This window comes from Brienomyrus brachyistius, chromosome 4, assembly GCF_023856365.1.
Source record: "Brienomyrus brachyistius isolate T26 chromosome 4, BBRACH_0.4, whole genome shotgun sequence".
Taxonomy (NCBI): Eukaryota; Metazoa; Chordata; class Actinopteri; order Osteoglossiformes; family Mormyridae; genus Brienomyrus; species Brienomyrus brachyistius.
The window spans coordinates 8145880-8434237 of record NC_064536.1 but is presented as its reverse complement, the minus strand read 5'-3'; the positions used below and the strand labels follow the sequence as shown (position 1 = coordinate 8434237).

Genomic DNA, 288358 nt, shown 5'->3' with positions numbered 1-288358 from the left:
GCAAATCTACACCTTTACCGTCATCCATAAAATAAACTGTTTGCTATTTAAATGTGTTATATCCACAAGAAGGCATAATACAAAAAACGGAGTAACAGCATAAAACTCGAGCCAAAAACGTAATGTTTATTTATTCAGATTTTGACATCTAGGCATGTTTTATGTAGCGCTGCCTCTTAGCCTAAAAGACAGCTTATTACAGAAGTTTATTGTTATTATTATTATTTCAAAAGACATAACATAAATAGACAACGCTGCAACAATACAACCACTGAAGTTAAATCGCTGAACATTGTTACATTGTTAATATATATTACTTGCACAAACCAGGAGAGGTCAGTATCACAAAGTGTCAGCAGCTGGCAGCCACATAAAATATAAGTAGGTTGGGCCGTAGGACAGATTCGAACGACCTCAGCGCCCACCAGCCTGTGGCGAGGAGTGACGTCTCCAGCAGGCACGTGGCATGTGCGTTATCGTTTCCGAAGGCACAGAGCGGCTTTCCATAGCTGGAAAACAATATGCTAAAAACGGTTTGCCTTTTCATAATAAAAGACTAAATACAGCTAAAAAAACATAACTTGAGTGTCAATAAGGAGTTATAGTGAGCATAGGAATCGTCCGTTTCTTTTGTTCCCTTTGAATAGCTGAATTCAGGCGCATAAATCTTCCTTTTTTTTAACTGAATTGCTCTGAGGCTGCTGGCTGGAAAGACAATACTCTGAATCATGGATCCTAATCCCAACTCTAACCAGACCCCACATCCCAGTAGATCCTACGCCCTTCTGTATTGGTGAAAAAGGATACCTGGACGAATGCAGAATAAGCGAGAATGATCAGATGTGTCTTTGAGGGTGGACCCGCGAAATCTTAATTATTTCTAGCATTTAATTCTCATTAAGCTTTTTTAAGATGAATGCTCGCGGATTATGAACGGAGATGGACCCCTTCCGGCTAAATGATTTGCGGCCACTGCGTCAGCCCAGTTTGCGCTCAACCTGAGCGCACAGCCTGCGGGCTTTAGCTCTTAGCTGCACCTATTGGGCTGACAAAGCGGAGCAAATCGAGTCATTACTTTAATTACACTATAATCTTACCTGCTATATTGAGAGTTCAGCGACTCTGTCATGTGACGATCAAGTCATATGACAATTCGTCACTTTGCACTTTAAGTACCCGCGTAAATGAGAATAAATTTATTTCTCGGAACAAATTTCTTATTGGGGATATTTCTTCTGTTTCCTACTGAAGCTGTGAAGGTCGCGTTGTAACTTTGTCCGAGTAACAAGGTGAGTGTCCATGTATGGAGATCCGGGACAAAATAATATTTAGCGAATAGGGCTGACCTAAGGCAGTGTCACCTGTCCTTCACTGCAAATCGCGGCTTTTAAACGGAAATGCAAATTGAAACCGCATTTCGGTGAATAATTTACAAAGCCTTTTGTTTTCTCCTTTCATTTATTTATTCTGCATTTGAAGTGGATGTTACGCAGGATCTGTTTAGAGACACGGAGGCTGAGCACTGCATGCTGTGCTGTGCCCGGATAGTAGCCACTGAAATCGGGGCGATCAGCCCGGTGACGCCTCGTCGCCCGCCCCCCTCGGCCCCGCTGACGTCCCGGAGAGGAGGGCTTATAAATCGCCGACCCCCCCATGTGCTGAGGGGAGGATGGTAATTAAAGTGCAGACGACCGTGGATCGGTCTTCTGCGGAATAGCTAGCAAAGTGCGCCCCCCAGGTCTCGTGTCATTTGTACTGCATAGATATATCCGGAATGGGGACCTTACCAATGCACCCTACTGGGGCTCTTGCTCTTATTCTATGCGTCTCTTTTTCTCGCTGCTGATGGATGAACAATGGAGAAGCCGGCTGCAGAATTTCGTGGTGATCCTCCTCTTTCTCCCCCGCGGCCCGCCGCTGTTTCCGCAGCTGTTGTTGTGTAGGAGGGCTGGGACGGACCCGATCCTGACGGATTTCTGGTAGAAAACGTCGAGCCGCTCCTTCCTTCCCTGCCCAGCGCTCCCCGGCAGCAGATGCACGAAGCGCTCTCCTCCGGCAGGCACCATGGTCCAGTTTCCTGCGCTGACACATTACTGGCCCCTCATCCGCTTCCTGGTTCCCCTGGCCATCACCAACATCGCCATCGACCTCGGGGAACAGGCAAGTCCTTTCCTCCCTTTCGTGTGTCATTGCGGACGCATGCGTTACTGATGCTGTAAACCTCCCCCATACTGCTGGCTGTGGCACCCGTTTGTGACAGCCCCCGGTGCGCTAATTTATCCGTTACGACCGTCAATAAAACGGCACTGGCGGATGGGGATTTGGTAAGATTGACCCCCGTTACAGCCCCTGCGTGTGGGTCTGTCTGAGAACTACTGAGGTGTAATGGGCAATACCAGTGAACATTGCCGGAATGATCTCGCACTAAGTGATGGACTGATTTTACCTCATTTGTATCACTACGGCGATCCAGTTTTTTTAGGTGTCAAAGCAGCGTGACTGATCGCTCCCTATTGTTTTTCTTCGGATTATTATCTTATAACTATTATTCTTACAGTGACACGCATGAAACGCATAAGCACGAAAGGGCATCTTTCACCGCCCGCAAAGAAACTATTGAAAGGTCTGAGCGCAAGTGTCTTAGGTATTGTATTGGAGAACTGGAGAGAACGAAACTCACACTTAAGAAAACATTACCTTCGATGCTAACGAATATTTCAACTTACATGTATGTAGGTGTCAGCGAATCATTAAATTGTATTTTGACCGACTTTTTTAAAACTATTTTGGGGACATTTTGGGTAGAAGGTTGTGTTCGATTTGAACTTTGCTGTATTTGTGCTGTGTGACTAAGTACTATTTGAATTTTTAAGGAAGGATTTTTTTCTCCCTTGTTCGTGTCATCTGCGGAAAAAGGAAAATCTGCGACACAGCGTAAATAATTACGTTGCCGTCTGTAATGCAAGGTGCGGGGGATAAAGTTTCTTTAGTTGGGAAGGCGCTCCTGTATCTCGCCACTTTGTTTTAACGTCTGATGATTATAAAGGCATATTGTCTCCGTTCGAGTAAAATCTTACGATTATAAATGTTTCCTGTAAAGTTAGAGCAAAGTTTGCCGGGTATAAATGCTTGTCTCCCATCCTTCGGGGCATCTGCATGTGCGCACGCTGGAAAAGACGCCACAGCTATGCCCGGCGCCGAAGGAAAATGCGCCTAATTGAGCGTCCGCCTACTTCATGTCCCAAATAGTCAGATATACTGGTTACGCAGCAATTATGTATTTTTCTGTTGGATATAAGGGACAGTTGGCCGTCAGTACAGCAGGGTACTGTTAGTCTGCCGTGGATAGGGTGGGCGCAGAATGAGTCTGCAGCAGGATGGGCCTGACGTAAAGGAGCCCGAAATGTGAATGTAAGATAATTCTCCGCCTCCGCCATATAACACAGTAACTGCTTTTATTATTGACTCGCACTTCTCCGTGGACGCGTGTCCCTTTGCTCACTTAATGTCTAAAGCGGAGGTGATTTCCTCCATAGTAAGAGTTTACCTGAGGTCAGGTGCTTATCTTCTGTCCTCATCTCATTTGCTTGCACCGAATTATTTTAACTTGCGTTAAGTAGCGCGACTTTGTTACCCGACCCCATCGCACAGGGCTTGGAAAAAGTAACCAAAAAGGAACAGAAATGTGGACGGTCAGAACTTCCAATCCTGAAATAGAGAGGAAGAAAAAAATGGCTAGTTATTTCCGTGTTTGAGTGGTCTGTGGATTCCCTCTGATCAGGTCACTGGGTAAGATCGGTTATCTGCTCCGCTTCAACGTCTGCTTTTTAAAATCCATGTATTCATGCTTTAACACTGGTCGGAGTTCCCGGTGTGGAGGAGCTCTGTAAAGCCCCCCCTAACACTTAGTATAAAGGGCCTATATTGGCTCTCAGAGACACATCTAGTGCAAGCAGCTTGTACCTATTTCACGGTGTCACCAGCTGGGTCAACTTGTCGTTCTCTTGTGCCCAACCCCGGGAAACGCTGTGGGGTCACTGTGTACTGATACAGGGACATTCCTATGGGGGTGGGCTGTGTACATGGGGAGGGCAGCTGCTGAGTGTCCTATTGGATAAAGATGGTGATGGTGGAGATAGGAGGCATGACCCCTACACACTGATGCCCCTCTCTGCCCCCCTGGCACGCTGTGTCTCCCTGCTTATTTGGGGGTTGTCTCGCACCACTTGCCAGTCTCACACCTGTTTAGTCACATGGGGGGGGGAGAAGCAGAATTACACTTACATAACTGCCAGGCGGAGAGCTTTAAATAGCCATGGTCATCGTGGCCAAGGGGGGGGCTCTTGCTGCTGAGGTCATTTCACTGCAGTCATTGAGTGCTTGCTTCTTGGGGGACATCACAAGCCCCCTGCCACATGGTCCTGAGTAGATTGTTAGTGATTCCCACCCCCTGACAGCTTAAAGTGCTCAACACAAACTGTGGCTCAGTAGGACCCAAGCTCAGGTAGCTCTGGTCCAGGTGGCGTGCAGGACCTCGATGGCAGGGTAAGAATGGTGCAGCTTCTGCTCTTAATTTACAAACGGCTCCCCCAGTGGTGGGAGGGGGTGCTGCTGCTTCTCGCGCTTTCCCTGGGGTATTAATGCAGTGATGTCTGGCGTCTGTGACTGAGGCTGGCTGACCGCTTTTACCAGGGTACACACTGTGCACATGCACTTACCTCCCTCTTCTGGTGTCTCTTCATTTGTTTATTCTTCTGTATCTGCAGGGTTGCACTCGGATTATAAATCAGGCCTGAACTTTGGGGTCCCCCCCAGCCCACAAATCACAAATTTAGTGAGGACCGACTTTGAGGGGGGGGGGGGGTGTCTCTATGATAAATTCTGCTGGCTCACATACCCGGTATTCCAGCTGCCCACGTGCATTTTTTTTTGTTTTTATGGACATCAAAGACGTTTAATTCTTTAGTAAAGAATTAAGGTTATTCAGTTGGGCTTATTGATGCTTATGAAAAAAAAAACATTTAAAATGTCTTGCAATGATCATCTAACAGCACCCCCCCCCCCCCCCCCCCCTCAGGCTTTGAACAGGGGTATCGCTTCGGTCGGAGTGGACGCTGTGGAGATGTTAGCCAGCTACGGCCTGGCCTACTCCCTCATGAAGTTCTTCACGGGGCCCATGAGCGATTTCAAGAACGTGGGCCTGGTGTTCGTGAACAGCAAGCGCGACCGAACCAAGGCCGTCCTCTGCATGGTTGTCGCGGGAACCGTGGCCATCATCTTCCATACTCTCATAGGTGAGCTGTTGTCTGTGGGCCTCCCACTTTCTGTTGATGCCCGTGTGACCACCCAATGGGGGGGGGGGGGGGGGTGTTGTGTTTAATTTTTATGATGTCTCGCTGGGTTTGTTTTAAAGGCTTGATTTAATTGCTGCCAAGGACGATGCTTTCTCAGTCAAACACCCTCATTCACTGGCTGTCCTCCAACAGCTGGGCATCAGGAGAACAAAACGCAGGGCCCGTTTAGCAGATTAATCCTGAAATCGACCAGATGCGTCTGGTGTCGTTGTAAGCGGCCGCGTCGGAAATTCAGTGAGAATATGGACGAGCGCTGATTTCTGCGTATGTAGCTAAATGGGAGGATGGTGTTTGTGTTTGTCTCCCGTTTTTTTTTCTGCTGACATTTAATATGCTTGCCTGCTGCATACGCATTCGGCAGAGCGTCCCACACGTACGGCAGTTTGGGTCAGCCTCGCTGCGTTTAAAACCTGGTCCAAAACCAGTAAACGGGCCATGACAAAGGCTCGCTGCGTCCATTAGCATGAGCGCGGCTGCATTACCTCATCTGCCTCCCTGCTTGGCACAGTCTGCTTGGTGGGTTGATACAACACTTTTTTTTTCCTCCTGAAAGCTCGTTAGAACACCCTGTTTATCTCAAAGCCACAGTCGTGGGTGGGGGTAGCTGCGACCCCGCCCCCCCCCCCCCCCCCAAAGAGTAGATCTTCCTTAGCTAGATTCACTGAGGTAACTCTGCAGCCTGCAGAGAGCTGGACACCAGGAGGACATCAGATATGGAGATGATAGTTATCTTCCAGATGGAATGTGCTTCATCCAGACCACAGGCATTTCTGCTCCAGGTCAAACGTCCAGGCTCTCTAGACCAGGCAGTTTTATGACTGTTAAAATTGTTGAAAGCTGTGCCCTTCACTGGCTGTGTTTGGGCGAAGGGAGGTCGTCTTACTGTCTCGGGGAGGGTTTTCAAGGCTGATGTTATCGACGCCGGTGCTGAGAAGAGGAGCCGCGCTACGCTAGCTTCAGTTTGCTAACCCTTTCCGCTCTCCGATCGTGTTCTCAGCCATGTTGGGGAGGGGGCTGGCATGGCCCACGGTGTTCGCTTCATCTCCTCCTCTCTTCCTCCTAGCATTTACAGACCTGGGCTATTACATCATCAATAAGCTTCACCACGTGGAGGACTCGGTAGGGAACAGGACTAGGAAAGCCTTCCTGTACCTGTCGTGCTTCCCGCTGCTGGACGCCATGGTGAGCGATGGACCGAAACCTGAAGCGCAATAGGATGCCACGTGGAAGCGTTCAGGTCTCCATGGAGACCCACAAAGTTGTTGTGTAATGTGCAGACACTGACTTAATCCTGTCCAAATTAGTGTTTCCCCACGGAACACAAAACCAGATGGGTTTCACCAAGGGCAGATTAAGGGAGCATGGGTCCGCTGGACTGATTTGGGACAGGCATTTAGGCAGGCAGCTAAGTATGCGACGAAAGGCCCCCCGGAGAAATGTACATCTCCTTAAACAATTTGGAGGATGTAGCGCGTTAGCTATGTTACTAATTAGTTTGTCGGTGCTGGTGACTCGCTGTGCCCACGCCTTACACCATTGACCACAGACATTTAACGCCTGCAGTGCTGCAGGGCGTGATGCCAGCCTTAATGACCTTATTTAATTAAGGAGAAACAAAGAAGCACAGATAAATGCTGCTAAGGGCATCATGTCCTTAGTGTGAAATAAGTGGAATTATGAATGTGCATTTTGGGTTTGGCTCTGAGTGTGAGACACTCAGTGTTATAAGTGCTCGTCACGCCCAGCTACATGTGACCTTTAATCAGAAAAATTTGCTTAATGGCTGTTCAAAAGTTTGACCGTACACAGATGATCCCGTTTAATTTTGTGTTCATTTCAGACAGCGAGATAAAAAATCTATATTTTACATGGCATTTCCTTAGTTTCTAAGGACCTACAGTATGATCCCTCCAGTATAGCAGGAGAATACTCCCGGCAGTGTATTTGTCTAATAATCCCTGAAGTGTAGCAGTATAATAATCCTGGCAGTGTATGTGTGATAATCCCTTCAGTATAGCAGTATAATAATCCTAGCAGTGTATGGGTGATAACCCCAGCAGTACAGTATAATAATCCTATCTTTGTACGTGTGATAATCCCTGCAGTAGAGCAGTATAATACTCCTAGCAGTGTTTGTGTGATAATCCCTGCATTATAATAATCCTAGAAATGTATGTGTAATAATCCCTGCAGTATAGCACTAGAATAATCCCATCAGAATATCTGTGTAGTAATCCCCACAACGCAGTTGTTTGATTGAACCTCATGGTGTAGCTATGTAATAATCCCTGCTGCGTAGCTGTATAATAATCTCTGCAGTGCATAACCCCGAGTGTGCAGTAACTGTGTCACTGCTTTCCCAGGCCTGGACGCATGCTGGCATCCTCTTAAAGCACAAGCACAGTTTCCTGGTGGGCTGTGCCTCCATCTCTGATGTCGTGGCTCAGGTGAGGATCACTGCCTCCCCTCCCGGTCTGACCCGGTATTCGGTAACGTGCATTTTGGTGCTGTGAGTGACTAATGAAAACTATAAATGTTATGTTGCCAGGCAGGCATCAGTCTGAACCGGAAATTAAAATGGCACCTGTCCATCGAAGGTGCCTTACTCCCTGACTCATTGGCCTGAGTGTCTCTGCTTTTCTCCCCTGAAACCCCACCCTCTCCCTCTGTCATCCGCCCTCCCTTTGTGCCGCAGATCGTATTTGTGGCCATCCTCCTTCAGAGCCACCTGGAGTGCCTGGAGCCTTTGCTCATCCCCATCCTGTCTCTCTACATGGGGGCGCTGGTTCGCTTCACCATCGTGGGTCTGGGCTACTACCGCAAAATCCACGACTCCATTCCTGAATCCACCTCGCCCGAGATGGGGGTACGCGAGGGGGGTTTCAGAGTTACGGCTGTCGGGGGAGTTACCGGGTCGTGGTTGGAGCTTTTCTTCATGGTCCCCCCCCCAGCTCATCACCCCACCCCATGTCTTGCAGGGAGATGCCACCATCAAGAAGATGCTGAACTTCTGGTGGCCACTGGCCCTCATCCTGGCCACCCAGCGCATCAGCAGACCCATCGTGAACCTGTTTGTCTCCAGGGATCTCAAAGGGACCAACAGCGCCACTGAGGCAAGAGCCCACCCCTTCCCCTCACCTATCATTACCGAGGCCCCCCTAAGTCAAGTATGGAGGTTTGGCATGTACCACATTCCCACATGGGGGTTTCTCAGTCCCCTTCAGAGTCAGAAATCAGTCTTCCGTAAATCTTCAAGGGTTATTTTGGGTCTTGTTCATTCTGAAATGTAAGCATGCACTTGAGTCTTACTTCCTGGCTTAAAATACTAAACCACCATCTGCAGTGAAGGTCTCTGCGTTAATCCTTTAGTTTAGACATGTGCTTTTGTTTATTTAACCTAAAGTGTCTGTATCTGTATCTGAACATTCCATAAACCAGTCATCTCGTATGACGTTAATTCAGCGTTTCCCAGCCCGGGTCTCGGTGACCCACCGACAGTCCACATTTTTGCTCTGGAGCTGGGAGGGAGCAAAAACATGCAGTCGGTAGGTCACCGAGGACCGGATTGGGAAACGCTGCTGTAGGCTGATGTTAGCTGTAGGTTTCCTGTTTTCTCTCGCGATATACCCTCCGGTAGATGAGGCATGAATCGCACAGGATTATATTTGTGTTTGTTAATCTGCGTGTAGAACACAAGCTCCCTCCTACTCAGACTCACTCTTCTCTACAGTAAACGAGAAAATAGCCCTTGATTCTGAACTGACCCTGTCATCACATGTCAGCGTCTTGCTGATTTATTTTTTTGGCAATTAAATCACATCGATACGAACATTGTGCAGCGTGACCTAAAATCCATTCAGCACATACTGTAAAGAAAATGGCGCTCAAAGGATGGTCTGTCTGCATATTGAGTGCTGATGTGAGTGCTGACCGACCTGTAACTGGGAGCATGTTTGAACCCAGTGTGTGCTGGACTGTGGGACTGCGTGGTAGAACCATGCACTATGGTCGGCCTGAGGGTGGTCCAGGCCGGGAGGTATCAGAGTGGTTTGAACTGATGGTCTGTCTGATGTCTGCAGGCTGTGGCGGTCCTCACTGCCACCTACCCGGTGGGTCACATGCCCTACGGTTGGCTGACAGAGCTAAGGGCGATCTACCCAGCCTTTGACAAGGTAAGGGACCTGAGGTCATACAGTCACCCTGGTATTTACCTGAGAGCAGGTGTGGCTCATCAGAAGCCAGGTAGGATAGAAAACCTACTGGACGGTAGCCCTCCAGGACCGGAGGTGGAGACCCCTGGTCTACAGGTTAAAAGGGAATTTCTGTTAGCATTTCGAAGTTGTTGGCATTGGTGTTTATGAGTATGGCAGCCTGATCTAACGGACCTCTTGGTTTTGAACAGAAAGTGCCGCCTGCAATTGTGAATGGCATTAATTGTGGACCCCCACTGACATTATGGTAGTTGGCATGGAGTTGAAGTCCGGATGGTCTCACGGATTGTTTTCCACGGGGGGGGGGGGGGGGGGGGGGGGGAGGAGGCTGGGCATTAACGGCCTGTGATGCAGATTTAATGCAATTACAATGACATGCAGTTCAATTCAACTGCGGTCAAGGAAAGAGTAGAAACCTCTGTGACGAAACCGTCATTGTTTTCAGTTAAATCGAAAACGAGTGTTTTTGACCCCTCTGCCTTCCAGAACAACCCTGGGAATAAGCTGGTCGGCGACGCCACTTCGGTGTCCAAGTCACACATCGTGAGATTCACATTCATCTGCCTGGCACTTTCTTTCACGGTGAGGTGGCTCTTCTCTCCCTTTGCCATTCCTGAGTTTTTTTTTTTTTTTTATCTTGTTTTTCCAAAACTTTTTTATCTCTCTGTTTATTATTATGTCTCTGGTATAGCTGGGTGAGACGCTGAAAGAATAATTGGCCCGTGCGAATCCATGGCATTTCATTAAAGATAATTATAGTGCCGTGATGTGTGTGCTCGCCAAGTCTGAGAGACTTGGAGCTGCGATAAGAAGTTATCGATCCCCAGAGGGAAATTAGCAGTTGATTAGCATGAATCAGAAGCTGACTGGAGGTTTATGTTGCGCCTGAAGGTAGCAGGTGAGCCTTTTGTGGTGACAACAGCTTGCTGGTGTATGTCTGAGTCATATCCATTGTGAGCGAAGCATTCACATCTTTCTGTGCTGGGCGTGAGGGACATGTAATGGTGTGAAGCAGCAGAACTTGCTCTGCACCTTCCACCTTTTCTGGGTTTGCTTGAGGCATGGTTCAGAAGTTTAGGAGATGGAGGGAGCATTTCTCAAGTCCCGCAGGCAGCGGTCAGACCAGAGGGGGGCGCTGATGCTTACCAGTGGGAAGGGTTTTTGGCAGGGAAACGCCTGGTGTTTCAGGCAGCCAAAGGGCAGCCAGTAAGTCACTGAGTGGCTTTAATTACCGTGAGGATGACGGTCACCCTGTTAATGAGGCGTGTGAAGAAGGCGTCAAACTGTCCTGCGTGGGACACGGCTTGCTATCTTGGGAACGTGAGACAGCAGACATCACGGGGACGTCCCTACAAGACAAACACTTTTTAATTTCTTTCTAAAAGCAGATAAGTACCAAATGTTTGGCAGGTTACTAATTTTTTCTGTTTTTGTGGTTTGGGGGCTGATAATTACATAAAAAATGGGAGTCGATGGAAATTACCCAGAAATACAGTCATCCCTGAATATTTGGCTTTGGGGGAGGGACAGAGGGGGCGTTCTCTGTCTAAGTACCTTGATAACCCCCCACCACCACCCTCATCTTGAAGGTGACCATTTTGAGACCCTGGAAATGGACCCCCTGGCATTAATCTGCTAATGATGAGAAACTGTGGAGAAAGTATGAAAGCACCGTGTCTGTCTGTGGATGCCGTGGTTGCATCAGTACTTCCTGCTGCTGAGCGTGAGTCAGGCGAGGGCTCTTGGGTCACAGGGAGCCCGGGGGCCTCGTCCAGCTGCGTAATGAGGGCCCAGGGTGTGATTTCTGTCTCCATCATTCCTGTGCTGACAGGTGCTCATTACCACGCTGATTCACTGACCGGAACCCGGTGACACTTCCAACAAGGTCTCTGGCAGCGTGCTCCCTCAGGCCTCAGGGCTTGTCCTGCTCCTTAACTGCCTCGGTGTCTCCCGATACTTATAACCCCCTGGAACTTGGCACAGACGGCACCGCCCCTCCGGGAGTGACGGAGCCAGTGTGTGTTTTGCCGGTCGTTCTTCTGGGATTATATCATTTGGCTTTGTTCGCAAACACCAGGCGCATTCTGACTTGCCCGGTGGTCCTGCCTGCAGGTAGTCTGCATTTTGTTTTTTCCCCTGCTCCACAGGTATGTGTTTTTTAAACCAAGTAGGAAAACAAGCCGATGTGATGTGAGCAGGCTTGTAAAAACAGGAAGTGCCAAGGCACAGAAACGCCGGCACCCGCTACCAGATGTGCCTTTTCTGCTCCGTAAACAAGGGAGGCTCCGCCCAAGCCAGACCCTGGATCCGCCCCCTAGGGGGTGGGGCCAGAGGATAATGCGAGGCTTGGGGTGTCTTGTCTGAGGGATAGCAGCACACGCACACAGACCGAGGCTGTTTTTAGGGCGGGGCCCAAAGCAGATTGTGTGGGCTGGTAGACACCATGCCAGCAGCAACTGACAATGATTGACAACTAAGATGAAATAGACATGTAGACTAATGACTAACGAGTCGCCTGTAGTTATTTAAGATGTTCTTGTTGGCTGTGAAGGAGCAGAATCTGTGTTAAAATGAGCAGATCCTAGCTGTGACCTTAGAAGGCAGCTGATGGCAATGAAGAAGAAAATAAATAATCAATAATGAGAGGATTTATCTAATTCCCTATGGAGTTGCGTGTCGGTCACATTGAGCTACTGAATCTGTGTGATAGCAGTGTAGGGATTCGCGTCCGTGTAGGAGCATTTACCAGAACGTGTGGTTCTTACAATGGATGCATCATTACTGTGTATTAGCTGTTTGTAATTCCCCCTGAGGACCAGCATGTACCACCTCCGACATGCTGCTGTCGGTGCCCCACTGTTTCAGCACCGAAACGGCAGAGTAGTACCTGCTGAATTGTAACTACAGGCCTGGAAGCAGGCGGACGTCGCTGTAGAGCATTTTTTGCTGAATCCCCTTAATGCTGTGTTATTGTCTTTCCTTGAGAGATAATTACAAAGTGTCTGTCACCTGAGAAGTATGTGTTTGTGTTTTAATGAAAAATTAGGATGTTTGATGATAAATGAAGGGAGTGTCGGTAATTTACCCAGCCATCCATCCATCCATTTTCCAAACCGCTTATCCTACTGGGTCGCGGGGGGTGGGGGTGGGGGGGGGGTCCAGAGCCTATCCCAGAAACAATGGGCACGAGGCAGGGAACAACCCAAGATGGGGGGTCAGCCACACTCACACACCATTCACTCACACATGCACTCCTAATCTACCCAGCTAGAAATTAGATTATTGAGATTCTAACGGACTGTTCTTCTGCAGCTATGCTTTATAGTGTTCTGGACTCCGCACATCTCCGAAAAGATCTTGGTGGATCTCATTGGGGTGAGCCAGTCCTTCGCGGAGCTCTGCGTCGTCCCGCTGAGGATCTTCTCCTTCTTCCCTCTGCCAGGTATAGCCCCATCCTCCGTTTTCTTGCTGGTGCTACCATTACGTGTCATGCTGTGCGAATCGAAAGCTAGACTCTGCTTTCACGCATCTCCTGATGTCTCGTGGCTGTTCGCTTGGAGGGCGGCGACCTCTCTGTGGTGCTGTACGCCTTCCCGGCCTCCCAGAGGTTGGCTTCATGTACGGCCAGAGGGCAGCTTTCCTGCACATTCAGCCACAAACCTGGCCTGAACTCTCATCATACAATACTTTGTGAAAGAGTATTATTTTACTCCACCATATCAGACTTTGGCATTAGTGTTTGCAGCCCATGTTTTGAGTGGACGAGGCAAGTTGATTTGTTAGAAATCGCTCAGGTTGAGTGTTAGATGGTTTGAATAGGATGCCTTTGCGCCCCCCCAGTAACCGTCCGAGCTCACCTGACTGGCTGGCTGATGACCCTGAAAAAGACCTTCGTCTTGGCCCCCAGCTCCGTGCTACGCCTGCTTGTCCTCCTCACCAGCTTGGTGGTGCTGCCATATATGGGGTAAGCTCAGCTTCCTCGTCAAAACACCCCCTCCATATGTTTGGTTTGCCTGGGATTCCTGCAAATACCTCTGTGGAGTCATTTGCACATTTAGTCTCTAGCGCAGTGTTTCCCAATCTGGTCCTTAGGGGCATATAGCCAGTCGACATTTTTGCTCCCTCCAAGCTCCCTGCCAGACAGTTCACATTTTTGCTCCCTCCAAGCTCCCTGCCAGACACTTCGCATTTTTGCTCCCTCCAAGCTCCCTGCCAGACACTTCACATTTTTGCTCCCTCCAAGCTCCCTGCCAGACACTTCACATTTTTGCTCCCTCCACGCTCCCTGCCAGACACTTCACATTTTTGCTCCCTCCACGCTCCCTGCCAGACACTTCACATTTTTGCTCCTTTCCAGCTCCTAACAGGAGCTGGGAATGGAGCAGAGATGTGGGCTGTCTGTGGGTCCCCGAGGACCAGATTTGAAAACACAATCTAGCTTTCCAAATACCTTAAACGACCACTGAGTTTGTCTACAGAGGAATTTGGTCCAAATGCATAGCACATAGTCTTATTTCCTCTCCCCCGATTGGTCTTCGGGTCTATAAATGGTTTTGTGTTTATTGTTTTTCAAACAAGCTGCTGGGCATGCTCTGAAGTCTGATAACCGTGTGGAAGAATGCGGAGTTCCTGCTTAAATAAGGACTGTCCCAGTGGAAACCTCCTTTGATGCCAGGAGTAGTTCAGCAATGCTGTGCTGGGCCCTAGTCTTGACCTCGGCCTGACCGCTTCACGGTACAGCCAAGCTAAAGGTTCAGTCAGCACGTTTCAAGCACCCTTAGTCGTCACTCTCACACCAGCCCGCAGACATTAACTTTTAAGCACGGTTCCACAGGGCCCTGTCAATGGAGCGGCAAAGCTAACAAAAAGATTAGTATCAAGCTGGAAGGCAGTGCTGACAGTAAATTCCCTGACTGGCTGACGATAAGCAGAATCTGAACCCACAGAGCCGATAATGTCCCCGCAAAACCGCACATTTTGTTTTCGGTTTGGTGACTCTTGTGTGTTGTGTGTTTTAAAGAATGACTCCAACATTTTCTTACGCAGCTTCCAGATGCTACGGTCTACAGCTGTAAAAGGTCAAGTCACGTCGAGTCAGTTATTCGTATAGCAACAGGAGTTGACCTGTAGATTTGATTAACAAATACTTCATACATAATAAAATATATACATAAAATAACATGAAAACATGCCTACAAGAAATAAAAAAAAAAAAGTAAAAATTAAAATCAAAGGAAATGTAATACAAGAAGCAACGGATTAAAAAGAAATAAGAGGGTAATTGAATTGAATTAAGAGTTATTAAAATGAAATTAAAAGTAACTTAATAGCAGACTTGACAAAAACCATAGGAGGACCGCAAAGTGCATTGGAAACAAGAGTTGGTCTCTAATTTACATTTAAACTCATCAGTAGAAGAGCAGGACTTTATGTAGGACGGGAGGTTATTTCAAAGACTGGGGGCAATAAACCTTTGGTTTTGAGGTGTGAGTGAGGAACTGAGAGGAGCTGTTGTGAATATGACCTAGGAGGTGGGTGGGGGGAGTGAATACAAAAATAATAGGTCTGAAATGTATTGGGGGGGTAATCCATTGAGCAAAACTTTAAAATCTTTAAAATTGGCTTCAACTTAGCCAAGGTTTTTAACTTCATTATGTGAATTTACAGACAGGGGACCAAGCGCACTGCTAAGGCTAGAGACAGAGTTTCGGGGGCCAAATACGATTACTTGAGTTTTGTTTTCATTTAGTTGAAGGAAGTTCCTCTCCATCCAGCATTTGATATCATCCAAGCAATTGAGCAGGATCTTCAGAGAGCAGGCGCTATCAGCTGTAACTACAGTAGTACACTACATTGTGTCATCTGCATAACAAGCTTTAATCTACGTAACGATGATGCACACCCTTACTGACACTGAACCCTATAATTGTCTTAATTATCTATTTCCGTTTCTCTTGTCATTACAGATGGAAAAATGCTTGGCATCTTGATTTTATCTTGATTTCTGGCTTTATATTACAAAACGCTTAAGTTTCAATAAGGGTGTGTAGCCTTGTTGCATCCACTGTTAAATAGCCCTCTTATGCAACGGGCATGTTTTGCCGAACCCCCTGTAATTAATAGGGCATGTCTGTTCAGTTTGACCTAGGGCAGTTAGAGCAGCGTGCTCTGATGAGAATGTTAGAAATCATCATTTTTTCCTGCACAGCATTAAGATGGTGTCATCGGGAAAAAACACGGAAATAATCAGTAGGTTTTTCCTGTAGGGATGAGTGCTGTCAGGTCGGTGGTCTGAGTTTATCCTGGATTATTTAAAGTCCTGGCTCTAGTCGTAGTCTGTTAAATCTGTCCTGTTCACAGTGTTTGGACCCACGCTAATCTCCGGGCACGTCTGTTTGACCCGTGTCGCCAGGATAAAAGACCTGGCGTTTCTTTTTCAGCTTGTGCTGAATAATTCAACAGCCGCATCAATAATTCATCCACATCATGGAAAATATTATCCTGGATTCTTCATTCCAGTAATGCCGCTATTCCAACCCAGCAGAACCAGACGAACCCCCCAAAGATACGGTCACCTTTCTCCCGTCAGGGGCGTCAACATGGTGAAGCTTAACAAAACCTGTCCACCATACCTTCTCTGGCATCTTAAATGTAGGTTCTAGATTCGATGGTTCCTTCAGCATCTGAAAGCGGCTGATCTTAAGCTGCAGGTTAATGAGCTTGGGAGTCTCATATCATCATCTGCAGGTCCCCTGCAGCTGCGTCGATTCATGCTGTAATGCAGTCGCTTCATGCTGTAATGCAGCAGACATGTTCTCACCTTCCGTATGATCACTGAGATCGTGTGTCATGTTGCAGGGTCCACGGCGCCACGCTGGGGGTGGGGTCCCTCTTAGCAGGTTTCCTCGGGGAGTCTGCCATGGTGGCAGTAGCTGCCTGCTATGTATACAAGAAACAGGTGAGTTCTGTAGAGACTCTGAGGGTTAGGGGCATTTCAGGATGGGGGATATAGATATTATGGACCGAGATGGACATGGTGGTCCATGTCCATCTGAAGGATCACAGTTTCTAGTTTTGATGGCTGATCTGACCTGGACTGATAAAAAAAAAAATATGTACAAGTCAACATCTTACACTGATGTTTATACTGACCAAGCAATCACCAGGATAGCCACTATATTTCTGGAAATCTTAGCGCAGCGCATGCATTCTTACAATCATGTTAACATTAAAATGTTTCCTGACATTTTAGCAGTAAAATGTATTTATCATTGAATTCACTGTAAATTCTGTGTAGTAATGCTTGGCGTTTTCTGGGGTCTGACTAGGGGACGAGTCATCGCTCTGGTAGCCCATGACTGTATAACGTGGAGAGTCCTTTACTGGAATAACCACGTCTAACTTTACCTGTTTTACACAGAAAATGTAATCATGGTGGGAAATGTTCTTGGGTTAAGTATAGAAAATTTAAGATTTTAATTGCATGGAACTTTAAGCTCGTAGGAGAGAAACTGGTTCTTAACAAAGCGTTCAGGAGGTCACGCCAGTCAGGGGCTGCATTCTCTGCATATGGGATTTCAGGGACGTGACGTTAGAGATGCACCGATGGGCTTGGCGTCAAAGAGCCAGGATGTGCAGGTTCATGTGGCGATTCACAGGTCAGGGTACGAGACCAGAATCCACGTCACCCTGCAAACCCGGTCTGGTGTCGTCAGAAAGCTGCACCCAAAGCAAGAATGAGTCTCTCCTTTCTCTGCTTTCAGAAAAAGGGAGACCTGGATAAGGAAGCCGCAGCTGAGGAGGAGGACATGGCCCCCATGAATGAGGCGGGGCCCAGCAGAGCGAGGGAGGATACTGCTGATCTGCAGGAGGAAGTCAATTAGGCGTGTTTAGGAGTGGCATAGCAGAACAGGGGAGAAGGTCACCCCCCCCCCCTTCATTACATCTTTTTAAATGACGATCTACAGCGACACCAGGCGCTTGGGTCCCTCGGCAAGATGCCATTCTATACCAAAGCAACACCTCGAACTGGACCTCTTCCAGACACACCTCCTGCACGTTCAGATTAAACCCAGCGTAGACATTTTTGTAGACCTTCAACCGCTTGGACATGATCAGATTCCTTGGACTTTGTGACTGTCACAGAGCTGATTTTAAGAAAAGAAAAATGGTAACGCATAATCGGTAAAAGCGTCTGGTCCCGGCAGCCCCGTGATTGGTTGACTGGTTCCCCATTCAGCTGCCTGTCAGATAGAGGTAAAGCGTTTCCATGACATGGGAATGACAGGATGTCGTGCTGGTGCCATTTAAAGGACCTATTTTTTTAATCATAAGGTGGTAGCTGTTCAAATATTATTACCGTTTTTTTCTATCGCTGATATGTATTAAGTGAGTGGTGGGTGGGTTCTAGTTGCTCTTTGTCCCTTAAATCCAGTCATCTCTTCTGATCTCTGGACATGACTCCGTGGCGTGCGTGAACGCCGCTTCCCTCACTCATGGTCCTCTTTGCACGTGTAATAGTTTTTTTGCTATTTTTAATTTTTATTAGACTGTAGTCGACAGACCCTCCATCCGAGGGCTGGAGACTCTTCCTTACTGGTGGTGACTCAGAGGCTTGCACAGTGTCACATGACTTAAGAGAATGAAAAGGGACACTAATTATTCCTCACTGATTAAAGGGTGATTTAAAGGTTTACAGTTGTGCTGTTTTTCTTTCCAAACCATTTTCAAAAAGGGAGGGAAGTTCTTAAAAAATGATGCAATTCCATAACCAGAAAGCGTTCTCTGGAGCTGTCCAGCCGTACCATCAGGTCACTGGTGTGTCTTCACCACCTGCGCTGCAACCAGTTTTCTGGTTATGAATGACACACTGGGAAGGGAGGATAGACTGGTTTTCATAAACCAGGTGGCAAGAGACTACAGGCTCATTTATTGCTTGGTGTTAAATCTGGATAGAGGCGGAGCCACTCACCACTCTCTGTATTCACTTTGTCTGCATTTGCACGTTTGACGTCTGAAGCACTGAAGGCTTACGCATATGGATAAAACAGCACAAATCATGGGGGGGTTTAAGCGAAACACTATAGGTGTTTATCAGGATAATTATGTTGTACACACAGCACAATTATCGTGAGCACGCTAGATATTATATACGTAATCAGGATACTCAACAATCCACTTCAATCTTAGAATAACTTACAAAGGCATTCCTGTTACAATATGGTAAATTTAACCTCATATTCGATATTCAGTTTAGCGGCTGTAATGTTTTAACAAAAGCAAGCCGGGCGGTTTTTAATCTTGATGTCCAGACCGTGATGGACACCGATCATTTTTGTGATTCAAGCCCTTTCACTGTTAGTGTGTTTACTACGTAAACAAACTACATCAGCTTAAAGGACATGTTGCACTTGCATTTCCAGATTTCATTAACTCAGGGATGAGAACCTGAATGCAGCCATGCAGCAGGTGATACTTTGGCACCACACTAGTTCAAACAGAATGGAACTGTTACTGTACGTTTTTCCAGTAGCTGGAGTGACAAACCTGCCACCAACTCCCAACTTTCAGGGGAACATTTGAGGACCTGCTTGAAGGGCTGGATGTAGATTAACAGGATGAAATAATGGCAGATTAAGGGTCTTGCTCAAGGGCCCAAGGGAGTAGAATCACTCCTGGCATTTACAGGATTTGAACCAGCAACCTTCTGATTGCTGGTACAGAACCCTAGCCTCAGAGTTTAATTACTTTTTGAGTGTCTGCATGTGCAATTCAACTTCACTCATAGTCAGGTGCCCTAAGTGTCCATTGATAGCACAATGGGTATAATAGACGTTCTAATAACTCTAAAACAACATGGGACAGAGACAACAAGTTAACTGGGGGGGGGGGGGGGGGGGGGGGGGCATACACGCCAATTGGATATTCAGTTTACTGGTATGTTTTTCCATGCATTGGAATAAATCAACAGGCTAATAACTCTAAACTTAAATGACAGTCATGCAAAGGATATTGTGCTTTAAGCGGTTCTTTGTGGTATAGTGCACGACGTTAAGTGGGCATTTATTGCACTGAAGAATAAAAGGTAGATCGTCAGGAGCAAGGTTGGTGACCACTGCTTTAAAGTCTGGCTAATTTCTTGTGCGCTCATGATAATATATCGCGTGCACACGATAATCATTTTTTCAGGGTGCGAAATCTTAAACACCCGTTTGAGCCACCATCTACAACGCCACCTCCGTTTTTGCCTCTTTGAGGTGTACGTTATTACGATTTCCTTCACCGTCACCATGTTTGTCAGAAACTTGTGACTGCTCCGCCCTATAGTGGATGTGTGCCAACGCAAGAAACTACTGGGAATGGAACTGACGCATTTATTTTTGCACATAAAGCATAAACGAGCCTTAAGGCAGTCAAAGCCTGCTCCCTATGCCAACCTCACTCTCTGTGGCAGTCCAGTCATCCCAAACCTTGCAACAGGTACTGCAGAAATGTTGCTTTTAGCCAGTACAAACCAAAGAGTTGCTAAGCACCTCAGGGTTATAGGGTTCTATGCGCACGAGCGGAAGGTTGCCGGTTCTAATCCTATACAGGCAAAGTATTTATTTCTATCCACACTGAGCAAGGCCCTTAACCCCAAATGCATACAGGATATCAACCATCCCAACATTCCATTGTTTTGGACAAAAGCATCCACAAAATATTTTCATAAGAGAATCCCGTAGGCTGATTTTATTTAAGACCAGTCAAGAAAAAGCTCCAGCAGTACCAGGAACCAAAGGATACAGCATTAGTAATCAGGCTGCCAGGATGTCCTACCCCCCATAGAAAAACACGGGGAACCAAGAAGGTTTGGCCGAGGTGAAGCTGAAGGGTCCATCAGCACCATCCTTCATCCCAAACAAACATTTGCAAACCAATTCTTCCTCATTATTCCAAATATCACAAGAGTCACAAAGTAGTCTTGTTGCTTACCGACGCGAGAGTCAGTAATTGCTTGAGTGTCCACCTGCTCTGCAGGTTTGGTGGCCATCAGTAGTATGTCACTCACAGAGAAAGCTTCTTTGGAGAAGTGCAGGTGGTGCCCCGGGGCTCCTGTGAGTTGGCGCCATCCAGCCTGGCCACAGGAATGTTGTAGTGACGGTCATCTTCAGTGACGAGACACACGTGCTGCCAGTCATCTTTGTGGTCATCGGGATAATAAGTGATGAACTCCTCCGTTTGGGCCTTGTACAGACGGTACACCTGGATGGTGCTCTTCAGGGTGTAGCCCAGGAGAAACATCTCCACCTGGAAGAAAGGTCACGTTTCAGTGGACGAATAATTCTATGGGGCTGTTGGCAGGTTTCATTATTTGAATGATCGAATCAGAACGGTGGGAAGAATCTGCTCACCGAATTTAACAGATAATGGGCTCTTACGTTGACTGGCAAAGAGCTCAGAAGATACAGTAACAGGTCTGACCTATCAGTCTACCAGTTAGCCACATCAGTAAAAGCATCACTTGCCCAAACATGAAGAACATACCATGAATCACGCCCCTAGAGGACAGAAGCCACCAGGCCTGTGCTACAGGTGCAACTTGCAGACTAACAGGGAGGACCTTGAAATGACTGTGCACCTCTCCGACAGGCCCGCAGGGCTGATGGGAGGGTGTGCTCAGCAGGGCAGCGTGCGGCGAGCCGCAGAGAGGGTGTGGAAAGACAGACAAACACGCAAATCTGTGTGTGTCTAGCCCTAAAGGCAGGACTCAACCACAGACACCCAAGATTTCCCAGCAAGATCAAGAACAAAAACACTAATATACCTGTGCAAGGTTACGTCGGGTATAACTGTTAGACTCAGTTACACTACAAGTTCATGCTGATTTGGGACATGCCAATTCGGGTCTCACGAGCTGCCTCTGTGACTCAGACACACCCATCATTGTGACGTTGCGTGGTAGAACTTGGCCGCGCAGATGGGAGGCTGACCTGCTCAAGGCCGCCGCTGAAGCCCACTAGGCTCAGATGGTTGGTGAGGAACGCCCGTGGACAACTGGAGGAGTCGCGGGCGAACAGGAGCCAGCTGAAGTCGGGTACGGGGTCGCCCCTGTGCATGCGGCCGTGCAGCTCCACGGCCGTGCACAGCATGAGGAGCTTGACCGCCTCCAGGAGCCCGTACTCCAACTTGCCGCCCCAGAACAGCTGCTCGCACGTCCGCTGCCTCTCGACGATGCTGCACGACTGCGCTGCCTGCTGCCACTGGGCACAGAGACGCGGCGTCAGGACACGACATGCCAGACGACGAGCCAATGCCGAGTGGCCTTACAGGAATACAATACGGAGGATGACGAGGGTCTGCGGCACATGTGAGGCACTGGGCGTGGCTTGACAGACACAGAGGTCCCTAACAACCCCCCAAATGCAGATCACATGGGTGCGACGTGGGTGGCCGGGGAGGGTGTACCTTCTTTTTCAGGAGGTCCAGGAAGTACTTCAGACACGCTGTGGTGGAGCCAAACCCACCCTGCTCCTTAAGGTCCAGGGGGAGCCTCCAAAGTTTGATCAAATCCTCCTGTTCCAGCAACTCCAGTGGCCACTACAACAGAGACACTCCTGAGGGGGCTTCCAGAAACAAGTTTCAAGCGTAAGGGGGGGGCTGGTCCAGCTGAGGAGTCTGCCAAGATGGCTGCCACAAACGCACCTGGGTGATGTCTCTCTGCTGGAGCCAATCAGGAGGCTGGTGGTGACACAGTACCTGGAAGAGCGTGGCCCGCAGGGCGCAGTAATTATCCCCCCTCACTCGCCGAAGGCCTTGGAATCTTTGGTAGACAACCTCGTAACCCTGGGGACGGGGCAGAAAACGCTGGCAATTACGAGGTGCAGCAGGAAGCAGGAGCCTGGGGGGGGGGGGGGGGTGCCAGGGGGATCCTGCTCACCTTTCTGATGAGGGTGCTTTTGGCTGTGTTGCCCCTCCACTCTCTCTCACTGTAGCACAGCAGGCCCACCTCCTGTGCCACGCTGCATTGGTCCGTAGGGGCTGCGTCACCTATAGGAGGAAGAACACAATCACCGTAACCGTCAGCCGGCGTATCAGTCATCCGGCATAAGCATCAGCCGGCGTAACAGTCAGCCGGCATGATCTCCCCCAATCGCCGCACGGTTCATAGACACGCCTGTAAAAGATATCCATCCTAACCAGTCCCGTCAGCAGCCCACGACACCACCCAGGGAGGGTACCCACGCTGCTCCCCGGAGAGTCGCTCCCGTGCCCTGCTCCGCCTGTCACGCTCCTCCTCAATCTCCTCAGCCCCCCGGTACAGGTCTATTTCCCTACAGGAGGCCGAGATGCAAGTGTTTAAGGATAAAAGTGGGAGATTCACCAAGTGAACTTTAATAAAGGCAGTGCAGGGAGGGGTCAAGGGGATGCAGAGCCGATCCATGAGAATCACCCAGGAAAATGTTTAAAAACCTCACAGCATGAGACCAGACATGTGACTTTGCCTCGTCACTCTGATACATTCCCCAGCTGGCATAAATAACAGTCACAGCACATGCATACCCACTGTCGTCATCTGTTGGACCAATGCTACCCTCGGCCTTCATTGGTTCTCTATTTACATCCGCAGGATGGCTCTGGCCGGCTGAGTCCTTTGGGCCTTTAGCCTGGGATCGGACAAGGTTGTCCTGCGCAGCCCCCTTATCTGTTCTTGCTGCGTCCTTCCCAGCATGCGGCCCTGGGATAATCTCCTTTGGAAGCAGCGGCTTCCCTGTTCCAGACAGCCCCTCCTGGGGACTCGAGGCCCTATCCTTCTCACTGGCTTCACTGTGGATATGAACAAACAGTGGCCCGCAAAGGTCAGTAACTAAGGGCGTTTTTCCACTGCACCAGTTACCGTACTTTTCCATTTCTAGTCATGCCACCTGCATCTTTTTGTCATATATATTCTTACGACCAAATTGCTTTTTTTTAATCATTATTTTCTGAACTGTTTTCAAGGCGGTGTTTGTATTGTGTTTCAGCGGCAGGCTATTTGCATAACCAATCGACAAATAAATCAAGTCCCGCCCCAAAGCACCGAAGTACCAAAGAACAAAGAAGTCTCCCAACTGGTTTGACACTTCTGGTACTGGTACTCACCACAAGTCAAAGGAAAAATGAAACCTCCGAAAGTATGGTACTGGGTGCAGTGGAAAGGCACCCTAACTGTACATGATACAGCACACTAGCCTTCATTAAAACGCTTCCAAAGGCACTAACCCTAACCAGCCTCCCAGTGCAGGAACTTTAAATACAGTTCTTCCCAGTTACCACCACACTGTTAGGCTCACACCAGCCCAGTAAAGTCCAGTAAAGACTGGTATGGTTATTTAATAGTAACCTGCTGCAAACCATCAATTCACTAAAATCTGCCATTGTGATGTAGAGGATGTGTCCATTTCAGGCAGCTGTTTAAAAGCTGGTAAAAGAAAATACATGACAGTGACTGACAGTGACAGTGAAGTTATTCCCAAGTCTCCGAGGGCAAAGTAAGCAGGTGTCAAACAGAACGATCGATGCAGAGTTTTGCTAGTGTGGTCATGGGGTGCCCCCTAGTGGAAATACAGGAACACCTCACCATTAGTTACCTCTGTCCAACTGTGGTCTTCTCTTCTGTCTTGACTTTAGCCGTCGGGATCGGCCTCTGGTCCTGACGCATGTCGGCGGCAAGATCCACATTCCTGCAAAGACGATGAAACATCAAGAGCTCAAACATGCCAAATAAGTAAGAATACCGAAGCGATTTCATTTTGTAAGGCTGAATGATCATCTGACCACAGTCCACCCACAACCAACCATTCACTGACTGCATGCAAGTCCCAGAATTTCAAACCTGGGCTCCAGATATTGGCAATTAGTCAGAAATTCGTTCATTCGACACACATATGCTTCTGGAATTTCCCAGAGACACAACTCCCTCTGACTTTCATTATAAATGTACCGTCATCGTGACACTTTCTAAATGAATGGCTTCTCAATGCAGCCTATATCAGGGCTCAACCCATACGATAACCAGCCAATAAAATTCAGCCAATATTAAGATTCCACAAATTCATCAGCGGAAAATCCAAAGGTAATGCCTCTTTAAACACCTATGAAGGACCTTTTCTCTGTAATCACATTCACCCTGAGCTGGACGTGGGCAACAGCAAACCCCCTGAGCTATTTTTACTGGCCCACACAATCATTAAAACGGAAAAAATGTTTTATGTTTAAGATGAACAGATTTTGCCCCACAAAAACTTTATTTGAATCGACTAGCATAAAGATCTAAGTGACTTTGACTCCTGCATCAACGAGTCTTGGCCACCAGGTCAAGGTTTCTCGCTCCTCGCAGCTGACCAAGCCTAACAGCCCCCACAAGCCTTGCAGTTTCAGAAATGCTCTGACCCAGTCATCCGGCCATAATGATTTGGCCCATGTCGAAGCCACTCAGGTCTTGATACCTGCCCATTGCGTCCGCATTCAACATATCAACTACTAGTACCGAATATTACTGTGTAATATATCCCAAATCTTCACAAACACCTTTTTTATGACGGTCAACATTATTTGGTTCACATGCGAGTGGTTGTAATATTTTGGCTCCTCAGTGTATGTTAGACATCAACACACACACATGTTCAATTGATTTCTGTATGTATCTTTAAAAAAAGTCTATTACTGTAGCTTTTGTGGGACATGAAAAATAATCACTAAAAACGGTTCCAGCTGACATGTGAAGACCAGATTTTAGCATCCACAGGAAATTAACTGCCAAGAAGATCCCCAAAGGATCCAGGCAGAAGCATTACAAACTCACCCAGGGACTGCTACATGGATACGCTCTGAGTCGGCCAGCTTGGGGACACTTTCACAGGGAGTCCCCGCTTGGGACTCGCTACAGAATGAGGACTTATCCTGAAGAAGCTTAGACTTTAGGAAGGTTCCTGGACAGCGGCCCGCCTCAGGATAGGCTTGGTCTTTGGGTCTATCGGCAATTTGCCTGTGCTCCGGATGATGCTGCTGGTTTGCTATGGCTCCATCCTCTGCTCTGGCGTAAGGGTCCTCAATCACCACAGCGGACGTGCAGCTTACGGCGCCATTCTTTAGGGGCAAAATGTGGTCACCTTCATCCCATATGTCAGCAGAGGTCTCCACCATGCCAACATCTCTCTCCAATGCTGCTCTCCGACTAAGGCAAAGAGAGGAATCAAAATTAAATGGAACATTCAAAGAAATTCAGTTAGGACCAGACCTCGGTTTTGGTTTCACGGTTTGGTGCAATTCTGATATGGCTGTAGTTGCTTTTTTTCCCCTCCTTCTTTTAAGCTTGGTTTGGATTTCCTGCAAAAAGCGCCTTAGATGCTACAGAAGACTAAGTTCCAGAAGCTGTTTCTGCCCTGCTTCGGTCGCACAAACCCTCTGATGATGTCGTCTCAAATGAGTTAATATGTTGGATGCGCTTCCAGCAACATATCAGAGTCCAGTATAACAGAACTGACACACAGTCTTCACAGATCTCTCTTATCAACTACTCTTTCTCAATTGTCTCCAGTATAATATATTGGGTAACCAAAACGTCCCCAAACTAAAGTTATAAGTGACGCCTCTGACATCCCCAGCAACAGCCATAACTCACTCAAAGCCAGAATTAGCATGCTTTTCGTATTGATCATCGATTCCATCCATGTCAAAAAATGCATTCGTTCATTTCACTGTGCATTCCAAACAGAAAATGTCGCTGAACATGGGTTGCAACAAATGATCGATAACATTGATTGAACTTTTCCAACAGATTTAACGTTGTTAATAGTATACTGTGGCATTTTGATATTTTAGGAACAAAATTGGCCGGTACCCCACCACCTACCCACCCCGCTCGTGGAATTCATTGGTTATCAAGATCTCAAAATACCAGAAAAGCATTGCTTTTGAAAATACAATCAAAATAAAATGTGACGCAACGTACAATCGTCAGCAAGCTAAATACGGCTGAAAAACTGGGAGTTTTATTTCTAAGCTACTTTGTCATTTTAAATTGGGATCCTCTACACTGCATACAGACTTTATTACAAATGTGACATAAAAAATACTTCTTGATGCTTTATTAAATAAAGCGTTTTCGCTTTTCTTCAAACCCAGTGTTTTGGCCCAGCAGATCAATTACAAAAGTTTGTGCTTCGCCATATTTGATTTTGATTAAATTTGATGTATAAATGACTTAGTCCTGAAATGCATTTTTTTTGTTTTGTTTTTTTTCTTTTTTTAATAAAAAGATCCCAAATGTGGTGGTGATGTGACCATGAGTCTCACTAATGGAACAGACACTTTTGGATCTCTCCTTCTCTTTTCCAGCTGACGATGAATGGATGTGATGTGGCCTGCAAACCACGTCATCTTGTGAGACAAAGGAGGAATTTTCTGGAAAGTCCTTCAAAACAATTTGCACACTTTAAGCTACACTTTGGGCCATTTTTATGAAATATATAAGGGGGTTCACCACCTTGCTTTTGGAGAGCATCCTCACCATGGGAATCTCAGCCCAGTTTGGTAACTGCTCTACTCTGGACCTCAAAGCTTTGCAGGTGGTGGTGCCTTCAGCTGATCGCCTCTCCCCTTCCAGGACCTTTACCTCAGACAATGCAGGGGCACAGCTGCCAAAATCAGCAGGGGTACAACCCACCCGAATAACTACCTCTTTATCAGTCACTTCTGCTGGGAAGTACTTCTCTCAGTGAGAACCTTGGACTCTCAAGCCATCAGGGCAACAAGCATCTTATAAATGGTTATGTTAACGTTAACTGCTTATTTATACACCTTGCACTTTATCTGAACCGTGTTGCACATCTCATTTTGAGCCCCCAGTATAATATAGTCCATTATTTATTACATTTATTATGCTGTTACTTTTTCGTCTGTTTGCATTCAAGTATATTTTTGTTAGTTAGTTGTCCATCTTGCGTTTCACTACAGATTATAGCCTGACTGTACACCTTGCACGTGACAAATAAAACACTTGAATCCTTTTAAACGCTGGTCTCCCTGAATCTTCCTGGGTATTCATCCATCCATCCATCCATCCATCCATTTTCTGAAACCGCTGAATCCCAACTGGGGTCGCGGGGGGGGGGGGGGGGGGGGGGGGGGGGCCTATCCCAGGAACAATGGGTGCAGGCAGGAACCAACCCTGGGCAGTCGCCAACACACTGCAGGACAGACTCTCACACACAACTAAAGGGCCAATTTCGACACACCAATCAACCTATCCTGCACGCCTTTGGACCGTGGGAGGAAACTGGAGCCCACGGGCAGAAATCCACGCAAACATGGGGAGAGCGTGCAAACTCCACACAGAAAGGAACCGGGTCCGAACCCAGGACCTTCTTGCTGTGAGGCAGCAGTGCAAACCACTGCGCCACCCTTCTGGGTATCCATGACTCAGCAAATGTATTTCACTATAAAAGCCAACTTCATATTCCAAATCCATCATTGGGTGTTTCTCAATATGCGTACTTGACCGAACTTGTATTCTCGTCTACCAACACTGAAGAACAGAAGTACACAGAGGACGGTAAAAATCCCCGGATGTCGTTCTTGCCTCGCCCCAAATACCAAATGGAAAATATCTTGCCAAATGAGATCAATCCCATGATTCATTGAGCTCCAAGTTCATTCTTGGATGGCAAGTTAGCAAGACCGGTTTTGCCAAGTACGGCTTTTGCGTTCTTCATATTGAGAAACTCTCCCCCCCCCTTTTTTAAAAAAAAACTGAAAGTAGTGAAAATGCAATTTGAGAGATTAGACTTATCCAAAAATTAAAATCTGACAATACCATGAAAGAGTCCTCTGGGCTTTCTAACTAGCTATAGGCGAGTTATGCAGCCCTAAAAAACTAAATAAAAAATTCTAATCTCTGGAAAGTATGCGTAACTCACATGCCAGATTTTATCAAAATAAAAATGGTGACGCATTTGTGGTAGTGGCCTAATGCTTAAGATGGAAACGTTACTGCTTCAAATCCCCGACATAGTCTGCTCCCCGGGCACTGAATTAACTTCCCACTCCTATGACACAAAATGACACACAAGTTAAATGCAGAGGACAGATTTTGTTGTTGTATACTGGGTACTGTGGTGTGTCAATAATAAGAATCACCTTCTCTCTTCTCTCTTTCTGAATTACAATGGAATGACTCATTATACAACATTATGTCCAAAAATTAAACAACTATTCATAAATACCAGGCTCCATTACAGTTACCCATAATTTAATTCACTTGAATAATAAAGTTAAATGGCCATGGTAGTGTTCAGCAAAAAAAAAAAAAGTGTTAAACAGGCCACATTCAACTGGCCAGATTGTTTCAATAAACCAATTAAATGTTAACACACACTAGTGGCAAAAATTGTGGCGACACTTCCAATTTTTAGCGACTGCAGAACTTTATTCCAGTTACTTATTTAATCATCCGATGTATGATATTTGTAATCACATCAGTTTATCAGTGGGGAGATTTTGCCTTTTGGTGTACGTAATCTCAGAGTCTTCAGATCAGTCATTATGTTTTGATGCTAATATTAAATCACTTATACAATCTTGTTTTTTTTTTCATTTAAGACAAACCTCCAAGCTCTGCCATATCTCCACTGGTTTCCCGTCAATTTTAGAATTACGGTTTAAGATCCTAATTATTATCCACATGGCTCTGAATAGTCAAGCCCAGAAGTATTTTATAGATCACCTTGAAAATTAGTAAACCACTCGAGTGCTCAGGAAAAAGGCCTGTTAGTTGTTTCATGAGTTAAAGATTCGTGGCGACGTGCCTTACAGTCTGTTGCCAAAAGGTTATCACATGATCTTCCTAGGTGCAGCTGATCCAAGCGGAGCATTTCAATCGTAATCTTAAAACTTTTTCATTTAAACAAGCTTTTGGATACTTCGCCCCCCGTATTATATATTTTATTATACGCGTACTGCAAGTTGTTTCTTATTTTACTTTTTTACTTTGTCTTGCGTACATTCTTTGATTGTTTAGAAACATTATTGTCAATATTCGTGAAGTAATTTTTAAAGCATAATGTCAAACATGCTAGGTGTTTCCACAGTTTTGGCCACTCGTGTATAACAAAACAATGATGAAGGCGCAGGCAGCAAACAGGACAGGCGGCTTACCGGACAGGTGACTTACACCGGACAGGTGACTTACACCTGACAGCGGCCTAACGCTGCAGTCGGAGGCACCAGGGCGTTTGCTTTCTGCCTGCACTCAGACACAGTCATTCCTTGGCCTCTATGGATTGGCCGCCATCAGCATTCTCAAAGGCTAATGCTTCGTTTCTTAAGCTGCTCACCAGCCATCGTCTAACTTCATCTCGCCCACGATAATAACTGCTGATTAACTTACCAAGAGACCCCGCCAGAAGTCTGATATTAGTTTACACGTCGGTTGGCGTTACAGGATTCAGCGACACACACTACTTCAGTTTGTTAGCTATACGATGTAAATTTAATTCGAAGAAGAATGCAAATGCATATCGATATTTTTAAGCGACACCAATACTCCACTGTAGGCGCCGGCTGAGTTACCGGAAACTGGCGTTTAAAAGACCGGATGTTCAGGCGTAATTCTGCTTACGTTCTACATAAAAAAAACTACAATTCCCAGCTGCCTTCGGTTCGCACACATATAGCCTCCCTAGTATAACAAAAGTACTGTCATCTATAGTTCCAAAATAAAGAAATAACGATATTTTAAATTCTACAATTTTAAAGCAATGTTTTTTCGCAAGCGTTTGTAAATTCCTCTTGTTAATACTCTCGTTGAAAATGCCATAAAGATACTGACCAGGCGGCAGATAAGAGAATTTTAAAGAAAAGCATAACCGTATTAATAACACAATTCATGATAGTATAATATAGCCCTACAAAAGCAAAACACAGTAACTACGCTGACAATGAAACAGAGAAGGGGCGCTTGCCTTGGTTTTAGTGTGGACTTTGTAGCTACACCCTGGCTTCTTCAAAACTAAGCATAGCTGAACTAAAACATTTTGTCACAAGATGAAACAGCTATAGAGACCAGATTTCAGTGATGTTCAGTGATAATTCAATTTTGATAAAATATGCAGTTACTGTGACATCTCTGCTGCCTGACCTGTTGCTGTACCTGACCTGTTCATCTTGCCATCAGAAGCAGCACCAGCATCAGCGTGCCCCCTGCATATATACTCAAATCTTAAAATTTGCACTGTGTAAATGAGGATATTGCCATGTTGTTCATTTGACTTCCTCTGCCGGCCCCTGGATGTTGGGCTCCCCCTTTGAGTCTGGTTCCTCCCAAGGTTTTTTCCTTCTAGGGAATTTTTTCTTGTCACTTTCAATTCTGGCTTTTCTCAATGGGGTTTCTGGGCAGGGACATTGTAAAGCACTATGAGACAATGCAATGTTGTGAAAATGTGCTATACAAATTAAACTGAAATGAATTAGTTAGGGTTAAGTTGAAGTTAAACTGATCTGAAAACTGTGTTTTGCCTTTGCAGGGCAGAACAGATAGCAAGCAGCTGTTTTTCTTTACTTTGTGTATTCTCAGCCTCACTTGGCATTCCTCTTCATGTGTTAAAAAGAAATAATAAATCTTTCAGGAAAAAATTATTAAATATCTTCATTAAAAAGCAAGGCACAGCTCGAGTGCAGGACACAAGGTAACATGAATGGATTTTCAGAGTATGAGCTACATTCGGTCTTTTATTTTTTTCCCTGATTTATTAATATTTTATTATTGTTGTTATCGTTGTTATACATAAGTAATACTTTCATTTACTGAGGTGGTGTGAAGTAGTGGTGAAGGCGGGGGGCGTGCACCCCTAGGCCCATCATGGCAGAGGGCCTACAGCAAATGTTACTGAGTGCCTCTTTTGATAACAGGCAGTCACACTTAATTCGCAACAATTTACAAAGTCCCCCCCCCCCCTCCCCTCCCCTCCCCTCCCCCAGGCCAGGCCAGGCCAGCAAAGTTTACGGAGGATGTGTTCTGGGGCACTTTGCATTAAGTTCCTTTCTGGTGCTGTTGAAGGACCTCACTGTACTGGTTCACTCTGTCCCTAACCGACACACTTCCAGGCAGAAGGAGGAAGTGGTTACCGTTTCTCTGGAGCACCGGATTCCTCCCGCTGCATCTCCACGTCACCCTGCCTCTTCCTCTCTTCTGCAGTGGTAGAGGGCTTCGTATCGTCCGCACTGTCCAACCTGTCTGTCGAGAAGCAGCTGCCCATGTTGAATGCTGTGTTTCCTCTCCGTCTTCGGGGAGGGAGCATTACGGCCCAGCGTTAAGTCGCACAGGGCAGGAGCAGCGCGCTCAGAACCTGTCCCTGCGAAACTGAAAAAACGGGAACCAGCCTGAACAAAAGCCCGGCTGTTCTGAAACAGCACAACGTCCGAAGCTTTCAGCAGCGATGAGCAACAACTAGAACACCAGTTAAAGAAGATCGTCACCTGCTGGCTGTCAATCTTCACATTAACCCTGACAGTCATTCTTATACAATGCAGAGTCACAAAACTAATAAAGTATGTCCCATATACTATAATTGTTCTTTAAAATAGTTTTACTAGTTGCTTCGCAATTTTGGGACAGATTGCTGGGAATCTCTTGTAAGCGGTGTTAAAGCCACAAGCGCATAACGGGCTTGCTGCCTTTACTCTAACTTAAAGTTAAGATACTATAATGAACCAATATTAATTCCAAAGAAAAAGCAACCCATGATGCTAAATAAGGTACAAGCGGACATACTATACCCCTCCGCCGTTACAGATATATCGTACTTCGAGTTGTTACCAATGTTACGATTCATCGTCATATAGCGTTGGGGATTTTGGGAATTTATTCATTTATCATTGTAAAATATCACACTAAGTATTTCTTTAGGTCAACACCGTTAAGTAGCCTACTATAGTTTACCGTAACTATACGTCAAGCTGTCCGCCAAGTACAGTTTAATATGACGTATACGTGGGTGTCGAATTACAATGCAAAGCAAATAAATAAATTGAATAAAACAAAACTTAAAAAAGATTAACAAACAAAACATTCCTTACGTGATTCGTCCGCTTCGATACTAATAAATATTTAAAGGCGTCTTGGACGAAAGGCACCGTATGCTATGGTTTAAAACAGCGAGTTTACCTTGCACGCCCTTTAGTGCTTTTTGGTGAATTTCGCTAACATGGGAGTATTCACTTTCCGCTATCAGACGCTGCGAAAGCACCCAGCGCAGCCCCGCCGCTTCTGCTTCCATGGAGCAGACACCCGTCAAAACCGCAAAGTTCAAGCCCACGCAGTCCTAAGCTTCACGCAACGGAGTTTCCACCATTAACACGGAACAAGAATGGCTTTGTAATATCTGCGTATGGGTTTGATAATTGTACGAACTAAATTTAAGCAAGTAGGTACTCAAGACACACCATTACTCACAATGAACGGAACAGGAAATGTCCTTACGGTACTTGACCTAATATAGTGTATGTCTCGTTTAGCCTTGCAGAGAGAGCCACTTGGGAATGTGCAGCACTGTACGGGCAGTCACATATGGATTTAAAAAAAAAAAAAAAAAAAAAAACTAACCATTTTAAACATTTGTAATCCCATAAAACCAAAGTTGGAGTATTAAGAAAGGTATGAAATTAATAAAATATAATATTATTATTATTATTATTATTATTATTATTATTATTATTATTAGCGGCAACATGGTGGTGCAGTGGTTAGCACTGTTGCCTCACATCTCTGGGACCCAGGTTCCAGTCTCCGCCTGGGTCACATGTGTGTGGAGTTTGCATGTTCTCCCCATATCGTTGTGGGGTTTCCTCCGGGTTCTCCGGTTTCCCCCCACAGTCCAAAAACATGCTGAGGCTAATTGGACTTGCTAAATTGCCCGTTGGAGTGGCCGTGTGAATGAATGGTGTGTGTGAATGTGCCCTGTGATGGGCTGGCCCCCCATCCTGGGTTGTTCCCTGCCTCGTGCCCATTGCTTCCGGGATAGGCTCTAGACCCCTCGCGACCCAGTAGGATAAGTGGTTTGGAAAATGGATGGATGGACTTACGCCAAATGTAAGGATTGTCTCCTTATTGGCCTGTTTTCACACTTCAGGTCAGGTTGGAGCGTTAGACCTCTACCACACAGTGAAACTCCTTGGGATCTTGGCCAGTGATCCCCCAGGCAGATACATGGTCCAGTCCCACCCTCTGGAGGTGGCCTTACCCAGCACTGAAGGCAGTGTTATCCCCATATAGTTGCCGCAGTCCAGGTGATCCCCCAACCCTTTCTAGATATGGACTACAAGTCCCATTTTCCAGTCAGTTGGAATGACGCCTGACTCACAAATGGAAGCAAAGATTGTCTGTAATGCCAGGAGGTCAACCTTACCACCAGCCTGGAGAAGTTCACCCCAGATACCACAGATCTCTGTGGCCTTCCCTCCGCTCAGCTGGTTCACAGCTGATCGGAGGGTCAGCTTTGAGAACCGTAGACCCAGAGATGTCCATCATCCTACCTAGAGGGTCAGCTTTAAACAACTGCTCAAAGTAGCCAGCCCAGAGGGTCACAAACGCAGTGTCATCCGCAAGGACCGTCCCATCACCCGCCCTGATTGCAAGTCTCCGAGGAACAGATTCAGATGTGCGTAATGCTTCAATTCCTGTGTAAGCAGGACGTGGGTCACTAGACCACAGATGGTGCGTCACCTGCTCACAAATTGATCTAATAAACGTCTCCTTATCTGCCCTCAGAGCCCTCATAGCCGTCCTTCTCAGTTACTGGTACAGACTGGAGTTGCGACCAAGTCGTGCGCTGCGACTTCTCTTGATAATATCCAGGGTGCCCTGTGAGATGAAACGCCTCCAGAGATGGACATTTCAGGTCCAGAAAGTATAAATCCAGACCATGATTTAGTTTCAACCAACCAGTTGAGCGTAAAGAGTCACAGTCACAGAGTACTCCACTGGTTGGTTGAGACAAAATCCTGGTCTGGATTTGTACTTTCTGGACCTGAAATTTCCACCTCTGAACACTGGCAACACCAGCGCAACCGGCCTCCTGCATCACATTTGTGTCGGCAGTCGCACCTAAGTCTGCAAGTTTCTCATACAAACTGTGTGCAAACTCATCAGAAACAGCTTGATCTTGGAGTCTGGCCAAGTCCAGCCTCATTCTCCTAGTAGGTGGCAGCCTACTGGATCTACGCTGAATCTTCAGAGTAGCAACAACAAATCTGTGTGTCAGAATTCACTTTTGTAGACCCTGCAGTTCTGCAGGAGCCTCCAGCGTCTGCCCATGAGGATGTGATCGATCTCCTTTGCCGCAGCACCAGTACCAACGATGCCGCTCAGGGCGTGGGAATCAGGATCCAGCGACCCGCAGCCCCTGACCTTTTGCAAAGTCAAGGAACATTGGAGTCACTTTCGCCCTGGTCTCAGACCCATGGGGCCTGGCAAAATCCTCATAGCCAGCCCTGCCATTGCCAGTGGTCGCATTGAAGTCACCCATGACCAGAGGAGTGTCACCTCGTGGGCACCCTTCAACCACTGAGCGAAGTTGCGAAGAAAATGTGGAAAACACGAGACATCACTCACCACAGGTGGAGCATACACTGAGACAACAGACAAGACACCCAAGGAATGTGCCACCATGCAACAGGCGATGCCTCAGCCCCACACCAGCCCCCATCCCCAACAGGCCTGACCCTATTAGCTCTCCGACGGTTTCGACTCGTCCGGGGATGGGGCTCCCAAAGGCTTACTCCATCCCCTTCATGGCGCGTGCAGCCTTCCTGCGGGCGGCTGCAGCAGAGCTACTCCCGCGGAGGGCAGAAGAGTATCATGCTTGTCTGCATCAAGCATTTGTGAGTTGTTTTACGGGGGCTGGAGTGCCAATCCCGCCACCAACCCCCCAAAAAATTGTTTCCCAGCAAGTTGGAGGACTGTTTGCAGGGCTGGATGCAGTTTAATGTCATACCCAGGACTGATTAACAATTTTTTTACATTTTTCACGTTTGCCTAAAGTTAAATGAAAATCCTGATTATTGTGGAATAATAAAATAATAATAATAATAATAATAATATACATTTGAACATGTTTTAATCATCTTGAAAACAGTTATGAAGCGCAGGGGGGACAGTGTTCTGAAAAGACACAGGCCTAATTAATGATAAAAATGAAATGCTTTGTAAACTAATTATATACACATTATTTTAAAAAGTAACTATGCAGTAAACGGAACAACTGATTGTTTTTGATGGGAACCATCAGAAGAGGACTTTCCTCTTTCCATTCTTAAGGTGTAACAAGTAAAGGGAGAAAAGTCCTCTAGAGGGCACCATTGCTCTCTTTCAGTGATTGTTAACCGTGGATTAATGTGTTTTATATTCACATTTGATTAGACTCAATTTTATTGTACATAGTACAGGCCCGTAAAATGTAGTCAGCATCTAAGCAGATACAAATAACATATATACAAATACAATAAATTATACAAGATGCTACAATACAAGTGCAAACTGGAGATATATATTTTGCGAATCGAGCAAACAGAAACATTGCTCCGTCGAGTGCGGAGGGGGGCGGGGTGCAGAATCCATGCTGTAAGGTCCTACTGCCTACATCACTAAGCTGTTTCTCTGCGGCAGCAGAGCAGGAGCAGTGCCAGAGTGTTTCTTTTGCTGGTGATATGAGAGGCACATCTGCAACCCGGAGCCCAATGTCGAGTGGAAGGTGCAACGTCGAGTGGGCGGTGCAATGTCGAGTGGGAGGTGCAACGTCGAGTGGGCGGTGCAATGTCGAGTGGGAGGTGCAACGTCGAGTGGGCGGTGCAATGTCGAGTGGGAGGTGCAATGTCGAGTGGGCGGTGCAATGTCGAGTGGGAGGTGCAATGTCGAGTGGGCGGTGCAATGTCGAGTGGGAGGTGCAACGTCGAGTGTCAGGGGCAACATCGAGTGGGAGGGGCAACATCGAGTGGGAGAGGCGACGTCAAGTGGGAGATTAAACACATGGCGAGATACTAAGTCATTTATTCATATAGCATATGTAAGAAATAAAAGAGTTGACCCAACATGCTTTCCAGTCTAGATAGAATTGATACATGTTAAATTACAGTGTTCACACATTAAAAATAAAATATTCTAAATAGACTGCAGAAATTTTTTGGGGGTGCTATGGCCATCATAGGGATAGCTACAGCACCCGCCAGCCTGTCCCCAGACCCTGCGTCTGCTGCGGAGCCTTCCTCAGGCCCCCGTCCTCATGTGATCACACATCGGTGGTATAGGATCCGAGCGAAAGGTTTAAAGTCCCAGTTCTGAACAACAACAACAACAACAAATTTATTTTTATATAGCGCATTATCACAACATTACATTGTCTCAAAGCGCTTTACAGCATCCTCACCCAAAGCCCACAGTGAGTAAGTCATAGGCGACAGTGGCAAGGAAAAACTCCCTAGAAGGAAGAAACCTTGGGAGGGACCAGACTCAAAGGGGGAGCCCATCCTCCAGGGGCCGGCAGGGATAGTCAAATAGAGAGAACCACTCAACGATTCCGGTAAAAAAAAAGAAAAAAGAAATCAAGCAGTAAGGAGTGCCGACCACTTACACAGGGAGCAACTAGATTGTAATTAGGCGGTAACTTCTTGCTGTGAAACACATCAGTGAATACAAGACGCCATACATATAAAGTAAACCGGTGATTGGCGGCCAAGACAAGCTGTTTCTCAACAACACCCACAGGCATCTGCTTTGGGGCGGCGTGTAGCTCAGCAGGCTAAGCCTCCGTGCCTCTGAGCAGAAAGTCAAGCCTGGCCTTGGTAGAATGGCCACATGTCCTGGGGGCCTTGATCAAGGCCCTTACCCACCAGCTCCATGCGTGCCACAGGTGGCTGCCCTTCCCTGCGATACTCAAACCTGCTGTCATCTGTGTGTGTCTCATGGACGCAGCGACGGGACAGACGGAGCAAGCAATGACCTGGGGCCCTAAGCTGAAAGGGGCCCCCTGGGGACGGACGATTACGTAACACGTTGCAACGGCAAATCTTTTTTATTTAGGCCTTGTGTCTATTAAATTGTCTTTGTTGATATTATTAATTTACACAAAAATTTAATAATTTTTACCATGCTGGGTGGAGGAGGTGTTGGAGGGCCCCTGGAGTAGTTTTTGCCCAGGGCCCCCAAAGACCCTAGAATCGCCTCTGCATGGAGGGCAGGATGGGGGAGGCGAAAGGAGAATTTTCCCACGGAGAAAATTCTAGAAGCTCTTCTTGTCAGAGTCGGTGCCACCAGGGACGGATTATGGGTCACCACCACCAGCACCACCACCACAACCACCACAATTCAAGGGCCCTTGGCAGCCAAACGCCCTCCCTATAGGGTCAGGGGCCCTTGTAGGCAGAGGATGAAAGAATGTAGGCCCTCAAAAATAGACAAACGAAAATACATTGTTGATAAGCGTTGCAAATTGTTTTGGGCTAGGGGCCCCACGGGCCCCCTGCACCCCAAAGGGCCCCTGGGCAGCGGCCCCACTGGCCCGGTCCGTAATCCGTCCCTGGGTGCTACCAGCATTGCCTCTGCAGCCGGGAGTCATGGAATATTTCAGCCTAATATGCGACAAATGATTAACAGGATCAGAGGTCCGTCCCGGGGCCGTGCAAATGCTGCTTGGCGTGTGAGTTCCGAGGCACAAAAAGAAGCATGTGCGGTCGAACTGATTTAAATCTTTTTTAAAATTCTGGACGAAATCTGAGGAAAAGTTCACCCCACTGAAGGGGGGGAGGCAGGTTAGCAGGTAGTAGTTCAGAAAAACACATCTGTACCACAGACTACGGCGATTTACCGATTAATCCACAAGTGGGGGCTTATATTAAAAAAAGAATTTTAATATATGGATAAAAGATGAGGTAACCTAATGTCCCTGTTTACTCAGGACTGTCCCGCATATTCACAAAATACACCCGTGTGCAAATTAATTGAAACAAGTTGGCATCTGTAGGAGACAGACTGACTGCAGTTAAGACAGACATCACAATCACATTAATTCATACTTATCGCCTTGGGTCCGGATTTAGGACCTGGTAGATTGGAACAAATTGCATGGGAATAGCCCAGGATGGGGCGCCAATCCTTCGCACACACACACCATTCATGTCTAAGGGGAATTTTGCAACTCCAATTAACCTTATCATGTTTCTGGACTGTGGGTGAAAACCAGAGAACCTGGAGGAAACCCCACAACAATACGGGGAGGCACCCAAACCAGTCTCTGGACACAGCGCCTCCCCTGTCCATCCACCCAGTTCTAACCCCACCCGAGCAGGCCTGCCAGTCTCTGGGCACGGCGCCTCCCCTGTCCATCCACCCAGCCCTAACCCCACCCGAGCAGGCCTGCCAGTCTCTGGGCATGGCGCCTCCCCTGTCCATCCACCCAGCCCTAACCCCACCCGAGCAGGCCTGCCAGTCTCTGGGCACGGTGCCTCCCCTGTCCATCACACTCTCTGCCCTGTTGGCTGTGCAGACCAGCAGGTCCCAGGCCGCTGCGTGCATGTCTGTGTGACAACTTGTTTAGATTAATTTGTACAAAGGTGTGCATTAATTTGTCACAATGTTAAACCTCCGACGCCTGCGTGTCTCGGATAATTCACTCGCACAGTTATCAGTTGACAGTTGCGGCTTGTGGTGGTTTGCTTCAATAGTTAGCAGGAATGAAGTAATGGTGCAGAGACAGCATGTCTTAGACAAACAGCAAAGGCCGAAAGCCAAAATCAAAGCGACGTGTTTTGTGACCACTGCAAATGTACATTTCCCTCCATTAAGCCCAGGACAGTCGAGGCACGCTTTCAGAGAGAGTCACAGGAATCAGCAGAGCTCCAGACGCCGAGTGCTCCTGGCGATCACGCCGCCATCTCCATCGCGGGGACGCGGAGGACCCCCCCGCAGGGATTTAGCGCATTACCATGGCACTCTGCAGGTACCGCTGGAGTTAACAGAGGAATCAAAGTGGATTTGCCTGCATCCTGCATCGATACCTCGCACCCGGGCAGGCTAGCCTAACCTTACCTGACAGTGGGCGCACAGTGCCGGCCAGTCGCCGTGGAAACAGACGCGGGCAACTTCACCACTTTGGGCTGTTTGTTTCTGAGAATAACAAACACACCCACACTCATACACACTCATACACACTCATACACACTCATACACACACACACTCATACACACACCCCAGCACACACAGGCCCAGTGGCAGTGGTGTAGATGCACACATATATATATATTTGTGTGTGTGTGTATGTGTGTGTGTGTGTATATATATATATATATATATATATATATATATATATATATATATATATATATATATATATATAGGTACTCAAATCCACCCACCGCCCCCAACACACTTCTGATAGGAAAAAACAAACTACAAGGTTTGTACATCAAAGTCTTTAAACTCATCAAACTATCGACCATCACAAACCACTCACTGCATGTGATTGCTGCAGGTAGAAGCACTCACACTCCTGCACCCCCGTGCTGCACACATGCGTCCCCCCCCCCCCCCCCGTTTGTAGGTGGGCACAGTAAAGTGCACACATACCTAATAACCTGAACAAGGCTTCAAAATTTTCCACTCCCACGGCGCCCAACCGACTTCACAGAAGATGAATATCTCAAACAATAATGTCACTTTTATGCAAAACATCTGTACTTGCTGCCTATTGTGCCGATTTCCTTCATTCTCTTGTGTTCTGCTTGTGTTTTGGGTTCTGAACAAGGTGAGAACCGAGCCGCCTTATCTTGTGCCGGATGCAGTTTTGGTCACACGGACCAAAGCGGTATGCAATACAGAAAAATGCAACCTAGAAAAAAAAGCAAAGATTTGTCACAATGTTCTTTCAAACAGTAAGCATTGTAAGTAGGCTATATGTAGACATTCTATATAACCTACAGCATGTTGAATGCAATTGTCAACTTTATCTTCATCAAGTTTGACCTATCAAGAAATTTTGTCTGTTAGAATAAAGGAGTGGAGCGGCATGGTGGTGCAGTGGTTAGCACTGTCACCTCACACCTCTGGGACTCGGGTTCGAGTCTCCGCCTGGGTCACATGTGTGTGGAGTTTGCATGTTCTCCCCATGTCGTCGTGGGGTTTCCTCCGGGTACTCCGGTTTCCCCCCACAGTCCAAAAACATGCTGAGGTTAATTGGAGTTACTAAATTGCCCATAGGTGTGCATGTGTGTGTGAATGGTGTGTGAATGGTGTGTGAATGGTGTGTGAGTGTGCCCTGCGATGGGCTAGCCCCCCATCCTGGGTTGTTCCCTGCCTCGTGCCCATTGCTTCCAGGATAGGCTCCGGACCCCCCGAGACCCAGTAGGATAAGCTGTTTGGAAAATGGATGGATGGATGAACGTGCATAATTCTAACAAAGTTTTTAAGCTGAGAACAGTGAGGCACTGACAGTGTCCTTATAGGGCAGCCTGCAGGCCCCCACTCCTGCATTAGTGCGAAGGGGCCGTGTAACAGCAGTGGTAGAGAGACCGGCTCAGGCTATGAAGGTTTGAAAACACACCCTGCTCTGCAATCTCTCACTGACTCATCCTCTCTTCTATTCCTTTTTCAGCGACACTTAGTGCTTCCTAAGGCTAAAATTGCAGCCTTTCTCATATAACTGGGTGGAAGAGATGAATGGCATTGAGCCCAGCTCAACCAAAATGAACCACACTCAGAGCTGTCTCTAAAACTCCACCGTCGTTCAAAACACAACAAGCTTGCCCTGTGATGCTCTGGTGTGATGCGCAAGAGGAGTCCGTGTTAATAAACTTTAAATAATCAGCTTTAATTAAAATAAATAATTAAGAATTACCAGGTGCAAAGCGTGCCCTCAGGCTCCTTACATCCCAAACCGTGGTAAAGACACTGTGAGTGCAGTCATCCATCCTGTCCTGCTAGATGTCAAAGAATCCTCAGATCTACGCAGAAAGAGTCATTTCTCCGGAGACTCGACCTTGAAGGCTGCCAGGACAGTAAGGGTTCAGAGTGGGTGATGTTGACAGTTCATTTACCAAGAGCGCTGGGTTGTCCGGGTGCCACTCCAGAGATAAGCTAAATAAACAGCTGAGCCGCCGCTGGCAGACAAAGCAGCAATTTCAAACCCATCTGCATGCCACTTTGTTTTGTGTTCTGGGCTGATATGTAGGTTGTAATCCTTTCAGATTGCAGACATGTCATAATATATCTCACCCCCCACCCCTCCCCACCCCTGTTCTGAAAGTCGTTTCAGTCTGTCACATGCTTCAGTAGACTTTCAGAGCAGGTGATAGGCCACTAAGTCGAGCTGGATTCTTCGAAGAAGATGAGCAAGCAATAAATGAGGAAATTTAATGGAGGTTTGGGAGAGACACTGACTCATAACACCTTCATTTTTTTGAGGTTGACCTTGACTTTCTTCCTCTTCCTTTCTTCCCTCCATCTTCCTACATCTATACTAATCATCTTCTCGGTATCCCACAAACCACCACGCCAAGCCCCAGACTTCTCCTGTTCTTCACTCACTCATCCACACCTGAGAAGAATCTGAATGTTTCACGACCTTCCAGTTATCAGGCCTGCCCTCCAAAGGGTTCCTCGTCGACAGACTATGTCTTGCTATCGTCTAAGATCTTCCACATATATAAATGTAAATGGTACTGGAGTGAGAGTAGAACAATGATAGAACAATGTAACCCTCATTCACATGGTGTGCCATGTATGTTACACGATGTGATTGCAAGATTATTAATCTGACGCTGCAGACAAAAAGAACGACAGCAGGGGGCGCTGGTGGTACCTTCATGTTTACAGAACAAAGTAAGACCAAATGTGAAGACGTAAAGCAACACTGACTTTATTAACCATACAGATATTGCTCCAGAGATCAAGTACAGATTTAATCTAAAAAAAATTAAAGCAAAGTGAAAGTTAATTAATTTTGGCTGCTTAATTACACTTCCCTATGTGGCTTTTTAGTTATGAAAATATCAGAGGTGGAAAGCTCAGGTCCAGAAAGTACAGATCCAGACCAAGATTTTTTTGCAGCCACCCAATAAAGCATAAAGAGTAACATTCACAGAGTACTCAGCTGGTTAGTTGAAATGAAATCTTGGCTGGACTCGTACTTTCTGAAGGTGAACTTTCCACCTCTGGCTAATATACATTTAAACAAACCTGTGTTGAGTCTTTGTCATTTAGATCACAAAAGTATTGTCTGCTGACTGAACGTTAAGCAGCGTAAACTTCAGAATGGAGAGAAATCAAGCAGAGAAACAAGACAGCAAATACTTCAACGGCACTGTACGAATCTGGGAAACAATTTCACAGAAGAAAACAATGCAGACAACCACGTCTTTCGGGCGTGATTAAACACACCCCTCACACTGACAACACTGCTTACCAAAACGTACCGATAAAATGTCCATTTACCTCCGTTTTGAATGTCTACATAACGTGTCATGCGTCATTGCCTACTGGGTACTGAGGTAAGAGTCCTTTGCTATTTGTCTATTGATACATCTTAAACTTTTAAACAGCAATTCATATTGCAGGATTGTCACGTTAAGCCATATCTGTACAGTGTGCATATACTGTGACTACAGTAGATCGAGCTTTGGTCCAGCTAGAGAAAAGATGGTGCACTTGCTTCCTGTTTTGGTTTCAGTATTGCCATGGAGTCCTTCATACCCGAACATATATGGGTGATCAAAGAGAGACACACACGGGACGGAAAGGCAGGGGAGATGAGAAGATTCGCTGTTCTAACATGGTTAAAACCCGGTCTGATTTCTAAGTAATAAAATCACCATTGTCGGTTTTCTCGTTCTATATACCAGCCCCTTGATATTATTTCTCCATTTCGTATTTCCATCACTCACAAGTACAAACGATTGTTTTTCGGCAGTAACCCGATTAGAATTCTGTTGAGTAATACCTGGTTAGGTGTGTAAACAGGTAGCTGCCCATCTGTTGAGATTAATGAGTTTAACATTTTGTTACCCTCAGTACAAATGCCGCCAGGAGACGTGTGCAGATTCATTATGTAAGCTGACAGCTACGCACGAGCACCAGTGCTTACCACACCTCTTCGAAAGTCCTCAACGAGGAAAACATAAAACAAATGAAACCTTTCAATCAACGACAGAGGGTGAAACAATGACGCCATTATTACTAAGTGCTATAAAATTCGGTTTGGACCTTTCTGGCTTCTTGCAACCAGTTTTTAAATACTTTGATATTTCAGTCGTTTCAGTTGCTTGTGAAATGTACAGTTACGTGTAAATCATCTTAGCTTTCCCCAAAATGTGCATTAAACTATAATAATTACTTTCACTGATAATACACATAAAATAATACTGAACAGAATCAGACTTATGTTTGACGGGATATTTGCCCACGAGACTTGCTGTGTACATCACGTACTTTATGGACGAAAGTATTGGGACACAACCTTGTAATCACTGAATTCAGGTGTTTCATTCAGACCCTTTGTAACAGTTGTAAATGAATGGGTCGATCTGAAGAGCTCAGTGAATTTATGCGTGGTGCTGTCATAGGATGCCGCCTTTGCAATAAGTCTGTGAAATTTCGTCCCTGCTAGGTATTCCATGGTCAATCATAAGTGGTATTATTGCAAAGTAGAAGTTTTTAGGAACAACAGAAATTATGTGGCAGACCACATAAATTAACAGAGCGTGGTCGCTGAGTGCTGAGGCACATAATGCGTAAAGTCGCTGATGCTCGGTTGACTAACTGACCGTTGGAACTCTGAGAATTCGTTGACATCTAGCAGGACAGGATGGATGACTGCACTCATAGCGTCATGGAATGGGCTTCCATGGCCGAGCAGCTGCATACAAGCCTCACATCACCAAGCACAATGCCAAGTGTCGGATGGAGTGCTGTAAAGCACACCACCACTGGAATCTGGAGCAGTGGAAACGTGTTCTGTGGAGCGACGAATCACGCTTCTCTGTCTGGCAGTCTGATGGACGAGTCTGGGTTTGGCAGATGCCAGGAGAACGTTACCTGCCTGACTGCATTGTGCCAACTGTGAAGTTTGGTGGAGGAGGGATAATGGTATAGGGTTGCTTTTCAGGGGTTGGGTTAGGCCCCTTTGGTCCAGTGAAGGGAACTCTTAATGCTTCAGCATGCCAAGACACTTTGGGCAATTCTATGCCTTCATGTCCAACATCCATGCCTGGCCTCACAAATGCTCTTCTGGATAAATGGGCAAAAATTCCCAGAGACACACTCTGAAATTTTGTGGAAAGCCTTCCCAGAGTAGTGGCAGCTGTTATAGCTGCAAAGGAGAGGAGCCAACTCCATATCGATGCCTATGGGTTTAGAATGGGATGTTATAAAAGCTCCTCTAGGTGTAACGGACAGGTGTCCCAATACTTTTGTCCCTATTCTGGATTTGGGAAAAAGTCATGACATCAGAAAAGGCTGAAAATATCAGAACATATGAATGTTGATCGAAAATTAAATTGACAGAAGACAACAAGGATACATGCAGTTATATAACATTGCATAACAATATATAAATATATAAAGAACTGACCATTTGTAGAGCACAAAAATTCTATCCACTGCAAACCTATAGCAGATGAGCAGTAATTTACTGTAAGCTGAATGGGTAAATCCCACCGAACCACAGATTTGCAGAAGAAATTTGAACAGAAACGGCATAAAGTTATATTTTCCTCAAAGACAAGGCGTGGGTTCATAAAGCATGATAAAATAATCTCTTGAAGATCATTCCGATTCTTGTCACTAAAGATTCTCTTATGTATTTTTGTTTTGTTGATTTCGTCTGTTTACTATTACACTGTGTAAATATAAAACACCACAAATATAATGTGACTGAAACAAGATAATAAAAAAACCACAGACACTGAAAGTAGGTTTCAGTAACCAGGGGAGGTGAGAATCATTCTGTTGGGCTTGGCAGCTGGACGATAATAGTGTTCTAGTCTTTGGAAATTTTCAAACGAGTCATTTGCTTTGCATTAGCCATGAAAATAACTTAAGTAAAATATTATTTTTAATGTGCAGCATTAGCAGCTGAACATCTGAAACTGGTCAGCTTGCTCACTGGATTATACATAAACTGAAAGCATCATACAAACTAGCAAGGAATCCCAGGTGCTAATTTTCATTTTACAGGGATATTAAAAAAAAAAAAAAAAAAAAATCATCTGTATTCATAAGAGAGGCGCTACCAGATTGGCCAGTGAATGTCTTAGACAGAGTTCACCGGCCAATCAAATGGCCCATCTTATAAATATTAATGAATCTTGCCAAACCACCCTGTAAAAGGAAAATTCTCATGTTGGGCTGCCAGGAATACTGTTACTGCGCCTCCAACCCCGACTGGATTAAACGGGAATGGACAGGAATCCGTGTCACATCAGAAGTGGCAGACTGACAGCGTGTCACCTGCAGCACACGGCTATCCAGCTACCTGCGCTTAGATAATGACTGTGTTGTGAAGTCAAGAAAGAGGTCGAACCGAAACACGTCAGTCCTCCTGATTACTGCCGCCCCGCACGTACAAGGATTACATACATTAATGCCAACGGATAAGAAACAGCCATACATATACAAACAGCAAGTTCCTGCCTTGCTATGACAATATTAAAATATTCACTGGAACAAAAAACAAATCTTTATTTACATTTAAAATAAATACTTCTATAACATAATAAAAAAAAAGTCAATGTTCATACAAAATAACTTTGGAAACAAACAAACAATGAATCATAATTTAACCGACGGATTCGCTGAAAGACAAACAGATGTAAAACGGCAGACATGCACACACGTTTGAAAGCGTTGTAAAATGCCACTTTTCTTGCAGGGTCAAGCAAATAGAATCTGACACATTTAATGACAATGCGCTCGCATCAAATGTAGGCCTGTCTCTATGATGGTGCGCCTTCAGGGGTATACCGTAAAGCATTCTCACTGAGGTCCTCGGGTCTGATGTGTTTTCGCAGGAATACAGAAACACAGAGGAGGGTTCCTGCGGCCAGACTGCCTTGCTCACTGTAAATAATTGATCACGTCTAAATGCGTTTGTAAAATAATCATGCGAGCCCCGCTTCTCCGCTAACTGCACGCATGTTATTACTAAGCACCGGTCGGGTACATTCTGACCGCAGGCGAGCGTTTATAAACGGAGTGACATTATAAATGTTTTAAAGGAGAGGAGACTCACAGCCACTATTGCGATTCTGTTCAGACGGGCACCAGCGGGATCCTTCTTCATTCCCGGAACTGTACATGTGGTTAGAGATACAGTGATTATAAGAAAGGACGCAGGTGCTGCTTTCGGCTTGGGGTCACTTCTTCGGGGGTCAGTAGAGTTATAGATGTCTTTTCGTTGACCCATCTTCCCGCACATGTGATCATCAAAAACTGCAGCAAATCCACATCCATTTTCCCCATAGAGTTTCATAAGCTAATCAATACCTTGTAGGAAACTATTCAACGAAAAAACAAGATAGCAGGGGATCTGCTGCACAGGAGTAATTACCACTCTGTGTATTTGCCTCAGGTAATTAAACAGAAAGATGGAGGGGGGCAAGGGGGGGGGACAATACATATACAGGGCAGACTGCACGCGCTGCTGAATGGAATGATTGCTTACAGCAGCTGAAATCTTTGGGAGAAACCAATGAAAGGAAAAACATTTTTAGAAAATCGCAAAAACAGTTGCCGTTGGCCGTTCAGTTAAGCTCACTGCATTCGTATAAAAAAAAATCAGTTTAAATAGCAAAGCAATAGCGCAACGAAACGTTAAATAAGTGTTTCAAGCGGTTTCACCGCCCCCTACATTAGTCATCGTTTGTTTTCCATCAGTATAAATGTAGAAATTTAGAAGACATATACACATAAAAAGTAGGTGTGTAACTAACATCTGACTTAGTAGCTAGACTTTGGTTTGCAGTTGGTTGGTTTTTAAACAAAATTTGATTATCAAACAAAACTCCTTATGCAAGACTTCTACAAAGACTACAGTTGTAATCTTCCATAATCTTAAAACGGGTTATCAAAGTATTTTTGCATACTTAATATTAACAGAAGTACTAGCTTTCTGATTTACATTTTCACAGATATATTTTAAACATAAAAAGTACTTAATACGTTTCATTCGTTATCACCAAAAAGCTGTCCACTGATATTTTTGACTTTCTTCGAAAAAAGAGACACGTTGCAATGCCAAATCTATGGTTCCCATCCTGGAATAGCCCTGGAGTCCGTATTATTTGGTCACTGTTTAATCCTGTGTTTAAGGGAGGTTCTCCGCTGTCTCCATGAGCGAGTCGGTGATGTGGTCCACGCTGAGGTCTGCCCCGATTTCTGGCTGTTTCAGGCGCTTGATCGTGTTTTTAAGTGCCTGTCTCTTGTTGCAGAACCAGACTCGCACCACCTCACGGTCGTAGTTCAGCTTCTCCGCGATCTCCGTCATCTCCTGGCCGGAGGGGTGCGTGTTTTTTTCGAAATGCATGTTTAAGATCTCCAGCGCCTGCGGTGTAAAGGAGGTCCTCCTCTTGCGTTTCTTGGACGGCTCGTTGCCGATAAACTCGGTCAGGTTCTGCATTCCCGAGTGTTGCCGGGCCTCAGCCTCGGCCATCCAGCGCTCCAAAACAGGCTTAATCTTCTGCGCGCTTTTTGGGGTGATATCCAGCTTCTCAAACCTGGCAGGATATAAAAGGCCAGGGTTCAGTTTGGCTCTCAGACTGCTAGCTATAGTGTTCTCCTGGGCTTCCTGCGGTAGGAAAAAGTGGCTTCTCAGGATGGTGTGTCTGGGGGGGAAATTGAGAGAAGAACAGTCTTACTAGGGTACCACCACCAGGCCTGGGATGCCATGCCTGCTGTGGCTATCAAAAGAGGCCAAAGGTGCAGCAGGAAGTCATCACAAGCCATGCGCACATCACTTTGTCTTCCCCAGAGCCCCAGAACTAGAAACTATGGTTCCCCTCCCACCAGTCAACAATGACCATAAACGTCACAAGCTAATAAGGCATGATATCACAGTCTATATGTAAAGAATTTGGATTAAAAGAAAAGCATAAATAATAATTGATCAATTTGACTTTAGTATGTGAATATTTGGCCCATTATACCAAGACATACACAGAGACAGGAACAACATGCATAAAAATTCATATGTTATTATTAAAATACATTAACACGTTAACAGTCTATCAGAGCTTTATGACCAAATAAAATCATGTATCAATTAATGTGCCTGTTATATATGCTAAACAAACAAAAGTAATACATTTTCGTTTGAAACATGGAATTTTGGTGAAGAAACCCAGAATAGCATGAACATAAAGTGCATTTAACATGATTTTTTACAAAACCAGCTTCAATAATTCACTGTAATGCACCTTTTGATATGTTTTCAAAACTTTCCACGTTCCTGAATAATCTGACTGATGTAAAAGGTTTAATGTAAATACTTTTCCCGCATGGAGTTGTCATGGTATGAAGGTCTACTGCAGTATACTGGCGTTTTAACATCTACTGCAATGTTTCCCAAAACGGTCCTCAGGGACCCGCAGCCAGTCCATGTTTTTGCTCCCTCCCAACTCCCTGGGACCTGGGAAGGAGCAAAAACGTGGACCGTCTGTGGGTCCCTGAGGACCAGGTTGGGAAACATTGATGTACTGTGTGGGAGTGCAGCTGCTGGCTTCTCATGCTCAGGACAGACCAAAGTGCTGAAGGTAAAGGGCTCTCAACAGAAAGGGAGGCACCAGCTTCAAGATTTCCCTAAGCGCTTAAAAACATTCAGATTCTCCACTGGAATCTCAGTTTCTTATTGAACGGCTGTTATTTTACCTGTAGCCCACAGGAAAAAAGTAAAAATAATAATACTGTTTGTTTTAAGTGACTCCTTTTTGAAACCTTAGCTGACATAAATATTCGAAGGTTGTGTGAGATATTGACATCCCTCACAATTTTAAGGTCCGGATTTTAGGCGGCTTCAACCTGATGTCCCCGAACTAAGATGTGATGAAACTTTCAAAAACAAAGCAGACATTCGGGTATGTAAACAGGGCAGCCATCTGCTGGGCACACGCATTTTAAAAGCGCATTAAAATGAGCAAATAAGTAGCAGGAAAGGTCATGTGACCGATGGCTTTCCAACCTCCTGAAGCCACCAGGCATGTGCAATGTGATCTTCTGGTATTTATGAAATAAACACCTGGACTTTGTATGTTACCTGCACATGTTAAAGTGTCGTTTGGCTCCGATTCCCCATTATTTTGTTACTCCTCTTTTATATTTTATCAAAATTAAGCTGAAGCAGAGAGAGCAGACCAATGCAGAACAATAAATACAATCGAAAATAAGGAATAACTGCGGCGAATCCTTCAACCTTCCCAGTGCGACGGAGGTAGGATGCAGTTACGTGATGTTACCTGCAGATGGCAGACTGGCTGTAGGCAGGCCCCTCGGCTGCGGACAGCGCCTGGCCCACTTGGGTTTGCGTCAGGCCCAGGGACAGGCGGCGGACCTTGAATGCTTTGGCGAACTCGCGGATCTCCTCCAGGCTGACGCCGTCTACCTCGCTGGGGGCGACCTGGGGATCTGGAGAGGGGTGACCTCATGAATTCACGTAGCACCTCCACATGCCGACTCTCGAGTGAGGAAACACGCCTCTTTTATCCATCTCGTTAGGGACGAGCTGAGTGACTGTGATATATATGCGGGACAAATGAACAGCTGTGTGAAGCAGCGGTAAATAATTTAGTGGCGGTTATTATAGTAAAACTCACAGGCAGCTGTCTGGATCGCACATGTCCCGTCTGAGGACGGCTGTACATATACACAGACCCTGCTTTCAGTCTATCGTCCTCTGTCTAGAGATCCTGCAGTATGATCTTTTGAGCTATTTTCAAAAGTACTAAAGGAGTGTAGGGCTTGGAGGAGTGTACCCCCCCAATGTTTAATTTGGCTTCGTTCACAAACCTCAATAAAGAGACCTTCGTATTTAAATTATTAAGTTGCGTTCCCTCCAATATCAAACTCTCTCCTATGCCATTGTACTAAGAAATATATCCTCATTGTCACAGAGCAACAGAAGTGGATGGAGAGTTTAAATACAATATCTGTTAGGAACTTCATGTTCATAACGGAGATTAAACTAATCAAAACGATGCTCGTTTGTCAAAAGGACAACGGCAGAAGAATATTGCTTTTGGTTAAAATCCCCACACACTGTTTAACAACTTTAACTGAAGGGCCTTTGTGTTGACGAGCTGCGCTAATTTATGATGTGTTTGACTGTTAACCTTTTGTGGATAAGTGGCTATGGAAAACTGCAGTGGAATAGGTGATTTTTCATAAGTTTGAGTGCCTCAAAACCAAAGCTATATAAAGACTTACTGACAGATAAATGGTCAGCGTTCAAATGCTATTGCTAATTTCCGTCAAATTATTCCGTCAAGTTTTATATAGTTACCTATCTATCCCTCCATCTATCAATATTTCAACCTATTAACCTCGGTAGGTTCCTGGGTGGGCGAGGGGTGGGGGTGTTGGAACACAGGTCAGGGACACCCTGGACATGCCCATCCATCACAGCGCACAGGATTCAGCCTCCCAGCCCAGGTGTGGCCCATTGCATTTCCCTAAAATAGCTAAACTTAATTTAATAATGTCTGTCTGAAATTCCAGGTTGAAAGAAATGCTGATGCTTACAGGGAATAAAAATCCTTTCATTGAAACATTCATTGAAAAGAAAATCACTCTCCATGTGACTGAATGACTCACTCTCACAGTAAAACATCAAAGGCTAATATGTACAGAGAGCAGTTAGGCCTTAAAAACCGCCTCACCGGTGGGAGACGGGCAGAAAAACGTCACCCTTCATTACAGTCAAACAAACAAACGTCATCAGAGACGAGTCTGTCCGACCTTTTTTATGATGTCAATTTCACTCCCAGTAATGCTCAGGATTTTTCTAGAACTGTCTGGAGGGATACGGCACTGTTCCCTTTTCCATAACCACAGACAGGCTGCTGTAATATTTCACCTTTCCTGGAAATAACAGGGAATAACATCACAGAGATGGGAGCGTGTTGCCTCAGTGGCATCCCTAATCATGTACATGCACAATAACTGGGGCTGTTTATTGGTGAAATACACCATACGCTTCATCCGTCACCCTCCCATCCTGCGGGTTGCACTGATTGCAGTGCGAAGCGCATGGAGTCGCAGATACTCACCTCTCACCAGCTGACCGACACTGAGGCCAGACGCGGGACAAGTGGTGGGAGAGGAGGAGCAGGAGGAGGAAGAGGAGGAGGAGGCCTGACGCATGGGACTCGGAGAGAAGGCGTGGTCGTGGGGGAGGTGAAGGAGACCGGCCTGAGACGAAGGGGGGCCGGGCTGGCGTTGCGGGGCTGGAGGCAGCTGTGAAGCAGAGGGGTGGGGGTCCTTATCCTGAGGTAAAACCCCCAGAAACCCTGAACTGTCAGAGTCAGGTATCACACGCAGGTATCACATGCATATACCCCATGCAGGTACCATATGCAAGTACCATACATACATATTACAAACAGCTAACACATAAAGGTACCACACGCAGGCACTACACACAGGTACCGCACGCAGGATTCATACACAGGTACCCCATGCAGGTACCACATGCAGGTACTACACACAGGTACCGCACGCAGGATTCATACACAGGTACCCCATGCAGGTACCACATGCAGGTACTACACACAGGTACCGCACGCAGGATTCATACACGGGTACCACATGCAGGTACCACATGCAGGTACTACACACAGGTACCGCACGCAGGATTCATACACAGGTACCACATGCAGGTACTACACACAGGTACCACACGCAGGATTCATACACAAGTACCACGTGCAGGTAGTACATGATAGGGTGTGGCAGTAGCCATGTTTGGGCACTAGAAACCAAGCTTCACAGCCCCCCCATCCTAGACAAAATGAAACTGGCTTGCTAAGTCGACACCCCCTCAGAAGAAGGATCCTTAGGCGGCTGCCTATGCCACTAAATGGGTTGACTGGTACTGCCCTAAACTGAGCCGGACATCCAGCAGACCATTTGCAACAAATTACCCAGAACACAGTAAGAGCTACTCTCCATCCAGCTACGCTTCCGCCTTTGCTCTGGAAGGTGCACCTCTGCCGTGGTGACGTTCTACGGGGCTCCATTTGTGTGCAGGGGTGTGCAGCTGAAGGGCTGGCTACAGAAAGCATCTAGAGGAAGCTTCTCCCACAGTCAATTGACAGAATTTCCTCCACAGAAAGCGTTTATATTCAGAGACCTGTCACGAAAGGCTCCGTTTGGTAGGATGACAAACTGAATTTGATTCATTGTCTGGAAGACCTTGAGAAGGTCCCTCTTACTCAAATGGTGATATGGTGACGCGTTGGATCAGGCCTGATGCCGGTGCACCCTAAATGTCACAGCCCCTGTTAGGGCTGTCCTCTCCACCTGACATGGGTTTGCTCCCTTTCTTCCACAAGTATCACAGGGACAACAGGGAGCTGACAGAATCGAAAATGGGTTCCTGAGAGCTGGTGGCACAAGGCCTTAGATCTGCTTTAGAAGCAACAGGATCCTTTACTTTTGGTGTCTTCAAGCATGCAGGTAAGACTGGCAGCCTTTTGGTGGCTCAGTGTCCCTCAGTGAATCTGACGGGAAGGTGTTTATGCTGTGAATGTCCACTGGCTAGAGACACCAACACCTCAGCATCAGCTCAGGGGGTTTCAGGAGACAAGGGATTGTAAATTCATATACAGGACATCATACCATGACTGCATACTGGATAAAAGGCCAAGGAGCATGCGTGGATGGATGGACGCTTGCATGGATAGATAGATAGATAGATAGATAGATAGATAGATAGATAGATAGATAGATAGATAGATAGATAGATAGATAGATAGGAAGGAAGGAAGGATGATGAATGGATAATAGATGTTGGATGGATAGATACTACAGATGGCACTGATCTGGCTGTGTGGAAATACAGTACTAAAGGAAGAAAACAGCAAAACTGCATAATGCAGTGTACCTAAGGTCAGTGCAGATTTTTCTTACGTCTGAAGATAGTAAAATTTACTTTTACTGACTACATGTCTTCAGACTTGTATTCTTTTTAAAGTTTGGTTAATTACTTTTTAAAAGTTGTATCTGTGCCCCATTGTATATTTTGCATTTTTTCAGGTATACAGTGATATTTTCTTTATTACATTTAATTTACACACTGCACAGTTTGCACTTGCAAAAAATATTTCTGTTCATTTTTAAGAAAATCATTACTAAATGAAACAAAGAAGCAGACTTCTATAAATCCTGTTGGATTTCTTCCTGTAACGCGACATGCCTATTTTTTTATTGTTTTATTTTCCCATTCTTGGCATACTGAAACAATGTTGTTACAGCACTAAACACAGATAGTTTGCCATGTCCAGTGAAATGAACTGATATAAATATTTCATTTAAATTAATACTTAGTAGTTGATAAAGGGGAAAAAATATTGGATCGGTATCGGCAGACACTCAAAATTTTAGTATTGTATCAGAAATCGTATTGTACCACCTGTAATGGATGGATAGATGGATGGATGGATGGATGGATGGATGGATGGATGGACGATGCATCCATGCATGTGCGTTTTTTGCAGGCTGGACATGCGGTGGTCCTACCTGCTGCTCATGTTTCACTGGCGACAGCGTGATCCCCTGAGTGTTGATGACCGGCAGGATCTGATTGCCGATGACGGTGGCGATGATCTGTCCTTTGGTGTTGGTGAGCAGCTGGGGCATGATTGGCTGGACTGGAAGGCCCACACTCCCATTGGCTGGCTGGCCGCAGGGTCTGGATGGGTTTGGCAGCAGGGGGATCGCCCCAATGATCTGGCCCATGGGCGGGGGTACGGGGGGGGGGGTGTGAGTGACAGCGGCAACATGAGCGTGATCACACCAACGGTCACGGTCACCCGCTCGCAGCTTGATGCATTAAATCGCAGTTTCCCTCAGATCCGAGGAGCCGATGGTGATGCTCGCCACAGCTTCCAGTACCAGTTTGTGTACTGGTGCAGACCAGTGCACCTGTTATTCATTAACAAGCCCCAGGAAGAGGCTGTCTAATAATGCGCCTGTCAGCACTTTAATTCTCCTTCATTACTTATTCATACCTGGGGGGCCCTTGAAGCTGGCAAATGCTATCAGCCCCATTTCGGAGGCCTCCACCCCCACAGTGCCACCTGTCATATCTGGGTCACCATCCCTTTTCTCTGTATCGCTCTCACACTGGGGGTGTGCATGTGGGGAGGGGGGGGGAAGGCCAGTTATTGGAGGGAAGCAGGTCGATCCCGCTTAGAGTCTGTCTCTCGCAGCTTCTGATGTTGCTGCCGTGACCCGCTGTGACGTCTTTGCCTGCAGCTGATAGACCTGCCGTCCCACCAACCCCCCCCCCATCCCTGAGACCTAAAAGGGGGGTGTTCCTGCGTAATCAGACATCTGTCCAGCCTGGGCTTCAAACACCGTGAAGCCAGGACCCTAACCCTACCTCACACTCAAATCCTTAATCCAAACACCTAACACCTAGGTTGTAGACAATAACACTAACACTAACCCCTAACACTAACACTAACCCCTAACAGTAACACTAACCCCTAACACTAACCCCTAACACTAAACACTAACACTAACTCCTAACAGTAACACTAACACTAACCCCTAACACTAACACTAACACTAACCCCTAACACTAACACTAACCCCTAACACTAACACTAACCTTAACCATTGCTCAGGCCTTAGCCACACACCTAAAGTGACACACTGCATTTTAGGAAAAGCACAATTACAAAGAAAAAATCACACACAGACACGATGAGTGAGAAACAGAAGTCAGAGGTCATATCCCAGTGATAATGAGATTCTGAGTCTCTATATCTGGTGACCCCCCCCGCCCCCGCCCCCTCCTACCTGTCCCTGTGCGTTGGTGACCAGTTGTCCGCTGATCCCCTGCAGGCTGGATACTGGGTTCCCGAAAGCTGACGGACTTCCAATGGGCCCCATGGCTGCTGTCGTTATGGCCTGGCTACCGACAGGATTCCTCTGGGGGGGGGGGGACAACGGCGATGCTAATGTGTGTTATATAGTACAGAGTTCACGTAAAGCACCAGCGGTCACATTAAGCACCAGCCTTTCCGCACCATGCTGTTTAAGAGCCGACTGCTGCCCCTAGTGGTAAGTGACAAAGATGGCGATTTACAACAGAACAAGAATAGCACAGGACCGGCTCCCCAATAATAAGCTTGGTCCACCCCCTGCGGGATGAAGGTGTACCTGGATGGAGGCAAAGCTGCTGAACTGCAGGAGGTGCGGCAGTGCAAAGGAGGTGCAGTTCATAGCGTAATCACACAACGTGTAACACAATGGAGCTGGGGATGGAGGACAATTTGGCTGGCAGGGTGTGCCTTTGGCTGGTCTGCAGACATGCTGACACACATCAGCAGGGTCACACTGCCCTATGACCTCACTTCCTGTCAGCTGACCCCCGCGGGCGCTCTCCTCAAGGCTGCCACCGGCTCTCCCCATCCCCGCCGCCGCTCTGGCTGACATAACTCACTGGAGTGGCAAATTACAGCGGCACTACAGCTGTAGTCTGACATTATGATTAATCTGACCGGTAATTCCTCCTGTTTTTCATTTTAATCGCCTGAGCCTCGCAGTCGTGGCAGGTCTTTCCGATCTAATTAAGATAAATTCCGGAGTGACGGGCTCGGCAGCCACGGAGAGACACGGCACTCATCAATCACCGCTCCGAGGATCCTCCTGCCCTGGGCTCGCCGGTCAGCCATTAAACACTTAGGCTAATGCGCTAATCTCCTCGCCAGCCCTTTCGGTCGAGGACAAGCAGGTTGACAGCGCTCTCCCGTGATAAGGGACAGGAGAAGGAACAGGTTGGTCACAACACGGCATCTAAGTGACCGCATTATACCGACAGGGTGAATGCCAGTGTCCACCAGGGCGGCGCTGTCACACCATCGCTGGTTCTTTGCTTCTGGATGAAGAGCGACTCATCTGGGGGTGGGGGACATTTTAAATGGACCCCCCACAGGAAGTGATTTAGCGGACAGGGTAAATTAAAAAAGAAGTGGACATCAGTGACATGTGGAGCCTAAAGGCAAATTAATGCCACAACTTATCCTTCACCTGTTGCGAACTACAACTGTCACTGAGTCATTTACTATGAATCTTGTATCCCCTCGGAAGAACAAATTAAAACCCCATAAAAATGCTGACAAGTGAGGAGTGACAAGGCATGTCCCTCGAACCTTGGGAGCTCTCATAATACTGCACTACGATACATAATTCCTCTGTCACGTGTTTATCTTCGCTTTCCTATCTAGAGCGAATCATCCTTTTGGGTGATGTCACTTGTGATCTGTCAGACCAATCAGTGCAGCAGTAATAAAACGTAGAACTTCCAGGTAGAATAGAAGGAGAAGTAGATTTCTGCATATTCTCATAGTTAAGATATGTAAGAGTCCTCCATTGTGACCCAAGAGATCGACATCGAGTAAACGCAACTCCTTCCTGTGAAGGTTGCCGATGCCAGTGTGTTGGTCCTTCCGTAAACAGAACCATCAAAATGCTGCATCTAAAATTAGAGCAGAAAATGCATCGGGACGGTTCCGTGAGATCCAAGGGGATGTGAGCTTCAGAAATTTAACTGCAGATCACACTTGAGCGCCTAATGGCGGGGTACGGCATTCTCCAGACAGCGAGGGTAGGGTTGGGGCTGGGGGGATCAATCATTCATGAAGAGGCCAAGTTCCTGGGTAGCCCGCCCCCCCCCCAACACACCAGGACTCAGGGGGCTATTAAGCCGGACACTATTTGTCCTCTGGAAGTGTTCCAGCCTTTTGACAAGGCGGAGAGAGGTGCAGGAATAACAGATGGATAATCTCGTCGCGGGCATCAGGAGCGGGGCCGCGCAACCCAATTAGCGGCTGACACTGACGAATGGACCTGAGCAGACATCCTGGGGCAGCTCCTCCAGAACCAGAACCGGGGATATGGAAGGAAACGGACATGAGACAGGAGGCCAGACAGCCGGGATGGGGCCAGGCAGAGGGGGGTACGGGCGGGGCGGACATACATAGGGCTCAAGGTAGAAGTGGCACAGAGGCTGAGAAGATCATACTTTTATTCCGGAAGGCATTAAGCTGTGCATGATGATTGGAATGAATTCAAATCAATGCTACCTGCACCAGGCAGGGGCATAGTGACGGGACAGGCCTGGGGCCCCGTGCTGGTAGGGGGCCCCAGAGGGCGGCCGGTTACAGAGTACTTTTTAGCGACAAATTTGTTTTTGTGTTTTTTGTTTTTTTGAAAATGATGGACTTGTGTTTATTAAGCTCTCTAATAACATTAGACTTCATGCTATAATAATGGTAACAGGTTTTACCCTGTCAGAGTGGGTAAGCTTGGGGGGCTTGTGATGTTTTTTTTTTGCTCTCTAGAGTCTCTAGAAACCCCCCTCCCCAGCTGCTTTCACCCAGAACAAACCCATGGTTTTCAATTACTGAATTATTCCACATCCTAGAGTCTGATCTGAAGCCTAAAGGCACACCGGGCTTGTGGGCAGTTTCAGGTATTATTGCAAAGATCTCCACACCATCCCATTATTCCTGACTGGCATTCCCGTCCCTGGCAACTGGAACAGCATAATCAGTGATTACATGTATATGTGATCATCTGTCAGAGGTCTTGAACGCGTAAAGGAGAAACAGGCCAGGTTTGACTATTGGTCAGTGAAAGAGTTGTTTGGATGGTTGCTCATAAATTCCCCCATCCACCTCGGTCTGCTTACCTGGCGGGGTGCGGCTGGGGTGGGGGGCGATGGCTGTCTCTGGACTGAAGACTGGTTCTGCTTGCGAGGCGGGGAGCTGGAGCCCAGGCAGGGCTTTGGGGACCGGACCGGGCCACGTGGGGATGGTGGCTGATGACCGTCGGGAACCTGGTGATGGTTCTGGCGACCGGAGCGACCCGGTACCTTGATATGCTGGTTCTGGTGACAGGAGCGAGTCGGCGTCACGTCAGGGTTCTTCTGCTGCTGGGTCTGGGGACGGGGATGAACCGGGCCCTTGTCCTGCTGGTTCTGGGTGTGAGCTGGTTCCACATCCCGCTCCTTCTGCTGCCTGTGCTGGTGCTGGAGGTGTTGCAGCGGGGAGCTGAGGCGGCCTGGGGCTGCCACAGAGTGGAGACACGCGGAAGTTTTATAGCGTCATGGAGGCAAAGGTCACTCTAGACTAATCAATAAAAGAAAGAAAGAGAATTGGCCTCTACAGGCTCCATTTAGCACATAAGTCTGCTAAGGTACCACAGGGGATGTGGCCACACAGGAATCATGCTGAACCCAGATTTCCTGTCTGTATTTTCTCTACTTCCGACCTAAACAGGCCTGTACCTGCACCAATGAGATCACAGCTGATCACAGGAGGAGTGGCTTAACAGCATCACAATGCTCCCTGAATCACTAACTCACACTTCCCCGCCCTCTTAGTTCCAATCTGAATGTCCATTACAGGCCATTAATCTAAACATATCTCCAGGTCCTCCTGATGAGCACATTTACATATCTGGCTATGATATCCCTCTAAGCCCTTTACTGATGCATTGTGGGTAATAATGAGATGCGTGAAGGTAAAATCACGGGGCACGTGGTCGCGACACCGTCAGCACTCCAGCTTTGGGGTGTCAGCCAACCACGGTGACACAGAAAGAGAAGATAGCCTCAGCAGCACTAATCAGTGATAGCTGATTATTTGGACGGGCTGCCCACCCCAGCAAGGCCAATCACAGGACAAGCAGAGGTGCAGGTAGCCAATCAGGGTGCTAAATCTACACACTAACAGTTTTTGTTTAGGGCAGATTTGTTTTGTCTTGTTTTATTCCATATTTATTTGTAGCCCCAGTAACCATTTGATCATCGCCGTTGCACCGCCCATCCTGGCTGAATAATCAGCCAGTATAATGGCCCCTTGTTGTGTGCCGCTGTGGTTGTGTCATGTGTGATGTGAGTCAGACCATTTGACTAAGCGGTTTTCTTATGCTGTGCCTCAGTATCCCACAGGCCAGTGTGATGTAACACCCTTAAATTAAAAAAAAAAAATGATGGCAGAAGAACAGAATCCTGAAGCTACATTAAAGGATTATCCAAGGTCACTGTTTCTCCTGTCATTGGTGGGGAGGGTGGGGGGGGGGGGGTGACAGCAGATTAAGAACTTAAGGATTTTCATCACCCCCAACATGGGCGCCTTTGCCCCACTACTCACTGGCCTCATTTCAGCTAAAGGCCAACGAGAGGCTCTGTGTCCACCTGGGTGAAATGAGATAAATGATGATTATTATTTGTTTCAAACTTTGTATTTCTCGGGCGCAAACAAGACTCTGTCACGCGCGAGTCCTTTCTGGATAAAAGTGAAAGGTCAAGCTTAAAGTAACTTTAAAGCATCGTTAAATAGCAAACAAATATACATATATATTATGGTGATGGTATGGGGGCAGTACACAGTCGTAAAAAACGTAATGGGGGAGGTGCCGACAGCCACAGAATTATCCCTGAGAACCCCCCCCTCCCCCCCCCCCGCCCCCCAGAGGCAGAGCTGACCAGCAGACGGTACAGTGTGCATCTGAACATGGCCGAGACACCCTGACACACATTATATACTGTGGGGGTGTGTGTGTGTGTCTCTGTGTGTGTGTAAAACCTGAAATGCAGCAGTGAGACCTCCACTTCAGAAGGGGAGGCACAGTTACAAGCTGACAGCACTGGCTGGGGGAGGGGGGACGGGGGGGGGGGGGCAGGGGGGTGCGGGAGGGGAAGACAGCAAAGGAATAGAAGGAAAATTCTTCTTGGAAATTATCCATGCCAGGTAAAGATGAAAGCCGAAGCGGGAGCATCCTCAGGATCTGATCATGGGGGGGGCAAATTCAGGAGTTATAGCCGTGAGCCCCCTGCGGCTTGTTATACGGCGAGGCTGCAGGTAAGGGGGAGGTGCTTTATAAATTCTGTCATCTTGTTAAGGCTGTCGGCCCCACTGACCTCCCCTCCCCCGCTAACAAGGCAGCCAGGCTGCCACCCCCCCCCCCCCCCATGACCACCGCGCTCCGGGACCCGCGCCAGTCAGCTCTCCCAGCTAATTGTTTCCTTTCCCACCTTTTGTGAGGCGGCCTTCATCATCTCAGGGCCGCCGGCCTGTTTTCGGGTCCGACCCTGAACCGCATTCTAACCGACTGACTATGGAGAAAACTGGCATGTTGCGACCCCCCCCAGTATGTGTCCCATTTCAGATGCATGTTTTTCTACTTTCATATACATGCTGCATGGATTTTATATCTGGACGTTAAGGTGGAAGATTCTCTATTAAAGGTAAATTGTTATTGATTTGAAGGGGGAGGCAATAAAAATCCATCCCTGGTGAATCTTTGTAAAGGGAAAGCAGACTAAACGTGACAAAAGCAAAGAGAGACGCCCCCCCCCCCCCCCCCCCCCCCCGTGCTCCATAATGACCAGCACCTTCCAGTATAGCTTAGCTTAGCACCCGCCCCCCCCACAGCAATAACACTGTCGGAGAGGCTTTAATCCAGTTTGAAGCACACTGACTGTCAGGGTCACACGGGGCTGGTGTATCACAGAGGTGTCATTTTTGTTTAGTCCGTCCCCGGGAGGCTACTGACGTCCCCCTCCCCATTATTGACAAGTCCTCTCGAACCCTGCCACTTTTTATGAAGTGGCACCTCACTCATTCCCCCCCCCTGCCAAAGTCCCTCCTCCGCCGAGCCTTGAGAATACAGGCTACGGGAGTCGCTCTGGGTCTGTTACCTCGCGTGTGTCTGTTCCTACGGCTGTCCTACGTCTACAATCAGAAAACTCAGGTCCGGGGGACAGCGATGCGACGAGACGTCACATGACTGCACGCGCCTTTTGGGTTTGCTGCGTGGCATCCTGCTGCCAGGTCAGCCCAAGACCCAAAAGAACCACAGTTCCCGTCATATCATTGCTCTTGCAGATGCGAATCGTTTCGTTTTATGTTTAGGCAATTACCCCATGCTATAGCTCTGACATTAACATTTTTCTTTGTGGTTTTACAATCAATGAAAATCTTTTAAAATGACGACGTATAAAAATACACTGACCTTGCAAACCAGCAGTTCCGGGCACAGCCAGCAGGAGGCCCCATGTTTTCCCCCTATGCAGGGTAATATCAAACCTGATGACAGTGTTGTGCACTGTGAGGCTCACATGGCGAGTAACCAGTAGCAAAGGTAGACCATCCATGTGCCTGATGAACTATAGGAGTTTCCAAAGCCCAGATGCAGCGTGTGGGGTCATCGGACAGCACACGTCCAAAACCAAACGTGTCCTCGGCAGCGCTCTGCAGCGGAGCCCCCAGGCTGGGTCCCCTGAACCGAAGCCGCTAGCGGAGCTAGGGGTGGCTATTAAATGCTTCACACCTCGGTAAGCGGGCCGAAGCGGAGACCGCGGCCCGAAAGCCTCATGAAGAATTAATGCTCGGAGGACAGCCCAGGGGGAGGGAAAAATCGATGGTGGGGGTTTGATGTGCGGGAGTAACGGAGCGTCCGGGCCCGGGCTGTATTTCTTGACATTTGTTTGTCGACGTTTGTTTACTGCACACAACACGCCTCATTCCATGAAGGGAGCGTGAAAGCAAAAAGTCAGGGAGGACCAGGGCTGATACTCAACAGCGCAGATTTGAAAAGATTAAAATGCACAGGGTACGATATGCAGAAAGAGAACAAGCAGCTGCTTTTTATTCCTTAAAAACATCAACGTAATAAATGGGTCGGGAGAGCTGTCTGAGGTGGGGTGGGGGGGCTGGGAGGTGCACAGGGTGGTCTGGGTGGGGGGAGCTATATGTGCTTCCCCGCCTGCTTTCTTGATTTTGTGGTAGCTTCTTCCCAGGCAGTGGGTCTCCTCGGTACACTGTACTCAGGACTGCACATAACGCATGGCTGGAGGTACTCCCCAGGGCCTGAAAAGAGCAGCCATTGGCACATGAACCGCATCACCAGATGAGCGGCATGGAGCGCGGAGCTTGTGGATCCCCTTTGGGTCGTGGGGGTGTGAGACGGGGCCAGGGCAGGTGGAGTTAACCAACCCGGCCCTCGTGCAGATGGGCAGGGCCGTTACTCACCGCTTCATGGCCAGAAATGCCCCAGTTAATAAAAGCCCTGCTCTTCTGCCAGATTTGCCGTGTTTCAGGTGTGAACATCAGGGCACCAGGAGATCAGCGACTGAAGGGTTAGTGCCAAGGCTGAAAAGGAAGCTCATCTCGAGTAATTTAAGCAAAGGGCGGATACAAAAAGCTGAACATCAGCCCACTGGCTGCACTGCATTTTTCACTGTACTAGTCCAGTTGGGGGGCGGCATGGTGGTGCAGTGGTTAGCACTGTTGCCTCACACCTCTGGGACCCGGGTTCGAGTCTCCACCTGGGTCACATGTGTGTGGAGTTTGCATGTTCTCCCCATGTCGTCGTGGGGTTTCTTCTGGGTACTTCCAGAGACATTCACTCTACTGCAGGTGCTTTTCCTGCAGAACAACCACAAATCTGTTTGTGGGATTACAGTATATGCATATTATCCAACCATCCATCCATTTTCCAAACCGCTTATCCTATTGGGTCGCGGGGGGTCCGGAGCCTATCCCGGAAGCAATGGGCACAAGGCAGGGAACAACCCAGGAGGGGGGGCCAGCCCATCGTAGGGCACACTCACACACCATTCACTCACTCACACATGCACACCTACGGGCAATTTAGCAACTCCAATTAGCCTCAGTTTGTTTTTGGACTGTGGGGTGAAACCGGAGTACCCGGAGGAAACCCCACGACAACATGGGGAGAACATGCAAACTCCACACACATGTGACCCAGGTGGAGACTCGAACCCAGGTCCCAGAGGTGTGAGGCAACAGTGCTAACCACTGCACCATCTATGCATATTAGAAGTAGCTAATTAGATGTAGCATTAATGTAGCATTGCATATGTTTTAAGGAAATCTGAATAAAAAAAAAGACCATGGTGATGTGAAAGATCACGTCACACGAAGATCACAGACTTTGCCAAGTATCTCTGTCTGACCTCATTCAACGTGCGTCATTTACAGTTAAGATATTAATCTGGATGCTCGCTGAGGAAAATCTGGTGAGGGAGGCATCACACTTCATGGCAGATGTGAGAACAGATGGCTGAGGAGCAGGCGGAGGTAGGAGGAGAAGACGGGGAAAGAGGGATGTGAAAGGGAGATGAGGAGGAGGCAGAAGATGGGGAAGGAGTGACGAGAGGAAGGAAGACAGAACATGAGGTGACTGGGGTTAGGAAATAAAAGAAGGGAATAGAAAAGGATGAAGGCAGAAGTGAGTGAGAAAGAAGGTGGTAGAAAGAGGAGAGGAGAAAAGGAAGATTCAGAACGGAGGTGCACAGAACGGCAGCTCCTCTGATTATGACTGAAAGGGACCCTCCCCCACGCGTGGTGACCCTGAGGTCTGGGGAGGGCCCATCTGATGTGTCCGAGATGTACTTGAGGTTACGCCAGTTGCTTATTCGGGGATCATTAACGTCCAGAAGGCCTCGCTCTGGGCTTTGTACCCGCAGACGCTCCGCGGGGATCGGCAGCAAGCCCCCGGAAAGCACGGTTATTAATTAAAGCGTCGGGGGCAGAGCTCACCGACCGAAACGGCGGATTCCTTTTAGCGAGCGTGTGACCCTCCCCCGCCCTCCTGCTAATGCTGCTTCTGCGTCCGCTTACCAACCCGCTTCTAGAGAGACTGACCGCTGGCTTTTGTTACACAGCGAAAGCCGACACCCGCGGCCGACCTTTCCTGCTGACCCCATTTGCCGTTTGACTTTGTAAACCGCTCTGCAAAGTCGCACATTCTCATGCCAACGCTGCGCTGAATAAAAGGCCCCTTATAATGACTGCATTTCATAACCGACCCAGAGGCGAGATCTCAGGCTCTGGCAGGAAACGTTTGTGTGGCCATGAGACGGGATCCGTGTTTCCACTGGAGGATTCGTCAGCATCGCCCTGCTAGAAACCCGGAAGCTGGATGGTCACACATCCTCTAATCTGGCATCCCCCAGTACCAGAAACTGAGTGCCTCTTTGCCGGGGACCGGCCTTCACCTGCGTCTTCATTTACCTCTCACCGTTCCTCAGGTTAAAGACTCTGAGAAGCGTCTTCATGCATCTGTGGTGGCTGTAGGAGAACTGGGGTGTTTTTCTGCTTAAAGCCACACCCTTCAACTTTTCATCCATCCATCCATCCATTTTCCAAACCGCTTATCCTACTGGGTCACGGGGGGTCCGGAGCCAATCCCGGAAGCAATGGGCACGAGGCAGGGAACAACCCAGGATGGGGGGCCAGCCCATCGCAGGGCACACTCACACACCATTCACTCTCACACGCACACCTACGGGCGATTTAGCAACTCCAGTTAGCCTCAGCATGTTTTTGGACTGTTGGGGGAAACAGGAGTACCTGGAGGAAACCCCACGACGACATGGGGAGAACATGCAAACTCCACACACATGTAACCCAGGCAGAGACTCTCCCCGGGTCCCCAGAGGTGTGAGGCAACAGTGCTAACCACTGCACCACCATGCCACAACTTTTCATTCATGCCTAAATTTTCAGTAATGTAGCCTTTGTGTACGGACTACTTTAAAGTCGACTCCGGTTGCCAGGTAAGGAGAGCTTCAGTATGGAAACAAAGCAGGAGGTATTTCAGTGGTTGGTTAGCTCAGGGGTTAGGGGGCGGCTGGCCACACTGGCCCCTGCAAGCTTCAGACACCAGCCTTGACTGTCACAAACAGCGCAGAGTCCAGACCAGGTGTTCTTTGTTGAATCTCTGCAGGTGTGGTTGGCCGTTCAGCGCATTTAATAAGCAGGATAACTGAGTAAATATCAGGCACGCTTTCCTCGCTGCATAGTACACATGGCTAAACAGATAAATTACAGTGACAGGGTGATTAAGATAAGGGCATAACATTTATTGCACGATTTCCTACTTGCAGAAACTTGGAGCGGATGTGCTTTAATAGGAGCGTGTGTACCTTTGCTGTCTTCAGCCAAAGAGTGTTGGTGTAGCATGCTGTGTTTACACTCAGCGCTAGAGCCGCAGTTTCTGGGCCGGTCTCTCTCTTTCGCTTCTGGCTGGTGTACTAACGCTGACACGCGACAGGCGACGGAGCCCATCCCAGCATCGGGGGACAGGAGGACGTGAAACCAGCAGCCGCCGCTTCGGAGCGTCTCAGCAAACCTTCATCCCCCCCTTTCCTCTCCACTAGCACCTCACTCTCCATTATCCGGCTGCTGTCACAACAAATCAATCAATCCTCTGCCCTGAGTCTTTGTGTAGCTGCTTCTACTGGAGACGATTCCCGCATCGGCCATCAGACGCACAGAGACGCAGATTCCGTGTCAAGTTTTTATTTTATCAGACTCCCCCCCCCCCAGTAAATGTACAGCACCCCCAAGTCATTAATCACCTCCAGTGCAGCATGAGAATATTGGCTTACTTGCGTCTGTCGAGATTTTTTCAAAGCCCTTCACAGTGCTTCCAAGTCAAAGGTGATGACTATGAGGATATGAGGAAGGATTAAAAATAATAGATAAAACATTTTTTCTGAGATACATCTATACATTGTAAAAGGTAAAATTATACCAAAACGAACCGGTGATCATGAGGGGTTAAGGTTAGGGTTAGGGACTCTTTGGGGGCCGCCGTGCCCCCGGGTAGCTGGTCAGCAGAATATGCTGCTTCCACATCTCCTAAATAAGGAATGTGTTTATTTAACATTAAGTGTAGTGACTGTTTGTGGCCAACAGGGGGCCCAAAACTTAGGGGTCCATGCGAATAGGTGATATGAGTGGCGGTAAACACCACTGCTGAGGAGGATTACGTCAGAATTCCACGAAGAGTGGTTTGTGCTGCGTTCCGGCTGCGATGCGGTTTGGGTCCGTCCTCTGCATGTCCTCGACCCCCTACCAAAAGTGGTTCAGAAGCCTTCCAGAAGCAGATCTGTTTGCAGGGTGGCTGGGAACGCTCATAAATATTCATGAGATAAGCGCTACCTGATTGGCAGGTTGAACTGCTGTCAGAAGTGCCATCCAGCAAAATAGACTCGCTGCATATCTTTCGCAAAGCGGGTAGAATCAAAATCATTGACAAGAGTGAAGGCGATCAGCCACAGCGACTGCATCGCTGCTGCAATGAGGCTGAACTGCTCAGTGGATTTCCGGGGTTATGCAGGGCACTGCCTCCTCTGTGACAAATGTGCTCATGATTATTACATGATGTGGGCGGAGCCAGAGAACCCACCCCCTCACCCCTCACACTATGATGGAGATAAAGCATACAGGGGGGTTCTAAAAACCAGCAGATGGTTAGATCTAAATGCTGATGTGCTGGAAATGAGCAGGTTTTACTGGCCAACCCAGTGCCGCATGCAGAAACATTTCCACTGAACATCGTCCACCTTCCAACTCTTGAAGTGCAGACAAAAAAAGGAAAGAGTACAGCAATGATGGACAGCACACTGAGAGGAAGCCTCCGAATGAGGAGGAAGAATGACTGATGGGATTGTAGACACTATTCCCTCTGCCACACTTCGGAAAACACAGAAAGCTCCGGAAGCTACACCTCAAATTTTGTCACAGGAGTGAAAATGCAAAGCGCTAACTCCGCTAACAGGTTTTTCGAGAACGCGCTTTCGGTAGCTACCGGAGACGCGATCGTTTATAAAAAATGACACTGTTAAAATAACGCGCTGTGCTACTTGCGCCTTGCTTTGTAGTCAGCTGAAGATGCATCACTGTGCTCTTCCTGACAGGTAACTTTTTTATCATCTTCCCCCTGCCAGGGGATCCTGTAATGGGGAGGCCCGCATCACCTTGACCGCCATTTATCGCAGCCACTGAACGTCAGCACATCTGTGTCTCATTTCATGGCTTCTTGGCTTATTCCACCGAGGAGGTATATTGTAAATGGGAAATAGCATGACAAAAGGAATGGGAATTGAGCTAATAAAAGGTTCACACACAGACACATGCACACACACAGACACATGCACACACACAGACACATGCACACACACAGACACACTTGCCGCTGTCCGATGTGCGAAGGCAGATTCGGTTCCGTGGCCACACTGTTCAATAACTAAGCACCTGATTTTTCGTTGGGTGACTCAGTAACTTTAATAATAAAACATCTGCCTGCACCCTTGTCTCGCTTCCTGAGATAAGGCACGTCTGTATAGCCTAACAGTAATCAGCCATTAGTCTGCACTCAGGTCACATGACGAGTCCCAGTGTGAGGGGTGACCTTTAACCCTGCCAAGGAACAGACCAATGGTGCTGTTAGAAGAAACTTCAGACAGACAGGGAATGATCACATGGACAGGGTGACAATGGAAGCCATGACAACCTGGGGGACCCAAGGAGAGTCAAGACATTTAGCATCACTAAGCATCATTTAGTCTTCTCCAGACCTTCATCCATTCCTGACTCTGTCTCACTCCTCTGTCCTCTCCAGACCTTCATCCACTCCTGACTCTGTCTCACTCCTCTGTTCTCTCCAGACCTTCATCCACTCCTGACTCTGTCTCACTCCTCTGTCCTCTCCAGACCTTCATCCACTCCTGACTCTGTCTCACTCCTCTGTCTTCTCCAGACCTTCATTCACTCCTGACTCTGTCTCACTCCTCTGTCTTCTCCAGACCTTCATTCACTCCTGACTCTGTCTCACTCCTCTGTCTTCTCCAGACCTTCATTCACTTCTGACTGTCTCACTCCTCTGTCCTCTCCAGACCTTCAACCACTCCTGACTCTGTCTCACTCCTCTGTCCTCTTCAGACCTTCATCCACTCCTGACTCTGTCTCACTCCTCTGTCATCTCCAGACCTTCATTCACTCCTGACTCTGTCTCACTCCTTTGTCCTCTCCAGACCTGCATTCACTCCTGACTCTGTCTTACTCCTCTGTCCTCTCCAGACCTTCATTCACTCCTGACTCTGTCTCACTCCTCTGTCCACCCTGGACCTTTATCTTCTCCTTTCTGCTCCCACTCACAGAAACCTCTCTCCTTTATCTTCCTTGCCCCTGTCACATGTACAGGGCTGCAGCAGAACACAGCCAACCACATTTGGTGAAGGTAGTTTTCACTGACAGATCCTTCGGGGAGTTCAAAAACCCAACATGATATATGTCTGGTGAAGTCATACTAAGACGTTACTATATCCCAGTATCATCATATCCACTGGTACGTGTCAGCCAGGGTATCTAGAGCTCACACAGCTTTTAGCTGGTCTACGCTGATCCCAGAATAAGACTCAGACACAACATAAAATTTTACAAGAGGAATAAACAAAATCAATGTCCATTACGCACCTAGGGTTTTTAATAAGAATAGACACTGTGTACACATGACATGAAAATCACAGCCCCTTCGGGGGGGGTCCTCACAGGTGTACTGAAGGAGCATGCGGTGCAGGAACTGCAGATGTCTCAAAGGGACCTTCTCCTTCCCTCCTAAGGGTGCCTCCACACTCATGAAGATCTCCTTGATCCACGAACATCTCCCAAACACACAATTATCTCCCCCAACTAATGAAGATCTCCCCAACCACTGAAGATCTCCCCAACCCATGAAGATCTCCACATTCATGAAGATCTCCTCCATCCATGAAGATCTCCCAAACACACAATTATCTCCCCCAACCAATGCTGATCTCCCAACCCATGAAGATCTTTCCAACCCACGAAGATCTCCACACTCGTGAAGATCTCCTCGATCCAAACAAATGAAGATCTCCCCCACCCAGTGAAGCCCCTGCTACTGGCAGTTTACTCTCAGTTGTAGTTTATCTGCCCCCCCCCCCCCCCCACCACCTTCATCCAGGATTCATGGCTGATACCCCTCGTCCTCACTCAGGCTAATGGCATAAAGGAGACAATATTTTAAAGATTAAACTAAAAACCATTTACAGCTGTGATCAAAAGGGAACATTTAAGCATAAAAAATTTAAAGGGGGTATTAACTAGACAGTGACCAGTAAAATGAGGCTGTTTCATCAGAGAGGCCTCAACACAGTGAGGCTCCTTAACACATTAACCCTGAGCAATAGGACACTGGCTGTCACAGCACAGAGAAAATCTGTTTCAATAAACACCATTTAGTATCAACATACCACCCCACTGAAACTACCGTCAGCCTCTTTACTGCCTTTACACTACACTGCTGTGCATGTCGGCTTGTCCAGTGCTGGATACTGTAGTTGGGGTCATGGTGTCCACACCACACAATCACAGCCTCTGCTGACACCAACTTTCTGTCATATGACTTTTGGTCTATCGCGCATTTGTACTGAAACACAACTGAAGTTACCTAAAAACTGAAAAGCTCACTCTTCAAACCCACTACATTTTCCCAATCACATGTTTTTAAATGTGACATACTCTGTTAGCTGCACAGTCATCCTGGCACAAACTTGAAAATTACGCAAAAAAAAAAGCAAGTGCAGGTTTTTTCGACATCAGTACTTTACTTCCTGAGGTTCTTCAAAAGCCAGTCTCAGTTGAGTAACATTTTGAGAATTAAGTCATCCAACCACCAGGTGGAGCCGTCCACGCTGTCTTACCTTGAAGGTTCTGCAGAGGCAGCGTAATGATGCCATTGGCTGCTGCTGCCATCAGACCCTGGATGTTGCTAAGGTTGGCATTGGGCATGGTGAGTACCAGACCCTGCTGGCTGCCCAGTTGACCTGGCATGTTGAAGGGGATGAGGATGGGTTGGTTGAGGCCCGTTGTGCCCGTGGGCATCATGCTGGACACGGCTGATGCCAGCTGCTGGACCGCCAGCAGGTGCTACAACAAAGAGGCCATTGTTAACGAGAGAAGGGAGAAGCTCGGTTCCAGAAAAGGGGTCGTGGTCTTCAATCTGAAGTCAATAGAAGCTGAGAAGCACCATCAATAAAAAGTGAACACAGGCAGAGTCACAATCAATGTGAAGATAACGAAAGTATAGAGTATCTACGGTACTATTGTTGGCACCGGCGGACGATGAGATGCATGCGGACACAATGAATAAGGTGCCAGGCATGAACACAAAATGTTATGTTTCCCTGGAGAATTAAATAGAGAAACAGGGCAGGCTTTGCTGAAAGGCGTCTTCAGCTGCCACGGAGACTTCCGCTTCAGCTGGAATCCCGTAACAGACATGAAAAAAATAAAACGCACAGCTCCTCAAACTGAAACTCTGAGATCTCTGGGTGATTCTTCCTGAACGTCACACAGATTCAAGCTTCAAAGGAAAACAGACGCCAATATCCCTCGGGGCGGCTGCACTCAACAAAACACAGGTGTGCCACCAGGCAGATCGCTGTATGCCACCTAGCGTGTTTAAAATCACATCTAAAGATATTTTTGTCAGTTTTCTTTTTTTTTTGTGTGTTTTTTTTTAAGATAAACAGACTTAGCGGTGTTCTTAATTTACTGGTCTGCATTTCGCACAGCACATTAGCGTCGCTAAGAAAGGGGTAGGAAGAGTGGCTCTGATGTAATTTTCTTTGAAGGACCAATTACCATAAGCGTCACATGTTCACACTTCAAAAAGCTTGAGGAATATGAAGGGGAATCAGCATGCAGGTGAATAACCGCTACCTCCGCGAGCAGTGAGCTGTCAGCCAATGCAGAAATTGACACAACCTGTCATCCTGATTACTCACCAGAAGATCTACTGGCCACCAATTGTACAAGACAAGGGTATGGTAGAGGGTCAACCCTGATGCCCCACTATCGCAGAACCATATTGTCTGGATCAGTCCCTGCCCTGTCCTCTTTGTCGTTTCCCTGTTTGCCCAGCAGGTGTCGCTGGCCATCCCATTGAAAGTGTTGTAGCCCTTAGTGTTGAATGGCCCATGCCTGTCTCTTGTTTAGTCCTGGATACCTCTGTACATTTTTTATATGCCTGCGTTTGCTTTGTTCTTTGTTGGTCATTGTATGGGTTACCTGCCAGTCTTGCTGTGACTGTGGTAGATGTTTTACTCGTGTTCTCCCCTGTCTTTCCTTGTGTCTGCTTCCAGTCTTAGTTTAACCTTTTCTAACCTGCCTGCCTTTGTTTTGACCCTTAGTGGTTCAGCTTGTATTATGTATGTCTGAGTTCTGTTTAGAATAAAGTTCCAGTTTGATCTTAAGCTGTACTGTGGATCATCCTTGCATCATGCCACACCATGACACATATCACACCAAGGGAAGCAAGTTTGTGGTACATAGAGATACACAATTCACCATAATCACAGTGGTAATACAGCAGTCTGACAGTGGCCTGTTCTGAATTCTATTTTTCTCTATAATATACCTTAAAGGGTTTGTAGACAAGGCAGACACCTAACAAGCATTATGCTTGTTACATCTAAGCGTCTTTACATTGATTAATCAATGGTAAGGTGAAGTGTACGGGATCTACAGAATGTTCTGGATACAGGCAAAATGAAAAAGGGACTCAAACAAGCAACGTCTGACGATGACTGAGGGGTTTTCATGGAGGAACAGAGTATGAATTAGCAGGGGATATAATATTTCTTTACACAGAGAAGTATAAAACAGCAAGGAGAAGAACAGTGTTCTGAGCAACTCAGTCTAAAGCAATGTGCAGTTAGACCACTGATCTCTTTTCACAGTGAGGGTGGCTGATATTTAATGGCCATCCTCTAAAGACACGTGTCATCTCTCTCAGAGAAGAAAGAGTAGATAAAACCACTATGATAAACAGTGGGTTTATTTTGCAGTTTATCTGTTAGTACTCTGGTCCAATTTTCCTCATCCTGTGTACATAGCTCAATAAACGCACATTATGCAGTGCAGGAACTCCCCTTAAGTGAGATGTTTGGCATTTGGGTGCCTACCTGTGCTCCAGCGGGAAGGCCAGGGTAGGTCTGGCCAGGCCGTTTCTGCTCCAAAGGGCTGGTACTCGGGTCGGGTCTTGGCAACACGGCCCGGATGCCTAAAATGATGAGGACGGAAAGCAGGAATGAGCACGTGTGTGTAGACATTTCCAGCACCGTCTCAATTGAATTGGGCAAACTTTGGATTCCGTGAAGTAAACACACACTTAGACATGCGTGAGGTCAAAACACAGGCCCGCACTGCGGCCACGCCCCCTCATCACTTCTCCCAGTCCAGAATATGGACTTCAGCTGCGTATCATTCCCCTTTCTGGCTTTCCTCGATGATTTGACCTACCTAACAGGTCCAGCCGGTTGTGAACAATCACAATCCGATGTCCAGCTACTGAGCTTTACGCTGCCCTGCTTCTACTCGATCGCTCAAGTTCACTCATGCGTGGATTGGTGCGTGTGTTAATGCCAACCTTCAGCTCAGTGAGTTTGTTAATTCCGATCCTCAGCTCTGTGAGTGTGTCCAGTCGCCTTCTGAGTGTTTGCGCTTGTACCGATCTCCCCGCATCTGCAAAAAATGCCTGCCTCTCCCTTCACTCCCCAGGTCAGACTCTCCTGCTTTTGTACCTTAGCATCCATCCCGTAACTTAGACTCTCGTTTAGGTTTCCTGTTTGCTCCACATCTGGGTCCCCTTGTTTCCAAGCTGCAGGGATAACATGAGCAAAGCTAACATATTGAGTTCATGGTTCAGTGCAATTCTGGTACGGAAGGGAAACAGAATTTGTTTTGAAATGATTAAAACAGCACCTTAGATGTTGCTGGGAAACTGACTTTAAAGGCTGCTTCTGCCTTGCTCTGGTCATACATACATTCGAATGATGTCGTCTCAAATGAGTTAGCATGTTGGATGCGTTTACTGTACATTGACATATCTGAGTTTGGTATAACAGAGCCACAGTCAGTCTTGGTCTTATCAGCTACTCTCTCCGATGTCGGTGCAATTTAGTGAGAAATCAAAATGATACTACTGATTTAGATAACGTGGGAGGGTCTTTGACATCTCCCAGCACTAGCCATGACCAGCTCACACCCAGAATTAGCATAATGTCGAAAAACAACTTGTGAACTTAGGTTTCACTCATGTCGAGAAATGCCTTCATTCATTTCATTGCAAGTTCCTAACCGAAACTGATGTAACAGAACGGCACGCAACAAATATGTTTTACTGTTGCAACCCTTGTTTTCACTGTAAACGGAGACCTGAGCTGCTCATCAAAAAAAATCATCACAACATATGTTGAACCAGCAAACAAATATCGACATAATTTCCAGTGATGCCCCAATATCAAAGATCGGAATTGGGGCCGATTCAGATATTTTTTAATGGATCGCTATTGGCTACCACAGCCCTATCCAAAGCCCGATCGATTTAACATTTCCCACATCCACCTTATTTATGTCAGTTGCGCAGATTGTAAGCTTCCGTCACATGCTGCAGTAACCCTGAGGCACATGGCTTGAATCTACCAACTATCGAGATGTCAGCTATACGGGAATTGTTTAATTTGGAAACTCAAAGTAGCCTATCAGATACCAGCAATGTTTGCAAGCCTCAGACGAACCATGCGCCAACACCTACTGTATGTGTACTTAAATATGTATTAAAAGATTGGATCAGAACCGGCAGATATTAATACCAAATGGATAAAATTGGCGTACTAAAAAAGTGGATTAGGACATCACTAATAATACCAGTTCAGAAAGACTCTGCCGTTCCAGGTTCTTACTAAATGTTTTTCTTTTTTTTGCCATGGTGTCAATTTTTTCCAATAAAGGAATTTGTAACTTCTGGTTTAGGCACTCAGCATGCCTTATATAAAACCTGCAGGCTTAGTAAACACATCAAAACATCCAGAATAACCTATTTGTCCAGCAACAGCACAACAGTATAGGGTTCTGCCAATCAGAAAGAACCATGCATTTTTTTTAGATCTTTCCTGACCTCTAATGACTTCAGCAGGTCCTTATGCAGAAGTCAGAGGTCATATGGACACCTTATCAATGTCTGACAAAGGCTGGACATACTCTAATGTGCTAGCAGGCTGGCCTTCATGTGAGGCTCACATTTTATCACGTACAGACGTAATCGTACCGAGTCGAGGTGGCATGCAGTCCTGTCTTTCATAACTCGTCCTCTGCATCACCACACACAGCCCAGACACAGATAAACACGCACCCTCCTCCTCTCACATGTACTTTCAGACTTTTACTTCACATCACACCCGTAGTAGGAACATTCACTCCCACTAGACATATAACATGGCGCCAAACACCCTGTGCCGTGTTCGCTGTAAACAGCAGCCGTGACGGCCGACTGATTAGCGCGACACGGAGAGGCCGAGCTTAAGTGGCGTCACCGTGGTAAGTTGGAGGGCCACTCAGCTGGACGTTACGGCATGAAACGCAGGCGGGATCCCAGCACAAGGAAGAAGACGGCATTCAGAACGGAGCTCAGTTTGCGAGTCCTAGGGGCTGCCAGAAACCTTAAAATCGAAGTTACTATGGGGGAGGGTAGATCTACTTATTGACAGCAAAATACACACAGTTTAAATGCTCCCTGTAATCATGCAGCACACTGCTGGCTGGCTGCACACAGCTACCTGCTGGCAATGGAATCAAATCAAAGTTTATTTACCAACGACAGTACACCAAACAGGGGTAGCTGCAGGCAACATAATGCTTCCGTTAGCACACAGCTAGCTGATAGCAGGGGCATCACCTTCGGGGGGATGGGGAGACTGGGATGAGATGGGTCAGTGTCCCATAGCGAGTCCTCCGCTGGGAATGGGCTAAACGCCACCGTTTGCCCCAGCATCTGGACAGATTCCCCTCCTGGTTCATTGCCGACCCCCAACCCCCCGCAAATATTTTGATAAAAGGAAAACAATGAACCCCACCCCCAATATGTCCTGTTTTTATTGCATTGGCAGCCACACCTTCACCCCAAATCCAAGGCTCGGTTTTAATAACATTGTGTAATTTATCAAACATAACATATTTACAACGCCCCCGTGGCCCAGGGCCCATATAACTTACTAAATTACCCAGCAGAAAGATGATGTGTGCTGGGGAGGGTCCAAGAACATTTAACTGATTCAGACGTGAGTCTGTATATTGTGCGTTTTCTAATCGGTTTACCCGGGTCTCCCTCCTGACTCTAAAAGGCTGCTCATGTCTCCGACAGTAACTGCAGACCTGCTCACATTATTGCCAATAATCGCTTTTCCTCTGGAGACTCAGGAGCTGGAGGCGGAGGCTCAGGATCGGAACATGCCACTTCTCCGCTTGTCACGGGGGGGGACTGGACCAATCACAGAGAACATTAAAAGGAACTTTTAACAGGCAGTCATAACGAGGAACTTAAGATTACCGACAGCTTTCAGGGGAAGCCTGAAATAAATCTGAAACCATCGTTTATGATATGTAGATTTCTTTCGTCAAATATACAGAGAACATTAGGATTGAGAACAGCCTTCGCTGATCATGAGAATTAGAGAGTAAACGGTTCGCTGGGGATTTAGGAGGAAATGAACAGGTGGGAAAACAGACCGTCGCGCCGGCGGGATGCAAATCACTCGCAGTCTGTGAACCCTGAACCCCGGCCAAAAAGTGAGGAGCGTCTGTCACATATGATCAGGAAAACGCTGAAGCGATGCAGCGAATGTCGAGCATTTTCCAAAGGATGCATAACTGTGGGCAACAGAGAAGAAAAAAACAAAACAAAAAAAAAAATCAATCATTCCTCCACTCCGAGCGCCAGCTCTAAAAATATTCCGCCTCTGTGCCGGCTATTTCAGGAGCCTGCTACTGGAGCGAAGACCTTTGGCATGGCCTGTAGCTGTGAGGCCTCATTTGGCGCCTCCCAGGGCTCAGACGTCCACGGGGTCTCTCTCTCGGACCGTCTCGGACACTCGGATCGGCGGCCCCCGACCTGTCAGCGCCTACAAAGCAGCTGAGCTCTGGCTGGACCAGAAGTCACCAGTCCTTCAAGGAGAACCCAAGAGGGCATGATAGACATGAGGGGGAACACATCTCTCCCCTTCGACCTTCTGACTGGCCAAAACTATTTTACGGTTTTCTCTTGAAATAAATCCCCCCCCCCCTTCAATGATACATTAATGGTGCTCGGAGTCAATCATCCAGTCAGTGATGGTTCTGTTCCCAACAACACCTTGCTAATGAGAGAGGTCGGAGGAAGATGGCCAGACTCGTTAGAGATATCGGGAAGACCAGAAGAATGACAGCTCAGTACAACAGCGGCGTGCGGAAAGGCTTCTCCGGGCGGGCAACTCGTCCTTGAAGCAGTTCTGGATAGTTAATAACTTGGTCACTGGGTGTGTGTTTACCTGACCTCTGCCAAAAACTGAACCAAGTAATGAGATGGGAGATGACCTCGTGAGCACACACACAGGCTTGTGATTATATCTTTGTGGAGACTCTCCATTCATTTCCATGGTGAAAACTTTAATCACAACATGACAACCTTAACCCCTACCCAGCCCTAAGTTTATCCATAAGTAATCAAACAAGATAAGGGACTTTTGGTATTTTTAGTTTTTTGACTGCATTCACAGTTACGAGGATTGAACAAATAACACGTTTTCATCACATTGTGGGGACATTTGCACGACGCAATACAGACGCTCCTCTACTTACGAACGAGATACGTTCCGAACAGCCGTTCGTAACTTTAAATGTTCCTAAGTCGTTATTCAACGTCATTTTAAGGGTATACACAAGTACAAAGAACTAGGATGCTGGGAGGACGCACGCTACGCTGGGAGTACGCACGCTACGCTGGGGGTACGCACGCTATGCTGCCACACAGAAAAAAAAATTATGTTGCGGACAGGAAACGGGAGCCCAACAAACACAATTTGAACTTACATTTCTCTTCATTTGTATGTCTCAAAGTTCGTAAGTTGAAACTTCGTAAGTACAGCATCTGTACAGTATATACATAACACACACATGCACACAAACAGGATTGTCAATATATCTTTGTGGGGACTCTCCATTTCTATGGGCAAAACCCAAATCCCAACATGACGACCTTAACCCCCACCCAGCCCTAACTTTAACCATAAGTAACCAGACAAAATACAAGTCTTTTGGCATTTTCAGTTTTTCGATCCCCACAATGTAATATAAACACAATACACACATACACAAAATGAGCAGAAAAAACCACACAGGTGTCAAGCAGCACTGATCTTGGCCAGGAATATGTGCAAACAGTTTATATACGACAATATTGGTAACAGAAAGTAAAAACACATTAAATCCACAATTAGCAGCATTTTTAGAGTCCTCGATGCCTCCTAACACGCAGAAAATATTTTTGATGCTCTGTGTCCAAAAAGCAGTTTCTTTTAACAGTTACTGCTGCTGTACTGAACAATAGCAGTTTTAATTTTAGTTATAATAAAAAAACAATGACAATGAATTCCTCACAAACGTATTCTGACCCGATCGAAGTGCCTCAAACGTTTTGTCAGATGTTGCTGGGGACGAAAAGCACGACTTAATCACACAAAACAGACCAATCATTTGCACAAATAAGTTCCACGCTAGATGATTACGGTCATCAGGCGGAGATGGGCATTGATTCATCTGGCCGTTCTGTACATTCTCAGGCCTGAGAATCACACACTGAGGCGGAGGCTCCGCAGCCAGAGGCTGCCGAATGTCCTTCACGCGTGTTTCAGATAAAAAGCCAGGCTCTCGCATTGTAAAACCCATTGATACGTACATCCCATTTCATTTTATGGGATATTTCCCACTAAATGCATTTGAGATGCCCTGTTAATGCCCTCCAACGGCAGAGACACCCGCAAACATTAGCCCTCCAACACAGGAAATTATCCGGCGATTTCCAGAGCGCTGGGACATTAAATGCAACATTTGCCCATGTCGGATCACAACACAGGCAACGGTCTAGGGCACCATCTTGTCTTAGATGTGTCTCAGCACCCTGAAAGGGGGGGCAGAGGGACCTAGCCCCCCTCAAATGACTGCCAGTGACGCCCCAAAAATAAACACTCAAAGACGCTAAAAAAAATTAGCATATTAGCCCAATGCCTCCCAGGAGCCTTATCTATGGATTGCTTGCCCAGCCAACAAATCTATCATTGCTACCTGCTAACCCTCCCCCCAGAGCCCCCCGGTGAGGATCTTGGCTGTCAGATTTGTTCGGGTGTTGGCACTGCCTTGGCAGATGCTCTGCAAGCTCCTCGCGCCGCTAGTGACCCTAAGTCACAGATGCCCTCAAAGGTTTCCTGCAGTCTGATTTCCCATCAATACCTCTGGGCCACTAAGCATGGAGAAAAGGGCAACATCACTGACAAGAGCGTGTCACTGCCATTGTTGCCATGACGAGGGATGCGGGAGAATCCTGAAGTCAGGAGTGCTCCTTTATGGAAAACAAGGGCTTCCCCCTTCAATACCTAAGATGCCATTAGTGTTTCACGTTCTTGTCACCTGCTGCCTGGCCCATGATGTGGCTGGTGGTGACAGGGCTGGAGACGGGCAGGCGGCTGGGATACGAACTGAGAGGCTGGGAGCGAGTTAAAGGATGCATGTGGGATGGGGGCTGCCTGTCACTGAATCTCTGAAGCCCACGTTTCCGATCCGGGAGCAGCTTCAGAAGCGTTGGTCGGCTTCAAACGCCGCATAATAACTACCACCGCCACCTTCACCCACCACTCGAATCCCAAATTCAAGAGAAATCAAGTCTCTAGAAGGACAGAGTGTCATGTATTAGTGCTGGTCATCGCTCAATGACAGAGCCTTATAAATAATAAAAGAGCATGAAGGAGAGAGTGTGAGGGAACACACGACGTAGTTTGATATGACCCACAGACACTGAGAGCTACGCTCAAACTGAGGTCTGGTTCAACCGCTCATTTAAGGAGTTTTTGTGTCTCTCGACATCTACCTGCATATGTGTTTTCATTTACATACAGTTATGTGTCCCTGTTATAGGCCTGAGACGCCCTCACATTCACCTGGCTGGCTTCTAAACTCTCCAACGCCTCAAATATTAAACATTTTATCACATGATCAAGATAGCCACTCAACACTAAGCCGGTTACAGAAACGTAATGTATGGATCGCCCATTGGAGGGGGGGGGGGGGGGGCTGCTGAGGGGGCGGAGGACCAGTCAGTGACTGGACCCACCACTGAGAAGCTCCTCTGAGATCCTCAATCCTCATTACGGCTCCCAAGGTTCCGCTGAAGGCAAAACTCCCCACCGGGTCAATTTAGGAGTAACTCCGAACAGAGCCCAATAAATCTCCAGCCCCCGCCCAAGTGGTCCAATGACAAATAGCTCTGAGGGTTAAGTCCCTTTTTAAAACAGTCCCGAGCAGGACAGGGACAAGGTATTCCAGAGGATTGTCACCAAAATGTAGAAGACCTGAGCACTGATGTTTTGCTTTACACTATGGAGCAGGGCTGCTTAAGCCTGCTCCTGGAGAGCTGCCACCCTGCAGAGCTTAGCTACAGCCCTAATGTAACACATCAGATACAGATAATCAGGCCCTTCAGTTATATCTCAGTATGAGAATCAGTTTAACTTCAACATAGCTGACTCTAATACTGAGGTGATACTGAAGTACCTGATTATCTGTATCTGATGTGTTACATTAGGGCTGTAGCTAAGCTCTGCAGGGTGGCAGCTCTCCAGGAGCAGCCCTGGTATAGAGGTTTCTTTGCACTTCTGCATAACCCTGTATACACTGTGTGTTTGTATCCAGGTGCAAGTTTGTTGTTTCTAGTGGTCCACTCACTTGGGGGTCCCTCCCTCCCCAGTGTAGTGACATTTTATGGCCAGCAGGGGGCCCCTAAAGCTAAGGGGCCCTCAAAAATACACGAACTGTATGGTATGGTGGCAAACAATCCCCACTGTGTGTATCAGTGCACTAATAAAGTACCATCCATCCATCCATCCATCCATCCATCCATCTAGTTTTTTCATGACTGTATTGCACTCGTCCTCTACCTGCATCCTAACTGCCGAAACTCTCGATTCTCATCTTGTCAGGAAAACAGCCCCTTTTTTCCTGCTGCTGTTGGGCCCAAACACCCAGCGATCACCCCAATCACCACCCACCCACCCCTTTTTGCGCTCTCCGCGGTGACCTTGCTGAAGCGACTCCCCAGATAAGTGGGGGCCATTTCGGCATGCCGCTAAGTGTGTGCAATGAGGCCCTTTGTCTCCAGCCACTTTGACAGGAGTGTGATGGGAGACGTCACATCCTCGGAGGCCAAACGCAAACTGGCACCACGCAGGCCGTCAGGCGGCCAATATGGCGCTAAATCGCACTCGGAGTGTCTTATTATCTTGTCTTCTGGCGCTTGGGGGGGGTGGGGGGGTGGTTTTTAGAGGGTGGGCGGGGGAGGTGAAAATCGCATCCATTCTGCCATCTCGCCTGGAAATAAAGAATGCTTGGACCCTACTGACAGCTTCCCAAACCAGTCATTTTCACCCCCACAACAGATACGAAGCGGTCACATGTCAACCATATGCGAGGGACACCTAGACACACCGCACTTGATGAAGCCCAACTCCCCCATGCCACGGCAGTCAGTACCAAAACGGGGTGTCATTTAAATATCTCACTGAGCAACAATTTTAAAAGGGTGGTAAGGGGACAGAGTCAGGCTTTGTGTGTGTGTGTGTGTGTATGGGGGGAGGTTGGAGGCAGGGGTATAATACATTAGTAAGCTTTTATTACCTCTGCACAATGCATACGTGAAGCTCAGCTTGGAGCCAGGACAGTAAAGGCAAGGGGGAAAAAAACGCTATTACAGAAAACATCATTATAGTGAAAGCAAAGGCTCATTTTCAAACTAAGGTGCAGGATTAAGCAGCTCTGGACCTGAGCTGAGGGTCAGCTTCACTGGATTTCCATCTGCATCATCCACTAATCATCCATCCCATCCAACTTCCATCTACTTATCCAGTAAAGGGTCACAATGAGCCTGAAGCTCTCACAGCCATCCATACTGAATAATTTATTACTAGGTTAGATAAAACGTATAAATACAATTTAATACAGGCCGCCCCAAGTGTGGCCGTTTGCATAGTGGACGGCTTGAGTTACATTCAACACTCTTATAGTGCTGCTTGACTTTTCATGTCAGGATTTGTTGAGATGCGATAAGAAACCGCTGAACGTCATCGTCCGCCTTCACTGTCCTACAGTTCCGCGTACTTTGGGACAGAAATCGGACGGAGGGCTGTGGACCCCTGTGTATCAGGTCGGTAGGTCGTTGGGGGGGGGGGGGGGGGGGGGTGATGCGGCTGAAAGGGAGCAAAGCTGGACCTGACGCTAATTAGCAGAACCGCTTTTCATGATCTGGAAGCATTAGACACTCCCTGCGTCAGCCTTGAAGATATCCCGATTACCCGCGTCTCCCGGCCATCATCGCGGCGGGTGGCGCCGTTAATAGTGGGTTAATCAAGGTGGGCTTGTCCGCGATTGCCCGCTTCTCCTCCCGTTTGATTTAATTGTCGCAAAGTGCACCTGAATCGTAATTAGCACCGTTCACACTGTAACAGATTTGCTGCACATACATGATTGGCACGTCGAGGCTGCTATGAGCATGATCTGGAGCGCCTCCGCTATTAACCCCGAATACCCATTTTGTCACTGTCAGTGATTCATTGATTATCAGGGAGTGGTTAAGGCATCCCAGCCTGAAAGCCATGGTAATACAGCACTGGAGCGTGAAAACCACATTTTCCCTACCAGGATGGCCCGGAATGGGTGTAGGATCCGGCTCGCCGTGCGGCTCTGGATCCGAGTGCGGTCGTCCTGGGTGTACTTACGGGGAAATGGGGATTAGGATTGTCTCAGACCTTTGGAGGCTGTGTTCCGGTGCTGCAGCACTGTTTTATGGGTATTGGGAGTGAAAACACTGCATGGGAGTCGAAAAAAAATGTAGCTGGACAGAAAGAGTTGTGGTGACTCCGCAAGGATCACAGCTGCGATCGTCTTACTACGTGTCTAAATGCATGCATGTCTGTTCTTTTATGCATACACCTGCAGCGGGATCTGAGCGACCCCAGTATCCTCGTAACTGCGTCCTGCGTAAGTGTGCGTGTGTTTGATGCTGTGCAGTGCCTGTCCCCGGTGGTCTGCATGTGAGTCAGCGGGCGGCGCAGCACTCCCTCACCCACCCCCCGGCCGTATACACCCATCTCCCGGCTCCATGTGCGTTAAGCATCTGGTTAAATACCAGGCAGCATGCCCCGATTCCCCACCTCCTGTTCGCTCTTACCGAGGCCATCAGCCTGCAGGCTAAAATGACTCTTAATTCGCTCTGTTTATCACAAAAACAGCAGTTATGCGGGTAGTCATGTTTAAAGTGATAATATAGCATCGAGGGACGACTCGACCTTTCGGAACCGCTGAAATCCAACGAAGACCATCTGCTGCGATTAAATAAAAATGGTTTGTCTTATAAAACATGTGTTATTTCCTTATTATGTACGTCTGCATTTGGATTTATCATAAGCCTCTGTAAAAAATAAACATACGCGATGCATTTCTTTATAGTATATACAAACTTTAATAATACATGTATATATACATATTAATATGATCCTGTGATGTTTAATTTTTAATAAAGTAAAATAAAAATGTAATAAATAGAGCTATTAATTTATTATTTAATTACCTCCCAGTGTCTGTTAGATTCACGGATCGTATTCCAGTAATCTGCCAATAAGGAAAGTGCTGAGCCCCCTGAGGGAGTGAAGTCATATCGTCACATCGTTCCTGTCCCATTCGAAAACCTCTCGCTGGCTGGTCTACAAAGCGATAGGCACACTACAGGTCAAAATACTGCTATGGTGCTCTGTCCTCCTACAAGTTTATAAAGATGCAAAACAATAACATTTTAATATTAAAAACGACTGTTTATGGGATTTTTAATGGGTAAAGACCGCCTGACTTTTTGGCTTTGACTATCGGGGAGAATGAACCTCTTCGATACCCTGTAATAATAAATAAAAAATTACAGCATTTGGAAGCGCGCATTAATTCCGGTTTTTACATGCGCGACACACTGCTAAGTGTTGAATCTGTATGTCGCACCTTCTACTTGCCAAATGCGCCTCACCGTGTAAGAGGTGAAGGCTTTATTTCGTACTTTATAAAGTCTCCCATGCAGCAAACGACACAGGAAACACACGTCTTACTATGATTGTCCAAATGGAGCGATGACTTAATTCATTCTCTAATACGCTGTGATTCATGACATAAAGAACCAAACATTCTTCTCATAAGTCATTTAAAAAGACAACTACTTGTCAAAAGGACAAAAAAAATACTACTTATGAAGGGAACAAGTAATAATAATACTAAACAATACTACTAATAATAGCGCATAGCCTAGGCAGCCTTAAGAAAGTCCTCCGCTCTCTGTTCCAGTTCTCCTTCGGGGCACGCTGCCCCTTCTGGCTGTGGTGTGAACGGGTAGCGCACTCCGGCTCCGGTGGCGGTGTCCTACCTCTCGCCACTAGGGCGGATCCACCCCACCTTGTCAACGCATGTGACAGACACCTGCTTTGCACCCAAAACGCTCAGGCGACTATGCTGGGTATCCCGCCAAACTCTGGCACACTCGTACAGCGGGAAGCATCCCCAGCTTCTCACGCTGCTTAGCGGTTATCAGTCGAAACCACACCACGCTGCATTACATCAAACATTCACCACAGAGGCCACGGACTCGCCATTAGATACTCTCACAGTAATGTTTACCTTCCTACCACATTGCATGACGGTTTCTCCTGGGACGGACCCAGTGCACAGAGACCTCATGCTCCTGACAAAACCTTCTAACTTTTCCTTTTCCTGGAGTATGACAATCAGCGGTGACTCTACACTCCCAGCACACGAGACAGACTCACCCTGCCGGCAGTAGTCCCCAAGTGCCCCCCTCCCCATAAGACTTAACCCTCAGCTGAAGGCAATCAAATCAGCTTCAATCACCCAGTAGCTGGGGGGACTCACCAAAGAGTCCATCATCGGCATCGCCGGCCTCAGCCCCAGCCGAGGGTTCGCTCAGTTCGCTGTCGGGGGTGTCCGGATGGTTCTCCGCCATGCTCATGTCCGTGGGCAGGGCCAGCGGCAGCTTGCTCAGCTGTCCACTAATCATCGGGTCCAGGAAAGAGGGAAAGACCCAGGTGGGGGGATAAACACTCTGCTCCGCTCGAGGTATCTGATTCCACTCTCTCCTCTTTCTCTCTCCCTCCCCTTCCACGAGTCTCTCACTCCCCTCACTCTCTCTTTCTCTCTCTCGCTCTCTCTCTCTCTCTCTCACTGACTTGCTCACCCTGCTTATCTGTGCCGATGACGTTTCCTGATTCTGGCTGCTGTCAAGGACCATCACAGATTTCACGGGTGTCCTTCCACACCCCAGCCCAGAAAGGTCCTACGCTCCACTGAGGATGCCCGCAAACTTCACGCTAAAATACACAAGCCACGCAACCCAGAACCTCCCTAAAGCACATGCACATAGATGCACGCATGTCGCACACCAGCAAGGACGCACTGATCTCTGGATTGCGTTGTGTTTCGGAGTGAATAATGGGTCAAAGGTGACCTTTATCCTTGGTGAGACCTGTGTCCTGCCCATGGTGGCCGCAGTCACAATGTGACAGAGGCAGGAAATCCGAACAAAGCCCGACATAATTAGATTTAACAGATCCATCTGAGCATCTCCCATTCACCGTAGTGGCTTCCAGAATGTTCCATCACCCGGAAAATGTGTTAATGAAACTAATTCGACACCAACCCAGGAATCATGAGGAATACAAATGCAGGAAACCAAAGCGAATTATGCTATGTTATGCTGCAAGGAACAGCATCGATCTGTGACTGAAAATATCAAAGTGATTTTTCAGAAGCGATGGGGAACTGGTGACAGCCAGGAAGACAAGTGGAAAAAAAGGAAGGAAGGTGGCAAAGATGGCAGTGAGAAAGATGGGCGCGACAGTCAGGGAGGAAGACAGGCATGAAGACAGGCCAGAATGCAGACAGAACACCGGCATCCATCTTTGCTAAACATCACGTCTCCGGCGTGTTAAGTGCTGGGGGTTTCCTTTGAGTTGCACGCCAGGACTTACATAAAAATCTTAAATTCCCGCCTTCATTCCTAAGTACCACTGGAGAACAGGAAACTGCAGCATCATTTACTGTTTTTTTTTGCGGTAAAATCTGACATGACTGGGGACAAAGCGAGTCTCTACCGTCACACAGATGGGTCGAAGCCACCATGGCCTCTCCACGTTCCCACCCAAGGAAGATCGGCTCTTGATATGACAGGAAAATGATAATCAATATCAAGCAGTTTAAGCTGTCAGCCAACTGCATCAATACCTGTGTTGGTGCTGAGGATGACCTCGTCGCCGCCCTAGTGGCATTCTGCTGTTGCACCCTGAGAGCTCTCCTTCCCAACATGGGAAACTCGTTTTCTCTGTATTTAAGCCTGGGGGGGGGGTTCTCTGCATGAATTTAGGCCTGATAGGTCCACTGGAGGGCAAAATTAATACTTAATTGAATCCTGCAGTCACTGGCATAATCAATAGCTTTTTATTATTTATTCTTTACAGTCGGCTGGCAGTTGAGGAAGGGGGGGGGGAGGTGTCTGCTTGGCTTGGAGACGCTGTCATTTGCGGGGGGCTTCTCATCAGCTTGGGGAGCACACATTAAAGCAAGTGAGGCGGGGAGGTGGTGCACAGGAGAGGAGAAAGGGAACGGAATGGCTATCCTGCCATTGTGGGGTAAAAATATAAATGTCGCTTATAGATCCTGAAAGGCATTCAAATCTAACGCAGACTCCCTGCCTCCACGTTCATCCCCAGCTCCAACCTCTTCTCTGCCTCCACCCTCTGCTCCATCTCCCTTGTCCTCTGTCTATATCAGGAATGTATTTCCACAACATTAAAGGAATGTTGCTCTGACGAGCTCCAAACAGACAGTCGGGGGCTGGGGGGTTACATTCCTTGTCACATCATACATTTGCTAGACAATCACCCCACCCCCCAATCCTGTGCTGTTAATTACTTTAAGGACATTCCAATCCCCTCGTAGTGTTCGGATCCCACCCAGCACCCCCAGACGGGGATGGGGGTGGTAGACCGGGGGGTCGCGGAGCTGAAGCCAGGTGGCAAAGGGGGAAGAGCTTCTCCTCCCCAAGCTGCAGGGACAGAGACAATCAGACCTCCTCATGCCCCCCCCCATACACAGTGATCATCAGATATCAGTACTAATTGCTAATGCCTGGTAGGCCCCAGTCTCCAGGGTATGGGATGTCACTGCCTGAATGCCCCCAGCCCCAAGCTGCAGGTCCGTCACAGATACAGCAACATCAAGTAGCTAGACCACCCCCCCCCCCCCATTTACAGCAGCACAGTGTTATATCATTATCTGTCAAGAAATGGCCATTATGTCCTTATGAACAATGTGCATTTTTAATTGTGAAATTATACCTCTATTAAAGTAATCATTAGAAGAACTGGTAACATTTCACTTGCAGCTGTTTTCTATACAGCACTATATATACCTTCATATTGCATTTTAATGGTCAGTGTAAGAATTAATAAACATCACAGTACCTTATACTGACTGTCATAATGCATTATAGTGTTGACTGAAATACTTCATGAGCTCCCATGAAGTTCTCAGCTATAATGCACTATAGATACCTTCATTATAATGCATTATAATGGTTGGTATAAGCATTAAGGATGCTTTGTATTGCATTATAAAAGTATCTATAGTGCATTATGGATGAGAGCTTCATAAAGCATTCATAATGCATTATAAACATGGCTATAATGTGTTATGCCTTTTTACAAATATTTATAAGCATGATTTATGAATGCTTTATGAATAATGCTTTATGAATGCATTATAATGTGTTACGAATGTGGTCATGGATTCTTATAGACATGGCATTCATAGAAAGTGTTACCAACGAATTTCTTATACTAATACGCTATTATATATTTACATATTCTGGATGAATTTTGTGCAGTTTTTTGCATAATATGTAAAAATCCTTTACAAGAATTTTGTAATGATATTCAATAAAATTTGCCTTTCCAGAAAAGTATTTTTTCAGATGCGTAATATAATACTATATAATCCATATATATAATACAGTACTCTATCAAAACGGTGCATATAGAGCTATGTTATTTTTATTTGAAAGGATTAAATTATGCTAATCATAATACCATTAATACAAGCAGTAATGTTTCTCCTTATGAGGAGCAGGAGTGAGATTCCATCAGAGATGAAAATGAAGGTTAATTAGGTGGGTTTTAAGCCAACCTCTCCCAGTGTCATGGGGCAATCCTGAAGATCCGATCCCTCCAGCCAGAGATGAAGGAAGCCTGGGGGGGGAGGGGAGGGGGAGAGTTTGGTGGCATGTGGACCGAACCTTAAAGGCGTGAGACAACTTGTGCTCAACATTAAGAATAGCTAGAGTTCAGAGAAAGCACAGAGCAAATTAAGAATTTATTTATTTTTAAACAAAATACTTTTCTCTGCATACCTTGACATTTCCTCCTGGCCATTCCTGCAGTCCCAGTGCATTGGCAAGAAGAAACACCTCCAGAACATGAGAAGAAATAATGAAAAATATATGAGTTAAAGGAGCATAGATAGCTGGAGACAATCAGGAGGCTTCGGTCCTATGAGACAGCCGTCTTCCAAGCTGCCTGACAGGGCCAGAGATCTTATATGCTTCTCCAACATTTTTCCCAGCATGGGCTTTACGCCTTGCTAGGGAAGACTGTCCTGCCCCACATTGGGGCTATTATTTTCTACCAGCCACATCCCGTTGGCATTCCTTGTGGCTAATGTTGAGAATATCCCTGGTACTGTTGACCTGTATGGTAGTGATCGCCCCCTACTGGTGAGTGGCACATTCTCTGTGGACCATCATGTCGCAATGAGCTCTGTGTAAAGCCTGGAGATACATGGCATCTATGCAATCTATATAGGTGCCCATGACGAAAAAAACCCAACATGATTACACTCATTGGTACATATCTTATGCCAATCAATCCCTAAGATCAATGGCACATTACAAATGGCACAGTATAAACCCAGATTCTCAGCAGGATCCATTTTGATCAATCCAGATCCAACGCGGACCAGCAACCACGCTAAGCTGTCAACTCCACACTGCACAGGTGGAGGAAAAGCCCATCACAAGATGAGTTGGGCACCATCTCACTTCAGGTGAGGATAAAAGGCACCTGAATTCACCTCCTCTATCAATGACCCTCTGGATCTCCAAACCCAACAGCAAGATAACCTGCTCCTGAGATGTGGGATAGCTAAGGCTGAAGGTGGGTCATTCTCCTCCTGAGCAAGTATGAAATCTGAGCCCCCACCCACCCCACCCCCCCAGATTACAACAGCCGACACTCAGCATGCATGCTCTCCTCATCTCTGCTAAACACCTACCGACTGGATATGTCCTTCAGCTCAAGAGCCGATGTTCACTTCAACGCTGAAAATCCATTTTTAAACCCGGGCCTCAGCTCTCTCCCACACCTCTCATAAACCCGGACATTTCAGGCCGTCGGAATGTTAAACTTTCCGTTTTTATACTTCTGGGATTCACGGATAAGCGCTGACCTTCGTTCCGATCAACAAGGACAGAATCACAGTCGAATTCAACGCCTCTGTCTTGTGTAAAATATATAGCTTGGATTCAGCTTCTGCTTCGTTTAGAAATTCCAAGCTTTTGGAGGTAAGGGGGGGGGGATTTATGGCATGAATGTGTATTAAGCGTACAGCCCTCTGATGGTTTATCTTTAAGTGATGTTTGCTGTCTCAGAAACGGCGCAGCGAGTAAATACTGGGAGGCAAACAGACGAAGAGGCGAGTGAAGAAGGGAACCTTGAGCTGTAAAAATTTATCAGACAAACCCACACGCCGCACATGAAGCCAGTGAAACAGGTGCGGTCGCTCGTGGCGTGATCTTCAGGGCCAGAGGACATCAAGCCAGTGTTGAAAAAAATACCTGTATTGGTGAGTGACTCCAGAGTCACAACTTGCACTCAAACTCACATGCTAACCACTGACATAGTTTAACATTAATTTGGCCTCTTCTGCATTACCTGAGCACGTTATTCTGCACAAACAAGATGATTCCGAACATCTGTTGTTTAACAAAGCTGTTTGTGTTTAACAAGAGAACAATAGAGTACAGGCTCTATATTGCTAAAAACAAATAGTTTTGCGGGAAAATCTCACACCTGAATCGAACTTGGAACTACACTAAAAGCAAAAGCCATTTCCTCACGGTGGGTGAGATTTCTGAGGTACAGAGATCTGTTCCTGTCACTGTGTTACAGAGATAATCAAAATCTATAGTTTAATCTAGGATAAGGAACTTCAGAGCAACTGAGAGAAAAAAAAAACCGAAAAAAAACGGTCGATGGATCCCAGCAGAATCATTCACTGCCTCGGTGTTACTGATACACCTGCACGTTGGCATCAAGCCCCACCCGTCGGGCCGCGAGAAGATGGCATCCCCAAGCATGCATGCATACTTCCCCAAAGAGAATGTTGCTGTAGTGAGTGCAGACCCATTAAGATGGACAAACAAAGACGCTGGACCCTTTGGAAGATAAGGAAGAAACGAAAAATCACTAGCAGGCAACTGCGGTTACCCCCTACAGTCTGCTGAAGATGCGAGGTCTTAGCATGACTCGCGGAACCCTGGCCAGACCTGTAACTGGTGGAGCACATCCGCCAGTGAGGAACATAAACAGCTCAGTTGCTGGTAATCCCACACCCATTCCTCATCCTGTCCGTACTGCCTTTGTAGTACACTGTAATCGCACTGAGAATGAGAGACTTCATCAAGCCTGCTTTTTAGCAATAACATTTAACCTGCAAGCCTGTTATTGTATATTAGTGTCGCTTGGGATTATTGTAAATGACTGCTGTAATTGGCAGGCAATTCTTCACCCCCTACCCGCCCCCCATGAGAAATTCCTCCTCCACCTTTGGTGAGACATCCCCACGAGGGACTGGAAAAACACCCCTGTTGATCGGATATGTGGTGCGACAGATCCGGTCTTCGTGCTTACGTGGACTGCAGTAGCCCTGTTCAAAACATCTTTTCATTTTCCTTTGACTGTATCTTTATGGAACCATTTACTTCATGATTTACCTAAAACACACAAAAAAAAGCTTATTCTGTCTTAGCGATGCCCCTGGAATCAATAAAGTTTAATAATACCCGTGGTAACTATTCATCACTAAATCCTCTCTACGAAACACACACAAAGGCATGTGAGTTGTGTAACCATTCCGTTGGCATGGAACCAGATGTAGGTTCATCACCATGCTGATATGGTTTGAAATGGTCTTTGATATTACAGTAACAAGAGATAAACAAACAGAGCTGGAGGTTCGGTTTTGGGCCTGTGTTACACGCACAGACTGCAGACACACAACGGGAAGAATTCACACCAATGGGATTTTCTCTCTGCTCGGTACATCAGCATGGGGCATCGACCAGCCTGGCCAGGCTGCAATCCTTCAGGTCTCAAGTAAAAGCACTGATTTTGTTCTCAGCAGGCTAGCAAAACGGGAGGGGGGGGGGGGGGGGCGGCTGCCTGCCAGACCCCACCCCCATACATGTCCTGGGCTGGTGCAACTTGGCAGCGACTCAAGACAAAATGAAAGGAGAAAGGCCTTTGGCGATTCTCCAGACTTAAAATAAAAAGACGTTACACCACGCCTGATCACACGGGGGGAAAAAAATCAGCTTCAAAAGGATTTACCTGAAATGAAAAAAAAAAGCTATTCTATCTTAGGGATGTCGTACATGTCTCTCCAAGTGTTCATTTCTGTGTTAATATCATCACAGAGCGTCTGGAGGTGCGTTTATCACACAATAACCCCCTCGGAATCATCCTGGGACGGAGCTCGCGTCTTGTGTCCTTGAGAGTGTAGCAGTAAATTCAGGGTTTAGATAATTTTTCCTCTAGAATGAGGCTGTCGACATACCTGACCTACATGCCAGGTCACACCATTACAGAATGCCTTAATGAACAATCGTGAGCTGTTTTCACCGGAGAGAAGCCATATAAATAAACATGGTGAATTGTGACACTGATGTGACCTTGCCAGTTCTTATTTTCTTTTATAAGGGATGTAAATTCCAGCCCTAGGGGGCAGGATTTAGCCATTGTAACTGCCATCGACAATGGGAGGAGTGAGGCGTAGGAGTGAGGAAGCTCACAGTAGAGATGTTCTGACACCAGAACCCCAAATGATCCTTCCAGAATGCTTTGCACCCTGAGAGATCTCTGCATCATGCGTAACTAGGACGCTGGTGTTTGGGTCGGGAGGGCTGCTGTTTTAGCGTAGTGGTATTTTTTTAGGCTGAAGGGGGTCTCCAACACCATGCCATACAACGCAGGATATGCGATACATGCGCCTTAATAATGACATGCCATCAAAAGTCAAATATTATTTTGAATGACAGGTGGATGGTAACCCTCTTTCTAAATGGAGTGATACCCATTTTATTTCAAAACTGACAAGAAGAGTCAGCGTTTAGCTGAATGCGTTTAATGCCTACAGACACGTCAGAGGATGTGACGGGACTGTCCTTGACAGAGAGGGTGGTGGCAGTGCAAGGTGGCAGTTTGAACTTCACTGTAGGAGCCCGAAGGGGTAAGATCCTTACTGGCTGTTGTCAGATATTAATAATCGTATTGAGAACAGCTGGGAGACAGTGACACCAGTGTTTGATAACAACGGGTGGCTGGATGGGGGAGGGTCTGCACTTCTGAGATTACTGTTATACCCCCTGCCCACTCTTTCCCGCCACTTCACCCACTATCACTGTCACCATCCTCAGCTCTGCCTCATTTTAGGCCTTTTCGAGTTGGGTCACATGGTCTTCTAGGGTCCGAGCAGAGTGCCAAGGACACTAGTAACTACTCTGGCCAGATCTGTAACCAGTAATATTTCTATTAATGTAATTACTCATTTTTGACGTCATAATCCAACCCTCTGACACAAACAGAGGACAAGCCGGCATTCCACAGGGAACCTCATTCACTGTGCAGACAGTTGGACAGGAATCTTTCAGAATGAGCATGAAGTTTTGAATGTGAGAGTCTATTTTTCCATGTGGGGTATCCAGGAGGCAATTTGTTTTCCAAATTTCCTGGCCCCTTTCCCCTTAGCGTCCGGACAAAGGAAGATGTTGAGGGTAGAGGTGCAAGGTGCAGTCATCATGTACTGGGTGAACGTCACATGACCCTCACAATGGCTATTTGTGGGTGACTCTCCTCATGCCTGATTTACCATGGAGGATGAAAAGTGCCTTTGATATCAGATAGCTGTAATGAGATGATAAGCTTTGCTACCAATTATTAAGAATTCCTCACCGCCTGTAATTTTATAGAAATGTTAGAATGAAGGAAAAAAATGGATTTTCCGGACATTTCCAACATGGAAGGATCTAAATGTCACTCCGTTTGTATCAAATACACCCATACAAGTCCAGACGTGCACATTTTCCAGGTTGTCATAGAAACAAGGCTAGCTGTCACCCAAACTCAATCTGTTGATGGTTAAATGTGTGGCTTCATGAAATTATTAAAATTGAAGTTAAAATATTGATTTCTGCCTTTTTCACGCTCGTTCAGCTTACCCTTGGTGCTAGTGTCTCACTAAAAAATGACAGCATTATTTGAACTTTGGGTTTTCTTGTGTCAAAACAAAAGTGATGTTAGTAACAAGAAGCTGAGAACATACAGGAATATCTGTCCTGGGCGATTAACATAACCTGCATGTTAAATACAGCCTCTTTAAATGTGCTTCCTCGGCTAAATGTAAATGTATCTCAGACTTTGTATAATTTGTCAATTAGTGTTAAATTTCAGAGCTGTGTGAAATGGTGAGAGGCCTTAAAAACATTTAATCTTGAATTTCAAATGTGATACAACCAAACAACTCTACTGACTATACTGACAGATGTTTTGGTAATATGAGAATATTGCAAAATGGAGTTCTGTTTCATAGGTAACATACATTGGGACAGCCCTAGGCACTTCCTCACAGAGGCACATCCTCACAAACATATATTGAGACAGCCTAAGGTATTTCCTCGCAAACACACACTGGGTTGGCCTTAGGCACTTCCTTAGAATCACACACTGGGATAGCCCTAGGCACTTCCACACAAACACACATTGGGAAAGCCCTAGGCACTTCCACACAAACACACATTGGAAAAGCCCTAGGCACTTCCTCACAAAAACACACTGGTACAGCGCGAGGCACATCCTGACAAACACACATTGGGACAGCCCGATACACTACCTCACAAACACACACTGGGAGCTTATTCCATTTACTGCAAAGACAAGGAAATCTCTGCTTTGACCAGTTATCCTTATCACAGTCCGTGAAAATGGCCTTGAATAATTGTCGCCAAGGTCAGCATGACAGTGGCACCATGTAAAACTGCCAAGAACCTCAGTAGCATCTGCAATAATAAGCCTCTCCTAGCACATGGCACATGTAAAAACATTGTTAGTATTTCTCCTGTCCACTCCCACCTCACCATTCATCCATCTGTTGGTCCAAACTGTGAGATCAATCCTGCTGGATGGCTACTTATAGCTGTGCTATCAGGCCACACCAGATCATCCAAAAAGGCCCTGTATGATCCCACTCACCTGCCTGGACCCTCCCATTAACAATATCCTGCTGGTCACCCCATCACTGGATCCCCCTCAACATCTGGATCAAGTTTAAACCTCTGGTCTTGGCTTAAAGACCTTCCAGGTTGCCCCATAAGCCCACTCACCCCTGTGGAGATCTCTGTGACTTGCGTCCTCAAACTGGCATGTCCCTAACAGAACACTGGCATCACAAAAGTACTGATGTTCTTCCTCCAGGTTCTCATAATCAGCCAGTTCTTTTACATGGAGAGGCAATGAAAGCATGTAGTCCAAAGATCAGCATGTATAACCGAGACTCCAGACCGTTTTAATAAATCCATAATGTTTCATTGATTCTTCCTGCGCAGAAACTGGCAGCATATTGAATTTTTATTGACTGCATTCTCACGCTCTGCCGTTGTGTATGCCGGCATTAATCTTTAGTGTCGTTCTCCGAACCTTCATTCTCCGAGACTCATAATGTTTCATTTAAAAAGTTTTACGTCAGAACAGAAACATTTACCCTGTATCCTTGTCAGCTGACAGCGTCATTTCCTGACGGAGGGTGTTTTCACACCAGAGCAGAATTCCCCTGCCGGTTTGCAGAGTATTTACAACCCTGAGCTGTGACAATGCTGTAAATCCAGGGTTTTATAAAACAGGGTTCAAAACCAGCCCCAAAATCCTTTGCAAACAAAAATGGCCAATCGTCTATTTGAGAACGTTTCACATCTGGCCAGGCACATTGTGAGGCTTTTTAATAAATTCTACACATCTTTAACTCATTTACTCCCTGTCGATGAGCAGCCATTGAATGTTTGCTGAAGCTGTATCTTAACTTTAACTTGGGTTTGACTCTTCTCTGGCTCCATGTCATGGCAGGTGATGTAGGATCAGACCCTGAATTTAATCATTCAACGCGGATCATGGCCGCAATGATGTGCCTTCCCCTCTAACCTCTTTACTTAAGTGCATTTCCAGCCCTGCTTTCCTTCCCATTGTCTCCGCAGCGTGACCTTTATTCATTTTCTCCAGCTCCATGCTCTTCAGCGGCCGCATTGGAACCGGACGACTAATCGCCATGGCAGCCGGCGCGATCATGCAAGCCCTCGCAGGGGGGTGGTCACACCCAGTTATGTCTCCCGTCCTGATGGTTTATTAACCACCATTGATTTTCTTTCTTTAAAAAATAACCCTGGGCATGTTCATTCTTCCTTTTCTCGATCCCTCTTCTGTTGCCTGGCACTGTTTATTTCCTGGGCTCACTCGCTGCGACCCCCCCCCCCCCCCCCCCCCACCACCCCAACACCAATCAACCTCAGTTTGAAAAACCTCCCCAACACATGGAGTGACCCGATTGAAAATTACACCAAATACCTTTTTTGTGTTGTTTAAGCATCAAGGTCTCTGTAGATATATCTGCTCACTCCGATAAACAGAGGTTACACATCTGTGCCAGTGTGCAACTTTGGGGTTGGTTACCATAATGTTAATGTATATTTTAAAGGACCCCCAGCTCTTCCCAGCCTACCATCAACAACCAGTCTGCTCTTTGTACCATAACACTCTCGCACAGCCTATATGGGGACCTTCATACTACTACATCACACACCACGTTTATCCTGTAGTTCAACAAGTAGAGCATTGCACAAGCTACATGACGGTTGTTGATTCATATCCCAGGGAGCACAGATAAGTAATCTTTCCCACTACTGTAAGTTGCTTTGGCTATAGAGTAAGTGTCAGATAAATTAATTTGTGTTTTTTTGGCAAACAGTGCAGACAATGTGGGTTTCTGATCTGGACCCTGTCTTGGAGACCTGGGCTCAGCCCAGCAGACGAAATGATCTTCTCCACCTGAAGAAGCAGATGGACCTCGTGACAAAAGGAGAAATTCCCAGAACTGAACAGCGTGCACAGACACAGACACACACACTCACAAACCACCCATTCATTAATCCCGACTATTTCAAATATCTTCAAACTCCATTTCTTTCGGTTGTTTTTAATGAACACGGTTTCTCGGTGCAATTTCACACTGCTCTGCACCATAAACTGCCTCAGCCCCAACCGCCACCCTCTTCCTGTGCTACCCTGTCTCCGTAGAAACGCCCCCCCCCCCGTCTCATCCATCTGCTGGCCGGCTGCCGAGAGGTGCCAGGGCAGCGCGGTCGTAAAAGTTTCCATGGAGAGCTGCCGAGACCTGCTGTCCATGAGCACGTTGTGGGAACGGCTTCACGCTCATCTTCTGCTTCTGGGTCCTCAGACAGTCTCTGGCAGGCTGCTCAGTCAAAGGGTCCGGACATCTTACCACCAGGTTCAGAAAGGATCTGAACATCCTCTGACTCACCCCCCGCAAACACACAAATAAAATTATCAGAATTTTTTTTTTTGTGAGAATTAACTCCACAAGAACATAGATGGCAAATCTCTGAAAGCTCTTGATGATGCCCTTTCATCATTTAGTCCACAGAGATACCGGTTTGCAGCGCTGATGTTTTTTAGAATAGCCCACCACAGATAAGCCAACATTGCAGATATCATCCGCAGGCCAGTGTTTCAAGCTGAGTTATGATGTATCTAAAAATGAGACTCACCGCTGCTTTTCATCGCTTGGGAGAGTTTATGCTTTTTTCATGTAGTACAGAATTTTTGCATGGCAATATTTGCTTTTTTCGCACATTATTTGATATCAAACCATATATCAAACATGCTTTATCGTTTTCTGATGCATCCCTCAATGTCCGCTTCCTTTATTTCCAAAGCATATTTATTGATGTCAGAAGGGATAGGAGGTGTTAAAATCATGGAGATCTTCAGCAGAGGGTAGAATTCGCAAGTTTCAACTAGCGTGCTGGAGGAAATTAATCAGACATGTCCACAGGGCCTTCGGTTTGCCTGCAGCACATACAATAGCCAATCGGTGTTTGGGCCTCGCTTGTTCGGCAGGTCAAAGGTCGCGTCAATATGGCCGACGGCCATCCCACATGAAGCACCCAGACTGGGCTGTGGGTAGGTCAGAGGGCTGTGCTCTGATGTCAGGACAGCCTTGTCATGTGACAGGCGGGTTCACTCATCACATGATATGCCTTAATGATCTTCATCAATCATTAATGCATTGGGGAAAGCTCATTAAACACAAGCTCCCCAAAGATCCCTGACAAATCCAGAGAAAATCCAGGGATTATCTTTATGGTTAGTGCTGAATACAGCAGTCCCCCATATCTACGGGTGGTACAGTCCAAGGACTGCCATGGATAGCCGAAACCGCAACAATAGCAAGCTACCTGCGGCCCACACGTGATTCGCCTGTACTTACATATGGTAATTGATACATCACGCACAGTAAGACATTACTGGCATTAAATACATAAATAATAATGTACATTGCATATTACTGTACATTACTCTACTCAAATGAAAGTCATTCTGACATTTTAGTCTAATTCTCAAAAGATGATAGAGCAATGAGAAAATATCACGTATCACAGGGTAATGGAGCAATGAAAATCGTACTTTTTATAGCCCTCAAAGGATGAAGTAATAATGAAAAAAACATATTGTTATACAATTTGCAATTTATTTTTCGGATCGCGGTAAACCACAGAAAACTGCAGATGACTGAAACCGTGGGGGGGGGGGGGGGGGGGGGGAGGGAGGGAGGTAACTTTGGTTCTGAGAAGGTAAAAGGACTGATCTTACGGACCTATAAATGACAGGATGCTTAGCCCCACAGCGGTACCTTATACTAGTCAATAACAGAACTGACACCATTCACTCTTTGGTTGCAGCTGTTTGTGCAAGGTTTGTGCCCTGATGGGCGTAAAGCACACACACACACACACACACACACACACACACACACACGTTTATTTTGAGGTACCTCACTGCTCTGGAACCCCCTTATCTCACCTGTGAGTTATGAGGGGCCTCCCCCTCCTGGAAGGCTGATATACACGGCACAGATAAACTGTGGAAAACTCCACACCAGTGACAGGGGTGGGATTTGAACCCCCAGCCTGGGAGCACACTCATGCTATGATAAAGGTTACAAGGCACTCTGCAACTGATTCACTCTGATATATATGAACGATATCAGTTTGTGTGTGACGGTACACAGAGACAGCGCCCCGGTGCCGTGCCGGTCCCCGGTGTACCTGTCCTCACATCCTCGTCGTCACGGCTAGAGTCCGTTTTCCAGCCGGATCCCCCCGCCCGCCTGCCTGATTTCAGGCGCCCGGCCGTCCATTTTCCCAAAGTGCTCGACACTCGGCGCCGTTTAGCAAACGACGCGTCTCACAAACGCAGAAAATCACTGTGATTAGAGCAGCTCAGGCGTCCAAAACGCGGCGGTCCCTCGGCAGCCGAACCGCCGCTTTTAGCGCCGCCGCCGCGCGCAACAAGCGCGCGATCCGCCGCCCGGGACCCCCGCTCCGCTCTGCATCGAGCGTCACGCGCTCCTCTCTCCCCGCATCGCCAGCTTTCCCTTTTCCTTGTAATGACAGGTTACGAAGACAGCCCAGAACCCACAACAGCAAACAGACAAATTACGCTGTCAGCTGGACGGACAGCTAAGTGCGTCGGTAAACGCACCGTCTGGCTTTACGTTTTTAGGGGGGGTTAAAAAGGCATTGCGATGCGTAGGAGAGAGCACCCGAGGAGGGCGCTGAAAATAACGCAGCCCCGCGGGAAGCTCTGCCCTGCCCGCGTTTGCATCACCTGTGCAGGACCGTCAGCTACGCGGCTCACAGATATGTTCTACAGCGACAGTCTAACAAATAACCTCAAAGGACCTAGAAGACTTAAGCTAGATGTTTGATTACAAAAATGCACTATCAATAGTCAATTATCCTTGAAAGACTAATTAAAAATTCCTTACTATATTAAACAGAACATTTGCTGGATGAGAGGTATCCAAACTGCGGGGCGCAGCCCCCGGTGGTGCGTGAATCAATTGCAGCGGCGGCGGCGGCGGGGGGGTGGAACAACTGTGTGGGGACCTATTTCGAAAACGCCGTCTTTAGGAATATTAAAATGATCGTGAACATATTATATTATATTATATTGTATTATATTATATTATATTATATTGTCCTGGATATGATGTTAAACTGCATCCAGCCCTGCAAACAGTCCTCCAACTTGCTGGGAAACAATTTTTTGGGGGGTTGGTGGCGGGATTGGCACTCCAGCCCCCGTAAAACAACTCACAAATTCTTATTCAAATTCAAGCACAAGCATGATACTCTTCTGCCCTCCGCGGGAGTAGCTCTGCTGCAGCCGCCCGCAGGAAGGCTGCACGCGCCATGAAGGGGATGGAGTAAGCCTTTGGGAGCCCCATCCCCTGACGAGTCGAAACCGTCGGAGAGCTAATAGGGTCAGGCCTGTTGGGGATGGGGGCTGGTGTGGGGCTGAGGCATCGTCCGGCTGCATGGCGGCACTCGGGTCCCAGTTTGAGGCGACCCATCCGGGTAGGTGTGTGGAACGTCTTGTCTCTCCGGCAAGATGACCGTCTTCCTCTGCTGTCAGGGGAGCTTCGTAAACTCCACGTTTCGGTGGCAGCACCCTCTGAGGTACGCAGACTAGGGAGTGTGCAGATCTCTGTAGGTGGGTATACCTACTTTTGGTCTGGTCGGTCTGATGGCTGCCATACTCAGGGAGTAGCTGTTGCTGTAGCGGATCGGCTCTTTCTGATGACGTCTGATGTTACGCCTTTCAATGAGCGCATCATGAGACTCAGGCTAAGGCACTCCTTGGGTGTCTTGTCTGTTGTCTCAGTGTATGCTCCACCTGTGGTGAGTGATGTCTCGTGTTTTCCACATTTTCTTCGCAACTTCGCTCGGTGGTTGAAGGGTGCCCACGAGGTGACACTCCTCTGGTCATGGGTGACTTCAATGCGACCACTGGCACTGACAAGTCGAATGAGCGGTTGCTAGAAGAGTCCCGAATGAGGCTCATTACCGGCATTGTGAGGGAGCCTCAGTTACGGCATTTTGGCCATGTGGCGGGTTTCCCTGACGGTGATCCGACTCGCAGGATCCTCATTGCTGGAGTCCCGAATGAGGCTCGTTACCGGCACTCTGAGGGAGCGTCAGTTACGGCACTTTGGCCATGTGGCGCGTTTCCCTGACGGTGATCCGACTCGCAGGATCCTCATTGCTGGAGTCCCGAATGAGGCTCGTTACCGGCACTCTGAGGGAGCGTCAGTTACGGCACTTTGGCCATGTGGCGCGTTTCCCTGACGGTGATCCGACTTGCAGGATCCTCATTGCTGACGCCCATGTAACACCTGGCTGCGGCAGATGGATGGCCATTTCTGGAGGGTGGGACTGGACAGTGTCTCAGTCTGGGGGGTCGCCGGCTGGCATCCCGAGGAGTTTCGCCATGTGGTGGATGCCGCAACGCGCTGCATCAGCTCATGCTCCCCAACCTGACCTGATATGATATTATATTAGGCCTATATGACACTAACAAATAAAATAATTAAAATGTGTAATATGTACATGCACCATGTACTGAATACATTGAGTTGTGATGATTGGTGACGTAACAAAGGTTATGCAGTTATGCAGTGGGAAAATTGCTCCGTTAATGGTCAGATACTTGGACGTACCACTGATACATTTCTAGCGGCTAGTAGTATTAATTTCCCAGACTTTGATAAGCTGTGTGTGGGAAAACAGGCACATCCTTCTGACTACACAGCTACTCAGGGTTAGCTATGGAGAGAAGATTTGATTCTATTTTTTTAAAACATATTTGCGGTTTTCAAAATTTACTTTGATGCTTTCGGCACACAATTAGCTCCATAGTTTACCTTGAGCTACAATGACACTGCTTACCAGACCCTGTACCCCGTCTCGTGGCTTCCGGAGAAAGCCGAAGTGATGCGCCTTCATTGAGGTCAAAGCTTAAACTATGCGTGAGGTTAGTCTGCCCCCTGCTGGTGAAGAGGCAGCTGGAGGAGCTGATCATTCTAAATATCACTGTTTTATCTGCCCCCTCCCCTACATATAACACTCCAGTTTGACCAGTAAAAATCTCGGGAAAACCTGAACTGCTTAATCCCATTTCATAGCATTTACACTTTTTTCCTCTTGCAGCTCTTCAGCAGTATATTTACGGCAGGGGTAGCCAATCTTATTCGCAAAGAGCCGGCGTGTGTGCAGGTTTTTGGGGTAACCTGTAGGTCAGCTGTGTGAGGTGTGAGGACTCTTCGGCCAATCAGTTCTCTAATTAGTAATCTAACTAAGGAGCTGCAGTAAAAACCTGCATAGACACCGGCCCTTTGCCGATAAGATTGGCCACCCCTGGTTTACGGTCTGTACTTTACGCACGTCGCGCGCTGCTTGGTACAATAGCATTTACCGGGCAGAATGGACCTGGGGTAACTGGCTTGGACTACACTCAAGCTGAAGTGCCAAAAACTGGATACTGAACCCCTCAGGGAAAAACAAGGGGAAAGGTATAGCTGGATTATACTCCGTGTGGAATAACAACAGAAAACCCCTGAATAATGATTAATATAGCACTGGATTCTAACAGGAGAAACATTCAAAATGCAAAATAAATAAATAAATAATAATAAAAAAATGAGGAACTAACTACAAGGAAGCATAGCTAGTAGATACCATAGCAAATTGGTAAAAAAGTACTTTTCAAAGCCTCTGATTAGCTGACGGGACACAGCTGGGTTGCGCCTGACTCGTGTCAGGTTAGTTAGAATCATTTAGACGGACTGCTGTCCTTGGTGCTGGACACTGAGCGTTACTATGGTGTTTTCCCATCACCTACCAGCAGATGGCGCTGCAGTACAACTTATGTTCCTCTCAAAGCACCCATCTGTCGGTATTGCCAGTCCAGTTTGGGGTTTGGTTGAGTGTGAAGCCTATTCTAGGAAGAGATCACTGGAAGCGATGCCAGTCCATCACAGGGTACATATGCAGAATCACATAATATGAGCAATTTGGAGATGCCAATTGACCAAAATCAGACAGATGTATTCAGGAAACCATGAGAATGCACATTACACTTACAGGAGCGGAATACAGAGATCCCACACACTCAGGGCTTGGAATGGCGTCTGAACAAAGTGGGACTCGCAGCATTTCCTGAGGAAACACTGCGCTTGCTGGTTTGTGCAGCAGCCGAATCGGTGGTTAAATTAGGCTCGATGGCCGCTGATTTATATTCTGACATTTATGTGACATTTCTACTTTTCTTTCTACAGGTAAAAGTGTGACATCGTCACGCTATATAATTACTCAGTGCCAGTTCTACTCATTTGAAGTAGATTAATTCATAAGTAGCGTCCTTGAATAATTCAGTTACTGAATGGCAAATTTATCCTAATTGTGCCAAACGGTTGATTTTTTTTAAACTATATTTATAGACTATAAATGGACCTAATCAGGTTAAAATAACACATTTGGCTTTGTAGTCACACAGTGGTGCCTGTGACACATCTTAAAGTTGCGGTAGTCTGCGGTGTGCTGCATTCAGAACATGGACTGTAATTTTATGATAACGCGATCCAGTTTCTTAAACAGGGAATTTTTAGCAAGCATAATGTCTGCCCAGGACCAGCTGGAGGTATTCAGGGTGGGGGTGGGGCAGGGGGAGGGGTTCAGACATACTCACAAATATACTCGACCCTATGGGTGTATGTATTTGGGGGGAGGGGGGGGAGTGTTTTACGCATTCACATATACACTAGACACTATGGGTGAGTTAATTCACAGACAAAGCGGAACTACTTGAGTATGGACTGCAGGAGGAATCTGGAGTACCGGGAGAAAATTCTTGTGCGGGGACAAGTTTGTTGTCTACTGCCCACCACCAGAGTAAAGTAACCTCTTCTGGCCAACAAGGGATCCTCAAGTACATGAGTGGCTGTGAACAGTCACAAAGACAACATGCAGACACCATTCAAAGAATAGAGTTGGGATTCGAACCTCCAACCCAGGAGGCGCGAGCTAACAGAGCTACTCACAGTAGCCACCACACCACCCGAGACTCAAGCTAATGATTCAAATTGAAATTGGGTAATTGCCACGTGCAAGGCATCCTATGAGAAGCTGAGTCTGAGTGAGGGAGCAGATCGTCAGCTGATGAGTATCTCCCCTCCTTTTGTGGCGTTATCTCCTGCCCAGGCTGCAATCTACGCTAAAAGGTGCTGTTGTTCTCTCAGCCCTGGGCCGATAAAAAAAAAAAAACACCCAGATAAAGAGAAGAAGAGATTAAACAAACAAGCGCATGAGTGAATGCCTCAGCCGCTTGTACGCTTAGTCGCGTGGCATATTCCTGCCGCCCACACGCGGAAACTAGGGCGGCCTGTCACGAAACAAGAGGGGAAGGAAAACATTGTGTGCGCATCGTACACAATGGAGCTCGACTGCCTATTATCCTGCCCATGTGGTCACGCCGCATGTGCAGATGGGACAATGACACAGACTGCTCTCGGGTGCCAGTCAAGGCGTTTGCCGCATGTGGCTCAGCGGGTCAGGACAGGTTGACGCTTCAGATCCTGTAGTTGCTGCGATTTCACTGTTCGGCCATCGAGGCAGGCCGTTAGCCTCTAATTGCTCCAGATGTTTATATGTGCCGTATTGTCAGGCTGACCCAAGTACTACTCACTTCAGACCTTCACCTCAGGGGTCAGTACTCTTCCAGAAACAGAGCCAGCAGAAAATCCAATATATCCGTGTCTACCGAGGATATCTCCATGATCTATGATTAAGATGCTGCCAACCCATTTCTGATACGCACACACTCTCCAACCCCTTACATCAGTCAGGGTTTTAGAAATGCCAAGCAGTTGGCGGGTGACGATTGGGGCAAGAAACCATGAAGGTTCTGCTTCCAGGAGGGAGTCCTGCTATTACTGAAGCTGAAATTCTCCACTCAATCACCCAGCTGTCAGAGTGCTGGTTAAAATGCGTAGCTGAGGACAGGAGAACAGGCTGTAGATACCCCATTGAGTCTGTCAGCAGCTGAGTGCCGCGATGATTTATGCAAGACACGCACCCTAAAATATCCATACCTAATCTTGTTTTCTTTTCGAAGTAATAAAGCAATCGAAAGAACAATCTAGTAGAAAGCTCTTCACACCAAGTGTGGCTGACCTTCCTGAGGAGAATGAAAGGGTTTTTTTTTGGAAGAATGGCGGAGATCCCGAACTGTCATTAGGCGTGGAAATAATTTTTTTACAGCTGCCAGGCTGGCTCCCAAGACCACTGACCGCCAGTTCAGGGACTGGAAGAGAAGCTTAAGTTTTGCATACCGACCATAGCAAGACATGCCATTGCAAAAGTGTAATTGAAAAGAATCATTTTGACTGGAAGTTTAAAAATTCTAGTGATGCTATGACTGCTATGGGGTTTGGTGACATATATTTACTGTACTATTAAAATACTATTAATAATTACTCATTCACAGTAAAAGCTGAATAGTGTTAGGTCTAGAGGCTGGTGGATGGGAAAGTGAGGAAACCAGTGTAGCAGAATTCTTACAAATGGTGATACAGAAATAACACGGTCAGTGTTACAGAACTTACACAGTAAACGTTACAGAAATCACACTGTCGGTGTTACAGAAATCACACATCAGTGTTACAGAAATGACACTTTCGATGTTGCAGAAATGACACCATCAGTGTTACAGAAATCACACAGTCAGTGTAACATACAGGAAATACACAGACAGGCGGCGTCAGTAACACGCAGCAGGCATGCACCCGCATCCACCCCCCGCCCCCCGCGCATACAGCTTTCACTTTAAGAGGCGGTCCTCCTCCTCTTCTTACTTCACCGCATCTCCTGCTGCCTGGGGCTCATTTCACCTCAGTATCAGCAGCCATGGCCGAGATAAAAACGGGTATCTTCGCTAAAAATGTCCAGAAAAGGCTCAGCCGTGCTCAGGAAAAGGTAAGGGACAAGCGTCGTCTTCGTGTTCCGGGTATCGTGTTTTTGTCGCTGTTTTTTAAAGGCACCATAGGAAGGTGCTGTAACAGGGGCAGGTGTATCTCAGCAGAAAGACGCCAGCATGGCTTCTACTGGGACATCGCCTGTACGCCGTGTTCATCGTTTTTAAATGTGATATAATCGGCCATCTCTGTGACTTCGAATCGGTATTTTCCCCGCATCGTATTGCGTTCTGTGACTGTCATCCCGCAGTATTATAACGCCGCACCAGCAGACTGCGGGATCTTACACTGCTCATCACCTCCCACACTGCCTTTGAGGTGTTTTCCGACCTTTACCTCCGCTGTCTTTCGGATATTTTCGGATGTTTATCATGGTTACCTCCAGATGTTTCTCCGCATTGGGATAAATAAATGTCCTGCCCAGTTTAATCGAGGGCTCTCCCAATGAACGCGATCCCCTTGGGCTTCCGATATAATATGCATCAGAGATGACTGGAGAAAAGGGCATTCCCCGTATGTTAACGCTTATTCCGTTTCATTAAAAAAAACGTACTGATGAATAATGGAGGCGACTGGACTCGCATTTCTTCTGCAAGGTCAGCACTAATGCCAGTGCCCCGTCCTGACGGCTCAGATTGCACCCGCTGTTCCTTCATAAACGAACCGCATAGCCGTATTATAAAATGATACACACACACACCTAAAGATGCCCCTCTAAAGGGATTTCTGCTGCTTTCCTGAAAATCCGGTATTATGAGCACGTTGAATACCTTCAGCACAAATTACTTACGCTTTTCCCGTTTGTCTTTTGATAAAATAATACTCTTAAGTTAAATATTAAAACCGCATTTGTCTGTTAGGGTTAATTGGTGGGTGGTTTCATTGTGGCTCATGTGCAGTGTAAACACGGATTGAGTTTCAGGGCCCCCTGGTCTGCGGCAGTGTGCCGCTAGTGCTTTCCCTAACCCTAACGCCGACACTAACCCGACATCCCCCGCACCCACGCTCCCATTAAGAGGATTGCAGTTCTTTTAATATCTGCTGTCCAGGCTCATAATGAGGAGTCTTTCAGAGAGACCGGGTCTGTGCTCCGTGCCTCCTCTTGTTTGGATATGACCTTTAAAACTTATTCAGGACCAGTTAATCCAAGCCTCACCTCAACACTGAGAAGTGGAGTGTTCAGGCCCTTTTTGGAAGTCACCCAAGAAACGTCTGAACATCCAGACAAGCCCTGCTTTCGTGCGATATCTGCGAAAATAATAATATGAAATAATTAGGAAATAATTGGAAAACAGGCCCCAGCACATGTTAAATGAACACTGCTGCTTTCCCCCATCTTAGCATCGATACAGTGACCTTCTGTCTCAGACTCTTGCATCCTGGAGTCTATAGACGGTATAGTATAGATCACAGAGTAGTAGAAGTGTGTTTAGTTCGACTGTTCCTGAAGCGAAAGGGTCTGGTCGTGCTGGCAGCCAGGGCAAGCATGCAGCAGTCACGTTTGGCTCCTTATGGCGCACACAGCCTCGAAATATCCCATAATCCTTTGGTGCTCCCAGTACTGTGAATAATCACACTGAGGCTGTGTGTTACTCCCAATCATTCTGCCAGAATACATGTACTGAGATCGGCTAAATACTTCCATGTTATGTGTTTTCCATATAACATAAATAATATTACTTCAACACTAAAAATCTTATATTTGTTATATTGTATAGTTAGTAAACATTTAATGCTGTATTGGGGTATTACTGTAGATTCTACGATGCATTTGATTTTTAAAAATCCCTCTGAAATGGTAGACATAAATTAGCAATTGTGCTGGATTAATTTCTGACTCAGTTGTCCTAAAATCTAGCGATTGCCCAAAAGGAGCGAGAGCGACGGCCGTTGTAACGTCTGTGTGTTTTTCATGTTTCCTGCTGAGCCGATGCCTCTGGCACTGGTCTGCAGTAATTCGCTGCTCTCGGATCCTCCTGCGGGGTTTTGCTCTGCAATGGAAAAAGCCTGAACCGGAGCTATGGAACGGATTTCAATCTCCCCAGAATCTCTGGTTTAGAGATGACCTGTATTTTACTCATAATCTTTCATAAATTTGACATAAACCGGCAGAACTATGAAGCTATCAGAAAGGTGTGGCTGATCCCTTGCTGATCCGTCGCTTCACAACACTGCTGGCTGAGGTGGGATGGTGTGAAGCTCCGTACATAGTTAGTTATCTTTAGGCATGTTTTAATTTAATATGTGTGTCTTGGGAGTGTGAGTCACCGGGCTGCTGGATATCTGCCACATGGTATATCACCAATCAGAGCTCTACATTCACTTTTAACCAATCAGAGCCCTACATCTCCGGTTAACCAATCAGTGATGCACATCGTTCGCATGAAATTGTGTTTTCATTTTCACTGTAGTAAAAAATCGCATAAAGTCAGTCTGCCATCTCACGAGTCCGCTGGGGTCCAGCGGTTCCGCGTTACTGACGCACGCTTCCCGCTAGAATAGGGACTGTCAGATTTGCATATGAAAAAAAAACAAGATGTTTCCGGAGAAAGGGCGTGTGGATGAAGATCAGCTTTCTTATAGAAATGCAAACATGGCGTGTTATGCTTGCTTGTTTTGGAAAGAGGCGCTTCCTACGTCATCCACCCAGGCCAGCAGTAGCGGACTCTGCTGCCTTCTTAGCACCATAGTCTCAGGATCTCTAGGTTGGATGGGATTCAGCCCCCACTCTAAGATGGAGAGCATGCTGGGGGAATCTCTGAGGGGCTGGGGGGGGTGGAGGATATTCGGGTGTAAGAGTTGTTTGGCATTTGTCCACTCTTGGGACACACCTTGCGTTGTGATCAGATGATGTGTGCAGTTTGCTGTTTGTCAGGCAGATTTCAGGTGTTTTTTTTTTCCGCAGTGACGTCATGTAGGCTCTGATGTGTGGTCATGTGACCTTTACAGGGAGAGAGAGGATTGGACCTAAAACATCACCTGCCATACAGGATTATTCCAGATCCTTCTGAAATCTCGCACGCTGTGGGAGAATAATTCATACTGAATATACATATAGCTCTGGGATGGCTGTCATCCTGGCCTTGTTGTGATTTTAAATGCTTGCATTTAGATCCAGTGGTGGAGATATAATTTAAAGATGTGTTAATTTGGCCCCCCATCCTGGGTTGTTCCCTGCCTTGTGCCTATAGCTTCCGGGATAGGCTCCGGACCCCCCCGCGACCCTAAATAGGATAAGCGGTTACAGGAAATGGATGGATGGATATGATAAATGACCCGCAGCGAGCATATTAAAGATGCAAAGCGTTGCCTGTTTGGTAACATGGTGCTGTTTTGTCACGGTTTCGTTACCTGACCTACTTTTTGGTCAGAGTGATTTCGGAGATGAAAATGTCTCTTCGTTACGTGTGTAAGGTCGTTACAGGCTGAAATCGGCACATTCTGCCGAATCGCGTGTTCTGATGGAGACCTGATGACCTGTTGACCTTCTGACCCCCTGTGGTCCTGCTCCGCTTGCTGTACGCTGCCTGTATGCCCCCCCCACCCCCCCCGAGCTTCTGGGCTGGAAATGCGGGGGTGGGCAGGAGTGAAGAAGGCTGACGAGGTGTCCAGTATCACGCCGGAAGCACCCCGACGCGGCTGAATATGACACTCGGCAAATATAAGCCCACAGGAGTGACATGAGTGAACCTCTGCTGGTGTCACAGAATCAAGCAATTTCCCAAAAATGATACGAGAGGCGGGACATAAGCGACCCAGAATGTTCTAATATCTCCTGACGATAATAATCTGCGGGCGGTAGTGATTCGGTGAAGCCACAGCGTCTCTCGTCACCAAAGCGGCACGGCTCTCGCACATCCAATCAACCGGATGTTCGCCTTCATTTCTGGCCCAAGAGAGAAGGGGGGTCAAAACTCCAGAGGCATGGGGGGGGCGTGGGGAACAGATGATGAGGAAGCCAGTTGATTAAATTCTGCCGATGGTGACACCAGAGATGCGGAGGCGGGACAGACCACACGATGCGGGCAGTAATAGGAACAGGGATGTCAGATTAGCTGCAGCCAGGGTGCTGAAGAGGGTCAGGAAGATGAAACATGTGAAAACAAGCAGGTGAAGATCAGCCATGTGCAATAAGGTTCAGAAGCCAGGCAAGGTTTTTTGAAGGTTGACCAGCCTCTTCATTGTCACCTTTGATGGTGCTTCGCAGAGGGATATTCTTGATACCAACAGGTTTGCAGGTGTGTTTTTCACAACCCAGCAAACACCCATTTCCTCCCCCTTCTGGTGTGGAGGTGTGATTACAACTGAGGCTCAGGAACTTCAGAACTTCCAGCGCCTCTGCACGTTTTTAGCCAAGAAACGCTGGCCAGGAATTCACAGCGGGGTCTCCTCTACAGGGCGGCGGAGTCACACTGGGGGTGTCCCTGGGGGGCTTCATTGAGAGCGGGGGGGTTGCAGGATCATTTTAAGATTTATTGTCAGTCACATTATAGAGGGTCCACTTTGGCTTATTTAAATGTTATTTAAACCGAAGCCCCAAGGTACACAAAGAGGGTGTGTGGGGAGCAGTGGGGGAGAGGGGGTGTGTGTTTGGGGCACCTCGTTCAGGCAGTGCTCTCTCTCTCGCTCTCTCGCTCTCTCTCTCTCTCTCTCTCTCTCTCTCTCTCTGCTGTGCTGTTAATATTTAATATGCCGCAGCCCTGGGTGCCTCCTGTTCCCACACTGGGTATTGTACCCCTGGAAAGGGCATCAGATAGCTCTCCGGAGCCCAACGAGCCCCATTGTGTCTCAGACAGGAAGCGAGGGCCTGGATATCAGCCTGTTCACATGGGTTACTTACCTCCTAGACTCAAATGACACTTAAAATGCCGTTTGCCGTTACCATTGTGTCACTGTCATAAAATATTTGTGGTAGTTTGGTTGGAGGTTAGAACTCCGGGTTAGTGTATCTAACATGCAAAATTTAACGGCATGTAAAAATAATGGAGACTGTCTGTGAACATCCCCCCCCCCAACACACACACACACAGCAGCATGAATTTGGCAATTCAGTGTTTCAGTGAGTATAGCATATACAGTGGATCCTGTTAGCTGGATGGTTTCACTTAGGGAGGTTTACATTCGAAAAGTGGATGTTTCAGGCAAAAGGTGCAGAATAGCATAAGGTGGAGTGGTTGTGTGTGTGTGTGTGTGTGTGTGTGTGTGGGATGGGGGGGACCTTCAGAGCCACCCAGCATGCTCTCACCACTCACACCTTCAAAGGAGCACACTTGCCAAACAGTCTCCAGGAAGTACATGCCTGACGTCTGGTCCAATGAGAGAAGGCGGTGTTTGGGTACCGAGTGTCACACGAAGGTCACATGCTGCCTTCCCGTCTTTCAGGAAAAAAAAAACGTTTTGGACAAATTCCAACCGCTTTTCACTTTTTTTTTTTTTTTTTTAAATCACTGGGCTGAAATTAATTCAAAATTATACCATTTTGCACCATAGAGATGTACAGCAAGATCGTCCTTCAGGGACGCGACTCTGTGGTCTGGCTGAGTCACCACTGGCTTCTGAGCTATCAATCGAGCAAAGTCCCATGTCTCCAGGCTGTGGGGGGGGCAGAATGTGGCCATTTTGGGGGGCGCGATGCTGTGAGGCTGGCTGACGCTTATATGATGCACGTTAAGAGTGTTTAGAGGTTGACGCATCCCATCATTTCACTGCAGCCACGACGACGAACGAGCCAGGTTCCTCGGCAGAACACTGAACAGCTTCTGGGGGGGGCGGGGGGGGGGGGGGGGGGGGCAGTGTACTGGCCAGCTCTGCATGACTGTTTCTGCTTCCCTGAGCAGGATGCAATATGCCATCGCTGTGTGTCAAGTTTCCTTGGTCTTAAATCGCAGAAAACTTCGGAGTCCATAACGAACTCGAATCTCGCAGAACAGTGATTCTCAAGCCGGTCCTCAGGGGCCCCAGACGGTCCACGTTTTTGCACCCTCCCAATTCCCTGAGAGTAAGGAGGGATCTAAAAGGACAGAGCACAGTCCCTCAGGATCAGCTATGTAGCCATGCCCCCCCCCCCCCCTCAACCCCCCAGGAATTTGCTTGCTCCTAATCAGGTACCTAGCTGGGTAATAAAACAGTGAGTTTGAACCTCCCTCAAAATTCATTTTTGAACACAGGCAAACTTGGGACATGGAGAATTTTGGAAGTCGAAACTGGCCTTTTATTTTGTGATATGAATGGATAAGCAGCTTGACGAGACATTAAAATATATATTTTGCTCTCATAACAGAAGGGATCCCTGCTCCCAGCCTTACCGTCACTCAGAGCAAACCTCCGCTGTAAGACTTTGCACCGGTGCCATGTGGGAGGGCACGTTTCACTCTTTCTCTTTACTTCTGACTCTCGTCTCCATGGCTGCAGGATTTTCTTCAACAGCAGGCAGTTCCAACACATAATTATTCAGTGCTATGTTGTCAAATCTTTAGTTTAAGTTTTCATGCAAATGCGGTAGATTCCTGTTAGATCGTTAGATCAAGGTCCATGGATTGTCGGATAATTAATTGTTCTGTTTGCTGGTGGCTTCATCCTCATAAATCCAAGAAGGTTATATTCTATGTCACCGAAAAGATTTGACAAACTGGTTTCCTCACACCCGCCTGCATTGTTAATTAGGCGTCCGGGGCTGCAATGAACAGGTGTTAACCATTCTAACTCGATAACATGCTCTGTGAGTGTCTGGCTATTTTTAACACAGCAGAACTGATTTCCTCGCTACCGTTGTCTTATACATGAAATTACGCATCAGTCATTCTTCATTATAGCAATTGTGTCTTTGGTACCATTACATGCTGCCACAATGGCCAAGTACCTCTCCTCACCAATGGGCTCAAACGACATTAAGCCATTTTCTATTTTCCATTGTTTTGTTTTCCTCATTCACAGTAATACTCAGCTAGCTATACACAGCTACATCTAGCTTCAGGACTGTGATAAATATCACTATGGCTGTTCATGTTTTACGGTAAAATCATAAATGACTATAGTGTGCTGTGTGCAGTAGAGCGACAGGTAGTAACAATAACAAGTCAGTTTTTATGTGGGTCAGATGAACATGTATAGATTTAGCAAGAACATTAGAGATTCCCAATAGGTTGTCTTGCATCACAGCCCCCCCTCCCACAACCCACACACTCAAACATAACTTTGGGTTGGGCATAAATTTGAGGAGGGGGGTCCGGGGGTTTTTTTTTGGGTGGGTTTGATAATGTACACCCTGTCACTGACACGCGGCCTCCATTCGTGCGTTTCGTTATTAGTTATAAACAATCGCAACGCAAAACAATCCAAAAACTCACCGCAGGGTAAGACGGATAATCATTAACATATTCATGTCTTCATATTAATTTATGAATATGCCATTTTACTTTATTATGGCAGTAAAACACAGCTGAATATTTTGATTGTCCCGTCTGAAAATCAAAGAGAAGAACAGTTTGTTCGTATCTGACTCGATGCACCCCACTTGTTTCGTGGAGCTGAACGTTTAGCTTCGTCACTCCGGTATCACTCAGCCTTAATATGCGGCGCCCCGCCCACACTGAACCACCGTGGCCAATCGGCACGTTCTCAGCTGCCTTCTTTCCATGGTCCGTCCATAGAGCTGACGTCTGTTGGATCTGTTTCCGAATGGTGTGGACCCCACACGCACCTCCGCTGTTGCTGTGTGGTTTATTAAACCATGGAGCGAAGCAGACAGCTCATTATTCCTCATAAAAGGATATTTAATCAGCTCTATATTACCGCTCATGTGTGGGACTGTAAAAATACCCAGGAACACTGCCTGACTTGATGGCCAGACCATGTTGTTTATGAAGCCACATTTGCCAAATTCATGTCAGGCCTTTGAGTGAACAGTATAGTCACAGACACACACACTGCCCCTGTGGTCAGCACACACATACACACACACACACTGCCCATGTGGTCAGCACACACACGCACACACACAAACACACACTGCCCATGTGGTCAGCACACACATACACACACTGTCCCTGTGGTCAGCACACACACACGCACACACACTGCCCCTGTGGTCAGCACACACATACACACACACACACTGCCCATGTGGTCAGCACACACACGCACACACACAAACACACACTGCCCATGTGGTCAGCACACACACACGCACACACACTGCCCATGTGGTCAGCACACACACAAACACACACTGCCCATGTGGTCAGCACACACACACACACTGCCCATGTGGTCAGCACATACACACACACACACACACTGCCCATGTGGTCAGCACACACACACACACTGCCCATGTGGTCAGCACATACACACACACACACATACACACTGCCCATGTGGTCAGCACATACACACACACACACACACACACACTGCCCATGTGGTCAGCACATACACACACATACACACACACACACTGCCCATGTGGTCAGCACATACACACACACACACACACACACACTGCCCATGTGGTCAGCACACACACACACACACTGCCCATGTGGTCAGCACACACATACACAAACACACACTGCCCATGTGGTCAGCACACACACGCACACACACAAACACACACTGCCCATGTGGTCAGCACACACACACACACTGCCCATGTGGTCAGCACATACACACACACACACACACTGCCCATGTAGTCAGCACACACACATACACACACACACACTGCCCATGTGGTCAGCACACACACACGCACACACACTGCCCATGTGGTCAGCACACACACGCACACACACAAACACACACTGCCCATGTGGTCAGCACACACACACACACTGCCCATGTGGTCAGCACACACACACACACACACACACTGCCCATGTAGTCAGCACATACACACACACACACACTGCCCATGTGGTCAGCACACACACAAACACACACACACTGCCCATGTAGTCAGCACATACACACACACACACACTGCCCATTTGGTCAGCAAACACACACACACACACACACTGCCCATGTGGTCAGCACACACACACACACACACACTGCCCATGTAGTCAGCACATACACACACACACACACACTGCCCATGTGGTCAGCACATACACACACACACACACTGCCCATGTGGTCAGCACACACACAAACACACACACACTGCCCATGTAGTCAGCACACACAAACACACACTGCCCATGTAGTCAGCACACACACAAACACACACACACTGCCCATGTAGTCAGCACATACACACACACACACGCACACACACTGCCCATGTGGTCAGCACACACACACACACACACTGCCCATGTAGTCAGCACATACACACACACACACTGCCCATGTGGTCAGCACATACACACACACACACACTGCCCATGTAGTCAGCACACACACATACACACACACACACTGCCCATGTAGTCAGCACACACACATACACACACACACACACACACTGCCCATGTGGTCAGCACACACACACACACACACACACACACACTGCCCATGTGGTCAGCACACACACACACACACACACTGCCCATTTATCAGCACATACACACACACACACACTGCCCATGTGGTCAGCACATACACACACACACACACTGCCCATGTAGTCAGCACACACACATACACACACACACACACACACACTGCCCATGTGGTCAGCACACACACACACACACACACACACACACACACTGCCCATGTGGTCAGCACACACACACACACACACACACACACACACACTGCCCATGTGGTCAGCACACACACACACACACACACACTGCCCATGTGGTGAGCACACACACATACACACACACACACACACTGCCCATGTGATCAGCACACACACACACACACACACACTGCCCATGTGGTCAGCACACACACACACACACACACACTGCCCATGTGGTGAGCACACACACATACACACACACACACACTGCCCATGTGGTCAGCACACACACACACACACACACACACACACTGCCCATGTGGTCAGCACACACACACACACACACACACACACTGCCCATGTGGTGAGCACACACACATACACACACACACACACACACACACACACTGCCCATGTGATCAGCACACACACACACACACACACACACACACACACTGCCCATGTGGTCAGCACATACACACACACACACACTGCCCATGTGGTGAGCACACACACACACACACACACACACACACACACACACTGCCCATGTGGTCAGCACATACACACACACACACACACACACTGCCCATGTGGTGAGCACACACACATACACACACACACACACACACACTGCCCATGTGATCAGCACACACACACACACACACACACACACACTGCCCATGTGATCAGCACACACACACACACACACACACACACACTGCCCATGTGGTCAGCACATACACACACACACACACACACACACTGCCCATGTGGTGAGCACACACACACACAAATACACACACACACACACTGCCCATGTGGTCAGCACACACACACACACACACACACACACTGCCCATGTGGTGAGCACACACACATACACACACACACACACACACACACACTGCCCATGTGATCAGCACACACACACACACACACACACTGCCCATGTGGTCAGCACATACACACACACACACACACACACTGCCCATGTGTTGAGCACACACACACACACACTGCCCATGTGATCAGCACACACACACACACACACACACACACTGCCCATGTGGTCAGCACATACACACACACACACACACTGCCCATGTGTTGAGCACACACACACATACACACACACACACACACTGCCCATGTGGTCAGCACACACACACACACACACACTGCCCATGTGTTGAGCACACACACACATACACACACACACACACACTGCCCATGTGGTCAGCACATACACACACACACACACACTGCCCATGTAGTCAGCACACACACATACACACACACACACACACTGCCCATGTGGTCAGCACATACACACACACACACACTGCCCATGTGGTCAGCACACACACACACACACACACACACTGCCCATGTGGTGAGCACACACACGCATGCGCACACACACACACACTGTCCATATAGTCAGCACACACACATACACACACACACACACACACTGCCCATGTGATCAGCACACACACACACACACACACACACACTGCCCATGTGGTCAGCACATACACGCATGCGCACACACACACACTGCCCATGTGGTCGGCACATACACACACACACACACACACACTGCCCATGTGTTGAGCACACACACACATACACACACACACACACACACTGCCCATGTGGTCAGCACACACACGCATGCGCACACACACACACACACACACACTGCCCATGTGTTCTTATCTTTGCCGAGACTCTCTATTGATTTCTATGGCCATGACCCCGTTCCTTACTGTGACGACCTTAACTCCTACTCAGCCCTAACCTTAACCATAAGTAACCCAAAATTGCCTTTTATTATGGCTATTTTATTTATTTATTTATCTTAATAAAACCGAGTTCTCCCTTGTGGGAACAGGAAAAATAGGTCAAAAGTATCAGCTCTTCAGTACATTGTGTGGATGCTGGACCCCCATAATGTAATATACAGTACCAGTCGAGACCCTAAAAAAGGCTGTGAGGGAATGAAATAATACATATCAAACATTGTAACCAGAGAAGTGCTCAACATCTCAAAATTTTCTCAGATTTTATCCTCAAAATAATTTCTTTTTTCTTCAGTAACATCATTACAGACTTCTGGCATTCGTCTGGAATTCTTCTCCAGCTGCCCTGAAGGAGTTTCCACTGGTCCTGGTCTCAAGTTGTCTACCTTGCTCTTACTCTTTGATCCAACTCATCTGAAAGCAGCTCTGGAGGGTTTAGGTCGGGGGGTTGTGGGGGCCAAGTCACCTGTCACAGCGCTCCATCTTTGCCATGTTCACGAGATAATATTTACTACTTAACCTTGAGGTGGTCTTGGGGTCTTTATCTTGTAGGAAAACATCATCATTGCGCCGTAGGTGTTTCCGAATATTTCACTGGTGCTGTATACAAAACCACTGGCCATGTGGTCAGTTTCAGCCTTAGGTACGCCTCAACCCCACAAGGGCATGGCTAGTGCCCCATGCCTGCACAAACCCCCCACCCCCCAACTTGTGTGCTCAGGACTGTGCTGATTATCCCCTACCACCGCCTGTCCTCCTGGCTGACCGGCACCCAGTGACAGTTACAGAAATGCGTGTTTCCCTCACAGCAGTGGTTGGACTCTCAACTGTAACAAGGAGAGCCTCAATAAATACGCATGGAAACGTGCCCGCCGTCATCATCACACAGGAGCATGTCGCACGTGTGATAAATGACCCGAGGTCTCGGTCATGTGCACTGCCTGTTAAGGAGCATCAGAGCTAGTCGCGGTGAGGTGTAATTCCCACTTATTCTCACTAATTCCTGCCCGTGTTTCTGCTCGCATGCAGAGCAGCTGTTGCCACGGAGCCGCTCCTGAACCGATCGATCGCGTGTCCTGGTAACCAATCGACAGCATGGTTTGCCCCTTCCGATCGCCCCATGACGCGTGTCCATGTGACCGCGGGTCCGCTTAGGTTGGACCCGGTATCCTGCTGGCGATGCTGCACTGGTCCCAGTGGCTTTGGGAAGGGAAGAGGTTTCTCATCTGCTTGGGTCTTCAGGAGGGTCCTGTGCTTGTCATAACTACAGTTTTGTAGACGTAAAAGCGGGCAGTGCTGCCTCTGTCACCCTGAGAATGTCTACCCCGCACTCCAAACGTCTAAAACGACGGACGAAGGTAAATCTATAAATAAATGCTCCCCTTTACTGCCCTGACCCTCCACCAACTTCTCCATCCTCTCCCCCACCTCCCCTCCACTCCCATCATCCCACAGCTCAGAGTCTATTAACTTGGTGACTTTTCCGACGAGATCACCCGCAAAGTGAAATGGAAGTTTTACCATAGGTATTTAAATAAATACGGTCATTCATGCTGAAATGATTATAAAGTCCATTTTTTAATGTGAAAGGGCCCTGATTTATTCATCGTCGTGTTTAATCGTCTTGATTGTGTTTCCTGTTACTGTTTGGGATCCAGTCGTCATTTCAGTTAATTCACTACCTTTTATTGTTAAATAGCCACAAAGAAATTTCTTTAAATAAAATGACCTCTTGCTGCAACGGTGACGGATTTTTAAATTACATAATTACGCATTTCTTTTTAAGGACAACATTTTTGTCCCAAACAATTATTTATATGAAACAGAAATGAACTTTCTCGTTTGAATAAGGATTTATCTAAACAGGAAGGCAAATCAATCATGCTTAACAGCCAGGCCGGTTTTCTGAGGAGATTCATTATGGAACTGGATGTGGCGTGTCGCGTTTTTACTGATTTGCTGGGAAACAAATGATTAAAGCTAAGTGCAGGTTTAATAAGTTTCTGTATAAATTGCCTTCTGAATGCAGAATTGAAATTTCTTTCCTGAACTGCAGACACCGAAATACAATTAGGAAGTAAACTCAGTGATATTAATACTGTTCAGTGTCCAATATGTCTTATTTTTTCAGAATAGGAGAGAACTGCAGTCACTCTAGATTATTATATGGTTAGATAGAGAACATGTAAGAAATGATGAGTCATGCAGAAGTTCTTGTAAATGTAAATGTATGGTACTGGTGCCATTCCCTGGATTTAGAGGAACAGGACACAGGAAGTGACACGTTGGCGGCACGTTAACAGGAGCTAGGCCTGCTCTTTTTCTTTAGTTTTTCTCACCACCTGCTCCCCTTGTTCCTCCCAGGTGCTGCAGAAGCTGGGGAAGGCTGACGAGACGAAGGATGAACAGTTTGAGCAGTGCGTCCTCAACTTCAAGAAGCAGGAGGTGAGGCCGGCCACAGACCTGTAACCAGATGGTGATTTAAGCTGCCGGGATCTGGGGCAAGCTGGAGCAGAGGGTGTTTTAAGCTGCCGGGACCTGGGGGAAGCTGGCTTGAGTATTGTCACACGTGAGCGCAGCAGAGGGCTGGCTTTGCTGGAGCCGTTTATTAGCAGGTTTTACTATATTTAGCCTCCATGCTGAGCTGTGTGTGCTACGTGAATTAGAAAGTGCTAGAAGCAAGGGGGGCTGCGTGGGGAGCAAAGATGAGAGCTTATCAGAGGCTGCAGCAGGGGCTGCTTTGGTTTAACCCCCCCGTCGCCTGCATCAGTGCGTTTGGGGGGAGGGTCTTTAAGCTGTGAAGTCAAAGAGAGAGAGGTTTGCTGTCAGAAAGGAGCGGAAACCAAATCATTACATTCATGGGAGTTTTACATGCTCAGAAATGTTCTGAGGGCAGAATAAAAAATTATTGGCTTAGAGAAATAACCTGACATCGGTTATCTCTCTGAATCATTTTCCGTTCTGCCCTCAGAACATTTTTGTGTAAGTAAAACTTGCATCAGCAAAGATTATACTGAACGCGTGGGGATATAAATGAGAGAGAGAGATGTTCCTGCTCCCGCCTTGTCCCCCCTGCAAGATCTGTGAGCTACAGAATGAGGTCCAAACACGATTCCCTTGTACCAACTCACTCTGAAGCTACATCTGTAGTTAACCGCGGCATGAGCTAACACACAGACAGCTGTACAACATCTCTTCAGCCTCCCGGTGTGCTGGACAAGGGGTGTCATTTAGCAGCGACCATTAGGAAATGGGTGCTGCGTGCTGGCAGTCCAGCTGTTGGCGCCGGTCCTGATATCACTCTGTGACCCCCCCCCTCCCCCCCTCCGGCTTTTCAGCCATTACTGTAATCAATGTGTTTCCATCTCCACAAGGCGCATATAAAGATAGAGGCCGAGATCCTCTGGGGAGTAACAGAAAAACCCTAAAATGATAAATGCCCCCCCCCCCGGCGCTCTCTTCTTCATATGCACTTATTAATGCTTTCATTTTCTTACGCCCCAAATAGCATCTTTGATACCGCAGTAATTTAGGCTGCAGTCTGGTCTGGAATAATCTTTGCCATGGTCTGCGATTCGCCCCCACAGCAGAGTGTCTCAGAGGATTGTGGGAAACTCCTGCCAAACCATTTGGCCCCAGAGCAACATTCAGCTATCGGTGTGACATCATCGCTTTTTGAGTTAAACTTTGAGAAATCTTTTGCGAAAAGTGTAGCCAGAGCCCTGGTTGCATACCTGACAGTGTTACTGTGTCTATAGATGATGGGATGTGTTTTCCCGTGTGAGCTTGTAAGAGCTGCTGTATTCCAGTAAAAACCTTTTAACTGGAACTGGGAAACCCGCCCACTGTTTTCCTGTCTCCCCACTGTTCCGTCTTGCAAACGAAATTGTTTTAAGGTCACCTGACATGCCTCACAGCCTCATCATTATGTCCCACAATCGGTTTGACATATCAGGTCAGCAGCATGACCGGGTGATGTGATTGGATGATAGACGTGCAGGCAGTAAGCACTGGATTAAACCTATAACTAGTCACGGTAATTGGTAAATTTTCGTCCCCTAACTGTTAATACATCGTAACACCACAGGTTAAAATAACTGAACGTTAAGCATGTTTCTGCTCTATAAAATGAAAAATAAAAAATAAAAAAATGTTCACCCCTTTTAATTTTTTTTTTTCATATTTTATTTTAAGGTCAGACTCACATTTCATATATAAATATAGAAACATATGCATGAATTCATGGTTAATATCTTGCAGACAGCCTTGGTAATGTGAATTAATGCACACATTAGTCATTAGAGTAATATTCCCAGTGTTTGCCTAAGCATTTTGGAGATGTGTGTTAATCGTACACAGATTTGGCCACGGATCCCCTTTGTTGGTGTTCTCACAACTCAGATGGGGGCTGTCTCACGGTGATGACATCATGCACGGCGTCACCGAGAAGGCGCCCTATAATGACATGTCAGGGATGAATCTGTTTCACCCTGGATTGTGGTCGTCGGCATCCACTAGGATAATTTAAGATTTGTATTCCAAATAAAATTTGATGCGAATATCACTGAGGTTCCCCAGGTCCTCCTGGATGCTGGACGTGGTCTACACCACCTCTCCTAACTCTTGTTTTTCTCTCCCCACAGACCGAGGGGTTCAGGCTGCAGAGGGAAATGAAGGCATACCTGACTGCAGTGAAAGGTCAGCTGGAGTGAAACACGCACACGCATGGGGCTGCGATAGCACGCTTAGCTTACCTGATAAGGCTTCTCTGGTTCATATCCTAGCTGTAGTTGTGCACAGATGCTGTCTGGTGTGGCCTGGTTGCATCTCACGGCGACAGGTCATCAGGGCTCCTACAGTAATTGGGTTAAAGTGAGTCCCTTAACTGCCCAGAATCTTTGAAAGGCCGCATTGTTGACAAGCGACCAGTCAGGTCATTTAGGGCCACCGTCAATCTAAGAGAAACAGAATGATCAGCTTTAAGTGCCATTTATCCATGCCTTAAGGATTATCCAGGGCAGATTCATAATGACATTAATACGTATCAAGGGTCATGTCACACTTAAACTAGTGATACCACCAGCGTTTCCAAACAGGACTCCATTTCTTCTCATGTGACTCTGTAGCAGAGACTACAGCATAAATATTGCTGCTGTCCAATGAAAAACGTATCTCCAAAAGCCCATTATTTCAGCAATGTGAAAAAACGCATTATCTCAGAAATTTCTTTACAGAATAAATCCGAAACAATGTAATGAGACACGCTTAGTGTTATAAACGGTGCTGGGCACGGAGCGGGGAAGCAGGCTGGGGTAAAAAGGGATTCACTGGGGAGACGAAGAGGCACACGTGACAAAAATCGTTACAACAATACAATGACAGAATTAGGGAAACATACTCTGAAGCGGATTTAAATACACAGAACTAATGAAAACAACTTGAAACAGCTGACGACACGGGGATTCCACAAGAGGCTAACGAGGGGGGCGTGGCACACAGCAGGATTGGACGATAAGGGTCTGACACTTAGCACCACAAATAGACGGTTCTGCAGAGCCGTCAGTGAATGTTCCAATTGGTGAATTGGTGTTAGCAAGACGCATATGTTGGCTTCAACAAGATACAAACTAATCTCACTTTATATTCACAATTAACCATGATATTAGTCTGCTAGCTATCTAGCTATCGATGTTAGCCTCTTAAAAATAGCATTGTAAAAATCCATACAAATGACCCTCATGAATGTAAATGCTGACTGCTGCAGTCATAAATGCTAGTTAGATGACTTCATAAAACATCTTTTCTTTAGTCAACTAGATGTTGAATGCTATCAGTAGACAGAGGTAAATGGGTCTGTTCCATCTGTAGTACAAAGTCTCAATAGTCAGAAAGTGGACATATGTGGTTTTCTTTGGACAGCGACAACATACTGTTTAGTTCGCATTGCTGACGGCTTTGTTTAGGATGTGACCAGGCATCACATGACCAGGTGTCACGTGACCAGACGTCACATGACCAGGGGATGTGTTTTGCACCTTTTGCCTTGCTCTGTAATGTGGCATCGCTCACTGATCTGGGAGGCTGCCAAGGCTGCAGTCTGGCTCAGCACTACCCCCCGCCCACGCAGACCACATGCAAAGCACCCGGACAGGGCTCTGAGTGACTGGCTGTCAGACCGCACTAACAGATGGCCTATCTGGCCCCTCCCCCATCCACCCAGCTTGCCCTCCCCCCGGCAGCGCCTAGGTAACCACAGAATAGGGCTGCTGATTCTGAGGTGACATCATTGGCCTCCACCAGACCTGGCAGTCTTTGTTGTCCAGGGATCTAACGGGCAGCCTGACCTTAAATAGGACAGTGTCAGTATACACTTAGATATGTGTTTTATCAGAACATGGATACAGCTCAGATTATTTACATTTACTTATTTAGCAGAAGCTTTTATCCAAAGCAACATACAATATTGGGTCAGCCAGTCTATGAATCAATTGGGGTTAATTGCCTCGCTCAGGTGCCCCACAGTGCAACCACTCAGTTGACTTTAACTGGCAACCTTCTGATTGTGGACACAGCATTCAAACCAGCAGCTTAGAGCCTAATGTTAAAAGGCACAGCTTTTATTTTGTGCGAGACAGCATTAGTGCGGGGCCCCGGTGATGGTGTTTCAGCCTCGCTGGATCACTGTAGGTCACTTTCTGCTAGAGAATGGGCACACTGCAAAGGCACAGTGAACAGGCAGATGCCCTTGGGGCTGCGTTGCTGCAGTCTTAGCAAACATTCATTCATGGCTGCATTCGTCCTTTGTATTTGGCACGCAGTTAGAAATGCCGCTTAAACAGGAAACCCGGAGCTGCCCGAGAAGGACACACACGTGGTATTGGCTGACGGCCTCGGGGTGTTTCGCAAGGACGTAGCCAGGCTAACGGCTAATGGCTAACGGCCATGGGGTGCTTCCGGGGGATGCCATAGTGTCAATGGCTTTCTGGAGAATGCAAGCCTGCTAGCGACTAATTGCTAACAGTCACAGGATGTTTCCAGGAGATGTAGACATGCTAGTGGCTAATGGCAGTGGGGTATTTCCAGAGGACGCAAGCATGCTAGGGGCTAATGACTAACAGCCACAAGATGTTTGTGGAGGATGCAGACGTGCTAACGGCTAATGGCTAATGGCTGTGGGGTGTTTCTGGAGGACACAGGTATGCTAACAGCTAATGGCTAATGGCTGCGGGGTATGTCTAGCGGACACAAGTACGTTAATGGCTAATGGCTAACGGCTGTGGGGTATGTCTGGAGGACACAAGTACGTTAACGGCTAATGGCTACGGGATATGTCTGGAAGACACAAGTACGTTAACGGCTAATAGCTAACGGCTGTGGGGTATGTCTGGGGGACACAAGTACGTTATCGGCTAATAGCTAACGGCTGCGGGCTATGTCTGGAGGACACAAGTACGTTATCGGCTAATAGCTAACGGCTGTGGGGTATGTCTGGAGGACACAAGTACGTTAACGGCTAATAGCTAACGGGTGCGGGGTATGTCTGGAGGACACAAGTACGTTAACAGCTAATGGCTAACGGCTGCGGGCTATGTCTGGAGGACACAGGTACACTAACAGCTAATGGCTAAAGGCTGTGGGGTATGTCTGGAGGACACAGGTACACTAACAGCTAATGGCTAAAGGCTGTGGGGTATTTCCTGGAAGATGCAGATGTGCTAATGCCCAACGTTTTTCTGGCAGGAATGCAGCAGGCCTCCATGAACCTGACAGAGTCGTTGCATGAGGTCTACGAGCCAGACTGGCACGGCAAGGACGACGTCATGACCATCGGGAAGGTGAGCGTCGCATCCACATTCTTCCATCCACTACCAGTCACTTATATTAGTGGAAAATTCCATCACGAAAGAGTTACCCTTTTGCAGACTGTGGCAAAATCAAAACTCTTGGCCGGATTGATTAGCTGATGCCCATGTGAGGTCTCACAGGCCACATCCAGTGACGTCTGTTAAATAGGTGCTCTTGGTTCAGGCCCAACTCCAGCTTTGAAATGCTGGGGGGGGGGCACAGGTTTGTCTAAAGGGCTTGGGGGGGATGTGACCCTTTTTAGTATTGAATGCATGGGCCTTTGCTAAAAAGTGGCTCATTTTTATTGTTGCCGCCCCCCAGGGTGAACCTGGTTTGATTTATGCATTTTTAATCGGCGATTAAGTTTCACGCACTGATGCTAAATAACCCCCAGAGCAGCTCTAGTCTGTGCTTCTGTGCCGTCCACTCCGTGCTGGGTTCCATCTTTCGGATGAAAATCCGCCCACGTTCGGCACTTAGCATTTTGTTTAATGCCGTTGTATAAACAGCAACATGAGTGAATTGAATTGAAACTCTCTGTTGCCTTGAGTCGGAGACAAATTGAGTGTCTAGGAACTTCGTTTCTGCGGGAGGAAAGAAAAAAATCATTAAGATTACCCACAATGCCCTTGTCGGAAACCATATAAAGCCTCATCTCATTGGTGTCCCTGTCGTAGAATGCGTTGTGCTGGAAATGCCACATCCTCTGCAGTAGTATTTTCTACCACTTAAACCAGGCATTTGGTGGAACCTGTGAGGTTTGGGGGCCTCCTGTTGGCCATAAACAGAATCTGCACTGGGGGGTGGCAGATTTTTGAGTGGAGAGCTAGAAAGAACCTGCAGGAAGAGCAGAAAACTCCCAGTTGGGTTATCATTGGTAGCAACTGGTGTCATCCAGTGAGGTCCTATCAGTTCATGTTAATACGAGAACATCTCTTAATGACATTCAGCCATTTCACGTCCATGGGGCGGTTTCCATGATTCTTATGTGAGAAGTGCATGTCACATCCCTTAAGGATTGTTCAGCTCTTTGTAGTCCTGGACAGTGATGCATTTAGGATTTCTCTATGAGTGATAACATGTTCTGAGGCCACATATCTTAATCCCACTGTGCTCTCTGCACCTCGCAGAACTGTGATGCCCTTTGGGAGGATTTCCACCAGAAGCTGGTGGACTCGTCGCTCATCACCCTGGACACGTACCTCGCCCAATTCCCTGATATCAAAGTACGTTGTCATTGGCCTTATTTAGAGCCACACCCTCCCTGTACCCCATCATTCCTGCAACAGTGTAGCATAAAAAAAATTAAAAAGGGAATGGATCCGTCTCTGTAGTTGTTAGTCATTTACGGATGCTGGATTCATGCCGAGAGAATTGTAACTGAACATCAGGTCATTTTGCTGGATTAATGAGGCCCCCAGTTAGGGACCTCCAGTTACATCACTATGGAAACCGTGACAGTCTTTGTCTGTTCTGCTGATGTAGGTGCTCTACCTGTTAATATGTTGCAGAACCGCGTGGCGAAGAGGAGCAGGAAGCTGATAGATTACGACAGCGCACGGCATTACGTAGAATCCCTACAGGCGTCCGCCATCAGGAATGAGCGCAAGGTGGCCAAGGTGAGGGGCACTCCCAGAGCACATCTCTGAGGGTGCGTACGTAACCCTACTTGTGTTCTCATGTACCCGTTTTACCTAATCTTCCATTGCTGAAGACCAGTTCCAATACTAAGAACAGAAGTACGGAGGACGGTAAAAATCCCCGGATGTCCTTCTTGCCCCACATCAAATATCAATGATACATCGGCTGCATCCTCGCCATAAACGACACCAATCCCATGATTCATTGCACATCTCTGTGTCCCTGCATGAGTATGAAACTTTTATAAATAGTCCTGCAGAGGGCGCCCTGCTCCGCGATGAGGCTTCAAGCCCTGGGTGGTGTCTGTCGTCTTTCAGGCGGAAGAGGAGTTTCAGAAAGCGCAGAAGGTCTTTGACGAGCTCAACATAGACCTGCAGGAGGAGCTGCCCTCGCTGTGGGACAGGTAGGAGGACCAGCATGCACTGCAGCAGAGTGGGAGCCTCACTCTCTTCATATGTTGGGGTTAGGGTTAGGGTGAGGGCTACAGTTATGACACAGTGTTGGGTTTCTCAGCCTGCTTTGCACGTTCACCCTGACTGGGATGTGCAGTCCACACCCCCTGTGGGAATTTAACTTGACACCCCTTCAGTGACTTTTTCTCAGTCAAAGGTGTGGGTCGCCCTCTGGTGAGCTTGATTAGGTTCTCTACTGGGGCTGGCAGTCGTCGGCACAAATGCCACAACTTTACATTAGGATAACATCGAGGACAGTAACATGGGGTACAGACAAAGCTGCTGGCTGGATGCTCTCCAGGATTTGAGATTTAAGGTCAAGCTTGAGGGGGACCCCCCTTCCTATGGGCCAGGAAGGCAATATCCCCTTTGTTATTATAGTTTTGCCTCTTCCAGTACCAGGGACATCGGAAGTCATCACAGTCCTGTCCCATGTCACAACATCCCCAAGCTCCTCCGTCTACATCTGCACAGCAAACGATCCCTTAGGCTGTGACGTTGCACTGACATCTTATTCTATTTTCAGTATTTTATGAGCCGTGCGGCTCTCATGCAGAGTGACTGCGGGGTTATAGCCTCGCTTGGTATTATATTTAGAATGATAACTTGTCATTTTAAGTACTCCCTTAATTTCTGCTGTAGCAATATTCCACACATTAGATCTGGAAATCCAGTGCCGCCGTAGAGTCGGTGTTTGATCTGGCCGCCTGAGTGGATTCGTGCGTGCCTGTCATGAACGTATGTGCTTTATGTCGTGGTGTCCCTGTTTATGAACACACTGCACCGTTCCCTTGCAGCCGAGTGGGTTTCTACGTCAACACGTTCAAGAACGTCACAAATCTAGAGTCCAAGTTCCACAGAGAGATATCGATGGTAAGTAGAGAGACCGCAGAGTTGTGGGGATAGTTATGTTTATGAGGATTCCCATTTTGGTGGAATAAGGAGCCCTATCAATTCAACACAATGCTAATTTTAGCAGATTATGCCTAAGTTACCAGACAGGTTATGCTTTGTGTCAACTTACACCTCTCTTTATGCTTGTCTATGAACAACAGAGCACGGTGCTCGATCTGGAGTTAGGCATCACTGGAGTTTCTGTTTCGCGGTTGCTTAACCAAAATAGAACCAGGAATGAGAGGATCAGTTGGTCTGTAAGCTGCATCATATGTCTACCTTTGAGAATTAACTAGTTGCAAACATAATCGAGCCAGATTCGCCCCAGGAAACAAATGAGCAGGTCAACTTTGTTGAAGGTCGTCTGTTCTGCCTGGCTCTGCCAAACCCGTACATGAGGATTTCAGATACTGATCATATGCTGAGACGACATGGCAGCCACTCCTGCTGGTAGTAACGCCAGCGGCTGTCACGACGAGGCCGAAAGGCTGTGCTCCCCGCCTCCCTGCCACTTGCCGGATTATTTTTAGCTCCACTGGAGGATTGGTGCATAAAAAGAACGGATGTGGAGGAACTTGCTTGTTTGGCATACATTAGCATATGTAGCATCATTAGCATACTAAGCGTACACAGCACCGAATATTCTCCTAGATTGGGGTCTAGTTTTGGGTAAATATGCCTAAACAGCCCAAGTCCTGTACGATTTGATTGCAGTAAGTGGCTGATTCTACGTACACAATAGCATAGCTTCAGCACTGAGGCAGTAGTGCCTCGCAGTGTGCGAATCGCCCCATGGGGTTAGCATCACACGGCTCCCTGCATTGCGACAGTGTGTCTGCCGGAGGGTCCCACTGGGGGCAGGTAGCACCACCAGGGGGGGGTGGGGGGTGTACAGGACAGCCTGGATGGCTCGATCTATCGTGCTACTCCTCACTCCTGTCCCAGATACACACTAATTTAGAATCCAGCCCATTTGCTGGTTTCCTCTTTCTCCCTCTGCTGCCCTCTGTGTGACACATGCTTTCGTTTCGGCCTTCGGAGCTGTTAGAACCGCCGGGCCTACCGTCTGTGGCCTCCTGCAGCTCCCCGGAGGCGCAGATGTAGCCTGGCTCACACCAGGCCTCACGCCGGGGCTAACATGTGACACACCAGCACGCCATCTCTCTCTCTCCTAGCAGCTACGCAGTGTTGCTCCCCTCTGATACACACGAAGCTAAACGCACGTGAGCATGATGCTAGTTTGTAACTACAGCCAGGATCTCCATAATGTTCACACATTCCTGTTAATCTTACTGGCACCATGAGATCCATTCAAAGACCCCAGTGCACATGTTGGGAGTTTCTAACCAATCACACGGTTTGAATTCAGCTGGTCATATTGGTATACATAACCGGCGTCATCTCATCCTGGAGTCCTGATATGTTAGTATTGGCTTCTCAGGGACGATTGAGCCTTAAGGTAGTGAAGCAGCAGGTTACTTGTTTATTATGGTTATTTTAGGAAATCACTTTCCTGGGGGGGGGTAAGGTGTGAAATTGTACAGGAAATAGACATTGATTTGCTTGATAAAAGGGACATTTGTTGTTGAAACAGAGCTAAATCCTAGTCAACAACCATCAGTCATATCTCATCTGCTGCAAGGGGACGGCACAAACATCTCGGCCTTTCTCACCTATCTACAGCCCGAGCTTCTCTCATACGCCACCGCGTGTTTCTACCTGTCTGAGACATCGAGAGTGTATGGTGCCTGGCTCAGGATTCTGGGACAGTTTACTCTCCTCGGCTTCGACATCCGTTCGGCGGAGCTTGTTTTGCCATGCAGGGGCTGCTGATGTGTCCATGTGAAGGGGCTCCCGCAGAGTGCGGGGGTCACATGGAGTGCATTAGCCATCTGGAACATTTACCAATAGTGTTTACTGCTTTTGTGCCATATTACTGGTCTGGAGTTAAAATAACCCCCCTGCTGTGATGGGTCACTGAAGTGAACAGGGGTAAATTAACCCACCCATCAATGCCGTGGGGAGAGAGTCACAATTACGAGAAAGGAGGCTGCATTTCCATGGTTACGAGAATCTGCCAGAAACCTTTCTTGGGAGTCGTCGTTGGCGCTTATGGAGTAGAAGGGATGTACCGCACTGTCCGTGACTCATTAAGTTTAATGGGTTCATCCATCTGTCTGCATCCAGTGTGACCACTTTTGTCCCCATGTAATGATATAAGCTCGCCCGCCAGGTAGGCAAGTCTCCAGTTTTCCCCTGATCATGGAAACCGGCTGACTAATCAGCTTCAGATTTGCTGTAGTGTTACAGTGCAGAGTTTGACCTCATTATTGTGTACGTATGCATTTACACTTGAGGTTGGGTCCTCTCCCAGTACACATTGATACAGCGGGGGTCCTGGTTTTGTAATTTGTATTTTATAAGAAGAAGGGCCGTCGAACGCGTTAAATCGTCGCGATTAATTCAAAATGGCACATGAAAATAAATGAATGCAATTCACACGATTACTGACATCATCGCGCAGTGCATTATGGGACAACCAAACAAAGCATACAAATGGCAGTAAGAACCACTCGATTTGTTCTGTTGACATTAACGACCTCCGAAGACGCATTTCTGTATCTGAAATAAACATTATTGTTCTACATTAATTTGGCGGTCCATGTTACATTTTAATATGCATTATAACCAGCTTTAGTCTAAAGAAGAAAAACAAGTTTTTAATTTTGATTAATCAGATCAATTCATTGCAAAATGCGCAATACATTTTTTTTTTATCAGTTGACAGCCATAATAAGAAGTCAAAATATCTTCAGCTATATGATGCACGGGTCATACAATGAAATGAAATATTGATCTTATTGATTGTAGTTCAAGAAACAATAATAATTCTAATATAAATCTGTAAGATATTTAAACATGACATACTGAGACATGGTGTGGTCCCGTGAACCCCCCATGACCCATGAACACATTGCTGTTTCCTGTGTCTCCCATGTCCTTGCTGGGTCAGCTGTGCCACAAGCTGTACGAGGTGATGACGAAGCTGGGGGAGCAGCATTCGGACAAGATGTTCACCATCCAGGGAGCTCCAAGGTATGATGGGAACTGATGGGGCGGAGTCACACTTAGGCTCATAACCCTTATTAAACCCTCCCAGCTTATTGGAGGACACTAATGAGGAGGCCTGCTTGGATGCTTCTCAATACCAAGAATGCAAAGATCGTACTAGTGGTCTTTACAAGACCAGTCTTGCTAACTTGCCTTCCAGAAATGAACTTGGGGCGCAATGAATCATGGGATTGGTCTTGTTCAGTGAGGATGCATCCGATGTATCCTTGATATTTGTGGCGGGGCAGGAACGACATTTGGGGATTTTTACCTTGTTCCCTGCTTCTGTTCTTAGTATTGGAACTGGTATTTGGCAATGGATGGTGAAGTAAAATTAGTACACGAGAACACAAGTACGATCAAATATGAATATTGAGAAACACTCCTTGGTTTGGGGCTGAATGACCTTTGACCCCATAGTGTGATAAGACCTGCAGGTTCTGGGCCCAATCCAAATTAACCACAGATGTAAAGCAATACAACAGAGCTGCTTTGATTTAGTCATTTCGTCAAATACTTATAATCGATATTGGTCGATACCTGTCACCGGGTATAGGCGTGACTGTATGAAGTCATTGGGGCCTGGTGTGTTTCAAGCAGGATGCAAACCACTCAAGTTACTGTAGAGTGAAGAAGATGCTGGCAGGAGATCAAAGAGACCAACATGCGAGGCGCTCCATTTTTACAAATCCGACATCTTTGGCGAATTGTGTGAAGCAGACAGTTTGTCGTGGGTCTCTTGTGATGCTCTGTACTGAACCCTGACACCTGCTGTTGTCTTCCTTGTGCATGGAGCAGGACCAAACGGTACGTTGGTGAGCAGAGAGACAGTCCCAGAGCTGTTTTTCAAACGGAACCCTAGCTGACCAAGAATGGAGTCATGGAAATGCAAATGCTTTCAGTGAAAGTTCCAGAGAGGAACTCGCCCCTTCCGCTGTCTTCCCGTCGAACATTTGGCATTTACCGTTTTGCAGTTTATCCATTCACTGCAGGACTGTGTTTTTCAAAATGAATTATTTAGGGAATTTGAACATTTTATGAGCAATTGTCCAATCTGGTCCAGACAGTGTTGTTTATCGAACTGACTGTTTAGTTAGGAAAGGGAGCAGATATGGGAATTATTAGTGTTGTTTATCGTTTTATGAGAACGACATATTTATGGTATTTTATTACCTTCCAGCACTTGGAAGGGTCTCCATCTGTCTTTCTCCATGACTGTATCCTTGGGACTTCACACTGCGAGCTCGCGTGTCTCTTGCCTTCCCTTCCAAAGCCGTCCTGCTAGCTCCGCGCAGCCATGTAGATGTAAAACCCACTAGATGGGAGCTCAATAGAAGCTTCTAGAAACAGTCTGCCGCCGGCCCCGTTCTGTGTCACATGACTGAAACGTGAGCGCTGTCGATGTGCCCTGATGTGGCCGGTCGTCTGTGATGACGTTAGGGGCACGTCCAAGATACAGTCCTACAAAAGTCCTATAAATGCTTTATTTATATCGGAATAACCGTCACAACAACCGCGAAGACTACAACAAGCTAACCTCAGTATGTAAAATATCAATAAAATGGAAAGCGGAAACGGACTCTGATGCGGAAATAAAATGAAATCCTGGCATGAGCACAATTGACCGTCTTTATAAGAAAAAAACATTATTATAAATGCTACTTAGCTACACTCTGTTTTTACTGAAGTATTATTAGGTCATTATTCATTTCCTTAGCGTTTTGTCTCCTACATGAAGATCGAAGTTAAGCAATTAAGAAATTTCACTTCAATTACAAAACAGTTTAATTCAAGTTACTGGATAGATGATGGCTGCGAGAGTTACTCGCAATGGCATTAAGAATATAATTTAGAAACTATTAATAAGCATGGACATCACTTCTACCACAAACATTAGTACAGTTGTTAAATATTTATGGGTGTTTTGACTCCGTGTTGCAGTGATGCCGAGGTAAACATACACAGTAAATCCTTTTGGTGTCTCTGCTGCATCCCACAGTGACTCCGGGCCCCTGCGACTCGCCAGGACTCCTTCCCCGCCTGAGGACGAGTCCCCGCCAGGCAGCCCCGAGGTCGCCCCCAACCACTCGTTAAGGCCCACCTCGCCCGGCCCGCCCCGGCCCAAGTCACCTTCGCAGGTGCTCTGCTGCTTACAGCCGACTGGCCCCCATTCTCCATGCCAGGCCCTCATCTCTCTGTCCTCTATATTGAGGGAAACTTTGACATCCTTCACTGTCAGGTCAGGCCTGGATAGTCACCCTATTCATTTCTAAAACACTCGCAGGGATCCCCTCGGAGGCTCTTGTCTGAGGATAGCCATGTGCTATCTTGTTAGCTTGTGATGCACCATGAGCATCAGGCTCCCCAAACCTGGATAAATATGGGTGTCAGACACTGATGGCCAAACGAAGCTTCGTGAACCATTTGCTGTATTTTCTGACTCCACTAGATGGTGCTCTTTGTTAAAAAAAAATGGGCTCAGTACATGTCCCAATGCAAACCAAGGGCACCATCTAGTGGGGTCAATAAATACAGAAAATGGTTCATGGAGCCTCATTTGGCCGTCACTGTAGTGTCAGGTGACAGTGAAGAATGACCCAGATAAAGCAGGGAAGGTTAGTCACATGTTTTCGTACTTGGTGCCTTCATGAGCAGTAGGAATTTGTCAATAATAAGATGGGAGGTTGACGTTAAAATATAAATTGTGTGATGAAAAGCGGCACCTTTTCTGGTTATTTGTGAGTGGTTACCAGTGGTTTGACAAACAGGATGTGCTCATTCTCATGCACACACTGACTCTGACGGAACACTTTCTGGGTCTTTCAGCTTAAAAAGGGTCCCCCGGTGCCACCCCCGCCCAAGGTTACGCCCACCAAGGAACTCCACCAGGAGCAGATAGTCAGCCTCTTCGACAACAGCTTCAGCCCTGAGGCCACACCCTCGCAGGTGAGCGCCACCTTCTGGCCAGCGCAAGAATAGCTGAGTCACCCGTGGAATTACGGTACTTGGGTGGAATTACGGCACTTGGGTCCGTGCCCCTTTTTATGTAAATAACAGTTAACTAGCTAAAAGATCTTTTTCATTGCAGTATTTTCTTGAAAATACTTGCAAATGGCTTAGTTTTAATCGTTAAAGTCTTTTTAACTATTAAACATCGTAACATTGTAAGTGCTGTCATCCTTTTCTGCAGAGATATACACGAGTCCACCTGACCCTTTTTTACTAAGACATTTTAAGGAGGGTGTAGATCTGGTACTGTCTCTTTAAACAACATCCGTCATTTCAGCCATGCAGCCCAGTAGACCGAGGACAAGCTGACAGGTGAATGAATTATATATTCTGAAAAGCCAGAGGTGCAAGACTGGCAGGGCGGCCGTGTGCGTACGTGAGGCTCCATCAGATGGATTCCCGTCATCAGATCACATGAGATCATAAGATTCGTTTGATTCCTACAGTCACGATACAGGCCTCTCTGCACCATGTCAGGCATGCCACGGATGACACGTGACCTGTGAGAATGACAGCGGGCCTGTAGTTTCGGCGATGGCCCACTCCTCTCCCGGGAAATCGCTCCCTTCCTAACCTGCTGCCTCGTAACCAGCGGCATTCCTGCCCCCAGATATTTAAGAGGAGCCATTCCATAAAAGCGGGGACGTTCCCCACTAAGCTGTTTAATCAATTTGCGGCACTGCAGTGATTCATGACTGTGTGTTTGTGGGGGGGGGGGTTATGATTAATGTGTTTATCACCCGAGGATAGTAAACACGGACAGGAGGGGGGGTTCTTGGCTCACCCTCAGCACCGCACCTAGCCTGCACCCACATCCACACTCGGTGTTCCTCATGCCAGTTAAAAGTCGGGGTGTTTGTCACCTTTGTCCCCAGGAGGGGGCAGTAGAGTTTCAGAAGCTTGATCATTGATCTTAATTAGCAGAATTACAGCACCGAGAAAAATCAAGCTCTTAATGGACCAACAAACAATAAATCATCCATGCATTCATCTTCTAATCAGGGTCAATACTGCTAAAAATATTTGCGTCTAATGAGCTCGAAATGACTACTGTGGCCTTAGGAGCAAAAGACACATTTTCTTCAGACCTTTTTGCACGTGATCTCACTGGCAAGCGAACCGTAGGTAGAGATCTGGCTTGCAGATAGACAAGCTGGCAAAGTATGTTAAAACTAAAAATCTCTACTAGAAAAGCAAACAGTCCTTTATGGCAGAGACCAAAAAGTATATAAAACCACAAATGGCAGAATACAAATAAAGTCTACACAGTAGAAGCTTCATATAGACCATTATGCTAACAAGCCAAAGGTTGTTGGTTCAAATCCCAGAGGAAAATGCAACCCTTCCCTATACTGTAAATCACTTTGGATAGAACCATCAGTCAAATGACTAAAATGTCAGCCAAACTAATTCAAGATCGAAACCAGTCTGCAGAGCAAGGGTAGCTTACATAGGGATGGCAGCAAATCACAACTCAAATCAGTGACACCATGAGGGGCAGGAACAAGTAGGAGTTGACTACATTTGATTATTTGGAACCTTCTAGAAAACTAGTGAATCTTCTAAAGAAATGAAAGTGACTGCTGCCCTCTGGTGGACACCCAGAGAATTGCTTGGCGCCATAACATGACGCTTCCAGTTATCCATTCATTTTCCAAACTGCTTATCCTCCTGGGTCACAGGGGGTCTGGAGCCTATCCCAAAAGCAATGGGCACAAGACAGGGAACAACCCAGGAAGGGGGGCCAGCCCATCACAGGGCATGCACACTCACAGGCACTCCTATGGGCAATTTAGTAATTCCAATCAGCCTCAGCATGTTTTTGGACTGTGGGGGGAAACCGGAGTACCCAGAGGAAACCCCACGACGACATGGGGAGAACATGCAAACTCCACACACATGTGACCCAGGTGGAGACTCGAACCCGGGTCCCAGAGGTGTGAGGCAACAGTGCTAACCACTGCACCACCATGTTGCCTGCACTTCCAAGCATGTAAATATAAATAAATTCACCCTGTTTTCTGTTTATCCGGTTGAGAGTCTCAGGTGCAGACAGGTAAATTAATTAATTGTTATAATGGGGGGGGATCTTTAGTGCTACCCGTGGGTGAACCTCGGCTCCCCTGAATCTCCTCCCTGGGGAGTCCCGGGTGGGGCTTCTGCCCGTGGTTCTGGTGGGTTTGGGTGGATGGCCAGGCTTGCAGAACTGCAGCCTTCTGTATGATAGCAGACACCCAACTTTACTTGAGCTAAAAGGCTGTGACCTGCAGCATGGGTACTCCTCCTGACGCCGGAATGTTCTCATTCATCCCATGCAGAAGGAGGCGGCTGGGGGGTCCCTCCTGGATATGGACTTCGACCCATTCAAGCCCGACGCCACCACCCCCATCGGGCAGACGCAGTCACCCCTGTCACAGGTGCGCTCTTCACCGCCTCACAAGGACGCCATGCTAGACCCACAACTTAAAATTGCTTAAAATTGACTTAGAGAGAATCTGATACTCAGGTTTATCTATATAAGTATCGTATTTCTATTTTTCCGGGCATGAACGAATCACTGAATGACTGCTGCGTCCACACAGACTCTGCCTTGGGACCTCTGGACGGTAAGCAGCCCGTTCCTCTGATTGGCCAGAGATGGATCCTGAGGTCACATGTCTAGGGAACAGGATGCATGCATCCCACAATTCCCTGCGTTAACCGAATGTGCTGCTTCTCTTCCTTCAGGCACCCGCCGCTGCATCTTCTCAGCCAGTGAGTAAAGCATGCATGTTGAGGGGGCAAGGGGCAGGGTGAAATGCAATTAGATTACTAAAAACCCAACCCCCCCCCCCCCCCACCGCCACCACCTCAGGAGCAGGCTGCCGGCACCACCTGGATGGCGGACTTCGGCACCCCCGCCACGGCCTCCGACACAACCGAGAACCAGGCCGACGCCCCCCAGGACCCCTTTGCTGGGCAGGGAGATGGACAGGGGTGGCCCCCCGCGGACGGCTGGGGGTCTGAGGTGGCGCCTGCAGCAACTGAGGAGGAGGTTAGGAGCTGGAGCCCCGACTCCACCCCAGAGGCTGAATCATGTGCTACGGGGGGAGGCGAGGTGGGGGCGAGCCAGGGGGCAGGCCACGCACAGAACATGCCGGGAATCATATTCACCAATGAGTTTGGGCAGGAGATTGAGGACACCACCGAGGGGAGCCGGCAGGGTCTGAACATCCCGCAAGAGGAGGCAGATGACGGCGCCAAGGGCTGGACCGTGAACGGGTCAACGTCGGAGGGCGAGCCGGTAGAGGAGTGGGGGGAGAGGCAGTACCAGAGCAAGGGCTCGGGGCAGGGGCAGCTTGAGGGGTCGGAGGGCTTCGTGCAGGATGACCAAGGAGGGGCAGTACAGAGTCAGGCAGAGCGGGTTGAGGAGGGCCAAGCAGACGCCTCTCAGGAGCAGGAGGGTCAGGCAGGTGACTCCTGCGACCTCAGCCAGCCCGCAGAGCTGCCAGAGGGGGCAGGTTTATCACAGGGTGACCCTTCCGGCCAGCAGGGTGGCGACAGTGAGCCGACTAGCACGGAGGTTCTCGACTTTGAGTCGGATCCGTTTGCGGAGACTGCCAAGGAAGATGGCAACGAGTGGGCCGGTGACCCTTTCGACAGCGAAGATAATTGGGGGGCTGCCGAGGAATCCTGGGGGCCCGCTGGCACACAGGAGGGGCCGGCTACCGGCGGCAGCTCCTCCACCGACGCCCAAGGGGACCCTGCAGGCAGCTGGGGCGGCACCGAGACCGGAGAGGACAGCTTCACTGCACCCAATGGCACTGGGGACGAGGAGAGTGGGGAGGGGCCCCCGGCCAGCACGGGCCTCCCAGTGAAGTCCGGGTCCTCGCAGAACCCTGGCAACGGTAGCGTGGGAAACGTGTCCAGCCCCAAAGAGACAGAGAACAACAACTCAGACCTGTCCGAAGATGAGGTCGCGAACCGCAGATATGGGAAGTTGTACCAGGAAGTAGAGGCGCAGAAGGTGGAGGAGGTATCCAGCAGCCGTCCTTCCCCACACGTAGCACAGAGTAGCACAGAGTAGCATAGAGTAGCACAGAGTAGCATAGAGTAGCACAGAGTAGCACAGATGAGGATCCCTCAGTCGCCCTCTCGCTTCTCTCCGATGAAAAATCTCTCCTTTTCAACTTACCCCCCCAGGCCTACCTGCCTTCCTCCCCACCCGCCCCCGCTTCCTCTTCTCTTTATTTGCTTTGCTTCTGTCATTATATGTGTGCTAACTCCTGATTAGGAGCTTCGGTGTTAACTGTCTCTTTCTGGTCCTACGTAGGTGTCCGACAATGCATTTAATGGATTCTCCCAGGTAATTAGTCCTTTCAAAACTACATGAATTCTCGTACCTTGCGTGAAACCCACCATCCACTTAATGGAAATGATTATTTGCTAGCTGTTGCATTATTTATATGGAATATTACGGAAGTTGCGGTGCGTTCTGCTGGGGTACACCGATCAGTCTGTAAAAAGAACCGGAATGATCCAGTTGTCACAGTTCCTGGAAAAATAATTCGCTGTACAGTGAGACCCCTGGCGTGGGTTATTAAGTTTTAAGGGAATTAAACAGATTCCCTTTGTGCAAAGACACGACACGACCGTATCGGTATCATATAGTAACATTTTCCTAAATTACTTGTTAAAAATGATGCCTTCATGTGACACTTTTTCATGCCAGATTTTCTTTTATTGTAGCTAAAAAGCATGAAGAATGATAAATATAATAATAGATCGATTTCAAACAGAGATGCCACTTCAAAGTGAGCAATGGGCGATGGGCGTAACTCTTTGTGCTGTGAAAAATCGCCTGGCATTTTTAATGCTGTGTTACCTTAACGTGTGAATTTTTTTTTCTTCCGTATGTCTTCATTAGTCCATGAAGTACCTTTGTAAATAATTTCCAAAGATCTATTACATTCTTTCTAACCCTTTGTTAATTAACATGATATCAATATGGTATTAATGTAATATTGCTATGATATTAACAGCAGGGGCAAGTTTATTGTTTCTGGGAAGCCACTGAAAATGTCACATTTGTAGTGACTGTTTTTGGCCAACAGGGGGCCCCGAAACCTGCATGTTTTGAGTGGTAGTAAACACCACTGCTGAATATGATAGCATGAGTGAAGGTGAGAAGCTGAGAATTGCACTGAGAAACTGGCTACTCTTTACAGTGAAGTATTATTAATGTTTATCCTGATTGGGTGGTCTTGGTCACATCCCTGCGGGTGGGGCTCTTATGCTCTGTCAAACTCTCTCCCCCATTAAGCTGGACTCAAGAAAGCCAGTTACCGCTGGTACTAGCGAAGGTGTATCCGATGCTGTGGTGAGTCTACCCAATAGCCCCATTTGTTAAGGGCTGTGTTAAGGGGATGTTCTCATGATGTCACTGTGAGTATTTTTATTGTACGTTGTTATGAGTATGTATGTTATGTTTGGTTTGTGGTTCTGCGGCATCATCCGTGTGTCATATTTTATTAAATTTTTTTATTTTTATGTGCATTTTGCTCGTATATTTCTTTTCTTTGCGGCAGCTGTCGTCTGTTTGATTTCACGCCTGTTCAGTGCTGTGCTCCTCATTCCTTTTGCAGCGCCGCTTGTTACCGAAATGCCAGTTAACTGTGCTTATCATTTTTGTGCATCATTTTTTTTTTCTCCCGCTTTCCTGCTTGCGCTGTTACATTATGCGTGGCTGCCCTGCATCTCCTGTACATGCCTGTTTGGAGATTCATGCGATTACTGCTTGTGCCGCTGGCTGTTTGTGGGTCAGACACGGAGGAGGACATCCTGCATGTATTAGTTACACTTACTGCCCTGGATTTGTTTTTGTTTTTTTTGTATATTTGCTTACTGCATGTAGAGCAGAACCTGATTGTTTATCATGCATGCTGAGATGATGTAAGGTCAGTCTAGTACAGGTTGACCTCAAGCTACTAGAACTGGGTCAGACTGTAAAACTCACTGCTGGCTCAGTGGGAAGGTGCTAATGATCTCTACTGCTCCTCAAAAAAAGCCTGGGGTGGAGACCCCTGCCCCGGAAATGGAGGTGGGCCCCGAGCCTCAACCTGACACTGCCCAGGCCGCAGAGAGCCCAGGGGCTGGTGAGGCCAGCCCTCCTGGCGACAAGGCGGCGGTGAGTTACCACCACCACCAGGGCGGCGCTCTTGCTCCTCCCTTATGTCACGGCTGTCTGTGTTGCCCTCGACCGTGCCATCTTTAAGGCCACTGGTGCTGCCATCGCTGTCATGATGGGGATCATACTGCCCATATCTTCATCGCCAGCATCATTACTGCTACCAACATCAATGTCATCGTCATCAACATCATTATCACCATCATTATCATCGCAGTCATCATCCATGTCACCATCATCGTCACCATCATTATCCTCGTCATCAGTGTCATCATCATCATTACCATTGTTATCATCACATCATCATCCATGTCATCATCATCGCCGTCATCATCATCATCACTATCATCACTATCGTCGACATCATCATCGACACCATCATCATCACCATCACCATCATCATCATTATCATCTCCTGTCATGTCTGCCGTCTTGCCCTGAGTCTTTATTTACCTCCAACTGCTCCAGAATACCTGGTCTTTCATTCACTTCGCTGCTCTCATGTTACATGTACAGCGCTCATAGACAGTCTTGAAACACTTGCTTAATTCAGCAACAATATTGCAAGTTTATTGGTTTTATAACAAAAAAAAATTTGTTTCTTTGTGGACAGAAATATATTTATCACGTTAGAAATAAGCAGCAGTTTTCAGTAAAACATTAATTTCAAGAAGAAATAAACTGAGACACAGATTATGGTTTTAATCGGACTGTACTGAGTTAGAACGTTCATTGAAAATTTGGTGCTTTTAAATTAGTGACACCTTTGCAATCACATAAAACATCAAACACCTGTGTTTCGTGTCCCTTTGGAAGCCAGTGACAGTTGCAATTAATGGCAAAATAGCAGAACTCAATAAGTCAGTCAGCAAAATTATGTAAATAAAATAAAAGTTTGTGAGGAAGATCTGTGCAGATATGTTAAACATTCCTTGTCGGTGGAATTTCGTCATGAAACCAGAACATTTGCTATATTGATACAGAATTAAGCAAGTGGCCCAAGACTTCCTGTGAGTACTGTATATCAGCGTGTATGTACAAAACCCGCCACACAGCCTCACCACACGTTAGAACATGTATCCATCATCGCCACCAAAGTGTGTTTCTGTCTTCACGTCCGCGCCCTCCACATGGCCCCGCCCACTCATAGCCACGCCCTCCATATGACCCTACCCACTCATGGCCATACCTTCTGCATGGCCACGCCCTCCATATGACCCTACCCACTCATGGCCATGCCTTCTGCATGGCCCCGCCCACTCATAGCCACGCCCTCCATGTGACCCTACCCACTCATGGCCATGCCTTCTGCATGGCCCCGCCCCCTCACACAGCAACCCGCCTGGTCCTGGCTTGCAGGATGCCATTTCATCCTGTCCCGAAAGACAGTGTAGCAGCATCATTGCCCATCACGCCAGAGGCCTCCCCTTCCACCACAGTGTTGAATCTGTATTTTGACATTTCCCTGTCATTGCTCCCTGTTAAGGACGTCCCTGAGGCAGAGGCGGGAGAGCCCCCGGTGAGTCCGGAGGCTGAGCCTACCGAGGTATGTATACCCCCCCCCCCCCCCCGCCCCCCCACATCGCACACACACACTCTTCACTCACTGACCAAACATGGCCATCTGTCCCTATAAGCAAACGTGTCCATGTTGTGTGGGTGCTTTGCAGTATTCTCATGCTTGCCACCAGTTCATGTTGAGTGGGATAGTGCATTGTTTTTTAATGTTTTGCTAGTAATTGTAACAGTTAACATCCTGTACATTGGTGCTTTACTATACTGTAAAACAGAACACCAGAAAATAATGAGACATGTCCATCAGCTTCCACTGCGTATTAATCAGCTTTTTCTGCCTGTCCATCAGCTTCCACTGCGTATTAATCAGCTTTTTCTGCCTGTCCATCAGCTTCCACTTCCTGTCCATCAGCTTTCATTTCCTGTTCATCAGTTTCTACTGCATTTTAATCAGCTTTTTCTGCCTGTCCATCAGCTTCCACTTCCTGTCCATCAGCTTTAATTTCCTGTTCATCAGTTTCTACTGCATTTTAATCAGCTTTTTCTGCCTGTCCATCAGCTTCCACTTCCTGTCCATCAGCTTTCATTTCCTGTTCATCAGTTTCTACTGCATTTTAATCAGCTTTTTCTGCCTGTCCATCAGCTTCCACTTCCTGTCCATCAGCTTTCATTTCCTGTTCATCAGTTTCTACTGCATTTTAATCAGCTTTTTCTGCCTGTCCATCAGCTTCCACTTCCTGTCCATCAGCTTTAATTTCCTGTTCATCAGTTTCTACTGCATTTTAATCAGCTTTTTCTGCCTGTCCATCAGCTTGCACTGCGTATTAATCAGCTTTTTCTGCCTGTCCATCAGCTTCCACTGCATATTAATCAGCTTTTTCTGCCTGTCCATCAGCTTGCACTGCGTATTAATCAGCTTTTTCTGCCTGTCCATCAGCTTCCACTGCATATTAATCAGCTTTTTCTGCCTGTCCATCAGCTTCCACTGCGTATTAATCAGCTTTTTCTGCCTGTCCATCAGCTTCCACTTCCTGTCCATTAGCTTTCATTTCCTGTTTATCAGTTTCTACTGCATTTTAATCAGCTTTTACTGCCTGTTCATCTGCTTCTACTGCATGTTAATCAGCTTTTACTGACCACCAACTTATGCCTTTCTATCAGCTTCCATTTCCAGTCTACTGCCTGTCCATTTGCTTTTACTTTCTGTACATCAGCTTTCACTGCCTGTCTATCAGCTTCCACTGCATATTCACCAGCTTCTACTGCATCTTAATCAGCTTTTTCTGCCTGTCCATCAGCTTCCACTGCGTATTAATCAGCTTTTTCTGCCTGTCCATCAGCTTCCACTTCCTGTCCATTAGCTTTCATTTCCTGTTTATCAGTTTCTACTGCATTTTTAATCAGCTTTTACTGCCTGTTCATCTGCTTCTACTGCATGTTAATCAGCTTTTACTGACCACCAACTTATGCCTTTCTATCAGCTTCCATTTCCAGTCTACTGCCTGTCCATTTGCTTTTACTTTCTGTACATCAGCTTTCACTGCCTGTCTATCAGCTTCCACTGCATATTCACCAGCTTCTACTGCATCTTAATCAGCTTTTTCTGCCTGTCCATCAGCTTCCACTTCCTGTCCATCAGCTTTCATTTCCTCTTCATCAGTTTCTACTGCATTTTAATCAGCTTTTTCTGCCTGTCCATCAGCTTCCACTGCATATTAATCAGCTTTTTCTGCCTGTCCATCAGCTTCCATTGCATATTAATCAGCTTTTTCTGCCTGTCCATCAGCTTCCACTGCATATTAATCAGCTTTTTCTGCCTGTCCATCAGCCTCCACTGCGTATTAATCAGCTTTTTCTGCCTGTCCATCAGCTTCCACTTCCTGTCCATCAGCTTCTACTGTCCATAAATCAACTTCTACTTCCTGTTCACCAGCTTCTACTGCATCTTAATCAGCTTTTACTGCCTGTCCATCAGCTTACATTTCCTCTCCATCAGCTTCTACTGTCCATAAATCAACTTCTACTTCCTGTTCACCAGCTTCCACTGCATATTAATCAGCTTTTTCTGCCTGTCCATCAGCCTCCACTGCGTATTAATCAGCTTTTTCTGCCTGTCCATCAGCTTCCACTTCCTGTCCATCAGCTTCTACTGTCCATAAATCAACTTCTACTTCCTGTTCACCAGCTTCTACTGCATCTTAATCAGCTTTTACTGCCTGTCCATCAGCTTACATTTCCTCTCCATCAGCTTCTACTGTCCATAAATCAACTTCTACTTCCTGTTCACCAGCTTCTACTGCATCTTAATCAGCTTTTACTGCCTGTCCATCAGCTTCCACTTCCTCTCCATCAGCTTTTACTGTCCTTCCATTAACTTATCCATCATCACCTGCTGCCTGCTCATCAGCCTGCAGTGCATGTTCAATAGCTGCATCATTATTGCTATTTAATAATATGAAGTGTTGTAACCATACATAACAAAGTGACTGTTGAGGGATGTTTGAGGAGGCCACACACATCCTGTTATATTTATTAACAAAATATTTGGTGTGATGATCCTATTTCTTTGTTTTATTTTTTTTTTCTCATAAAATAAATGAAGCATTTGCCATTTGCAGGCCACCCCTATATGTAAAATCAGTTCTGACTAAACAAGCTTGTTAAACAAAATGCTATGTAACTTTAATGGAAAAATATTTTTTGTATTGTTTTATTGTCTATTTTCAGTTGATGCTTTAAGTTTCTGGTTCAAAATATGCATTTAATTTGTAAAATATTACACTATTCTTGTGAAATGCCTTTGTATAAATTGGGATGCAGACAAGTAACATTCTTGTTTTTTATTATTTTTGCTGGCTTTATTTCAGGGTGTATTAATCAAAGAGGACATAGCAAATGGCAGATTCACCCCCAATGACTGATTCCATAAAGTCTGATTGCATCTCTCAGCTTTAACAGGAAAACAAGCTTTGATTAATACATCCTGACTTTTTAACTGTATATCAATATAATATGGTGTTGGATACATGCATAAGTTCTTATTTTGTTTTATTTACGTTTTGCCTTAGTGTTTTATACTGAGCCCTACAGGGGAATGATCTTTATCTGAAATGACTGAAAGCCTTGGTCGAAGTGGTGATTTCATCGCTTCAGTGATGCATCAGGCTGGTATTTTAGTCATTCTTAGATGTATGTGTCAGTAAACACAAAAGCAAGGGGAAGTTTTTTCCGGAAAACGTGGCGCCGTTCAAAGAGCCAGCAGGCGGCCCATTCTGAGATGTGGGCTCGGGAGAAGCCTGTTCCCCCTAACATGAGGGGGGTCTCAAAAGGAACTTGTGTCACACGACTGGCCTGACATAGAGCTTGAGTCACAGTCACATGATCAGGAGGGAGGTGGTCTCAAAGGGGTCACGTGTCACATGACTGGTATTGGCTGGCGTTGAGGGTGAGTCACAGTCACATGACCAGAAGCAGTCGCCTTAGAGGAGGCGTTCTCAAAGGGGTCACGTGTCACATGACTGGTGTCGGCTGGTGTCGAGAGTGAGTCACAGTCACATGATCAGGAGCAGTCGCCTAAGAGAAGGGGGTCTCAAAGGGGTCACTCATCATGTGACAGGCATGTCTATATGCATATACTATTATCTGAGTTTTAAAAAGATCCCAGAGGGGACTCTTGTTGCCCAACAGCATTACAAACAGAGATCCAAACACAATGAATAAATGAAAATATGGAAAATAAAGAATACAGTACAGATGAGCTAAAAATGTCATAGTTTAGCTAATTAATAATGTATTTTATCTGCATGTAGTTTTACTTAAAACACACCATGAGATTCCCAGAAAGTCGATGCATTTCGGACGCAGTCTTAGATAAAGATCTTATTGCTGTTACGTGTTGCATCATGGGGGGGAACGTTGAAAGGTGACCTAGCATGTCTGCTCCCGAGGAACCTGGCGAGATGTCATTCAGAAGTTCATGGGTGTTTGGTTCTCGCGATCAGTGGCAACATCCCCGAAGAGCTCGCCCTAAACTGTGTGACCCAGGCTGTGTGTATTCCCCACACTCTCATCTCTCCACACATAGATGCCCCCCTGCCGCCCCTGAAGAAAAAGGCTCCCCCAGTGAAGCAGGCCCCGTATCTGAGGCCCCCACCGAACCGGCCGCGGTAACTATGGCTGCTGATGTCACAGGCTGCGGGTGTCCCTAGGCGATACGGGAGGGTGTGGCCTGTATGAGCCTGGCCTCAGGGAGGGCGGGGCATGTCCGGTCACATGACGCTACCTGCGAGCCTGATGAACATGTGCCGCTTCTCCATAAATGTCCTCCTCGTTTTGACCTGCTTTCCTGGTCATACTTATAAGTATTAAGGGGATCTTTTCCACCACTGTAAGTGTCCGTAACTTCTTTCCAAATGTAGGAAACTGCTCAATCTGTGGAGGCAGAGAAAGGATCCCCTCCCACAGAGACTCCGGTAACTATCTTTGACTACTCGCCCCAGGTACCCCCCCCCCCCCCCCCCAGTCCGGCCGCCCACTCATCAGCCCGCTAGCTTGGGATGAAGCTCGGAATGAAGCTTCAAAACCCCTGGAGACTGTCGTGCTCTGATCATCACTGCCCAGTTTAACCCTTGTTCATGAATACTGATTCTGGCCGGGGCCCATTACGGCATTCAGTGACTGACAGCGCATGATAAGCCCCGCCCACCATAGGCATGTTTTTCACATCAGGTCATGTAACTCTGTTTTTCATCTACTTCATGCATTCTCTCCTCCTCCTTTCCTCATTCCTTCCTACGTTCCTTTCTGTAGTCTTTCCCACTTCTCACTGTGAAGGCCTCTCCAGTCTCAGCAAAGTCCCACAGTAGGCCTGTCTGACACCGCAGTACACGGTTTGTCAATGGAGCTCCAGTACTGGCGGCAGATATCAGCAGACCTTTCTGTGAGCAGCCATGGTGTCGCTGATTATGTGGATAGTTTGTGCGCTTTGTGATCTGAGGCCAGGATCCTGAATCTGTGCGGTGTTGTGTGTCCCTGCATTTTAATTGTAATTGTCATTATAATTATTCATTAGCTCACTTGAATTGTGCGTGAATCTTAGGGGAGCAAAATTCAGTGAATTAGCATGTGAGGACACTGGCTTCATAAGTGTTTTCTCCATTACAAACGTATGTTTTCGTATGTTTAAAGTAGAAAGTCTAAGATTAGCATGGAGTCGTGTGTATTTAAAATAACAGATCTTGCTTCCAGAACTCGTTAGCACTGTAGCTAAGCTAAATCCGGGTGGAGTGAGAGTTGGTTGGGGTTGCAGTTTGTGTGTCAGTGGCGTTTTCGAGGAAAGAGCGACGCAATGATCAGGGGAAAACCCGCACGGGTCCCGTGTGATTTACCGCTCGTGGTTTCCGTGGTTCGTTAATGCTGCCGCGTGGCGACTGACGATATCGTGGATTAGCTGACATGGACCCGAGTGAGGTCACCAACCCCAGGACCCACCCCGGCCCTGCAGAAATGCATCTGGGTGATGCTGATTCATTAGCCTCAGAGACGTTGCTTACTGCAGACGGCCTGCCGGTTAATTCACATTCGCCAATCTGTGAGAACATCCCACACCCCGCCCCTACCCAGACACAAACACTGATGTGCGTGTCTGCCAACTGCTGAGTCACTGACTCTGGACAAGGTCGCCCTCCTGACCTTCACATGGAGATCTCCATGCACCCCCACCCATACCCTGGGCATCATTAATGACCAGAGTCTGTGAGACCCCCTTATAAAGTCTAGAATATTTAATGATGGGAAATATTAGAATGTCACCTCAGTAGATAGAGACATACAACTGCATTAGTTACTTGTACTGTGAAGGAGGCATAGAACAAATAAATAAATCTTTCACATGTGGCACCGATCCACCAAACCACAGCAAGCTAACTGCATGTCATCTGTTGTTGTGGATTTCTTTACTCTAAATCTTTATAAGGGGAAATTCACAGTGAAATCCAGTGGTAAAATTATTTGTCTTTCAGAGGACAAAGTCGGTATGTGTGAAGGTTAATTTTACCACACCTAGTAACACCAGCTATACTAACTAGCCAGTCCCACCCCCCACCCCCCCATGTGTCCTGACTGGTGCTGCATCATGCTCAGGTGCATCTCCTCTGGTATATGGTGCCACCTGCTGGCCATCTGCCACAGTGCAGTGCTAAAACACTGGTCTTCATGTTCAAAATGATTTCTTAGACTGTAGCCCCTGGAGTAGAGGATGAAAAAGATAAAGCTGGTGCTGAAGATGCTGAGACTAAGGAGGTACACATGCTCACCTTCTTTGAGAAATTCTGCCGATGCTGTAATGTGAAAGTGTTTTATTCGTAGCGATTACTTTAAAACTGAATGTTCATACATGTTTATGATATTCTTCATTGTATGGAATGTTAAAGTGTGGCTCGATTTGTTCTTCGATTGGATCTCTGTTCTTGTGATATCAGATCGCTGTGGGGCACATAATTATGAGCAACCTGAAATGTACTATGAAATGTGTGAACCGAAATTCCAGAATTTTTTAAAAGCCTTTCTTCAGTTTTACCTACACAGCAGACCTTCTGTCATGCATTGATTATCGATTGATTATGGTATATATTTGTATTATAATATAATACAATGGTAATATTGTTTATTAATATATGTTTTGTGTCCGAAGACATTTACTTCATGTATGTGCTGCGTTATAAAACAACACTGCAGTTACATAAGTGGTCAGTAGGGGGAGCCAACAGCGAGAGCTTATACGTGTATCTGTGTATGGTAATTCTCTCCCCTCCTGCCTCTGAAGGAGAAGATGCCCATCCCCTCTGTGGTGATCGAGCCAGCTTCCAGCAACGAGGGTGACGACGACCGGGACGGTGATATCACCTCGCCCTCAGCGACCAGCGACAACAGCGTGACACCGGACGGCCAGGCGGCCAAAGACATCGGGTCTCCCACAGCCTCGGACATGCCCCCTGGTTTTCTGTACAAAGTAGGCTTCACGGCTGGCGTGCTACTCTGGGGAGCATTAAGGGGGGGGGGGCTTTTGTGCTATATAGGTACATATAACAAAAACATAACTACATATTCATAAATACTGCGTTAATGCTGAAAGTCTTCCGGAAGGGGTGGGGCATGTCACCACACACTGTGTCAGCTGATTGGTCATGTAAAATGAGGCGAGTGTGGGCGGGGCTTACATCTTTCTCTGCTCACACTCTTGACGTGGAAGTTGGGACGCAGTGGCTCTCCAAAATTCTGTCCTGGACATGTGAGGCGGACAGGTGGCACCGAGACCAGTGTCATTGCCATTTAAATCACCATTGGCGAAAGAGGATTCCTGTTAACACAGTTGTCTTGGACTGCAGTGTATGCTGTATATTCACTGCTCCTGATTAACCAGGGTTAATCGGCTGAATCAGACATCAACTAGCCGGTTACATTGCTGGCTCAGAAACAGGCGAGTGTCAAACTGCTAAAATGACCACTAGGTGGCAGTCCTGTTTATATTATGTACATGTGTGAGTAAAGGCCCTCAGGGATGAATGTGGAACCCCCTGCTCCTCTCTCTGGCCACCAGGTGGAGACTCTGCATGACTTTGAGGCGGCCAACTCCGACGAGCTGGACTTGAAGAGAGGGGATGTGGTCCTGGTGATCCCCACAGCTCTGGCTGAGGACCAGGTAGGAGCAAAGGCTGGTATCTAAAACCTGCTGAGTATGACAAGATGGCTGCAGAGTCAGACTGACACGGTAGCACTGTCATCTCGCGTCTCCTTAGCTGAGGTTCAAGGCCCGTCCTACTGCCCCTCAAATCAAACCAAGCCAGTCCAAAGACACACCGTCAGGTGGAATAATGTCAGTAAAACTATCTGTATTGTGCAGTGTGGGTGCCACAGGGGGGTCTAACCAGCCCCCTACTATGACCCCCCCCCCCCCCCCCCCAAAAAGATGCTAAAAAAGTATGGCTGATGATTGGCCAGTGCTCACTGGGACAGGCTGGATGCCCCTCCCAACCTTCACCGGGGAAATGAAGATGTATGGATGGATGGATGGATGGATAAACAGAAGAAGACATTGTGTACACATGTGAAACAGACATTATAAAATATGTATTGATATGTAGCAGTATCACATTTAAGAAGTGGAAACTGTAAAGGATTGAATCTTTTAGTGTGTTTGCATTTACTTATTTAGCTGATACTTTCCTCCAAAGCATTCTGCAGTGAGGTAATGTACGTGTACGAGAAACAGAATTTAGTGCAGTACCAGCACAAATAGTTTAAAAAAAATGTTTTCTGTGTCCTTCTAGGATGCTGGTTGGCTCACAGGAATGAAGGAATCCGATTGGCTGCAGCAAGGGAACAAGGCTCCTAAAGGACTCTTCCCAGAGAACTTCAGCCACCGTCTAGAGTAGATCCCCCTGGGGATCTACTGAACAGCAGAGACAGGGAAGCCAGTGACCTCCAGACCAAAGCAGGCACTGGAAATGCACCGTGTCTCACCTTCTGAGAATGATACCCCAGTTTGGAGCGATCTTTATTTTTTTGCGATGGTGATAAAAGGTCTTGGAGAGACGTAGGATGGGGAAAAATGCTACGAAAGCGACGCATCCCAAATGTAAGACGTGGTTTTTGACCACATCTGAGACCACGAGCGAGACGAACGAAACCACAATTTGTTTGCGTACCTGTGCGCAGCAACAACTTCTCACGTTCTTTGTTGGCGCAGTGGTGACTTCCATACGTAATCCTTGTCTGTGAAAAGAGAGTTTACTTCTAAAAGAGAGTTACCTTATCTTCTTTGCACAAAGTGTATTATTTATTTTATTTTTTTTGCTCTACGGCATTTTATCAGCAATCTGTAGTGATAGATCATATTTAATCGTTGAATGTGGTTCAGGAGATTTTTAAACGTTTGTTTTCAAACATAATTGTTATTGTTCGGAGTCCATTGTTAGTGTTCACTGTAGATTCACTGCAAAACGTGTTAGGTGATATTTGGCATCTTTGGTGTTGAATTTCTTAATGGACAAGATTTCCTGATCTTTTATGTTGCTCTTTTGCCAAAAAAAAAATCTAAAAATATGGCAGGACTGACATATTGTTTATGATATAAAGTCTGAGATGAATATAAATCCTGGTTGGTGTGACTTTTCCAAACTGCATACCCCCTGTATGCCCCTGATTATGGCGAATCTATATATCTTTACCTCATATCTACCGATACCTGTATACACTATAGACAAAGGGTGTGCATTTCAGAGTGTTTATTGCTGAATAACAAACTTATGTCATGATATATTGGTCATTATTTCTGTGAATCCGAGATCTCTGGGAAGGTGGAAAATCAGATATGCAATACATGTATAAAATACAATATCTACAGTCAGACCATTATATACGCCCATATAGTGAGGACCCACAAAAGAGCTTCTTTTTTTGTTATGTATATATCCGTGTTTATTTATCTAAAGTTAATAAAGAATAGTTCATATTCCTCACCACGACAGCATTGTAGTTTCATTACAAGCAAGATACTGTATGTGCTTCTTCACTGCATTTAGCAATAGCTGGTTGCACATTAAAATGAAAAAGTAATGTCAAAGTAGGCCTAACTGATTGTTGCGATGTCGAGTCACCTTGTTATTTATGGTTGTTTTACCCCAATCGTTACCGTGTCTTTTCATAATATTGTCCAAAATTAGGTCATTCCTGTTTCAAGTTAAAGTTCAGCACGATATGCTCAAGAATCCACTTCCTCGCTTTCGGTGTTTACAAAGTATTCATAAAAGTCTTCACCAGCGCAAAAATTCAAAAGCACCAGCCCTTTCCCCGTCCTGCTTTTTATTAAAACAAAATTCTAACATTAGCAAACAGGACAGAAGCAGATTAGACTGAGTAACATTTAAACTCACTGAAGTTCAGCTGGTTGTGTCATTACCAAGGAAGTGAGCCTAATATTTGTCTGATAAACTTGACAGGGCACAAATAATATAGTATTATACTATTACTTAAGTATTAAGAAACCACAAACTAAGTCTTAGTTACATACTGATCTCATGTTAATTCATCATCAATGAATCAGTGATGAATCAGCATGTTTTATCTCAAGCAGTTATAGTAATAAATATAGTATCTGTTAATTCTGTAAACCTCTGTGAATTACTGATGTAACTCATCAGGAACTACTGAACGAACAAGTAATGAATAACACAAGTGAAATAGTGATCTCGTGTTTATTCGTCATTAATCGTATCACATCTCAAGTAGTAACTATATGTGTTAATGATTTGTTCATGATATGTATTTCAGTAGAAACTAAGTTATGACTAAGTGTTTTTGCCCCGTTAAATGAAGCGTTACCATTTGTATTTACCGGATTCCCGTTAAAAATATGAGTTGCTGTAATCCACTATATAATCGATTTATAAAAGAACGGATTGTGCCGGAGTAAGTACATAAGTATTTTCTCAATGGATCGTGAAGTAAATTTGATATAGCCTGAGTTGATTCACGTAGATCCCCAACTTAGCTTTCAGTTAAAAAGATTTTATTTTTCCTTAAAATGGCAAGTCTGTGACGGCGGCAGCGGGCCGCGATCTGATTGGCTGAAGCAGCCGCCACTTTTCTTCCTCCGCTCGAACCAGCGGACGGCGCAGCAGATGCCGCAGTCAGAGGCGATGCGATCAAATGGCTCTCAGACGTATCTTCGTCTCTGCGCTTCTCTTGTCTTTCGGTGAGTGTTTTTCGTCACATCCTGCATTTCTGAGTTTTTTTCCTTGACACTACTTATTTTCATTTTTTTCGGTTTTCTTAATTTCAGTGACAGAACATGCAGCTAATCTTATCCAGAGTAAAACGACACTGACTAGAGACTCGGGGAAATCGGTAACTATGGTTTGCAGTAACATCCATGGATGTGATAGTTTTCTCCACTGGTATCAGAAGACAGATGGAGAAGCGTTCAAGAGGATCCTGTACGTGTCCATGTCTACAGGCTCTCCATCAGCTGAACCAGGATTTGAGATGTTTACAACTTATAAAGCTGATGATGGCGTATACAAGCTGTTTATAGGATCGGTAAAGGCCAGCCATTCCGCCACATACTTCTGTGCTTGCTGGCTTTACCACAGTGATGCAAACTCAATGCACAGTTCGGAAAAAACCTCAACTTCTGTCACCTGTGCTTTTAACAGAACATTAGACTAAATTCAATTCAAATTCATTCAAAAGTGTTCAGACCATTAACTCTCTCATCTCGCTGAACTACATATCCTACACTGGCAGTTAATTCTCAGTGATGTTTTACAGGCACAAGGTAGGGAATAACCCAGGATGGGGCGCCAACCCATCGCAGGGCACACACACCATTCACACACACATTCACTAATTCATAATTTAATTAATTTCTGACTTCCTTGAAATGCTCTTTAGTGTTTATATTCACAACCTAAATAATAATCCCTTAACTGCTGGGATTTCAATCCAAAAAGACAGGGAGAGAACGATCGTTTCTCATGTGTGCGAACGTAGGGCTTCAACATCACAGGGACAAAACATTTACACAAACAGAATTTTGCAGCTGATTGTTTTTAATATCATAAAGCAATGCGCATTTAAATATGCGATACACTGGAAAAACACTGCAAGAGCCTAACAGGAAGCAGTACGGGGACTAAATGTGTATGAAACAAATGCAAAAAAACAAGAGCATCCCGCATAGACATGGGACCACAATTTAAGAAGAGCAGATGGAGAGAGCTGGTCAGCGGTGGAGGAGGAGCTAGCTGAGGTGCTCCCAGGCCGGCCAGGAACTGTTTCTGCCGCTTGATATGGGCTCTGATGACCAGATTTGAATGGACAGCTCTTACCACAGAGAAACCACACAGAAAAAACTGAAATAACTGTAAAACTATTATCTGTGTTTTTGCAGTTTCAGGATACTAGGCGAAGTGAAGGAAAAAATGAATGTGATTGGATGGAACGGGGATAAAGCACCCCCTGTAGTTTCATAAAAATGAATAAAAAACAAACAAGCACTTCCTGCTATTCCTGAGTTCATTGCATCCCTGGTTCAACAAGGGAGGGGCTTGTGCTGCACTTCTTTAACCAATCACAGTCTTCATTGTATGACATCACCACATTAATTAAAACCAGTATTTTCTGTTCAGCAGCAAGGTGCAAAGACTTGTAAAGTAGTCGTTTTAGTGTGTAAGTCATTTATTGAGGGACGTGTCGTACATATAAAATGTGAGAGCATGTTTACCTGCAAAAGCTCTGCGGAGCAATGTTAAGGTGCATCTATTTAATAAATAATGAAAAATAAATAATAATAATAAGGCCCAAAATTGTGACCTTAAAATCACTGCCACAGAGGATTAGGGCACTTAGTCATACACTGCCACCTGCTCAATGGGTTAAAGCCTTTAGTTTGAAAATGAGTAAAAATGGACCAGTGTGATGATGTCATACAATGAAAACTGTGATTGGTTGAAAAGATCAAGGAAGCCCGGAGATGATTGTAACATCAACTGACTTCAGGATTTTAGCCTCGGAAATGTGCAACACAAAAAACATACTGGTAAATGTTTAGGTCTACACCCATTACACCCTTTAAAATAGACAATGCATGATTCAAGTTAAAACAGAAACACAATGCCTGGTTTTCTTAGGGCTAGATTACAAAAATGTATGAAAATAAATCAGTCCATCTTACCATTCCTGTCACCAACGCCATCGTACTGATAGGACTCTCACTCTAACAGACGGGATCGTCGCGCGTGTCTGTGTGAAGTAATACGCACAAGCTGATCCTGCCTGTAATTGGTTATCACACTGAGGCGACGTTCGCCCAGGCAGCTTTCACATCCCAATAATAATAATAATACAAATAATGATTATAATATAGAGCGGGGGTGGCATAGTGTGGCAGTGGTTGGCGCTGTTGCTTCCCGCATCTGGGACCAAGGTTCAAATTTTCGGGTCTCAAGGTTCTGTGTGTGGGGAGTTTGCATGTTCAGTTCGTTATAGGTACCAGATTGCCTGTAGTTATACATGCATGGCTGAATGGTGTGTGTGTGTCTGTGTGGGATAGGCAGTCACAGAAAATTGATGGATAACACAGAACAGAAAGGGCAGTTATTTTACTGCAGCACAACAGTAATGCCGAATAAAACTCCACCCCCAGGAACCCTAAATCCACCTTCCCCAATAGCGCAGCTCAGTTCTATGCGTCAGCAGCGGGCCGCGATCTGATTGGCTGAAGCAGCCGCCGCTTTTCTTCCTCCGCTCGAACCAGCGGACGGCGCAGCAGATGCCGCAGTCAGAGGCGAAGCGCAGAAATGGCTCTCAGACGCGTCTTCGTCTCTGCGCTCCTCTTGTCTTTCAGTGAGTGTGTTTCGTTACAACCTGCTTTTCTGAGTGTTTTTCTTAACGGAACTGATTTTCAATTTGTTTTCACTTTTCTTAATTTCAGTGGCAGAACATGCAGCCAATCTGATCCAGAGTAAAACGACACTGACTAGAGACTCGGGGAAATCGGTAACTATTGATTGCAGTAACACCCATGTATGTAACAGCTATCTCCACTGGTACCAGAAGACAAATGGAGAAGCGTTCAAGAGGATCCTGTACGTGTCCACGTCTACTGGCTCTCCATCAGCTGAACCAGGATTTGAGACGTTTACAGCTTATAGAGTTCATGCTGGCTTATTTAGGTTGTTTATAAGATCAGCGAAGCCGAACCATTCCGCCACATACTTCTGTGCTTGCTGGCCTTACCACAGTGATGCAAACTCAATGCACAGTTCAGAAAAAAACTCAACTTCTGTCACCTGTGCTTTTAACAGACCATTGGACTAAATTCAGTGCCTTCAAAAGTATTTATTAACTTATCATTATCATTTTGCCGAACTACATATCATACAGTGACAGTTAATTCTCAGTGGAATTTCATTTATAAACACAGAGACTCATGAATATATATTGTTAGAAAATTTTGTTGCACTAGTCTGTATGCTATCAATCCATCCATCCATCCATTGATCCATCCAACGTTTTGATACCTCTTGTCCTATGCAGGGTCATGGGGGTTTGGATCCTATCCCAGAAGCTTGGGGAATAAGACAGGGAATTACCCAGTATGGGGTGCCAACCCATCACAGGGCACACACACCACTCACAAACACCATTCACAAACACCATTCACACACACACACACACTCACACACACACACACGTAGGGTATACCTATCCTTATGGGGGCTGCTCATTCAATTCTATGGGAAAAATGCTAACGCTAACTATGACAACCCTACCCTGCCCTAACCATAACCATAAGTAACCAAGCAGAACACAAGACTTTTTGCATTTTTAGTTTTTTTCATAGCAGATTTTTATAAAATAGAGTTTCCCCTTTTGGGGACCAGGAAACCGGTCCCCATAAGGGAAAAAATGGATATTTATCACGTTATGGGGAAACTCATTGTTGTTGGGGATCATTGTGTCCCCATAAGGATAGTTATACCCGCTCACACACACACACTCACTAATTCATAATTTAATTAATTTCTGACTTTCTTGGAATGCTTTTTAGTCTTCATATTCACAACCTAAATAATGATCCCTTAACTGTCGGAATTTATGGCGCTTAGCCATACACTGCCGCTCGCTCAATGCATGAAGCCTTTAGTTTGAAAATAAGAAAAACATTTACCGCTCTGGTGATGTAATACAATGAAGACTGCGATTGATTAAAGAAGTGAAACGCAAACCCCTCCCTTGCCGACCGAGGGACACGTCAAACTCAGGAAAATCAGGAAGACGAAATAAACAAACTCCGGCGTCCGCGTAACTGTATTTTAGCGACACCTCGTGGTGAAAAAAAAATGCGTGTGTTTCAACGTGTATAACAAGTAATTTTATACCTGCGATCCAGGATCACTGCAGAGTAGTAATGTCTAGATGTACGATATTTTCGAATCTATTGACTTGCCAAATTATGATGGTCTGGTGCACGAACCTCGTATTATTAAGCGCAGCTCAAATTCAGTTGGGACCGTTTTTTTCTCTCAAACCGCCAGGATGCTGAATAAACAGTTACCTGCATCTACCCCCCCCCCCCCCCCCCATTGCATTCAACTGCGCACTGCTTATTCCACTTCTGCGTTTTATCGACATTAATTTACCCATACTGCTCTCTGTTTGTTGTGCATCCTTATCTCCAGTACACATAGGCATTTTAATTACTGCTTAATTACTCATTCTCATATTAGTCGTGTTTTGATTCGCATTACCGTGTTTCCGATACCATATCCCACAACTGTGGCATAGGAATCTCACTGTGCGCATCGGAACAGAGGTGACAACAAAACGTGAAATTGATCTGGGGTTTCCCGAAAGCTCACATAAACATTCCAATATGCAAAACCAGTAAATATATGTACATCCACAAAGGACTTAGAGCATTGACATAAACCAAATGCATGTTGTTAGAACAGGCACAAACAATTACGCAATTTTCATCTCACAATCGTACAAATATATATTGAACAGAGGAACACACCAGAATTCTGCCCTCAGTGCACCGTGCAGCTTCTGACAGCTGTCTGCTGCTAGATTCCTGTAGATCTGCGGATGCACGTGACCTTGGCAAGGCTGCTGTGTCCTGCAACTGTGCACGAATTGATCACATTTCTCTTGCATCAGGCACACAAATACGTACGATGTCCAGCAGGAGGGGATGCCTGGCATGACACCAAAATTGGTTTTCATGCCATTGCAGACATACCTGGCGTTGCACAGGTGCAGCGGATGGAACCCTCAACCCTTTTCTTATTTGCAGCCCCTTGAATCCCACCTTCACCTGTCGAAAAGATTTCTTGGCACTAGGTCTAAATGTCCAAGACAATGGACATTTACAGACAGGTGATGCTGTAATTTGGTCCAGCTTCGGAGTGTGTCAGACGGCAAAGGATGGTGCATTTGCTGGTAGCTAGTTATTAGCGAATACCTGCTGATTCTAGTGATGAATGGCCAAACCGTGACTGAGGAGAGGTGTAACACACACTGCTGTAGAGGAGGTTTTGGGCATGTAAAAGATGCGATTCTGGTGCCTACACTCTCAGAAAAAAGAGTGAGAAGTACCTTTGTTTGTCATTGGGGCTACACCCTCAAGGCTCTGCCAATCGTACCATTAGCTGTAGGTAAATGTAGCAATTTTATTATTAAAATAGCTTTTCGATCCTATTCATGGTCGCAGTAGGTCCGGAGCCTAACCCAGAGGCCATGGGTGCGTGGGGGGGGGACAACCCAGGATGGGGATGATTTTTATATAATTTAGGATTTTGACCACCTCCTCAATGAACTGTTTTAAGGCTTCCTTTGCGAAGCATTACTTCCTTCTCCTATTGCTGCTCACCATTTCGCTTTGTTTACAAGGAAGCAACATTATATTTTGAGCCTATTTTTATATTTTCACCAAACAGTTTTTTTTATCGTGGCGTTAATTATGGATGCTTTAGTGTGTTTTTATTGATTTCTTAATTCGTTTATGTTTTTCTTTACATTCGCATGCGTCAGGTGTGACGTATTTCACCACTGAAATACATGGAACGGATGTGCCTGTTATCGACAGTTAGTGCTTTTTTTCACGCAGAGGCTGGGGGGGGGAGCCAAAAAAGTAATACTTAAAATTCGTTTGTTAATTTTGAAATGACAAAGGTTTTTGGGAAATGCACGTACACCTCGGCCGTTCTTTGCCTTGTTCGTTATTCGCTAACATCAATCGCTTTAGGAAAATCCAACCCAGTTCTGTTTAGCCAGTTTCACATTTATGAAAAGCATAATTTTGCCGATGGTGTACCAGCAAAGTCGAGTCAGATGACCCTGCACCCTTCGTGTCAACATTATGTCAAATTAATGTATACACATGGTCTACGTCTAAATCGTCATGGGTCTCTACATCACATATACAGCAAAGCAAGAATTGTAATCTAATACTCCATGTTTAAGCTCTACAGGACTCAATGAACCTTAAATATCGCGGGCTTTTTAAAGTAAGATGTGCAGCTTGCTGCGATGAGCTGGCCCCCCATCCTGGGTTGTTCCCTGCCTCGTGCCCATTGCTTCCGGGATAGGCTCCGGACCCCTCGCGACCCAATAGGATAAGAGGTTTGGAAAATGGATGGATGGATGGATGTGCAGCCTGTGCCTACAACGGTGAGTGTTAATCTCATCACCTTCTTCATGATACATACAGAGAGATCGTCAATTATGAAGATTCACATAGGTATTACGATCTAAGGCACAGAGTTATGACAAGATTTACTTACGAGGTGCAGTAAAGCTTTTGGCGTCTGTAACTATTAGGCTTAAATACAACTGACTGTTCTAATTTATGGGTTGTTGTTTAGTAACACTGAAAACTGTAAGGCGGAGACAAATAAAAAAGGGAAAGGAAAACTATTACTTGAGCTCAGCCCCGCATGACGTTGGGTGTCAGTCACGTCCCTCAACCGAGAGCCAGAGAAACAAAAGCTGAACAAGCAGTGAGACAGGAGCAGTTACTGAGGGCTGTGGGATCGCAACCAACATGTGTACTGTGGTTATTATTTCATGGTTGTCTTTCATTTTCGGTGAGGTTTTAGTCTTTTTTCTACTGAAAACATTGTGAAACTGCCTTATTTTCAGTCTAATAAGACATTATTATTCCATTGTAGGGTTTGCATCGTCCGAAATCAAACAGAGTCTGGTGGCAATGGGTAAAACGAACCGAGCAGCAAGGATCGTGTGTGAAGTGTCAGTCTCCTTGAATGATAACCCCCTGCATTGGTACCAACGGGTACAAGGGGGGACTTTGCACCGTGTTTCTTACCTACCAGCCGGCTCGGGCAGCCCACAAAACGACCCAGGCTTTACTGTGACTAAAGATGGCAATAAAAGTATACTGACTATCTTAACGGCGAAAGAAACTGCTGATTACTACTGTGCCTACTGGGAGACCCACAGCGAGAACATTAAGAGGAAGTCAAGGCAGAAACGACACCAGCAAACCGCTGCAAAGACAGCGGGTTGCGCTGCGCTGGGGCTCCTGCCTTCTTAATGACGAATACACTGTTGTAAGTGCCGCTTATTAATACCGACATCTCAAACATCTTTAAAATGTATCATTTTCATCTTAAGATACAATATCATTAAGCATATGAATCCTATAGTTGAAAAGTTCACATCGCAGTCGCTCCTTTGCTAAAAAATCGGTAACTACTTATGGTCATGGTTTTAGTTATTTATAAACACATTCATAGCAAACAATAATATTTATAAATACCTCTATAATGCGTAATAATGGTCGGTATAAGCATTAAGGATGCTTTGGGCCAAAGATGAGATGAGAGCTTCATAAAGCAGTCATAATGCATAAGAAAACCGGCTATAATGAGTTCTGCTTTCTTATAAAGATTCGAGACATGTTTATAATGCTTCACGAATGTATTATAATGCATTATGAATGTGTTTATAAATTACTAAAACCACAGCCGCAAGTAAAGATCAAGGGAGCCCAGCTATGATTTCAGCCACTTGGAAAAGCGCTACACACTGTTAGATTGTAATTAGCTCTACGCCCGTTAGACCCATGAAAATAGACAACGCACGATTCAAGTTAAAATGCGCACACATTACTCAGCACATGGTTTTCTTATAGTTACTCGGACTAGATTACAGAAATGTATGAAAATAAATCAGTCCATCTTACCATTCCTGTCACCAACGCCATCGTACTGATCTGACTCTCACTCTAACAAACGGGATCGTTGCGCGTGTCTGTGTGAAGACGCACAAGCTGATCCTGCCTGTAATTGGTTAACACACTGAGGCGACGTTCGTCCAGGCAGCTTTCACATCCCAATAATAATAATACAAATAATGATTATAATATAGAGCGGGGGTGGCGTAGTGTGGCAGTGGTTGGCGCTGTTGCTTCTAAGCTCTGGGACCAAGGTTCAAATTTTCGGGTCTCAGGGTCCTGTGTGTGGGGAGTTTGCATGTTCAGTTCATTATAGTTACCAAAATGCCAGTAGTTATACATGCGTGGCTGAATGGTGTGGGTGTGTGTGTCTGTTTGTATGGGATAGGCTCCCGACCATCCACGACCTTGAACAAGATAAGCAGTTACAGTAAATTGATGGATAACATAAAACAGAAAAGGCAGTCATTTTACTTCAGCACAACAGTAATGCCGAATAGGACTCCCCCCGGATCCCCCGCCCCCGAAACCCTAAATACACCTTCCCCAATAGCGCAGCTCAGTTCTATGCGTCAGCAGCGGGCCGCGATCTGATTGGCTGAAGCAGCCGCCGCTTTTCTTCCTCCGCTCGAACCAGCGGACGGCGCAGTAGATGCCGCAGTCAGAGGCGATGCGCAGAAATGTCTCTCAGACGCGTCTTCGTCTCTGCGCTCCTCTTGTCTTTCGGTGAGTGTTTTTCGTTACAACCTGCTTTTCTGAGTATTTTCCTTAATGGAAATGATTTACAATTTTTTTTTTCGCTTCTCTTAATTTCAGTGAGAGAACATGCAGCCAATCTGATCCAGAGTAAAACGACACTGACTAGAGGCTCGGGGAAATCAGTAACTATTGATTGCAGTAACACCCATGTATGTATCAGCTATCTCCACTGGTACCAGAAGACAGATGGAGAAGCGTTCAAGAGGGTCCTGTACGTGTCCATGTCTAGTGGCTCTCCAATAGCTGAACCAGGATTTGAGATCTTCACAGCTTATAAAACTGATGATGGCGTACACAAGCTGTTTATAAGATCGGTAAAGGCCAGTCATTCTGCCACATACTTCTGTGCTTGCTGGCTTTACCACAGTGATGCAAACTCAATACACAGTTCGGAAAAAACCTCAACTTCTGTCACCTGTGCTTTTAACAGAACATTGGACTAAATTCAGTGCCTTCAAAAGTGTTCAGACCTTTAACTCTCTCGTCTTGCTGAACTACATATCATACACTGACAGTTAATTCTCAGTGACATTTAATTTCTAAACACTGAAACTGATGAGCATTTTTTTTGCCCTGGTCTGTACCCTGTCTATCCATCCATCTATCTATCCATTTTTTTCAACCCTTTTGTCCTATGCAGGATCATTTGGGTTCGGAGCCTATCACAGAAACCACGAGCACAAGGCAGGGGATAACCAAGGATGGGGTGCCAACCAAACACATGGCACACACACCATTCACGCACACACATTCACACTCACACAACATTCATACACACACTCACTAATTCATAATTTTATTAATTTCTGACTTCCTTGAAATGCTCTTTAGTCTTCATATTTACAACCTAAATAATGATCCCTTAACTGTGGGGTGTTTCGCCAAAAAAATTGGCAGGTCTTTTATTGAGTCACAGGCTGAGGAAAAATGTAATATCTCAGCAGGGCAATCCTTTCTAAAATGTGCAAACATAGGGCTTCAACATCATGGGGGATAAACATTTACACAACAGAATGTTTCACTTGATTTTTTTAAATTATCATACAGCAATACTGACATCATTCGGTGAACAAGACGGGGCTTGCGTTGCACTTCTTTAAACCAATCACAATCTTAATTGTATGACATCACCACATTAATTAAAACCAGTGTTTTTGTTAAGCATCAAGGTGCAAAGATTTGCAAAGTAGTTGTTTTATTGTGTAAGCCGTTTATTGAGGGATGTGAAATAAATATAAAATATAAGAATATGTTTACCTGCAAAGGCATTTTTATTTTTTATATATATATATTTTTAAATAATATAATAATTCTTATTCTTATTCTTGTTATTAATAATAATAAAGGCCTGCACTGGTGACTTTCCAATCATAGGCCAAAGGATTAGGGCGCTTAGCCATACACGTCCACTTGCTCAATGGGTGAAAGCCTTTAGGTTGAAAACTAGAAGAAAAAATGTGAAACACAACCCCCTCCCTTACTGACTGAGGGACATGTGAGAATGTCCAAATAATCAAACTCCGGCGTCCGCGTTACTGTATTTTAGCGACCCCTCGTGGTGGGATAAATTTGCGTGTGTTTCAAATTGTATAACGAGTAATTTTATACCTGCGATCCAGGATCACTGCAGAGTAGTAATGTCTAGATGTACGATATTTTCGAATCTATTGACTTGCCAAATTATGATGGTCTGATGCACGAACCTCGTATTATTAAGCGCAGCTCAAATGCAGTTGGGACCGTTTTTTTCTCTCAAGCCTCCAGGATGCTGAATAAACAGTTACCTGCACACTCTTATCCCCACTGCAAATATGGTTTTTAATTACTACTTATCTATACTCACCGTTACATTAGACTTCTTTTCTTGTATTGCACTACGGTTTGTCCTGTGCCCCAAAGCACGACTGCCAACTCGCACGCATCTGGCGTGACACTCACTGTCAGACTCTCACGTTCACGCAAGAAATCTTACGGCAAATGTATATTATTCCATCATAAGCCTAAAATAATATACATCAAAAATGTTGCGGTAGTTTGCAAACCCGACAGAATAGTTACAAGACAAAAAACTCCGACATGCGTGTAAACGCGTGTGTATATGTGTGCAGACTCATCTCGAATTGAAAATTTCACGGCAGCCGGCTAAAAAAAATGGCAATACTGCCGATGCCATATCCTACAACCGTGGTGTGGGAATTTCATTGTGTTCCTTGGAACACGTCTGACAATAAAATGTGAAATTTATCAGTTCTGTTTAGCCAGTTTCACATTCCAGAAAAGGCATAATTTTGCCGATGGTGTATCAGCTATGTCGAGTCAGATGACCCTGCAACCTTCGTGTCAGCATTATTTCAAATTAATGTATACACATGGTCTACGTCTAAATCGCCATGGGTCTCTATATCACATACAGCAAAGCAAGAATTGTAATCTAATACTCAATGTTTAAGCTCTACAGGACTGAGCGAACCTTAAATATCGCGGGCTTTTTAAAGTAAGATGTGCAGCCTGTACCTACAACGGTGAGTGTTAAGAAATGCGGTTAATCTCATCACCTTCTTCATGATATATACGGAGAGATCGTTCATTATAAAGATTCACATAGGTATCACGATCTAAGGCACAGAGTTATGACAAGATTTACTTAGGAGGTGCAGTAAAGCTTTTGGCGTCTGTAACTATTAGGCTTAAATACAACTGACTGTTCTAATTTATGGGTTGTTGTTTAGTAACACTGAAAACTGTAAGGCGGAGACAAATAAAAAAGGGAAAGGAAAACTATTACTTGAGCTCAGCCCCGCATGATGTTGGGTGTCAGTCACGTCCCTCAACCGAGAGCCAGAGAAACAAAAGCTGAACAAGCAGTGAGACAGGAGCAGTTACTGAGGGCTGTGGGATCGCAACCAACATGTGTCCTGTGGTTATTATTTCATGGTTGTCTTTCATCTTCGGTGAGGTTTTAGTCTTTTTTCTACTCGCAAAACTGCCATTATTATACATATTTATTTTGTAATCGGTAATTAATGGAAAACATTGTGAAACTGCCTTATTTTCAGTCAAATAAAACATTCTTATTCCATTGTAGGGTTTGCATCGTCCGAAATCAAACAGAGTCTGGTGGCAATGGGTAAAATGAACCGAGTAGCGAGGGTCGAGTGTGAAGTTTCAGTCTCCTTGAATGACAATCCCTTGCATTGGTACCAACGGGTACAAGGGGGGGCTTTGTACCGTGTTTCTTACCTACCAGCGGGATCGGGCAGCCAACAAACCGATCAAGGCTTCACGGCGACGAAAGATGGCCATAAAAGTACACTGACTATCTTAACGGCGAAAGAAACCGCTGATTACTACTGCGCCTACTGGGAGACCCACAGCGAGAACATTAAGAGGAAGTCAAGGCAGAAACGATGCCACCAAAACCGTGGAAAGACAGCGGGTTTTTAATGACAGAGACACCGTGAAGTGCCGTGTGTTATTAATACCGACATCTTAAACATCTTGAAAAACTTCAATTTTCATCTTAAAATACAAATCCATCCACCCTATGAATCCTAAATGAAACGTTCAACACCACTTCAATCTGGAAGGTTATATTGGGAATTTAGGAATCTCACCCGCCTCTTCTTTGTTAAGAATTAAGGTCAAGGTGCAAGGTGCTTAGAAACGTGCAACACTAAAACATACTGTTAAATATTTAGCTCTGCTGCCAATAGACCCATGAAAACAGACAACGCACGATTCAAGTAAAAATACGCACACATTGCTCAATGCCTGGTTTTATAATAGCGACTCGGCCTAGAATACACAAATTTAAGAAAATAAATCAGTCAATCTTACCATTCCTGTCAACAACGCCATCGTACTGATCTGACTCTCACTCTAACAAACGGGATCGTTGCGCGTGTCTCTGTGAAGTAAGACGCACAAGCTGATCCCGCCTGTAATTGGTTAACACACTGACGCGACGTTCGCACAGGCAGCTTTGACATCCCAATAATAATGATAATAATAATAATAATAATAATTATTATTATTATTATTATTATTATTATTAGAGTGTCGGGGTTCCATATGTGTGGAGTTTGCTTTTTGTCGTCGTAGGGTTTCCTGCGGGTACTCCCGCTTAGGTTAATTGTAGTTACCAAATAGCACGTACCTGTAGGTGTAAGTGAATAATGTGTGTGAGAGGGAGAGACGGGGAGAGAGTGTGTCCTGTGACGGGTGGGCGCCACATCCTGAGTTGTTTTCTACCTTGCGTCTGCAGGCTCTGGAATAGGCTCCGGACCCCCAGCAACCCATCCATCCATCCATCCATCCATCATCTCCCGCTTAATCCGGGGTCGGGTCGCGGGGGCAGCAGTCTCAGCAGGGAGACCCAGACTTCCCTCTCCCCGGCCACTTCATCCAGCTCCTCTGGGGGGATCCCGACATAGTCTCTCCAGCGTGTCCTGGGTCTTCCCCGGGGTCTCCCCCCAGCAACCCTGAATAGGATAAGCCGTTACATAAAACGGATGGATGACATTGAACAGAAAATATATTCATTTTACTTCAGCGGAATAGTAATGCCGAATAGGATTCCCTCCCACACCCCAAAATCCACCTTCCTTTATAGCGCGGCTCAGCTCGACGCGCCAGCAGCGGACCGCGATCTGATTGGCTGAAGCAGCCGCCGCTTTTCTTCCTCCGCTCGAACTAGCGGATGGCGCAGCAGATGCTGCAGTCAGAGGCAAAGCGCAGAAACGGCTCTCAGATGCATCTTCGTTTCTGCGCTCGTCACTGCGCTCCTCTTCTGTTTCGGTGAGGGTTATTTTGGCTACAATGTGCTTTTCTTTAACGGGATTGTCACATAATCTATTCTCTTTATTTCAGTGGCAGTGCAGGCGGCCCTGGTACAGAGTAAAAAAACTTTGCTCAATAACGTGGGTAAGGCAGTAACCATTGGTTGCAGTGACACAACAGGATGTTATTACTATTTCCACTGGTACCAGAAAAAGAGATGGAGATGTGTTGAGGAGGATCCTCTATATGCCCATCCACTAAACTAAACTGAATAATTTTAAAACTAATCTGTAGCGCCGCAACACCAGAATTAAACACGCATTACCGGTTTCCATATACATCAACAACTAAAGCAATACTTACTTTAGTCATGTACTATATGGGCACGCGGCGATAATTAACAGTGTGCACATACAGAACCCGCACTAAAAAACTGAGGAAAAATATGGCTGCTCCCTCTAACCGGTGACTGGCTAAACTACTGCAAACACATGACCAGCCGAGGAGCAGCGCTTAAAGGAACAGCGAGTGGAGTTCTCCCGCAGGCAGCCTTTTACACAGACACTTTCAGGCTCATTATAGGCACGGCGGGCGTCACTCATTCTGCCTTGTATTACTGCGCCTGCTGGATGCAAACTCTACACCAGGCTTGCAAAAACCAGAACTGAACTTCTGCCAAGTCTAGCTCAGTGAGAACCTTTGAGTGAATAAATACCCCAACCCACCAAGCCATACGTCAGCCCCAAATCTATGACCAATTCTCTCTTCTCGGGATTCGAGAGTTTAATGTCATATGCACAGTAAACAATCAGTTACACAATACAATGAAAATCTTACTCTATATGTCCTGCCGGCCACCAGTAAACATAAAATAAATTCAAAACACAAGCACAAATTTAGGTGCTTCAGTAAGACAACAAATACAGTATGAGTCTGCCACTGAATGAGCAAGTTAATATCTGCAATTGTAATCCGGCATTCAGTGGTTCTGGTGAAATTGAGCATTGTTAAGATAACCTGGGCGATTCAGGTGTAATTATAGGATGCTGAAAATATGCCAAGTGTTCTGGATACATGAAATGTACGATAACATGCAAGATAATGAATGTAGAGTAAACTGTATTATTAAAATAATAATAATAATAGTAGGTCGCGGGGGGTCCAGAGCCTATCCTGGAAGCAATGGGCACGAGGCAGGGAACAACCCAGGATGGGGGGCCAGCCCACCGCAGGGCACACTCGCACACCATTCACTCACACATGCACACCTACTGGCAATTTAGCAACTCCAATTAGCCTCAGCATGTTTTTGGACTGTGGGGGAAAACCGGAGTACCCAGAGGAAACCCCACGATGACATGGGGAGAACATGCAAACTCCACACACATGTGACCCAGGCGGAGACTCGAACCCGGATCCCAGAGGTGTGAGGCGACAGTGCTAACCACTGCACCACCATGCCACCCCTATTATTAAAATGTATAATATTTTTTTCCCAAAATAGTAATATAATTGATTTAGAGAGGACATGCGATTTAAAAAAAAGAATAAAAAATAATAAAAAAAAAAATAAGAAGAAGAATAAAAAAAAAAAAAAAAAAAGAGAATGGGGCCCAGGGGTAATCGACCCGGCTTACTATGCTACACAATATTTTATCTCTGAGGTGATTGACTAATAGTCACTATAATGATGTTAATTTTTTTGTTAGTGCATCTTAGCGACTCCACGTGGTGGAACAGATTTAATAGATTTGCATCCGGAGTATGTGTGAGCGTGGGGGGTGGCGGCAATGAAAAAAGTAAAAATGCCATCAGTCTTGTGTTTTGGTCGGTTACTTATAGATAAGGTTAGGGCTGGTAGGGGTGTGTGTGTGTGTGTGTGTGTGTGTGTGTGTGTGTGCGCGCGCGCGCGATAAGTAATTATACTGAACATCCAGAATCACAAATAATGATGTAAGATAATGATCTCCAAAAGTAAGATATTTCCAAATTCATCAACTTCTGGTCTTCTGTAAAGTAAGTATGATGGTCTGAGATATATCATTAGCAAGCCCAGGTCTTAGGTCTCAAATCCAGGAGGGCATCTCTACTGCTTAGAACATCTATACATGAAGCCTAACTTTGCGGATGGTGTTCCCAGCTTTGTGGAGCCAGGTGAACCCTGGGAAGCCTTAGTGTCGTCATTACTTATAGAATGAATGTACAGCCTGCATACGGACTGCACGCTAATCATCATGTGTCATCAAATTTTGCTAATGAATTTATATTAAATGGCTGCTAACAAGCGAGTTTGCATCAGTTTCACAAGAAACGTACTGAAATATTAAAACGCGTAATGTCACGGAGTGCAACCAGAGGTATTTCTTTTGATATTTGTGACCCTCCAGCACAAAACCGTACGGAAGTCGCAGGGCCGTATTTTTAGATATTTTTGAGGATTTTTTTGTGCTCTTTCATTTGATAACATAATGCTATATGCAGATTTCATGTTATTAAAGCCTAATTTAAGCGACTGCAGACGTATGAAAACGTGACACTTCTCTCTCTTTTCTACACGATCCACAGTATATTATTAACATTATTCTCATTTTATTTAATTTTATTCAGTTATCTATAGTTGACATTATATAAACAATGCACAATTGGCCATTATTACGTTGTCTATATATGATTTTTTTTTTGTTATATAAAGCGATTCGCGATCGTCAATAAGTAATTAGAAAAAATACACGTACGCGTAGATAATTGTGACCCTCCAGCACAAAACTCTACACTTGGGTCAAAAATTAGAAATTAGGATTATGGTATCAAATGAAAGAGCTCAAAAAATATCTAAAAATACGGCCCTGCGACTTCCGTACGGTTTTGTGCTGGAGGGTCACATTTTTTCACTATTTCTTTTTTTTTCATTTTAAAGATCTAAGTAAGCAGTACCGTGCAGAGAGACAGGTGCTCGTCGCCTTTGACACACACATTAATGGTGCCCCCAGTACCTTTAAAGGGAGACGCTTTAAATAGTTCCAGGAAAAGAGGCAGGTGCTCAGGCTCCCAGCCCCCTGCAAGCGCTTGAAAAGTAAATATCACTTTCTGTGACACTAGATCATCTTACAAGGTTTGGTTAAGATTTCGGTCTTTATAGCTGTTAAATACAACCGACTGTTCTAATTCACGACTTGTTGTGAAGTGACACTGAAAATTGTAAAGCGGAGACAAATTCGAAGAAAAATGGAAGGAAACCGATAACTAGAGCTAAGCCCCGCATGACGTTCGGTGTGTGTCACGTCCCTCAATCGAGAGCCAGACAAACAAAAGCTGAACAAGCAGTGAGACAGGAGCAGTTACTGAGGGCTGTCGGATCGCAACCAACATGTGTCCTGTGGTTATTATTTCATGGTTGTCTTTCATCTTCGGTGAGGTTTTGTAATTTTTTTCTACTTGCAAAACTGCCGCAGTTATACCTATTAATTTGTCATCGGTAATTAATTGAAAAAAATGTGAAACTGCATTATTTTCATGCTAATAAGACATTCTTATTCCATTGTAGGGATTGCATCGTCCGAAATCAAACAGAAACTGGTGGTAATGACTAAAATAAACAGAGTAGTAAGGATCGAGCGTGAAGTATCAATCGACTTGAATGTTAACCCCCTACATTGGTACCGACGGTTACAAGGGGGGGCTCTGCATCGTGTTTCTTACCTACCAGCTGGGTCTGGCAAACAAGAAAGTGAGACGGGCTTCACGGTGACAAAAACCACCGGCGCAAATGGCTTTAAAAGTGTACTGACTATCTCAAAGCCGAAGCTGGACGACACCGGTGATTACTACTATGCGTACTGGGAGACCCACAGCGAGAACATTAAGAGGAAGTCAAGGCAGAAACGACGCCAGCAAAACGGTGCAAAGAGAGCAGGTTGCGCTGCGTCGGGGCTCCTGCTTTTTAAATGACGAATACACTGTTATAAGTGCTGCTTATTAATACCGACATCTCAAACATCTTTAAAATTGACCCTTTTTATCTTAAGATACAAATCCATCCACCCTATGAATCCTAAATAAAAAGTTCAACACCACTGCGGTCTGGAAGGTCATATTGGGTATTTAGGAATCTCATCCATCTTTCTTTTGTTAAAAAGGCCAAGGAAGCCCGGAGATTATTGTAACGTTTGCTGACTGCATGCTTTTAGCTGCTCAGAACGGTGCAACACCAGAACATACTGCTAACCCTTTAGCTCCACGCCCATCAGAATGATGAAAATGAAAAATGCACAATTTCAGTTAAAACAGAAAGCGTGATTCCACTGAAATGGTACCATTTGCATGTTATAAATCTTCAAAACTAAATTTCATTTTTTCCCCATCTTTTTCAACACTAAATCTAATAACAGATGTTTTGAACTTTTATAAATGTGCACGGGTCAAACTCAGGTATCTTCATTTAATTTTTGGCAAGTTTTCTAAGAGGAGGACGGTTGCATTTTTCTCAGTCCCGTTACAAAATCTCAAGCAACTGTTTATACATAATTTGAAAATCATACCAACTAATTCTTTACATGCTTCAACTAGCTTTTTTGTGTTCCCCTCAATAAACTGTTTTTTTGGGGAGAAAAAAATCACTATATATGTGTACAAAGTTGTAATTTTTCTTCTTATATGAAAAACAGTACAGAAAGTAACAGGAGTTAGCAAATCCATGAACCACAGACACGAGTCATCAGTACTAATACCATGATAATATTGAGCACATTCAAGAAAGTGAGAGAACTTAAGTTTGGTTTCCTTGTGGTCTTCAGGCGACTGAGATGACGCGAGTTCCTAGTGAACACGCCACTTGTGGAATGTGCCAATTCATTTAGGGGTGGAAAAGTATTAGGGTAACAGGACTGTGTGAAAACCTGGAAACATGATTAAAATGAGTATTTTGACTAGCAAATTACTGCTGTACTATAAAGAAAATGTATTAAAAGCATAAATAGGAAATACCGCTACAATAACAGAAAAAAATAAGATTTTGAAGGTCGTAGTTTTCATTAATGTGTTACATCACGTATGTTCAATGTGCAATGAGGACATTGCGCATGACACCTTGCTTGATATTAACACGAATTATAAAGCTACTTTTCATGCATATTGATAACATATAATGACACCGATTCGTTGGAATGGCCTAAACATATTTAATACATCGTTTTATAATAGCGATTCGGCCTAGAATACACACATTTAAGAAAATAAATCAGTACATCCAGTCCACACATTACTCAGTGCCTAGTTTTCTTATAGTTACTCAGGCTAGATTACAAAAATGTATGAAAATAAATCAGTCAATCTTACCATTCCTGTTAGCAACGCCATCGTACTGATCTGACTCTCACTCTAACAAACGGGATCGTTGCGCGTGTCTGTGAAGTAAGACGCAGAAGCTGATCCCGCCTGTAATTGGTTAACACACTGACGCGACGTTCGCACAGGCAGCTTTGACATCCCAATAATAATGATAATAATAATAATAATTATTATTATTATTATTATTAGAGTGTCGGGGTTCCATATGTGTGGAGCTTGCTTTTTGTCGTCGTAGGGTTTCCTGCGGGTATTCCCGCTTAGGTTAATTGTAGTTACCAAATAGCCCGGAGGTGTGCACGTGTAAGTGAATAATGTGTATGAGAGGGAGAGAGTGTGTCCTGTGACGGGTTGGCGCCCCATCCTAAGTTGTTCCCCACCTTGCGTCTGCAGGCTCTGGGATAGGCTCCGGACCCCCAGCAACCCTGAATAGAATAAGCCGTTACATAAAACGGATGGATGACATTGAACAGAAAATATATTCATTTTACTTCAGCGCAATAGTAATGCCGAATAGGACTCCCTCCGAAACCCCATAATCCACCTTCCTATATAGCGCGGCTCAGCACGACGCACCAGCAGCGGACCGCGATCTGATTGGCTTAAGCAGCCGCCGTCTTTCTTCCTCCGCTCGAACCAGCGGACGGCGCAGCAGACGCCGCAGTCAGAGGCGAAGCGCAGAAATGGCTCTCAGATGCATCTTCGTTTCTGCGCTCGTCACTGCGTTCCTCTTCTGTTTCGGTGAGGATTATTTTGGCTGCAATGTGCTTTTCTTTAACGGGACCGTATTTCACATAATCTATTCTCTTTATTTCAGTGGCAGTGCAGGCGGCCCTGGTACAGAGTAAAAAAACTTTGCTCAAAAACGTGGGTAAGGCAGTAATCATTGATTGCAGTGACACAACAGGATGTTATCACTATCTCCACTGGTACCAGAAAAAAGATGGAGGTGTGTTGAATAGGATCCTCTATATGCCCATCTCTGGCGGCAAACCAGAAGCTGAAAATGGATTTGAGAAGTTTGAAGCTAAACTTGACGGAGGCACTTTCAGGCTCATTATGGGCCCGGCGGACGTCACTCATTCTGCCTTGTATTACTGCGCCTGCTGGATGTATCACGGTGATGCAAACTCTACACCAGGCTTGCAAGAACCAGAACTGAACTTCTGCCAAGTCTAGCTCAGTGAGAGCCTTTGAGTGAATAAATACCACAACCCACCAAGCCCCAAATCTATGACCAATTCTCTCTTCTCGGGATTCGAGAGTTTAATGTCATATGCACAGTAAACAATCAGTTACACAATACAATGTAAATCCTACTCTACATGTAAAAATGTCATAAGTCTTGTGTTTTGGTCGGTTACTTATAGATAAGGTTAGGGCTGGGTAGGGGTTTAAGGTGTCATATTGAGATTAGGGTTATGGCAAAATAAATAAACAGTCCCCATATGGACTGTGTGTGTCTGTGTGTCTGTGTGTGTGTGTGTGTGAGAGAGAGAGAGAGAGAGAGAGAGAGAGACATCGAGAGAGGATAAACCTTACCTTATGGGGACACAAAGTCACTACAATGTGATTTATTTTAATAACAATCTGTGACTGCAATGAAAAAGCTAAAGATGCAAAAACTCTTGTATTTTGTTTAGTTACTTATGGTTAGGGCTGAGTAGGAGTTAAGGTTGTCATAGTTAGCATTAGCATTTTTCCCATAGAAATGAATTAGCGGTCCCCGTAAACATATGTTTACCTAACTGTGTGTGTGTGTGTGCGATAAGTAATTATACTGAATATCCAGGATCACAAATAATGATGCAAAATAATGATCTCCAAATGTAAGATATATGATGCTCTGATATATGATAACATTAACAAGCTCAGGTCTTGGGTCTCGAATCCAGGAGGGCATCTCTACTGCTTAGAACATCTACATCAGGGGTCTCCAACTCCGGTCCCGGAGAGCTACTATCTAGTAGGTTTTCTGTCCCACTTGGCCTCTGATGAGCCACACCTGTTCCTGGTATTTACCTGAGTGCAGGTGTGGCTCATCAGATGCTGGGTAGGATAGAAAACCTGCTGGACGGTAGCCCTCCAGGACCGGAGTTAGAGACCCCTGATTTACACAGTTCTGCGAAGCCTAACTTTGCGGATGGTGTCCCAGCTTTGTGGAGCCAGGTGAACCCTGGGAAGCCTTAGTGTCGTCATTACTTAGAATGAATGTACAGCCTGCATACGGACTGCATGCTAATCATCATGTGCATAGATCACATACAGCACAACTGGGAATATTAATACACCACTCCGAGCTGGCCTTGGGTGTTTAGGGTCCCTGGCTGATTATCTGCTGAGCAGCCCCCTACCCCCCCAATCCCCCAAAATAGCAGAAAACAAATTTTGCGAATGAATTTATATTAAATGGCTGCTAACTAGCGAGCTTGCATCGGTTTAGTGTAACTAGTGTAAAAACATCTGCTATTAGGTTTAGTGCTGAAAAAGGGGAGACGCTTTAAATAGTCTGGGGAAAAGAGGCAGGAACTCAGGCTCCCAGCCCCCTGCACGTGCTTGGAAGTAAATATCATGCACTTTCTGTGACACTAGATCATCTTACAAGGTTTGGTGAAGATTTCGGTGTTTATAGCTGTTAAATACAACCGACTGTTCTAATTCACAGCTTGTTGTGAAGTGACACTGAAAACCGTAAGGCGGAGACAAACTCGGAGAAAATGGAAGGAAACCGATCACTTGAGCTCAGCCCCGCATGACGTTGGGTGTCAGTCACGTCCCTCAATCGAGAGCCAGAGAAACAAAAACTGAACAAGCAGTGAGACAGGAGCAGTTACTGAGGGCTGTGGGATCGCAACCAACATGTGTCCTGTGGTTATTATTTCATGGCTGTCTTTCATCTTCGGTGAGGTTTTAGTCTTTTTTCTACTTGAAAAACTGCTATTATTATGCATATTTATTTTGTAATCAGTAATTAATTGAAAAAAATGTGAAATTGCATTATTTTCATGCTAATAAGATGCTATTATTCCATTGCAGGGATTGCATCGTCCGAAATCAAACAGAAACCGGTGGTAATGACTAAAATAAACAGAGTAGTAAGGATCGAGTGTGAAGTGTCAATCAACTTGAATGTTAACCCCCTGCATTGGTACCGACGGTTACAAGGGGGGGCTCTGCATCGTGTTTCTTACCTACCAGCTGGGTCTGGCAAACAAGAAAGTGAGACGGGCTTCACGGCGCGGAAAGTTGGCAATAAAAGTGTACTGACTGTCTCAAAGCCGAAGGTGGACGACACCGGTGATTACTACTGCGCCTACTGGGAGACCCACAGCGAGAACATTAAGAGGAAGTCAAGGCAGAAACGACGCCAGCAAAACGGTGCAAAGAGAGCAGGTTGCGCTGCGTCGGGGTTCCTGCATTTTAAATGACGAATACACTGTTATAAGTGCTGCTTATTAATACCGACATCTCAAACATCTTTAAAATTGACCCTTTTTATCTTAAGATACAAATCCATCCACCCTATGAATCCTAAATAAAAAGTTCAACACCACTGCGGTCTGGAAGGTCATATTGGGTATTTGGGAATCTCAACCATCTCCCTTTTGTTAAAAATGTCAAGGAAGCCCGGAGATTATTGTAACGTTTGCTGACTGCATGCTTTTAGCTGCTCGGAACGGTGCAACACCAGAACATACTGCTAACCCTTTAGCTCCACGCCCATTAGAATGATGAAAATGAAAAATGCACCATTTCAGTTAAAACAGAAAGAGTGATTCCACTGAAATGGTACCATTTGTATGTTATAAATCTTCAAAACTAAATTTCTTTTTTTCCATCTTTTTCAACACTAAATCTAATAACAGATGTTTTGAACTTTTAAAAATGTGTACGGATCAAACTCAAGTAATTTCATTTAATTTTTGGCAAGTTTTCTAAGAGGAGGACAGTTGCATTTTTCTCAGTCCTGTTACAAAAATCACAAGCAACTGTTTAAACATAATTTGAAAATCATACCAACTAGTCCTTCACATACTTCAACTAGTTTTTTTGTGTTACCCTCAATAAACTGATTTTTTTGGGTGGGAAAAATCACTATTTATGTGTACAAAGTCTCCTTATATGAAAAACTGGACAGAAATTAACAGGAGTTGTATCAGAACATTAGCAAATCGATGAACCACAGCCACGTGTCATCAGTACTAATATCATGATAACATTGAGCACATTGAAGAAAGTGAGAGAACTTAAGTTTGTTTTCCTTGTGGTCTTCAGGCGACTGAGATGACGCGAGTTCCCAGTGAACACGCCACTTGTGGAATGTGCCAATTCATTTAGGGGTGGAAAAGTATTAGGGTAACAGGACTGTGTGAAAACCTGGAAAGAGGATTAAAATGAGTATTTTAACTAGCATATTATTGCTGTGCTATAAAGAAAATGTATTAAAAGCATAAATAGGAAATACCGCTACAAAAATAGAAAAAATAAGATTTTGAATGTCGTAGTTTTCATTAATGTGTTACATCACGTATGTTCAATGTGCAATGAGGACATTGCGCATGACACTTTGCTTGATATTAACACGTATTATAAAGCTACTTTTCATGCATATTGATTATTATAATGTCCTGGGGAGAGAAATGACACCGATTCGTTGGAATGGCCTATAAACATGTCATTTAATACATCGTTTTATAATAACAACTCGGCCTAGAATATACAAATTTAAGAAAATAAATCAGTCAATCTTACCATTCCTGTCACCAACGCCATCGTACTGTTCCGACTCTCACTCTAACAAACGGGATCGTTGCGCGTGACTCTGTGAAGTAAGACGCACAAGCTGATCCTGCCTGTAATTGGTTAACATTCTGACGCGACGTTCGCACAGGCAGCTTTGACGTCCCAATAATAACGCTAATAATAATAATAATAATAATAATAATAATAATAATAATAATAATAATAATAATAATAATTGTTATTATTATTATAAAGTGGTTTCGAGGTACTGACTTCTATGGAAGGGAGCTAATTTATATCTCCGCGACATCCGTTTGTTATTGTAAGTGATTGTGTCGTCCGTGTGCTTACCTATGTTATATATATGATCCCCGATCACTCCTCGTGTGTCCCCGTTTGGTCTGCCAAATGCTTATCGTGTTTGCAACCATATGTTTCAGGTGTGACTACCCCTTACCCCATCGTAAACGTCCGAATGGCGAGATCTATTCTTGCTCGTTAGTTTAGCCTGTATTTTGAAACTCTTCCTTGTTTAATTATGGAGAAAGTCCTTTTAAGGACTATTAATGAAAACAACGTCAAACTCACTTAAAACCGCTTCTAGCTTCCTCGGTACAGTCACCTTCCTATATAGCGACGCGCTAGCAGCGGGCCGCGATCTGATTGGCTGAAGCAGCCGCCGCATTTCTTCTTCCGTTCGAACCAGCGGACGGCGCAGCAGATCCCGCAGCAAGAGGCGATGCGATCAAATGGCTCTCAGACGTATCTTTGTGTCTGCGCTCGTCACTGCGCTCCTCTTCTGTTTCGGTGAGGGTTTTTCGTTGCAGCGCGCTTTTCTAAGCGTTTCCCTACCGGTACTAATTTTCATTTTTTCTATTTTCTTCATTTCAGTTTCAGCACAGGCAGATTTGGACCAGACTAATATAACATTCACTAAAACTGTCAAGAAAACTGTAATTATTAGTTGCCGTAACGCAGGTAAATGTAACAGCCATCTCCACTGGTACCAGAAAAAAGATGGCAGCGCGATGGAGAGGATCCTCTACATATCCCTCTCTGGTGGCAAACCAGTACGTGAAAGTGGATTTGAAAAGTTTGATGCTGAAGTTGTTGGTGGGACTTACCGGTTGAGGATAAATGACGTGGAAACCGTCCATGCCGCCACGTACTACTGCGCCTGTTGGGTCTCACAGTGGCACGAGCTCTGCGCACAGCTTGGAAAAAACCTGTATGCAGTCTTATCAGAGCGCTTACGAGTACGTACCTCTGACTTCCTGAGACCTGACTCTGTAAGACACCTCTGTTTGTTTGCAAAACTTCAAGACATAAGACACGAATGCTTCTAACGGTGTTTGCAACCTTGTGCGTTAGGACTCACGCTTGTGATCCCCCCTCCCCTCCCAAACCCCCACACCCAGCTTACAGCACAAACTGAAGCCTGGAATCAGTCTTTCAGAAACAGCATTTATGTGTGTGTGTGTGTACAGACACAGTACTAGGCAATCTAACAAATTGATGTTGAAACGATCTTCATGTTGGTGTAAAACTATGACATTATGTTTGTCAAACGTCACTGCCACACGGCCAGGATGGGAAACAGTTTCTTCCCTCAAGCTGTCAGACTTCTGAATCACAAACTGTATTACATATGCCAGTTATTACACACTGCATACTGTCCGTCCTGCTGCTGCTATTGTTTGCACTTTTATTTATTTACCATTTACTGCTGTCTTGCTGCTAAAATATAGTAAATGTCATAATACTGTACCTGCAATAATGCTATTTATCCAAATTTCCATTCATACCTGCACAATTACTGCTTTGTGGATTGCACTGCATGTTGTCTTGTCCTGTAACTTGCACTGCATATTGTCTTGTGTTGTGTCTGTCCTTTTGTCGTTTGTGCACCTCAGTCTCGCAGAAACAATGTTTCCTTTCACTGTATACTGTGTATATGGCTGAAATGACAATTAAACTGATATTTGACATGACACGACTTGATCATCGACGGTTTGGAAAAAGTTTGGTTTCTCAATAAAGGACAGCGGCTGGGCTTTCGACCATCGTCCCATATAATGTGGGACCCAGTGTGTTCCAGTGTGGCATCGTCCCGTATTATAAGGGACAGGTGGCCAACCCTAACAGCTGCAGCAGAACGAGAGCAACGCCGTCGGTCGGCTCTGTCATACCGAACTCGGATATGCTGCCGGAAACACATCCGACATGCTGAGTGGAAGACTTCCGAATGTGTGCGACAGGAGAAAAGCGGGAACTGGGGGGGGGGGGGGGGGGGCAAAGGCAGTCAATTCTAATCACGCCTATGTCTGCTCCGGTAACCCAGGGTAACACTGGGTGTCTCATGAAGCCGTCAGCAGGCACCAGGCCTGAAATGATCCCGTTTAACTCTTTCAACAATTTAATGACCAAATCACTCACGCAGCACATTTCAGCCCTCAAACATACATCATGCACCTCACCAGCCACCACAGCAGCGTCGGAAGCAGCAGCCTTATCACTGATTGATACAGTTTTTAATTTTAACACACTGAAATTCTTATGGCGCAGTTGCAGGGGAGGGACGAGGTCCATGGGGGGAGGACAATAGGACTGACAGCAGTGTAGTACAGGACAAATAAGCATTAAGAAAAAAATATCAGTATTTGGGTCTCAATCTCACGGAACTCTCTGGCCTCAGACAGTACAATATGGCAAACACCCGTATCTCTGGCATATATGCGCACATTCATTTACATTTACATTTACAGCATTTGGCAGACGCCCTTAGCCAGGGCGACTTACATAAGTGTTTTGAGACTCTGCGATGAATCTTTCCGATACGAGCTCAATAAGGCTATGAATACCATCTATCTGAATACTCTGTTGAGAAAGTGCAATTTTTATTTTTGTCACATTCATGCATATCTGTGAGATGGAAGATGTACAAGCAAACCCTGGCAGTAATTTGTCAACGCACTTACGTTACTTTGTCCCAGGCGGCTTCGGCACCCTAATAATAATATTAGTAATAATAATAATAATAATAATACAGAACATTAAAGGCATGCATATTTATTTCAGCGCTAAGTACAGTATAATATAAACAAATATCAAGCAGAATTGTGAATAGGAATCCCCCCCCCCCCCCCCACAAACTCCAAAATCCACCTTCTTTTATAGCGCAACTCAGCTCTATTCGTCAGCAGCGGGCCGCAATCTGATTGGCTGAAGCGGCCGCCGCATTTCTTCCTCCGCTTGAACCAGCAGACGGCGCAGCAGATGCCGCAGCCAGAGGCGATGCGATCAAATGGCTCTCAGACGCACCTTGGTCTCTGCGCTCGTCACTGCGCTCCTCTTCTGTGTCGGTGAGGGTTTTTCACTGCATCGTGCTTTTCTGAGTGTTTCCCTACCGGTACTAATTTTCCTTTTTTCCATTCTCTTCTTTTCAGTGGCAGTACAGGCAATGTTGGACCATAATAACATAACAATAACTAAAGGCCCGGGTAAAACTGTAATTATTGGTTGCCGTAACAAAGGTAACTGTAACAGCTATCTCCACTGGTACCAGAAAAAAGATGGCAGTGCGATGCAGAGGATCCTCTATATAAACCTTAATGGTCACAATCCGGTAAATGAACAGGGATTTAAGGAGTTTAAGGCTGACCTTTTTCGTGACACTTACCGGTTGATGATAAACAATCTGGAATCCATCCATGAGGCCACGTACTACTGCGCCTGTTGGGTCCCCACAGTGACATAAGCTCTGCGCACAGCTTGGAAAAAACCTGAACTGCCGGGTGCAGCCTTAAGACTACGTACCTCTGACATCAGAGGATCCCGCCCGAAGGCCTCAAACTGAAAGATGCCTCATCCTGTGGAATTAATAAAACCTCAAGACACGACTGTCGGCAGCAGGGGTGGGCATCTGTAATGCAGCTGTGCCAGTAACTAGCAGGTTTTCAAGGCACGACTGTTAATAGCAGAGGCGTTTGTGGCTCTGGGCGTCGGGACTCTGCCCGCGGTCAGAAGGTCACGACTCACATGCCAGGATCGGCTGAGTTATTTTCATTTTTATCGCTGCTGTGGGCTTCAGCAAGACCCTAAACCCCCAATCGGTCCTGGGACACTGACCCCCCTGTATGGGGCTGCTCATGTACGCCCCGCCCAGGTTTCATTTAATAATGTTGCAGAAAAAACAACATTACTACAACACCCCCTTCCCAAAGCCCATTCCCAGGTTACATTCACAGCACAAGCAGAATCACCTCAAATACATCTTTCAGAAACAGCAGCAATGAGTTAAAATAAACCAGATCACATATAAAACACATACAGTTTTGCAGCAGATTACATTTTTCAGGAATCATTTCATGGTTCTTTTATTTATAATTACACACCTCTCTGCCATGAAGGACACGTGACGTGTGACATGCAGAGAAATGTGGAAGAAGCAGCTGTCAGGATCAGTCCCTGCCTTGTCCGCTGTTTTCCCGCTTGACCAGCAGCTTCCACCGGCCATTCGATCCGATTCTTCTCTGCCTTCCCTGTAACTCCTAGCACTAGCGTTTGGTTAATTAGTAAATGATCCACACCTGTCCCCTGTCTAGCCCTTGGTGCCTGTGTGTATGTGTGCCTGTCCTTGCCCTCTTCCTCCGTGGGTCACTGTGTATGCTGTCCGAGTTGCATTGCTTTAGCCTGTGTCCCGTGCTGGTCACCCTCACTGTGTGCCCTGTTTCCTGCTATGTTACATGTCTTTGTGATCCCATGTCTTTCAGTTCAGTTCTCACTAGCTCCCATCCTGTTTGCCTGCCTTTGATTAAACCCCTCGTGGTCCCTTTTTGTTTCATGTCCCTGTGAGTTCAGCTCATAATAAAGCTTCCCGTCCCTCAACCGCCAAGTGGACCGTCGTCCCTCACGTCCTGTCATGAGAGAAGCACAGCTGAACATGAGAGTGTAGAACATGGAGAGCAGGCCTGGTCCAGCCACCTGGCTCACTGAGAACATTCCTGGTCGGTGGATGGGCAAACATTATTGTGGGGACTCTTTTGTCAACAATATTGTGATAGATGTGCATCAAACACGGAGACACCGGCCCTCTGAAATACACAGGATGGGTGTAAGTGTGTGTGTGTATGTGGTGGTGGGGGGGGCAGTCTCTTTCAATCTTCTCTGTGTCTGTTCAGGAAACACAGGGGGTTATAAGGTCATCAGAAGCCACCAGTCCTGAAATTATGCCATTTTGCAACATTTTTATGAAAAAAGAATTCACTTAGTGCATTATCCCTCATACAGCAGTGCAATAGAGGGCAAACTGTAGTCTAATACAGGACAGACAGCAGTGCAATACAGGACAGACATCAGAGAAATACAGGAGAGACAGCAGTGTAATACAGGACAGACAGCAGTGAAATACAGGACAGAGAGCAGTGCAATACAGGACAGACAGCAGTGCAATACAGAACAGACAGCAGGGCAATACAGGACAGACAGCAGTCCAATACAGGACAGACAGCAGTGAAATACAGGACAGACAGCAGTGAAATACAGAACAGACAGCAGGGCAATACAGGACAGACAGCAGGGCAATACAGGAAAAACAGCAGTGCAATACAGGACAAACATCAGAGAAATACAGGACAGACAGCAGTGTAATACAGGACAGACATCAGAGAAATACAGGACAGACAGCAGTGTGATACAGGACTGACAAGCATTATAAAAATCTATTTGCTGAGCACTTGAGTCTCATTCCCACCAAACTCTCTGGTGTTGTTAATCAGTAGGCCTACAACATAATAATAATAATAATAATAATACAGAACAGAAAAGGCATGTATATTTATTTTATCACAAGCTACAATAAAATATAAAGAAATATGAAGCAGAAATGCGAATAGGACTCCCTCCCAAAAACCTAATTCCACCTCCCTTTATAGTGCAGCTCAGTTTAACATGTCAGCAGCGGGCCGCGATCCGATTGGCTGAAGCAGCCACCGCTTTTCTTCCTCCGCTCGAACCAGCGGACGGCGCAGTAGACGCCGCAGCCAGAGGAGATGCAATCAAATGGCTCTCAGACGCACCTTGGTCTCTGCGCTCGTCACTGCGCTCCTCTTCTGTGTCGGTGAGGGTTTTTCACTGCATCGTGCTTTTCTGAGTGTTTCCCTACCGGTACTAATTTTCCTTTTTTCCATTCTCTTCTTTTCAGTGGCGGTACAGGCAATGTTGGACCATAATCGCATGACAATAACTAAAGAAGAGGGTAAAACTGTAATTATTGGTTGCCGTAACAAAGGTAACTGTTACAGCTATCTCCACTGGTACCAGAAAAAAGATGGCAGTGCGATGCAGAGGATCCTCTATATAAACCTTAATGGTCGCAATCCGGAAAATGAACAGGGATTTGAAAAGTTTGAGGCTGACCTTGTTGGTGACACTTACCGGTTGAGGATAAGCGAGCTGGAACCCGTCCATGCCGCCACGTACTACTGCGCCTGTTGGGTCCCCACAGTGACATAAGCTCTGCGCACAGCTTGGAAAAAACCTGAACTGCCGGGTGCAGCCTTAAGACTACGTACCTCTGACATCAGAGGATCCCGCCCGAAGGCCTCAAACTGAAAGATGCCTCATCCTGTGGAATTAATAAAACCTCAAGACACGACTGTCGGCAGCAGGGGTGGGCATCTGTAATGCAGCTGTGCCAGTAACTAGCAGGTTTTCAAGGCACAACTGTTAATAGCAGAGGCGTTTGTGGCTCTGGGCGTCGGGACTCTGCCCGCGATCAGAAGGTCGCGACTCACATGCCAGGATTGGCTGAGTTATTTTCATTTTTATCGCTGCTGTGGGCTTCAGCAAGACCCTAAACCCCCAATCGGTCCTGGGACACTGACCCCCCTGTATGGGGCTGCTCATGTACGCCCCGCCCAGGTTTCATTTAATAATGTTGCAGAACAACAACATTACTACAACACCCCCTTCCCAAAGCCCATTCCCAGGTTACATTCACAGCACAAGCAGAATCACCTCAAATACATCTTTCAGAAACAGCATCAATGAGTTAAAATAAACCAGATCACATATAAAACACATACAGTTTTGCAGCAGATTACATTTTTCAGGAATCATTTCATGGTTCTTTTATTTATAATTACACACCTCTCTGCCATGAAGGACACGTGACGTGTGACATGCAGAGAAATGTGGAAGAAGCAGCTGTCAGGATCAGTCCCTGCCTTGTCCGCTGTTTTCCCGCTTGACCAGCAGCTTCCACCGGCCATTCGATCCGATTCTTCTCTGCCTTCCCTGTAACTCCTAGCACTAGCATTTGGTTAATTACTAAATGATCCACACCTGTCCCCTGTCTGGTCCTTGGTACCTGTGTGTATGTGTGCCTGTCCTTGCCCTCTTCCTCCGTGGGTCACTGTGTATGCTGTCCGAGTTGCATTGCTTTAGCCTGTGTCCCGTGCTGGTCACCCTCACTGTGTGCCCTGTTTCCTGCTATGTTACATGTCTTTGTGATCCCATGTCTTTCAGTTCAGTTCTCACTAGCTCCCATCCTGTTTGCCTGCCTTTGATTTAACCCCTCGTGGTCCCTTTTTGTTTCATGTCCCTGTGAGTTCAGCTCATAATAAAGCTTCCCGTCCCTCAACCGCCAAGTGGACCGTCGTCCCTCACGTCCTGTCATGAGAGAAGCACAGCTGAACATGGGCGTGTAGAACATGGAGAGCAGGCCTGGTCCAGCCACCTGGCTCACTGAGAGCATTCCTGGTCGGTGGATGGGCAAACATTATTGTGGGGACTCTTTTGTCAACAATATTGTGATAGATGTGCATCAAACACTGAGACACCGGCCCTCTGAAATACACAGGATGGGTGTAAGTGTGTGTGTGTATGTGGTGGTGGGGGGGGCAGTCTCTTTCAATCTTCTCTGTGTCTGTTCAGGAAACACAGGGGGTTATAAGGTCATCAGAAGCCACCAGTCCTGAAATTATGCCATTTTGCAACATTTTTATGAAAAAAGAATTCACTTAGTGCATTATCCCTCATACAGCAGTGCAATAGAGGGCAAACTGTAGTCTAATACAGGACAGACAGCAGTGCAATACAGGACAGACATCAGAGAAATACAGGAGAGACAGCAGTGTAATACAGGACAGACAGCAGTGAAATACAGGACAGACAGCAGTGCAATACAGGACAGACAGCAGTGCAATACAGAACAGACAGCAGGGCAATACAGGACAGACCTCAGAGAAATACAGGAGAGACAGCAGTGTAATACAGGACAGACAGCAGTGTAATACAGGACAGACAGCAGTGAAATACAGGACAGACAGCAGTGTAATACAGGACAGACATCAGAGAAATACAGGACAGACAGCAGTGTGATACAGGACTGACAAGCATTATAAAACTCTATTTGCTGAGCACTTGAGTCTCATTCCCACCAAACTCTCTGGTGTTGTTAATCAGTAGGCATACAACATAATAATAATAATAATAATAATAATAATAATAATAATAATACAGAACAGAAAAGGCATGTATATTTATTTTATCACAAGCTACTATAAAATATAAAGAAATATGAAGCAGAAATGCGAATAGGACTCCCTCCCAAAAACCTAATTCCACCTCCCTTTATAGTGCAGCTCAGTTTAACATGTCAGCAGCGGGCCGCGATCCGATTGGCTGAAGCAGCCACCGCTTTTCTTCCTCCGCTCGAACCAGCGGACGGCGCAGTAGACGCCGCAGCCAGAGGAGATGCAATCAAATGGCTCTCAGACGCACCTTGGTCTCTGCGCTCGTCACTGCGCTCCTCTTCTGTGTCGGTGAGGGTTTTTCACTGCATCGCGCTTTTCTGAGTGTTTCCCTACCGGTACTAATTTTCCTTTTTTCCATTCTCTTCTTTTCAGTGGCGGTACAGGCAATGTTGGACCATAATCGCATGACAATAACTAAAGACGAGGGTAAAACTGTAATTATTGATTGCCGTAACAAAGGTAACTGTTACAGCTATCTCCACTGGTACCAGAAAAAAGATGGCAGTGCGATGCAGAGGATCCTCTATATGAACCTTGATGGTGGCAAACCGGTAATTGATCAGGGATTTGAAAAGTTTGATGCTGAACTTGTTGGTGACACTTACCGGTTGAGGATAAGCAAGCTGGAACCCGTCCATGAGGCCACGTACTACTGCGCCTGTTGGGTCCCACAGTGACATAAGCTCTGCGCACAGCTTGGAAAAAACCTGAACTGCCGGGTGCAGCCTTAAGACTACGTACCTCTGACATCAGAGGATCCCGCCCGAAGGCCTCAAACTGAAAGATGCCTCATCCTGTGGAATTAATAAAACCTCAAGACACGACTGTCGGCAGCAGGGGTGGGCATCTGTAATACAGCTGTGCCAGTAACTAGCAGGTTTTCAAGGCATGACTGTTAATAGCAGAGGCGTTTGTGGCTCTGGGCGTCGGGACTCTGCCCGCGGTCAGAAGGTCGCGACTCACATGCCAGGATCAGCTGAGTTATTTTCATTTTTATCGCTGCTGTGGGCTACAGCAAGACCCTAAACCCCCAATCGGTCCTGGGACACTGACCCCCCCTGTATGGGGCTGCTCATGTACGCCCCGCCCAGGTTTCATTTAATAATGTTGCAGAAAAAACAACATTACTACAACACCCCCTTCCCAAAGCCCATTCCCAGGTTACATTCACAGCACAAGCAGAATCACCTCAAATACATCTTTCGGAAACAGCATCAATGAGTTAAAATAAACCAGATCACATATAAAGCACATACAGTTTTGCAGCAAATTACATTTTTCAGGAATCATTTCATGATTCTTTTATTTATAATTACACACCTCTCTGCCATGAAGGACACGTGACGTGTGACATGCAGAGAAATGTGGAAGAAGCAGCTATCAGGATCAGTCCCTGCCTTGTCCGCTGTTTTCCCATTTGACCAGCAGCTTCCACCGGCCATTCGATCCGATTCTTCTCTGCCTTCCCTGTAACTCCTAGCACTAGCATTTGGTTAATTACTAAATGATCCACACCTGTCCCCTGTCTAGCCCTTGGTACCTGTGTGTATGTGTGCCTGTCCTTGCCCTGTTCCTCCGTGTGTCATTAACAAAGACAGTCATTTATGAGTGCATATCCCCCACTGCATTTCGCCATGCAAAACTCGATACTGAAGTGGTTCTTTATTTACTCACGTGGGGAAAATTCTCCTGTCACTTATCCCATCTAATGCTCTTTGGGACACCCAGGTGAGTGTAAGACCAAGGGTCACAGCACAGGATTGACCACTGTCAAGCAGCCCTGGAGCAAATGGGGTCAGGGATATTGCTCAAGAGCCCAACAGCAGTTGTCATGGGGTTCAAACCAACAATCTTCCTAGCCCACTGAGCCACACAGCACCATTAACAGGAAGCATGCTGTAGGTAGCATGTAATATGTTAATATTCGGTTTCATTTTTGGGTTTAAGGAACATAAACAGAACAATAAGGCTTGAGTAGGCAGCTGTCTGGGCCCCGATAACTAGGGGCCCCAAGACAACAACATTTCCAGAAGTTACACTTACGGATATAACATAATACGATCAATGTTTTTTACTAACAGCGCTTCTTGCCCCCATCCTGATCTCTAAACCCCCCCCGCCCCGAACTTTGAGTAGCGTCTTATTGATTTTCCACCGTTTCAATTTCCCTGTGGTTTATAGCTCAAACGGCCCACTTTGAGTCATCGCTTGGTCAGGTTTGACACTCTCGCCTTGTAATAAGAGATTATGCTGATGGGTTTTTTACGAAAGACGAATGTCCAGTAACTGCTGAGTCGAGCATCCAAACCTCACGGCCCACAGATTTGCATTTCGTATGTTAACGCTGATGTTAATCTGATTAGGCCAATAATTATGTTTAAGAAGTTGGATTTTTGTAAAGAGTCGTTTGTAAAACGTATTAATACTGTGCATCTGGCAGGGGGTGGATATAAGGTTTTAGGAAAAGATACCTGGGTTATATTCAGGGGTATTTAAGCCTACAATAGTATGTGGTTTGGCTAAAAATCACCAATAATGGCGTTGAAACACAAGTAGTTAAGCTGTAGTTTTGCTCACTCTGTTAGCACAAGTCAGTGTTTCCTTCAGCTGTGTGTGTGTTTAGCTTCAGCCACCAGTTTTTGCTATGAGATGAAAAGCTGTGAGATGCTGGTAACTATTATTACAAAGTGTTTGGATCCGGGACAAAACTCATTGTTTCAGGTAGGCCTGTTTTAAAATTCTCCTACCATTATTTTTATGTTAATGTGCGACAAAATTAGCGAATGCTGACCTGCAGTCACAGCTTCTGCTATTTTTATGTCATACGGGTTATGAATCCGGGGTGATTAAGCTTTTCGAGATGGACGCCAGTGTAAGATGTGTCCTTTCTGGACAGAAGCCCCTGCGCGCAAAGAAAGCCTCCGACCTTGACGGTGTTACTGATGTACTATGTGTTTTTGTGAAACATCCTTAAGGTATACAACATTAACTTTTACAGCCCAATCATAAAAAAAGAAAAATGTAAAACTGTACGCCTAAGCGAGACATGTTTGCCAGCCAGGTAGGCCAACAGGATATATATATATATATATATATATATATATATATATATATATATATATATATATATATATATATATATATATATATGGCTTCATTTCCAGCATTTCATAATGTAATGTAACATGCTTAGGCAATTGAATGTAATAGATTAATAGCCTCGCAATTCTCCCAGGGAAGGGGCCCATCTCTGTGCACCCCCCAGTTTCTGTAATTCCGCCAGGGACTGAAATGAATGGTTGAAGGTTTTTGTGTTGAGACAGTGTACTGTGGGGTGGTGCAAAGCAGTTCGGATCTGGGACAAAACTCATTGTGTCAGGTATGAGATTCAGCTATTTTTTGCTCTGATTGACCAATCATTTGTTATATTACATGCACTTAGTCTTAAAAACTGAAAACTACTAATTAAACTAACTTGACTCAGCACGTTACCTTCTACAGGCCAGGAAATGATCAACATGTCACTTCTTGCTATGGGTTAACCTGCTCGCCTTCCAGTAATAGTTTATGTTGATATTTTATGAATGTGATGACATGAATGTCCTGTAACTGAGCGTTCTCTCTGGTTTCTGTACCAGGTATAGTTAAGACCTTCAGCGCCTTTTTTAAAGATACTTCTTAACATAGATCGGTTATGTTATGGGGGAGGTCTTTCGGTAGTTATAAAATATCTGCTTTAACACCAATAGGCTTAGTAATTATATTAGAATATAGCGTTTGAATAAGTTCAAGGAACGAAACAGCGCCGCTAGGCAGCGACGTCACTTGACTTTTTGTGAGGATCCGAACTGCTGTGTGACAACTGGGTGAAAAAATTCGGCTCCGGGACTCGGCTTATTGTAACTGGTACGTACGCAGGTTATGTTCATTTCATAATTTTGTTATGCAAATGTATTAAATAAAAAAAAAGCGACGCCCGTGGTGCCCCCCAGTTTCAGCGGCCCCAGTGCGGCTGCACTGGCTGCACTGCATGGCTGCACTGCCCATAGTTCCGCCAGTGATTGATACGAACAGCTATATAGGTTTTTGTGATGAGATCATGTGCCGTGTAGCGATGTGAAGGTTTTCGGATCTGGGACAAAACTCATTGTATCAGGTATGAGATTCAGCTATTTTTTGTTCTGATTGACCAATCATTTGTTATATTACATGCACCTAATCTTAAAAACTGAAAATCACAAATTAAATATACCTGACTCAGGTAACACGTTACTTTCTACGGGCCAAGAAATGACCAACGTATCTTTTCTTGCTACGGTTTAACGCGCTCGATTAGCAGTAAGTGCTTTTGTCCATGAGTTTTTGTGAGGATCCGATGTGCCGTGTGACTCAGGCAGCTGGGTGAAAATATTCGGCTCCGGGACTCGGCTTATTGTAACTGGTAAGTATATTATAGCAGGTTACGTTCATTAATAATTTAACCGAGCAAATGGGATACAAACGCGGTATTTAATTCATCCCGGTGGGGGGATTATAGCACATTGGCTATTACCCCTATATCAATTGGGTTTATGAATCTTACTCAAGAGCCAGACTGTAACATGGTCACAGGATTCGACCCGACAACCATCCGGTCGCAGGCACGAAGTTCTAACAGATCTAGCCAGACACCACCCCGTAAAGCACATCAGTGGTAGCAGGTTGTAGGTATCATGCTGTTTAGGTTGAAATTTTGGCTTATGGACGGAACATTACCGCTTTCTAAGATAATTTCTCAAATAGTTGGGGTGCGGTAATAATAAATTTTTCATATGACTAAAGCCACAAAGAACCGAAGTGAAGAAGGAAAAAAATTAAAATTAGTAATTTTATAGTAGTAAATAGTAGATTTTATTTGTATTTATTGTAACTCAGATTTATTGTATCTTGTATATTAGCGGTAATATTTAATCTCATTGTAATTATGAAATTAAAATTCGAATTTTTGTAAAAACGTCTTAAAACTGTACATCTGGCTGAGGGTGGATTTATAACGTTTTAGGAGAAGCCTCCCGTACTATATTCACAGGTATTTAGGCCTACTATAATGTGGGATTCGGCTCAAAACCACGACAAGACTTATGGCGTTGAAATATTTGAGTGTAAACCTGCAATTCGCCCGGTTCCGTTAGCATAAATCAGTGTTTCCTTCAGCCGTGCGTGTGTTTAGCTTCAGCCGCCTGTTTTTGCTATGAGATGAAAGGCTGTGAGATGCTAGTGGCTATGGTTATAAAGTGTTTGGATCCGGGACAAAACTCATCGTTTCAGGTATTTATACATTCTATTACCCTTATTTTATTATACCATTATGTTATTAATGTGGGTAAAGATTAGTGACGTGTATAAATATTTTTGGGGAAAATCATAGCTTCTGGTATTTTTCATTTGTGATGAAAACAAGATGCTTAATTGAAAAACTAAAGGTTTTTGAAATGACGCAGTATGCGGTGGGAGGCGGGAAGGTCTTCGGACCTGGGACAAAACTCGTTGTATCAGGTACGAGATTGGGCTGTTTTTGCGCTGATTGTTCCGTCATTCATCACTTTATATACACTTAAAATGAAAATTACAAATGAAACATGACTCAGGTAAAACTTCACCTAGGACATGAAATGACAGATTTTCTCCTTTTAGACATATATCCTATACATAGGTCTATATTAAACATGTTATTCCTTATTACAGTTTAACACGCTTGCCTTGCGGTGAGAGTTTATATCAACAGGTATTTTCCAAGGTGATGAAAATCTGAATGTCCAGTAAATGCAGATTCTCTCTAGGTTCAGTACTCAGCACAGTTATTTTTCACCTTAAAATACATGCCTAGATAGGTGGAGTCACTTATTTTTTTTCAATCGGGGTAAAATATCATTCTTAGGCTGCAATACGTATTAAATAAGAAAAATTGTGTTTTAATAAGAAGACGTGGGTTCATGGAACAAAACAGCGCCACTAGGGAGCGACGCTACACGACTTTTTGTGAGGCTCTGAGCTGCAGCGCGAATCTGGCAGCAGTGTGAAGAAATTCGGCTCCGGGACTCGGCTTGTAACCGGTACATACGTCGTAGTATTTACTTTCATTTAAATGTTGCAGAATTGTTCGTAAAATGTTGGTAATTAATTACTTAGCAATTGAACGCAAAAGGTCGGCTTACATAATCGCAAACGTAATTCGAAGTAAACAAGTAAACAACGCGTGTAAATATTTTTTGGGGGAAACCTGTCATTTCAATAAGCAAGCGGTTATTTCTATCATCACTGCTATTAATCAAAAAATAAAAAATAACAATAGTGAATGATATGCCTATAAAGTCGTTTGCGAGAGGTATCTATAAGTGTCTGCATGACACACACTCCGTCTGCATACGTCGGTGCAGTTCTGTATGTTTTTGTCACTAAATGAACGACTGTGGGTCACTGAAGGTGGCTATTCATATAAATTATTCGGACCAGGGACAAAGCTTGTCGTTTCAGGTATGTATGCTTTATGCTGCTGTTCAGTTAAATGCGAGCAATTCGGGAATAGTGATATACCGAAGTAGCATAAAGTTTAATGGTATTTTTAATCAAGTTTGGCGTCGCGTTGTGTGGTGCTGTGGTATTTAGGAGTTTTTTTCGGTCCCGTTTACTAAAGAAACAAAAACAAGACGATGCTGTGCGCGTCTTGGCTTCGTTCCAATGGTTTAGGTTAAATTCACTGGTATAAAAAGGAGTAAGTCTTGTTTTCAGCCCGGGGCGTAGTTAGAGATTAATGAATAAGGCATTTAAGTCTTTACTGGGGAGGGGAGGGGGGGGTACATATATAATATAAAAATCTATTCATGACTTTAATACACATTTATTTGGGCGGGCGGGGGCTAAAAGACATTTTAAGGGGGGCAAAGTCTTGCTAACGGCGCCTTGGTTTTAGCAGTGAAATATTTTCAATTTGCAGCAATGCAATGCAGACAGACAGATGATAGATAGATAGATAGATAGATAGATAGATAGATAGATAGATAGATAGATAGATAGATAGATAGATAGATAGATAGATAGATGACACTATTAATTTAAGCGCAGGTAATTTTGTACAAAATATTCCATACATTTATATAAAAAACTACTCGTTACACTATGTCAAAGTGATCTTAATTCATTTGCGTGCTTTTTTCTTTGAAATATTTTATAGCGAGTCCGGTGCAAATGTCTAAAAGGTTTTTGGACAGGGACAGAGGTTGCACACTGTCAGAAACAAGGGGTAGCGTCCTGGTACAGTTTTGTTCCACAAGGTACAAACTACATTAATGCTCCCCCAATGGTACAAAAATGTTCCTCAGAATCCATGTCTGTATCTTAAAAAGTATGTTTATAGAGCTAAGGGTAAAACTGGCAGGCTCTTGATGGAACAGGCCCAGCAACAAGTATTTGTACCTTTAAAGGTACAAATTGGTACTTTTTTCTGACAGTGTAGTTACAGGTATGATTAGATATTTTTGGCGGTAAAATGTAGCAGCAACACACATGTTACCAGAATCTGGATGGTGCCACTGGGGCTTAAATGCACTTCAAAGTTTGAATCCAATTTGAAAGTAAAAAAAAAAAAAAATTTAAATATAATTTATATTATATTTGAAGTGTCTTTACAATGATTAATGCATCATTTAAATTACACTGAAATTCGTCATATATTTATATATTGACTTCGAGATGTCATTTCTGTTAATAGCAAATCAGTCCCCACGTCAGAACTGCTTTAACCCGAGTTTTCAAGAGAAAATTATTTCAGAGACACGCAATTTGACAAGGGTGTGAAATTAAATAAAAGGTAACACTTCACTTGAGGGAACACAAATACTTAGTATAAATTGTGAACAAATATAGCTGTTACTTGAGATAAAAGATGCGTCACGATTCGTTAATGATGAACAAACATGAGATCAGTATGTAACTAAGACTTAGTTTGTGGTTAATTAATACATAAGTAATAGCATAATGTGATATTATTTGTACCCCATCAAGTAAAGTGCTAGCAAAAAAAAACATACAAATTGAAAACGGTGAAAATACAGTTTGTAATACGATGCGCTCTTGGTTTTGACACTTTTCAGCTTTGCAAGGTCTCCAGCACTTTTTTTCATTCAAAATAAAGTAAGTTAACATTTACGCCATTTCTTTCACTTTTAATTTTAACGTGTGTACAGTTAGTGAAATTCACACCCATATTTTATATTTATGAAATGAGAAGCTGTCAAACTTACCGGCATCGTCAACGACCGGCATTTGCTAATTATTATTATTAATTTTTTAAATATATCCAGAAAATAGTATTTATTCACCAAATTTATCGTGCGACAACATTAAACGAAACAAGAAAACATGAAAACAACTACACAGTTTCAGGAAGATGAAGTTATACTAACTGCCATTTAAATACTTTCCTCGGCCTTTTAAGATTCAGTTTGGTATTTAGATTGTGAGAAATAAAGCTAAATAGATCTATAAAATCATTAAATATCTATAAAAGTCACCTAACCGAACAGTGACACGTTAGTTTTAGCTGTGCCTGATCTCTGTTAAGATTGTGGGGATTCACCTGGATTTGGATAACAGCTTTTTCCTCTATCTGTAATGCTACTCGGAAACAGAAGGGTACTTGATGTCGTAAGACGGCATGTAATAATATTACTGCTTTCATCATGCCGTCCATGCCAGCTTAAATCAGCCCTAATACTACATCAGGTACTCAGTTAATGGAGATGCTGATGTGAGCTTCTGTTCCTGATGCTATATCTTCACAGACAGGAAGCCCGCCTTTCCGTCTGTGACCCTTTATCATAGTCCGAAGAAGAGAGAACTGCTGTGCGTGGCCAGGGACATGTTTCCGGACGTGCTGAAAATGACATGGAAGAAGTGGGACGGTTCAAAATTGCAGGACGTGAACCAGAAGATCCCAACCACAATACAGGAGATGAAAGGCACCGTGTCCAGCTTGATTATAAGTGAAAAAAGTGGGATGGAGGAGCTAAGGAAGTATCGCTGTCAAGTGGTACATGAGGGCAACCCTGAAGCTCAAGAATACAAAGTGACCAGCACTGATGGTAAAGAAACAATCTCAGTGGCCTCATCATCATAGTATCCAGCATGGCTGTCATTTCTGCTTCATGAACAGCTCTTTGTAACCAGCAGGTGGGATTGATAATTCAGGGCCATCTGTTTCCGACCCAGTAACGTGTGGACCCAAGACATCCAATTATAGTTCTGCTGGTGAGAGTGAACGTCCGCACTTGTATTGTATATGGAAAACAGATGGATCGTTAAATAACGGTTATGTCTGCCTTCTCATTCCTTTGATTATTACTTTGTGTTTGAAAACGGAACATTTTTGTTTACAGTCCAGAACTAAGTGTGATGATCCGGCTGCATAAGTAGTGAGCTGGTAACTTAAGGCCGTATGGCAGGAGTGCCGGCCCCGTTTGACTGTAGGAAGGTAATTAAAGGTGATCCATTTCCTTTTTTTTTTTAGTTTCAGATGCCGACCCCATTACGAAAAGTGAACTCCTCACCATATCACTGTCTTACTGCATGCTCATACTGAAGAGCCTGACTTACTTCGGGACCATGTCCGTGGTCATTTACAAGAGATCCAGGCAGACTTCATAGTGTTGGAAACGCAGTCCTGCAGACCGTCGTCATCAGCGTTGACGAAGAGGAACGTGTTCGCTCCGGATTGTTGTCGTACTTAACAGCTGGCTTACTTTATGGCTTTTTTGATTGCTCTGGATTTGCAAATTTTTAAAAAATATATTTCTTTTCATTTAATTTAACTTTTTTTATATCTGATTAATCAAAGTGACTCTTTCAGTGCTTTTTGCATGCTATAGGCCTATTATACTGTACTGATTCTATTTACGTTTCTTTTTGATGTATGTTTGTGTACTAACATAAGTATATTTAAAAATAAATTGCTCAGATGGAGGCATTTGCTCAAAGGAAATAAAATATATGTATATCAGTGACGCAAGTGTGGAGTCTGTTTTTTTGCGAACGATATATAGGCATAGTAAGAGAAAACATTTTTAAAGAATTAGCAGAAAAATCAAACACGATTTCCGCGTGTCTGATAATAGTTGTTTGCAATGTTAAACCTAAAAACCTCTTTAGTTAGGAAGATAAATTTGTCTTAATTAGATCGTTTTAAAAATTGCCAAACAATCCCAATGGCTATTAAATATTTAAAAAATAGTAAATAATTTTAAAACTTAAAAATTTAAACCCGTTTTCGTCTGTACCAGTTTCGTAACAGCACGCGCACATTAGTGGGGGACTTCGCACAAACGTAGCGTTCCTCGCTTTTACCTTTGGCGACGTTTTTAACCAGTTGCCCATTTCAATTACGTTCATACATTATGTTCTGGAATATGCTTTGTACCGTATTTTCTTAATAGCCTATTTTACAGGTGGATTTTAAGCAGTAGGCCTAACACAAATAATTGTTGACTGACTCGAAATTTGTAATTAAACAAAGCATTTTTCTTAGCCCAATGCAACATGTTACATATTTTTCGTTATATAGGCCTACGTCAATGATTTCGGTGTAAGAACTTTCCTCTTCGATAGTTTAACGTACTTTACTTCGTACTTTAACAGATAATCTAAAGATAAAAGTCGCTCATAAAAATACATGAATTGTTATAACTGGCTTTGGTTGCATGAAGGTGACGTACAGATGTTGTTTTACATTTTTATCATTATAAATAGCTGGCTTCAAGCCAGTTGTGGATCAGAATAGGCATCAGAATGCAGCCGTAGTAACACGGTATTCCAGATGAGAGGTAGAATTAAGACGCTATGCCTTAAAATCATATTTTGTTGACCCTATTCACTACAGTTGGTAATTTGGCAAAGCAACATTAACGAAAAATGCAGTAGCTCGTGTGAAGTGAAATGTGGTTATTTTTTTTTCTTACTGGAAAAAACCCCCCAAGAAGTTTAAGTACGGGTGATAGTTACGAGGTTATTAGCCGTTGCGATGTTTTTCTTTGCGGGCAAGCAGATCACAGAGAGATAGCAAAATTTCCACTTCCTCCGCATACCCCAGAGCCCCCGCGACGGCAAATTACACCTTAAAGAAAGGGGGTGTCGAAGTCACGCAGCCTTATAGCTCGCATTATAGCGCTTCCAGCATGCGGAGAGATTAATAATGCCATTATTTCTATTAGATTCGGATTCTCGATGAAGTGCGCTGTTACAGCTCCTCCGCTTCGTCAAATGTGTGTTTAAGCGGCATGCTACACAGCTGTAATAATAATAATAATGAGAATAGTCCTTATATATGAATAAAAAGCATAGGAATTATTTTTTTACACGCAAGCAAGAAAGCCAATAACAAAATAAGAACAGATAAATGATTAATAACCACAAAATACTCAAACGATATGTTATGATTAGTCATTCATATTTATTATAATTTTAATATATGTGTTAACAGTTGCAATAACATGCTTTTATTCAACACTTAAAATTCAGCCTATAGGGCATGGCGGCAAATTAAAACACAAATTGTCAGGCAGTAAAGCGTCCTGGTCCAAAATGCTGGGTCTTCCGAACATCTGATGGCTCTTAGAGATGCAGTTACAGCATAACTCTACATACAAAACCAGTGTCCCAGAAGTCACCGAAATAAACGTACACACACAAAAATATTAATGGAGTTAAAAACAGTATATGCGAAGAGTTACCTCCATTATAAAAAGGCCACGACTCTACATCTACACGCAAATAATTCTGGTTTGTTTCACCGACTGCAATCCCGCCGAAGCCGACATGAAAATCAAGGAATAAAACCAAGAAATCCGCGTACGGGAGAAGTGCAATCCTGTGTCGGTCACTGCAGAGATCACAGTTTTCATTAGGCTTTAATCAGATTTCGAAGCAATAAATAACACATTTTTTTTTTTTAATAATAATCATTCGGACCAGCTTACACTTGTCACATGATGGATTTATAAAATGCATTTCATACGCCTCCTTCATAATCACACTTTAACTGGAATCAAGCAGAATCGCCCAGATTAAAGCAGAAATAAACGGTCTCCTGGCTCTCCGGACGGGTGAATGGGGCTCCCATCGCCGGTCAGTAGAGACGCACTCGTGGCGAAGGCGAGGTGGAGCCGGCGATCCAGCCGCATTCTGGCCTAGCGGGATACCTTTATTTAAAAAAAATCTGATTATTATATTGTATAGGTTACAAGGAGCATAGGCTATAATTTATTTAGTTGAAATTAACCTACTGGAGTGATTTAAAAATAATCGTTACGGCCACCACAAATATTTTAAGACTCGGACATTGTTTAACTTAATATAGATCCACTGAAGATTAATCCCAGCATTCTGTTACAAATTTCCCCGACCGATCGTGTTATAGCAGCAGTACCTGTTAAAAAGGCACCTTCTCCGGGTCTTGTTTTTCATCGGCTCCCTCATCAGAATCTGCGAAGGGACCGGGGCGGCGGTTATAAATCACCGGGCTCTTTTAAACGAACACTCGTGCTTATATAGTATATAAATGTATTCACAACTATTAAAAAAGTCACATATTTATTAAAGTATTAAGTTATGAAACGCAGGACCTAAAATGCCGTTTCAAACTCATCTAGAAAACCTCAAATTTCAACGTACATACAAACTGGATGCTTTCATTCAGCAAAAAAATAAACAAACAAACAAATAAATAAATAAATAATAAAAATACTCTGATAATCTTTTATCGGAAAGCATTGTTTTGTCTCATCGCCAAACCGCGGGTGAGCATCTGCATTCTCGGCAGAACAGCACTAGCCCGGGACCACGGCAATAACGTCGCAGCGCCACTTAAATAAACCCCAATAACGACGCGACTTCTCCTGGCAACAGCCCTGTGGTTCAGCAGTTTTTCTGCGGAGTCTTGGAAGACACACCAGTAAGACCACAGCCAGACTTGGGTGCGATCCAGGCGAGTGAATGACGGGAACAAGCGCAGCTTTGCTAACGGTAACGCCAACGGCATCTTTAAAAAAACACCTAAAACATCACTACACTTAAAAGGTGCGTTTCACGGATCCACACTTGAGATGTGGTCTTAACCTATATTTTTAAACGCGGTTCTTCAAAATTCCCAATATATTAATGCCAATTAGTGCTATGAAAATCTTACTTTATCACTGCTATGTTAATATGAGAAACGCACTGGAGGTCGAGAGTTTTGTCTACCTGATGCAACACTACACAATTGGGTGCAACAAGTCAAAACCAAGCACACATCCATAACACAAGCAAAGGTCACTTCTCAGTTACATAATCCTGGATGCAGTGCTGGTCGAATCCCATCACCGGCTCCGCATCGATCGATCGATGTTACATATAGCTTCAGGATGCAAGTTTACAGAGCACCAGTTGTCAAAATCCAACAGTAAAAGCACAATAGACCCACCGGCTACGGACTCTGGAGGGGAGTAGAACTGTCCATCTGAAAGGGGCCCCGGGTGCATCAGAGGGGCCCGCTCCAGCACGTCAGGAACCAGGAACAGCCCTGGAAGAGCAGGGGGGGTGCAGGGCAGGTTATTGCTGCGGGCTTGGAGTTTCATTACGATCAGGGCCTCTGATCAATGGCGGGTCCAACCGGCGAACTCACTCTTCTCATCTTCTGCCTCCTGAGGCAGGACCTTGAAGTCCAGGAACCACGTCTCGATCCAGGCCAGGATGAAGGAGAAGATGGGCAGCAGGTAGCCGAAGGCACCCTGGGAGAGAAGCTGAGCCACAAAAACGCCTTTAAAATGTGTTATACCCCAGAAAACGTAACAAGAATCAAACAAGAACAAGAATGTGGTACCTTTGATAAGATGACTTTGACTATGAGGAACGCGCTGGTGACTGCTGTCGTTACCTGGAACGGAAAAGGCAATAGGATACCTGACTACAGCTGATCAACATCACGTAGAATGTTCTGCATGGTGGATGCAATAAGTGCACCACGACATGACCATTATGTACACAACTGAATCTTATCAAACCTACAGTACAGGATCACTGCAACTATTTTTCTGCAAAGAAAATGGCATTTCCTTTAAATGCTCTGCATATTCAGCAGCTGGCCATTTTAATTTGAATGTCTCCTTTAGAGGTATAAGACAATGTGATCATCGACACCTTAGGGAATCGGTGCTGCATGATTCTTGTTCAGGAAAAAACAGGCAAAATTTATGTATACACACCAGCCAGGTAAGGCTAAATATACCAAAAAAAGAACAACGATATGGCCTCGAACTATTTTTTTCAGTCGACAAACTACATCTTCTTTGGACGCCGCTAGATTAAAAAATTTTTCAAGGCCAAACCTGCTCAGTAGCGTAAATCTTTTCCACAGAGTAAAAGTGCCCTCTAGTGTCCTGTACTCGTAACGACGCATTGTCGGTCACCTACCGCGACGACCCACCAGTGGCGGAGCCTGCAAACGGCGTAGGCCAGAATCAGCACTGCGAAGCGGAACACAGCCAGGACCTAGTGGGAGATAGACGGCAGGATGGACATTCGGCAAGTAGACATCTTTACTGGTACATACCCGAGGCCAAGGGCACCACCAAGGGCCGGCCACCTGTGCGACTACCCTCAAACGAGGCGTCAGAGATTTAATTTCAGAAGCAAAACCATCATAAGCTGTGGCACACCACCGGACCGTTAACTGCGTAGGACATGCCCTCAGTCTGCATTATTAACCCATTTGCACCTTAATAAAGAGGTGCGCAAAACCTTTGACTGATTATAAATGTAGTTTATCTGAGTAGAGTTTTTAATTAATTATCCATATTTTAAATTAGTTAGCAATGTTCCACTTCAAAAACCAAGGAATGGAATAAACAAAGCTAGCTAGACAATAAATAAATAAATAAATAAATAAATAAATAATGTCTTGATGTTTGTGTCACCCCACAAAAATCACTGGCCACCCCACTGAAATTTCAGGGGGAGAGATGGGGGGGGGGGGGTTGGAGGGGGTCTAGACTGACCCCAAAAAGACGGAAGTCTAGGGCAGAATTCGAGAGAGCAGGATACAGGACAAAACTACATGTCATGCAGGGACGGATTACGGACCAGGCCAGCGGGGCCGCTGCCCAGGGGCCCTTGGGATGCAGGGGGCCCGTGGGGCCCCTAGCCCAAAACAATTTGCAACGCTTATCAACAATGTCTTTTCGTTTGTCTGTTTTAGAGGGCCTACATTCTTTGATCCTCTGCCTACAAGGGCCCCTGACCCTATAGGGAGGGTGTTTGGCTGCCAAGGGCCCTTGAATTGTGGTGGTTGTGTTTGTGGTGGTGGTGGTGGTGGTGGGGGGGGGGGGGCTCGCGAACATTTTGCCTAGGGGCCCACACAACCCATAATCCGTCCCTGATCTCATGTACCGCAAAACTGCACAATTCATACAATGACATATGAACAAACGAATCTACTAACAAATATGTCAAAGAAGGAGATGTGGTAATCGTAGTGGAGAACCTCCGCGTTCAGCTGCTTCTGGATGCCTCCGTTGACCTGCAGGAGAGACACGGATGACTGATAAACACCTGGCTCATGTCGGGGAATGTCGCCCAGTCCAGGGCAGTCAGAGACGTCGCTGGGATATTGACGTACGTTAAGCTCAATGATCCACACCAGTGTGACGAAGAGGAGGTCAAACGTCACGAAAAGGCAGAAGGTCCGGCGCACGTCCGACACGCACTTCTTGCCGATGGCCTCGTAGGCCTCGACCCGGGAGGAGAGCGGAGTCTGCCGCGATGGCAGGCTGCCGCTGGAGGGGCTCTCCATGCCCTGACCGTGAGCGCCACCCTCTGGTGGCCGGCTAGAACTGCATTATCGCCCCAAATGGCAAAAGTGCAAGAGAGCAGAAAACAAACCCTGTCAAGAACAGCAGAATAAAAAAATATATATAATAAAAAATCACTTAAATTGACAAATAAAAGAAAGACACAGACAACTGCAGATGCAATCAACAAATTAAAGATTTAAATGAATAACCCTAAATATTAATTAGGGTAATTACTTTTAATTAATAAATTAATTTTACACCGACTGTATAATCCGTTCCTTGCTATTTATTGGGAAATGTCAGTCCATGTCAGTACCTGATTAAACATTAAAGGCCGTCGGTCTATGCTGGGTCCTGGCCGTGAAAGCGGCGCTCAGAAAGGGCGGGGAGCCTGAAGGCTGGACTGTAGGTCGGGATAAAGAGCAGAAGCGCAAATTAACGCTAAAAGGTGCGGAACAGATTGTATGACGCAGCCAGACCCCGCTAACACACCGCGATTTTCACTCATGCTTCTCTCACGATGAGGCCGATTTAAGATCACGCCACTTAAAAACCTATTTATTAGGGTTTCGGCGATTTTCTTCCCATTTTTTGACGTTTGTGTCATCGGCACAGATAATGTCAGCCGGCCAAATGCAACCCTCTCACACCGCATGTTATTCAGTTAGATTTAAAACAGTGTAGTGGAGGCACAAACCATCTTTAGCAGATATTGCACGGTAATAATGTGACCTTAAAAAAACAGGAAATACATTTTGATTTTAGTACAGGTGGCTGGCGGTGACCCCAGAGAGAGACGCGGCATTTCCGCTGCGCGCAACGGGACACTGGGCTTTGGTGAGCTATAAAGATTAAGATTAGTTAATAAGAACGAGTGAAATCGCTCCTCGGCGCGGAAACCATGTGACTTCCTGTGTATCTCTGCACGGCTTGGCTGCATCAGAACGACAGCATGTCCCTGCAGACCGCTGCCTCTATAATGTAAACGAGTAAAAGATAATCTCACAACCGCACGTACGCTGCTCAGCGTCCTCAGAAAACCAGGCTAAGAACAGCAAATCATGCCCACTTCCGAGGCTGGTGGTGTTTCGGATTTTGGTTGCCGCAGAACACAATTTAAATAGAAAGGTATGTTTATCGGGGGTATAACTGAAGCCAGACAAAAAAAATGTGGGGGGCATCCCACACACGTTACCAAGTCAGAGGAAGCTATGGGCGGGGGTGTCACTACAGCCTATATGCAGGCTCACATTGACACGGCCTGCAAACATTTCACAGCCTTGGCCCAAAGTTCAGACTTAACTAAGGAGAAGATAAACTGCTTATTTGTCCTTATGCCAAAGTGACTGTCTGCGTCGTTTCGGTTTAAATATCAGTGCTGACTACTGAGAATAGGTTCAATGGTCACCGTGGGGTAGATATGAGAGAGGAGGGCTGCAGACCTACCCGAAGCCGACCCCCCCCCCACCCCACTGCGGAGCGATCACCCGCATCTTACTACTGAAAGCCTTACAGCCCTGACGTTTATCAAAACACTGTTTTAATTCACTGACAGCTAGGCGTCCTAACGCGGCCAGTGTGTAGTATCTGTGTGCCATCCCAACTGTAATCATCAGACAGACATTTAAAGACAGTAAACATGGAGCTCCTTTAATAATAATAATAATAATAATAATAATAATAATAATAATTTTAGTACCCAGCCCACATTTGGCCTTTGACGCTACCCCAGCCCTTCATCGTTAGAGATCATCATCATTCAGAAAAACAGTAAAGAAATGAAAGGCGGTCTATTAACCGACCAACGATGGACCCGACGCCCACCGGGGGGGGTTATTTAATGCGGGCCGCCGGCAGGACCCCCCCCGTGAAACCGCCGACGCCTTTTGTCTGTTGTCCCTCCTGCGTTTGCGGATCAGAATAAGAAGCGAGTTTCCTTCACCTGTATTCCTTGGTCTGTCTATGGCGCATATTATTACTGTTATTATTATTGGGTGTTAGTGACGGAGTCGCATGACAAACCGAATCATATATCCAATGCAGGACCCTGATCGCAAACAATGGGGTTCCGGAATACCCTGCGGACGGCACCGTCCCCGAAGCTCGGCACAATACGGCTACTTCGCGCCCCCCTCCTCGGGTCCAGCACCTACCTCCGAGGGCGCCCGCGTCCAGCAGAAATGGCCAGCCGCTGTCAGGAAGCGCAAGACGGGCTGGTGTCGGACGCGGAGCTATGGGAGATGTAGTCTAATATCGTAATTTGTAATCGTAACGTGCAGCTTTATACACAGCTGCAATGCAGACCCTACGTGAAAAATACCTAGTAACGGATTTCCCCCGTGTTTTATCGGTCTCGAATATATTTCGAAATCCGCTGGAGTAAAAATGTAAGTGAAACTGTTCCGGGCCATAGGGTGGGACCGGCCGGGGTTCATCCACCCCGGTTCGGTTTCCTTTCGGGATCGGTCCGTCGGGGATATGCAGGCATGAAATAAGGCGCCACGTCGCCCATTCGACAGCTCCACAAACCTGTGATAAACGTCATTTTCTTTGTATAATATCCTATCTGAAATTTAAATCTGTACCTTATCAAATCATACGCAATACGTATAACCCCTAGAATTGACTACATAGCAGCCTCTAGATGGCGCTGTTGATCATAACATGCAGTTCATTTAGGGCTACAGTTGCATTCGGAAATGTAGGATATTGCTTTTACAAGAAACCTTCTGCTAGTTTTATGGCTTAAAGTGGAGTTAAAATGTTGGCTTTGTCACGTTTGTGTGCTTAGCACAAATATTAAAGGGTGTCCTGCCTCTCAAGTAAGCATTTCATCCACACTTTGACACCACAGCAGTATTTAGCTATGTATATAGATCACAATGCACCGCATCAGTGACAGCTAATGTTGACTTCGAACACGAGGAGGACAGATATGCACACCTTGGATGTTTCAGCCACCACAGTGTGTAGTATCTCAGTGTTCTTTGCCTCAAATGTGCTGAATAGGACAAATCCATAATTTAGACTTTGGGAACTCTATAATGATCCTTAATTAGCTTGAGTTATGGAAACCCCACTCGTGAATTTAGTGAAAGTTAGCTGCAGTCATGGATAAAACTAAGGAGCTTAAACAAAGGTTGAGAGAAGTAGTGATTTCATTGAAAATTCCCTAAAAATCGAACATTTCAAGGAACACCATTTAGAGCATGATAAGGAAGTTCAAACTTATGGCAAAGCTGAAAACCTGCCAGGCTGTGAGAGAAGTCCCAACATTTCATCGAGTCCTTAGCAACTTAATCAGGACAACTAAGTACCCCCCCCGAGTCATATGTAAGGTAGTCCAAGCTAAATGTAAGGCAACAAAGGTTAAGTCCCAGATTTCTTATTGGATTTAAGGTAATCAATCCTGCATTGCGGAGCGCCCCCTGGAGGAAGGTGTTAAAGTGGCAACAGTTATGGTGCTAAATCAGGGTCAATAGTTTTGTAACATGAAAAAAAAGAACTGAAACTCAAAGTCTTCGGTTTCAGATCTTTTCACTTTCAGATAGTATTTTTTCAGTTTCATACTTTATAACTTGGCATAGGGGCGTGGCATCAGCTGAGAGGGTCGTGGCATCAGCTGCGAGGGGCGTGGCATCCGCTGAGAGGGGCGTGGCATTAGCTGAGAGGGGCGTGGAATGATGAGTGACAGCATAACAAAGTAGGCGGAGGACCTCCATCACTGCCTTCGGTATCAGCTTGCGCTAGATACCAAATACCAAAGGGACAGGCATATATCGAATCTTTCATTCATTAACATGTAGAAAACGTAGTGGTGACATCCATTAATCCAAACGCTGTTTGCCAGGGCTGTTGGGATCGGCATATTTACTAACAGGATCTTTCCGCTTTCAGCTGTGGAATAGACTTTCAGCACAGTCAGAATCGGGTGCGCCAAATGGGCAAAGATTCCAGCAGAGAGGCGTAGGAAGCTTGAGTGAGTCAGAATTCTGAGATATTAAGTCAGAATTTCGATTTAATAAGTCAGAATTCTGAGATAAGTGTGTCTTAGTTCTCCACTAGGTGGCGGAAAAGGGCTTCCGTAATAATGTCTTTCAAGGGGAGCGGGTTTAATATTTCCGATTGCAAATGTACATATCACATCGTTCCATCCACCTTCCAGCCGTGTTATCCTGGCCAGGGTGCTGGGAGTGCAATTTAAGATACTACTTAGATTAGCCTACAAACTGTGAGAAAATATATGCGGCGGTTAGCATTTACAGCTCACCATATTCTTCTTGCCCCATTAAAATCCATGACTACTTGTACTGGCTTCAATCTACGATTACCTGTCCTCCAAAATGGGTGTTACAGAGCCTGCAGCAAGGGGGCGCCCTTTTCCTTAGTCTCCCGACGTCTTGTAAATGTGGCTGTGCATACAAGTGCAGGATGAGTTCAGCTTCTGCTCCTTTGCGAACAGCCGGACAGGAGCAGGAATGGTCCATGTGTCATTTTACTGACCCTGAACACTGAATATACACTTAAGGAACAATTGCTAAGCAGTGGTTGTGACTCACCATTAGGGGGCGCCGAGCATTGCAGTGGGGTCCCTTCAATCCCAGTACCTGGTCCAAGGCTGCCTGCCACGATCCAAAACCACTCGGCTCGCTAAGTTGGCCGGAGAGCCTGGTTATTTTAAATACACGCCTGAGCGAGAGAGGAGTGTTGTGTTTATGGTGTGTTTTCAAAATGCACTTACAGGAAAGCGGGCCTGCCCAGAGCTGTTGTGGTCACCATGCACAGTGGCTTGGACCCCTGAACCTGGTCAGATGTGATTCTCCTGGGAACGTAGACTTTCAGTGCCTGTGGCTTTCTGAGGGGGAGGCAGAAGTTGCCTGTAGCTAAAAACCCCCCCAAAAAAATTATATAATGAGGTGTTTGAGGCAATGCGACACAAGGACCAAATGACAACAGGTTATATTTCAGGCAGAATGCTACCACTGTAACTTTTTAAATCCTATAATACACTGATATGATTTTTTTTGGCAGATGAGAGCTGGGCACGTCCAATCAGCCTGTGGACTAACTGGCAGAAACATCACTCAAGGCTTCATGGGTATAAGTTTGCACCCCCAGAAATGCTATGCTACACAGCTTGAATTACTGTCCCCCGGGAATAACACAGACTGAATTTCACCAGCTATCTGTACCTATAAATCTAACAGCTCCACCTCATTAGGCCGGTTAGCCAAGCCTGAAATCCCATCACTCCCAGAATGCTCTGCAGCACTCCTTGCCATTACCTTGTGATCCTCAGGTCGATAATCCCAAGGCATCCTAAAACTGCCGGACTGTCAAACGGAAGTGCAGTTTCACAAAAACAACCCCTATCCCCCACCCCAGCCAATCGAAACAGCTGTTGTTACCAGGGGCTGACATCACAGGCATCGGTAGCCTCATGCAGCTGAGCGTGATTCCATGCTGCTCAGTGCGGGGAGCGGGGGTGGCCCCTCCCCACATCTCACCTGCCCCGACATCGCAGGAAGCCGAGGTCATCCTGCATGGTGACCTTGAGCAGTGACACTGTGTCCATCAAGAAAGTTCTAGAAAACATACAAATCTGTCACCCACCCTTCAGTTGAACAGTTGAACCCACTGTTCAACTGTTACTTCTTATAACTGAATATATAACGGTTTCAAATTAAAAGATACATTTATCAAATTAAATAAGCACCATGGCCTTGTGCTATAGATGAGCGATAAAGAAGATGGATGATATTTTTCAGAATTTCTGAGCATTGTAAGCCTATTTCTAAATAGCCAAGTACACTTGTATAGAGCAGTGTTTTTCCCACAACAGCAACACAGCATATCCCCACAAAGGAACAAAATTGGACCCATCCAAACCAGAGACTAGCTAACTGACTCTAAATCCTCGGTTTATGCAGACCGGCATAAACACAAATGCAAGTAAAGCAAAACTCTGTTTCATGGGTGGATTCCATCATACGTTATTTGTAATATATACATTTTTGTTATCAGTCCCTAAACAGGCAGGTAATAACTAAGATGTACGGCGCTAATAAATGAAAATGTTGAAAGACGACAGAATGTTTTTTTTCCATGTCTTGACAGCTACCATGATTAGGGGAGGTCAAGTTGAGTTTAACCAGAGCTCGTTTGGCTGGAAGTGTGAATGATGATTTTACCGTGAAACACAGCGTGTATTTTTACTTGACGGCCCATCGCAATTGTGCACTCTTGATATGAAAATCACCAAATACATTTTAATTATAAAGATTCAAAGCTTCAACATACATCGGAAACCATACAGTATTTAAGCTCCTTCAAAGGCAATCGCAAAAGATTGAAAACTAGCTGAGACGCTGTGGTTTGCGGCTAGATTATTTCCCAGAAATGCCAGCGTTTTCTTTTGGGAAATGTTTTTTATGATTTGTTCAAGAAACATGACTTGTCGGTGGTTAAAAACTTTCCTTCTCATTTTTGACCTAAGTAAAACAGGGCAAAACCTGTCATCGGCTTGGGAAGCAGTACCAAGCTTGTTGACTGGAGAAGAAAATACGAAATGTCGGTCCTAATAACACAGATATCACAATGTATAAGTGAAACAGAATATGAAACACTGGGAATGAGAGTGGTTATACGAAACCAAAAACACATAATTTAGTGCGGGAACGAACCACTTAATATGCACTCTTAAAATACAATGCCTGGCCCAGGATGTCAAACTATGACAACTCGGATTTTCCTTCGCTCAGATTTAACTATTTCGGAGCAGTGAACGCATTTTGTAACTATTCTTAATAAAAACAGCCTAAAAGCTCAGATGACGTATCTGCACGCACAAGGATCGTGTTTATTTCCATGTTGCGTTTCAGGAAAACAACGTGAAAACAAAAAGCATCTTATTTTGTATCCAATTAAGTTGCCTTTACATTTTTTTTTTTGTGGGGGGGAAATCCGGCAACTCCAGCCGTGAATTAGTCTCCAGGATTTTAAACTCCTGTGAGTCGCAGTTGAAGGCGTATTCGTTTTATTTTGACATTTAAAGGCAGCCATAAACCGAGCGTCTTTATTACGAAGAACAGCAAGTCCCCGAGCCCCATCACATTTTATTTACTTTGTCCGTTCCTTTTTCTTGGTATGTTGGTAACCCCCTCGACCCACCACCTTTCTGACCATAACCTCAAATTCACTGGCCCGCTTTTCGATCACAGCTGCATCCGCAGTTTTATTAGATCCATGTTACTTTTTGGTCTGAGTTCAAACATACGGCTTGTAACACCAAAACATTTACACCTTTCGCGCATATTAAATATACAAGACGGGGTGAAATTTAAATTGAAATATTTTGTAATCGATCGCCCATTCTTTCGCAACCGTTTGTAGAAGTCTGCATGGCTAAGTGATTTATTTTATACAGCTGTAGCCATAGAAGTGATTGGAACACCTGAATTCAATTAGGGTTTGGAGGGGTGTCCCAATACTTTTGGCAATATAGTGTACATTCAACTCGTGTCTATAATCATTTTAAAGGCAGTCTTCCAGTCAGAGTCTTTTAAATTCTAAATCATCCCATATAAGGGGCTTAGTGCTTCAGCGACCCCCTCTGTTGATTCCATTCATCCTACCTGGGGCAGGTTGTGCTGTATTACTTAAAAAAAAAAAAAACACTAGAAGGCCCGCCTTTAAAAATGATCAAATAGCTGATTGGTTAGGATTCCGATTGATTTGGTGTCTGTCTAATGCTGATCACGAAGGAGGTTTTTACACCCTGTTTTACAGCTGCAATACCAGCAATCAGTTTGTATTTTACACAATTTAATTTATTATAAGCAGCTATTAATGCAAACAATAGCCACAAATACATCAAAATCTTTAGCATAAAATACAAAAATGAGTTATTGCATAATAACCTGATTTTAGCAGCCAAATGTTACCAGTTTAAGCTGTGGATAATGATGAGAAACACGGGTTTGTTATTTCACCAAGAAACAGCAGCAGGCTGCTGGTGAAGCATCATTGTCTTGGACAAAAGTGTGCAGATTGATCTAAATTATAGTGATAAAACTGAGCTTGCACATATAAGCAGGTTATGTGTGACTTTCACCCTATTTCTAAGATTAATCCATATTAGATTAGCAGATTGGTCACAATAAACCATGATTTTCTCATCCACCGTTAGCAAAATTGTGCTTTGATCGCTAACAAACTGATGGTTGTTGTTCTTTGTCTGCTTTCTGCCTTGTGTGTCCCCCCGGCTTGATTCAGTGTTTCTTGGGCCTGTATGAGTAGCTGTGTGATTTGCCCCGCCCCCCTTCTCTAGCCTCGGCGTGCCTCTGTGTTGGTTTTGGGGCAGCGCCAATGTGATGCTCAGCATCCCTGCGTCATCCTCTGGGCCTGAGCGCTCCGGCAGGTCTCGGGGGGTGTGAAAACGCTCGGGTCGCTGATCCCCAGCTGCAGGTCAAAGAAGCGGGTGGAGGTGGTGACGCTGCTGTTCTTCGTGTAGGTCTCCTGGACGGGGTAGCAGTCCTTGACGGTGTAAACACCCACCCAGGCTTCATCTGCAGGCAACGGAGAGAGAGAGAGAGACAGAGAGACAGAGAGAGAGACAGGGAGGGAGGGAGAGAGAGAGAGAGAGAGAGAGGGATTTCCCATCATTCTCTCCAGCCACATATCAAACATCAGGACACACTTCTGTTCCAAACTAGAAGCCTCATGACCAAGAAAATGCTGAAATGACAAGACTCCCTTTACCTTAGAAACAGAGATGAACATAACTGGTACGCAAGTACACATTCACCTTTAAAAGTGATACGCGTGCCAGTGGATTGTCTTAACAGAGCCAATACGTACTTATTTTATGTGCATTTGCACTGCTATGACAAGAAATGACCGTGCATCTTAATGTTTATACCGCAAATGAAGTGTGAATTAGCATGTTTTTGCTCTCTCTCAGCTCCTAGCCAGACAGTCCACATTTTTGCTCCCTCCCAGCTCCCGGTGGACTGACTGTGGGTCTCCAAGGACCAGGTAGGGAAACAGTGGTCTATAGGAATCACATTTATCATCCAAACAGGAGACACCACATGAGGTAATCTGAGAAGAAGCTCAGAAGCTCAAGCCAGGTGACACAAACCCAGCTGCCGATGTGAATGATACCTACTCTTGCGGGCAGGTTTCCGATCTGACCATTCCTGCACCTGGATCATGTCGCCCGGCCCGCCGATGATATACTGGTCTTCGTAGGTGGAATTGTCGGGAATGTCGTAGGGATCCCAGGCTTCCGTAAGAGGGATTTTGGAGCACAGCTTGGTGACCTGCTCGATCTGGAAGAGCACAGCGCTCTTGAAAAGATAGATGTACTCAAAGTACCTGCAGAGTGGAAAGAAGACTCATTTACAAATTTCATTTAAAAAACATCTTTCCCCCCAGTTATACTTTTAAGCTAAACATGCATTTCTCTCAGTGAATAATTACTGCGTATAACATTCCTCACTTGGTTTATAAATATGAAATACTATATTTATTATAGTATTGAACATGTCATACTGTAATGATCATGTTACATTATTATTACTGTTGTAGTTGCTGTTGGAGAACTGTAGGTTTAACAAACATTTTATTTGTGTGTGTGTATGATTAAATTCAATTTGTTTAAAAAAATAAATAAAACGCATAATATGAACACAAAGAGACTGCATCTCGAAGCGGCCCAAATGACAGAAACGCGGTTGGGCTCCTGCGCGAGCGTGAAGCCGCCCCCTCCTGACGGGCTACCGACGGTTTGGCTGAAGCCGGAGGAGCTGTCTCCGGTCCCAGGGTGATACGGTCACATGCAACACTGCAGGCTGCCAAGATGTTCCTGTCCAGCTGCTGCTCGTCATATTATTATCTGCACCACACAAAACTGGGAATTAAGCAGGGGGTGAGGCATAAAGTTGACTTTGGGTGTGCCATGGGAAAACAAGACGTGGGGCACAATAATGTAATGTGTACCTATAACAACCAGGTCGGGTCAGGGAGCATGCGCAGATGAAGCACGTTGCCGCACCCAGCACACGGCGACCCCCCCAGGCACATACACGACAAGCTAACGGTTTGGGTGGCATTTGCTCACCCTGCCCCTAGAGGTATTAAGACCTAACAATATCAGCGGCACGAACCTTCCGCATCCTTTTAACAGCCGATAGATCTGAATCCGACCGATTCAAAGAGAGACTGAGACGTCGCGTATCCATCTAAATGACCGGGAACCTACTTTCTCAAAAACACAAATAAAATAAAATAATAAAATGACAGAATGAAGATTGAGGAGAAATCCACAATTACTTCCACAAACAGGCAATTCATAAAAATCAGCAAAAAAAACATAAGAGATTACGCTGAAAGATTGGTAATTTAGCTTTTGAAGAAAAAATATAACCCTGGTGATATTTTAAAAATACGATAAGTGAACTGGTGGCTTAAAGCTGGCGATTTGTTTGCGTCGGAACAGCATTTCCCAGAATGCCATCGAGTCAACAGCCGCTCCTATGAATTTTAATTATCAGGCGACCCGTTTTATTAAAATCAAATACATCACATTTACATCATATACTCCGACTTAGACAGATATATGCTTAAACAATTGCATCGCAAAAGTCTAGATAATTAGTTTTACTTTTTGTCAAATTACATGGCGACTTATTAGCGAAGTACTCTTCCCGAATTGTATAATTATACGTACTTCTTGCACGGCACGTGTCCTCTTTTTTCTTCAAGGACCCTAATTTGCTGATTGAGCCCATCATACGACATCTTGGCCCGTGTATTTAGACCAGTGCTGTGGTCGTACTCCACGATCCTCCCCTCCCATTGCACGGGAGCCTGGCAAGGCTGGACCGGAGCACCGGCGAAAGTCAGGCGGCCCTGCAGCGACCGTGCGGCCGAAAAGCACAATGCGGCGATGACGGTGAAACCGCAAAAATGCATCCTGACGGTGACGATAAGTCCCTGCTTACGGAGGATTGATGAAAAACAGCGGCGCTCTGCTTCCTGCGCTGCGCAGGTCTCCTATTATCATCAAAAACGCTGACTCATCGAGAGCATCGAGCCAGTCTGCTCGTACAACCGAATATATCACAAGAAATTATTCATCTTCAAAATAACACAGACATGCATGTTTCACGGTGTATGTATAGGCTGTTTAAATAATAATTTATGTATTTTCAGGTTTTATTGCACCCCGTAGGCTATTCGGAAATATCCTACGCGCTTCGCCAAATTATGAACGCTAATTTCATAACCTTCATCAAACTTCGCTAATAAAAAACTGATAAATTGTAGGGCTAGTAACAGACAGCGATGAATCTTCTTGCTGTCTGGTTATCACTCCGCTAACAATTTATCGTTCTAGGAAAGTTTAGGGGGGAGTTTCTATACTTATCGAAAGGATCAGGGGGTAAAACAGGTTTACCTGGGCCTTATTCCACTACCGCAACTAGGCCGACTACTACAGCTAACACTAATAATATAAAAAGAAACGAACGGCAAGGCAGAGCAGCGGGTAACACTGCCGTGGTTTGTATGTCAAAGTTCAGGGGTTCAGTGTTGGACGGCGCATTCGTAGTTAAGGCACATGTATCACTTACAGCGCCATCCACAATTACTGGCATCCCTACTAAAGATTTTTAAAAAGGGTTAGTAAAAATCCACCTTTTGGTGAAGTGGTTTCATATTACACTGAAAAAAAGAGAAAAATTCAACCTTTCCTTAAAATAAATTTATTGAAAGAAAAACAAATCCTTCATCAAGGAGTAATCATCTTTAACAAAAACACATGTGCCACGATTATTGGCAGCCCTGCAACTTATAGTGAACACAATATAACTGAAGCATGTTTCCCCTGTAAATTGTACATCTTTTAGTTGAGTGGAGTGAATAGGAACCTTCAAGCTGTAATCCATGACTTTCTGGTTAACAGGGATACAAACATGAGGTGACTCAGAGCCCAAATTCCCATAGTCATCCATCAACATGGGAAAGATAAGAGAACATATACAAACCAAATGAGGGAGAAGTGTGTTGACCTTTACGGATCAGGGAATTGGTATGAAAATAGCTACTCGCCTTAAAAAGTCCATTTCTATACTGTTAGGGCAATGATAAAAAAGTGGACAACAACTGGAACTGTCACAAACCTGCCTGGAAGAGGAACAGAGTTTATTTTGCTCCCTTATACAGTGAGGAGGATCGTATGAGAGGCAAAAAATCCCCAAGGATGACTGTTGGTGAATTACAAGACCAAGTAAAATCTTGAGGTTACCACGTCTCTGAAAAAACTATCAGACTTCATGCTAACAGATTATTTGGAAGGTTTGCCAGAAAAAGCTTTTTTTTTGGTCAACCACATACGTAAGCACCTGGAGTTTGGAGGGTACATGGCATTATGGACTCCATGAAGTACCAAGACATTTTAAATCAAAATTTGACTGCCTCTGCCGGGAAACTGGACATTTCTCTCTCTCTCTTTCTCTCTCTCTCTTCCCCCCCCCCCCCCCCCCCCCCCCCCCCCCCGCCCATTTGCTTTCGACCCCTCGTGGTTCTGTTACTTCGTCGTTTTTCCCCGTTCTCTTTCCCCAATAAAACAATTTGTCTTAGAGTTTTGGAGTAGATCGTCGTGCACCTTATTTCCCCGTCTGCCCTATGCCGCGACATGCCAGCATTTTTGAAAATGATTGTATCTTTAGAGGTCTAATGTACTTCAAAAAGTCAGTGAAGTAGGTCCTCTGTATTTCACTGTGTGGAAAATAATAAATCCGGCTAAAAACGTACGGGAGAACACGCGTCACTTGTGGTATTGGTGTTCATCCCACTTTAAATCAAGTCACATTTCACCAGCAACAGCTTGCACGACTCACCGAATTCACAAGTTCAACCTGTTGGACTAATAACCGCGTTTAATTTATGCGTTTTTTCACATTTCAAATTTGCGCATGCAGGTTGAGGTGGACATGCATCTGGCGGTGATCACTATTCTACTTGCTTGGTTTGGGGTGACACCGGTGCAGACGGCTCTCTGCGAGCCGGTGCGTATCCCAATGTGCCGGACCATGCCGTGGAACATAACCCGGATGCCCAACCACCTGTACCATAGCACGCAGGAAAACGCCGCACTGGCAATAGAGCAGTACGAGGAGCTGCTGGGCATCAACTGCAGCCCGGACCTGCGCTTCTTCCTGTGCGCCATGTACGCTCCGATCTGCACCCTGGAGTTCATGCACGACCCCATCAAGCCCTGCAAGTCGTTGTGCGAAAGAGCCCGGGATGGATGCGAGCCGGTGCTGAGGTACTACAACCACAACTGGCCGGAGAGCCTCGCCTGCGAGGACTTACCCGTGGTCGACCGAGGGGTCTGCATTTCCCCCGAAGCCATTGTCACTGACATAGCCAAAGGTTCGTTTCACAAGTGCTTGACACTGATCTCACTTGCTGTTCGCGGTTATTACTAATTGCACAACCGCGCTAATTTTATGAAGGATAAATCAGCTTCGCATAAAAATCGGAGAGTTTTCTAAATGTTTATATTATTCCAGATTTGGAAGCTGTCGATTTTTCAAAGGATATTATGTTGAACAGCTGGCGGACTACGGAATGCTCGACCCCAACACCTGGTTAGTATTGAGCGAGTCTGTCTTTTGTTCATTTTTTTTATAAATATAGTATAAAAGATTTTTTTTTTCAATAGATGACTGTAAATGCCAGAATACGAAACCGACATTATCCACATACATGGAAAAGAAATACGACTACGGTAAGACTAAAACCTCACAGCCGTTTTACGAGCGAGTTAAGTTATCGGTATTACAATGTAGTTCATACTTACTGTGATTATATGCAGTGAAACTACTGTGGCATCTTAAAAGTTTCTAGTGGTCGAAGTTAAGTACTGCTGTGAGGGGATCGGGGTCTTCTCTGGATCCGTCAGTCTGTTTTCATTCTGAACATATTTCCACCCTTGCAGTTATTCATGCTAAAATAATAAGTTTTAGTCGAACCGGGTGCCAGGAGATGACAACAGTCGTGGACGTGAAAGAGGTTTTTAAATCGACGTCCCCGATCCCTGAAGCCCACGTGCCTCTGGTGACCAACTCATCGTGCGTGTGCCCGGAGGTCGTGCCCGGCCAGGACGTCCTGATCGTATGCTACAAATGGCACTCAAGGCGAGCTTTTGCGCAATTCACTTAAAATACAACAGTAACATATAGGTGCCAGAAAATATAGATGTTTTACAAAGTCGGCTTACTGCATATTTATGATTAATACGTTTCACAATTTAACTGTATACTACTTGTGTTCACTCCCTTTTAACATAATGAATCGACGAGACCTCGTTTTAACCTCTAAAATGACCTAACATTTGCATATTTTTACGGATGTTCTATAAAACAGCAACGCGACGATCCTCTTAAATTATATGACATAGAACATAGAACCATCGCTGTCACACTTCTGTCGAGAGGCTTTCTAACCTGACATGCATCTCTTCAGGTTAATGTTACTGGACAGTTGTCTTGTTGAGGGGTGGAAACACCACCTGATAAAAAGGTATAAGGTAGGTCAGCTGTCCACAAAGCAACCTTCACGCCGGCAGTATAGCGAGTATTTTTGGTGTGAAAGTTTGGACTTAAATGACAAACTTGCATTGTTGCATTGCAGTCTGATTAATTTCTCACATTACATTTCCTTTCCAGTCTTTTCATTGCAAATAACATTTTTACTTTTCTCCCCCTCCTTACAAGCGGTGGGAACAAAGACTACTGGAGCACCAGAGAAAGACCCCAAAGCAAAGGGCTAAGAGCAGGACTCAAACAGTGGACAACCCCAAAGAACACCCCAGGGACCAAACACAAAAGTCAGGCCGTCCCAGAAAACCTTTGCCATCGAAAACTATTCAAACCCAGTACTTTCCTGATGTGTGAAAGGATGAAAAATAACGTGAAAAGTGGAACGGCACGCAGCGTGTCCTATAGACGGATAACGCATTTACTAATCGCCCACTGACGCGCGCCCCCTGCTGCTGATAATCAGAATTCCCGAGTGTATCTTGTTTGCATAATATTCAAGCACACAACTTGCTTCAAATACGAATTCTAATACAGCAATGTTTTTTTTTTTTTTTTAATTTAGCATTTAACGTACAATAATAATTATCTGCTTCATCGTATTACTAACAGGAACGCAGTCGTTCGTTATTAATTTCTGTTAATAATTAGTCCAATCAGTTTAGTCAGTTTAAAAGACCTTTTATTCATAAAAATACATTTTTATGCAATATCGTAAGTGTTAATATATGATTCAAATGTATTGCCTTATATTACAACAAAAAAGAACAAAACATTTTTTGCTTCATTAAATTAAATTTCCCCCCAAAAAAACTCTGCTTTGTGTCTCAATTGATACAATTTCCCAATAAGATGTTAATTTTATTTGCCTAAATATCACATGAATAGGGGCAGCATGGTGGTGCAGTGGTTAGTGGGGTTTCATGGCGTCCCGCCCCATGGTATGACATATTGCAGTTTGATGTTGCATGTGATGATTCAATCTGAACGCATATGCGGTCGGGTACCAAAAAAATGGGCGTACTGACATTTGGAACGGGGGCGGCATGGTGGTGCAGTGGTTAGCACTGTTGCCTCACACCTCTGGGACCCGGGTTCGAGTCTCCACCTGGGTCACATGTGTGTGGAGTTTGCATGTTCTCCCCATGTCGTCATGGGGTTTCCTCCGGGTTCTCTGGTTTCCCCCCACAGTCCAAAAACATGCTGAGGCTAATTGGAGTTACTAAATTGCGTGTAGGTGTGTATGCGTGAGTGAATGGTGTGTGAGTGTGCCCTGCGATGGGCTGGCCCCCCATCCTGGGATGTTCCCTGCCTCGTGCCAGTTACTTCCGGGATAGGCTCCGGACTCCCCACGACCCAGTAGGACAAGTGGTTTGGAAAATGGATGGATGGATCACATGAATAGATGCTAAAACTAATTAACTTAATGCCCATATTTTTTCCTGGTCACTCAGCCAATTTAAGAGTGTGTCATGACACAGGATTTCTTATAGTTTGGCTGTTCCTCCGCCATGTTCCTCCAGCATGTTCCTCCGCCATGTTCCTCCAGCATGTGCCATCAAGGTGACACCTCACCACTCACACACATGTTTGTATTAATATATTTGTGGGGACTTTCCATCCATTTTTATGGGCAAAACCCAAATTCCAACTATGACAACCTTAACCCCCCCTAACCTTAACCATAAGTAACCAAACAAAATACAAGTCTTTTGGCATTTTTAGTATTTTGATTGCTGTCACCGATTCTTGTGAGAACCAGAAAAGTGTCCCCACATGCCCAAAATTAACAGGTTTTTACCTCATTGTGTGGATATTTGGTCCCAACAATGGTGTAAATACAAACCCACGCATACATACACACAGGACTAATCCACACTGCTGCATATCCTCTCCACCACCCGGTTGAACTCCTCTGGTTCATCAGCAAAGAGGTTGTGAGAAGCTTCTTGTATAACCTGGAACGCAGAAGCGGGGGGGGGGGGTATGGGGGTGCAGGAAACAAAGGGTTAACTGGGCCTCTGCTGTCTCGCAGCTGTGGGGCGTCTTACACGCCGCTCTTACGCATTTCTGCTGTGTAGTGGGTTTAGATGTGAACCTTACAGTGGATCAAGCATCGCAGAAACAATATAGTCCTTTCCAGTCTCCCTCACAGCTTTCTGCCCCCCCCCCCCCCCCCCTCCATTTCCCAGCATGCCCCCCTCACCACAATGCGGGTGTAGCTGTCAGGCCGGAGCTGCCTCATCTGGTCCCCCGAGCTGCTGTCCACCCAGGACAGCGATCCGTACAGCAGGGTAACGGGTAGCCCTGGGGGCAGCAGGTGAACCCTTTGCAGCATCGGCCTCTTGGCCCAGCCCAGAGACTCGCAAATGGCGCGGAATCCCACCTCCCCGCTGACGGGGTGACAGAAACGTGCCCCGTTAGTGCCGCCAACGCCTGCCCTCGTCCACGAGGGCCTGTGACTGATCCACAAATCTCCCGTACCTGGGATTCTGTGCGTTGCAGTGGTAGATGTAGTCAGTCATGGTGTCGTCATCAAAAAGACTCTCAAACTTTCTCCTGAAGTCGGAACGGAATCGGTTCACCAGCCCTGGTCCTGGGTGCGACAACGTCGCGCGTCAGGTTCATTGATGTTTACTGCTTGGCCATTCTAATGTACCCCCCCCCCCCAGCCCCCATCGCTAACCCCAAGGTCCTGCTGCACGAATCACTGCCAGCGGGTTAAAGAGACTGGCGACTGATGCCAGTGCCTTCACCCATCGGGGAGGGGTCTGTCTCTTCACGACTGACCTCCCGGACACTTCGGTGTCAGGCTGGGGGCGTTCCGGAAACCCCCAGGGGTCTGCCAGGATAAGATGGGTAACCCTAAGGAGAGAGGGAATGTTGGCACCAGGAATTGCAGATACATAGGAGTCTGTGACCCAGCCCCTACCTTTATCATTTAAAAAAAATACATTTTAAATGTTTTAAACCTGCCAAGCCTGCAGAGACTGCGCCCACAGTTCAGCCTGATCTAAACCTGGACATTGAGACTTTCCAGAATGTGTACATCCTACCTCTCAGGATACTGAATGGCATAGGCCGTTGCCAGGTAACCACCCAGGCTGTGGCCCAATAGGATCATGCGCTCCAGCCCCATGGCCTGCCTCCACTGCTCGATGGAGCTCACAGACTGTTCCTCGGCCAGAATCGCGTCCGAGGGGAAGTGTGGCCGGGAGCTGCGGCCGAAGCCGAGCAGGTCGAAAGCGTGGACCGGGCGGGAGCGACACAGAGGATCCAGGTTCTGGATCCACAGCCCAACCCCTCCCCCAAATCCATGGACCATCACCAGGGGCGTCTGAGAGTCTGAGTAAAGAATGGGACACCCTGACTCGGTGCCACATTTATGAGCATGGACAGAACAGTAGCATTCACCAGTTATTACCTGCCTTGGAACGCTTATTAGGGCTGTTATTGGTCACTGTCAGAGTCCAGATCCTCTCCTGATTGGACAAGGTCACAAACCGGGCACACAGGTTATTCTTCACACCTGTGGGGCAAGGATCTGTTAGCGAGGCTGATGCAGATCCATTTCCCTGCATGTTCAAGGCCAAAGAAACTGTAGGAGCACCCTGTGGTTTACAGACACTAAAGCATGCAGATGTGCACTGAACAGGAACACCTGCAGAGGGCAGGACGGTCAAGCAGAGGGCAGGACAGCCACAGTACTGGCAAAGGCGGTTAAACTCATCAGGTAAGCTTAGGGTTAGAGCCTAAGGAACGTGATCAAGCTGAAGACATGGACTCTAAAGGGTTTCAGAGCTGGCAACTCTCCAGGGCAGGCTGCCACAAGGGGGAAGCTCACATGCAAGGATCTTTGCCTCAGCACTTTTCAGCAGCGATGCGGACGTTGGCCTCCAGGACGGCCACCACCACCGCCAACCAGATGAGGATCTGAGTGGACAGGAGATAGCAGCAGGTTCTCAAAGCCACGCCATGGATAGCGGCAGATGTTCCTTCACGGCTACATACAGTATCAATGCGGTTCACTACACTATATACACAGTACAGACAAAAACCCATATCCGGCATATGCTTAAGTGGCGTACTTTAAAAATCATCTATTAGGTATTTTAAGATGCAGAGCTACAGCAGAGCAAGGTAACGCCTTGATTAAAAATGCTTTGTCACTCACTGTGACGTTGGTATGCGGTATTTAAAGGGACATAAACATCTATGTACATGTAGCGAAAGGCGGGTAGTTTTTATTATTATTTTAACAAAAATTAATAATATCAAAAATTAAGGTGTTCCAAGTGCGAAAAACGCTGGCAAACAGAAATAGAAGTACTAGATGTGGGCTGGTTAACACAGTTAACCGGCATAAGGTCCCTTGAAGTTGAAACTTCACTAAACTCAGGCGCGGGGTGAAAATACTGATTATTACGATGGTCCCGGATAAATCCCGGACTGGGAAAATGGACCAAATTACTCGGCATTTTCTCAGCTGGTGACAGTTAAAACACGCGTATAATATTTAGAAGTATGACATATAAATAAAAATCAGACATCAAAACATTCACATGCTTCTTAATCTAAGACACGGAACCCCGGAATCTATTAACATTAATACCGTTACAGTTAGTATTAATGACGCATTGAGGTGATTGAAAAGTGCTTTATAAATGTAATGTATTATTATTTTTTATTATGCATAGCTGCCAAACAAGGCGCTACCGGATCTCTTTAGAGAAAGTGCTTACTCTAAACTGTAAAATAAATGTTTATCTGACACTAGGCAGCCACTCACTCCGTATCAATGTCGATGTCCATCACAGCACTGGGAGAGAGAGCACAGCAAAATGCATCTAACAGGTGGGAAGTGCAGTTATGGCATCAGGAGCCCGAGCCGGGGTCTATCTTGACGGTCACAGCCGCTTCCGCACTTCTGGGACCAGGAGGGGCTTGCTGTACCTATCCCGAAAACCCGTATACACATGCTCCGATCGTGTTAAGCTAATGGGAACGTTTCCGATGATATTCGACTTATAAGAACCCAATAAATTCGGGGCAGATATTGCGGCAGACTGCAATAAAGCCTGATACATTTTCCCCCCACAGAATAAAATACCAGTTCTTCTCATTTTGGAACCACAGTATTCTGGCGAAGGAGCGTAGTCGGAATGTAACCAATGTGACACCAACTTCCGCTCTGTGGCCGGAAGTCGCCGACTGACACGTCACTCAAACGCGAGTACCTCTGTTGTGGTCGGACAGTCATTTGGCTGAAATCAGGCGTTGTTTTGCGAATAAGATTCAGATCTCTCTGAGTTTTCATAAGAAACATGTCTACCTCGGTTTTTTCTGTAATATCTCGGTTTTTGGAGGAGTACGTTAGCAGCACGCCAAACAAATTGAAAGTGGTAGACGCTTATCTTTTGTACATCTTGCTGACCGGAGCCCTGCAGTTTCTCTACTGCCTGCTAGTTGGGACATTCCCTTTCAACAGCTTTCTGTCAGGCTTTATATCCTGTGTCGGGGCCTTCATTCTTGGAGGTAAGTCGTGTTGTCGCTAGTCGATATTGTTTTTTTTTTAAATCATATTTCTCCATCGACCCTGGCAAACAAGGAGGTCATTTTCCGAATAATTTGACGTTTTCGAATGCTCATTTTCGCGAATAATCGTCACTGCTCTGCTCGCTCTTGGCTATACCGAGGATTTATTTTATATCTGACGTCGGCAGAAGCGTATAAAAGAATGCTGTACTTATTCATAAAATAAATTGCTACAATAAAATACGTAGCCGTGTGGAAGTTTGTCATTTGAGATGCACACGGTACACAGTGAAACGAAACATTGTTCCTCCAGGACCATGGTGAAACAAAAAGAACAAAACGGAAACAACACAAGATGACACAAGTGTAGGCTGGACAGAACTATACAGAGTGCCAGGACAGCAAAGAGGGAGAGGGCAAGAGCAACAATACAGTATTACGGGACAAGGCACATACAATGCAATCGACAAAACCATTAACAGTACTTGTTGGAATGAATACGGTGTATGACAGGTACTGTATCCTAGCAGCAGAAATGTGCAAAAAAATGCAGGATTTGTAAGTGAAATGTAAGTCACTTGGTGCATCGACATTGGAGAGAGAAGCCAGATTAAATATCGGCAGGTACACGTCGCCCCTGTGTTTGCGTATTATCTCAATATCTCTGGAGAAGTTCATCCAGCTCCACTCTCTCCCTTTCCCAGTCTGTCTTCGCATCCAGATCAACCCGCAGAACAAAGGAGACTTCCTATCTATATCTCCAGAGCGAGCCTTTGCAGACTTCTTATTTGCTCACACAGTTCTCCATCTTGTAGTCATCAACTTTATCGGCTGAGAGATGCCCTATCCCATTGCAGTATGGTAAGCAAAGTCAATCTCACATCCACTGTGATGGGCTTTTTAAAAATGTTGTCTTACATCAGTGCGTACATACACCCTAAATTCAATTTAGATGACAGTTGACAATGTAAAGCTCTATTTTATGGTGTTTTCTTTTCACATGTAACTAACATGTGTAAATATACTTTGTAGCTAAGGAATAGAGAGATAAATATAACATTTAAACTGTGTACATGCTTATTCACACAGCCAAGAATTGCTGTTGGACATTTGGAACATATAGTCATGTTCTGGACTTTCTTTAATAATTCTTTTTCTTTTGTAGGTACAGGACCAGCATTGTGGTTGACGATTCTGCTAATCTCCTTTATGTGAGATTGTGCTGTATCATCTGAGGCAGAGAGAGTGTTGAAACCTCAGCACTGTAAATTCGGTTGTAAATCTCCCATGATGTACATCAGACCCATTTCTGTGATTTGGTGAAATGTTTGAAAGGTCCCCTCTGTACTTCTGACTGCCGCTTTTTACATCAGATACATTTTGAAATAAATGGGGAATAAAGCTCAGTACTTTAATGTTTTGTGTAACCATCTGTGAGTGTGATCTTGTGTGTAACACAAGATGCAAGTGCACGACTTTGGGCCAGCATACTCTCACAGCCCACAGGGTAACTGCAAAATCGTCTCTTTAACTCTGTAACAGAGTGTGGGAGATTGAGCCAGTATTGAAGCTTTGGAGTATTTAATGGAAGAAGCTGATATAAAGATATAAATATATATTAATAATATACAGATGCTCCCTGGGTCACAATGGTCTGTGTTGCGATGGGTATGATTATCCAATAAATTACATGAGACATTCAACACTTTATTATAAAATTGGCTGTGTGTTAATGGTTTTGCCCAGTTGTAGGTTATTGTAAGTGTTCTAAGCATGTTTAAGGTAGGCTAGGCTGTGATGTTTGTTAGGGTAGGTGTGCTGTGTTAAAATGCGTTACCACCTTATGATAGATTTATCGGACCATAACCCCATTGTAACCTGGGGAGCACCTGTATAATATACCACTACGATCCAGCAGCATGTTTGGTTTTTGTTCCTGTGAGAAGTCAGTCACGTAGGTGACCTAACCACATGCGGAACAGGTCAACCAATGTAAGTCAGCAGAAACCCAGAGGAACTTCAGATTGGTTAAAGGCAAATGAAGTAAAATCTACACAATATGCAAAACAACAAGAAGAGAATATTTTTATCGTCATTGTACATGTACAATGAAATTGTGTACATATATGGTGAGACTACCACCTTTGGTCTTATTGGAATTTACTGTCGTATTCCGATTTTCCCTAGGCTAATTAATAAAAAACCCATCCAGCCTTATGATGTTGTGCTCCTGTCTAGCTTGATGAGTTGGGAATCTAGGAATGTAAAACCATTATTCAGCAAATCTAATTGCATCCGCTGGACATTTCTGCCACTGATTCAATTGTTCTGATTGGACCAGGATATTTTCAGTCTTAGCCATTCTGCAGTTAGTGGTTGTGGTTAGTGATTCACTGTATAAAGCGTGTCTGTTTTTCATATCAAGATTGGGCAATGATCCCATTTAGAACTTCCTGTGAGTTTTTCTTCACTGTACTGTTTCCTTCCCGTCATGCTAAATCACTTGGGACCATTTTGTGGTCCTTGCCTCACATTATCGGACTTCTCCGACATTCGTGGGAAAGGAAGAGGCCCGAGGTTAGTCATGCAATTTTGTTGCCCTCTGCTGTTCATATGAGGAAGTTATGTATTTTCCTCTGAATTATGCATCAGTATATTGGATATGGGGAAGCCTGTAGGGCAGAACTGGCTGGAGTATGTGGAAGCGATGCTGGAATGGAGGACTTTAGAGATAAAATGCCTTCTAGAAGATCAATTTGAGAAGGAGAGGTAGCCCAGATATTAAACAGATTCTTCCCGGAAAGCATGATAGAGAAGAGTGCGTCACCAGAGGACCACGGGGAGGGGGGGTACCCTGTCAGATTCATGGGGCCCAGCATTTTATAGGGGTCTTTGAATCGGTAAAATTATATATGAAATTTGGCAAGGGGATGTGTATGGCGGGGTGGGGGTAGGGTAAAGGTGAAATTTAGTCAGGGGGTCCAGAATGCTTAGCAATGTCTCTGAAGAAGAGCTGGGGAAAGGGACGTCAGACTGTAGGGGGGGGGGGTGTTTTAACCAGACGCCTTTGTGCTGTTGTGACCAGATTCTACCAGCTGCAGTCCGTCGCTTCCTGTCAGATAATAATAATCAGCAAGTAAACAGCTTAATTGTAATTTACTCTTTGTCAGGCGTGCAGTGACTGAGACACGAATAACACTTTTAATGATCTAATGTATTCCTTTGTTTATTTGTTTATGTCAACCATATTCGTTATTGTACCGCGTTTGTCAAGCTCAGTGAAGTAGGAATCTGTGTCCCTGGCCATTAAATCCAGCTGCTCCAGGGACACTAGCTAACCCTGCTCACTGAACCCGATCTTTCGTCACTTTGCACAAAAGTATCTCCTAAATGGATAAACGTAAATGTTTTGGTCATTAATATACTGCAATTCAGAGTTTTTTTTTTTAAACGGCATTCTTATATAACTCACACGACTGCATTTTATGGTTATAAACGTACAAGTGTTTAATTCACTGGCAGATCCAAATGTAAGCTAATTATTTATAATGACCTTCCACCGACTCACTCTGAAGAATGCATACAGGTATCAGTGGAATTTATATGTTTAAAAAGCTGTCGATAGAGCTAGTTAGCGGCCGTGCTGAAGTTAGAAATCTACCGAGATCGCACGCCGTTCAATAAATAGATATGTAATTTCGGCATACGGCCAGCAGAGGGGAGCAACGCTACATGACGGACCTCACACTCCCTATGCAGCGTCTCATGGCTGCCAAAGTACGTGAAACACTGACCAGAGAGCACGTGCCTTGCGATTTAGCGCAGTATAAATTTACCAGAAAGAATTTCACGATGCGAAGAAACCCTGTGTGGATTGAGCTTCAGTTGCTGAATTTATTATAAAACGAACAGAAGCTCACCTGGCTTATTCATTATGTTCAAAATAACGATTCAGCAAATCCGTATATTTTTTTTACCACGATGTTGACAGTACCTGAAGATGTTTATAAATGCATGTAGACAATTAGGGAGTATATCTTTAGTCATACTACCCAGGACACTGGGTTTTGTGAGTGTCTCACGTAACAGTTTTATCTGTCTGTCAGCTGTACTTATACACTTGACTGTTCATTGTAACTTTTGGTTCGATGTGAGAAATAAGGATTTTAATATCTTTAGCTTCGCTGTGCAATCTTGCTGTCGACCTTCACCGAGTGCCAGTGGAGATGTTTAAGGTCAGAAGACTGTAGGTCGCAGGGCTGAGGATCGAACAAGTGCGTGGGTGCCGAAGATCTTGTACTCACAATATGTGGGAATCTGTGGAGGGATGTAGGCTGGGTTGCCATGGCTACAGCTGCACTACTTAAGCTGATGAGGTTAATGTTATTTTCGCTATTTTTTATGTGGCAGACAGGCTGTTCTTTGCAAGCAGGCCTTTCAGTTGTAAAAGCTGCGTTTCTGGAAATAATTAGTCACTTAAGTTTTGCTTACTAGTTATATTACCACAAGGTCATTACATTCATGAGACAATGCAATCACTCACATTCAGCGCTGCAAGAAGGGAATACGTTCGGGTTAAGGATGTGTTCAGAGTTGTGTCCTTCTAGAAGAATCTCTGGCAGTTGCCAGGAAGTGTGGTGGAAACTGATGTCTCTTCTGAAGGTCTTTGGTCATACTAAGATGCCCGTATTTATGGGTGTTAACATGCACGGCTTTTATTTACTATAGTGAAACATCAATCCGCAGTGGAGATCTGAGCGTAAGGGATACAATGACTGTGATGAAAACAGTTTCATTCCATGGGTAATGGTATGTGTGCCTGAGCCTCAGGTCATTTGACACCATGGTGTACATGGAGAAATAATCTTTACAGCATCAAACCATCCAATTTATTTGTCTTTTCTAGGTGGATCGAGGGGATTATGCTGTGTCAAACTGGACATTCAAACGGAAAGATTATACAGCAGCTGAACAAAATATAACATGTTTCCAGGCTTTATGTCGCTGAGCCACTTCAATCACAGATACACTTCCCCACTCCCCCGCTGTAATTCTTTTACGGTCCACTTGGGGGCACTGCTGCAGTTGTGTAACGTGAGGGCAGCTTGACCACCAGAACCGAGGGCTTTCATCAATGTAATGTTTTACCTGAATACCCCAGATCTACTCAGGAGAAGCTGCACCTCACTTTATAAGGCTGCGTTTAGCTGTGGTTTAGCCGTGGTTTAGCATTGCCTGAGAGAAACATTGAGGCAGACGTTATTTTTCCCATGACTTCTTGCATAAATCTGACTTGTGTGAAACATTCACTTCGCAGGGTTAAATGAATAAAAACACACACAAACGTCACGAGTGCTCGCGGAGACTACCTGCTCAGCGTCCCCCCACAGACAGGTTGGAACGACTCCCGCCCGTGTGAGAGCAGATAAAGTGTGTTCCGTTCCTGAGCTGTGACACACATTCGGGAATGGGACGAGGCTTTACGTGGGAGTCGGGCATGTGCTGCGCACCCTGGCGGTGAGTAAACCGGCCCTCCAGCACTGCAGCCCGCCAGCCAACCCACGGTAACGTTTCGTTAAGCTCGCTAAATGTTACGTGCTGTTTATGAGCGCCGCTGCCTGCTATCCAGGTTCCTTATTCGTTTTGTATTTGAACTCCGCTCCCTGAAACAGATTGAAACCAGCTTACTACTCCCCCCCCCACAGCGTTGTGAAAGGGATGAATGATTAATGATGTCATTAAGCACGATTTAAATGTAATGTCGCTGGTTTTTAAGCGCGGGGCGGCACGGTTCAGGTAGCGGTATGACGCTGATGCGGATCGACCTTCTGCTGGCAGCGTCGCCACCTCAGCAGCTCCGCTACTTACTGAAAAGCATCGTGATTCGTTCTCTTTTCCAGGCTGGGACACATGACACAGATGGTCAGCCGAAGGTGTGGGTCACATGGTACGTGTTCCCACGGACGTCAAGGAGAGGGCAATCTCTCAGGCCAATCGGGTCGTCATCTGTCCGGTGCTCTGATCCCGTTCTTGGATGGAGGGGAACTGAAAGTGTGAGAAGGGAAAATATAAATCGCCGCGGTTTGCTTTGCTTTGTGGGCGTCTCTCATGTGTGCATCTGCCTTTCCTGTGTTTTTAATAGAGCTTAAAGACACTGATGCTGTGTGAGGCTTGCTGTGTTCGTGGGCCCGTGCGGGCCAGCCCAGCAGGGACCGAGCAGACGGGCAGGGAGGCTTTGCTCGAGGCAGAGCAGATGGTCCCACCCGTCTGTGTTCTGGATCTTGGCTGCGACGACCGGACCTCCAAGGTGTCCCGGGCAGCCGAGCAGAATCCGCACGGAGAGACCACCCAGGTCCACAATCCCTGCGCCTCATTATTTCAACATTAGCCAGTGTTGTGTTACGGATCTTCGTCTGGCCGGGTTTTCAGACCCACGTCATGGCGACTTCAACCTGTACGACCCCGTGAAGGGAGGGGTGAGGCTGCAGAGTCGGCCGCGGTCGAGGGATCCCCACCCATTGTAACCAATCAGGTGGCCCCGACTCTAGGGAGTGATGTCACCCCGACCCACGGGGAGACAGGCAGGCACCTCAGACCCTGATGTAAGTAACGTGGAGGGGGGCATGGATTAAGTCGGGTGACAGGCACGTTAATCTGGCCCTGTTCCCGATGGAGTTCTGCTGTCTCCGGTCCCAGATCCGAGTCTATCCCTGCCATAACCCGATGCCCGGTTAGCTTCTTCAGGTCCGCTTCCCCTTGCATTGACCCTGAAATCTCTCAGTTTTATTTTTTCCTTTGTTAAACACCCCCCCCCTCCCCACCCCCATCCCATGTCAGGTGCTTCTGCTTCTCGTCATGCCGTTTGTGCCAGACACCGTATCCAACAATGCCACCCTCCCAGTCTTTATATAATATATGATACTATATCCGTGTTAAATGATATTTCACATGTATTTTGGATGCCTGGCACATTCCCCTATTGGACGCGGTGCCAGACTCTGTGCTGAGAACGGGCTCCGTAATGCCGAGGGCACCCAATGAACAGAGCAGCTGCAGCGACTGTAATGAGAATATGCTCTGGCAGTCCGATCTGTTTGACTGTTCACCCTTGCCCTCGCCCCTCAATGCGCCTTAATGTGGGTGGAGTGCCCCCCCCCCCCCCCCCCCCATCCATCCAACGTGAAGCATTTCATTTCGCTGACTGGTATCCCGCTGCCATCTCACGAACGAGTCCAGCTGGTCCAGAATCACTGTACGTTGACATCAGGCCGCTTGGTCGTCTTTTCGGAAAATGCGGCCCTTGTTTTTGCTGGATCACGCCGAGATTAATTTGTGGAGAAACGCCTGCGGACCGTGATGTATTGGCGAGCTGCGGTGAAACACTTCATCATCCGGCACACCGTCTCTTCCCTTTGTTAGGCTGCGGCCTGAGCATAGTAATGCGATATAGATTTATTGTAAGGAATTAAATGTTACAGTTGTATTCCCAGTCTGTACAAAAACATAATTTCTGTAGCCAATTCCACTCCTTGGCGAGGAGATGGTTTTATCAAAATTTTCCTGGGAAAACTAAGAGGTACACAAAAGGTCTCTGGGCTTTTCCCACACTGTTTTCCGTCTATTAAGCTTGACAAGTTGGGGATTTTAACTCCCCCAGTGGGAGGGAATACATGGCAATCAGCTAGTAAATGTTACAAGAGATCTTAGTGCCACAACTGGATTCACAAATATACATTTCATCGTAGTGAAATCAGATAAGACTCACATGGGAAACACCCAGTACTGGACCGTCCCACCCGTACTGGCGGGTTTATTACCTGACGGGTTCCGCGGACTCAAATGCGGACAGTTGGTGGTACTGGGGGAGAAACCAGATAGTGTACTAACGCCCGAAAAACAAACATTACCAATCCGAAACTAGGAAGATCGCCAAAAGACGAACGAGATGGGACTGCAAAGTAGCTCCGTGGAACTAGACTGAAGCCCAAAAAATGCGTAGAAATGAGGTGTGTAACACCCTCAACAGACAGTCTGCTAATTTCTTGTTGAAAGGAGTGTTTATTTAACCAAAAATTCTAATAAATGCACTAGTAAGTACACTGAAAAGCAGACAAATGAACGATCAAATAAAAGGAATAATCCTGTTTTTTAAGAAGCCAGGTGACAATCGCACCTGTTTAATATGATTTACATGATGACCGATGTAGCCCATGTGAGTCTTTCCAGTCAATTTTTTTTCGTTTCGCAGTTATTCATTTTTTACTCCAGTAAACGGCATTAAATTGAACCTTTGTTATGAATGTAACTGCGTGAAACTTTCTCAGCTGACAGATCAGGGCGACTTTCTAGCAAGATGATGTCATGACTGTGTACATCAGGTGGAATTAGCTCCTTGTGTCCAAAGCCGTAACTCAACGTGGTCCAAAGCAGTCACACCTTCACCCACAGATTAGGTATCTATATCTTTGCGGGGACCGTTCATTCATTTCCATGGACAAACCCCTAATCCCAACTACAGGGAGTGCAGAATTATTAGGCAAATGAGTATTTTGTCCACATCATCCTCTTTATGCATGTTGTCTTACTCCAAGCTGTATAGGCTCGAAAGCCTACTACCAATTAAGCATATTAGGTGATGTGCATCTCTGTAATGAGAAGGGGTGTGGTCTAATGACATCAACACCCTATATCAGGTGTGCATAATTATTAGGCAACTTAACAAAAAACAAATATATACCCATTTCAATTATTTATTTTTACCAGTGAAACCAATATAACATCTCCACATTCACAAATATACATTTCTGACATTCAAAAACAAAACAAAAACAAATCAGTGACCAATATAGCCACCTTTCTTTGCAAGGACACTCAAAAGCCTGCCATCCATGGATTCTGTCAGTGTTTTGATCTGTTCACCATCAACATTGCGTGCAGCAGCAACCACAGCCTCCCAGACACTGTTCAGAGAGGTGTACTGTTTTCCCTCCTTGTAAATCTCACATTTGATGATGGACCACAGGTTCTCAATGGGGTTCAGATCAGGTGAACAAGGAGGCCATGTCATTAGTTTTTCTTCTTTTACACCCTTTCTTGCCAGCCACGCTGTGGAGTACTTGTACGCGTGTGATGGAGCATTGTCCTGCATGAAAATCATGTTTTTCTTGAAGGATGCAGACTTATTCCTGTACCACTGCTTGAAGAAGGTGTCTTCCAGAAACTGGCAGTAGGACTGGGAGTTGAGCTTGACTCCATCCTCAACCCGAAAAGGCCCCACAAGCTCATCTTTGATGATACCAGCCCAAACCAGTACTCCACCTCCACCTTGCTGGCGTCTGAGTCGGACTGGAGCTCTCTGCCCTTTACCAATCCAGCCACGGGCCCATCCATCTGGCCCATCAAGACTCACTCTCATTTCATCAGTCCATAAAACCTTAGAAAAATCAATCTTGAGATATTTCTTGGCCCAGTCTTGACGTTTCAGCTTGTGTGTCTTGTTCAGTGGTGGTCATCTTTCAGCCTTTCTTACCTTGGCCATGTCTCTGAGTATTGCACACCTTGTGCTTTTGGGCACTCCAGTGATGTTGCAGCTCTGAAATATGGCAAAACTGGTGGCAAGTGGCATCTTGGCAGCTGCACGCTTGACTTTTCTCAGTTCATGGGCAGTTATTTTGCGCCTTGGTTTTTCCACACGCTTCTTGCGACCCTGTTGACTATTTTGAATGAAACGCTTGATTGTTCGATGATCACGCTTCAGAAGCTTTGCAATTTTAAGAGTGCTGCATCCCTCTGCAAGATATCTCAGTATTTTTGACTTTTCTGAGCCTGTCAAGTCCTTCTTTTGACCCATTTTGCCAAAGGAAAGGAAGTTGCCTAATAATTATGCACACCTGATATAGGGTGTTGATGTCATTAGACCACACCCCTTCTCATTACAGAGATGCACATCACCTAATATGCTTAATTGGTAGTAGGCTTTCGAGCCTATACAGCTTGGAGTAAGACAACGTGCATAAAGAGGATGATGTGGACAAAATACTCATTTGCCTAATAATTCTGCACTCCCTGTATGAAAACCTTAATCCCTACCCAGCTCTGACCTTAAACATAAGTAACCAAACAAAATATGTTTGGCATTTAAATTTTAGTACAGAAATGGACTGAGGAACATCCCAAAGGTACAAACAACATTAATGTACCATCAATGGCACAGAAATGTTACCCGGAGTCCATTTCTGTACCTTAAAAGGTACAATTATCTACAGCTAAGGGTGCAATTGGGTATATCTGCAGCGGCAAGCAATGGTACAAATTTTGGCCCTTTTTTCCGAGTGTAGAAACCAAAAAGGAAAAGAGGGTCCAGGAACGAGGCGACACCAAGAGCAAGAACAGGCAAGGGAACAGAATCACCAACAGTCAGCACCAGCACAGACATGCACCTAATACACGACGTCCCAAAACACAGCCAAAGCAAACTGGACTAATGAGGGAGCAGGAGTGACATTACAACCGCAATCAATCAGCAGAGTAACAAGCAACAGGTGGAACTACTTAACCACGATGAACACGGAGCACCGACACTGGGAATACAAAGCACTGCTAATTAATTACAAAATCAAAAGGTACAAAACATAACCAGAATAGAACCCAAGGAGGGTGAACCAAGGGCAGGAATTAAATTTGATTGAGGTTTTCCAAACATATACCTGAAAAAATGCCCCCAAAAGTTAGAAAGTTTCAGGTTTTACCGCATTTTGGGGACATTTTGGTCCCCAAATGTGATCTATGCAAATCCAAACACACACACACACACACACACACACACACACACACACACACACACCAGAAGAATTTTCAAACCAATGCTCTTTAGGTAGATCCTCACATGTTAGTGTACATTGTTTCAGAGAATCTATAGAAGACTCTAGAATTTATATAATTCTATAATTTGCATCCTCACACAGACGTAAACAAACACCCACTTTCTTCTCTGCGCATCCATGATCCATTAATTTAATTAATATAGTATCACCCTTTCTACACATATTCTCATTTGTAAATGTTTCCATTTTTCCTGAACACAAAACAGAATTACCTTCCAGGTCATATATCAAATGAGGGTGTAAAGAATGATCATTTTATGCTTAAATAAAAACCATTTGCGCGCTGAGTTCAGTCGGCAGGAACAGAAAAGCTAAATCTGGTCCGTTTCACACGCTTTCGTCTAGCTGTTTATCATTAACGAAACACACCACACTGACGGGGATAAAGCTTTTCTAAACAAAGGTCAAACTTCATCTTTTAGAAGAATTTCTCTTACATTTTCCCTTCAAAGAAAGCAGTGATTTATATTTGGGCTATAACAAATTCATTGTTTATTTTTTGGTTTAAGGAATTGGTATGCCTGCCTGTTATGTGAACACACTGCAAGACCCTTTAATCTAAATGAAAATCCTTATATTTAAGCCGAGAGTTATTTGAAATTTGAGAGCGTTTCTGAGTGTGTTATGGTCAGTTGATGGTTACATACATTAAAGTCTCTCGCCTTCTTCCACACCACACCTCCCAGTCTGATCAATCTGCTTTGTCTCCTTTGTCCTCCTTACACTCTCCTTGGTAGATTGGACTCTAACTCTTCTGTTTTCTGCTCTGCCTGCTCTGCCCTGACATCTGTTTAGTCTCTGTTTAGTTACCCGTTGAAGCTTCCAAATGTCATCCATCCATCCATCCATCCATTTTCCAAACCGCTCATCCTACTGGGTCACGAGGGGTCCGGAGCCTATTCCAGAAGTAATGGGCACGAGGCAGGGAACAACCCAGGATGGGGGGCCAGCCCATCGCAGGGCACACTCACACACCATTCACTCGCACACTCACACCTACCGGCAATTTAGTAACTCCAATTAGCCTCAGCATGTTTTTGGACTGTGGGGGGAAACCGGAGTACCCAGAGGAAATCCCACTATGACATGGGGAGAACATGCAAACTCCACACACATGTAACCCAGGTGGAGACTCGAACCCGGATCCCAGAGGTGTGAGGCAACAGTGCTAACCACTGCACCACCATGCCGCCCCTGTTCCAAATGTCAGTACGCCCTTTTTTTGGTACCCGACCGCAAATGCATTCAGATTGAATCATTACATGCAACATCAAACTGCAATACGTCACACCATGGGGCGGGACGCCATGAAACCCCATCTTTCTCAGATCAACTACGTTCCCTTTGAAAAGACAGATTCGTGCTGGCAGCAGCTCTTCAGCAATTGGCCCGTCAGCTGCAGTAATGCTGCTGATGGCAAAGACAGCCCACCATCCTGCCTGGGATCCAAATAAACAGATGACCTCCTGTTAAACAGCTGCATTTTAAAACAAATGGAGGCAGCTTTCATGTTTTCTGTTCTCGCGGTAAAACCCAGACAGCATAAGGGCTGCTAGAACCCTATACAGGGTATGCACTTTGTAGGATGGAGGGGTGATTGGATGGTTGTGTAATTAATAGATAGATAGATAGATAGATAGATCGATGGATGAATGGGTGGATGGACAGATAGGTAGATGATGGATGGATGAGTCCTCGATATTACATGTATTTCTCTCTGGAAAAGCAACTCCTCTTGGGTGGAGATCCAAGCCTGCTTTTGGGAGTGTTGGAATCCTTAAAACGGGCGTTTCCCGTTGACTGGCTTCCGCCGCTGCCATCGGCAACAAATCCCTCGTCCGCGGTGAAGAACTTTGATAGGATCCGGTTTCCGAGAGGCCCTACGAGAGGCAACCTGCTGGTGACCCACTTCTAACTGGGCCCTGTGTGCTGCGCGGGTAAAAATAAAAGTGTTGCTTGTTGACTCGGCGCGGGTGACGAACGCCGGCTCGCTTTTTCAGGGCTCCTCACTGGAAGTGGCTCTATCTGCTGCGCTGCAGTGAGTCAGCGCGGACGAGAGTGTCGTGCGAGGATGGAGCTCCTCGCCGGCGGGTGTCTCCTCCGGGCACTTTGAGAGACGCTCCAAACATGACTGTGGGACGGTTCTCTTACCTCACTGAAGTTGCAGAAGCCCAGTGGTGCCCAGACCTGCTCTAGATGCCATATTATTCCTGAGAGCCATTGTCTGTAACGGAGCGTTTCTAAGAGAACACTAGTTTTATTTAACACATACTTTTATCCAAAGCCACATACATTTTATTTTTTTGTGAGAAAACAGGGTCAGCCGGTCCTTGGAGCAATTGGGGGGTTAAGGACGTCGCTCAAGGCCCTAGTGGGGAAATCACTCTGCTGACCACAGGGTTTCAGCCAGTGACTTTCCGATCACTGACGCAGTGTCCTGACCCACTGCGCCACACACACACTGCATTCTGGGGTTCTGTCCCTTGCCTGGGTCACCTTGCCTCCCCCTTAGTGTCATCCAGAGATACTACTCCCCCCCCTCGTCATATGACTCTGTGTCAAAAATGTAATCCTTTGCGCCACAAAGGTTACACTGGAAAAAGACACAAAGACAAAATCTGACAGCTTTTCTTACACAGCGTGTCTTTAAAACGACTTTTACAGTTATATTAAAACGGTCGAACTGTAAACATCGTTCGGATTTCTGAAACGGGCGCTATTTGGACAGAATCGACAGCCTCTGTTGGTGTGTGAGTTCGATGAACAACGTCTCTTCAAACAAAAGGCTGAGTTGAATAATAGGAAAGAGACAAAGCAGAGTGGAGGTGGATCAATGCAGGGCTTCCTGTCCAGCTTCTCCGATGCGACCTCGCAAACGAGAGTGTCTCCATTCCTATAAACCCTGCACATCGGTCTGAGATCCTTCTAATAAATCCCTTAGCCCTGGATTTACGCCTCCCAGAATCTGCTTCACTGCACCCTGCTCGTTCGCCCGTCTCTCGCTCACGACAGAAACACAACCAGCTCTAGCTACAGGCAAAACAGGCAGCTGCTTAGGACTCCTGAATTACCCGTGCTGTGGAAAAAGGTAGGTCTGGCCCTAATGTTTCATTTTATTCTTTATGAGAATGCATTTTACAGAAGCCTTGCCTTAATTGTGTACCTGATCACACAACTGGAATGCTGTACTTGAGACCTAGTGTAACCATTTACAATGATGCACAGCTTAACGACCTGCTATGTTCCAGTAAGACCTGCCCCCATGCTCTCTGTCGCCCCCTGGTGGCAGGGCCCGCTTCGGGCCATGGGATTCTCCGGCACCAAGCTCTCCTTAAGGGCTGCTCTGCAGAGCCTCCCTCTCACTCAATCAAGCTCCAGGTTTGACTAAGTGCCAAGCTTTTGCTGTTTAATTCAGACTCTCTCCAAACGAGCTGATGGTTTAATTGGAGAGGGAAGAGCCACTGGCCCGCTGGAGTGTGACATTTATCTTTGTGCTCCAGGTCTTTGTGCTCAAGGCCGGATAGCGACGCTGTAAATCCTGCCTTTAATCCCTGCCACTTACTCAAAATAATGCTGTTTGTATCTTAACTTGAGATTCAGTCCACGTCCAGGTCCAAGTGGTGCTTTTAGCCACCACAATGCAAGCAATCATTAAAATAGAGTGCAATGGCCCAGCCTTCTTTCAGGGATTTTTAATGACTCAACACAGCAGTTTGGAGAAAGGCACTGAGTGATGGAAGCAAAGAAAAATGTAGCTGCCTCAAGTGCCTCAATTTAGCAAAGGTCGCTACTTTATCTGAATGAGGTTACGATTGCACCATTTCACCTCCATGGTGACCATCCTTCATACTTTACCATGACTGGCTCCATCCACTCCAACTGAAATGTAACCAGGATCCAGGATGTGGTGAATCTGACTGGGATGTGACTATTCTGGTCAGGATCCAGGATGTGGTGAATCTGATTAGGATGTGACTATTTTGAACAGGATTCAGGATGTGGTGAATCTGACTGGGATGTGACTATTCTGGCCAGGATCCAGGATGTGGTGAATCTGTCTGGGATGTGACTGTTCTGGCCAGGATCCAGGATGTGGTGAATCTGATTAGGATGTGACTATTTTGAACAGGATTCAGGATGTGGTGAATCTGACTGGGATGTGACTATTCTGGCCAGGATCCAGGATGTGGTGAATCTGTCTGGGATGTGACTGTTCTGGCCAGGATCCAGGATGTGGTGAATCTGTCTGGGATGTGACTGTTCTGGCCAGGATCCAGGATGTGGTGAATCTCATTAGGGTGTGACTGTTCTGGCCAGGATCCAGGATGTGGTGAATCTCATTAGGGTGTGACTGTTCTGGCCAGGATCCAGGAAGTGGTGAATCTGATTAGGATGTGACTTTTGAACAGGATTCAGGATGTGGTGAATCTGACTGGGATGTGACTGTCTGGGATTCTGGTCAGGATAGAGGATGTGGCGAATCTGATTAGGGTGTGATTATTCTGGCCAGGATCCAGGATGTGGTGAATCTGTCTGGGATGTGACTGTTCTGGCCAGGATCCAGAATGTGGTGAATCTGTCTGGGATGTGACTGTCTGGGATTCTGGTCAGGATAGAGAATGTAGCGAATCTGATTAGGGTGTGATTATTCTGGCCAGGATCCAGGATGTGGTGAATCTGTCTGGGATGTGACTGTTCTGGCCAGGATCCAGAATGTGGTGAATCTGTCTGGGATGTGACTGTCTGGGATTCTGGTCAGGATAGAGGATGTGGCGAATCTGATTAGGGTGCGATTATTCTGGCCAGGACCCAGGATGAGGTGAATCCTTTTGGGATGTGACTATTCTGGTCAGGACCCAGGATGAGGTGAATCTGACTAGGATCTGATTATTCTGGCCAGGATCCAGGATGTGGTGAATATCACTGGGATGTGTGATTGCTGTGATTTTTGTATTCGCGCAAATTCATCGCGATGTCCGTATGCCGTCATGAAAAAGGACTTGGCCTGTGTTTACGATGCTTCTTCTATGTCCTGACATACTTCACTTAGACAAACTTTCCTGAGGAATGCATGCAACGTGAGTTTTAATCCACCTGTCGAGTGTAAGGACTTAATATTCCCCTCACAGGTCTGACTGACACTGTTGATATAAACTGATTAAAACTGTCACTCAGAGAACAGAGGCAAACTCACAGACAGGATTTGAGTTAATAAACCATGTTTTCAGGCTTCATCCTTGGCTGCTTTTCTCCATATGAGTAATATTTGTCATCAAGAAGGAAAGAAGCTTCATTATCCAAGTCCTGTTTGATTTACTCACACAGTGTTCACCCTTAATTGGTCTGTATGTGTTGCAGCCAAAGATCCGTCACTTTATCTACTCCTGAATTATATAAATGCAGACTAATAGAATCAGTGTTAATCTACAGAGCTTTAAAGGAATTAGGCTTTGATCTTTTAAACTCATTATAAGGCATTTCTGTAGCTCTTTAATATTATTATTACAACAATTATTGTTATTCTTGTTGTGGATGTCTCCTGTGTGTTTTGTATATCTCTTGGTTTGTATTTTTATTCAAATAATGTTCAGTGTTGATGCATTATTGTGATAATCCTTTGTTCAAATAGTTTTCTCATCCAAAGGCATAGAGCTAAACCTGCCATCCCATCCAGGGTGACCCTAGCCTGGGCTCTGTGCTGCCTGGGATACGCTCCAGGTTAAGCGATTGATGGATGGATGGATATCAGAGATGGACGGCGTACTGGGTTAAATGTTACAGATCATTTAAGGAGAGGTAAACACACATAAATCAGAGAATGAATAAATAAATAGAGTGATAAATCACGAGCGTGTGTAGGCTGATGCGGAATTCCAGATAGAGCGTCAGAGGGAATTCTGGGATGTGGAGGAGGGCCTGCCGGAGGCCATCATGGATGTCCCTGACTGCTCCTCACGTCCGTTTTGTTATTGACATGGCTTATCACCCTCCATTACCCCCATCACTCGCGGAGGAAAATGGCTGACGAGATCGCTAACTGCCTGGTGATCCGTTGGGCCGTCACGGCTCGTGCCCACACGGCAGTAATGGAAAGGTCACCCTCGCGCGTTTTAATCACATCTCCACTTAATAAGCCACTTCCTAGCAAACGCTCCAAGCCAGCATGGACCGGCGGCTGTGTACTGAAGCACGTCAGCCTGGCATTAAGTGCTAGCGCGATGAGATCTGGGCCTCGTTACATCCACACGGGCAGCACGGTTCTGATCGCCCTGATTCGGCCCGTTTGAAGTGGGTCTAATCATCCAGCAAGATGGAAGCTTTTGGAGAAAAGATCTGCCCGGCCTTAGTTAATGCAAAGTGCTGGAAATATAAGTACGTGAGTTACAGTTTGATGTTTGCACAGACGCACAAGCACACTCTTGAGGCCAGGGAGAGTAGTATCAAACCTAAAAATATAAAGCGGGAATGTGAGACGGGCGTATTCCGGGCACCGTATAAGCTGCAGAGGACGTGGCACTGGGGGGGCGCTGAGGGGATGTGGAATGGAGCCACATCTCCCTAATGTAGCCACCGCTGCAGAGCCAATACATCAACGCGGAAGCAGGAGTGAACGTGGGCAGCAGCCAGCATCATTAGCAGAGTGATGTGTAAAAGGGAGCGGGGCACCTGGTGGGAAAAGGCAGGCTGGGGGCCGCCTGCCACCTCTCTGCTTCGCTGTGGGTGGGGTTCACTCCTCATAAAAGCCGTATCATTTTTTTGTCTATATAATTTTCATTGAGCAGATGCTTGTATCCAGAGCAATGCTTTAGGAGAGCAGGAACAGCCAGGCCCCGGACCAATTGGGGGTTAAGGACCTTACTCAGCAGGCCAATGGTGACATCACTCTGCCAAGTGTAGGATTTGAGCCAACGACCTTCCGATCACAGGCACGGCACCCTAACCTGCCAGGTCACACGTCTCCCTCATGTCAGTCGTTTCTATGTTAATCATGTCTATACATGCAGTGTCTCCCCCCCCTGTTTTATCACTGGGCTTTAATTTCAGTTTTTAAACCTTCCACAAGATTAATCGCTATCGACGGAAATGTAAAGTAATTATTTTCCCCAATATGATAAAATAATGGAACTTAAGAGGAGGCTAGGTTTAATTACTTTGAAAAAATATCTAATTAAAAATGTAATTACTTTAGAAAGTCATTTAAAAAAATCTTTTTGCCTCAAATTAATCACCTGTCTGTTTCCCATCTAGCAGTGAAAATGGATGACAGATTAATTATCTCTATGGGAAGAAAGATATAAAGAGAGAAATTTGGACATAAAATAACTGCGTAAAATAAACCCTGCCGTCAACTGCACTACGGAGAGAGACATATATAAAATTGTTAAAGGGGAGGATTGCTCTTCAACAAATTAGTTTCATGACCTTTAATATAACACAAGTGAACCTGACTTTATTAGTGAGTAACATCACACAGGTTTGTCCCTGCATGTCATATGAGTGACTGAGTTTTGGGTGGCACAGCAGAAATGGTTCAAAATGCAAATGTGGAAGCAATATAGACAAAGGAAACTTGATCTTCTTCAGCAGAAATGCACTTGGACTCATTATTGGCAGAAAGCTGGGGTGGAGGTCTTTTGTTTTTTTTATAAAGCCCCTACTGATAACTAAGGATTTTAGGACCAGCGGCCTAGTGGTAGAAGACAAAGGGTGTTTCTCAGTGCCAAGAACGCAAAGATCATGCTGGTGGTCTTGGCAAGACTGGTCTTGCTAATTTGTCTCCCATGAATGAACTTGGGGTCAAGGAATCTTGGGATGATTCTCGTTTGACGAGGATGCAACTGATGCATCTTTGATATTTAGGGTGGAGCAAGACCACCATCCAGGGATTTTTATCGTCCTCTGCACTTCTGTTCTTGAGTATTGAAACTGGCTTTTGGCAATGGAAGATGATGTAAAATGGGTATACGAGAGCACAATTATGGTCAAGTACGCAAATTGAGAAACACTCATGGATTCCTGGTCACTGGTCTGGGTAGTCTTTGGACTGGAGGAGGACACCCACTCAACATGGGGATTCAAATCCCCCATCGCTTGAGGTATGAAGCTTCAGGGATACTCACTGAGCCATCACGTGCCCCCAGTCACCCACGATGTCATGCCTGGATCACATGACCCGGATGACAATGTCATCATGTTTTACAAAGGCAGGATGAGGGCCAGATATTTCCTCTCCTGGTGACTAAGGACCAGATCTTAGAATTCTCCGAGGCAAGTCCATCGATTCCACATGCTAAGCATTCAAACGGGGGAACCTGGTCAGAGATAAGAGCTGATTCATTAGACTGCGATGACTAAGCGGGGCCGTCGTCATGATCAATCTGTGAGGAACGGAGACACGAGGAAGAGGGCCGGGAAACAGGATGGTACTGGGAAGCTCGCGAGGTCAAATTCATGGCCGGAAATGGAGAAGTAAGCGCAAAGTAGGAGTCAGCAGCCGCCAGGGAGAAAGTCCGCAGGAGAGAATGATTCAGTGCCCCACTAGTCCTGGAAAAAAGCTTTAAATGGGCTGGCAAATATGCCCTGATTTGCAAAAAGCACAAAGGCCTCTGTTTTCCTGAGACTGGTTGCTGTCGATGGGTGGAAGGCTCCTGAGGAGCAAAGCGAGAGAGCTCTGGTACCTGTCATTAGTGGCAGCACATTGATGTTAAGTATACGTTGACCTTAAACCCCAAGGTCTCCTCTGTGATTTTCTCTTCCTAATAGAGACGTGTTTTATCGACAGAGCTCTCTGGTGTGGATCCAAGTGATCTTCTCCTTAGGATAGGGCTGGAATGCGTCAAATGCTTCACTGGAGTTGAGTTCGTGGAGCTAATGGCTCGTGGATACCCAGAAGACCAGATAAGACAGCTTACAGTCCAAACAAGGCAGACAAAATTGAATGAAGAGGTCGGTCACAGTGAGTGCAGTGAGGTCACGAGGCATCGGGCTCTGCTCCTAGACCTTCTCCTCCGCCCTGCTTCCATTCTTCTGTATCTCCTCATCCTATGATGCGTGACACGTGAAGGCCACCCGAGAATCTACCAGAACCAAAGACAAATGGAAGTCAACATAGGGTCAAGACGGCAGCCAATCAGGATCAAGACAGCAGCCAATCAGAACTCTTATGTTGTCCTGTCAGCTTGTTTATTTAGATCGTAGGTCACATGACCTGTTGTTTGCGGTGTAGACTGTGTGGCGGTCTCAGACCCTGAAACGTAACACCTGCTCATCTCTGTTCCTCTTGAACCCTTCCAAATGAGTATGAGCCCTAGGAAACAACCCTCCAGATCTTCAGCTCTCCAGACCATTTGGTAGGCTGCTCCATGAATGTTGCACGTTGTTAATGCAGGAGAGAATACAGAGAGAGTTACAGAGCGGTCTGGTCGCTTCCAGCGTGTTTCCCTGACACACGGGATCATGACTCGAGACTGAATCAGGGGCCTTGTGCTGTAATATCTATGGGCAGGTGATTTAAGCCAAGGGATTAATGTCTGAGGCCCAGGAAATTGTGGCGTCAGACCAGGGAATTTGGACATGGAGAACCCCCCCCCCCCCCCCAAAAAAAAAATAAAGAAATAAGATGGTGCAGACCTGGCGCACCCATCTCCCGCCGTTCGAGATACTGAAGGATCAGCAGCAGGGCAGTGAGTGTGGAAACTGGGGGAAGATTTAATCAAATCAGATGGCTGGGGGGCGGGTGGTGGGATGGGGTGGGGAGGGGGGGGGCGCTGAGGCCTGCAGCCAGCCCACCGCAGAGAGAGAGGCCAGTAAATATTGATTATAGGTTAAAGGCAATTAAAATAATGGAGAGTGAAAACCAGGAAAGGCTGCCAAAGTGAGCTTGGGCATGCAGGCGTTTAGCACAAAGGCAGCGAGTGGGGCGTGGTAGGGCCCTGATTTAATGTGCAACGGCGAGGCCCCTTTACTGCCTCTCCCCTGGATAATATACATCTTTATGGAGGAGAGCGAATGGCGGGCAGGGGTGCCAAGAGGTGTGGCAGCCACAGCAGGCATGAGGCGAGACGGCCAGCGAGTGAAAGGGAGCGACACTCAGCGCTAAAAGGGTAATTAATATGAAATAAGCAAGCTTAACGTTTTCAGTTCAGCCGGGACCCTCCATACACACCCTCAGCTGGACCAATCATGGGTTAAAAGGACAACCGCCGAGGCCATATGTGCCATGTTTAAGCTGTAGGGGGTGCTATAATGCACTCCTCATCTGAGCATGTTTAATAAACAGTAAACAGTAGTGATATGTCCTGTATTTTCGTGTCTGGGCCAAAATCCATTTCCATCGTAGAAAATAAGGGGCCCTGTGAGAATCCAGATATCATGGGGACCTCTTGCCATGTTAATGTCCCTCCGTTAAGCCGCCGTCGAAGGCGTCAGAGCGACCAAGGAACCAGAAGGATGTTCATAATACGCATCGTGGCCGTGAATTTAGCTAAACTTCTCAAACGCGATTAAACGCACCTAGAGAAGGGCACCGAATCGCCCGCACACACCAGCTAGCGATTCGACGGCTCCCCACCCCCGGCCCCTTACACGCCGGTCGCCCTCTTAGTTAAATAGTGCGTAAAAATTTCATGTCTGTGCAGGAGCAATCAGAGTAAAGCGGGCCGTGCGCGGAGAAGCGAACCGGGCCCACAGGAACACACATACAAGGCAGCCACACGTGTATCGAGTAACTGGACTCGCCGATTTAGCTTCGGCTAATTTCGGGACAGTTTGCTATTTCCCTCCTGACTGAATAAAACATCCTTAGGGTGCATCTCTGCCAGCAGTGATGTTGATGCATGAATGACGACTGTGAATTTGATAGTAATAGGATTATGGGTGTTCACAGAGTATAACTGAACAAGTCATACATCTTCACAAACCTACTTAGGAACTAAAATAAGATTCAAGGCTGATCATAGTCATTGATATTATGCTGCTTGGTAGTATTAGGTAACGTCCTGTTCATTGGCGTTAATTATTAGGATTTTGATGGAGATTACAGTAAGGTGTGATGTTCAGTTTTGCTGAAGGCACATAGCAATTCACATGCTCCAGACTATAACTGAAAACTAAATTATCTGTCACGCTTGAGCGGACCTCATCCAGCGTGAGGTCAGATCGCTCCTGAATGTCGCGAAACTCATTTACGCCGCTCCCCTGCTCTGCGCGCCCTTCCCGTGATTGACGGCGCTTCCCCAGCCAGACTCCACCGGGCCACGACACCTTTGCTTTGGGAACCCGGCGCTTTGACCCAAGACGATGATGTTGACTCCTTCATGCGGGTGGATGTTTTATTGCGGCGAGTTTCCCGCTCAAGGGTACAATGGCAGAGAACTCCCGGGATCTGACCCAACAACCTTCTAGTTATGAATAACTGCCCTTAACTGCTATTCGGCATTTATAGAGATGGCCGCTTGCCACCCTGCTGTAAGGTCCTGCGTTGGTCTTTTTATTTTTATTTTATTTTTTTTTACATTTCTGCGATGTGTTCCGCATGGATATTTCCTGCAGCCCCAATCTGAACTGCTGCTCCTTTAGTTGTGGTTGAACTCCGCCTAGCTCGGCTTTAATGAAATTCAATGGAGAAGAGAAATGTTCCCTGTAAAACTCTGTTCTCCTTTAAACAATGTGGTTTTTATCGCTGTGTGCAGGGCCAGGAGGGTTAGGCTCACGGCAGCACTTATCTGAAATGAAATGAAAATGAAAAAGTACCGCCGCGCCTGGGAGCAGGCAGATAAAGTTAAACATGGAAATCTCAATGTTCCAATCAGCGATGTCTGTCCGCCTGCAGTGCTAGAAGTCCACCGGGCCACAAGAGGGCAACCCGATCCACTTCTCTCCGTATGCCCGCCTACAGTGAGGCAGGAGACCACAAAAGAAACAAGCTGCTGTCAAAAGCAAGATATTCCCTGTAATTAAGCCTTCTAAGGATCTTGTTTAAATCAAAAGCTTCTTCTTACAGCTGCTCTGTGGGATACAAGACAAAGCGTTGCTGCTTTCAGTGCGATTCCATAATTCCTCATTCCTGCTTGATTCCTGACTTTGATCGCTCTCCTGTTCCTCGCGGCTCGTCCCTGTTTACCGCGCTTCCCCCTGCCCCCTGCCAAGGTTTCCTGTTTGCCATTATGTGTTCAGGTCCTACGCTCCAGATCTGTCCACCAAACCGGTGCAGTTTGGTGAGGGCCTCGTGCCGGAAGCTCTACCAGAATTGGCTGCGAAGCAGTCAGTTTGTATCACTGACCAGTATTTACCGATGCTTGTAATTAGTGGCGGACTCCCTAGAGATTTCAGCCAATCAAGTCCAGCTGTCTCCAAGGCTCCCTCCACCAAGATATGTCAGCCTCCCTCCCAAAGACTTACATTAACCAGATGCACTTCAACTGAAATGTACAAATGTGGTAAAAACACCGAGGGCCTGAACAGAGTTGAATAATGTGTCCGTGCTAATACAGACACACAGCAAACCACAGAGAGCACAGGGCCGTGACACACGCTGTCAGTGCACGATCATGCCAGAGGTCCATGCTGACATGCATATCCCCGAACGCCAGGCGCACCACCCACCCACAGTCCCAACAGGGTTCAGGTATGTGGGAACAGAGGAGAGCAGGACTCAAAGCTGCCACCAGGATCGACAGGGAATTATTTCCACGTGTTTCCAGGCCCTGTACAAAGAAGGAAATGCCATTCACTCAACACGATCTTTGTCTGCGTTAAGCATCGCCGCCATTGTTATGTCTACGGATTTTAAATAAAAACACCTGTGCAATAAGGAGCTCATTCTGCTGCGTTTGCAGTGTATACATTCGACAGGAAGAGGAAGCCCTGTGAGCGCCAAGAGCAGCTCAGCATCCACTGAACAAGCTCCAGTGACCCAAGCCAATTCATTTCTGGATCAATATCTGACTCTAGGGCTATCAGATTGTGTTAATATTGTAACTGAATCAGCTACTTGTGTATAACCCAAGTCTGAATTCTACATTTGTTCTCCTCCTAATGGATAAATGAAAATGAAAGTTGTATATAGAGACAAAAGAAAAACTATTGCGTAACAGAACAGGGCCACCATGGACGAGATCGACTTTCGGCGTTTATATTACATAAAATGAGAGTTTTTTTTTTCCTTCCTGAAATATTTCGCCGCACCCTGAGCGAAACTCTAAATCAAAGTCTCCACGTGCTCACAAAGGTCTTGTAGCTGGTCACAGTTGGAGGAGAGACTGTCTCGAGCACAAAGGTGGGATTGGTGGGAGCCAATGACCATCCTTGATGAGGACACAGCCCTGTGAGCTGATTGGAACGCGCCTGCTACCAAAACTGAGGAAACGGTGACTCGTTGCTGTCCTCGGCCTACTTTTAGCTCACAGTGAGAGCGGCTAACGGCTCCCTTAGGCTGTATCTGGATCCCTTTTGACTTTTCTACGCAGTGTAACAATTTAAGTCTCTACTCCTGATCAGTGCAGCTCTCTGCGGAAGGATGCTAACCTGATCCTCGACTTGTAGAGGAGGTGGGTCCAAGCAACTAGAGAAGGCGGGACTAATACATCTGATTGGTTGGTCCTAACTCTTTGAAGCAATCGTTTACCGTTCTTGCCTCAGAAAAAACTTGTGTAACTAAAACTCTCATGAGCGACGGAGCATGCAATGATATCAAAGGGAGAATTCCATTTCCACTAGCACCTCCTACAGGACGAGGGGTGAATTCCTTGAGTTTTCTTGTCTTTTTTCTCAGCCGACACACAGTAGTGAACACGTGACACATAGGCGTCTAGGACTGAAGGTACCTTCTGAAATCCTCCAGCAAACACACATTCTTGATTAGCATGCAGGGGCCGTGGTGGGACAGCAGAGTGACGCCCCCTGCTCCTGAATTAGCTCCATTGCGACAGAAACAGCTTCGCTTGCCAGTTAGCGCAGAGCTGGAGACCATCTCCAGTGTGCCACCTGGTAATATTTGTGACCCTCCCCCATTTCAGGAGGGTGGCTCAGCATCTCTGATGTCCCTCATCCAAAGATGCTGCTTCATCAGACCATCCATGTATCCCTAATGAGGATCAGCTCGTAAATGGCCATAAAAAGAGCTTTCCGGAATGTCCTCTACACAATGTAATGTTTGTAAAACAGCATAAGGAGTAATGTTGCATACACACACCATGACAGCATATGAAGTGTTATATATATATTTGAAGTATATAAATTTCAGGCTGGATGTGCCAAATGTCTCTGTTCTGCTTTATGTAACTTTAATGTTAACGGCTCGGTTCCTTCCAGCAAAGAGGTATCGTGGTCTCCAGAGTGAAGAAGGCCGGTACATGCATTTGGAATTGATGAATCTTGCTGTCCTTATTCTGTAAAGAATGGGGATTACAGGGTTGCGATTTTCAGTCCGACACAAGTATGCACACGCACACACATGTATGTGAGAGTTTTATTACCTTGGTAATAGTCTGTAGACTTTGCAAACTACCCCAACGCTTTTAATGTAGCTTTTTAGGTGCATGATGGAACAATACAGATTTGCTGTATGATTTCTTGTGTGAGCGTGAGAGTCTGAAAGCGTGAGTGTCACGCTGGATGCGTGAGTGCCGGCTGCTCTGGAATTGTGAACCGTTTTGATATTTTAAGTGTAAAAGTGCAAGATAGGTTTATATGTGCGTGGTTCATTATACTTAAAACCAATACTAATTAATAAAAGGTGTTAAATTATTACATCATTTGCTTTTCGGATGGTTATCTTCAGTAAAAGAGCACAGTAATGCATCTCTGACAAGCTTCGGCATGGAAATTCATAATGCCTTCCAATTTGCTTTCTGTCGTTAAAATGGCAGCCCAATTTCAACTCTGGGTCAGCCTGCGCTATATTAAATCTGTAAAGATATTGTTGTAGTCGAGTTTAAATTACACAAGCGATAAATATTAGTTTTAATTACGTATATCTGTATAGTATTGATCTTAAAACGTATTTAAAACGTGTTTTAGCGTGGCTGAGCCTGTTAGCCAGGCGTAAGCGTATCTTCCTCATGCACCGGCCTGTTTCTCATAAACATTCTGTCTGAGGACAAGAGTTATCACTCGATTTTCACACGTCTTAAAATAACCAGGGGGGGAAAAAAATAAAAATATATCGCAGAGAGTCATCACTGGATCTGACAAATATCATCCATCCATCCATCCATCCATTTTCCAAACCGCTTATCCTATTGGGTCGCGGGGGGTCCGGAGCCTATCCCGGAATCAATGGGCACGAGGCAGGGAACAACCCAGGATGGGGGGCCAGCCCATCGCAGGGCACACTCACACACCATTCACTCACACATGCACACCTATGGACAATTAAGCAACTCCAATTAGCCTCAGCATGTTTTTGGACTGTGGGGGGAAACCGGAGTACCCGGAGGAAACCCCACGACGACATGGGGAGAACATGCAAACTCCGCACACATGTGACCCAGGCAGAGACTCGAACCCGGGTCCCAGAGGTGTGAGGCGACAGTGCTAACCACTGCACCACCATGCCGCCCCCGACAAATATCATCAGTGACCACAACTGTGCTTTTCAACGCTTTCGTTTAAAACATGCTGGTGGTTAATGAATTATTTATGGTAGTAACTTGAAGGCCGATAGATAGATAGATGGATGGATGGATGGATGGATGGATGGATGGATGGACGTGAAACCACTGTTACCACTGCAAACACGCTGCGGCCGCTGGTGCCCCAGCACGGCTGATCTGTGCTGGACAAGCCGCTCCCCAGGAGAGCAGATTGACGTGGGAGGACAGTTTCATGTGTCACGGTGAGTAAGGCAGGCAGCAGCTGACGGCACCGGCAGCTCACGATCCAAGCCGGTCAAAGGGACGGGAAGCAGCCGAGCCCACATTAAGGGCTGGGCGGCCAGTACTGACATTTATGAAAGCCGGGTTCCCAAACAGCGGATGACATCTGAAGACTGTTTTGCTCAGATATTTGTTTGGAAAAACATGTTTCAGTGACTGAAATATTCAGCCAGATGTGACAAGGGGAAATTTCACTTCCAGGGAGCCTGACATTCTGCCGATAAAAACGTGCTTTTAATATAAAAGTATAAACATACTATATAACCACATGTATTAAAAAATGTTTTATTCGCTCACGCATCAAATGTAATTCTTTGTCATTCGACTAAACCGTGCCCCTTTTCTGGGTAATGTTTAATAAGTCACTTGAGACTGGACAATCCTTACTGATCCCAAACGGATACATGTCATAAATTGCCTTTGACCCCAACGTGATTCAAACACGAAACCTTCTGACCTGGAGTTAGATGTGTTACCGTTGCGTCACAAGGTCCTTCCAATAACGGTTTGAACTTTGATCCAAAGAAATGAGTACAAGTTGTCATCCAGAAGCGCTCTGTGTGATCCTGGACAGGACAGGACCATCCAAGCGAGCTGGATGGTCTCGTGCACCCCATACATCCTACCTGGAGATCCAGCCTCTGACAGAAACACCTTCAAGGCTGTGTGATCCACAGCAATAGTTCTCCCTGGTTCTGGAAGTAGATGGAACCCAACCGACGCAGAGTGACAACCTGTTACGGAATTAATGGACCGTTAAGCACCTCCATCCGTGTGGTTCTCCAAATATCGGACCCACTGTAGCAGACATTTAATTAGAAGACATTTTCAGTCTTCCTAAGTGGTATCAAATCTGCTCAATTTTCAGCATTATGCTAGATATAAAACAATTACCCACGAGCGTGACTTGGCAACATTATACCATGTCTCTTCTCCGCTGCTGCCAAATTAACCCACTGAGTTGCCTTTCGTATTTTTTTATCACCCCTCATTTCATGGATACTTCAGTAACTACGATAATTACTTATTTTCCCTCAGGTGGAGGCTGGACTTATTTTGTTTGGGTTGTGTTGTTTTTTTAAAGCTCCGATTAAATTGGATAGACATGCTTAAATCGGACCTCGAACATAGTTACCAGGTCCACTGTCCAGAAACTCAACACAGGCCACTGTCTGGCGTGACCTTGGAGTGACCTTGGCGTGACCTTCCTGGCAGTACCTGGTCCTTCCTCCCCAGGACCCTAACAATGTGCTGCCCGTTCCCTGCCGTCTCCTTTCCTGGGGCAGCCGTTCACCCACAAATCCCCCTTATTAGATTAGTGTTAAGCTCTTAATGTCGATACTCATTTTGTCTCCAGGCAGGATATGTGAGCTGCTGATCTGCTTATTCCTATCCACCTCATATACGTCTATATCCCTGTCAGGCACCCTGAGGGACACCCCACTCTTTTCCAGCCCCTTCCATTGATTATTAAGAATTATCTAGAACATAATGAGACATTGTCACTCCCAGAAATTGTGTCACTTCCCCTCTGACTGGGTTTCTATAGGACATCTACTTAAAAGTAAAAAGGTCCCTACCTATCCTGACAGATCATATCAGAACAACGTTCAGTTTGTCAGAAGCTGGGAAACAGAAAACGGCGTCTGCAGGGGCTTCATGCTGCCAGCAGGGGGCCACCCGGCAAACTCTAACTCCTTGTGGGATGTATTTGGCCTTCATATCACATGCACCTCAATGGCCGCCTGCATGCCGCATGACCAGGGACACTCCTTGTGTGCAGTTCCCTGCTGTGCTGTTTTCAGCCAGCCAGTCCCTGCAGTATTTGGACCATCAGGGACGCTGACAGGCTCTGTCTGTAGATAAACTGCTCTGGAGCCAATAGAGCGCCACAAGCAGCTATCAGCTGATTCAAACTGACAACCTTCTGATCACAGGCACAGAGGTCTAACCCACTGAGCAGTCCACCGCTTCTTAGCTACGTTTCTACATTCGAACAAGGAGTCATTTCTAGATTTTTCTAGTCTGATGGACTAACTGTTTTGCCTGGTGGGTTGTGTTGGTTGTGGTGATGTGTGTGATCCCCTTCCAATCTGGTTTTGGAGGCTGAGTTTTCTGCCCAAACCATTACAGAACAACAGCTTACAGTGTCACCTTACAGCGTGTGCCTTTCAGAAATGGAGAATTAAGAGATGTGTGAAAGTCGGCCAAACCCTTGCTGTCCTCTAGCTGTCCATATCGATCTGTAAACCTTTGTTAGAAAAAGTATGTCTGAATTGTGACCACGGCAAAGTACTGTGCATTTCCCTCTTACCATCCCTTATTGTTTATAATAAGCAAAGCTTCATTGAAATAAGTCAAGTGCATTTGCTGTGTTTCCTATAAATTGTAAGCCCGTATATCCAACTCCTCAAAACACTTTGGAATGTCTCTACTGGGCTCATAACTTCCCTACAACATCTGTCAACGGCGCAGAGTCGTTCAGAAAATCTCCCGTCCATCTGCGTATGCATATTTGTATCAGACTTCATGATTATACCATCTAGAATGCTTATGCAAAGTAATCGTTTAAAGTGGAACCGAGCACCTCACAGGTACGAGACCAGAAGGTTCCACGGCCCCTGGCACAGGCTGGCTGCTGGTGGATGGAGAGAGCAGATCTCACCAGCAGACTCGGCGTTATGAAAGGAAGTCGTTAGGAGGAGAGCGGATATAAGGGGGCCGAGGCCCCGCGACCGCACAGATGGTGGGAGGAAGAGGAACGACAGGAATGACGTGATTCTGGAACCTTGCAGATTAAAGGTCTGTGTGTCGTTTGGGTGCTAGGTGGGAGAAATCCCATCGCAGAGGAGGAGAGTGACTTTATTTTAGTTTTATGCTGCATTTTCTGCCATCCATGCCTGGCTTCTCCCTCTGAACTCCCATCATTCAAAGGGTGACATCACTACGGCAACGCTTTGTGCACTTTTTAGAAGCTCATGGGAGTTTTACTTACGCAAAAATGTTCTGAGGGCAGGACGAAAAATCATTGGTTCAGAGAGATAACCAATCAGGCTGTAGAGGAGGTGAACCCAATGCACATGATTGGTTGGTCCCGCCTCCTCTAGTTGCTTGGACCCACCTCCTCTACAGTCTGATTGGTTATCTCTCTGATCCAGTCATTTTCATTCTGTCCTCAGAATTTTTTTGTGTATGTAAAACTCCCACAGGTTTTCTTAGAAACATTAAGATGATGTGGAACACAAGGACACTCCCTCTAGTGTTCTATTTGATCATCCCGAAGCCCTTAATGTTGATAGTATCTGGCCAAGGCGAGTGAGATGCTGACATAGGATTTGGAAATGTCTGCACAAACGAGCTGGGCTGTCTGTACCTAACGCACAGTAATATTTGATGTGTGAGTGTTTGGACAGTATTGGACACTCGATTTACCGGAGCAACAGAAGCGTTTAAATGAATTGCAGTGGCTTGAAAGCAGTGCTGATCCAGGAGGGGAAATAAAAAACGATCGAGGTTGAAATCTGAGACCTGCTATCGGGGGAACTTGGGGCGTAAACCCCAATATAAACACACGTAAGTAAATAAGAGTGAAACTGGATCTGATCGTATACTTTTCTATTGAGCCAAAGCTATTTTGAGTTATTCATAGGGGGGTGTCCGGACCAGCACTGGGCAGGGATTAAAAATCGGCCTTATTCATCGTGGGGGTTCCCAAAGTCCTTTGCTGAGCTTGGGGTGGTGGGGTACACCGGGTAGCTCAGTCCTGATCCAGGCACATGGAAAAAGGGCTATGGTCTTTATAACTTTTATAATGGGAGGGGACAGTGAGAATTTACCCCCCCCCCCCAAAAAAAAAAAAAAAAAACAACTGAGCAGGGCTGTATCCCTCACCAAGCACAAATCCAACACTCCCCCTCTTTCCCGAAACCTTCCCCACTGACCTTGTTTAAACGCTACTGTGGCTAAGGGCCAGCCGCTTTTCATTACCTGAAGCGTTTTTTTGGCCCAGGGTCTGCTGATCAATTGCCACGGAGACTCAAACCATTAGTTTAGCCCAAACTCTGAAGTATTACATTTGGCGAAGGCCAAAAGGACTCTAATTAAAAGACAAAACTAAATTTAAGCAGGTGAAATGATAACTGCACGGGAGGTGTATTTGCTGCGTACGATGAGAAGGAAACCGTCTGCCCTCGGCCTGAAAGACGTTTTTAAGCGCAGCCTCCTGAATTGGGCTGCATGCCACATTGCGCTTATCACAATCCACTTTAGTCTCGTCTGAAAAGGCTTTTCTGAAGGGCTGTCGAGGATCTTTTGTCAGAGCAGGAGAAAAGCGCAGATCTGAAATGACGGTCGTGGAAACACGCAGTAACCGCCGGCGACAGGCATCTTGAAAACTGTGGCTGGGGGGGGGGGTGAGGGGGGTGGGGGGTGACCAGCGTGTCATTTACATGCCGGAGCATCAGAGGACTGCTTTCTGTACGCCTCCTGTCTTCTCTTTAAACACTGACTTGCTCCGCCTCTTGTGTCTTTAATTCATAGATTATTCTTCATTTTATACCTCGATGTGCTGAAGAGGCTGTTTAAGTCTTATTATTTGTTTGCTGTTATTAAATAACATTTATAAAGGTTGATCATTTATCGCCTCTGCATGTCACTCAGTGAATTCAGCACCATGCCCCAGCGCTGCCTCTTACTACCACCGATATTTTGTTTTTTCATTCTTTCACTTGAGTGAAAATAAAATGAAATTATGCAAATAACTGAAGTCTTTAAACTGGGCTGACCACACGTTGTGCATGACTGTATATATATATATGTGTGTGTGTTCATGTGTCTGTGTGTGTGTGCACGTGTGTGTGAGTATGTAAGTGTGTGTATCTCTGTGTGATTATGCGTGTATGTCTGTGTGTGTGTATGCATCTCTATGTGACTGTATCTGTGTGTCACTGTATCTGTGTGTATCTGTATCTGTGTGTCACTGTATCTGTGTGTATCTGTATCTGTGTGTCACTGTATCTGTGTGTATCTGTATCTCTGTGTATCTGTATCTCTGTGTATCTGTATCTCTGTCACTGTATCTGTGTGTCACTGTATCTGTGTGTATCTGTATCTCTGTGACTGTATCTGCATGTCACTACATCTCTGTGTGACTGTATATGTGTGTCTGTATCTCTATGTGACTGTATCTGCATGTCACTACATCTCTATGTGACTGTATCTGTGTGTCACTGTATCTGTGTGTATCTGTATCTGGGTGTCACTGTATCTGTGTGTATCTGTCTCTGTGTGACTATCTGTGTGCGTGTGTGTCTATGTGTCACTGTATCTGTATGACTGTATCTGCATGTCACTGCATCTCTGTGAGACTGTATCTGTGTGTCTGTATCTGTATGTGACTGGATCTGTGTGTCACTGTATCTGTGTGTATCTGTATGACTGTATCTGTGTGTATCTGTGTGTCTGTATCTGTGTGTCACTGTATCTGTGTGTATCTGTATCTGGGTGACTGTATCTCCATGTGACTGTATCTGTATGACTGTATCTGTGTGTCACTGTATCTGGGTGTCATTGTATCTGTGTGTATCTGTCTCTGTGTGACTATCTGTGTGCGTGTGTGTCTATGTGTCACTGTATCTGTGTGACTGTATCTGCATGTCACTGCATCTCTGTGAGACTGTATCTGTGTGTCTGTATCTCTATGTGACTGTATCTGTGTGTCACTGTATCTGTGTGTATTTGTCTCTGTGTGTCTGTATCTGTGTGTATATGTGTCACTGTATCTGCAACACTGTATCTGTGTGTATCTGTGTGTCACTGTATCTGTGTCACTGTATCTGTGTGTGTCTGTATCTGTGTGACTTTATCTGCATGTCACTGCATCTCTGTGTGCTTGTATTTGTGTGCGTCTATGTGTCACTGTATCTGTGTCACTGTATCTGTGTGTCTGTATCTGTGTGTCACTGTATCTGTGTGTATCTGTCTCTGTGTGTCTCTGTCTCTGTGTGTCTGCATCTGTGTCACTGTATCTGTATCACTGTATCTGTGTGACTGTATCTGTGTGTCACTGCATCTCTGTGTCACTGTATCTGTGTGTATCTGTCTCTGTGTGTCTGTATCTGTGTGTCACTGTATCTGTGTGTCACTGTATCTGTGTGTCACTGTATCTGTGTGATTGTATCTGCATGTCACTGCATCTCTGTGTGACTGTATCTGTGTGTGTCTGTATCTGTGTGTGATTGTGTGTGTATGTCTGTATTAGTGTGTGTGACTGAGTCTGTGTGTGTCTGTATGTGTGTGTGTCTGCATCTCTATGTGACTGTATCTGTGTGATTGTATCTGTGTGTCACTGTATCTGTGTGTCTGTATCTGTGTGTGTCTGTCTCTGTGTGACTGCATCTGTGTGTCACTGTATCTGTGTCACTGTATCTGTGTGTCACTGTATTTGTGTGACTGTATCTGTGTGTCTGTCTATGTGTGTCTGTATCTGTGTTTGTCTGCATCTCTGTGTGACTGTATCTGTGTGTGTGTGTCTGTATGTGTGTGTGTTAGATATGATGCCATCGCACATGCTGACTAAGCCACAGGCCACGTCACCCACGGTTAGCTGCCTGCTCATTCCAGTATTTGAATTCATTTATAAGGATAAATATTTTTGTTCAGATTGTTCCCAAAATATTTACACTCCATAATGCATGTTCACCAATGTCACTGTTTGCATTACAGACAGTCAGTCTCTGAACCAACCCTAATGATATAGACATTTCGATCCCCTTTTGCCAGTTTCCCAGCTGCTAAAGGACAACGTACGCCATCATACATGCAGAACTCTACACATAGTGTGAGACGTGGCAGATGAAGAAGCAGATGAATTAAATGTTATGGGATTCATCCTAAGATGTTACTGTAACATATTAACCTGTAAGTAATTGTGACTCATTTTGGACCACATACATTTTCTGAGTCTATTACTTATAATATTACTGCTGCATTTTCGTCGAAGAGAATGTATTAACAATTTCTGGAAAATATTGCTGAAAACAAACTGTCTCCCTCTTACATAAATGTACTTATTGTCTGTGGATCAAAGCCTTGAAAAAAAATTACAAAATTCTCTTGTGTCATGTTTTCATTTTGCTGAAAGGAATTTACAAAGGTCAGGACCTTATGGCCGGTACTGCGCTTCACATTATATTTTAAATTGTATTTATAAACATGGGTGCATTATACAAAGTTTAAAATCTAAATGAGCATGATTGCCCTTTTTAATCAACTCCGGGATGTTTACCACTACTGCCCTCTAGTGTTGACGTTGTGCACTATCAACTCCCAGGTTTTTGAAAGAATAACAAGGCTTTGCTCTTGTGCTCAGATAAAATGTAACGAAAATAACACCAGTGACAATATAAACAAGAACAGCAGGAACAACACACACATTATTCTTAATAATAGATTATTTATTAATGTTATTATTATTGTCATCGTCACCAGTATTTATAGCGATAATAATAATGATGATGGATCCTTTTATGTTACGCCATTGATGCAGGGATGGCATCTATAGATAGCTCAAGCGCCACCTTACATCAGCCGGAATCATGTATCAGATTGTTATGAGCATATGTGCGCCTGTCGTTATCCTGTCATTATGTGCACCGACCCCCCCCCCTTCCACCACCCCCCTCATCCCGGCCAGTGATCCAGTGACGTGAGCCGCTTGTGGTCCAGCAGGGGACGGTATAACATGCAGGAGGGAGGGGGGCTCTGTGAGCAGAAGGCGCAGGCGCTGTGCCGGGAGGTGTGATTGAAAACGACCAGCTACAGCACCGAGGAGAGGAGCCCAGCTCCTAAATGTGACTGATCCCCTTCGCAAAGCGCCCGTACAGACCAGGCCGCCCATGAAAAGAAGCAAGGGGCTATAAGGCGCCGCCGACTCATGTGCATCGCATCCCCTGGACCTGTTTCTTCCTCCATCTCGGCGCATTGATCATCGCGGGCTGCTGGCCACGTCCTCCTCAGCGATGTTTTTCTCCATCTGAAACACTGGGGGGGATTATTCCACACCGGTTCGGTATCTGAGACTTGCGAAGTGAAATAACGGGTCAGTATGCTTTTACTGCCCTTGCAAAGCAGAAGACGCTTGAATTGCTTTGGTCCGGGAGTCTTATGCTTGCAGATCCTGACGTGGATTTTATGTGCCGTGTATGGAGAAGAGCAGGCTTTCAGCGTGGAGGTAAGAGGGGCTGGGTGCCTGTGTGTGTGGCGGGGGTGGGGGGTGGGGGGTACAGTGTGTGTGTGAGCGTGTTTGCGGGCTGATGTTCAGATGGCTATTCTTGGGCAAATTTAATAAATCTCGCTCATTCCCAAGTGCCGATCTGATAACCGCGACGACCCAAGCGATCGCCAACCGTCCCACCAGATCGACGAGATCCCGATAAGACCCCTGACTTGTGAGAGCAGAAATGCAGCCTGATGCGCCCTAATCGCAAAGTATGTTTGCGGCAGATGAAAAGCGCCCGGCATCAGCACTAAAGCTTTCAAATGCCCTGCATTTCAGCGCCTGCATGTTGTTAGGGCAAAACTTGGGGTACTTCTGCACCGGTAGAGTTGTACAGCTGGTACGCCGGCAAAGGTTTGCTGAAATAAGGAATAACCCCTAAGAGTCAGTATATACAACACAAATGAAGAAAATGTACCAATGAAGACCCGCGATTGTTCCCAGACAAATGTATATTGTGCTTTATAATTACTGGAAATGCGTGTACTTTGAATGGTGCCTTAAATTAATCCTTACACGAACAATTTTAGCAGTATGCAGAGCTGTCGACACACTTTAAGAGAACACTCTTATTGTAGGTTATGAACACTTAGTTTCTTTATTTCAGCTAGAAGGGGGACCGACCGCTTTATAAGAGATCCGCTTTCTAAGCAATCACTTTATCCAATCGCCCATACGGACAGAGAGCTAAGGGGCGCCTTGCCACAGCGCTGACTTCCGTCTCTTCCTGCTTTTGGGGAAACTAAGCACCGAGCGTACGAGGGAATGGGGATCCTCTTTTACACCGGGGAATGTGATGAATTATTTATTGCTTTACGCTATTTTGTTAACATTAATGCGAGATGAATGCGGGCGAAACGCGATCCGAATTGCGATATCAATCATACCCGTCCATCTCAAGTCATTTCAAGCGCAAAGAATTTTTTTTAGATGAACGGACGGTGCATTTATTTCAAAATGAATTAGCACTGCTGGCTTAAGAAAAAAAAACACTGCTATCAGATAAAATTCACTGGTGCACAGATCACTGGACCGGGAACCACAGGAGTTACGGATATGAACACAGTGAACGGAGGTGACCAGACTGGCCACAGAGAAGTTACGGACATGAGCACAGTAAACAGAGCTGACCCAACCAGGAATGTCAGGAGTGAGGGACGTGAACACGGTGCATGGAGCTGACCCAACCAGGAATGTCAGGAATTATGGACATGAACACGGTGAACGGAGCTGACCCAACCAGGAATGTCAGGAGTGAGGGACTTGAACACAGTGAACGGAGCTGATCCAACCAGGAATGTCAGGAGTGAGGGATGTGAACACGGTGCATGGAGCTGACGCAACCAGGAATGTCAGGAATTATGGACATGAACATGGTGAACGGAGCTGACCCAACCGGGAATGTCGGGAATTATGGACATGAACACAGTGAACGGAGGTGACCCTGAGACAGTGGCATTATTGAAGGGGAACTGGATGGTTCCCATTGCATCCTGAGACAAGTGTGATCTAGCGATGGGGAAGCGGAAAGAAAACAGGCCCTGGGATTGGTGGATCCTTGGGGGTCGTGACCCCCTGGAGGGGACCTGGCTCTTGATCTCAGCGACATATGTGCTGTATCGGTAATACCGGCTTGGAGATGTTGTGTCCCATCCCTGGCTGGGGGGTGATTGCTTTCGCCTGGGTGGCGGGCGAGCTGGCAGTGGTGAGGAGTTGTGTAGCCAGTAAATACGTCATATGGCTACATCCTGTCCTGACAGCCAATCACAGGCCATGACACACTCAAGTTGGCTGCGTGCATATGGTCCTAATTCTATACTGGATATACAGTACTATGCAAAAGTCTTAGGCAAGAAAAATGATCTCAGTGATCTTCATGTTAGTGTAAAACTATTATATCATGCCTGTGGAAGTGTGTCAACTTCAAATTTGAAAGCCTTTCATAAAGTTAACCTTTTATTTGTAGCAACCATCCAATATACCCATGTATTTTTTGACTTGACCGCTACCCCACCTTGTGCCTAATCAAGTGATTAATTGGGCTGGTGGTAAAATTTTACGAATATATAGAATGGCTGGGGCACCCAATAGGCGACGTTTGGGAACTGAAGCGCTGTCCATCTAGCTATCCAGCAAGATATCCGTGACTGTATGGAGAACAGAAGGAATTCTCCTTTATTTTTTATTGCGTTACCATTAACTTACATAATGTTAAATTGTGTACTTTGAGTAACTATACACTTACTACCCAGATAAATAGCTTTAAACATTTTCTTGGGCTCTCAAAGACTTGCACAGTACTGTGGCCAGCTATTGTTTTGATGCAATACATAAAAAATGATAGTCAGCTTTCAGACACACACAGATGTGCAGTGTGGTGTGTGAGAGGGACACTGACAAAGGTTCTCCGTCTACTTGCTTATGGACCTGACTCACCATCATCGATAAGAGGCAGCGGATCAAAGGTCCGATTTCCATCCGGAATGCTGTTGAGGACTTTATGATTAAAGGTCCCTGGAGTCGTGCAGAAGGAACAGGGGCCTCCTTCCTGCTCAAGGGACATCATCAGTCGTGCCATTGGCTCCCCAACTCTCAAGCGGATTGTTTTTTTTTTGTGCGCTTGTTTGTGGTTCGAGAGACCAGTCGCTGTGGAGTGGAAGGCGGCAGGGGTGGCGATAATGTCGTCCCTGACTCATAAATCCCCGAGTGGCTTTTGAAGGGGACCAGAGCTGGGCTCTGAGCTGAGTGCGGGCCCGCTGGAGTGTTGACACGGCTGTGTTTGGGCACACGGAGGGCGGCGTGAAGCGGGGGCCTCGTCTGAACGCGATTTTCGGATCAGGTTACTGCCGATCACTGTTCCCTGGTGTCTAACTGCGGGTTGAATTATTAAAAGGGGCTGTTGACTGCACCGCCCCCTGCAGGTGGGGGTAGAGGGTGAGACATCAGTCAGCCTCGCTTATAATTACTCGATGCCACCTTTGATCATCTGTTTGACGTTTTGGCAGAGTTGTGGCAGCATTGTAGGAGTATTCGGTGTTAGCCGATGGAGTTACGGATCTGCAGGCATTTCAAACTTTTACGCATAAATAAATAATGATTTTAGCTCACCTATTCATGCAAGGAGCCATGAAAGCATCCCCACCATCTTCGCATGTTATGTGATACGTGGGGCCCCCCAGGGATGATGGATGATGGTGGACATGGATCTCGTAGGATGGCGAGTGAGAGATGCCACGTGGGCGAGCAGGATCCCAGGAGTCGCCCCCCCCGATTCTGCCTCGCGGCGACAGTGGAGAACGTGGTAACCACAGCGACCCGCTACTGGGCTGTCCCGTGATGTCAAACTCCGCATTCGGGTTTATGTACTTTTGCTACAGTTCGGACTGATCTTTTGACTGCACGAGTCCCACGACGTGGCCGGAGAGGACGAGGTGCTGCGTTACCATGGTGATACCCCCCCCTCGTTCCCACCCCACGCGCACACACAGGCACGGCCGTTTGGCAGCACGCAGTGGCACCTCGCGTTGAATTATTCAGCTCTCACAGCGACCTGCTGGGGGGGGGCGCGGGGGCCGAGTTCAATGCTCTCACTGGCTGATGGGCCCTGCTCGGGTTTTGCCTGTGTGGGTGTCGGAGCTTGGTTTACATGCCTGTGATATGCGCGCAGAGGGAGCGAGCACAGAAGCGGGTACCTGGCACACAGCTTGCCCGGCCGTGCGCTCTTCCTCTGACTCACCGCTCGCGCTGTTTGATGTGGTGCCCGGCACGGGGGCGTGCGGATCGTACATCTCCTGCACCGCCAGTGCCCCGCCAGCAGGCGGCGCCTTCTGCTGATACACCGGCGCTAATGAGCTACATATCCTGCCAGGGGGCTGTTGGACGACGTGCTAAACCATGTGGTTAAAGCTCTGTGTAAGACAGCATGACTGGGGGGGGGGGGGGGGCGCATTCACAGTCTGTTTAGGGTCCTGTGCCCCATGACATGGTTAAGGGTATCAGAGTGTTAAAATACAGAAGATTGCCCCAGTCCCCATCCAACGCTCCCCCCTGCACCGACTATGGGCTCTAGTTTCCGGAAGGTGCGCCGATACTGCCACCGTGTCTGCGTCTGTTGCTATGGTCACAGCCGGCGAGTGAACGGTGGGTGATAAATAAAGCAGTCGCAACGGAATTAGCCGTTAATGTTTCCCCTGGGCTAATTAGGCTATCGCGCTCGTTAACGTGTGACCTGTATCTGATTAGTGTGGAGGAGTCTACCTCATTGTGAATTGGTCTAGCCTCAGCAGTTAATTAGTGTTAGCTTGGGATGGAGGGCATGAGTTGTGTATGTGCTGGCCTGCCAGGCCACGCCCCCCTCTAGTCTGCTGCCCCCCCCTATCCCTCTCAGACCTCACAGGCTTATCTCAGCTGTCATTTCGCAACCTACCAGGCATATATGCCCCCAAGTGCTGGAATATATGGAATATATAAATGTGACCATTCGCGGTGGCCGTCATCCTTATATTACCCACAATTCCATGGAAACCCAGATGTGACATGGCTGGGTCCAGTGTCCTGTGTACATTAAGCCTGTAGTGGAACATCATGGAGGTCACATGGGGGCTGGCGTGAAGGTGACTTGAGGTCCCATGGGGGCCCGTTCCTGGGGGTCCCACAGTGGTGCAGGCGGGTCGACTCTCAGCTGTTGTACCATCGCTGCTCATTTCGGGGCCAGAGTGCTTTTAAAAACCTGCTAAACTGTAGCGGCCCACAGCCGATCGATGCATAAAGAGTAAAAGAGAATCAATAATATGAACTGGCAGGCGAGGCTATGAGGGATGGAGCAGATTGTTCTGGGTCAACTCCACTCATCTACTTCAAAGCTTTTTAAAAGTTTTTAAAACGTGTCGGAAATGTGCTGAAGTCAGCTGTACGCTTTCGTTTTCTAATTTCAGTTTCGTCATTTCCAACCGCTTGATCGCCCACATTAATATGCTCACACGCTTTGTTGGGATCATCTATAACCATGAAGAGGGTGAGAGATTCTGCGACCTCCCCCGACCCCCCTCCCCGCCTCATGTACTTCCGCTTTCTAAGATAAAACTCTCAGATCATTACATCGCTTCACTCACTATAATAGACAGTTTATTTATGAAGATTAATGACTGCCAGGTCATATTCTGTTATAAATGCCCATATCTTACGAATCCTTTGCCCGTGTTCCAGTTCTATACCTCCATCAACAAATTCCGAATCCTGCTTGAGACATCTGCATGTGGAAACGTAAACAAACCATGGCACGGAGATGATTCAGGGCAAGTTTTCCGTATCCCTGTCGCCGTCCTCATTTCCCCGGCATGCGGAGGCTGTTCATTCCCAGCCCCCGGCCCGTTGTGACTGTAAAGCTTCACCAAGCCGTGTGACTCCACCTGAGGCGGCCACAGGCTTTTTGTGCCGATTGCGTGCGTTGCACGTTCTCAGAGGCTGGGTGTAATAGCTGAGAGGACTGTCTTTGTTCCTCTCCGAGGTCCTGCGGTCTTGTAACGTGTGAATTCCGAAAAAACCCACGGCAGACGCGGTCGATATGAAGAGGTGTACTGAAACACGCGTGTGTTTTTTCCACATGTGCACTTTGTTGTGCAGCCATGACGGTGACCTCCACTTCGTTGTGAGTGTGTCGCTGGCTGACGCTCCAGTCTGACATGGGTGCTGGAACCTGCTTCCGGACCAGTGCTGCTTCCTGCCGAGGTCCAGCCACATTTCTGGCATTTTTCGCCCCATACCCTTGTGCTATTTTTTGACTTGCTGAGATTTTTCAGTCGTCTAGCTGTGCCCTGGAGTTCCAGCTTCCAGCCGCTTAGATAATGGGGCAATAACATTTTCCCCGAGAGGCGCAAGCGAGGCAGGAACGGGACCACAGGGTTGGGCGGTTTGGCTGCGATGGCGGGAGGGGGGCGGCGTCCTATCAGCTGTGAGCGCCAAGCGTGATGAATCGGGGGTCATGCTTATCTGCAGGGTAAGCTGGGACCGTGGAGCCATGTCATGGCAGAATACGGACTAAAGGGGGCGCACTATACATTGCCATGAGAATGCCGAGTTACCTTGCTGTGGCGCGGGCTATCATGGGAGTCAGGTGACGGGCCCAGTTCTGTACATCCCCTCTAGCACCTTGCTCCGAGTGTCACGTTAGAGTGTGTTTTGGCAGTGTTCCAGACCGGAACCAGGGAGAATCCCGCTGAGAGAGAGGCAGAGAAGCCGCTGGCGGTTTTAAGTTCTCTGTGTTTTGTTTTTGTTGCCCAGAGGAAGCGCAGTGACCTCCCTCCACTGGGACGATTGTGTTTAATCCTCAGATAAAGGCTGGCTTTCTTAATACTGGGCCCTGTGCCCTTTCCCCAAATGGATGCCATATTCAGTGCAAATATGCGAATATGTCACTCTGCTCACTAACACCGACAGATAATAGGCAAGGGAGGGGGTCCATCTCCGCACAGTGAGGTTTCCCCTGTACACCCTCCCCAAAAGCTGTCGTTTACCTGGCCGTATCGACCACAGTCTGACGGTATGATGTCCTCTCTGCCTCAGTGACTTTTCACGCTCTTTAAGAAACACAAAGCCAGTAACAGACGAGGGCGAGGAGATCCATCTCCAAGAGCTGTCTTTTTGAATTCCTGTGCAGTAATTGTTTCTTCTTGCTCTGCGGAGGGTGGATTTGGAGGTCCGTTCCATGCCTCACTGTGTGCTTATCGCCCCCTGCAGGCCTGGCTGCAGAGGTACGGCTACCTCCCCAGCACCGACCCGCGGCTGTCAGTGCTGCGCTCCGCCCAGACCATGCAGTCGGCTATCGCTGCCATGCAGCGCCTGTACGGCCTCAACGTCACCGGCACGCTGGACATGGGGACCATTGAGTGAGTGACCATCCTCAAATGCTCACCGCCAAACCCTCCAGAAGCCTCCCTCAGGTTCTCGAAAATCCATGCACCCCCCTCCAAATCCCTTACCCTACACATAAGCCCCTCCCACACGCCCTCCCTTCCTGCCACACCTCTTAGTCACATGACTGATTTATGGGGCTGCGCTTTGACTGGGCCACTGACCAGAGACTGACCGAATCCCGATCTCTATTGGAATCACAGATGTCACTGTCTGTGTATCTCTGTGTGACTGTGTCAGTGTGTGTGTGTCTGTCAGTGTCAGTCTGTGTTTGCCAGACTGTGTGTGTCTGAGTCTGTATATGTCTTTGTGTTTCTGTGTCAGTCTGTGTGTGTCTAGTTATGTCGGTGTGTCAGTCTGTGTGTGTCTGTCTGTTTGTGTGTCAGTATGTCAGTTAGTGTGTGTTTGTCAGTGTATCTATGTCAGTCTGTGTCAGTCTCTGTGTTTCTGTGTCAGTGTGTCAGTCCATGTGTAAGTCTGTGTCAGTGTTTTTGTGCCAGTGTGTCAGTGTCTGTGTGTCAGTCCATGTATGTCTGTCACTGAATGTGTGTCTGTGGCTGTCTGTGTTAGGGCTTCAACCCATGTGTCTCTGCATCAGTCTGTGTGTGTTGTGTCTGTGTCTATCTGTGTTTTTATGTCAGTTTGTCAATTTGTGCGTGTCTTTCTCTGTCAGGGTATATCGTCTGGATCAATGTTTCCATGTCATTACATCTGTCTTTGCGTGTCTGTGTCTGTGTGTCAGCTCGTGTGTGTCTGTGCTAGTCGGTGTGTGTGTGTCAGTTTGTTAGTTTGTGTGTTTTTCTACGTCTGTGGTTCCGTGTTAGTGTGTCAGTCTGTGCGTGTCTGTGCCTGTCTCTGTTTGTGTGTCTTTCTGTGTCAGTGTGTCAGTTTGCGTGTGTAAGTCTATGTCGGTGTTTCTGTGTTAGTGTGTCAGTCTGTGTCAGTGAGCATACCCAGCTCCTGTGTCTCAGCCTGCCTGTTCACTTTACACCTTTCCTCCGTAGCATCCTTGCCGTTTTTATACCCCATCTCCCCTGCTGTGTGCTGATATGGTGCCACCCCCTCAAGTGTAGACCCCGCCCTGCCCCTCGAAGCATTTCCTGGATGCTTGTATTATCAGTCCCCACGTTGAGCGGTCTCCTTTTACCACCTGTGTTTATAGGCTCCCTTTAACATCTGTCAGCATCCATCTATGGCGGGGTGGGTCGGTACGCTGCACTAATCTGTCAGGTGGGGGCGCCACCGTGGCCCCAGCCTCACATGCAGCCCTCCTCTGTGCCCCACAGCTGGATGAGGAGGCCAAGGTGCGGCGTGCCGGACCAGTCGGGCGGCGGCTCCAAGCTCAACGTGAGGCGCCGGCGTTATGCCCTCACAGGGCAGAAGTGGCAACATAAGCACATCACTTACAGGTGAGGGTGTCACATGCGTTCTGCCATCAGACCCGGCTGGGTTGTGGGTTTCACATATGCATGTTTTGCCCGTCCAGTAGGGGGAGCCATGGAGTGGGCAAGAAGTCCATCCATAGGCCTGCCATAGGCTCATGGTCTTCCTACGGGGGTGCCGTGTCCCTCGAAGGGGCTTATTTGTTCAGTACCCTAAGTCTTACTGTGGTCTTGGCTACCCAAGAGCAAAAGCAGCCCACAGGGGGGTGGGGGCGGGCACTATGCTCTATGTGACGTCGGCCCTGGGGGGGCTGTGTGTGATTTCCCGAGCGCTGGATAACGCTGTAGGTGCCCCTCACGTCCGTGTGTGACTCAGACTGTGTACAGTACGTTTTGTCCTGTACCAGCTTGTGCGTTGCCCCGGATTCTCAGTCGGACCGCCCAGGCCCACCACCCCCCCCCCCCCCATCCCCATCTCCATCCACCCGGTCACATATGGTCACGCATGCAGTATGTCTCTGTCGATGTGCGGCATTACGTCACGCCTCGCATTAACAGAGCAGTTAGTGCGTCAAACCTGCCGAGATGGGATAGCGATCCCTGCAGGCGACAACAGGGGGCACTGTGCTTTGGAGGTGGGGGGTCTTGTGTTGGGGGTAGGGGGGGGTTGATTGCTTGCACAAATGTCCCCATAACCGGGGCCTGCAGAGCTGCCCTTGGACTCAGGGTTGGGAGGACTGGGGAGGGAAGTAATTAGCAGCGACAGCTCCCCCCCCACCCCCACCGAGTTCAGGAAGCCAAACATGAAGGGAAGCAGATTGCAGGTGGAGAGCTTCTCTGCTCCACTGCGCCGCTCGTTCGCAGACGTGCCGCATGCACGTGGACGCAGGGTGCTACTCCCTCATCCCGGTGCGGTTACTGTGGCCAGTTGGGCCTCCAAAACAGCCCATCAGGTGAGTCTGCTAATGAGTTTTCCTCAATAAACCACCCCTGTCCCTAAAGCTAGTCCTGTTTAACCACCACTAGCATTAATATGAAAAAGCTCCAGTATGATCTCAGAGTTCTGGCTGCGGATCCGGCTTGCGGGAAGCTTCCTCGAATCGGTCTGCCTTTGGATAGATGGAGAGGCAGGAAGATACACGCTGAGCTCAAACGGAGCTCCTTGGGAGTCACAGAAGGGGGCTCTGAACTCAATTCCCACACAACTGACGCTGGTGGAAAGTCGGATGTGGGCTCACATTCCTGAGGAGTGGCAGCTTGCCTCACCTTTGTCCTTATTAGCCACTGCAATGCATCATGCTAGACGTTCCACCGCTGTCTGTTGTTGTTTACATTTGACTGGCAGTATCGAGCTCCTTTAATTCTGATTTTAACCCTCCCATCCCCAGTTCTATTCTATTCTATTCTATTCTATTCTATTCTATTCTATTCTATTTGTATATTTCACAACATCATATTGTCTCAAAGCGCTTCACAGCATCCCAGCCCCAAAGCTTCCAGTGAGTAAGCCAGAGGCAAGGAAGAACTCCTGTGAGTTTTTCATGGAAAAAACTCCGTTGCATACCGCGCGACCACGGGCATTTCCTGTGACCAGGGGGGTGTGGAGTCATATGGGGCTGAGGTGTCATGCTTTACTCCTTCATTTATTTGGATATTTGCCATTTTAATCATTCAGATTGATATCTTTCTTTCAGCCTCATGCTGCTCTGGTGTCGGGGCCCCAGGCTGTCACACTGAGCTCAGCTCTAGTGGGAACCAGTCAGGCTTCTGCTTTTATGCGCCACTGTACTGAAGCCCCGGTAACCTAGTGCGCAGTTAGCTGCATATAATGTTAAAATGTTAGCATATAATTAGCATACAGTCACCATATTGTAAGAGCGCAGTTAGCACGTGGTTAGCCTGCAGTTAAGGGGCTGACAGCGGATGTCTGTGACTTTGGTATTAACCTCCCATTTGCCTGGCTGTCACGCTGAGCACCGCACTAGCGGAAATCAGGCTTTTGGCTTTATGCTCCCCCTGTACTGGAGCCCTGGCAACCTAGTGTGTGGCTAGCTTACATTTAGCGCATGGTTAATAAAATGTTAGAGTACTGTTAGCATACTATTAGCATATGGGTAGCATGCGGTTAGCATATGATTAGTGTGCGGTTAGCGACCTGACGATGGATGTCTGTGACTGTGATATTGACGTCTCATTCGACTGGCTGTCATGCTGAGCATAACACGAACAGGAAGCAATCAGGCTGGTAACCTTGTGTGTGGTTTGCATAGAGTTTGCATATGATTAACATTCTGCTAGTGTATTGTTAGCATGCAGTTAGCATATGTTAGCTTGCGGTTAGCATATGGTTAGCGTGCGGTTAACGGGCTGAGAGTGGATATCGGTGATTGTAGCTTTAGCCTTCCTTTACCTGGCTATCATGGCCACTGTACTAAAAGGAATACAGCTGGGCTTTTGGCTTTATTCCTACTGTACTGGAGACCTGGTAACAAGCTTAGCTGGTTAGTGCATGGTTAGCAGCCTGGCAACGGATGTCTGCCAGCTTTTCTGTGACTGCGGTATGAGCCTCCTGTCTATCCTCGCTTCACGTTCCCGTGCAGATGAGGGGTTTCTGCTCTCTGTCTTTAAGCTGATTGATGATAGCGGCAGTTACATGTTATTCAATTGACGCAAATGTGTTTTATCTTAACATGTGGTTCTGTTGGCCGATTCTGACAGACAGCCAGTCGGTGCAGGACTGTCCATATGTGATGGACTCCTGATTGAAAGCATCTTGGGGAAGGTTGTCCTTCTGGGATTCTCCCCATTCCAGGCAAAATAATCAGCCCTGATTTCCAGAACTCTCCAGATCATTTTTTAATCCGTGACCATGGCTGTTTGCCATCTGAATCTTGGGTCACGTGGTTCTGTGTAACCCAGACTAAACTTGCTGTTACAGTTCTTCTGTGGTAGATGCTCTCCCATCCTGCCTCTCCTCAGAACTGCCTTCAACCAGCTACTGTATGCCCCCTGCTGTGTGGGAGGACCTGCAGCAGTTTTTCATCACACAGATACTCCAGCTGTTGTACCTTTGAATGAAAACCTCTGCTAATAACCCCCTGTTTGAACGGAAGATACTGTAATTGATATGGGAAGGTCTTCAGCTCACGAGGAGCTTAAACTAACAGGCATTAATCCTAAGGAATTAATGAAGCATCCACAGCTTGTCTGACCTCTAGCAAGACATTTGTAATCCCACACATGAAAAATGCAATTTTAGCGTCACCTCGAGAAAGAACGGGATCTTGCTCATCAGTGAAGAAGGTCAGCATGTAGGAATAGTCTGGGTGATGTTTTTGTGAGGCATCGATGCACGTGGGAGGTCCAGCATAAGTCTGGATAATTCTGAGGTGTGTATCTGAGTTCTCATCATCCTGTGGGGCTGGTATGCCGTGTCTGACTTGTGTGTGTGTGTGTGTGTGTGTGTGTGTGGTACCTGGGGGCAGCATATTCTTGCTCTAGCCCATGCTTAGGTCAAGACAATCTTCCTGTGACCTCTGTCCTGGCCGTGGGCTAAGCATTTGTTAAAGCGTCCAGTTAGCCATCTATAATGAGTTCCACGAGAATAAATTAGCAGAACGTTTCACATCACGCTGACAGAGTTTGAGGTCATGAATGTTTAAGTATTAAGAACAAAAGTTGAAGAAGGAGATTTGCATCTGTAAAAGTCAGTGAAGGAGCCAGATTCGTGTACCGCTGACTTTTAACTCAAAAATGACTTTTATTTTGAAGGGCCCTTGTGACTCTGGTCTGTCATGACTGGATGCTCTGGTGACCAGCCAAACCCCTCAGATCCTTGGTGTGCTACCTCCGGTAAAACCACATGCGTGTTTCCTCACGCTCTCCTGTTTGGCCTCCACCCCCTGCCCCCGCCCCACAGCATAAAGAACGTGACGCCCAAAGTGGGTGTGGCCGAGACTCACAACGCCATCCGGAGGGCCTTCGATGTGTGGCAGAGCGTGACGCCCCTGCGCTTCGAGGCTGTGCCCTACAGCGCCCTGGAGAACGGCAAGCGTGACGTCGACATCACCATCATCTTCGCCTCTGGATTCCACGGTGACAGCTCACCATTCGATGGCGAGGGGGGTTTTTTGGCGCACGCTTACTTCCCGGGACCCGGAATCGGAGGGGATACTCATTTCGATTCGGATGAACCATGGACGTTGGGGAATCCTAACCATGATGGTAAGAACCTTCGGGAATTCTCCTCCAAGCCGTCTTTCAATGAAATATGTACATCGTGTACGCAGACATGCATAAATAATGTCCTACGGTTACAACTGCAGACACGTCACAGAATTTGTTGGTGAAACGAAATGATTTGCAGTTATGCCTTGAAAAGTCAAAGCAGGGTGCGAGCACGGAATAGAGGGCTGGCTGGTGGAGGAATTGTGGAAAATGGTACAGTCCAGTGTCTCCATATTAATGGTACAGTCCAGTGTCTCCACATTAATGGTACAGTCTAATGTCTTTGCATTCATGGTATAGTCTAGCGTCTCTGCATTCACAGTATTGTACAGCGTTTCTGCGTTCATGGTATGGTCCACTGCATTCTCAGTACGGTCCACTGTCTCTGCATTCATGGTACAGACCAGTGTCTCTGCATTCTTAGTAGCGTCCAGTATCTCTGCATTTCCGGAACAGTCCGGTGTTTCTGCACTCACGGTACTGTCCAGCATTTCTGCATTCATGGTGTCGTCCAATGTCTCTGCATTTGCAATACATTCCAGTGCCTCTGCATATATGGTTCAGTCCAATGAAAATGAAATTCAGTCACCCCATGTCCTGAGACACGTTAGTGTCATGGGTGACCTGTGTCTCCTTGCTGGGGCTTTGCTGCGTCTCCGGTTAACGACTGATTCATGCTACATGAACTACACCCAGCATGACTGTATAGGTCTGTCTCAGGTCCCAAAATCCTGACAAATGAGGGGCTCCTCTTTATTTACGGCTCACATTTTCTTTTCCATTTCTTTGCCTCTCTCTCTCTCTCTCTCTCTCTCTCTCTCTCGCTCTCTCTCCCTCCCTCCTTTTCTGCCCTTCTATTTCTATTCATGTACAATTTATCCAAAGAAACTCCCCAGTGAGTGGCAGATGAAGAAGGAGCTGCTTGGTGAAGCGTGGAGGATGGAGAGGGTGGGAGGGGGCCAGCCTGGGGGGCTGTGGTGGGGGACAGTCTGCTGTAATTACAGACAGCCAGGATTTGTCCTTAGCTTCAGCACTGACAGAAATCACTGACTGCTTTAACGCTCAATGGATCTTAAAAGCTCTCACGTTGACGCCTGTTGTTGTCAGCCCTCTGGCCAATCAAAGTCATCATTTGTCCCGTTACGGTCCAACCGTGTCGATTGATTTGGCCTCATCACTCCACAGGCTTGAGACGCGTCGAATAAGCACTTGTGGGAAAGACATGAGGGGGCGGAGACTATGGCCCTCCCGCCACCACTCAGACAACACTCCATGGCAACGGTGTGCTGCTTCCGCGTAAATGGGCGTGACCCGAGCAAACAGGTGTCCACCCTCGGGCAGATCCCTCGGGATCATGCGATCAGATCCCACGGTTGAATTTTCCCCACGAGCTTGTTGTGCCGAGAGCCTGTGCTGACTTCGATGTCAGAGATAATGTCCCCTAGCTACTTATAGGGACTGGAATTCGTGGTTTTTCTGTAAGATTTGAGATACCATCAAAGACAGGCCAAAAATATCCACTGGGAAGTGCATCAGATCAGAGAGGTGGGAGCAGGAAATGGATGCTCCATGTGGATTTAGGAAAGCAGGTTTGTGACGGACGCCTGGGGTTAGGGGTCAAACCACCTCACATCCCAGTGGACGCCTGAACCTCTCCCACCGGACATTGTATCGGCACAGGAAACAGGAAGAGCACCTACGTGGTTTCATAGCATGCCAGTGTTTCCCCTCGGTTTACAGCCTTGTGGGGGGGGGGGGGGGGGGGGGGGCAGACGGACGCCCGCCAGGATTCATGGTGTTCATGCGTTTCTTTTAACTGCAGCAGTCAATAAAACGCTGATATTTTTTTGTCTGCTTTTCAGGTGGTTGACTGGACATATTTTCTGACTCGCGCTCTCTGTCCGCTGGTGGGAGTGTGCTCACCTGTGTGTGTGCTCACCTGTGTGTGTGCTCACCTGTGTGTGTGCTCACCTGTGTGTGCGCGTACGTGTCAGTGTATCCGGGCGGAGCTCCGCCGTGTGAGAAACATGGAGCAGAGGAGGATTATAAACACGCGACTGTGTAGAGACAAAAATGACAAGCTGTGGTGTAATTATAAATAACATAAGGCTATTTAGTTTGCTTAATAAAAGGACAATGTACAGTCCTGTTCTATAGAAAAGGTAACGGTAAATGACTGTGGCACTATATAGAGAATAAAATTAAATAAAATTAACTTAACCTTCAAGGGGGGGCCGGAGGTGCCGTAGGGGGGGGCAGGGCGCCCCCCTAATATAATGGTAGGGGAAACACGTCATCCATTAAATTGCATCACAGGACGAGTGGATCAGCCTTGATGTCTTTGTTGTGCCGAAAGGACGTGTAGCAGTACTGTAACTGGGACATCCTCTCCAACCCTGAAATCATTTTTATTCATCGGCATCTTACTTACACAAAAATGTCTGAAGGGCAGAATGAAAAATGATTGGTTCAGAGAGATAGCCAATCAGATTGTAGAGGAGGTGGGTCCAGCCAGTTAGATGTCTTAGTCCCGCCTCTTTAACTTGCCCTCACAAAATTATTGTATGAGCACCAAGCGGAAGGCATTTGAGCGCAGAGGAGATTGATGTGTCCTTCTGAGCTGTTAAATATGGTGAGGGGAGGCACATCTGCACCTCAGGCACTCCCCCAGCACAGATCCCCCCTCCTCTGTGAGTCATGGCCTTTTAGATGCGGTCGCTGTCACCGTCATGAGAGGAGACCACATTGGTGTGTGCGTTATGTAACGGGTCTCGCGTTTAACAGCTAGCAGTTCTGGGATGGGGTCACACAGGAGAATAATGGTCCCAGGCGCCAGTGAAGGCACAGGGTACAGTCTCCACCGATCTCAACCAGCCCGTTATCCTTTCGGCTGCCGGAAGGTTCCGGAAACGCATGGCGATGATAATACGGAGGTGATTCTACTCCCTGTGTCAAAGCGGTAAATCTGCCGAGTCTGGCTCTTGACTGTGTCTGGCGGCGGTTTTCATTTCTGATTTATTTCGGCACCCTGCCTGCTCTCTCTCCGTCAGTGTGTGTTTGTGTATCCGTGTGCCCTTAATGCAGGAGGAACCCCTGCTCCAGCGGTCACCTGTCTAATTAGGACGTGCTAATGGCTCTGAGGGAGGGCGGGCCTGAAGGGTTCGGCCAGCTGCATTAATTATCTGCAGGAATGTGCAGCCTGCAAGACAGCCCTGCCGAAGCTGATCTGGCGGGTGAACAGGTCTGACGCTCCTTACGCACCCAATGTAGCTCTCGTTCCATCCCATAAGTGAGGCCCGACCTTCAACTGTTGGCTTTTTAAGGGAAATTATTCTTTCATTTGAATTTGGAGAACTTAGGAAGGCATCCTGTTCTGTTACCTGCTCATGTGGGGTCAAGCCAGACAAAACCAGGTTCGTGGATCTGTGTGTCACACACAACGGTTTCATGCGTGGTCATCCGGAATCTGTTTATAGTCAACTTCAGAGCCCTGTTCATGGAGCTGCTCTCCCATTGGTCAGACTGCTGGTGTCCCATTAGCCTATGGGATTCAACTCAGAATGCTGGGCATTGATGGCTGCTGGGATGGCCACTCCCCCTCCTATCATACAGGTCTGTAGATGATGTAGATCTTTGGCAGTAGTTATACGGGGCTAATTATATATTAATCTTTAGTTTGTACCCGCTTATGTTTTCTGGGTCAGTGTTTACCAACTCAGTCCTCGGGGAACCCTGGACAGTTCACGATTTTGCTTCCTCTCACCTCCCAGCATACCTGTACCAGGTATTCGGTGTTCCTGATTGGCCGGGAGCTGCGAGGGAGCAAAAACGTGGACTGTTCAGGGTTCCCAGGGACTGGGTTGAGAAAGACCGTTCCATGTAATGAAAAAACAGTCTCTGACTTTGACGGGAGTTTGGCATCAGAGCCCAGAGTCAGCATAGGTTGTCTTACGGCTCCTGGTTGCTGATTGGAGGAACAACAAGGGGCGTGGCCTGCATTGGTAGAGGGGCAAGGTCAATGAAGAGGGATGCCTGAAGAGAGAGAGATGTTTATTGTGTATGTAAGGAGAGGAAACCTAAAACGACAATAACAGGACAGTCCAGATGACCGGAAAAGCGTTCATTCAAGCGATGAGAATAGAATTTCTGCGTCTGAAAGTTCCGGGCACTGAGCGTAGCTTATCCTGGAGCTGGATAATTTAGAAACGTCTTTAATAAGTGTCCATTTAACACTTTACTTTTAGTTAAATTAGGAGCTTACAGGATTTCACAAACTTTCACGTGGAAGGTGCTGGGGGGCGGGGACAGGTAACGTAACAGCAGGAAGTGTGCTGTGAGAGCCGCCCGCACGCCGCCCGCACGCCGCCCGCACGCCGCCCGCACGCCGCCCGCATCCCGGGCCCGATCCCGGCACTCTGCTGCTGATGGGATTTCATTCGCTCTTCATGGCTTATCATCCATCCTTTCAGGTTCCATCAGGAGAAGACATCCGGGTTTATCGTCTCGCCGCACTCGGCCTAATCCGTGGAAATGTAGATCTCCGAGCATTCCGGATTTCGCTGAAGCAGGCCGAGGCGCAGGCTCCCTCCCCAGGCCCGGACCCGCGGGGGGTGCAGTCACGCTCTCACATTCCCTTCACGCTCCTATTTCATCTTGCTTATCTGATCTCAAAACCCTGACACCCTAATGCTAAAAGCAAATAAGAATATTTCTAAACGCTAAAAACTGTTTGCACATGTATAGCCAACACACACACACAGACATATATATATATATATATATATATATATATATATATATATTATTGTTTTTCAAAATGAGTCACATGTAAGGGTTTCTAGAAGGAGAGAGTGTCGCTATCCTGTTCCTCTCAGGTTGGGTCCGATGTCGAACACAGAACCACATGTGACCACTCCAGCTTTCCGTGAACGTGCCTCGGTGTCACTCCAGGCTCAGAAGATGAGCAGAAAGGATCTTTTGAAGGATTACTCAGCATTAATCAATCCTCACTCAGAGGGGCGGCGGTGCTGTCTTCAGACCATTTTCTTTCTGTTTCAGGGAGACAAATTTTTTTCACATAATTGAAGTCGCATTAAACACATTTTGGGATTATTATGGTATCCAGATGTTGCCATGTCCCCTGAGGATCGATGCTGGCAAACATACAGCAAGCAGGCATCTTAAAGCCCTGGATGAGTACAGCAGCTGCGTGGAGCCCCTGTGTTGGTTTGTTTCTGCTGTTTGGTAAGACATTTACTCAATGAGAAGGCTCTCTCTGCCTTTTCCATTTTGTCAGATGGCTACGACCTCTGGCACACATCATAGAAATGTAAGTTTCGCCTTCGACTAAAATACCAGGCTGCCAGGCGTGGTTCTCTTTGGACCGACGCTGTTTGTCTCGTACCCGGGTCTCGCCAGGCTCCACTCGCACAGGCCAGCAGTCTTGTCTGGTTTCTCCCTCCACTCGCTTCTGGTTTCCATTTACAGTGAAGCGGCTTTTCGAAAAATGGAAATGGGAACAGCAGATTGTTAATAAGTAAATCGTCACTGGAGGACAGCCGGGCCCTCGGATGGTAATTGCAGAGACGGAGGGCCGGCCTCTTCGGATCCACGTTCCGGCCCAAAGCGCAGACGTTACCAGATGGAGTCGGTCCTGCTGAAGTGGCACCTCGTGCTGTGCTTTGCACAGAGTCTCGCTGCGAGGAGGGAACACCAGTGCCCTCATTACTCACCGGCGTAACATCCTCGACCTCTGTCGGACACTCTGTTAATTCCATTTTCCTGGGCCGTATGGTTTCGCCGGTCTAACCAGTGTGAATATTGAAACCCAAACAAGAGTCAAGCGGGTCTGCGATGGTCGAGTTACTCTTCTGGGGCACCGTTACTATTTCAGGTTCTTTGAGTTCCTCTGACTACCCATCGTCTTCTCCACAGCCCCCACATGTCACCGACTGTCGTACTTCATGCCGCTGCCGCTGTCCCCACAGGGAACGACCTCTTCCTGGTGGCTGTGCACGAACTGGGCCACGCCCTGGGCCTGGAGCACTCCAATGACCCCACCGCCATCATGGCCCCCTTCTACCAGTACATGGATACAGAGAACTTCAAGCTGCCGCAGGACGACCTGCTGGGCATCCAGAAAATATACGGTAAAGATCTCTTTACATCCTATGTTTTCACAGAGAGAGGGTGGTAAGGGCTCTCTTGAGAAGGTAGCTCCACAGAAAGATGGCGATATCCACCTAAGAGTCACATTGCTTATTTACGTATTTGGCAAATGCTTTGGTCCAAACTAACATACGAGTAAAGATTAGAGAGCAGACGATCAGACCAAGGAGCAATTGGCGGTTAAGGGTCTCAGCTGAAGGGTCCAATGGTGAAATCACTTTGGCGGGCATGGGATATGAACTGGTAACCTTCTGATCACAGATACAGGTTCTAACCCACAGAATCGCACACCTCGCACTCCCTATTAGCAAGACTGCTGTAAAGTATAGTGCACTCCGTTTATTTTGCCAAAGAATATAACTGGGGAAGTCCTCAGTGCGTGCTTGTGTAAATGACCACTGCGTGGACTCGACTCATGCGTGTCCCTGACGACCGCGGTGATATTTTATGCTCACTTCTGCTCTCATAGGCCTGCGTGTCACACGTGTTTTTCATATCCCTCCTGTCGTATGTCGAATCACACAGTCATCCAGTGAGGGGCCAGTGAGGGACCAGTGAGGGGCCAGTGAGTCAGGATGCCATGAAGGAACATTTTATCCACCAAAACCAATCCTGTTTATTCTCTCTCCGCCAATCAGTACAGATTTACACCTCTCTATTTGCAGAGATATACCCAATAGAGCCGACACGATTAGAGTTTTGCCCTTTTCGCAAAACGATTTGACAAACGAGTGCTATTTTATCATCTTTTACATCCTACTCCAGCTAATGGAATGGTTTTCCTTGTAATCAGCCTGCACACATTTTGCCGCGCTAATTAACAGTTTACTCTGCTGCCTTAATGAATTTTCTAAATGAATGTCATTTCTGCATTTTAATTTCATCTTCAGAGAGGGCAATCCTGAACATATGGAATATTCCAGGGATTAATATGAAAATGACTTGCTCGTACTCAGGGCAAAGTTATTGTGCCCGAATTGGTTGAATTCAGCCGAAACTAATTTTAAGAAGTTGTTTTGCCGTGTCTTATCTGAGAATGACAAAACAGATTTGTTCTGAAACTTAACGACGTCAACAGTGGGTACAATCATTTAAAACTAATATTAACCCCATGTTTTCCTGTGTGGCGCGAGGAAGACAAAACTGAATTTCACCTATAAAGATGTCATGTTCAGAGCGGACTTCAGTTTTAAAGGTGACGCAGGGATTGGGCACAGCCTGCTTGTAGGGCCTGTGAGTATTACGGCGGCCGTGTTTTCCCTGAGTAGAGAGGATTTTGTGCTGAATGTGCTAACGCATGCCTTCTGTTATGCTGTCGAAGGGTTTGCCGGACGTTTTGAGATGTTTGTAATGCTGTGCAGGGCCACCGCTCCTCACAAAAGGCCCTAGGGCACAGTTTCCATCTTCAGGTAGATTGATGGCAGCCCTTGGGGTCGAGAGCGAGGAGGGGGAGGTGTATTCTCCAGCAGTGTACATCATCAGCTCATGTATTCATCTGTGTTTTCCACTTCAGGTCCCCCCGACAAAGTTCCCCAGCCGACCCGGCCACTGCCGACGGTCCCGGCCCCCCGCTCCCACCCACCCGACCCCCGCAAGCACGACCGCCAGACTCGGCCCCCCCGGCTGCCCTCCGGAGACAAGCCTACGTACCCCAACGTCAAGCCCAACATCTGCGATGGCGGCTTCAACACGTTGGCGATCTTGCGGCGGGAAATGTTTGTCTTTAAGGTACGAGGCAGATGGGGAGCAGGCTCCACCCCCCCGGATGCGGGCCCATCTCTCGAGCAGAGGCTCACGGGCGAACCAACCAGAGCTTTTCGTCTTTTTTTTTAAAGCAGAGGACAGGAAGTGCAGAGGGTTGGTCTGCGTGGCCCTGCAGTGCAGAGATAGATGTACTGTCCGCACGGTCTCCGGATGTACGAGTCCCGGCTGCCGGGGGCTGATTTATGCAGCTCTGTCAAAGCGAAAGGTTATCTTCTCTTTGGTTGGAACCCCCCCCCCCCCAACACCCCTCCCGCCAGTGGAGTTTATGACAGTGTCATCTTTAGTGCGGAAAATCACCCATAAGGCACCATGTCCTCACTTCATCACCCTCCCCCAGGAGGCCGGAAGGTTCAGCGTAGGATGCTTTCAGATACGGGGCCTCCTCAGCGGACTGTGGGGGCTGCATGCCTTGTCGGTCACCCCCCCCACCCAAGATCCCTCAGCTTGACAGTCCCAGGCAGACTTTGGAGGGGAATTTTGGGTCATGGCAAGGCTCTGATGTTGAGTCTTTGGGTGTTTCTCAATATGCGTACTTGACCGTACTTGTGTTCTCATGTACCGGATTTACGGCATCCTCCACTGCCGAAGATCAGTCCCAGTACTAAGAGCAGTACGGAGGACGGTAAAAATCCCCGGATGTCGTTCCTGCCCCACATCAAATATCAATGATACATTGGCTGCATCCTCACCATAAACGACACCAATCCCATGATTCATTGCAGCCCATGTTTGTTCTTGGGAGTCAAATTAGCAAGACCACAAGTACAATCTTTGCATTTTTGGTATTGAGAAACTCTCTCTACCGTTCTCTAGGATCAGTTTTGCTATAACTAAGCCCCTGCCACCCAAGCTCCCCCACCCCCCCCCCCCCCCATGGAATGTCTTCCCACAAGCATGAATGATGCGGTTTAATTTCAGGGCCATGGAAAAAAAAAAAACGACATGATGAATGTGGCACATGGAGCTTGAGGAGGAGAATGACCACATGCAGCGGGTTCAAGCAGCAGCTGAAGGGAGGCGGGGGGCGCTTCGGAGAGTCTGAGGACACGTTTCGCAAATTACCGGCTATTTTTACTCCATTGTGTGCGGGAACGTGCCACCGGCTGCCGTTTTTACTTCTGACTTGCCGAGCTGCTGCTTTTAATTGGGGCCACACTGTAATTGTTGGCTGAAAGGATTAGAGAAAAGGGAAACAGGCGGTCAGAGTTAGGAGCTTAATGAAACATTTTTTCCCTCTAAATTTCCTGTATGGGTCTAATCATTCATCATTAGCAGATTAACCGGGAGGCCGTATTAAAGGATTAATGTGGACTGAAGGTGTGGAATGGCCCCGTAACCAGGGGTCAGCTTCCCGTGTGGGCGGCAGCTGTCCGAATCCCAGCTGTACCGAAAGCGCCCATCTGGACCCCGGCTGAGCTGGTGTGCTGGCGCCGTGTGGTCCATGGGCCCAGCAAAGAAGGCGACGGGCCTCGGCACATCTGCTCGCTTTCACTGAAGCTCCTCCCCCACGGAGCGGCCCTCTTAGCTCCTCCCCCTTGCAGAGAGCGCACGGCGTCACAAAGCGCGTCACTACTGCCCGTGCATGGAAATCAGCTCAGGCTGCGCTTATGGCCATAATTAGGGGCCTCGGGAGGAGATGGGCCCTGAGGAATGTCACATTCCAGCTTGGTGGGGACCGGACAGACCGAGGGTTCACGGTGAGGTCATTGATGCTTGCTGCCCTGAGTACAGGAGACTCAGACGGGGCGACCCCGTGGTAGTCTTAGCAGAGCTGCAGAGTACGAACGTCGGCCCTGAAGTAGGATGAGAGGTGGAATGGGGAGATCGCGGCCCCGAGACGGGTCAGAGGGACAGCAGGAGTGACTCTCTCATTACCGCAACTTAGCCCAGATCCTGCAAACAACGCTTCTGTTTATCCCACATAATTATCTATATGACATTGCGTGGGATCCCTTCCAAGTTGTGTAGCGTTTTTTTTTCTTACAGTAAATGATCGGTTTAGAGATTCTTCATTTGGAAAGGTGTAGGGTTAGGACGGCACGCTCGGAAGGAGTGGGAACCAGCAGTGATTCGGAATGGGCCAGTGGCACGGCTCTGGTGAACTGGATCTGTCCGTCACCCTTGGGAGCATCCGCTCTGATGCTGAACCGTCCTCTATTGGGAGGTCTGCCCCCACACCTGCCCCGGTACCCCGGCCGTGCCTGAGAAACCACCACTTCGTGTCTTTGTGGGAAGCGTGAAATTTACAAGACGCCGTGGCTGCCAGAGTCCCATGTGATGCAGAGAGGTGCCTTTCTGCCTTTCTCATGTCCTGCACTCGCAGATAAAACACCATGGAGAAAAAGAAGATGGCTTATTTTCTCAGACTGCATTATTAAATTGGAAAACAACATGTTCCCACATGCATGTAAATAAACAGAGTTGTTAAACTGAATAGGTTTTCAGGACAGGTGAGACTCGGTATCCCCTGGAAACGGACCGGCTGTAATTACGGCTAATGCGCCGCATTGGGTTTTGCTCGGCAGAATAATGGCCTCCTATGGTACGTCCGCTTCGCCGCGGCCCGCCTACAGTAGGCTCGCTCGAGCCGTGTCTCGGCAGCAATTTAGTGTCATTGCGGTGCAGTGTGATTACAGAGGACTCCTCCAAATGGTGGAGAGCCGCGCCTAGGCCCTCATTTCAGCTGCGGGGACGTGGAGCGTGCTTTCCTGTTATAGAGGGGAACACGCCTCATCCCATTTCACCACTCGCTCAGTCTGTTTCCAATTACCTTCGGAGAGGCTGCTCCACATGACAGGAGCAGCTCAACTTTGGTGCATCTCCATGGGGGTTAGGTGACGAAAGCCTCAACTGCTGGATGAGGTGCCATGAGGGTCCTGCCCTCTCTCCAGGGCCACACCACACAGTCTTGGCCTCCGACCCACTGGGGAGGAGGACGGAAGGGAGGGAGGGGGAGTCTGGCTGGGCCACGATGGCTTCCCCAGCTGAACTTCCTGTCCCCTGTGAGTTTTGGCCAACTTTTCCCGCCTCTGGGCTCGGCTGCAGGAAGGAGAGCAGAAAAAAATGTAAGACGGACACACCTTATACTCGAAAGCCCCATTTTCCACGGCTTCAGCTGGCCGTCTGCTCTCGCGCAACGAGGAACACACAGCAAAAAAAGGAGATCGCTGCTGGGCAGAGGTGGAGATTTCCGGTCCAGAAAGTACAAATCCAGACCAGGATTTTGTTTCAACCAACCAGTTGAGCATAAAGAGTCACAAGTCACAGAGGAGTCAACTGGTTGGTTGAAACAAAATTCTGGTCTGGATTTGTACTTTCTGGACCGGAAATCTCCACCTCTGCTGCTGGGCGGGTGGGAAGGGGCGTACAAGGCCGTGACCTTTCAGGACTCCTCAGCTAGGCCATTTGGATGCGGTTAGGGCTGGACCAGCACAGTTGATTGACCATTGTGATGTGAAGACCAAAGCCGGTGTGGTGTTGGTGTGTCTGTAGTGGCTTGGCTGAAAGTTAGTGTTTGTGTAACTGCAACACTCCTGAGAAAGGACCAGAAACTCTCCTAAAAAAACACAGAGGCAAGGCAGACACAGACGCTCTCACATTGCTGCTTGTGTCCATCGGCATGTCAGCGAAGGCATCTCTGAACACGTCTTCTGCTCTTAGCCCTCTAACACAGCACATTAACTCCATGCATTGATTACTGTTGGGTGCGTGAGCCCGTGTAACGCACCGCTGAGTAAGTTAAAAGTAAATGTTCCTGTACGTCACTTGTGTATTTACTTAATGAGCCTGTCCATCATAACTAGAATTACGATGCATTAAGGAGTCTGTATATTTATATGTGTGTGATACTGACACCTGCTGGTCGTCAGAGTGACTGGATGGTGATCTGACGAGATTCAAGATGTTTCTGCCTTTGAGCATCCCCCTCCCCCCAAAATCCCCCCCACCACGTCAAACCCTACTTAAGCATATTTTGGAGAGAATTACGCTTGTGGCTGTAGTGAGCTCCCAGAGTGCAAATGGGAATCTTGCCTGGACCTCCGAGGTGAAGGCAGCTGTGAGAGCAGAGCGTGACAGGTGCTTTCATGCTGATCCTCATTCGGCACACGCGTGTGGGAGCCATTCAGGAACACGTCTGAGAGCGCCTGATATATTCCTCTGCGAACCCCTCGCCCCTCCGGCCTCTACATCTTTTCCTTACACTTTGGTCGACACTGTGGAAACAGCAATCAAACTGCACCCTTGGGCTACATAAATCTATCTTCTGCTTCTTCTTCCCTGAAGCGGTTCCATAAACCACAGACTGTTGTGTTTGAGAACAATGCAAAGCCAGATCGTTCACGGGTCCCCTCGTGGTCCATGGTGATTTACTGTGGCTCAGACCAGTGTAATTTTGGGGCTTAGTCTCTTCTGGTGGTCTGGGCCACTATAGTCTGTGGTGAGGGAGGACTGGGCTGTTTGTCTGGTGATGCTCCCTGCTGGTTCCTTACCCACAATGATGAAGCCTGGACATTGACTATATTAGGGACTCGGTAGTGAGGAAACTCTCTCCTCTCTTCTCCTCTCCTCAGGACCAGTGGTTCTGGCGGGTCCGAGACAATGCTGTGATGCCCGGCTACCCCATGCAGATTTCGTACTTCTGGAGGGGGCTGCCACCAAAGATCGATGCCGTGTATGAGAACAGCGAAGGCAAGTTTGTCTTCTTCAAAGGTAAGACAGCAGCCCGGAGGGATGTAGACCTTGGAGGAAACCTTAATCATCCTTCAGGCAGTGATGTTTTTCTGGGGTTTCGTGTTAAAAAAGAGAACCTGTTACTGTAAGGGTTTCGGCAGATTTTGCCTGGAAAGGACGGGAACGCAGTGTGTAAATGGGAGCATGTTTAAACTCCGAAGCATCATCAGACACTCACCAAAAGCTCAGGCAGCAGACACCTACTGCGTTAAATAGTGTTAATGAGGACCGCTCCAGCAAAAGGCACTAAGGCATAAATGCATCTACGAGAGGCACTCTCACTCACTGAGTGCCGAGCTTGAAGAGTACTGCGTCTATGGATATCTGCTTTCCAAGGTGGGACTCAACAGAGGGGAAAGATTTAGCGTTGTTAATTTACCTACCAGTGAGTAAATCCTCCCCCGAGACTGAATTATCGCTGTCTGCCTCATGCACTTGTCTAACTCCAGTCAAGCCGTTAGCATCGCAGGCTGTTAGCGGCTTTGTGCGCAGACAGAACTCCTCTCTGAGCGACACGCCCTGCTGCCTTTATTGAGCAACTCCTTTCTGCCCAAGCCATCCGGCAGCAACACACTTTGGATATTGTGACATACCGAAATTGGAATTTGAATGGCGTCGGTATCCGTGCCCCATCGGGGCCTGTGGCGGTGGTTTATTTTGATGATGAAACGGAAACAGCGGCGCCGGGTGTGAAATTGGATGTTTATTCTGCCCAGCACGGAGAGTCCCGGTAAATTAATGCAAATATCTCCATCCTGCGAGACGTGGCAGTATCAGAAAGCTTCATCTCATGGACAGCGGAGATGTGTTTTGTGCTGGGGAAGGTGAAGGGTCACTGGTCCGAATGTCATGCAGATTTCCTGCATGGAGCCTCTGGCATTCCATGTGGCATTAACATCCACCGCTTGGTGCCGCTCAGCTTGGGGGTCGTCATGATGGCTTCTGGGAGATGGCTTTCATGAGTCTTAGCAGAGGTTGCTTTGCGTTGTCAACGATCTCTGTTGTTTTTTTTCTCCTGTCCCCTCCCACCCCAGGGAACCGCTTCTGGGTCTTCAAGGACACGACACTCCAACCCACCTATCCGAAGGACATCTCCTTGTTTGGGAGCGGTATGCCGACGCAGAACATCGAGACAGCCGTATGGTGGGAGGACGTAGCGAAGACCTACTTCTTCAAAGGAGATAGGTCTGCTCTGGCGCCCGGCCACGGTGCCCTTATGTCACTGTTTACCCCGCGGGCAAGCAAGTGTTGTGGTGCTGTGTCAGTGCTTGTGCCTGATGACCTCACCTCCTGCATGCGGCTCCCTGAAGCCACCGCCCCATGACTTCCTGGGTGATAATTTTTGCCCCCCTAATACCATGCAGATACTGGAGATATAATGAGGAGATGAGGACCATGGACCTGGGATACCCCAAACCAATTACAGTATGGAAGGGCGTCCCAGCATCTCCCCAGGGGGCATTTGTGGACAAGGCTAACGGTAAGGCCCTGAGAGATGGAGTCAGCCTTTCAGTGTCTTCTTGGGTGAAGACCAGAGTACCACCTACCACGCCTGATCCCATGATCCCCCCAGACTGGTGGTCCTACGTTCGTTGGTATCAAACTGCTTGCCCTGAGTGTATCCGGTCCGAAAGCTATGGTCTGGTTGACAGCCATGTTCCAAGCCTGGCTGCATTGCTACATGCGACGCTTTGTCACACGTTGTCACTTGAGGACAGACTACATCCCCCTCGAGCTGTGACTCACACGTGTAGTGTCACACGGTGTATTGGCGTGCTTACAGTCAGTGGCATGATGATCTGGAAGGTGACTTGGAGATGCATGCTGAAAAAACATTGAATCTAATAAGTGACGAATCATGAAACTACAGATCATATGCCGCGTAATTATCTATAACATGTATTTTATGTAAAAAGACACCCAGGACTTTGAATTAATTCCCCAGGGGAGAGCAGGCCAGGCAGCCGGTTCGCTTGGAGAAATGACAAGGGCCTTTTGATACTTGGTCCGGGGCCAAACAGGTGGGGGGTGGGCTCAAAGCCCAAGAGCCGCTCTGATTGGCTGTACGCCTAGCCATCTGGTGCATAAGAGGAGGGGGGCTGGGTCTGCTCGGGGCGGCAGGAACCGGCTCCGGCCGGTGGACAGACGTAGGCTGCCTGTACACGTCAAAGTTCGGAAAGCAGGCCGCCTCGTCGGCCTACGCTTGGCCGGACGCTCCGTGATGCCACTGACCTTAATTACTGTGGTTACTGATAGTGCCTCATGGTTAGCATGTAGCTAGGTGGTTAAGGACCTGGGCGATAGTGATGGCTAAAACGCCACGTTAGTCGCTTTGCATCCAGGCCTCTACACCCTCTGACAGCCCTAAGGAGGGTGGTGCTGTTTCTTGGTGAAAAGCCATTTTGTTTGCCTAGCCGCCTTGCTGAGGTGGAGGCCGTGGATGTAGCAGAAGGTCTGAGTAGCATTGTTCCACTTCTCCAATGGGTGCATCCAACATAAAGCCATTCTGCATCCCCCATTCCACAAAGCCCTTTTTCTATATCCTTGTGTAAAATCATGGCCAGCAGGATGGTGCTTCCTCCACTGAAACTTTAGGCCTCCAGATGATAGACTGCAGATCGACACCCAGCCGCAGAACCATTTGATCTCCCTAATTTGTCCCCAGGGGTAATCTTGCTTCCCGTACTCATTAATGCCTTAAATCACCCCCAAAAAAAGGCACGCTGCTATATTCAATCTTATCCCCAGCATGACACTAGCCAAAGACACCCAGGCCTTAGCCGTGGTTTGTGGTTCCCTGAATTGGGGGGGTGGGTGACGTCCGACAAACACAGTAACACTCACGCAAAGAACCAAACTCACAGATCATCAAAACGGGAAGTGGGGTAGATGCCCTGACAGGGTCAGGCCTGTTTGCCCCGTTAGCATCATGAAAATGAGCCGTCAGGTTGCCATGGTGTTTATGGAGGGCAGCCTCGTCCTCCATCCTGCCTGTCCTGAGGTGATGAGGCAGAGGGAAACAGGACGTCTTTTTCTGTCCAACTGCAGGCTTTACCTACTTCTACAAAAACAAGGAGTATTGGAAGTTTAACAACCAGAAACTGCGTGTTGAGCCGGGATACCCCCGCTCCATCCTGAAGGACTTCATGGGCTGCGATGGCTCGGCGGACCGGGACCGGGAGCCGGACGTGGGCCGGGACCGGGAGAGGCGCCCCCCAGTGGAGGAGGACGACGTGGACGTGGTGATCAAGCTGGAGAGCGCGGCGGGCACGGTGAAGGTGGTGGCCATCGTGATCCCGTGCGTGCTGGCGCTCTGCCTGCTGGTGCTGCTCTACACGGTGGTGCAGTTCAAGCGCAAGGGCACGCCCCGCCACATACTGTACTGCAAGCGCTCCATGCAGGAGTGGGTGTGAACCCCCCCCCCCCACCCCCCGGGGGCTATCGCTGACGTCGGCGGGGATGGGAGCGGAGCCTAAACCCCTTCCGTTTTGCCGAGGGGCAGTGGGCCTTCATGGATGTCCCCCGACCCCCCCAGGGATAGTGTTTGACCACTCCCCCCATGTCGGCCCCTCCCCCTCGCATCTGCTCCGTGCGTCCATGTGGGACGGGAGGAAGGTTTTCGGATCGGACACTCCCCACAATGCACCCCGTCAGTCTCCATCAGATCCAGTCTCGCTTTGGCTGAGTGAAGCTGCCAAGTTCGTACCATTACCTTACCCCGTCCCCGATACGCCCTTTAAAAGCTCATCACTTCACATTTAACCATTGTTTCTACATAATTTATTTGTACTGTGTCTTTTCTGTTAAAGTACTATTCCCTTTAACTTCAGATGAAAAGAAATACCCAAACCAAATAAGCTTTTTTGTCCAAAGAGGATGCTTTTTCATTTAATTTTTTTGTTAAATCACTCCTTTATTTATTTTTCTGTTGTTTTCATTGCTTCTCTGCCTCTCAAATCCCCACTTTGCTGGGGACTAAGACTTTGACTGTTGTGGCAGTCTGTGTCAAAACAGGGGGCCAAAATTTCTCTGCAATATTTTTTTAAACCGCCTTAATTACAGATCGTGTTTTCTCTCTCTCTCTCTCTCTCTCTCTCTCTCTGTCTTTCTCTCTCTTTCTCTCTCTCAGACACACACAAACACACACACACACACACTGCTTGGTTTATTTGTCCATCACTGGCGTTCATATTCCCCTGTTTCTGTTTGTCCCTTGATGAATAGGCGTCCGTTTATAGATTTTGCCGGTAACGGGTCAGCCATGGAGGAGGATGGATAAGCTGAGCGTAAACACAGAGAATATATCGATCGCTACCAGTGAAGTTCACAGCCGCATTTGCAGGGACTTTCCAGATGAACGGCAGGATATCATATCTCTGTCCGTCTGACGATATTACATTGTTATTACAAATGCAAGGTTGAAGGATAAATACGGAAATTAAATCCAGCTGTAGTCTCTGCGCCAATCATCATAGGACTGAAAAGACCTCTTTTCACAAATTACTTCAACAGCGGCTCTGAAATGACCACGAAAAGGACGAGAAAATGACCGAGGCCTCGCAGTACAAAGCCTGTGAAATAGGCCTGCCACAGCAGGAGAGCCCCCACTGTAATACAGCTCCAACGAAGGAGCCACATGATTCAAATGGTGCACATTGGTGGTTCTGATAGAGGAAGAATCTTCTACACAGATTATCACGCTAGAAGCCCTTGGCCACGCCCCCATGTCACTAAAACAAGCGCCTGGTTACGATATTCAGTTTTTTTTGTGCAAAGTTAAAATACTTCGTTAGCAGCTATATGTACGATCCAGATTCCTGACCTTTGGTGGAAAAAGACTTCAGTGAAAATCCGTCAGCCGACGACTCGAAATGCTGTGGAACTTTCCGCGTTATTAATGTATAATATAAATGTACTGTAGTGGTCGTGAACCGTTAAGGAGATCATATTTATTGCCATTTAATATATAACTGCTTCATCTGCTGGCTAGGAGCCCTCAGCTCTAAGACGTAAACTCCCTGCCCTACATCACCGGAGGGTTGTCTTTCGGTTTCAAGGCAAACAGGTGCCCCGCCGAATTCATTTAATAAAGGACGTTTGCTTCAAAACAGCATTTTTTTTTTGGAATATTCTAGACACAGTATATAGTGTAGATACTGTTCTTTGATATACAGACTTATGCAGTATTTTCAGGAACAAAGACTTGCTACTTTGAGGTCTGAAATATTTGAAGATTTTTTTTGTTTTCTCTGGCCAAATGTAAAATGGCGATGTGGAGCCGCCCTTTGTACATAAAAGGAAATGTCCAGTGCTGTCGACTATGGGTAGGGAGGGGTCATCGGAGCCTTATGCAAACCTTGCCATCGCCTTGGTCATGTTTCACGGGGGGTTACCTCAGCGGGACTGTTCCATACCTGGCCAAGGGACCCGGCCCTTACTTGGTTGGAGCTTGGTTGGATGTGGTCCCCACCCTCACCAGAATAGCCCCCCCATGTGCTTTGCCTGCAAGGTATGGATCAATACCAATAGTACTGTAAGTAAGACCAGAACGACAAGGACCCCCCCCCCCCCCTCCCCCCAGGTCAGTCTGCTTCTCTAAAAAGATCTTCATGGCAACAATGCAAAATGGCCTTTTTAGCAATTTCCAGCCAGTTCTGGGTTCGATTACTTTCCCCTTTCTGCGCTAATGTTTTCCTTTCAAAAGCCGAGTGCTATCAGACCAAGCGAGTCCGAGTCCTTGTAGCATCCCGAGGGTCCGGATGCAGTGGCACCAGTAGTGGGGATCTTTTGTAGTTAATGAGAAGGGGCAGCCAGAGATTCCTGCGAAGGTCTGTTGGCTGGACGAGGAACGTATATCTTTAAAAAAAAGTGTTTTAATGTTTACAGTTACTGATGTATCTTGGGAATGCGCTGGACTGTGTCCGTCTTTATTGGAGAGTGCATGCTATTGGTTTCCTTTTATCATTCTGGCGAAGAGAGAGCTCCGCCCCCACGCCCCCCCCCAGACAAGTAAATGTTTTCACTGTCTCAATGTTTTGTTCCTTTTGATGTGGGGAGTGTCTAAAAATGGCTTTCACAGTTCTTTTCGTTCACTGTGCTGATCCCCATTGTCTCATTGCATTGTATTTAAGAAGGATCATCTTGTCAATCAATAAATGGATCAGAACACATATGCCAGGCTTTTCCTTGTTCTTCTGTACTGTACGTCGAACATGGCTTTTGGTGTCCGGATTACTCTCTTACTCTGCGGCTCCAGTTGAGCACAGGGACAAACCAGTTATCAACCAGCTTCATTAATGATCGGTTCTTGATCCACCATGTTCCGTGTAGTGAAACCTGAGTTTATAACAGTAGGTATGTGCGTTTATGTCATCAATGTATTTGTTAGCAAAAAAAAGTGATCTTTTGCAGAAAATGCAATATACATGCTGTCTCCATTCATCCATCCATCCATCTCCTATAACTTCTTGTCAAGTACAGATTGGTGTTGGGCATGACCCATCCCAGACATCACTCCCCAGGAATCACACATGCTAATTCCATTGCAGATGTCTATTCCCAGAGGCTCTTGAAAGGGGTTGTTTCCCTGGATCAAATCAGATTAAGCTCTCCGCTCAATGGTATTACAATCAGGTCCTTCCAGCGGTTTCAAGCAGGCCCTGAGGGAAGATCCCACATCCTAAGCCACTACACAACTTATTGCTCCTTTCTTCATTTACATAAAATGTCCCTGATTCGCTTTGTATATGTCCTAGAGTGGTCTGAGAATAAGGCATAAACCTAGACTCATTTGAAATGACATATCCGACTCATTAGAAACCTTTGAAATGAGCAATAAGACGTGAATGTTGCCTGCTACAGGAAGTCCTTTTCTGTCAGCTATCTTGTGCTAAATCTGCCCCCCCCCCACTCCCCATGAGAGTTTTTTTATAGATCCTAGCACTCGAGTCACTCTCACCTCCTGTAATTCATCCCATCATATAGTTAGTGCTAATTTTAAGTGTCATCAATGGGAATTTAATGGGCTCCAAATTGGCACAGCGGTTGACGAGACTTCGGCTAATGAAGGTTCTAGAAGCAACGCGGAAGCCCTGGGATGGGAGAGCGTGACGCGCAAGGAGCATATGCTCCACGCCGCCGTCAGAGTGTTTATGGCTGTTTACGTTGGCTGTCAGTCTGGGTCGGCTTGCTGTAGGCCCGAAGCCTTCACGTGCTGTTTACAGCTTTCAGCTGTCAGCAGAATCTGTGAAGTGGCTTGAAAAATGGGCCTCACATAGTGTTTTTGCACAAAATAACTTACCTTGCTTGCTCAGAAAAGGCAGCAGATGAGATAACTCATTACTGCTTTAAATTCGGTTCATGAAATTGGTTGAATAAGCGCAGCAGTGTCACGACAAAAGCGGCAATGTTTTTGTAGCGCTGAGAGTGTCTATTCAACCCCACGCGATTACGCGGACGATCTCGGTGACAGATTAGCTCTGCCTCTTGCGTGTAGAACCCTGATTTTTAGAGTTAAAGCTACAGCGTGTTCTCCTTAGGTAATGAATTTCAAGCAAAACCCAGAGTACTATGCTGAAGGAGCTTTCAAAGTCAGGGATTAAGTGTTTGGTAAGAACAGGTCAGGGTGGTTTAGAAAGCATGTCACAGACTGAATGTCCTTATGACTACAATTTGCTTGTTAATTAAGAAATGGAAGGTGTATCATAGCAGGACACTAATTAGATC

The 288358-nt window shown here is 46.3% G+C and overlaps 11 protein-coding genes and 1 long non-coding RNA gene across 33 annotated transcripts; 7 read left to right on the top strand and 5 right to left on the bottom strand.

The window, feature by feature from the left end:
- The first annotated feature begins 1109 nt into the window (after positions 1-1109).
- On the top strand, positions 1110-18258 carry ankhb (ANKH inorganic pyrophosphate transport regulator b). 3 transcript variants are annotated; one of them, XM_049010973.1, is made up of 14 exons: positions 1110-1289; positions 1480-1672; positions 1930-2160; positions 5078-5294; positions 6418-6536; positions 7718-7801; positions 8050-8220; positions 8333-8467; positions 9434-9526; positions 10052-10147; positions 12878-13007; positions 13406-13529; positions 16424-16523; positions 17329-18258. In XM_049010973.1, the coding sequence occupies exons 3-14, from the start codon at positions 2065-2067 to the stop codon at positions 17446-17448; spliced, it is 1485 nt and encodes a 494-aa protein (XP_048866930.1). In that variant the 5' UTR covers positions 1110-1289; positions 1480-1672; positions 1930-2064; the 3' UTR covers positions 17449-18258. The 3 variants fall into 3 exon arrangements, with proteins under 3 accessions (XP_048866930.1, XP_048866931.1, XP_048866929.1); XM_049010974.1 differs by lacking the exon at positions 1480-1672; XM_049010972.1 differs by having other exon boundaries at positions 1480-2160.
- A 2009-nt stretch (positions 18259-20267) lies between these two features.
- On the bottom strand, positions 20268-33029 carry otulinb (OTU deubiquitinase with linear linkage specificity b). 5 transcript variants are annotated; one of them, XM_049010970.1, is made up of 12 exons: positions 32748-33029; positions 31709-31943; positions 29973-30972; positions 25389-25760; positions 24175-24267; positions 23108-23371; positions 22745-22878; positions 22485-22594; positions 22250-22390; positions 22013-22144; positions 21538-21807; positions 20268-20854 (listed from the first exon to the last, which is right to left on the bottom strand). In XM_049010970.1, the coding sequence occupies exons 4-12, from the start codon at positions 25727-25729 to the stop codon at positions 20612-20614; spliced, it is 1728 nt and encodes a 575-aa protein (XP_048866927.1). In that variant the 5' UTR covers positions 25730-25760; positions 29973-30972; positions 31709-31943; positions 32748-33029; the 3' UTR covers positions 20268-20611. The 5 variants fall into 5 exon arrangements, with proteins under 5 accessions (XP_048866927.1, XP_048866924.1, XP_048866923.1 ...); XM_049010967.1 differs by lacking the exon at positions 29973-30972 and having other exon boundaries at positions 32660-33029; XM_049010966.1 differs by lacking the exon at positions 29973-30972.
- LOC125740146 (uncharacterized) lies at positions 24210-27599 on the top strand. The gene is made up of 2 exons (XR_007397457.1): positions 24210-24311; positions 26924-27599. It is a non-coding gene; the product is annotated as an uncharacterized LOC125740146 (long non-coding RNA).
- A 12776-nt stretch (positions 33030-45805) lies between the features above and the next one.
- LOC125740651 (POU domain, class 6, transcription factor 2-like) lies at positions 45806-84998 on the bottom strand. The gene is made up of 9 exons (XM_049012105.1): positions 84729-84998; positions 72653-72750; positions 70388-70613; positions 58532-58908; positions 55636-55767; positions 54349-54558; positions 51879-52065; positions 50070-50238; positions 45806-48443 (listed from the first exon to the last, which is right to left on the bottom strand). The coding sequence occupies exons 1-9, from the start codon at positions 84871-84873 to the stop codon at positions 47927-47929; spliced, it is 2061 nt and encodes a 686-aa protein (XP_048868062.1). The 5' UTR covers positions 84874-84998; the 3' UTR covers positions 45806-47926.
- Positions 84999-105209: 20211 nt separating this feature from the next.
- amph (amphiphysin) lies at positions 105210-151015 on the top strand. Of its 3 annotated transcripts, XM_049011931.1 has the most exons (24): positions 105210-105360; positions 119229-119309; positions 121508-121562; positions 124605-124699; positions 125840-125935; positions 126221-126328; positions 126668-126753; positions 127600-127675; positions 130710-130792; positions 132807-132945; positions 133634-133753; positions 136135-136233; positions 136399-136422; positions 136544-136570; positions 136671-136850; positions 138129-138161; positions 139119-139175; positions 139863-139982; positions 141469-141528; positions 145916-145969; positions 147732-147797; positions 148321-148506; positions 149095-149196; positions 149825-151015. In XM_049011931.1, the coding sequence occupies exons 1-24, from the start codon at positions 105292-105294 to the stop codon at positions 149927-149929; spliced, it is 2121 nt and encodes a 706-aa protein (XP_048867888.1). In that variant the 5' UTR covers positions 105210-105291; the 3' UTR covers positions 149930-151015. The 3 variants fall into 3 exon arrangements, with proteins under 3 accessions (XP_048867888.1, XP_048867889.1, XP_048867890.1); XM_049011932.1 differs by lacking the exon at positions 147732-147797; XM_049011933.1 differs by lacking the exons at positions 145916-145969; positions 147732-147797.
- Positions 151016-158996: 7981 nt separating this feature from the next.
- On the top strand, positions 158997-194455 carry LOC125740555 (immunoglobulin kappa light chain-like). Of its 12 annotated transcripts, none has more exons than XM_049011811.1 (7): positions 176607-176688; positions 176773-177023; positions 182335-182379; positions 190874-190931; positions 193238-193537; positions 193623-193703; positions 193963-194455. In XM_049011811.1, exons 1-7 carry the CDS (start codon positions 176631-176633, stop codon positions 194097-194099), a joined length of 930 nt encoding a protein of 309 aa, XP_048867768.1. In that variant the 5' UTR covers positions 176607-176630; the 3' UTR covers positions 194100-194455. The 12 variants fall into 12 exon arrangements, with proteins under 12 accessions (XP_048867778.1, XP_048867777.1, XP_048867776.1 ...); XM_049011816.1 differs by lacking the exons at positions 176607-176688; positions 176773-177023 and adding exons at positions 179151-179243; positions 179328-179375 and having other exon boundaries at positions 182132-182379; positions 193626-193703; XM_049011810.1 differs by lacking the exons at positions 176607-176688; positions 176773-177023 and adding exons at positions 179151-179243; positions 179328-179375 and having other exon boundaries at positions 182132-182379.
- Positions 194456-195877: 1422 nt separating this feature from the next.
- Positions 195878-202817, bottom strand: stard3nl (STARD3 N-terminal like). Of its 3 annotated transcripts, none has more exons than XM_049011929.1 (10): positions 202429-202817; positions 200592-200678; positions 200101-200314; positions 199924-200001; positions 198897-198974; positions 198307-198360; positions 198109-198226; positions 197908-198006; positions 196873-196928; positions 195878-196645 (listed from the first exon to the last, which is right to left on the bottom strand). In XM_049011929.1, the coding sequence occupies exons 3-9, from the start codon at positions 200272-200274 to the stop codon at positions 196876-196878; spliced, it is 654 nt and encodes a 217-aa protein (XP_048867886.1). In that variant the 5' UTR covers positions 200275-200314; positions 200592-200678; positions 202429-202817; the 3' UTR covers positions 195878-196645; positions 196873-196875. The 3 variants fall into 3 exon arrangements, with proteins under 3 accessions (XP_048867886.1, XP_048867885.1, XP_048867887.1); XM_049011928.1 differs by having other exon boundaries at positions 200101-200364; positions 202429-202812; XM_049011930.1 differs by lacking the exon at positions 202429-202817 and adding an exon at positions 202298-202418 and having other exon boundaries at positions 200101-200364.
- Positions 202818-208082: 5265 nt separating this feature from the next.
- On the bottom strand, positions 208083-211379 carry epdr1 (ependymin related 1). Its single transcript, XM_049011063.1, has 3 exons — positions 211008-211379; positions 209445-209653; positions 208083-208842 (listed from the first exon to the last, which is right to left on the bottom strand). The coding sequence occupies exons 1-3, from the start codon at positions 211250-211252 to the stop codon at positions 208652-208654; spliced, it is 645 nt and encodes a 214-aa protein (XP_048867020.1). The 5' UTR covers positions 211253-211379; the 3' UTR covers positions 208083-208651.
- Positions 211380-212858: 1479 nt separating this feature from the next.
- LOC125740189 (secreted frizzled-related protein 4-like) lies at positions 212859-215513 on the top strand. The gene is made up of 6 exons (XM_049011065.1): positions 212859-213715; positions 213856-213933; positions 214008-214073; positions 214284-214482; positions 214811-214874; positions 215062-215513. Exons 1-6 carry the CDS (start codon positions 213256-213258, stop codon positions 215239-215241), a joined length of 1047 nt encoding a protein of 348 aa, XP_048867022.1. The 5' UTR covers positions 212859-213255; the 3' UTR covers positions 215242-215513.
- A 31-nt stretch (positions 215514-215544) lies between these two features.
- Positions 215545-220014, bottom strand: LOC125740186 ((Lyso)-N-acylphosphatidylethanolamine lipase-like). Its single transcript, XM_049011062.1, has 8 exons — positions 219674-220014; positions 218729-218817; positions 218309-218413; positions 217941-218229; positions 217571-217749; positions 217369-217480; positions 217091-217277; positions 215545-216842 (listed from the first exon to the last, which is right to left on the bottom strand). The coding sequence occupies exons 1-8, from the start codon at positions 219694-219696 to the stop codon at positions 216753-216755; spliced, it is 1074 nt and encodes a 357-aa protein (XP_048867019.1). The 5' UTR covers positions 219697-220014; the 3' UTR covers positions 215545-216752.
- A 58-nt stretch (positions 220015-220072) lies between these two features.
- LOC125740188 (dolichyl-diphosphooligosaccharide--protein glycosyltransferase subunit dad1) lies at positions 220073-221825 on the top strand. Its single transcript, XM_049011064.1, has 3 exons — positions 220073-220419; positions 221124-221280; positions 221585-221825. The coding sequence occupies exons 1-2, from the start codon at positions 220209-220211 to the stop codon at positions 221252-221254; spliced, it is 342 nt and encodes a 113-aa protein (XP_048867021.1). The 5' UTR covers positions 220073-220208; the 3' UTR covers positions 221255-221280; positions 221585-221825.
- A 33101-nt stretch (positions 221826-254926) lies between these two features.
- LOC125740672 (matrix metalloproteinase-16-like) lies at positions 254927-286803 on the top strand. Its single transcript, XM_049012137.1, has 10 exons — positions 254927-255407; positions 262188-262336; positions 263648-263770; positions 267663-267967; positions 273958-274119; positions 275652-275866; positions 280474-280612; positions 281668-281818; positions 281998-282113; positions 283682-286803. Exons 1-10 carry the CDS (start codon positions 255282-255284, stop codon positions 284044-284046), a joined length of 1851 nt encoding a protein of 616 aa, XP_048868094.1. The 5' UTR covers positions 254927-255281; the 3' UTR covers positions 284047-286803.
- The last annotated feature ends 1555 nt before the right edge of the window (positions 286804-288358 follow it).

Coding starts and splice junctions, on each gene's coding strand:
- ankhb (XM_049010974.1), top strand. CDS start 2,065: ATGGTCCAGTTTCCTGCGCTGACACATTACTGGCCCCTCATCCGCTTC. Junction 2,161..5,077: donor CCATCGACCTCGGGGAACAG/GCAAGTCCTTTC, acceptor CCCCCCCCTCAG/GCTTTGAACAGGGGTATCGC. Junction 9,527..10,051: donor TCTACCCAGCCTTTGACAAG/GTAAGGGACCTG, acceptor TCTGCCTTCCAG/AACAACCCTGGGAATAAGCT.
- otulinb (XM_049010967.1), bottom strand. CDS start 31,881: ATGCTCCCTCCCCGAAGACGGAGAGGAAACACAGCATTCAACATGGGC. Junction 22,595..22,744: donor GTGGGCTGCTGACGGGACTG/GTTAGGATGGAT, acceptor TTCCTCCTATAG/GTGACGCAGCCCCTACGGAC. Junction 20,855..21,537: donor TCAGCGGCGGCCTTGAGCAG/GTCAGCCTCCCA, acceptor CCTTTCTTCCAG/GTGGAGATGTTTCTCCTGGG.
- LOC125740651 (XM_049012105.1), bottom strand. CDS start 84,873: ATGATTAGTGGACAGCTGAGCAAGCTGCCGCTGGCCCTGCCCACGGAC. Junction 72,751..84,728: donor TGCCGATGATGGACTCTTTG/GTGAGTCCCCCC, acceptor TCATCATTTTAG/GCATCCGGGCCGTGTTGCCA. Junction 50,239..51,878: donor TGTCGGTCAGCTGGTGAGAG/GTGAGTATCTGC, acceptor ACCCCTCTCCAG/ATCCCCAGGTCGCCCCCAGC.
- amph (XM_049011931.1), top strand. CDS start 105,292: ATGGCCGAGATAAAAACGGGTATCTTCGCTAAAAATGTCCAGAAAAGG. Junction 105,361..119,228: donor TCAGCCGTGCTCAGGAAAAG/GTAAGGGACAAG, acceptor TGTTCCTCCCAG/GTGCTGCAGAAGCTGGGGAA. Junction 136,234..136,398: donor CGCAGTCACCCCTGTCACAG/GTGCGCTCTTCA, acceptor GCGTCCACACAG/ACTCTGCCTTGGGACCTCTG.
- LOC125740555 (XM_049011811.1), top strand. CDS start 176,631: ATGGCTCTCAGACGTATCTTTGTGTCTGCGCTCGTCACTGCGCTCCTC. Junction 182,380..190,873: donor ACTACTGCGCCTGTTGGGTC/CCCACAGTGACA, acceptor CGACTGTGGGTC/ACTGAAGGTGGCTATTCATA. Junction 190,932..193,237: donor GACAAAGCTTGTCGTTTCAG/GTATGTATGCTT, acceptor ATATCTTCACAG/ACAGGAAGCCCGCCTTTCCG.
- stard3nl (XM_049011929.1), bottom strand. CDS start 200,274: ATGGAGAGCCCCTCCAGCGGCAGCCTGCCATCGCGGCAGACTCCGCTC. Junction 198,975..199,923: donor TCTCCTTCTTTGACATATTT/GTTAGTAGATTC, acceptor ATCTCCCACTAG/GTCCTGGCTGTGTTCCGCTT. Junction 198,227..198,306: donor TCAAAGTCATCTTATCAAAG/GTACCACATTCT, acceptor TTTGTGGCTCAG/CTTCTCTCCCAGGGTGCCTT.
- epdr1 (XM_049011063.1), bottom strand. CDS start 211,252: ATGCATTTTTGCGGTTTCACCGTCATCGCCGCATTGTGCTTTTCGGCC. Junction 209,654..211,007: donor GGACACGTGCCGTGCAAGAA/GTACGTATAATT, acceptor TCCACTCTGCAG/GTACTTTGAGTACATCTATC. Junction 208,843..209,444: donor TCGGAAACCTGCCCGCAAGA/GTAGGTATCATT, acceptor CGTTGCCTGCAG/ATGAAGCCTGGGTGGGTGTT.
- LOC125740189 (XM_049011065.1), top strand. CDS start 213,256: ATGCAGGTTGAGGTGGACATGCATCTGGCGGTGATCACTATTCTACTT. Junction 213,716..213,855: donor TGTCACTGACATAGCCAAAG/GTTCGTTTCACA, acceptor ATATTATTCCAG/ATTTGGAAGCTGTCGATTTT. Junction 214,483..214,810: donor TGCTACAAATGGCACTCAAG/GCGAGCTTTTGC, acceptor GCATCTCTTCAG/GTTAATGTTACTGGACAGTT.
- LOC125740186 (XM_049011062.1), bottom strand. CDS start 219,696: ATGGACATCGACATTGATACGGA. Junction 218,414..218,728: donor TGAGGCAAAGATCCTTGCAT/GTGAGCTTCCCC, acceptor CTTGCCCCACAG/GTGTGAAGAATAACCTGTGT. Junction 216,843..217,090: donor ACAGCTACACCCGCATTGTG/GTGAGGGGGGCA, acceptor TCTGCGTTCCAG/GTTATACAAGAAGCTTCTCA.
- LOC125740188 (XM_049011064.1), top strand. CDS start 220,209: ATGTCTACCTCGGTTTTTTCTGTAATATCTCGGTTTTTGGAGGAGTAC. Junction 220,420..221,123: donor CGGGGCCTTCATTCTTGGAG/GTAAGTCGTGTT, acceptor TCCCTTTCCCAG/TCTGTCTTCGCATCCAGATC.
- LOC125740672 (XM_049012137.1), top strand. CDS start 255,282: ATGCTTTTACTGCCCTTGCAAAGCAGAAGACGCTTGAATTGCTTTGGT. Junction 280,613..281,667: donor CAAGTTTGTCTTCTTCAAAG/GTAAGACAGCAG, acceptor CTCCCACCCCAG/GGAACCGCTTCTGGGTCTTC. Junction 282,114..283,681: donor ATTTGTGGACAAGGCTAACG/GTAAGGCCCTGA, acceptor GTCCAACTGCAG/GCTTTACCTACTTCTACAAA.